Here is a 288,358-nt window from a genome sequence, read left to right on the forward strand (position 1 = left end):
AACGCGCGCTGGCTAGGTCGACCGGTTGGACGAAAACATTCCAGCTCTGAAAGTATTCGCCGCAATACCCGCCGGGGGAAGTAGAGGATGAGGAAGGCCTCCACTCCGTTGGAAAGACCAGGTGGACAAGGTTCTGACTTCGCTTAGAATTTCCAATTAGGCGCGAAAAAAGCCAGTAAAGAAGAGGAGAAGAGTTGTGCTCTGTCGTTTGACGAAAAACCGCCCTGCAGTCCTTTCGAGATCGTGTGTGTGAAACACGTGCGTACTTTTCTTCGAGACTCTTGCACATGATTTTAGCGACCTCGCATTTTCTTAAGGCATTCCACCTTACACTGAAATATCAGAATTTTTCGAAAGTTTTATTGAGTATCGTTTTTAGCGACTTACGTATTTCCTGTACTGATTTGGTAGCCAGACGTATAGTTCTGTTGGCAATCTCATCATCTATATCATTTTCCGGAATTCCATTCTGGCCTTGAAACCAGTATATAGACAGCCTTTTTCCGTCAGTAACTACATCTACGCCTTCTCTTCTTCTCTGAGGTAATGCGATGTAAGATTGTTGCTTTAATTGCTTCTAGGCTATCAACGTATATATTGATCTTCTTCATATTGTGCCCTGAGTTGTCATTTATATCACGGCTTTCCTCACTGTAAGCCCTTCGACCTGGAAGATAATATATTCCGGAAACTTGAAAGTTCGCCTAAGATACAGCTCCGCGCAATATATTCCGGCACCCACTCCATTAACCATATTTTATACGGCCATAAAAATTTTGAAAAATCTGCTGGTGAGTCGCATGCTCAATCCACTCTATTCTGATATGTCTTTAAACCCTCTCCCGCAAATAAATGGTGAGGATTCACCTATAGAACTTTGACTATGTATTTTATCGTCCAGTCCCCTGTTTATTGAGCTATGCCCGTCCAGTATGAAAAATTTATTTCAATTTTCATTATGAAAATGTGCGAAAACATAAGTGAATTTTTTCAGAACTTCGCACTAGGTGTGTCTCTTAAGGGATATACATATATAGATATATCATAAACATACATATATCTAGAGATATAGCAGAGAATGGAAAGCCTCCTAAAATCAAAAATAAATTTTTTATTATATCAGACTGAGACTTACACAAAGTATAGAGAAAGATAGCTAAAACCATTATGATAGAACATTGGAGCAGAATGAGAACTAAATAACCTGGATATCTAAATCTATAGCTACATTATTTAGAAGCCAGTCAGTAGTGTTACGAAAGTGGATCTGACAAAGCAAAACAAGGACGTAAAAATTGCCTCTTGTCCGGAAGTTTTTTATCTGAGAACAAACTAACCTGAAAGTAAAATGTAAAGCAACGAATTGTAATGTATAGTATACTAGTAATGGTAATGAAAAAAAATATTTTAGAAGTTTTGAAACAGGGATTGCATATCAAACACACATATTTTATCAGCAACTACCATTGCATACATATACAATTTTAGAATCACTATGACTGAAGGATTGAAGGCAGCGACTGAAATGGGAAAGTAATAATTGGTACATAGATTTTATTTTAAAATACTTTTAAAAATCGCAATTGAACTAATATCACAACTGTAATAGAGACGCCGATTAGATACCTTGACTACCACCATTTAATATTAAAAAAGTTATATAACAAATACCAACAATGCAATAAGTAACTGCAGATAAAACAAGTTTACGACGAACACACTGTGAAAAAGCGATTTTGCCAACTCAACAGAACAAACTAACTATACTTATGAAAGCAAATTGATACTCTAAGAACACACACACATATAAAATAGCTATTTGGCATTCGATTTAATAAGAAATATGTATAAAATATTTAGCAGTATAGGAGCATGACAACTGTTTCAAATGCAAATTTTGACGAAATGAAAATCGGAAATCGAATAGAACACGCAGAGGGTAGTTAGAATCGGAGGTAATAAAAAAATCGAAAATAACTGCTTTTTACATATAGCAAACTAATAACGGTAATTAGCTAATCAATAAGCGGAAATAAAAAATTGCAAATGAAACCCAATAATTTCATATTATTTGTAAATAGAATTTGTACATTTCATACTTTCCTAAAACTTTATACTTTTTCCTCAAAAAAATAGATATATATATATATAATATAGAATTAAGCATACGTTATATGTAATAACTACAAATTAAAAACAAATAAATCACAGGAGACTGAAATTGCATCAAAAATTATGAATAATAATACATAATAAGCTGCGTTTATAAAAGGCATTAGGCTAAAAGTATTTTCAAATTATTTCAATAATAAAAATGCAAAATTAAATCAAATAATGAATCAAATTATATTTTAATGTAAAACAAATATTCATATGCACATGTACTTGTATACAGTTTACAGAAAAGATTTTGAACTATTTTCGAAATGTACATACTACCATGAGCAAAAAATAATAAGACTTTGTTCATAATTTTAAATTTCTTAACCTATTCTTGAAAATTTGTGAATAGCCAGAAGTCACACGGAGCTAAATCAGGCGAATACGGTGGTTAAGGCACGATATTGGCTGAAAATTTGACGAAAAACCCACAAAGAATCAATACAATATGAGACGGTGCATTATCGCGGTGCAAAAACCAAGAGTTGTCGGCCCATAAACCCGGCCTCTTTGTACGAATAGCTTCGCGCAAACACTCAAATAGTATTCCTAGTTGGCAGTTTGGTCGGTCGGAAGGAATTCGAAGTGCACCGCACCACGCTTTGACGCCTTCGGGTCTCCTCTGCCGCGATATTCGGGTCGACTGATTGTCTGATTCCGGGTCGTAAGCATAGATCCAAGACTCAGCGCCAGTAATAAAAGTTTCATGACATTCCGCGGAAAGTCGGAAAGCATTGTTTCACAGACGTTAAGGCGACGTTGTTTATCGAAATAAATGACTGATTTTGGAACCAATCGTGCTTTCTCTTTCCTTAGGTCCAAATGATGTTTCAAAATGGTTTCACTGATCCTTCCGATACACAAACGATGCCAGTAAGATATGTAGCTGTTAATTGTCGATTCTCAAGCACCAATTTCTTTATTTTATTGACGTATACAGCATCAATTGACTTTAGATGCAATTGACAAATCCGACTTTGAAATATCTGAAATTAAATCTACTATAGTCCCAATGGGCATAATGTTATTATAACTAGTTAGAACAAATGAGGAGCATTGTCTCTATTTACAGCATTTAAAAACCACGATTTTTCTGCAATAGGAATTGTGAAACAATAAGGTAGATATAAAAAAATCATTACCTGGAATGAGTTACTTCAAGAGCTTTCCATAAGTGTGCGATTGGCGACCCCAGAACTCTTACTATAGTAACCACTATTAAATGTGGATCGGCATATTGTATCTCAGGATTTTTTTTAATACTCTGGCTACTTCCACGAGTCTAAAAGCTTAATTTAAGTCTACTTTTCTGTACGAGTGTTGAAACGTGGACAAATGTGGCAATGGATAACTTTTCGCATACTTATGGTTATATGCTCGAGAACCAGCAGCTTAGAAGCATATCCCATTTGATATACATATCTTCAAATGCCAAGTTGAAAGTGCTATATATTATTTTATAAGATGCTTCTTACCAGGGTTCGCTTTTGTTCTTACTTGTCCTTCCTTTTACTTCATGAAAAAGTTTGAATTTGAAATTTTTTAAATTTTCTGACTTAAGGTGAGTCAAGATATAAATGGAGGACACTACTTATGATAATGGAATGTATTTAATTACCCTTAATAAAATCACTGAGTAGCAATAGTAATATAGCAATAAAAGTTCTTTGACGTTATGGATTGAAAATGATTAACGTAAGAGAGGACCGGAAGCAGAGGAACGAGACTACAAATATAGTAATTATGGATGAGTGGATGGAAGTAGATAATAGAAAAGATTAATACGGCTGAATATCACTGCTTATTCTAGCTGTCACTTCGGCCCCAAGTTCTGAGCGCCCTATAACCTCATTCCATTGAATCCGAATTGTCTCCATCGAACTCCGAGTTGATGGTTTCCGAGCTTCTTCAAGTTCTTCTCAATTAACCCAATTTCGTTATTTCTGACTGACGCAAGAGATTCAGTTAGGGTATAAAGAAGTGATGGTAGCCTGATAAACAAGAATCGCTATGACTTCAATGACACTTTTCTGATTTATATGCTCTTCGTTGCGAATGTCCCCAAAAACTACTGGAAGCAGTATATATCATGATTTTGCTAGTGAAAGGAAATCTATATCAGCTGTGTAGGATAAAAAAAAATTGGTGTATTTCTATAAATTGAACCCTCATAATTTATTTCTTGTGCTAAATATGTTGAATGATATTCTCAGAACTCAAGTTTCAAGGTTTCTTAAAAGTCGAAGACTATTTCCTTTTGATTTCCATAAATATAAGCATAAGCGATAAATATATTAAAAAATAAATAATTATAGATATTGAGTTACCATAAGTATAAATAATGATAAATAAATACCGGCAACGGACAACATTGAAATAGATTTTCCATTTGCTTCAGTAGTTAAGTATATGAAAATATTAATTATACAAAGAAAAGTTCAATCAAAATTTAAAATATTATATACATATATGCTTTGATTTAATGAAAACTATTATATGTATACAGTTAAAGAAATGATTTCTTAAAATCAGTAAAAATTCAGTTATTTAAACTGTAAACTAAAAGCAAAAATAAAACAAAATTTGAATTTATTCAATTCTAAATGTGATATAGGTCGGTTATCTCAAATGCTGCATTGCATAATAATAATTTATATTGATGTTATAAGTGTTGTTCTTTTCAAATATTTAGTATTTGTTGTAAAGTTGCATAATGTTGGAAATATTTTACAATTATTGTACAAAAAACTAATTATAATAACAAAAATATATTTTACCTATGTATATATATTGCAATTAAAGAGTTATTTAGACATTAACTAATTATTAACAAGTATCAATTTATAATGTATACTACAAAACTTGTAAATAAAGAAATGCTGTAATAAACAAATTTCAGGTTTCAGATTTTTTACTCAAACACCAACTGCACGGCTCCATGTTTATAACTATTTAATACTCGTATGTATGTCTATGAAACATTTAGCTCAGGTTGGGCTGAATCAAAATTCGTAAGACAAAATATTAATGAATTACTTGATACAAAAAAGTTCCTGGAAATTGTAAATAAAAAATATTCTACCAACTTAGCAAAATTCTTTGAAATTTTCCGGGGAATTTTTTGTCACAATGTAAATGACTAAGCTTTTTTTTCTATTTCTCTTAAATTGTAAACTTTATTATTTTTTTCAAAGCAAAGAAGTAACCGAAAAATGCTTGAGAGTGAAGATTGTGATTAGTAACACTACAACTCTGAACGTGTTTCTAACATAATATTTTTCATAAAAACTATTCGTCGATAAGTTTAAACTTGTAGACCTCTAAATTTTTCGAATGAGATCAAAAATAAGAGATGCTCAACAGAGAAGCGACGGACAATGTTTTACCAGAGTATTTAAGCTTTAGATTCATATTCCAAATAATATGAGATATGTGAGTATAATGTATGTTCATATGACCCTACGGTTAGGTAAGTATGAATTGTATATAGAAAATAGAGCACTTGAAGGTATGGAAGTATTTTCTGAAGACTTTGGACTCAAATATCCGATAAGTACAATGGAAAAACGAAAATATTTAAGAATTTGGAAAAGTGGCAACATAGCCTCCTTTTCAAATGATACACTTTACTCAGCGATGCTTGAACTTGCTTAAACTGTCTGAAAAATAACTTTTCTAGAGACAGTCAGAGTAGACCTACCTGGTAAAGACAGCCTACACATTCAACTCGAATTTCTGCCTAAACCACCAAACTTTATATTAGAATTTAAAAAACACAAAATGTGGCAGCGAACTGAATCATGCAAATGCGGTAGATGATGGCAGCAATTCCTAGTTCAATTCAAATTATCTTTGAGAATATGTTCACATAGTAGATGAGCATATTTTCTTCACCAAATTTGGCCCATTTTTCTGCAGTCCAACGACCAATTAATTGGCGTAATAGAATCTTTTAACCGGTTTGCTCTTCTCCAGGTATTAAAGTATTTCGGGTGTAAGCAACACTTTCGTTTTTTTCGAAGCAACTTCGCCGAATGAAGTCTTACCGGTCTTTGCTTACTCTTTGATACATAGAATCTTCATTCATAGGACTTAAACTTGTGGAACAAATTCTGATATTTGAAATTCCTTTGACATTGTTTGACGAAGCTGTGATTGCAAGTTCAAATATTTTTACCTTAATAATATCTTATCGTATAATTGTAGACATTTTTTAAACTTCATTATATTATAAACATATACTATATATCGTATTGACTTTACCCTTATTTACTAATTTAATATTTTTACAATTCATTCTTAACAAAAACAAAGAAAGTCTTTATTATGCATTAACATTCCAGACACTCTCGGGAAATTACACAATGATTCACATATTTTGTTTGCCAAGTATTTCCTAACTAAAGAAATTAAATGCTGTATGACTATGCAAAAACACACACATAAGTGTGTATTTAAATACATACATATGTATATGGTACATATATGTAAATGCACATCTAACTGTTAAGTGAGACAATCGTAAATGAACAATCGTTTAAGCGCAGACTACATTAACCAAAATTCTGCTCCAACTGCTTCAACTCTTTTTTATTTTTATTTAAGGAAAACCCCAGAATATGCGTCAATTACCGTAGGATAAGCCTCCTTAATATCCGATATAAGGTCTTATCGATAGGAGTGTGGGAAAGACTGAAGCCCACCATCAACAAACCTGGAAAATATACTAACAACCAGATTTTCACCGATGCGCCAAGTGTCTTTGAAAAGACCCTTGCAAGGAAGATCGAAATACGTCACCTCTTCGTCGATTTAAAGCCGCCTTCTACTGCATGAAAAGAAAACTGCCTCTATGCGGCTATGTCTGAAACCTGGTATGACAGCAAAGCTAATAAGGCTGCGTAAACCGACTTTGAGCAAAACCAAAATCTCTGTCAGGATCGGAAGTGACCTCTCCGAGCTGTTCGATACCAAGTGAGGTTTCAGACAAGAAAGCTTCCTGTCGTGTGTTTACATATGTATATTACTGAAGAAAACAATACGAGTTGCAGTGCTAAATAGAGAAGGTACAATATTCTAATGAGAGTGTACGCTGCTGGCGTACACCGTTGATGTTGATAGCATTGGCCTCAACAACCGGCTCGGTAGTTCTACTTTCTCCAGACGTGTTAAGGAAGAGAAGCAAATGGATCTGGTATTGAACGATGGGCAAGGCGAAATATATCCTGTTATCAAGCAAACAGTCATTGCATTCTCAACTTGGCTCACACGTAACTGTTCACAGTCATAAAGTATGTGCACGAAAAAAATTGGTCGAACGTATAACGTTTAAAACTTATATTTATTATTTACTTTCAGAAATATGTATACAAGTTATAGTTAAAAAATCTACACATAATTTATCGAATTCGGAGATATAATATTCAGAATATTTTTTTATAAGCGAATAATCGTAATTTAAACTGAACATCCTTCATAAGCGCTTACACAGAATCCTTAGTCTTTAGTGACGTTTCGTTTAACTTTGAAATCCTAGATAATTTCGTCTATCTAGAAACCAGTATCAGCACCAAAAACAATATTAGCTTGAAGTCCAACGCAAAATCACTCCTGCCAACATGTGCTACTTCGGCCTGAGTAGGCAATTGAAAAGTCAAAGTCCTCTCTCCATACAAAGACCAAGCTCTGCTAGTCTCGCTTTATCCCCGTCCTGCTGTATGGTGTGGAGGCGTGGACCATGAGATCATCTGATGTGTCGGCCTTAATAGTGTTCGAGAGAAAGACTTTGCGAAAGATTTATGTTCCTTTGCGCCTTGGCAATGGCGAATACCGCAGTCGATGGACCGATGAGCTGTCCGAGATATACGGCGACATTGACATAAGAGAGCGAATCAAGAAACAGCGGCTGCGCTGGCTAGGTCATGTTGTCCAAATTGAAGGGACCACTCCAGTTTTGTAGGTTTTTGATTCAGTACCCACCGATGGAAGCAGAGGAAAAGGAACTCTATAGGAGAAGCAGAGGAAGAGGAACTCCGTTGGAGAGATCAGGTGGAGAAGAACCTGGCTGAACTTGGTATCTCGAATTGGCAACAAGTGGCATAAAGAGAAAACGTTTGGCGCGCTGTAATTAACTCGGCTATAACCGCGTAAACGCTGTCTATGCCATTAAAGAAAAAAAAAAATTATAAAAAAACAGTGTACAACATTTATACCAAATGATAAAAGAGATCTAAACCGTGATCCTCTTGTTTATGAAAAGTGTATCTAATAATAGTCGGTTTATAAAATAATGACAAAATCAGCATAATTATAGTAGACAGCTAGACAAGTATTTATTTTCATTCCTAAAGGGTGATTTTTTTTGAGGTTAGGATTTTCATGCATTAGTATTTGACAGATCACGTGGGATTTCAGACATGGTGTCAAAGAGAAAGATGCTCAGTATGCTTTGACATTTCATCATGAATAGACTTACTAACGAGCAACGCTTGCAAATCATTGAATTTTATTACCAAAATCAGTGTTCGGTTCGAAAATTTTTTATCGACAAATTTTGTTCAGCGATGAGGCTCATTTCCGGTTGAATGGCTACGTAAATAAGCAAAATTGCCGCATTTGGGGTGAAGAGCAACCAGAAGCCGTTCAAGAACTGCCCATGCATCCCGAAAAATGCACTGTTTGGTGTGGTTTGTACGCTGGTGGAATCATTGGACCGTATTTTTTCAAAGATGCTGTTGGACGCAACGTTACGGTGAATGGCGATCGCTATCGTTCGATGCTAACAAACTTTTTGTTGCCAAAAATGGAAGAACTGAACTTGGTTGACATGTGGTTTCAACAAGATGGCGCTACATGCCACACAGCTCGCGATTCTATGGCCATTTTGAGGGAAAAACTTCGGACAACAATTCATCTCAAGAAATGGACCCGTAAGTTGGCCACCAAGATCATGCGATTTAACGCCTTTAGACTATTTTTTGTGGGGCTACGTCAAGTCTAAAGTCTACAGAAATAAGCCAGCAACTATTCCAGCTTTGGAAGACAACATTTCCAATGTTTTTCAATGCTCGAAAAAGTTGCCCAAAATTGGACTTTCCGAATGGACCACCTAAGACGCAGCCGCGGTCAACATTTAAATGAAATTATCTTCAAAAAGTAAATGTCATGAACCAATCTAACGTTTCAAATAAAGAACCGATGAGATTTTGCAAATTTTATGCGTTTTTTTTTTTTTTAAAAAGTTATCAAGCTCTTAAAAATCACCCTATACATATTTATGTGTATTTCCCAAATGTTACTAATACTACACCTACGCCCTATTATCATGAATATTTGCACCAATTCAAAACATAGTAACACATTATTAGGTATACAAAAAAAGTTAATAAAATTGTATTTATCTTTTATTGACATGTTTATATACATATTTTTTTAGAAGAATAGTTAAAAATCAAGTCTAGTAAAAAAATCCTTAAATATTTATTAAACTGTTTTCTCTTTCAAACTATTTTTTTCAGCCATTATGTCTATTGATTTTCGATTTTGATTTTAATTTTCAGACTTAATTACCCAACTCCCAACATTTTTAATAATATATATGTATATAACATATTCAATTACGCCATTCACTACACTTAGCTCTGTAAGTGGATGCAGACAAACCATTTTTCCGCCCAAATTCAAACAATGAGAAATAGTTTTTTGTTCAGTTATTATCACAATTCTTTTAGGCTGAGTCATTGAATTTATTATTTGGCTACTTCTTTCCTTTCTTTCTTCTAATATTCGCAGACAAATGACTAAATCTTGCAATTACAATGCTCTTCTTACTTAAGTATTATTTCTCTTGTGAATCTGCTCCACTCGCGAGAAGGGAGTTTATGTACAATGCAAGCATTAAGAGTACTTTAGGCACTTAAGACCGTAAAGACTGAAAATAATAAATGTAGTTACATTACGAATTTATTGGTTGAAATTAGGTGTGGATGACCGAGTGCATTACTGGTAATTTTATACTCCTGCAAGTTTCAGCTAGTGCTTAAGTATATTTAATTTTATTAATTGTACTCGTACGAAGGATAGTGAGGAAAATTGGCAAAAAGTACTTATTAAAAGTAAAAAAATAGGTATATAAGTATTTAGGAATTCAGCTGATAGTCTAAAGCTCAAGCCAATAAATATATTGAGTTTACTGGTAAAAAGTGATTTGATAAAAAAAAGTTTAATGAGTAAGTGAAAGTTTGAGGGCCAAAAATATATTTTATAAATATTAACCCTCGAGGAGTGAATTAAAAAACTTTTCTCACAAGAACGCAGTGCTCATTCTCGCATCTAGCATAATACAAAACATTAACCAAAATGCATTGAATCAATATATAAAATATGTTGAGATCCTCTGCTATCACCCTATTACCAACATGCCGATTTTCATGTACTGATTCGATGTTATCGTCATTAACTGAGCTGGTTGGTCGACTGGCGTGAGGCTAGTTTTCGATGACTTCTTGACCTTCACTGAATTCCTTGTGCCACTCAAATGCTTGAGTAGAGTTGACATCCCAAAACACCGAAATATGGTTATCTGTAATACTAGACTCCTACATAGAAGAAATCATTATGCTACCTGGCCGTCTCCGGATAGAAAACCCACCAACAAGATCGATCATGTTTTGATAGACGGATGACACATCTAAAGTGTTTTAGACATGCGTATGATCCGAGGTCCTAACATCGACTCGGACCATCATCTTGTTGCAGCGGAGATACGCACCCGCCTCTGTGCAGCAAAAAACGCAGGTAAACAAACCCAAGGAACGTTCGACGTCGAGAAGCTACAATCACAACAAACCGCGTGAACGACTAGGGTAATGCTTGAAAATTCCACGAATAGATACGGCGACTAACAGAAGGTTTCAAGGCAGAGCCATCCCGGTTGGACGCAAAGGAAGGACACTTCTACAGCCTGCCAACGGCACTGAAAGTAGTTGCAGTGTGATAAGCCATTGGACCATATCAGTGTGACTTTAGACCTGAAAAATCTACCATAAGCCAGATTTTCACCATGTGCCATGTCTTGGAAAAGGCCGTGAAAGGAAGATCGACACACTCTCTTCCACCTCTTCGTCGATTATAAAGCCGCTTTCGGCAGTACGAAAAAAACTGCCTCTATGCCGCTATGTCTGAACTTGGTATCCCCCAAAGCTAATACCGCCGTGTAAGCTGACGTTGAACAACAACAAAAGTTCTGTCAGAATCGGGAATGACCTCTCCAAGCCGTTCGATACCAAGCAAGATTTTAGAAAAGAAGACTCCCTACAGCTATCTATTGCTGTTGAGGCGTACACCGATAATATTGATATCAGTCAATGGAACGATGAGCTGTACGAGACATTGACACAGATTAGCGAATCAAGAGAATCAATCGGCTGCGCTGGCCAGGTCATGTTGTTCCGATGAAGGAGAATACTCCAGCATTGAAGAATTTCGATTCAGTACCCGCCGGTGAAAGCAGAGGAAGAGGAAAACCTCCACTCCTTTGGAGAGATCACATGGAGAAGGACCTGGCTGCACTTCGATATCGAATTAGCGCCAAATAGCAGAAAAAAGAAATGACTGGCAGGCAGTTGTTAACTCAGCTATAACTCCATAAACGGTATCTACACCAGTAAGTAAGAAGAAGATATTAATAGTATGTGTTACTGCAAAAATAGATAAAATCGGGGTCAATACTACTCGAACTTCCATATTTCTTGAAGAATTTCCCGGACTTTGATTCTGGCAATTTGCAAGGTATGAAATGTTTGGTTACAACTGAACTAGTTTAGCCTTAATAACTTTATAAATCTTAAACACTTAAGGGTTATAAACACAAAAACTTAAACTCGAGTTTGTGGGACAACGTGGTCATAAAGTGATTCAGCATCGATATTCAACTGCAACACATAAACTTGAGCCTAGATACTTGATCTGAGGTTTTCTTAAAGAAGACATATCGATATAATACACTTTTTGCATTCCCGAAATTAGCAGATTAAAATTCAACACTATGAAATAATTCCTTTTTATGTGGGCTTTCTTGTTCACTTTAATCTTCAATAAAGCAGAAAATGTCTAACCAAATATACCTTTTACCTAGTTTTCCAAATTCAATTACACTTGTGAACTGTAAACATATTTTATGTATAACAAATACTCCGATTCACCAAAAGTGTCTAACTATATACATATGTATATAAAATCCAAAAATACATACAGATGTATACATGTATTATACGTGTGTGATTTAGCCATAAAAGCAATTGTGACTGTCTAGAAGGGCAATTGATGTTGTCTGCCAGTTGTCGCCCTGCGGTCTCATCACGACAATTTATGTGTGTACCCGTGAAATATGCACAGTTTTCAATACATGAAGCACATAAACTTTTCCATACATACGTATAGTATAATATATATATTTCTCATATAATAGCCATGAGTTAGAATTCATGTGCCCCTTTTGACATTTTCCACCTGCTCCAGGTGAATTACACATATTTTCACGCCAAATTGTAATATAAAAGAACTGTATCTCATACAGGTAATTGTATTAAATTCCACCAGGCGCTGATATGCACTCATACGTGGACAGCGGTACATGTTATTGTAGCTATTTGCACATTTGAGATCTCAAGGCAACGCCTCTCTCGTATGTCACGCCTTTTGGCATCATTTTCGCCTGTCCTTAACCTGATTTATTGTGCTCGCATAATGACAATCTTTGCTACGATTTTTCATTTCTAACCTCTGTCTGTATGTATGTACATATGTATATTTCTTAGTTGCCTATTTTCTTAGACGCAAGAGCTCACAAAAATAGCTACACTTTTCTAAATAAAATGCAAAAGCTTCTTTCATTCTACTGCTTACAAAATAGATCAAAATTATTACAAAAATAGTAAGACTTTATTCATAATATTGAAATTCTTAGTTCATTTTTCAATATCTATATCATCTCCGCAAATTAATCCCTTTTGGCCCCAATATACTTGTTTCTATTGTTTCTATGTTTTTTATAATTCTCGAAACAGTTGTTAAAGTCAATTTCCGGAAAAGGAATTGGGAGTGCTTCCCACCTCGATAATCGAAGAACTCCAAGACTCATCGCCTTGTAATAATATGTTTCAAGACAGCCTGTGGTAGTCGGAAAGCATTGTTTAGGTGACGTTAAGGCGACGCTTTTTTGGAAAAAATTGTGTGATTTTGGAAGCAATCGTACTTGCACTTTTCTTAGCCCCAAGTGATCTTTCAAACGATGGCAGTGAGATCTCTGACTGCTAATCGTCGATTCTCAAGTATCAATTCCTTTATTTTATGGGCGTGTTGATCACCATCTTAATCATTATTGAATGTCTGGAAATTAAGTCAACTTGGTATGAAAAAGAAAACCCTGAGAATTATATATTATGTATATTTATCACTTATACCGAGTTCGTTCCCAAAACTTGCATTTAACGTTAAGTAAGTATTGAAGTGGAAAACTCCACTATTTAGGTGGCTATTTTTTTCAACAGACGTGTAAATACAATTTGGACAAAAAAAATTCGCTTACGAAGATAATCACATACTCGTATACTACAGTTATATAAGCACACAATATATTGTACATATTCGTAAATATACACACATACATATACTATATATGAGCATTATATACCTAAACTGGGACTAAATGTGCACCTGTGACTTAAAATACGTGACTACTTTAGGCTTGGCGAGATTTGCTAAATCGTTTTCTCTGGAGTATATAAAAAAACACACATCTACAATTTTTAATATACGTGTATGTGTGAAAGTGTTCGTATAAGAAATGACAGCGCCAAACGTGCATAAAATATTAAATAAATTGCATAAAATGTTCCTACTTAACCACGATTTGAGTTATAATGCTGTTGTACATTTTAGATGAATTACATTTTAAGAAGTAAACGCGCGTAAAAAGTGCTTTAAATATTTTAAAAGCAGGACTGCTTTTCATCTCATGTGTTGTGTTGTTATCAAATTTTTTAAGGAGGGAAAAATTCGTTTGCAATAACATTTAGATGAGTACTTAAACTCCGTCTTGATTGAACGTGGCTGAATTAGGAAGCCGTGAAGGTTGGTGGTTTACTACCGCTAACTCACTACCAGTTTCGTTTTAAGATATCAGATCACTATAGAGTTTTTCAAGCTTGGATGCCTAATGAGTATTAAAATTTGAAGAGACATACACTCGTTCGAGTATTTTTACAGGTAACTGGCAAATGACACGAATGATGACTTGCTCCAAGGCCTGAATTGAAGCGAAATTAGATTTTTTCATATCCCAACAGAAAAAAGTCTAACGGTGTGATATCACACGAGTTTGGTGTCCAATCGACAGGCCCAAAACGTGAAATTATCTGCTCACCGAAGTGTTCTCTCAATAAATCCATTGATTGGTGTGATGTGTGGGAAGTGACGCCGTATTGTTGAAACCAAATGTCGCCGAGGTCACGAGCTTCAATTTCAGGCATCAAATAATCGGTTAACATTGCGCGACAACTGTCGCCATTGCTGGTTACTTTTTCACTAGTACCAATTTTGAAATTTTTTTTTTGGACCGATGACCACACCAAACTGTTGGTTTTTCTGGATGACATGGCAGTTCTTGACTCTTTTCAGGTTGCTCTTTGTACCAAATGTGGAAATTTTGCTTGTTTACATACCCATTGAGCCAGAAATGGTCCTCATCGCTGAACAAAATTTGGCTCCAAAACGTTAGATATTCTTGGAACTTTTCAAGAGCCTATTGAACGAAGCGATGGTGCAAGCGACTTCAGTTCTTACACAAGCTGTTTTTTTACTTTTTTAATTTAAGATATCTACGTAAAATGCGCCAAGTCCTTCCATAGGTCAGTTCGAGTTGCTGCGATCGGTGTCGAATCGACTCTCAACGGTCTTTGTGTACACTCCCAGGTACGACTGCTATACATATTTTCTTCTGTGCCTACTGGGCGTGGTCTATTGTGTCGAATATTATCCAATAATGAATGCTGGGTCTCAAGATGGGTTACGGTGTTGCAAATAGTACATAGAAACATAAAAATCATATCCTTACAGAACGTGAGTTTTCATAACAAAGTTGAACGATTTATAAACGTTGTTCAGGCGTAAGTCTTTCAATGATAAAATGTCAAACAGTACTGAACAAAAATAGCATGACAGCTTCATCTGACTCACGCGTTTTCTGCCAAAAAAGACTATTGAAAAAAGTACCATTACTCGGATCACCCGTTATTATAAACCCCACTATATTTCATAATATTTATAGCGTATTCTAATTTGTAACGACAATACAAGCGCTGGGCTGTGATATTTAGAGCGCGTTACTAGATAAACGCCATATCGTACGATCACTGTAATAATTCATTAGAAGAAATATTACATAACTTATCTATCATCTGATCAAAAATGATTCGAACAGATAAAAAAAACACCATCTTTCTTAAATATTTTGATACAAAATACGTCATATTCATCAAAATACCTTTAGACACCAGTTTTGGTAAATGTGGGACTTCATACAGGTTGTCAAACATCTCTTTTGCGAGCTCTACTTGACATCATTTTTTCAAAAGATACACTTCATACACAAAACACTAAACAGGATGTGTTAAGTACATTTATAAGAGTGTTGAGATCTGCTGATGATTTTCAAAGACTGTTTTTTTAAATCCATAATATACATATGTACTATATATAGTATATACACCGAGGATTGATGGCTTAAATGATGCAAGTTTTAGATGACATCGCAACTTTCACTGAATGCTTTGTGCCATTCAAATAGGTACTAGTATTCGTGAAAGCAGACTCCGTAAAACATTTCTTCAACAGTTGCAAAGATTCCATAGCCACAACTCTACTGTAAACACAAAAGTTGAAGCAAACTTTGTAATTCGTGTTAAAATCGGCTAAATTATTATTATAACAACACATCTATGTATGTGTATTTATTTACGCGCTTACTTTTAGTTTCCTATTAACCGCACCAAAATAGTTTCATTGAAAATTCTCATTATCAACCGAAACCTCCGAATTCGCCAAATATTTTGAAAGCACATTCGCGGGAAAACAAGTTTTATTTTACTATTTAATCAAAACATTCTGCTAAACGGTATTGTGTTATTGGAAATATAATCACATATATTTCATTTCCTTGTGTGCTTTTAGTTTTACGTGTTAATTTTAAATGAACCACAGCAACAACTTTTATACAACTTTATACTTAATACATAGAAATATATAACTTTGTAGAATACTGTGAATTTATGTGCTAAAAACTAAACAGGAAATTCAAATAAGAAAATCAGCCAAAAATGGCTTACGCTTCTAATGTCCATCTAGAAAATTCAGGTGAATGTTAAAACAAAAATATTATTTGCTACCGAAAATTAGTTGAAGCAGATTTGAAGAAATTCTCAAAACGTACACTCTATGTGTTCACACTATATGAGGTGCACATATTTGTATTATAATTAGTATTAATATTGTTCTACTTACTTATTTAGGAGATGTGTTCAAAAAGTAACACGAATTTTGTGTTTTTTCAAAAATTATTTATTTATTCATGAATATCTATTTTGTCCCCTTCAAAGTAATCCCCATGAGATATTATACAAATCATTTTTTTATCTTCTTCAGCTCTTCCTTCGATGTCGTCTTTATCTCGTCAAGAGAAGCGTAACGTCGTCCTTTCATGGGCCTCTTCAGTTTAGGGAACAAGAAAAAGTCACAGGGGGCCAGATCTGGGGAATACGGTGGCTGCGGCATCATTAGTGTGTTGTTTTTGGCCAAAAAGTCGCGCACAAGCAACGATGTGTGAGCAGGGGCGTTATCGTGATGCAAAAGTTCTTCCACAAATCCAGGCGTTTCTGGCGGATTGCTTCGCGCAAATTGCGCATAACTTGCAGATAATATTCCTTATTGCTCGTTCTTCCCTGTGGCAAGAACTCATGATGCACCACGCCCCTGCAATCGAAGAAAACTGTCAGTTACGATTCGCGATACTTTTTGAACACACCTCGTATATTCTAATACACTATAGTCTTTCCCTTCAGATATAATACACTTTTGTTCACGGTCCTTTCAATCCTTACGTGCCACTGATAAATACTTTTGCTATAACCTTGATTTAATACAGAGCTACAAATTCTATGCCTTCATGGATCTCTGTAGTTTTGCAAACAGGGAATGTTATAGGTTCAATCTAATTTCATAATTAATTTCATCCTGCCTGACGTACTTTTTTCTGTTGCGTATTTTTAGGTCTGTTGTTTCCTTTTCTGTGGGGGTATTTTTTAAGTGACGTGTCCCAAGCCCACCGAACCAGGTAGGAATGGTTCGCCTTCTCATTTTAACTCACCTTCAAATATTTTGCTGTTGGAATACAAAACGTATCTATATATGGATTCCTTCATAATAGTTACATATATACGTCGATTTCCTTGTCTCAGGAACTACGCTTCTCATTTATGGCAACAGCCGCGTGTTATAAAATCAACGCATTCCGTACAATTACAACGATAACTATCTAATAATTAGAGACTTTCACGTACTTCCTGTTTGTACTACTCCGTATAAGATCCAATTTACCACTTGAATTCCTACCGGGAATTAATATCAATTTATGTTGAATGAATGCATGTATTCGCAAGTTGCATGCTTCAACAGTAACACCAAATATTGTGCATGCCCCAAAGGGCAGCAAAATGAGTATTGAAGTGCTCACAAGCTGTAGTGCTGACAGCCACTAGTCAACACCGGAAGTATGTTAAACTCACTATCTGTGTAAAATTTATGCACAAAATTTGTTAAGGTCCCACAGCGTCAACATGTACTTCTCGTGCTAAAATTCGCGGCATAAAGTATGCAAAACAAAAACAGCATAAATCCTCAATACATGCTCAGACATAAGAGCATATGATGAGGAGAAAAAGCGAGTTGCCAAATAGTTTGTTTTTGTATATTTCCATGCACATGGTATAGCATATTTGTATGCTTTATTTTATTGGTAAATAAAAAAAATATGCTTCTTATTATACTTGCTTAAGTTTTTATATCATGTATTTTTAGAAAATACGCTTTCCAAAATATGGAGGAATTATTACACTCAGGGTTTATAATATAAAATTCAAAAATTTTTACATCCAAATTTCGAACATGCAATGTACTTATCTTTGTGGCGGCCCTTAAATGGTGAGAGTTTAGTTCTTCGAGAAAATTTTTCTTCTCAATTTCCTATCCAGTTCTAAGTATGCTCACATTCTGAGATTCTTTTTGGGTTTAAGCTGGTCAAAAGAAATGTCAACTGTAAGCCGAAGGTCCGAGCGTCGGTACGTTGACTGTTTTTGGTTAAAATCAGCTACCACAAAATTTATTCCTTCTCAGACAGAAACCCTATAAAAATATACATATACATATATACATGATCAGCGAGACGAGTCGTTTTAGCCATATCTATATGTCCTTCCATTTGAGTGTATATAAACGAACTAGTCCCTCAGTTTTTAAGTTATAGACCTGAAATTTTTCACTGTCCGTCAATTTCCAACTACTACAACAAAATCTTTGTATGGCTATGAAGCACCATCCTATAGCACTGTGAAAAACTGGTACAACGAATTCAATTGTGGCCGACGCTCGCTCAAAGACGAAGGTCGTCCAAAAACAGCCGTTGTGCCAGAAAACATCGATGCCGTACGTGAACTGATAATGCAAGACCGTCATGTAACATACCTTCAGATAGAGGCATGCCTATGCATTTCTGCCACCAGCATACATTCGATATTGCATGAACACCTGGCCGAAAAAAAGGTTTGTTCTCGTTGGATCCCACACAATTTGAAAATCGCTCAAAAAAAGGCTCGTGTGGATTGGTGTAAAGAAATGCTGAAAAAATACGATCGCGGTGCTTAAAAAGACGTTTATAAGATCGACACAGGTGACGAATCATGGATCTATGCGTATGAGTCCGAAACAAAACAGCAATCGACCGAGTGGGTCTTCCAAGACGAGCCAAATTCAACGAAAGTTGTTCGTGGAAGAAGCACTTCGAAGCAAATGGTCGCCTGTTTCTTCGGCAAAACTGGTCATGTGGCGACTTTTCCGCTTGAGCAGCGTAGGACGGTCAATTCTGAGTGGTACACCACCATTTGTTTGCCTTAAGTCTTCGGAGAAATTCGAAAAACGAACAAGAGAAGACGAATCATTGTGCACCATGACAATTCGAGCTCTCACACATCGGCTCAAACCAGTGCCTTTTTGACCGGCCAAAATGTCGAATTGATGGGTCATCCGCCATACAGCCCTGACTTGGCACCCACTTACTTCTTTTTACTCCCACACAGCAAGAAAATAATGCGTGGTCAACGATTTTCGTAGCCAGAAGATGTTGTTGAAGCATTCAAAAACCATGTTTTGGAGGTGTCTCAATCGGAGTGGAAAAAGTGCTTCGAAAATTGGTTTGAGCGCATGCAAAAGTGTATAAATCTTGGTGGAGAATATTTTGAAAAACAATAATTTTCGTTGATAAATATTCCTATTTTCATTATTAGGTCAGAAATATATATAGCAGCCCTCGTAGCTGCCATGCTAACTTATCGACCAAAATCAAGTCCTTTCTAATTTATGAACGGTATTATATCTTTGGTGCAACGGGCGTTAATGTTTTTATTGTGTATTATTTCCAATCATCAATAGAGTACTTTGACTAACGTGTTTTATTGAATTTAGATATAACGGCTCATCGAAGTGGAGGTACTTTTTTCAATAAGACTTACACCTGAACAACATTTACAAATTGTTCAACATTATTATTACGAAAATTTACGTTCTGTAAATCGGCCTACTGAGCATACTATTTGCAACACCATCACCCACCTTCAGACCCAGCATTCATTATTGAATAATATTCGACCTAATAAAACCCGTCCAGTACTCAGTGAAGAAAATATAGCAGCAGGGAGCTGAGAGTGTACACGAAGATCGCGGAGAGTCGATTCGGCGTCGTTCGCAGCAACTCGATATCTTAAATTAAAAAGCATACAAAATACAACTTGTGCAAGAACCGAAGCCGCTCGACCTACCCAAGCGACATCACTTCGTTCTATGGGATTTAAAAGTGCCAAGAAGATCCGACGCTCAATAGGTATGTAAACAAGCAAAATTGCCACATTTGAGACGAAGATCAACCTGAAGATATTCAAGAACTGTTAACATTTAGTGTGGTTTGTGGGCTGATGGAATCATCGGTTCATATTTCCGGTGAGAACGTTAACGTTCATGGAGTTCGTTATCGCGACATGATAACCGATTATTTTATGCCTGAAATTGAAGCTCGTGATCTCGACGACTTTTGGTTTCAACAAGATGGCGCCACTTCCCACACATCACATCAATCAATGGATTTATTGATATAAAACTTCGGAGTACGAATAATTTCACGTTTTGGGGCGGGCGATTGGCCACCAAGATCGTGTGATATCACGATTAACGATTTCCTGTATGGATACGTAAAGTCTTAAGTCTAAGAAAACAATTCCGCTTCGCTTCAGGCCTTGGAACTAAACATCACGTATGCCATTCGCCAGTTACCAGTCGAAATGCTCGAAAGAGTCATCGAAAATTGGACTCAAAAGATCGACCATCTGAGACGGAGCCGCGGCCAACATTTGAAAGAGGTAAACTTCAAAAAATAAATGCCAAAGAATATTCTTTAGAACGATAATTAGCATTAGATATTGTTTAAATTACACATGTATTTACATTTGAAGGATTTTTTTTACCTTCTACAGGTTGTGCGCATATATGTATGATGTGTAAGGCGAAGTTTAAAAAATCTAAATAATTGGTTGCATGGGAGCTATGCTATATACAATAGTCATACGATTTGAGTGATTCCGAAAAATGATCAATAGAATATCAAAATGCACCAAGAAATTAAATTTCATGTGGATATCTTAAAAAACTATTAAAAAAAATATTTTTATGATTCCTAAATAACTTCGCCTTAAAAATCGCTGTCTCAAAACCGATATATTCCAAAATCACTTAGGAAAAGTTGTTCCGAATGACCCGCAGAGCATTTCCCACATACTCGATTTTCCGTTTTTTTGGCTCCATCCACTCATACATACATGTACAGCACAAAATAAATCTGTTTACCTGCCGCCTGCGAACTTTATCAATTATTGTATGCTAATTTACGAAAGCTCACGCACACGTACACGAAATACAGCTTTCTGATTTTTGAAGTGACTGACGAATTAACTTTGTGCATGACAATTTACATGTGAAAGGCAAAGTAATTAAAATTAATGGAAAATATTTCATTTTACCATTTACCTTATAAAATACGTTCTTTATGCGAAGTGACCTTGTTAACAGAGACTTCGACTGAATTTTATGACTGAAATTACGCACAATTTAAAGAAGTTAAAAGTTTGGATTAAATTATATGATCGGAATTAACGGCCAGCGCAGAATAAATTTTTAATTTTTAAATGTAACAGCCTCTTAATCAGTTAAACTTAAACAGCAGTGAAATTTCCAGAGAAAGCAATAAACTCGAACCAAGCAAAGAGTGAGAGCCGATGAACCTCCGAAATGTGAAATATGGTCGCATGAGGTAAGTCTATGTAGCGGGCCTATATAAAGGGTGATCAATTTCGAAATGTTGGCCGCGGCTGCGTCTCAGATGGTTCGTGCGTTTAGTTCACTTTTCGAGCATTTCGACCGATAACCGGCGAATGACATGCGTAATGTTTTTCTCCAAGGACTGAATCGAAGCGGGATAGTCCGCATGGACTTAAGACTTTACATATCCTCACATGAAAAAGTCAAACGATGTGATATCAAATGATCTTGGTGGTCAATCGACCGGCCTAAAGGTTGTAATTTTCTGATCACCGAAGTGTTCTCTCAATAAATCCATTAATTGATGCGAAGTGTGTGAAGTGACGCCGTCCTGTTGAAACCAAAAGTCGCCGAGATCACGAGCTTCAATTCCAGTCATAAAATAGTCGATTATCATGGTCCGAAAACTGACGCCATCGACGAATACGTTATCACCGGCATCATTTTTGAAGAAATGTCCCACAAGCCAGGTTGCTCATCCTTCCAAATACGGCTATTTTGCTTGTTTACTTACCCATTAGCCAGCAAGGAGCCTCTTCGCTAAACAAGAATTTACTCGAAAACGTCGGATCTTCTAGGAACTTTTCAAGAGCCTATAAAGCGAAGACATGTCGCTTGGGAAAGTCGAGCGTCTTGCGCTCTTGCACAAGGTGGATTTTCTAAGTCGCTCCATATGTCAGTCCGAGCTTTTGCGAACAGCGCCGAATCAACTCTCTTCGATGGCTGCTATATTTTCTTCACTGCATGCTGGACGTGGTCCGTTCCGTCGAATATTATCCTATAATGAATGCTGGGTCTCAAGATGGATTATGGTATAGCATTTAGTATGCTCAGTAGGCCGATTATGTTGACCATAAGTTGAGCGAAGTGTGCGAAAGACATTCTTTACAGAACGTGATATGTACTTTAAGCCAACTTATGAAATGTTGAACTTCTACATCTGAAAAAGTCAATCTCAAAGCTTTTCATTACAATTTGATCTCGTTTTATTTGTTCGGTAAATTTTCAGAGTTTTCACTTACATAAATACCTGGTATTACTTACTAAATATATAGTTATGTCTTTAGCGTACAATAAATTAAATAAATAATTATTTTTCACCTAAACTAACTTTGTTTTAAATTATCGCGATCGTGATGATGAGTTCGCTTCAATAAATCGTATTTACACTATTTCCATACATGCCTGCAAGTCCGGTTTGCAGGCTCAGTTGAAAAAATCCAGTATACCATTCAAAATTTCAATGGCAAAATCATTTTCACCCGTCGATGCGGCCTTCTTCTTCTTTTGCTTGCGCTCCTTTTTCGACTTTTTCTTCGATTTCACAGTGGTACCATCTGCGGCCGCGGGTGTGGGCGTCACATCGGCATCTCCAGCCACGGATTCGACATGACCTTCCGCCGCTTCGGCACCATTGTCCTCTTTACCTTGCGCATCATCTTTACGCTCGGCAATTCGTGTGGCGGGTGCAATGGCAACAGCTGGTGTTGCAGCGGCGGCGGGCTTCTCTTCGTCGTCATCGTCCAGTTCATCAAGTAAACCGGCTAAACTAAAACCGCCATAATCTGCATCGGCAGGCGCCTCGGTGTCATCATCATCGTTCTCTTCGGCATCATCTACAATCAAAGTCGTGTAATTTAGCTATAATAAGTATGTAATGTCATTTTAATATTACCATCTTCATCGGTTTCGTCGTCTTCCTCATCAGCCTCATCAGCTTCATCATCGTAATCGTCATCATCATCATCGTCTCCACCAGCTGAATGTGAAACAAAACTATAAAAACATATTTCCAATCAACTTTTATAAAATAACTTACCTCCAAAGCCGAAAATGTCATCATCATCTTCTTCCTTGTTCACCTCGGCAGGCAAGGGTTCAGCTTCTGCAACTCTCAAGCCTTCGGGACCAAATTTAAAGCAAGAAACACGCAAAGCTGCCTCTACTTCATCTTCAGCGCGCAGTTCGAAACCCAAGCAAGCCTTGAAGTCATTCTTAGCTCGGGATAGACCATAAACACGTCCACAGAATTTGGAGTAGCCACCAGGCAAGCCTACGCAGATGGGCTTAGCGCGTTTACCTATGAGAAAAAAATGCATAAGATAAATATTTACTTGCACACTAAAGTTTTTCTTGCTCTCTTCTGTCACCTGAAATTGTGCGAGTCGCCAATGTAATATCACCATATTTGATTGCCACCGACATGCGTTCATTTCCTAAATATGTGATTTTGGCACAACCTGGTCCACGCACTGGTATCAGTGGTAAATTGAATTGCCGGCAACAATCACAATGATCGTCGGTACATTTACAGTATTTGCTGATCGGACTGGGATCATCCGTGTTCTGTAAAGTGGTTGCCTCGGTTACTGCTGCGGTGGAAGCGGAACTGCTAGATGCGGCGGCAGGTGCAGCCGCTGCTGCTACGGCCGGTGTAGCAACTGCAGGTGCAATGGTTACCACATCGACTATCTCATTTGTCGCCTCGTTAGCTACCTCATTCGCTTCTGCAACAGCTGCTGCTGCTGCTTCATCGGCCTGATCGACTACCTCATCGGCGAATTGAGTGGATTCATCAGTACCTGGCCCTGAAATATCATCCGAATTGAGTGACTCGATGTGTTGTGGTTCGAGTGGCGCTACATTCGGATCGATTTCTTCAGGTGGCAAATTCAGACGTTGGAAGGGAGAGGAAATTTTATCTGCGCGTCGAAATACTGTTTTAGCATCTACGCAAATGAAGTACATTAGGCATGCGACGACAATGCCGATTACAATATCTTGATAACGCATACTGAATTAAAGATTGAAAACTGTAAAGAGAAAGAGACTTCGGTTAGTAATAAGTGTAGATACTTTGTATTGTTCGGAGTCAATTATAATTCCTATTTTCATTTTTTATTTTGATAAATTTAAAACATTTTCATTATTTTTATTTTTATTCTAATTATAGCTTTTGCTTTTTTCACAACTTTTAATGCAGATTCCTTCATTCATTTCCTAGAATTTTGCCTCCTAAACTGAAAAAAGGGGCACACTCTCTACTTTTCTCAAACCCTAAGTTTAAGAGCAACAAAGCAGATGTTTATTCTTCGTTTTCCACGATATCATTCGATTTCCTTGCGGCTTCTTTTAGATAGGTTTGCATCCACTCCTTTTGCAGGCTAATATAGAGGCGTTGAGCTCGCTGATATTGAAATTTATCTAAAATTCTGATGACAGCGGAATCGTCGGAAATTGTAAAGCTGATTGTAAGAAAAACCACCCTTACCCATATACCATTAGGATAGCAACGAGCAGGATTCCCTTGACTTTGTGCATTCTGGCACTGGTCCTAAGAACCTCCCGCGAGTTCAGCAACCAGCACTTATAGGGTTACGAAAACCGTCTGGTCCAGTTTGAAACCACTATGAAAGGTGTCCTAGTTAGGTAGGAAGGTAGATTGGCTGTCTCACGACGCACCTAGGCCTTTAGTTCTAAAGTCCCCTCACCTTTTGGCCCTTTGAAATAATGGAAATTAGAACTATCGTCTGTCAAGGCTTTAACTGGACGCTGTCTCATTGGCAGTCACGTGGTGAAACCAAAGGTTTTTAGGACACTTTCTTCAACACTGTCCAGCCTTCGCCAGACTGAAGCATATTAATTGTTATACTGTCTACAAGCTCGGCAAATTGAGTGGAATTGATTAGCTTCAATGTGTTGGTGGCGGGCTCTAGGCATTTTGTCGATCTGCAACAGTCATTTTGATGCATATCCTGGAGTTCTGGGCATTAGAATAGATAGGCGCCTTAAAAAAAATAGTTAGTGGGAAGCAGGGGAAGAGAAAGACTTCCACTCCGTTGGAGAAATCAGGTGGAGATAGTATTTAGATTTGGCGCCTCAAATAAGGAGTAAGAAGAAGAAGTCGCGAAAATCCCCTTAAGTAGAAAGCTACACTCGTGGCCATGCAAACCTTACCACTTACTCTCTTATAATCTTTTTCTTACTTTTTCGTTCGTTCGGGGTTTTCTTCAGTTTAAACCTCACTATCTTTCAATTGATTTATCTATAGCTGAATGTGTTTTGTTTTTCATTTTTAATATTTTTGATAAATAACATGTCATTAACTTATTTCTAAATAAAAAACTTCTATACCGCAAAAAGTACCGCTAGAAAGTGTAATCAAATATGCACTATATACGTACTTGAAAATTTTGAGTGGTAAGGTTTGCGTGGCCACGAGTATATTATTTCGAATGTCAAGGCGCTCATATTCCAAGCTCTGCTTAAATTAATAAAGCCAAATAATTCCAAAAATATTTGTGAATTATTATAGTTTCCCCTCGAGTCTACAAACAATTGTTATGTAAACAACAACATTATATAAATTTAAATTTTTTTGATATTCGCTACAATTTAAAAGCTTCAGCGAAAGTCACAGCATGACCTCTATGCTTTTAGTTAAAACACGAAATTTACATAACAGATACTTAGGTACTAAAAAAACGGTAAACTGTTTTACATTGTATTGCTATTAATTAGTTAAATTTTTTGCGCATTCAAATATACAACTATAACAACAACTTATAACAAATGCTTGCCAAAAAGAAAACAGAAAAAGCAAAAGTCATTTGTGGTGCCAAAGTGACGCTACACGTACGACGAGATGACATAAAAACAACAACAATAACAATGAAAATGAAACTACAAACAAACGTGGTCAACTAATCAACTTTATAAAAACATTAAAATTTCACCTTAACAACAACTACAACGAAAAATTACGTTTTATATATTTACAAAAGTCGGTAAATATGCAAGTTTTTACATGAGAGTTTGCATAGCAAGTAAAATGAAACTGAGCATAAATAAATAAAAGTGTGAATATGAAAAATGATAGAATATAAAGAATAAAAAAATACCGTTAAAACTGTGAAACAAAACATATGTTAATTAAAAAGAAATTATTACATACATATAAATATTATTTGCATATAGTTACTTAAATTTTTAATATAAGTTAAGGGGTTGCCTGGGTTTGCGGGTTTCAAAAAAAATATTTTTTCATTGTCTCATCAAATTCTGCACCTCTAGAGTAATATCTTAAATTTTCAAGTTGATGCGAGTAATAGTTTCAGAGATACAGCCCTCAGAACTTGTTCCGAAGGGCCACCGTAAATAAAGTCGCATTGGCCGAGTTTTAAATATTTTTTTCAAAAAATTTCAGAGTTTCTTTGTTAATAGTGTATATTTGTACTAATAAAAAATTCTAATAAAATATTTCATATTTTTATATCGGGAAAAAATGTTGAAAAAAGACTGTTTTTTACCCGAGGAAACCCAGGTCACCTCCTAAAAAATACCAAAAAATCTCAAAAATAGTAAATGAGCAAAATTTATAGAAATAAAAACACGCGTTTTTACGCCACAGTCCCTTTGTCTATCTTAAGATGAAAAAAACTCTACCTTTATTTAATCATTAGTCACAACAGCGGCTGGCGAAAATACAAAAAGTAAAATACCAGAAAGAAACGAGAGTGAAATTAAACAAATATTTGCGTGAAAGACAAATAAAACCAACATATACACACACACATATGTATGTGTAAGTGTATATGTAATATTTGTGTATGAAAGTATACACGCATAAATATTGAAGTGATGCTGTGAGGTTGCGCGCGCATGCGCAAACGAATTAACTTTTTCAACAATGCGTTGACAGACGAAACGAAAACGAAGCTGCGAGCAAAAAAAAACAAATTAAGTAAGCACGAATTATTAAAAAGTAATGTAAATCAACAAAGGCACATTTGAAGAAGATAAAAAGAAAGAAGAATGCACTAGTGAGCATTGGTGCCGGGCAGACGAAGTAGAAGCAACGAGAAGGCCACGCAGCTTAAGCTACATACATACATAAATAAGTATACATACATACATATGTGGTAAAGGTGGCCAAAGCTATCACATAGCTATACATTCCTACAAATGTTGTTTTTTTCAGCAGCACACATACACACGCATGCATAAGCCGGCTTAATTTGTGTTATGTGCTGGTGTGGGACGGAAGTGTCCAAAGAAGCGGTGAAATTTTATAACTACAGTTAACTGCTTATATACGCACATGCATAAACATATATACATACATACATACATATGTACATATGTGTTATTATCATTCTCTTGTTGGCACTTCGGCGCTGCCATGTTATTTGTGCTGCTTGTTGTTAATGTTTATTATTGTTATAATTAATAACGGATAGAAAGTGTGCGGCGATGACCAAATTAAATCGGAGCAACAAAAAAACAAATGACAGCTCCCATTCCATACACATAATGAACACAATACACGCCGAAGCGCCAAGGCAAAAAGCGAACAACAACAACAACTATGCGCTCGAAACAAGTGCAGCAGTCAACAATTCCGTAACCAGCAGCACCAATGCTGGCATTCTCGCCGCACTGGCCAAAGAACTAGATAAAGTAGAGACATGGATGCGTATGTGTGTGTAAGTCATCGCTTTTTTATGGCAGAACCAGTTCAAAACTATTATGGTCACTAGCCGAAAGTGGCTGCTGTAACAGTAGAATAATAATTATAATGACAGCAACAATAATAACAACAACATTAACATGTTGAGTGTCTGTGGTAAGCTCTAATAAAAGTTACAAGTGCGTCAATTTAATTTATTAGCTTGGCTAATAACATTATATAGCCCCCCATAAAACTATTTTTATGACAGTTACATAGAATTTGCTTACTAAGGTAAAAAAAAAAATAAATCTTTTGGTGAAATATAGTATATTTAGGCGTTTTAAATAAGGTAAGTATGAAAACAAGAAAAAATTTTAACTTCATCTGCACGGAAGCATAATACCCTTCACAGCCGCTTTCACAATAGTCGTGTCTACATAAACGGAATGGACCCGGATTATTTATCCGGCCAAGAACTGACAACTCGATAGAACACAACAACAACAACGCTTCACAGGTAATTTTTTATAACAACTACATCTTTCTAACTCTTTCTAGGCATGTTGTTTTATATACTATATGACATTCAACTCCAATTAAGGTCACTTTACAGGGAAAAAGAATTTCATCGAGGATCTTTAGCTACTTTTTTCATTTTGTATGGCAGCTATATGCAATAGTAATCCGATCTAAATAATTTGTTTCTATATTGTGAAATTTTGTTAAGAAATATTATATGCCAAATTCGTGCAGATAACGGATGGATCCAATTATTTTTGTTCAGTATTGTTTGACATTTAATCATTGAAAGACTTACGCCTGAACAACGTTTATAAATCGTCCAACTTTGTTACGAAAATTTACGTTCTGTAAAGAATGTGTTTTGCGCGCTTCATTCAGCTGATGGTCAACATAATCAGTCTACTGAGCCTACTATTCGCAATACCATCACCTATCTTGAAACACAAGTTTCATTATTGGACAATATTCGACCGAATAGACCATAGCCACACGAAGACCGTGGAGTGTCAATTCAGCGCCGTTCGAAGCAACTCGGCTTGGCGCATTTACGAGTAATGTTGAGATCTTGAATTAAAAGCGTACAAAATACAGCTTTTGCAAGAACTGAAGCCGCTCGACCTTCTCAAGCAATATGGCTTAGCTCTATGGACTCTTGAAAAGTTTCAAGAAGATCTGACGTTTTCGAGCTAAATTTTTTTCAGAGATGAGACCCATTTCTTTATCCCATTATCAAAACGACTGTTTAATACCTGAAATTGAAGCTCGTGATTTTTGACATTTGGTTTCAACAAGACGGCGCATCAATCAATGAATTTATTGAAAAAACACTTTGGTGACCAGATAATTTCACGTTTTGGACCGGTCACACCGTTAAACTTTTTTCTGTGGGGATATGTAAAGACTATGCGGACAATCCCGTTTCGATTCAGACCTTGGAGGAATACAATGCTCGAACGACACATTGAAAATTGGACTCAATACTTTGCGTAGCCAGTCAAACATTGTTGAAAAATATACATTTGCGCCAATAAAACGTTTTACTCCGAAAAATATCAGCAAATCCTCAAATACATACTTATGTATGTATATTTAGTTCAACTAGCTCGCAGTTACACTAGAATTCATCCTCCTTTCTTGCTGTCACTTCTTAATTCCTTATTTGATTGCTTATATTCACATACTTAATTTCTGTCGATGCCACAAATGGGCTTCGATTGACCCAATTAAATGCATACTTTTTCACAAACTTATTTGTACAATCGAACACACTTGCCGAGCATGCTAGTTGCGGCTTGCTGACCCACTCTTGACTCTCCAAGTTTATACAACGACGGCACACATATAATATACACACATACTGCTTTTTGTTTCCTGATTGTTATCGATTTCTAATGATTCTGATAATGCATGCATGTACATAACTGATGCCTATAACAGACAGAATACCAATTTTCTCTTACCGGTTCAGTTAAGTTATGGATAAGTAAGCTAAATGAGGTGTTTTTGTGGAGAAATTAGTTTGCTATGAAGGACTCAAACAGATGAGGTAGAAAGTGGTGCTGGGTAAAGTTGTGAAAGAATACTTCGAATTTTATTACATACATCAGTCTCCGCCTGCCTGCTGCTTACATTCTTGAAATTACAAGAAAAAATCTTTGTCAAAATAAATAAAGAAATCTCTGCTGGGTGTATAAAAAAAAATTTGTAAAAATTATAAAAAATATTATTTTTATATTCTCAAGAATATTTTTTTTGAATATATAGCAGAATTAGTGACACGACAAGTTTGTCATGATTTCTCAGTTCGAATTTTAACAAACTATTTATGCTCTTGCAATTTGAAGTGTAATAGGGTATAGTCATGCTACTAGGCAAGCAGTTACAGTTGTAAAGCTATACCCAAATCCTACTACCATGTCCTTACCGCGCACTGTGAAAACGGTGGTCAACCCGTGTGGAGCCTGGAGTCATGGCTGAAAGTTCAGCGAAGCCACTCCGACATATTCGGTTTAAGGGTTCGCTGAAGTCTAATTGCAGCGTCTGTTAACCAGAGGTGTGACTGCTCCTCTCTGAAAACAACTCCCAATGAAAAAGAAACAACAGCCTTGGATGAAAAACCACACTTTTAATGAAGACCACAGCAAAAGTAATAGAACTATGATCTAAGGGCATGCACTGGAAGGTCCGGTAGATGGAATGGTTGATGTCCCCGTAAAAGTAAAAGCTGACAATATCAACGTTCAAGAAATGCGATGGATGGACGGTGGCAAAGAACGGTATCTTTGGTCCAACAGTTGGAAAATTCAGCTTCCATGGCGAAACCTCTTCAAATGGATTAAAGCTGACCGCTTTCGCAAGGGCCCGAAATATGGCTGTCTGTAATACTAGCTTCAATCAGCATCAACTGATTATCAACACGTCAATAAATTAAAGGATTTGGTGCCGGAGACTCGGCGATTAGCAGTCAGATATCTTTTTGGAATCATTACAACATCAGAGGATCAGTGAAAGTCATTTTGGAAGATCATTTGGACCTAAGAAAAATTAAAACTTTCTTGGTTCCAAAATCACTCAATTTTTTTGAAAAACAGTGTCGCGTTAACGCCTCTGAAGCAATGCTTTCTGACTACAAGGATGTCATGAAACGTATTGTTACTGGCGATGAGTCTTGGATCAATGCTTACGACGCAGCTACAGACGATCAATCAGTCGAATATCGTGGCTAAGGTGAGCCGAAGCCGTATATACATTCCATAACTCAAACTTCTTTAACTCAAACTCTTGATTTGGCAAAAGAAGTCAAATTTCATACAAATGTCCTTCCATAGCTCGAAGTCTCTAACTTGAAGGTTTTTTGTAGATTATGGTGATTCGCGTGAAGCTCAACTGTATATATAATTGCTTGAATTCCCATCCACCGGTTGACATTTTACAACTTAAGGTATTTCCCTGGCATTTATTCTCTCAAGTTTCATGCGTATAAAATATTCTGTTGCAGCCGAACTTAGTCTTTCCTTACTTGTTACTTATAAATTATTACAAAATTATAAATTTCGCTTTAGCTTTTTTCTAATAAAAAGTACATATGTATGTATGTATATTATTTTTTGCTTTACCTATTACCATTTACCTCACATATTTTAGGCGCAAATTTCTTTCTTTGGCTACTTTTTCATTTGGACACACAAAAAATTAGGTCGCATTTCTTTGATACGCGCACACTGAGAATTTTTTCAATGAAAGTAGAAGTTTGTTTGCATTTCTTCTTTACACAACCGGCAAATATGGCTGGTATTTACACATACAAACGTACACTTGATTTTTTTCCGTTGCTGATTTATTTCCTCACACATTTTTCGCCTCCATTGTCACATATTGATTCATTAATTTGCGCTTGTTAGCAAATAGAGGAAATAAATAAAAGAAAGTCTACTATGTCTATAAACCAAAGGCACGCCTCATACAAAAAGGTTATGGTGGAAGTAAGTAGTATAATTTATAATCAAATAATACAAATAAATTAATGAAATAATTGATGGGAATCTATTTATGTGCCGCCTCCATGCCTAAAACCAATAAATATTGCTTGATATATTTATATAAAGTATCTATTGATTGTCAAAAATTATCATTCATATATAGAAATTGTATAAATCGGTTAATAAAATAGAAAGTGTTTCACATCTTCAGATGACTAACTAAAAATATGCGCGAATATTTTTTTAATCAAAGGTAGGGGATTTTTGTTTATTTCTTCTCTTCTCTGCTCATAAACACTTATTGTGTAATTTTACTTTCACAAAACATTTGCTAGCGATATTTTTTAGCCAAGAAAAATGTCAAAAATAAATGACTAAGTCCCCAATCAATGCCAACCTTTTAAACAAAAAACTATTCGGTCTTTACAAGTACGAAGAGTAACAAAAGTCTTTTTGTCTCGGGAGAGGTTGATCACTTCCTTAAACCCTGCTGCCAATGCTGTTCTCACCTCACTCTCTCTTACGTACGGAGCAGCTCCTTTATAGTGTGAAACACCACGGCAATACATGGTTTTGGCCCCATCATCCTGAACGCTGCCGCAGAGCGGGCTAGTTCGTCCAGCAGCTCATTTCCGCTTGCCCCTTTGTGTCCCGACACACAGATTAAATGTGCCGGTTGCACATTGATAGGCGGTCCAGCCTTCCTACACACTCCTCCACTAAAAGCAATTTAACTAACTATCGCTAAATATAACGATACCCTGGTTGCGATAATTGCGGTGCATATTGATTTCTGCACACTGATTTATAGCAAATACTTCTGCTTAAAGATGCTCGGAAAACGTCCCATTGGTAAAGATAGCTTGGTATGCGGTCCAGCAATGCTTGCTCCAATTCCTTTCGGTGTTTTCGAGCATTCAGTGTACCACTGAATAGTGCTGCCCCTGAGTAGTATGTCGAGCGTGGAATCGTTCCACTCTGCCTTACCGCCGAGAGTTACTCTGAACTTGTTTGTAAAGTTAAGCCTTTTCGCGACGACACTCCTTGGAAAAAGCGCCAGTGGTGTGTCTTCCCTCAGGGCCTTCATTTGTTGAGACAAAATTATCCCCCTTTGTCGAAACCCTCTATTGTCATTAGCAGCATGGTATTTTTCGCAACCTTTTTGATCAGTATATGCAGCGGCAGGAGCTCTAGCATAACTTCAAGGGCTGGTGTTGGCCAAGTGCGCATTGCCCCTGAAGCGCAGGCACAGGCGAGAATTGCAGCTTCGATAGTTAAAGGCCTACCGAAGACTGTGTTGCCTTAGATGCCCAAGCAACCGCTTTATAAGTGACAATAGGTTTTACGATCATGATAAACAGATGATAAACAGGAATCTTATGGTACCTGGCTTGCAGTACCACGATCGGCTAGGCGTCTGGATATCATGAGTGCCTTGGCGACTTTGGACAGTGTTAAATCCACATGCCTACTCCACCGGAAGGTTAAGTCTAATGTGAGGCCAGGCAATTTTACCTCTTTAAACACCTCCAACTTCCTGCCACCGAGTGTAAGAGGCCTCCCACCCTTCTTTTATAACATGGAACATATGTATATACGGGTCCATAGATCTCCTTAATATTTAGCGTACCAGTTCTACTCGCTTTTCAGGTGGATGCTTTCATTTTACAGAATATTCTACAAGTTCAAAGACGCCCTCGAATGTCTGAAAGATTATATTAAATGTTTTATTATAGACGATATATGCTTGTAAGTCCTTCATCGGCTACTGAGGGACTACCCGAAATAGCGATGGTGCCGCGTTATTTTTATAAATTTCTTGTTATTTTTCCTCTCAAACTTTAAACCACGAGAAAGCCTTCATTACTGTGTCAGTAGATAGCAGTAGAAATATCAAAAACTCCTTAACTTAGAAACGGATAAATTCCTGGTATTGTCAGCGTTATTTTCGCTCTTTTTCGAATACCAACTAACCAGGTTTTAAGAAAGACCGCCAACGCTAGTTCATATAAAGTTTTCAGAAATACCAATTTCAGAGTTTGAAAGATTCATAATCACAAGTTAGCAGTTGCTAACGCATGCATGAGCTCCTGCAATCGAGCCTACCCACTGAACCAAAGTTGCGAAGATTGACAAATTATACATATGTATATACTTGTAGTATATACATATGTGGTTCAAATTCGGTTTTGGATGATACATACGAACCCTCAATAAGCTAAACCGAAGAAAGCACTGAAAGTCTAACATTTCTACAGAACTTTTTTCCGTTGTTTATTTCGTTCACTTCTGTAGCCGAGATACGCACCAGTAACCAAGTGACACACCTATATTCAATAAAGAGACCGACGTGCGCTCATCCCACTCGGCCTAAACGTTCTATTTCGAATTACGAAATGCAAATATGTGCGATTACCGCATTAACTATAATTGTGAAGTGCTTAAACACATTCCTGGCAAAATTCGGCACCTTATACATAGGTGGGTTAACGGCCGAACAAAAATAGGCTTGAAGTCACGTACACAAACTACCGAACTGTGTGTGTGTGCATCATTTACATGAAAGCCGCATATCCGGTCGTTGCACGGGTCTGAAGCTGAAGCCTGCCGCTGCCGGTGATGCTAATGAGGATGCTGCTGCCGCCGCTTATGACCGAACCAATCTTGTTGACGGTTTAAATATAATTTTGTGCTATTACATAACAGCGTCAGCCACACAATACTAACACAGGCGCACGCCCATTGCAACGCTATCTAGCCGCTTCAATAATTCACAAGTGCACGCAAAACTTACATATGAGCAGAAGCCCTTGTATGTGCATGTGGATGTGTGTGTGTGCAAGCTAAGCTGTCATCCTTGAAAGTGAATTTTTAATGAGCAAAAGTAATTTGTTAGCGTTTCGGCAGCACACCAACGTTTCTTCGTCATCTAGTTTCTTTCTTCTTCAAAATTTTTTTTTGTTTTTTTTTTTGCGGCAACTTTGCGTGTATAGGCGAGTGGTTGAGCATGCGCCCGCGTGTGCGTGTGTGTGAACGCTTAGCAAGTATGAATAATATTACAGTTCCGTTATGATAATGCATAAATTGTATGCCAACAACAACAAAGCAACTAAAAATTCAAAATGATTACGGCGTCACACACATATTTGCAGTGAAGTGCTTGCGTAGATTATATAAGCGTTTAAGTGTGGAAGTGAAATTTCTTTCAAGTGTGGCAAGCACATCTCGTGAGCTAACATCCCACCAGCGCAGCGGGTAGAAAGCTCAAATAGCTATACAAATTGTTTACATTACATTGTAGGAGATATATTTGGATACAAAATTTAGTAATAGAAAAACCAATATTTTACCATTAAACGGCTTTGGTAATCTGTTTAACGCTCTAAAGATACGATTTCGTACAAAAAAGCTTCGAGGAATGTTTGTACATGTTTGACTGAGTATCTCGCCTCAAAGATGAGACACCAGCCAAGATCAAATGCACCATATTTTACAGTTTTTCTTCGACAACATCTAAAATGCAATCCAGACGGCTGGAAATGACAACTTTGGATTAGTGGATCTGTTTCGATAATTCTCATGTCAAAGATGCACCACTCTCTGCAAGTTCAATTTCGGAAAATATTGATAAAATAATCGGAATCATCGAGGCCAACCGTCTTATAAGCACTGGTTCGATTGACCACAAGCTAAACATTACACAAAAACCAGTTTGGGACCATTTAATAAGGCTTGTTGCAAAAATAAGCTCAATGTATGCGCGATTCCACATGAGTTAACGCAAAAAAGGCACTTAGACTGAATTTCAAACCGCGAGTCGCTGCTTCGCACTTCGGACAACGTCAAGCGAAAATAGTCGTAGTTGCAAGGCGGTGAGCCGACGCAAACGATAGCCAAGCACTGCGGTCAAACTCGTAATTCGGACTTTTAATATAGGACCTTTTGAATAAAGCAATTGCCCAAAAGCGGCCAGCTTTGGCGAAAAGATAAATTTTGTTCCATCAGGACAGCGTCACACATCCATAAGGACGCACCAGAAGCTTGATAGATAGATTCTTATACATTCACCTTATAGTCCAGACCTCGAACCAAGTAATTGCTACTTGTGCCAATCAATATTAAACAAGTCTCTTGTAAAATGAGCTCGACTAGAATAAATTTTGTTAATTATTATATATATCGTCATCTAAAATGCAAAACAACGTATCTCGAAAAAAAACTGAAAATCTTTGTCAAATATATAATAATAACCAATATATAACCATTTTATAAAGAAAGCTTTAATTTTTTTCAATATGAGTGTATGATAAGCAATTTATAACCATTTTATAACCTAAACTAAAATTTTGTTTCATTATTAATGGTTTCTATTATATCGTTTTTCCTTCGCCTATAAACTTATGATGATGTTACGATATTTCACATATTAATATGTGTAGTACTTAATATACGAAAATATTTGCGAATTCTATATCATTGCACTCTCAACTCGTAATTCCTACAGGGTATGTATCCTCGTTTATATTTGCATGTATTTGCATACAAGTATGTAGAAAAATGATAGCGAAAGTTGCAAATAAATATAGTGGGAGTACCCAAATCAAAATTCAGTTTACGGATTTGCATATATAATTATAATTACATAATTAATGAAATAATGAATTACTCGAGCATTACTTAAATATAATTCAGAGCAATAAAAGTGTATAGAGTACTACTGTTTAAAAGAAATAAGTACAAATACAGAGTTTAAAATTGTCAGTCATAGCTCAGTGGATGTCTGCCAAACGCTTAGAAGGCACCCATCGACCTAAGTTCTTACAACCTGAGCAAGTTCGCTTATCTCTGATGGTTGGAAATAATATTTTGCTGACTCAAAAGAGGATTACTTAAGCACCACAAGGTGCCGGAGACCAAATGAGAATCCCAAGATATGCGAAATTAACTATTGGCGAGCCTCTATAAAAAATAAATATTTTGAATACTTTAATTGCAATCGCGGCATGTTCTTAATCTAAAAGCGAAAACCCTCAGAAGTTACCTTGTAGAATAGTTTCCGTGAAAGAGATTTGTTGTGTATTATTACCTAGCAACCTGAATGTTAGATTTTTTCACAGGGCCACGTATGTATTTCATTTCAATACTCCTGGAATCCAATATATTACTATGCGCAAAAACTAGTAATACTTTTTAACATAAAATTCAAAATATTTTTTTTTAGCTTTTTATGACTGCCAGTGACATCTTTGCCAAATGTCACATTAAAATAATCCTTAGTGTTTAGTATTAGCTTGTCTTTCTGATTGGTGCAAATTACTCACAGAGGGTCGAGAACGCGTTGACGACGAACCACGTCCAGGACGGCCAACAACTGATGATCAACACGTCAATAAAATAATGGAATTGGTGCTTGAGTATCGACAGTCGGAGTTCTTACTGGCATTGTTGGAATATCGGAAGAATCAGTGAAAACCTTTTAGAAAGATCTTTTAGGCCTAAGAAAAATTAAAACTTTTTTGGTTCTGAAAACACTCAATATTTTCGAAAAACAGCGTCGAGATAACGTCTGTGAAACAATGAACAATACTTTCCGACTGCCAGGTTGTCATCAAACGTCTTATTACTAGCGATGAGACTTGGATCTATGCTTATCGTCTAAAGCAAACGATCAAATCGTGGCAAAGTTGAGCCAAAAATTTCGAGGATTAAAAAAAAAGTTGGTTCAAGTTTATTGGGGCCAAGGCGTATTACTTAAGAGAGACGGCATAGATATTGAAGAATAAAGTAAGAATTTTTGAATTATGAAAAATGTTTTACTATTTTTTGCTCAACGTTCAAATACAGACACTTTATGTTTTCATATACACACACTCGACATAGGCAATCAACTAATTCAATAATCCTTTCACCAGAAATGATGTCTTGGGACTCAAACGACCATTCATTGAGCATAAAGTGCTACATAGTAATCTGGAAATAAGTTAAACTAGACCTGCTTGCGGTTGTCCTCGACATATTACAATTTTTTCAATCAACGCAGGTTATTGTATAAACAACACCTTAGAGATGTATAATATTTTTTATTTTTTTTTTTGTTTCAACCACGGTGAAGACCGCAATCGCAGAATAATTTTTTAGTAATTTGAGAAAAGCGAGTAACTCGGTACATTTTTTGATTTTTCGTGTATATATTCATTTATTTATTATTATGTATAAATATATCATGAAAACATTTAATGCTTCAGTTTTCTTAAAATTTGTCCAGTAGTAACTCCACATGCTTGCATAAAATCGGAAAACTTAGAAATATGGAGATATCTAAACTACATTCCACTTTCACAGCACACAATACATAAATAACAATTAAAAACAAAAAGCACAAAATAAAAGATGTCAAAGAACTGTGTGAACAACTCTTAAAACCGTATGCAAATTAGCTCGGAAAGTAGGTGAGTCGAGACAATCTTGTGCATAAGGCACTAATCAGCCATGACTGCAGCAACAAGTTGCCAGCAGCGGCAGCACAAAGGCGAAGGCAAGAAAATACAAATAGTTTGCGAGAAAATATTCGAAAAAGCGTTGGAAATTAATAAAAAAAAATAAATTTCAAAATAATATTTGAAATTTTTTTGAGATTTCGAAGAATTTAAAAAAACTTAGGCAAGGTGTGGTTGAAAATCATTTTAAATAAACTTTAAGTAATTAAAAAATAAAGTTCAAGTTAAAAAAAAATTATTTTAATTAATATTAATTAATTTTAAAAATTAAATAAATTATTTTTTTAATTAAAATTTTTATTACAAATTATTTTGAATTAAAAAATTTAATTATAATTAATTTAAAAAAAAAAAAAATAATTAATTAATTTTAATTTTTTTAATTAAAATTTTTTTCTTTCAAAAATTTTTTCATAATAACACAACAATTTATAATTTCTAAAACTAAATTACGTGATTCAAACCGAAAATCGCCTGCTTTAGCTGAATACAACGAAGCCTGCTGTATTATATCCTACACTTATGCACTTACTTCAAAATAATATAAGCACACTTTTGAAAATCGTTAAAAAACGACTCGCCAAATATTGGATTAAAGTTCAACCGAATTAGTTTCCTTGTAAATTTCACTTTCCGAATTTTTGTTTTCGCCGCAACGAACACGCTGTACACGCCACTATTGACCGCTGAACGCAACTAAATCGAAAATATGCAATCAAACTGTGATATTGGGAAGCGCAAAGCCTGCCGCCACTGACCAAGCCCAACCACAAGCCACACTCAACACGCTGGCACGCTTAGCGCTGTACGATCGCTCATCAACGTGAAACGCATGCACACACAACCGAAGTGCCCGAAAGCGCATCAACAATGTCCGGTGCAAGAATTTCTTTCAAGCCTTACTAGTGTGTGCTGTATGTAAGTCAAGAGAGCGGCACTAAATAGAGACCTTGCTCAGACGCCAAAAGCCAACAACACACCAAGAGCCACCAATGAGACCAGGTAAGGTAAATTTAAGGCACGAGTACATTGTATTTTACAAAGCTTGTGTCGCTTTCTTTGCAGCTCTGGCTACTTCGTCATTCTTCGCCAACAACAGCAGTTGTAACAGCGCCAGTTATTTTTTCGCATACAGCCAGACAGTGGTGGAGAGTGGTGAATGCGCGCATGCGAAGAGTCGGCTCTGCTCAATACTCTACTCGTACGCATATCGACGGCTGAATCGATCTTAAAATTAATTCACTGATAACGGTCAATTTATACGCACGTTTCAAACGTTAATCTAATACAATATTTCGTCTTTGGCTTCGACGTGCCGCGTCTCTGGCACGAGTATTCTAATACACAAACCGACAGTATTCTGAAGTCTTTGAAGCGGCTTTTACATTTCTCCATCGCCCAGTACAGGCTTTATGTACATATGATTTTTGCGTTAATTGATAAAACAAGCACGTACATGCACGCGTTCGCAATCCGCATACGAGTTGATTCGTTCATACAGACCCATACATACTTACATATGGTATATGCATGGCGGTACAGAATTGTTCTATGGACTCGTAATTTGTGTCACTTAGCCGCATGTTTACCATAATATGTTCCGGTATCACGCTAACTCGGGGAGCGTCGGCTCGTGGTTCACACCTCGACATAAGTAAATACAAATTTGGCTTCTTTGATAAATGAAATTGAAATGTATGCCATTCTAACGTCAACAAGGGTACTCTCGTATTTTCTAGCAGTCCAATTTTCGACAACTCTGCTGCTCATAACTGATCACTTGATACCAACTTTAGAAACGCAAATCAGTTACATATCTGCTTATGGTTAAAAGCTTTAGCCTTCGAAAAACCTTATGAAATCGACCTATTGAGATCTAATTGCAATCACCTTAAAACGTCGGGTGAGTTTATGATTATAGCACCGAAAGCCATTCCTGAAGAAGCTTATAACAATTGTGTTGAATGGGAATGGCATGCTTGTATTGGCTCAGGAGAAGGCAATAATAGAATTTGTAATAAAATACGTGAATATCTTTGTTTTTTGTCAGTCCAGATAAAATTTGATCAGATGGGCAAAATGAAATGCTTTAAGAGTCGCTGGATGTGTTGAATTTACCTATTTATCTATCATTTTTAAACCGATATACCGGAGCTCGCGAAAAGCTATATACAAAAGCTATATACTAAAAGCTCTAAAGAGAGAAAATCAAGAAATGATTTTTTGAACTTGAAGCTTCGCGCTTTCAGTTAATTAGTATATTTGCGAATAAATACGAGGTATGACAATTAAGTAATGAGACTGATTCCATAAAAACCGTATATTTGAAAATTATTCTACAACTCTGCCAGCCCCTTAAAAGTAGTCCCCTTGGGCAGCTATACAGCAATTCCAGCGCGTTTTCCATGCTTCGTAACATTTCTGGAACGCTTCGACTGGGATGTCCGCGAGTACCCTCGTCACGGCCGCCTGGATGTCCGTAATCGACTCAAAATGGGTTCCTTTGACCACCGATTTTGTTTTAGGAAACAAAAAAAGTCACAGGGTGACATGTCGGGCGAATAAGGCGGCTGTTGCAACACGGCGATCCCTTTAGAGGCCAAATACTGGAACACGCTGAGGGCGATGTGGCATGGCGCGTTGTCGTGATGAAGGATCCAGTCCAATCTGGCGCAAAATTTTATCACGACGCGTTGCTCTTGATTTCGTTTTTCCATTTTCGTGACGAGCACTACAAACACACGTCTACTCAACTTGGCGCAGCAGGTGATCTAAACAAGCTAGAGCGATGATACATATATCAATGGAGAGGAGAGGGTTGCCGGAAAAATAGAGAGGGAATTTTAAGGTCTCAGGTTTATCACAAGTGCGGCAACAAAATTAGTCGCATTACTTAATTGTCAAACCTCGTAGATATGACTAGAAGGTTTCCGTCTCACACTTGTAACTATACTGGTGTCTGAAACTTTTTTTATTTCGTGGCATCACGCACTGCTGTGGAGGCAGTCTGCGGTGATTTATATTTTACTTACTAACCTTGACAAGCCTGAAAGTACTCCTGCACGTACTTATACAGCACTCTACAAGTAGTTAATACTCGCGTAAACACTTTCCTTTGTTCTTGACGATTGCTAGTTACTTGAAGATGAATCACAAAGGTTTTCCATTTAATTTTACCATTCGTGACATGTGCGCAAAGTAAACTTAGCAAAGAAGAAAACGAGGAAGTTGTAGCTTTTAAGCGCATCCATACATTAATGCAACTGATCTCTTAATCATACATCCTAATACAAAGCTAGGATTCATGACTTGCTTGTCTTGAAAGACCTACATATTTCAAGTGATTAGTGGTCTATGAAGCAGTTATGGGGCTGGGTCTCTAATTCGAAATTAGTGGGATAGATGTCATCAACTGTGTGTCTGAGGTAAATCCCGAGGTGAGTTATTTTCCACGTTGTCAAAATTATCCGTTATTGTTGAGAAAAGTTTTACCAAGTTTATCATTTGATGTGGTGTCAATTCTGGAAAAGTAGGAGTTGAACCTGTTATAGTATCCAGAACGAAGCTGCGCAAGGGTTACTCTAGACTCTAGCGGCAGCTTTAGCTCGTTGTATGCAAGGAGTGGTTGTTTGACTCAAGTACGCCATTCATTGCGAGGGAGTCGGCGAAGGTGTTCGAAATTGCATTTTGTGCAGCCGTCGGGTAACACATCGTTTGACTTTGTCGAAAGCAGGGAGCAATGTAAACTGCCGGCTAAGTTACCTCGCGCACTTTATCGGGTCCGAGGAAGCATGGCTACTGAATTAAATATCAACTCGGTCGTCTTGTACACAGGGATCAGCATGGAGTACTCACTAGTTAAAAGAGCTATTTCGAGTGGGAAATTGGGGCGGTGTTTCGCGATTTTTGGAGCGAGCGGTAGAGCTGCGATCACCTTGTGGAATTGACGTTCACCAACGAAGTACCTCCGTAGGAATCTATAGTGCGGTAAAGGTGCTCGCGGTAAATTCTGTTAAGCCGATCCAGTTAACTTAGTAGAAATTAATGTTTGCAGTTGTCCACAAAAATAAAGTCTGAAGGTTTCTCGTTCTAGATAATTATGAGCCCATGCACGCAACTATCTCCTCGGTCTTACTCAGGAGTCTGTTACAGTTAAATTGTAGTCTTCAAGTTTGCCGTGTCCATGGGTCATCCTGGGAATGAAGGAGCGACGAGTAGGTGGTGGTTGTTGCAGCAGTAGAACCCGTGGTGTTAGTTTTCTACACCACTTTAGGCTGTTGCGGAAGCTGGAACACGTTGGGAAGTGACACTAGACAGCAAGACTTGCACTTAACTGATATGACGTTCCGACGTATGGTAGTCTGACACAACGGGCAGACTGTGTGAGGAATCAGGAGTTTCTGAGTGGTTCTTGCAGAATGATTGAAGTGGAATGAAAGTTGTGGAGGTCATGCTGCCTGCTTGAGCTTTAAGGGACCGTAGGGGTTCTTTGGTGGCCAGTCGACTAAAGTGGTAGCCCAGTGTGCGAACTGGATGCTTATTGCACAGCCGTAGAAGCTGACCTGAGCAGGCCTTAAGATGGCTCCATCCATTGCATGCATTGCTCTTAACCGAGATGAAGTTTGGAGCCTTCTAGCCCTGACCAGATAAAACCAGGGTCAATTCTGGTAATATTGAACCGGAAGTTGGGGAAATTGTTAATTTTTTTTTGTTTTTAAAGTATGAATTGTCAAGCAACGAAGGAAAGACATATGTGAATGAACCATTAACGTTTTCTTCAATCATCAGTGAACAGCTGATTATGACAGTACTTCCAATCATTTGAAAATTTCCTGCTGCTTTCGGTGTGCTGTCAGTTGTCAAAACAATCGAAATTTTTGCTGCTTTGTGGCATAAACGAAATTATTTTATATTTACAGATTTGCAATATATTTGTTAAAATGATTTCGAGTTGTGCATCTAAGTCAATCAATTTAGTGGTGAGTTACAATAAATTTTCTAAGCATGCGCTGGCAAAATAATTTTTTTGTCAAAGCGAAAAATAGATCTGTGCGTTATGTAATTTAAAACGTAAATCTGTTATTATTCCTAAATTATTTTAAATATTTAATTTTCGTATACAGCGTGGCGGTATGCGTGCTATCGCTACAAGTGCGGTCCAGCGAAGTGATCATCTTTTCGTACACCGTGACACACCCGAAGACAATCCAAACATCAAATTTGAGTTTACGCCGGAGAACAAGAAGGTAAGTTGTTGCCATATCTGCGCTTTATTCATTAACTTCTTATTGGAAATCATTTCTATTATCTTTAAAGCGCGTTGAGGCTATCATCAGCATATACCCAGAGGGTTATAAGCGCGCAGCAATGATCCCACTGCTCGACTTGGCACAGCGCCAATATGGTTGGCTGCCAATATCAGCAATGCAAAAAGTTGCAGAAATCTTGGAAGTGTCGCATATGCGCGTCTATGAAGTGGCCACTTTCTATACAATGTTTTTACGCAAACCTACTGGCAAATACCATATTCAAGTATGCACAACCACTCCATGTTGGTTACGTGGCTCCGATGAGATTATGGAATGTTGCAAGGTAAATTACAAATTTAGTGAAATAAAATTTTATTTCAAAACCCATTCAATTGTATGATTACAGAAAACTTTGGGAGTTGAGGTCGGTGAAATGACCAAGGATGGCCTTTTCACGATTTCCGAGGTAGAGTGTTTGGGTGCCTGTGTTAATGCTCCAATGGTGGCTATAAATGATGACTACTATGTAAGTTTGAAATTTGTATTTACATTATTCATCTTTTAAATTTCTTTGCCTCTCGTCAATGCAGGAAGACTTAACAGCTAAAGATATGCAACAAATTTTAGCCGACTTCAAAGCCGGTAAACCTTCACCACCCGGTCCACGCAACGGTCGTTACGCCAGTGAACCTGCAGGTGAACCAAGTTCACTTACTGAAGAGCCAAAAGGCCCAGGATTTGGTTTACAACCAGCGCTTGCATAAAGCCATTGATTTTGCAACTACAATAACATTAAACCATTTTCAAATAATTAAAACTGCTATTTTACGATAGTAAATGTTATGTTCTATAAGTGGAATAAAACGAAATAAATAATAGCAAATCGTTGTTTAAGGAAAAATAATAAGTTAATATCTTTGATAGAAGGAGACTATAATGTAAGTTTCAGTGATTCATGTTTAACTTTACAATTTATTCGAAGTAAAAGTCAATTATTATAGACCAATGCGAAAAAATAGTACTTGTATAAAAAAATTCCATATGCAATATAAGCATTATTAAGGAACAGATAAAATTTCTTCGTTTTCATCAACTTATTTAGCAAAAAAAAAAATATTCTGGATCAAATACCAGAAGAAGTAATTAATAAATATAAAATTGTGTTGCTAGTTGTTTAGATGGCAATATATGTATGTATGTATGTAAAAAACTGAAGCGCTGTCATTCATTATATTTATTCTTAAAATCGTGTAGAGTTATAGCTTTGTATAAATCTACTGGTTACAATTTTTAGAACTTGTTTAATTTTCTTTTTTTTTTCTTTTTTATAAAAAAAAAAATAATTTGCAATATTTTCATATGGTTGATAAAATGTTTAATTCAATGTTTCTTATTCATTTAAATCAAATATACATTATAAATGTATTACTACTAATACGTACATCATGTCACCGAGGGCGTACATACATATGTATATACGCATAGTTGATTTTTTTTATATATATTCGGCGAAGTAATATTTAACTTAAAAAGTCTAAAATTCGGTCAAATTAATTTTTGTTTGGCATGCGGTGACAGATAGAATTTAGATAGATATTAATAAAGCAATATCGGCTAAAATGTTAACATTCAAAAGCAAATTTTTGGAACTAAAAATTTAAAACACCGCAAGACATGCTTAGATGTTGCCGTATATATAAAAAATATTTTTTCAGATAAAAGAAACGTTATAAAGACATCAAAAAAGTATGTCGTTAAACTTCAAGTTACTCATCACTATCACCATAATAAACCCTGCAAATAAAAAGTTTATTATATAAAAAGTATTTGGATGGTTTTGAAACAACTCTTACGCATACCTTTTCTTTGATACGGCGCGCTTTGATTTTCGCCCAATTGGATTATGGTAATTTGTACGTGGTGATGTTTCATTTACAAGCCGTTTGGTTTTTTTCGGCTCTTCACGAAGTTCTTTAAATGATACATTTTCTTGGGATTTCATGCGTTTCATAAATTTATCAATGATTTCGTCACATGACAAATTCGCTTCCGGTTCCCAAGTGTCCGCCTTCGGTCCAAAACCCTTCCAACGTATGCGAAATATGCGTTGATTCTTCTCTTCAGCATAGTCGATTATCTTGTCTACCTCCCATTCTTTGTTTGGATCAACCGATGATTCGCTTTTTGTTGGACGTCCTTTCTTTGCAGCAACACCACTTTTCTTATTTGTTTTGTTGGCCGATTGCTAAAAAAAGACAATTCCATAGTAAATATCATATTCAAAGCAAATATATTTCGTTTATAAATACCTTATTTTGATATCTTTCAATTATATCTGGGCACGATAGAGTATCCTCTGGCTCCCATGTGTCGTCATCCTTGGTGTATCCTTTCCAGCGTATCAAATAGTAAGTAACACCATGTTCTACCTTATGACCCACAATATCTTTAACCTTGTAAATAGAATTATCAAATTGTTTACTTTAGCTTTTCATATAGTACATTATAGTACTTGTTCATAACCGGAAATCATTATTGACGTATGCATGGCCAAATCTTCTACATTTTTATATTAATTAGAATTCATATATTGTTTTAATATTAAAATTTAATCAAATATCGTTTCCCGATATTTTTAGTATTGTTGAATATCGATAATTTTAAAATAATAAGTTATGAAAATTAAATCTTCCCATACCTCGTATACTTCCTCATCTCCTCCGTCATCCTCCTCTACCGCCAGAGCCTTAGTTTGTGCTTTTTTGCCCTTGCCACGCCTACCAGCGGTCTTGCCGTTCTTTCCCGTAGCTTTCTGTTTTCCACCCGCTGTCGACTTGCGCCCCTTCTTAGCTCCACCACCACCAGTACCGCCGCCATTTAATGGCTCATCGTCACTGTCCATATTATCATTGTCGCCATCCGTTAGTTTCTCTGGCGCTGCTTTGCGTTTGTTCCCCTTCTTACCGCTCGTACCGCTACTTCCTTCCTCTTCCTGATCATCATCGGTGACACTACCCTGTACAGAATGGAATTCATCATCGGTATTCCCTTGGGGATGTGTTTGATCTCTTACAACGCTTTGTTTTTTCTTTCCATCATCACCTTCTTCACGTCCAGCTTCAACTTCCGATTCATCGCTATTGGACTCCACCGTGGCGCTTTTTTTAGTTTCCTCATCTTGTTCGTTTTCATTTTCAGCAGATTCCGCATATTCTGCAATTTTTTTCTTATGTACTCTTCCCATTTTTATTTTCGCCGCTTTAAAACTTGAAAATATTTTCTTTCACAAATTATACACTTTTTGTTGGAGATATTTTTTTTAACTCTCAACCTTTAAAGAAATGAATATTCAATCTCAAAAATTTCCGAATAAAGTGCTTTTAACTACACAAAATGTACCTTTATTTTTTAGGACGCCGTGAAAATTGTGGCAAAAAACAGAAGCACTGAAAAAGGAGTACAGAAATTTACAAAATGAATTGAATGAAACGATGCGGTAAATGATATGGAACAACATGGAAACGAACCAACAGAGTTGCAATAATTGTAGATACGATATACTTCAAATCATTTCACATAAAGAAAACAACATTTTGAACGCACGTGGACTGCATTTTACATAGAAATCTGCCGATTTGTTCAATAATTTATAAATAATAATGATTAAAGCTAAGAAACGTGCGTCGGAGAATGACACTGACGGGCCAATTAAGAAAAAATTCTCGAAATTCGAAGGAGGCAAAGCCGTAAATAAATCGGTAAAAGGAGAAGATCGGACCAAAGCAAACAAATTTGCTAAAAAATCCACTGGGAATTCGAAATTTCCTCCAAAAAATGTTGGCAAACCAGGTGCAAATAAATTCTCAGGAAAACCAGGAGCCAACAAATTCGTTGGAAAGTTTAATGGTTCCGGCAAATTTGATAAGAATGATAAAGGTAAGAAGTTGGGTGAAAAGGGGAGCGGACCTGCCGATGGCGAAAAAACCGACTGGCGTAAATTCAAGCAAGAAAAGAAGGAGCTGAAACTTAAACGAAAACAAGCCAAGGATTCTTATCAGGTGTCAGTGGAAGCTAAACAAATTTATGAAAAGCTGAAATGGTAATTAATTGTTTTCTTGTACATACTACTGAGAAATTTAAATTTATATTCCTGAAGTCGTCGTACAGAAAAAAAATCTGAGCTCGTGGAAAAACTATATAATATTCTGAATCGTGGCGATGTGATAAAGAAGTTAATAATGGCACACGATACGGCACGTATCATACAATGCATGTTAAAGCATTCTTCGCCTTCACTTCGGGATCAATTATCCGAGGTAATATATATGTCTTTTTACATTTATTTACATTTATTAATAATAAAAAATAAATATATGCAGAAACTGCTTCCTCTGGTCGTTGAGATGTGTGTGTCTAAATATTCTCACTTTTGTGTATTAAGAATGTTCAAATATGGCTCACCTACTATAAAATCAAAAATTGTTGATAGCTTTATGGGCAATGTAATACGCTTAGCTGGACACAATATATCTAGTAAAATTCTGGATCACGCCTATCACACTGTAGCAAATACAAAACAACGGATTTATCTCCGTCAAGAATTTTATGGAGAACTGTATCGTCAGTCAAAAGATGATAATGTGAAAACACTCGCTGATGCTTACAAAGATGCAATCGATATGAAATTGTCCATATTGAGTGCTGTAAAATCCAACATCGACCATTTGGCCAACAAACAGTTAGTGGATAATTCTCTGGTGCACGCAGTCATCTTGGAATATTTAACAGTTTGTGCAGATGATAAAATAGAAGAAACCGTTAGTTCATTTGCCCCTCTAATACCACTTATGCTAACAACTAAGGATGGAACTCAGGCGGCAATAATTTGTTTTTATAAATCTACTCCCAAAAATAGGCGGGTAAGTTAATAAGAAACATATCTATTTTTCTTAAAACAAGATTCAATTTATTTCCTATTTTGATTGTCCTTAACCTCTTTTCAAAATATAAAACTTTCAGGCTATAATAAAAACCATCAAAGATCACTTGATAAAAATTAGTACACATGAGCATGGTCATATTTTCTTAATAGCCTTAGTAAACTGTCTTGATGACACAAAAGCAACTAAGAAGGCAATATATGACAATTTGAATCCCGAGTTGAAAACTTTGATGGAAAATCAATGGGGTCGTCGTGTCATTGAATGGTTCGTTGTGCCTGCTGATACAAATTGCTTCCATCCCAGCTTCATTACAAGCATTAATGATGGATTGCAATATGGAAAAAAAGATACCGATGTTAGACGTAAAGAAATATTCGAACAGATCGAAGAGCCCTTATCTACAGCCATTTCTGAAGACCCGAAATTCTGGCTGTCTAATCGACATATAGGTCTCGTCACAGCCGAAATATTGAAGAAATGTATGTGTTCTTTTTCTAATAATGCTTGCCATTATTTAAAATAACTACCTTTTGTTTTCATTTCCTTTTTAGTAAGTCAAGAGCATTTTGAGAAAGCTTCCAGAGCCCTCGCTGATGTTATTGTGGATACAACTTGGACTGTAACTATAGAAGAGGAAGGAAAAACGAAAACCACAAAAAGCACTCACGATGTAGAGAAAATAATTGCAGAAGCAACCAAAGTGAAGAAACAAAAACGCTTGGCAGCTGCTGCTGACGCTGATGAGCCACAGAACGATTCATCGGATGATGAAGTAGAAGAAGCTAAAGAACCGATCGCTGTGGTAACAGCACGAGGCATTGAGGAATCTGGTCTGCATATTGTATTGAAAAAGATTATCAAAAATGATAAAGAACGTTTGTCCACAAACGAGAGTGCAGAAACATTTGGATCAATCCTCGTCCAAAAACTCAATTCTGATACGGTAAGAAATACCATATTTGCATATATCACCCACATTAAATTACCTTATTAATTTTTAGCTGCGAGATTGGTTGAATGTAAACCGAGCCTGTTTTATATTACTAAATGTTTTCGAGCAAAATACTGAGGCTGTGAAATCAGCACTTAAAGAGCTCCTTAAGCCATTAAGTGAAGTGCTAAAGAAAGAAAAGTGTACTGGGCAAAAGCTATTATTGAATAAAATGGAATTTTAATATAGTATCTTTGATTTATTTTAATTTTATCATATGTATTTTTGATAATTTTAATGGATTACTTGTTTAGCTAACAATATGAAAGTAATTACAGATAAAATAAAAAGTTTAGTTATTAGAAATTTTTAAATGCGATTTTAGTTAGTTAAATCGAGTAGGAGCGTTTTATGTTAATATAAATTGTTTATTCCGTACGTAGAATTATATGTAGTCCGGAATCTGTATCGACAATTTTCGACATTTGTCCAACCTTCAAACTAAATGCTGCATCTTCAAATGCCTTTTGCATTTGACCTAAAACAAAATGAACATGAAAGCATACAGTACATAAATAAAACAATTATGGATACCTTTGCCAAATGGACCTAAATCTCCGCCACGTTTTGCGGAGCTGCAGTCAGAGTACTTAGTTGCTAGTGCGGCTAATGTAGTGTCACCAGACTCAATCTGCTTGCGATAGTCATCTAAAATCGCACGTGCTTCTTCTTTAGATCGCGTAATATTTTCTTCGCGCCATGAACTAGGACGGCGACTACCTTTATGCTTAACAAGTAAATGAGAACATCGCACCTCACTAGGACCAGATGATTCCTTTTTTGCGGGCTCAGACGGTAAATCCCACTGGGATTCTTTTGTATAAATATTTAAATAATAAGTCAACCCTGCAAAGTAAAATAAACCCCAATTTTATTCCTTTCCTTTCCGTAAATATGTAAGTATATACGCAATTCTAATATTCATTGACGATAACGTTCTATATGGAAGTATTGTATAAAAGTCATATATAACTTACCCGTTGACCGACTTTTACGCACTTCCCAACCTTCGGGTATATTTTTCTCGGTGTCTGACATAATAGTTTATATTTATTTTATTTTTTGTAGTTGAATAAAATTTGCAAATATTTAGATACAAGAAATGAGTGCAAAACGCCGCAACTCCTCAGAGCAAATTACTCAGCTATTGAGACAAAATGGAAACGGAACGCCCCAGAATGATTAATATGTTCCAAAATTCTTTACATAGAATAAATCCAATAAAAATAAAAAAAAGTGGTAAATGTTCAGGAGAGCGGCTTTTCCGAAAACGTGCACCAATTTTCACGGGAAAGGTCTTAAAATACTCGTTTTTTAGTTCTAATTTACGAATATGTTAGGCGCGTGCCTTTAAAATCAGTATTTTCTTTGTTTTTATCAAAAAACATCGTATGTCCCGAAATCAAAATTCACTTTTGCACTTTACACGTCTTTGGATGTTGAAATTATACTTTCTATAAGTTATATTCACGTAATTATTGATGTTCTTTCGTTAATCAATAAGATAAATAGGTTTTTTTGTTATTTTTATAAAAATATGAAAAACTTTACAATCACTTCAATTCAACGAAAATGGCAAGGTATGTTCGAAATTATGGCACAGCTGTTGTAAATTCGAATGGCCACTATTGATTCATGATCGTTTTCGAATTATCGATACTCTCAATATTTGAGGCTGATCGAGAATTGGTAAAAATGAGAAATACATAATAGGAAAATTTATAATTCATTATTATTGCAGAAAGAAGAAGAATTTGGACACAGAAGAATTTGAACACCGGGGTTTTGGACCGACCAGGGATATTATTTTTCGAGCGCTCGAAAAATAATATCCCTGGTCGGTCCAAAACCCCGGTGTTCAAAATTCTTCTGTGTCCAAATTCTTCTTCTTTCTGCAAAAATAATGAATTATAAATTTTCCTATTATATATTTCTCATTTTTACCAATTCTCGATCAGCCTCAAATATTGAGAGTATCGATATTTTAATTTATTTATATTTTCCCAATTATTGTTATTTTTCTATTGTGTATTTCTCATTTTTACCAATTTTCTTTCAAAATCGAATATTGAGAATATCGATATTTTAATTATTTTTATTTTTCCAATTAATAATATTTTTCTATTATATATCTCTCATTTTTATCAATTTTTGTTTAGTCTAGAATATCGAGAGTATCGATATTTCGAACCCGATCACTGCTTTTATCACTAGTTCTCAATTGAATTTCGAATAGTGATGCCATTTATAGCGTGAATATTGTGCAAAATCGAAATATTTTTTATTGTTTTTATTGCAAAAATACATAAAATTAGATAACGCGCCATACATATTCGTGAATCGGAATTAAAAACGAATTTTTTAAGACATTTCCCGTGAAAATTGGTGTACGTTTTCGGAAAAGCCGCTCTCCTGAACATTTACCAAAAAAATATGTTCTTAAAAGAACAAACACTGTTGTGCTTTGTGATATAATGCATTTTGAATTTTTTTTTGAAAATAATAAGAATTCTTAGAACACATTATAAATAAAGTTTTTGGTATGTCAAAGTGCGACCAACAAACAAAATCGATAGCTCTCGACTAAAATTGTAAGTCCATCACCTTCGACTATCAGCTGTAATTGACAGCATAGTGCAAATTTTAATTTATTGTGTCTGTGACTTTGGTTAAAATTGTGTATAAAAAGCTAACAAAAAAATTCTGTGCGAGTGAAATATAAATAGTGATTTTTATTGTGCAGTTCAAAAGCACACACCTTTATTCCGGTGTTAAAGTGCTGAATTAAAAAGATGTCCCGAAATTCAAAGCCTGGACCGATACCAAATCGATGGCTGAATTGCCCACGAAAGAGCGAAAAATTAATTGCTGAAAGATTTTTGGCATTTAAAACACCATTGAGTAGTGCATTCGATGATCAAGTCCCAATTGAATGTCTCTTTCATCCTGAAATGATTTTTGACTATTTTAAAGCAATAAAGGTATGTACTGATACCCTGCAACGTGTCGCCAATATTGTATGCACAACTACTTTTATGTTACCATATGTATGTACATGTATACATATTCGATGTGGCTGTTGTTGATCAATATATTATTTTCGTATAATTTTGGCAATAACAGTTTGTAATTTTAGTTAAAACTAGGCCTTTGGATTGATTTGACCAACACAACGCGTTTTTATAATCGTAAAATTGTTGAATCACGCGATGCTCAATATGTAAAGCTACAGTGTCGCGGCCATGGAGAAACACCTTCACCAGAGCAAACTCAATCATTTATCGAAATTGTTGACCGATTTGTCAATGAACGTCCTTTTGAAACTGTAGGCGTACATTGTACACATGGTTTCAATAGAACAGGATTTTTAATTGCTTCCTACTTAGTGGAAAGACTGGATTACTCAATTGAAGCAGCAATAGCCATATTTGCGGAGGCACGTCCACCAGGAATTTACAAACAGGACTATATTAATGAATTATTTCGTCGGTACGAAGATGATGAGGACCCTCTACCAGCGCCTGCCTTACCAGCATGGTGTTTAGAATATGATGACGGTGATGGAAATGACGCAAACTCCTACGACTCGAATAAGCGTAAAGCAGACGACGTAAACAACGTCAATGGCGACGAACAAGAGGAGTACGAAGAAGATGATCAAACTGAAGAGGAACCGGGCGCTTCCAATGGCGGTGGCCCTAAAAAGAAGCGACGCAAAGAGTTGGTAATTAAAAATGCCACCTTCATGAGCGGTGTTCCAGGTGTAGTGCAAGTAACTGACCAACCAAGGTTGGGAGATTTACAGCTAAAAGTACAGGAGATGTGCGGTTGGAAAAAATCTGGTTTTCCTGGTGCGCAGCCCGTATCTATGGATAAGAATAATTTAAAACGTTTAAGCGAGATACCATATCGAGTGTCGTGGAAGGCGGATGGCACGCGGTAAGTTATATATACGCACATGTTTTTATAATACTACTATTACTTTCTTAACTATTCACCACAGGTACATGATGCTTATCAATAAACGTGATGAGATTTACTTTTTCGACAGGAACAACACCTGTTTCCAAGTCGAAAACATAACATTTGTCAAAGCTGGCAATTTAGGTCAACACTTAGAAGACACCCTTCTAGATGGAGTAAGCTATCAAATTAATTTTTTTCCAACCATAATATTAATAATTGTTTGCACTAGGAAATGGTTATTGACAAACTCAATGGTGAATCTATTCCGCGCTACCTCATTTACGATATAATTAAAATTTCTAATTATGACATTGGTGCGAAACCCTTCTATCCCGACCGGCTGACTTGCATTAAAAAAGAAATTATAGGTGTGTTGGCACCCAAACGAACTAGACTTGCTTAATAAATCTCTTCAAACGCATATTTTTTAGAACCACGCTACGAGGCTATCACTAAAGGACTGATCAATAGACCGTTGGAACCATTCAGCATTCGTAATAAAGAATTTTGGGACATCCGCCAATCTGCCTCCTTACTGGGTGAAAAGTTCTCAAAGTCGTTATTACATGTACCCGATGGTTTAATTTTTCAACCTTCAAAACAAGTAAGATTAAGAAAAAATAAATTAACGAATTGAGCTGCTGTCATTTCAATAATAACACTTGTTTTCAGCCCTACACAGCTGGCGTGTGCAAGGACGTACTTAAATGGAAACCAAGTAATATGAACTCAATCGATTTTCGACTTAAAATAAAAGTGGAAAGTGCCCCAGGGTTAGTGCAATCTTTTATTTTATATATTTTTGAAATGTGTACTAACTAAAGCATTTTCTTCTTTTTAGCATGTTAACTGAGAAAGTGGGCTACCTTTATGTCGGTGGCACAACAGAATGTTTTTCCAAGATGAAATACACAAAGGCGTTAAAGAATTTAGATAATAAGATCATTGAATGCGCCATAAATCAGAAGGGCGAATGGGAATTTATGCGCGAACGCACAGACAAAACGCTTCCGAATAGTTTTAACACTGCCACCTGTGAGTTTCTAATGTCAATTGCACAAATTATAATTTTATAAAAATCTATCTCTATCTATTATGTTACAGCGGTTATGGAAAGTATTCGTTATCCGATAACTCAGTCTGGTTTACTGCATTTTATTGCCAACTATGGACATCGAGATGACAATGACATGATGCCACCACCACAGCGTCAGCCTCACCATACTCAACATCATCATCAGCAGCAGCAGCAGAGACATAGCCAGCCACCAGTGCAGCAACATCAACAACCACAACTACAAAACCATCATCAAACCGTCAACCGTCAACAAAAATAGGGGAGTTAGAACAGCATGAACCGCAATAAATGTTAACAGTAAAATAGAACTTTTAAATTAAGTTTAATACACAAAATACGCAAATTTTATACGGGAGTATAAAGTTGAAAGCATAAATATGATAACCATATTGGGAAAATATATGATTGAAAGCGTTACATAACGTGACATAATCAGTAATTTTTTTTTTTTATAAGTGATAATCGTGCATTAACCTACAGTTTTCTTTTTTGGATCCTGAACATGGTGTTTGGAGTTTATTACGAAGTTTGTAACAGCCAGAGGGGCCATGTCTGTCTGTATATATTCAAACTTGCCCTCGGTTTTAAAGTTATCGATCTGAAAATCGGCACGCGTTCTTTTCTCCCCAAAAAGCTGCTCATTTGTCTTTCCTTTGACAGCATCAAACCATATAGCGCTGATACAAACTTAACTTTTTTTTTTTATTAAGTTTCATTGTCACCATTACAATACAAGTCATATTTACATAAATAATAATTAATATATCACCGTAATATGCTACCATTTTTTATTAAATCATCTTCCGTTACTTCGCCAATGTCAAGTAAACATACCAGTGCTGCACCCTGTTCGGCCTGTTTTTTATTTTTCTCCCAAAATGAGCTCGTATACCGTTTGCCGTTGAAAGTGCAAATGGCGCGGAAGAGCTTATCAATGCGTTGCGTTTCATATTGCGCTATACTTATGTTGTTACGACCAGCATACGTGTAGAGTTTTGTTTTTGGCAATTGTGTATCTATATATTTGGTATTGCGAAAAACAACTTTAATACAAGAAGCAAAAACCAGCTAATTTTTTTATTCTATACAAACCGCTATTGTAATTCGAACGCAAAAATGCAATATTGTGTTGCACAACATCAGCCTCTAGTGGTGGTATATCCATTTTTTGACGCTTTATTTCGGGACCTTCACTGGTGTCATCATCAGGTATCATGCCAGGCGCCACTTCACGTCTGCCAAAGTTTCCGCGCTCTTTCTGTTCCAATTGTTTGCGATAACAATAATCGCCCAGCGACCAGATTTCACTGTATGAAAATATCTTGAATATGCATACATTTCATATAAATAAATAACAATGCTTACCACATTTGTTGTAGCGTCTGACATTGTAAAAATTGTTTGCCACGCGGTGACTCTTGTAACTCTTTTAATATGTTTTGCACGCAATATTTCGTGTTGTGTGCTGCATTGTCGTAGTCGACACTCAGCTTTAAATACTTAATAATAATATCATCCATAGGCAGCATTCCTAAGGTATAATTATTATTTATTATTAAATTTTTTAGTTATTTAATTAATTAAAAAAATTACCTTCTTTTCGAAAAATAGAAACATTCAATTGTGCAGCTCTACCCACCATTACACTAGTAGCGCCGCACAAATCGCGAAATCTTATTAAGTCTTTATAATTCTGAAACTCTTTGGAACCGCCATTTGCAATCACTGGTATATTGACCGCCTTCGCAACTTCCCGTATAAAATCTAGTTAAAATGTAAAATATAAATTAATTTAATTAAACTATATAAACGTTACGAATAGTAACGATATTTGCCTGGATGTGGCGCGTGCTGTGGTCGTTCATCTCGTGTACGCGCGTGTATCGCAATAGCAGCTATTCCTGTAGTTGCAAAACGCTGCACCAATTTGATCGTATCGTTGAGGTCTGGTAAAATTCTATGTTATTGTCATAAATTAGTTTTCCTTTCATTACTATGTTAGTAATTATACACTTACCTTATTTTGCAGGTTACTGGTATGCTCAAATTTTTGCATAGTGTTGCTAGGATATGCTCCGCCTTATCTGGTTGAGCAAGTAGTGCTACGCCCATTCCTCCTTTTATGGAGAATTCTTTGGGACATCCCATATTTATATCTAGCCCAGCAATATCATTCTCTACTAACTTGCCAACGCTTAAAGCACGTTCTGCGTCACTTGTTCCCAACTGCAGAACAAGTTGCTGTCGTTCCTTTGCACAAGTGCGAAATACAATTGTTCCATCACTTCGGTCAACAAAGTCTATTGTGCCCAATGCAGCTGTTATATGTCAATGCATTAATAGTAATACAACTTTTATATATATAAATGCTTACCATTTACACGTCTCTTGCTTCGCATTAACTTCAAATCAATTAATTCTTCTGTATAAACAATGTCAGCACCGAATTCCAAAGCCATCAAACGCATTGGTAAAGTTCCAACTCGAACCATCGGCGCCATTATTACCTTATTCCGATAGTCCAAGCTTGTGCCATTTCCACCCACTGTCATTTTTTTTAATAAACGTAAAAAATTCTTTAAATTCATCAATTTATGGAGCGAAATATAAATATACTTAGTTGTCACAAATAGAATATATTTGCATACACAATCGACCATAGCATGCTTTTAGACAATCAGCTGATTGCTTTTTTCAACTCTGCTGATTAATTAAGGTTCGTTCACATGCTGTTTTAGCTTCACTTTAATAAATTATATCGAAAATATAAAATCGACAATTTATTAAAAGAGAAAATTATTATTTTCCATTTTTTATTCTTATATTTATATAGAATTTGAGATAATTTTTTTTTTATTTTGGGATTAAAAAGTTTTAATTTTAATCAATTTACAAATTATTAATCATTTTTAATTAAATTAAGATTTTCAATATTAAAAAAAAAAAACATTAATTCAAATGTTAACTGCATAATTGAGTTGTTTGGGTTGGTATTATAGGGGTGCAAATACCCTGTTCCAAATATATTGTATTGTTACGAATTTACTGCTTGCTAGTTTACTTTGTTAGGTTCGTATCTCTGGATTGACAAATAAAACCAAAACTGTTTAATTTAATTCAACAACTCTTTATTTCACAACTCGTCTACACTATAGCAGTTTACTCTTAGCACTGATTGATTACGTTGGCGCTGCCACGGCTTATATAGCCACGCACTTCTCGCTGATGCCGACGTGTCCTTCTAGAATATTGCGTCTGGAAATTACCAGAACATAATGCTATACGGCGCCAAACGCAGACAGCCGCGGCGCCAGACTCTGCAATTGTTCAAGCAGACGGCTGCGGCGCCAGATGTCTATTGTTTCGACAAGCAGACAGCCGCGGCGCCAGATGTCTACAACAAGACAAATGCTATTCCATATACCTACAACTATTGTTCATAATAAGGGATGCATATAGCAATACAAATACAACTTAATACTACTTTTGTAACAGTATTATAAAATAGCAAAAAAAAAATTAATTATCTAGCTAAACGCACTTCCTTATGGCTCTTTTACTACAGTTAAAAAAAATTTGGTTTTTTGTCCATTTCGTAAATATGCTTAACGAATAAGAAAACATTTTTTGTAGTTTAATATTTTTAGTAAATCTGTATTTTATTTTTATAAAAAACTCATGTTGCTCTAAGGATGTTTTCGTTTTAAGTTGTTTTTACTAATTACTAGTTTCAAAATAGCACAGATATTGAACGCTCAAAGCAAATATAAATACAATTCGGTAGTAATTCATTGAATAAAATACTTTCGTATACATTTTAGCAATAGTTTAGAATTTTGTTTAGAATAGTAAAAAATTTACATATAAATTACAATAAAAATAACATGACTCACTTTAACTTCGTTTAATACTTAGTACTGTATAAAAATAAGCTTTTAAAGCTATATTACATGATGTTATAAGTTGTAATATTTTCTCGTTAATAAAAATCCGCCATCCACTATATAAGCTAAAACATATGTTTAATGAGACATATTTAGGCTAAAGCTACTACAAAATCTACAACAACATAAAAGTTTAAAGAAATACCTGTGTTTAGAGATTTTTTTTAACTATTAAATCATTATAACAATAAAATATAATTTTGCCTGTGGTCGGGCTCTTATAAACTCACGTTAACGCAACATTTGAATATATAATTTAATACATATAAATAACATAATGATGTAAATAGAACAGACTATAAAGAATGTATTTGTCTCCAAGTTGAACTACAAAAAATTAACAATTTTGCGCACTATTCTTACTATTCTGCTAAGCAATATTTACAGGTCAAATTCAACTAGTAATAACTAAGTATTTATACGCACATACTATTTTCATTAGTATTTGCGTTTTCATTATATTCGAATTTGGTTTAAGGTACATTTGGATTTTCGACGCTGAACATTGTTGTATTGCGTTTCAGGTAACCGCAATTTCTTGTCTTTTACTTATTCTTTGGCATCTACAACACGTATTGGACATTAATTTCCAGCAGTTCAAATGGAAGCAAGAACCGCAACGATCACAGCGAAACACATTTTTTAGCCATGGATATATCACTTGATCTTTTTGGCAGTACTCACAGTGGAATCCACGGGCTGTACAGAGCTATTGTAAATAAAAATAAAAAATGTACATACAATTGTCTTACTGTAACAAAGTATTATATATGTATGTATATCGATATTTTTTATTGCAACGCACCACACAATTGAAAATATGATGTTCGCATTTTTCAATGAGTTGATCGATTGAGTGTTGCATACTTTTGTTTCGCACATCAATGAAATCGGACAATGACCAAATATCCGCATCGTTTGCAATATGCTCTGGTATGCTTTCGAAGTAAACTTGCTCTCTATAAATAAAGATACCAATAGTTGGCTTCAATTTTAAAACTAACGAAAATGATTCCACGTACCTCACTGCAAAGCGGCAAGTCTTCACAAAATCTTTAACGAATTTCAAGTGAACACGCTTCTTTCGCGCATTTAAAAGCGCTTTATTATTTATGTATAGCGCTGGATTTAAGTCTGGCACGTAAAACAGCGGATACGTATACATCTGATCCAATAAGCGATAGGCGAAAACGCTAACCGGATAACACTTGAAATCCCAACTATATGTATTGACACAAACATGTTGAAAAGTCAATATGCAATATTGAACATATTTATAGAATATAAAGCCACTTACGAATGTAAAATTTTTGCGGGAATAGGTGATATTTGATTGCGATGACATCCGGTGCAATGATATTTACCAAGATACGTACAATAGCGAAAACTACTGATATATTGCCGAGAAACTCGCATTCCACAGCCCGCGCAACGATTGTTCTGCTTTTGTATCAACTCCTTGCGACTGTAAAAGAAAAAAATTCAATTCGTAAGTCTGTTTTTACTAATACCATAAGCAAAAATACCTTATCGAGGGGTGATCCGTAAAGATAATTTGTTGACGTGGTGGCGCCCAATATCGCGTGCCACGTGTAAGTGGTTGTATAACATTTTCATCGGGATTCGAGGTAGGACTATTATCCGGCATTGGCAAAAGTTGTTGCGGAGTATCTTCCTCGGAAACCAGCCATTTCAACTCCGACACTTTTGGCAGATGTTTGTCATTAAATTTGGAAATAAGTGAGAGTCCAACAACTTCAGCAGAAAGTGAATCTAAACAATTCTCATCTAACTCTGCGTAAGGAATATGTTCGCTGGCTTCATCCGGAAAATTCTAAATTTTGTTTTGCGTATAATAATGTTAATAAATTTAATAGCTAAGTTTCTAAATACATACATCAGTTTTATGAATACGACTCTTTGTATTTTCAGCGCTCAAGCAATCTGTGGCAGTTAGGGCAGTTGTAGATTGGCTTGCTTCTAAAAAGTGTATAACATTCGTAAATAATGTATAAAAAAAAACTACAATATTATTTACCTTTTCTACGTCGCCATTTTTTCTCTGGTTCGGTGCTGTTGTCCCATTTTATATGTTCGATTGCTGAGATTATCGCTTCCGATACACGAAAATGAGCATTCTCTTTTTCCAACTCAGTGTTATTTCGAGACATTTGCGAAGTTTCTAAAAAGTCTGTTAACGATTGTTCACATTTTGGCAATGGTTTCGAGATTTCATTTAATTTGGCACCAGTTTTGACTGATCTAACCATTTCCGATTCATTTGCTGACGTTTTATAATCGAGCGTACTTACACCATCCTCAAACAAGCTTTGGGAGTGCCGTGAACGCAACTTTTGTCCGTAAACAGGCATGAATGCATCGAAGACACCAGACGAGATTTTCGAATTATCTGCAGGTTGCTTTAAATTACAAGGAAAGGCTAATGTCGCAGTAAAACCATTAGTTTCGGTATCATCTAAACTGCTAACAAAACTGTTATCATTTTGATTCGATATGGACCAATGGGTATATGTGGGAGGTGTGCTAAACAGATTACATAGAAAACTGCCCAAAGGACTTGCGCTTTTCGCTTTCTGTAAGATATAATTTACATTTACATTTGTCGCACACGAAGAATTTACAATGATATTGGGTATCACCTGTGGTTCAAAACCTTGCGGTATGGTACATGGATCGGTTGTTGGGATTCCCTGATTAAAATCACTTTGTTGGATTTGAGTTTGTTCATAAGCCTGATCGGTCCAGATTTTGATGTCATCGCAATTAATGAATTCTATGCGACGGGCAGGCGCAGTATTAGAGGAAGAAATGGAAGGCGTAGGTGTTGAGGAAGACGATCGCTGACTTAATTTCGTCGAAGCAAATGCTTGCTGTTGGCTTTGCTGATTTTTCGCAGGCTGCTCGATGTCAGGGAAATCGCTACCAGAATACAATGAACTTGATGTTGTTGCTGTGTTAGTAGTAGAATTAGAATAACAGGAACCGCTGTTATTACTCATTTTTGGCGTATTGAGAAGAGTTGACTCCGCATTAAAATCATCTGATTTGACAAATGGCTGCCTATTATCTTTCCGTAAACAATTTTGCGAATTAATAGCCATAGTTTTCGAACGCGGTCTATGCGTTTCGTGGAGAAATAATCCAAATGATGCTTGGGGTTTGTATTGCAATGTTGGAAGGCTTTTGGTTTTACGAAATGTTAGGAAAGCAGGGATGTTCGATGCAACATTTGTAAAATCGGTCTGAAAAAGAAAACATATATTTTAATATACTTTTTATAAGTGCTGTTATATTATATATTATATTATATTACCATTTTACGTAAATCATTTTTTGTAATGTATTTTTCCTCATTGGTTTCCTTGTATATGTCAGTAATCTTTGTAATATTTGTATTTTTAGGCGGAGAAATTGAGAATGTGGGATGTGAATTGGTGCGCCTATGCTTAACTTTCGTTGTAGTAGTCAAGGATTCCATACCGGATTTTGGACTGTAGAGCTTTGGATCTATTTGACTTATCAGACTGTATTGATTCAATTCCACTGCTGATAAACAAATAAAAAGCGCTGTCGAATACGGTTCATTTCGTAGAAATGCTTCTTCTGCATAGTATGTATTGATCAATTCTTTTTCTGCAACCAAAACTTGCAAGCAGACACTTAAGCAATTTGACTGTAAATTACGTAGCACCCAGGAACGAAGAAATCTTTCGATGGGATACTGTCCACGGTCATTAATTACAGATGATGCACCCACGGTTTGTTTTATGCTACTCCCATATGACGCCGGTTCAATAGAGAAATCCGCAAATGAATCACGAATCTGCGCCGACCTACAAACCCACTCAAAATCTTCCACAAGCTTTTTAAAACCGTCGGGACTATCAAGGTAAATATTTTCGCTAGATGAACCTATTGCAGAGTTGCAGGTCGCCTTAAAAACAAAAATATATAATTTAGAATTGTAATGCTAAGCTTAATAACTACTATATAGTCATAGATTATCAAATACCAATAAGTTAAAAAAAAATCGTCTACTTCTAATTAGAAAAAGTCAAAAACATTGTAAGAAGTATACATTCAACATTCAAATATTTTACATTTAGCTTCTTTTACTATCAATACGCATTTAATTCAAGGTTTATCTTATTTGAACATATATAATTACATACACACATACAAAAATTATGCCAACTAACACTTATCTGCATATTTATGTATCAAACAATAAATCAATGAAAAAATATGCTAATACTAATTCCAAAGTAAGTAGGCACACACACTTTTCACAATATAAAAGGTCGTTAATGCTGAGATCTCACCGTTATGGTATTCCCTGATTTTATACGCAATCCATGACGCAATATCTCCACAGTGGCTGTTGTTATGTTTTCATATGAGGATAAGTTGTTTTCATTATTTAGAGTGACGGTTGTATGTCGCTCGTTTAGGAACCATAATCCACAAGATTTTTTTAAATTGGCCAACAGAACTGGAAGATCCATCTCGACATTGTTAATGTTCACACAATATGCTGCCATTTTACTTATTTATTCATTTTAATTAAAATTATTTATTATAAAAGACATTTTGTCACTCAATGTACACAATTAACTTTACTAGTTATTTCATGGTATTTTTACGCTAAGCATAGCGATTTAATAATAATATCGATTACAGTCGAAAACATGAAATCGATGAAATATTTATCAAATTATTTTAAATAAATTTATATTTTAAACAATAGTTTAAAATATCCTATTTTAAGAGTCTTAATATTATTAACTGGATTACGTTCGTGATAAAAAATTAGCTGGCAATGAAAAACAATAATAAATTTAATTAAAATTAATATAAATTCTTCAAAGTTATGTTTTCTAATAACGGTAAATGTTCAGCAAAGCGGCTTTTCTAAAAAAATGGACCAATAACTTCTGAATTAATATCAAGTTTTATTTAAATTGTTGATATTGTTTTTGTTATTATTATATCCAAATTTTTTATAAATAACATTTTTGGTAAACTACCATAAATTACTTCATTAAGAAAACAGTTTTAATACAACCCGTCATTCTTCTTGAACTGTCATTTTTATTGTTAAACATTTGCGACTCTCCTCCCAACGGGTTTAGCAGAAAAATGCATCATCCAAAAGCAAAAATGGATGAATTTAAAACAAAGTTTATGGACTTGCTGCACAAACAGGTATTTAAATACATTTTATATAGTATGAAGAGTTATTTCACGATTAAACATTCTGCAGACAAATAGACAGTTGAAAATACCAGCTATGGGTTTCTCCGATTACTTCATACAGAGTGTCACAACTGAGCCTACGGAAGCTTCTGCAAACAAACTGAAAGCTGGAAGCAATGTACCAATGTTATCACCAAATGGTGAAAGTGATGCATCTAATTCCGATACTGTTGATACTACTGCCAACGCACAAAAATCTGACCAGGAAATACTGGAGAGTATAGAGGAAATATATTTTCAACCAGAAGGGGAGGAGGGGCGCAATGTGCATGGTCAATATGAACTTCAGGTGAGGTAAAATAGTTATATAGTTGCTGTTTCAATATGCATATAGAAAAGTGCATTACACATTGATGACAATGTATGACGTAGTCACTTAAGAATGAAGACGTGCATATGTCTCAGAAATGCTGCAAAACCAGTTTTGTCTCTTCACATCATACGCGCTATGTACATATATATATTTGTTTTTATTTTCTTCTGTAGAAAGTACTTAGTGACGGTGTAAATTTTCAACTAATTGATGGAACGATTGCACAATTGCGGACACAGCATAAAGTCCTATCAAAGCAAGTACTTCAGAACATATTAGAGCAACGTAGTGCTTGCAATGAGGAGTTTGCATCCATTAATGATATACAAAAAGATCTGGAAGAGTCCCTGTGGACTTGTCGAAAAGCACGTTCTTATTTAAATTATGCAAAAGTCAATTTAACCACAACAAGCCTAGAAATATTAGCATCTTATCGAAAGCGTGAAATACTTAAGGAGCTTTTAAATACTTTGCTCGCGATTAAAAAGCTGGTAAGCTAGTTTTAACTACGGTGTATATAATGCTTTCATGAAACAATTAATTATCATTTATTAACATATCTCTTAGAAATCAACTGACGTCGAGGTGCAAAAATTTCTTTCCGACTATAATTACTCTGGTGCAATTGGTTTGCTGCTTAAGTGTAAAGATTCTGCTGAAGAATATATGCAATACAACTGTGTGCAGTCATTGAATAAGAAGCTACAAGAAACCCTTTTGCTAACGGAGTTTCAGTTAGACACAGTTCTCAATGAGGTGGGTAAACATTACACAGACGTATGCAATTTTTTATCAATGTTTAAATAACTGTTTTTTTTATAGATGATTTTGAATTTTGATATGCGAAAGTATGCGAAGCTGCAAGAGGCTTACAAACTGCTAAACAAATCGCTAATTGCTATGGACCAGGTTAGCTGATGTATTTATATTGTTTGGTTTTCTTATAACTAACTTTTCGTTTTATTTAGCTGCACATAAATTTCATCTCCGCTATTCATTCCTCTGTAAACTCAGTTTTGCGCGCTTTTAACGACCCAAATATTGATGAAAATATGAAATTCCTTTTCGAACAACTTTGTGAACAAGTGACTGTGGACAAATACATTTCCTGCTTGATCAGCTTGTGCAAAACATTCTGGACTATACTGGCATCCTACTATCAAATTGTTGTTTGGCATCAAAACTATAAGCTCTATCCTTTGGACATGGAAGACTCGCCCGACATTTATATACAAGAAAAGCTGAAGAAGGGTCAATCACGAATTTGGAATGACATTCTAACAAAGATTTGCACATTTCTGCAAAGCACTAAACTGAAAACGTTGAAGTATGATCAATTCATACAAGTGTTATCCATAGTACAGCGTTTAAAAAAAGTTGGTCTGGAGTTTTGTGGTGAACAGTCCGAGAAATTGATTGAAACAATGCAAGTACAAAGTCAGGAATTTTTCCAACGCTATCACATAACATGCCTAGAAGAGATATGTCTATTTTTGGATAACGAATCGTGGACAATGGTGGATTCGTTTGTGAATATACTCCAGTTGCCGGTGAAATAAATAACTTAAAGTGTTATTAAATTAAATTTTAAATGAAATGTTTTCATAGGAATTTCGTTCTGTACGCAACACGTTGAGGCGGCATAAATCACCGCCTGTCGCACACTTGCTCGTTTCAGCGACATCAGTGAATAATTCACCAACAAGCAATAACAATTGTGACGAATTAGTGTCGGTGCATTCGCAAGACGGTGGTAGTTCCATTTACGGTTCCTATGGTTACTTTCTGCGTTTCTCTGAGAAGAGTTCGCCATTTGATGGTGGTCTGGATGTGGCTATGCTTGAAGAGGACATACTCTCCGGTATTGTAGACGAGGCTTCCTGCTACTTCTCCGAGGACAGTGATGACGAGCAAAAAAGCATGCAAAGCAAATGTGAAGATGAGGCTGGCCATGCGTGTGTTATTGTAAACAACACAACACTGAACGTATTCCGTTGCATTGGCCGTTACCTACAAATGTGTAAGTTGTTGCATTGCATTTCACCGAAAATTGTGGCGAGCATGTTGGAATTGATGGACTTCTACGCCTATGCGGTGCATGAAATTTTCGGCAAAGATGCTGTAAGTTTACTAAGTTTAATATACGATTTTGTACAGTAAGAAAAATATTGCTTATTAACGTTACATTTTTTTCCAGCCCGTGACGATGGAAAAATTTTACAACGCACGTCTTGAGCAAAAACTCCAAACAGTTCTGGACAATGTCGTAACAAATATAAAGATTTGGCCACTAAACTTTTCATCACTGGTGTGTAGTCAACCATGTACAATCAAATATTTTTTATAACTTAAACCGTTACATTCAATTGCAGATTAATAATGAGCTGGCGAATCCAGATACTCTGTACGGCCTTTCACAGCGCATAGTTGCGATAGAGAGTGGCCATTGTATGACACAGCAGTTTCAAACACTACACAATTACCTCAACCATTTGTTAGCGCCACAAGAGCGACCAATGCTAACGGCTTATTTCGACTACATTGAATTCATGGCTGATATTGCACGTCCAGTGTACACATGTGTAACTTCGCGCGTCATTGATTTGCCAGCGGTCTTAGCAATGATCAGCAAAGTGAAATGGGATGTCAATCACGTCAGTTTTCAACATAATAATTATATTGATATTATGAATCGGGTGCGTATGATTTATTTTAAGCATTAATTCATTTAATTATTTTGTGATATATTAGAATATTCAAAGCTTTGCAATGCGTTTGGAGGAAATCGCCAAAGAAATAAATCTTCCTGCGGAAATTATATGGAACTCCATGGCTCATGTCGCGACGCATTTGCTAGTAGAAGGGTAAGCATATTAAATTAATTGAATATATATATTTTTTTTATATATATCATTGTTGTTTTTTTTTTTACAGTTTCTCGAATGTAAAAAAATGCTCCGCCGGCGGTCGTGCGCTAATGCAGTTAGATTTTACAAATTTTATGTCCATACTCGAGTTGATTTCCAATCAAAAATATCCAGCGCATCGCATTTATGTTGACAGTTTCATAAAGGCATATTATTACTCAAATGAACAATTCGAAGAATGGATTGAGGCACAGCGCAATCTGGAGCAATATTCCACAAAGCAACTAACCAATCTCATACAATGTGTTTGCGTGAGCGACAAACGCACCAGACAAAAACTATTACAATTATTAGGTGGTAATAGCACTAGTGTTGGAAATGGCAATAATCTCAATTTAAGTACAAGTAGCACATAGTTGGAATATTTAGACCATACAGCGTCATATTAAGCGCCAAGTATTTGGCCACTGCACAAATATTTATACTTTCGAAAATCCATATGTTACATATCCACATATATGTATATTTTGTGCTATTCAATGCTACGTTAATGTCTCGAAACATTCCACTTTTGATTTATTTATATTTGTAGGCATATTTGCAAATCACTTTACCTCTTGTTATTTATATGCACATTAAGGTTTCCCTTGTTTGCCAAAGTTGATTTGTTTTTTGCAAACGTTCCCTTAAGGGTCATAAACGAGCTTTTTATTGAGTTTAAAGCGTGGCGAAATTATTTTACTTTTCTCATACACTTTAGAACAGAGATTTTTTCTTGTTATCTCCAAAGCACTGTAAAATATCATACAAAACTATTTGCTCTATAAAAAATGTCGGCATAATTTTTTTCATAAAAACATTCCATGAAAGTTATATGCAGTTAAAGATATGTATCAAATGTACTGTATGTAAACAGTACACCATGTGGTATGAGCAACACAGAGTGTATAAATGATGAATGCTTGAATGCGTTTTTAGGGCAAAATCTTCAGGGGGCGTACCCTTAATGTGCATTGTGACTAAAAGTAATTTATTTATTAACTATTTAATCGATCTCCTATTAACCCTATATTACTCAAAACGATGTACTTCAAACTCTCTATAAACTCTCTTCACTTATGATATTGATAAAAAAATTTTCTTCATACTTTGAACGGAGTAAACTTGAATCTCGAAACTTTATTATCTCTTCTCATATACCTATTTTATACATACTTACATATAAATAGACAATTTTATTTATACACACATATTATATATTATTATATTTCGATTATGTACCTTATTAGCTTGTTATATAACTTATATTTTGTTCATCTGATAACTACTATATGTTGGTAAATGAACTCGTTTGTGCAGCCTGACGGACAAATATGTATATCTAGCATCAATAATAAAAAGCAACAAAAAGTAATATGCAACATATTATACACATACATATATACCTTATACATTAATACATCACTGTTAATGTACTGTAATCTAAAGTAAACGTATTTATAGCGCATAAATTTTAAAGTTGTATTATAAATGAAAAAATAACATATAAATATTACCAACACATGTCGGCGATCACGCAGTTATTAAGATTTGTTTGCTTGAAACAGAACTACTTATGTAGGTACAATTAATTTATGTACTTTGCTAATATCATATAAAATTGCCTCCGCTAAGCATCTACCGTAACACCTCCGCCATGATTGCAGCGCGCTTTTGCTTGCCCAGTTCATCTTGTTCATCTGCCTGTTTCCTTATTGCGCCATTCCCAACTTTGGCCCAATTAAACTGCACATCCTTCAATTTGCGTTCGACATAATCGTCTTCCATGTCGACGCATAGGTTATGTAATGCACACACTGTATCCACAATTTTACGCACTTCGTGTAGGTTACGTGCTTCCAGCGCATAAAGAGCGTTAAATCGTTTTGCCATCGAGTCTAGCGCTTGTTGAGCCAACAACAAAGCCGGCTGTAGTGCCATATTGAAAGCACGCTCCCTGTCATCGCTGGGTGCGCCTATGGGCCGCAGCAGGTAGGGTTTGAGTGGAAAGGTTTCATCGCCAATAAGATAACTACCTAGAGGCATTGTTTGAACGTTCAGCGCTAATGTTTGTCCTATGGGAGAGGTGTCGAATGAATATTCATCCGCGAGTACCAAGAAGCAATCGATTACTTTTTGATCGCCATCACAAATAATTTGTAATACCACTTGTCGCTCCTCATTTTCAGCTTCGAGGAATACATCCAATTGTTTGGTGGCCAAAATGCCAAATAGTTGAGGGAATTTATTAAGCTGTTGATTTGCTTGAAAGGTCCGTACAGTGTACTGACGTTTTTCTGGTGTACTGGGCCATTGGATTAATATTTCGTATTGTGCGGAAATACGTCGCCAGAACAGGCGTATAACTTGTTGGCAAACATATTTCGTAATGTTAAATTTACGTCCAATATCTTCGAAGTGCTCATCTGTAGACAGTTTCCAGAGTGCGAGTGAAAAAATCGATTGCGGTGGTGTAGCAGTGGGTAAATGTTGGCTGGGTAAATATTGCCGCAGGCTCTTGAAGATGCGCTGCAGAAAACATATGTAAATATTTCAATATTTTGCCATAATGATTGCTTTGCTTACCAGGAAAGTCATTTTACTCATATGCAAATATCCTTCAAATAGTGTCGTATTAAATTTGTTTAGTAAATTAATTTCGGTTAGGGTTTGACGCCTCACAGGTTCACATGGAGCAGCTGGTATGTAATTTCCTTCCATAAACTTTTTTGAATTGGAATTGTTGGGTGCAACCTGTTTTTCATGGTTATCGTCATGTTTTCTGCGCTTACTTTGTAGGAAAAAATGTAATGCTTCATCATCGGAATCGCTGCAGAGCAGCGGAAAATCCATTTTGGCAAATTGATTCGTCCGCTCCTTGGTTTTGTTCTCGTCTATTAACATATCTTTCATTAAAATTGCGGCAATATTCGGCAACAAAATGCTTTCCATTTTGGCGATGTAAATTTTTCTCGTGTAAGTTTACTATGTATTTATTAATTGCAAATCACTTCAGTTTATAAAAAAAAAAAACAGGAAAATTAAACTACCCTAGTGGTATGTATGTATACATAAAAACAAATCAGAAAGGGGTTTGTTTACAAGTAGTGTATGTACAGATGTGTTCATTGTTATTGTTTACAATAGCTCTGTTCCCTCTCTTAAAGATTGACAACATTTTTGATTGCATATTCTAAGAATATTATTGCTCGCATTTACTAAAATTATATTTATAGTTTTTTAGTTTAATTTAATAAACAAAATTGCATACCTTCTGCATAATAAAAGGATTATCAGCAATCTGTCGTAAATTTGACAAAAAATTACTACTTATACGTAAGTTATGTCATTTTAAATTTGAAGCTGTTTCAACTGCAACCCTGCTTCGAACAGCTGAGTGCACAATTTCTGTTTATTATTTCTGTGTAATGAAAAAACACGTGCGTAAATCTTTTCGCAAGTTTATTTAATAAACAAATAAAAGTAAAAAGTTAACAGAAAACAACTTTCGGAATTAAAGTGGAAACTTACCTTATTTTAAAGTGAAAGCCGAATTAATAATAATGGATACACATGATATATTTCTACAGTTGACAAGAGGAGCGCGATTTAATTCCAAACCTAAAACTGCAATCAAAGCGGTAAAGCCCTTTTCTAATTATATTTAATAAACATATTTATATATTTTTTGCACATATCTGTAGAATCAAAACACGACGGATGAAATACAAGAAAATAAAACAGCACGGTCCATAATTTCTAAAAAAGCTAAAAGTGACGAAGAGGTTTCTCATTCGGACGGCTTCAGTTCTGAGGAGGAAGAAGAGTCTTTTAATTACATCAATGGCAAAGATGATATTAAAAAATTGTCGAAGAAACCTAAAAAGACAGTTACCGCAGAGGAAAGAGAAGCAAAACTTCATGAAGAAATGGTATGCATTAATAAATAATAAATATTTATGAACACAAATTATTTTTTGGTATTTTCTCAATAGGTGACAACGATACGTAAAGAAAATCTAATTACTGTGCGTGGTAAGGATATTCCCGCACCTGTCACTACATTTGAAGACCTAAAAAATGAGTATGGCATGTCTGATCGGCTTTTGCAAAATCTCGCAACTGCCACTTATTCGAAACCCACACCTATACAAATGCAGGCAATGCCGCTGCTGTTACAGGGGCGCAACGTAATGGCTTCAGCACCAACTGGCTCAGGCAAAACCATCGCTTTTCTAGCTCCTATTATCAATGATTTGCGCAAGCCAAGTAAGGTGGGGTTCCGTGCGGTTGTGTTGGCACCTACACGCGAATTGGCAGCGCAAATTTATAGAGAATGCGTACAATTGGCAAATCAGACAGCATTAAAAATACACTTTCAAGCAAAATCAAACAACAACAATGAGACTTCTGGTAATGCGAATAAGAAGTATGACATACTTATATCCACACCGAATCGTGTACGTTTTCTTTTGGAGCAAGAACCACCAGCTCTACATCTAACTGAGTATGTAGTAAATCGAAACTGCTAAATGGAACTATATTAATGCAAATGTAGGCTAAATTTCTGTATAACCATCTAATTGTCGAATTTTAATTATTACAGAGTCGAGTGGCTGGTCATAGACGAGGCGGATCGCTTGATGGAGGAAGGCATAAATAATTTTAAAGACCAAGTCGATGTTATTTTGGCGGCTTGTACAAATAAGAAAAAGAAGTTGGCACTCTTCAGTGCGACATACACAGTTCCAGTGGCGAAGTGGGCGATTAAAAATCTTCCCAACTTGGCGCGTGTCATAGTTGGTCATGAAAATAGTGCTACGAATTCCGTTGAACAAGAATTGCTGTTTGTTGGTTCCGAGAGTGGTAAACTATTAGCTATAAGAGATATGGTACGCAAAGGATTGAAACCGCCCGTGTTGGTTTTTGTGCAAAGCAAAGTAAATGAATATATCTTATCATAAAACAGTTTTTCTAAAACGAAGTGATATTTCAGGAACGTGCTAAGGAACTCTTCCAAGAGCTGCTTTACGACGGCATCAATGTCGATCTCATACATGCTGATCGTTCACAGCAGCAACGTGACAATTGCGTACGCGCGTTTCGAGAAGGTCATATTTGGGTGCTAATATGTACCGAACTAATGGGTCGTGGCATAGATTTTAAGGGTGTCAATCTGGTTATAAACTACGATTTTCCACCATCAGTCATCTCGTATATACATCGTATTGGTCGTACTGGCCGAGCGGGCAGAAACGGCAAAGCCATAACATTCTTCACCCAAAACGACACACCAAATTTAAGAAGGTACATAATTTATAATCACTTCTTCATTGTCGTAATACTAATAACTTTTTCTTTTCTTTCCAGCATTGCAAATATTATTAAAGAATCTAATGGAAAAGTGCCCGATTTCATATTAGCTATGAAGAAGCAACGTAAAAGCGAAAGAAAGTGGCTTGAAAGCCATGCGCCCAAGCGTGATAGTATATCAACGCGTATATCGAAGAATGTGGAAAAGGAGAAAGATAATGTTGAGAAAAATACAAAACCAATGGCGAAAAAACGTAAGGCCAGTGCTGAATTTGATAAAAAGTCCAGCAAAACAAAATTGAGTACGAAAAAGTCTTCCAATTTACAGCCTTCGGCAAGTAAAAAGATTAAATTGAAAAAACAGTAATAATAAGTTCTAAGAAATATTTTTACATAAATTCGGTGAAATTCATTCTTTTTTATTTACAAATATATGTATACATATAAGCATATGTCTAATAAAAATGTTTGTAAATATGTTGCTCTGTAATTTTTTTTTTGTGCACAATTTCTTATTTTTTGTTTTTATAGACAATTTTTATAGGCACTTTATGGAAATTGCACTTATTGTGTTTCTCTCGTGAGTGTGTTTTTCTCTCCCCCTTACTGCACTAATATAGGCACATTTAATAAATATTAATATGCTGATATAAAACTAACTAGCCTTACTTAATATGTATTTTCAAAAATGTTCGATGGTTATTTCAGTAGTCTTCTGTCTTTCTGCCTCCCCTCTCACCCCAGATTTGGGCGCACTAAGATTCGCATAGCCAATCACATGGTAATTTTGGCATTTTACTAGCTGGCCATGGCAAATATCCAGCGGTTTTGAATACCCAGTAATCGTAGGACACTTTTGTGATTAAAGCAATTAGCAAAATCACCTCGGTGGCTATCAAATAATAAATGTAATCGGTCCAATCGTGCGGCGATTGGCACAGTTTCTTTTCACGCAATTCCATAACATTTTGTGGTAAATTCCGACATCTTATGCTATTATAGTCAGGGATGTCCCGATTGTGTTCCAACAGCCAATACTGTGAAAAGAAGTCACGTATAGTTTTTAATAATAATTTATTGAGTTGCAGTTTGGTATTTACCTTCAATGTTTTCGCTGAATTACAGTCACAATTCAGCTCATTGCCACCAAGAAAGATAATGCGTCCAACATCATGATTATCCAGTACGTTGCTCAAAAAATATTCGGGAATCTGAAATAGTGAAGAGAGGAGTTTAATTTTATTACGATTTTCAATAAATTGGCGAACATAAATGATGCCGATGCCATGCCGATCCCTGTAATCCCCGAATAAGGGATCTCAGGGCCTTGGAGTCCTGTAACCTTTCCACCGATGTGAGTAAGCTTTGGACTGCTGTCAAGGCTTTGACTAATCCGAAGAGACATGGGAGATGTTGGAGTCTCAATCACTGCGGCAGTATAGCAAGGCATCATATTCGACGCAAAAATGTTGCAATATAAGTATCAGCTGAGTATCTGCAGAAAAACAACACTGTCGCATATTGCTGCAGTTATTTGTTTGCTCGAACATCCCCATGATGACCGAGTTGAAATTCAATTCAAACATGCCTATTGAATCAACTGCTTGTAAAGGATCTTGGCTCCTTAACTGGGAGCATAAGCGTCTCACTATGTAGGTGTTCGATGGGAGACATCAAGAGGCATCCCGTCGTGGTCCGAAGTGCAGTATTTTGGCAGGTCTGGAGTTTCCTCATCTGCGTATTATTGCATCCAGGCGACCATATTGATGCTGCGTAGTTTAGGACGTTGTCCTCAACCTGTCGCTGACCACTCTTCAAATACCCAATGTGTGGAGAGTCGGGAGAGTGGACCCACTACTGAAACCCGTGAACAAAGGAGAGTCCTATCGTCCGATAACTTTTCTCTCCCCAGTAGTGAAGACACTTGAAGCCTTCCTACTCTTCACACACCACCTGAGTCTAGCAAACTACCAGCATGGTTTCCGAAAAGAGCAAGGTACCACCACAGCATTAAGCGTCATAAATGCCCAGATAGTTCGTGGCCTTAACCAAAAACCACCCTGTGAAAGAAAGAACCTTGTAGCGTTAGTCTTGTTAGTCAGTCACACAACGTTGCTGGATTTTAGGTGTGCGACAGCTTGTGCTCCTCAAATCGCTAGCCGCCAGCATGAACAGTCAGAACTCAGCACTCCGAAATATAACAGGATGGCTCTTGATGTCTCCCATTGAACACATGCACAATGCGGCCCAACAAACTTCAGACATGCACTGACCGGGGAGCCATTAATACCTTCACCGACTCCCTCTCAGTGAATGGCGTACTTGCGAGTCAAACTACCCCCATTTGCAGACGAAGAGCTCGAGCTGCCCTGAGAATCGGGAGTGACCCTTGCGTAGCTTCGTTCTGGATACTAACCTACTTCTTATCCAGAATCGACCCCACCAACCCCACTCATCTGACACCTCTCTCCTTATGGTCCGACCCCGTCGAAACAGCACGTTTTCTGTGCCTACCGTTGGATGACTTCGATGACAACTTCTCTAATGTTTAGCATTCTAACGGGAATTAGGTACCCTTTACAACAACAACAATAAAGCAACAAATGGACAGCTTCTTGAGAAGAAAAGAGCGTGTCCAAAATATAAAACCGATATCTCAAAACCTGAACTGCACTCCGCTCGCCACGCTTATCATAAATATATACAGTTTAACTTCCCTAACTCGAATCACCATAATCCACACAAAAACTTCGAGTTAGAGAGACTTCGATAATGAAGAAAATTTGTATGAAATTCGACTTCTATCGCCAATTCAAGAGATCGCGTTATGGAGAACTCCGAGTTATAGAAGTTCAACTGTATATTAACTTTATAGGATATATGACTCTGATCAATTGATCTCGCCAAACTGAGATACACTATATAACATATTTTTATGAAACTTACACTGCTGATTGCATTGTTGCGCAAGTAAAGCCTTTGAAAGTGCTCCATAAAGGTGGTTCCTTCAAAATCGTATATTTTCGAAATATTATTGTTGTCCGCGACCAGGTAAATTAAGCTACGATAGGTTGGATTTGTATGAAAATGTTTACCGATACTTGTAATCTATTGTAAAAGAAAGATTTAAAATAATAAAAAAAACAGCAAAAGATATAGTAATGATGCAATTTGAATAACAACCTTATTGTTCGAAACATTCAGTGAGAACGTGTTTTCTGGCAGCTTTGGCGGCAGCTCAACAAGCCCAAGATTGGAGCAGTCCACTTCCGATATGATTTTGGTTGTCGCTTCCGATTCATCACCCTGTAAAGGCAAAGTGTTGCATTTGGTGAGTTTTGAAGCGAGATTGATCAATAAATTTCACAGCATTTACCGACAATGTGGTCACCATGTGCTCCTTCTTGCAAGTACAATTGCCATAACCAGGTATGATGGGGCAATCGGTGTTCAACGGTCGCGATTTGACTAGCTCCTTGATGGATATCAAGTCGGTTGAATTGAACCAACGAAAAGTGGAGTTATGCAAACAGTACGAGTTTTGCTGGTTGACGAACATCAGCGAATCGCGAAAGATGGAATTGTATATGTCATAACAAAGCATATTGTTGTTGCCACTATAAGTGAAAAATTATTTTTTTTTTAGAAGAAATATATGAACAATAATCATACACACCTCACATCTACAGTTATATTTTGATTTTGATTGAAGTTCGGTATGCTCGTCAAATTGTTCTTCGATATATCCAACACTTTCAGTGTCGGCGGTATTAAGCCACGTTGCGTAATTTCCGACAAATTATTATTGGACACATTCAGACACTTGATGGAAGAGAATCGTGAAAAGCTGCCCACCAATTTGGTGATGTTGCCGTCGGTGATGGCGAGCGATTGCAGCTTCTGGTAGAGGAAATTCGACAAATCCAATTCATGCAATGTGACATTGCGTATATGTAAGTTTGTCCAGGTGGTTGTGTTACTGCAGGACGAGATCATCGACATGTGTGTTACATTGCAGCAATACCATGACGTGGGCATATTGGTATACGGTCGACAATGACAGGTGCCCAAGTGTGTGTGCTGATCGTAAGTTTGTTGATTCCAATTCTCTAGAGTTTTGTCACATAATTCCTCCTCGGCATAGAAGCACTGCGGACGGTATTCGGTTATCTCTGGTTCAGCTGGCGGCAGGCTGGTAGTGGACACAATCTTTGGCAACGGCAATAAGTTTGGTGGAGGTGGTGGCTGAAAATCTATCAGTCCATTTGGTAGTGGCTCTTGTGGCAATGCCATTGGTTCCTCAACAGGCTGTGGTAATGCGTAAGACCCTGGCCAGCAGAGCAAACATATAACCACAAAAAGAATGTGTGTTTGGCATGTCTAAAAGAAGTTAACATATTAAGAGGCAACGCTGATGTTTAATAATTGTTTTAATAATCGAAATATAATAAAAAATTTATATGTTTAAATTTATATAAAATCGCTCCATAGTCTTCGTTCTGTAAATCGGACAGAACTCTCATTCAAGGAACGCACCAAGTACCTTGGGGAAGTCTTGGACAGCAAACTGCTTTGGAACCACAATGTGGACGAAAGAGAAGAAAAGGCTGGCTACAAGAAATGTCTTGTATGCTTGGCACAACCTGGGGCTTTCTTCCTCTCTCATGTACCGGTGCTACACAGATACAGTAAGACCAATTCTGCTTGTGGTAAGGTATGTGGAAATTTACCTACCAGGAGTCAATGGAAAAGGTTCAGTGATTCGCAACGCTCTGCATAACGGGTATTCTAAGAATCACCACAACCGCGGCTCTTGAACTAGTACTAAACCTGTCATCTTTAGATCTCTCCTTTGAAAACTGCGGGGGAAAAAACGTCTGGATACAGGAGAATTCATGTTTAGAACCTTCGAGCATAGCTCGGTGAGCAATGGCGGTTTGGCAAGTCGCAGGCAAATCCAGAGTTAATATCTACGCGAACAGCTAACCAGTAATCAAGGCATATAATATCGGCAAAAATGGAGAGTGTCGCCAAATGACTTCATTTGTACTTGGTGCAAGGTCATAAAGACATCGACGGCAGTGAGATAGTGGGAGAGGTTGTTTTAGCGGCACAATTCTGCCGAGTTGACAGTCCTTGGCCGAATGATAATCTGTGTCCTTTCCGATTGAGTCCTGTCTGTCATCCGAAAACGTGACCGACATTGGTTAACCTATGCATTGTCTATACGACGATCAGGAGACGAGCATTGGCAGAAAGGTTAAAACGCAATGACCGGGGTGCAAAACTGGAACTACAGCAGCAGTGGAAGAGACTTTACGAACATGATTGGATTGGTCACAGTCTGGTGGTGGCACCCGCCTGCAGAATGGGGCTGACAGATCGGGATCACCGCAGAAATATCAAGAGTAAGGCACCAGGGAAACAATGGAGCATTTCTTGTGCACTTGTCATGCATTGTCAAGGCAACTTTTCAAGAATTTGGGGGCCCACAGTATGAGAGATTAAAAGAAGTGTAGTTAGCGAGGCTATAGAACTTGCTGAAATCCGCGTCAAGCGCTGGTGTCCTAAAGGATGACTAAACCTCATGGACTACGTAACGGGACTCTATCTGCATCTCTAAGGACTAAAACTGGTATATACAGTATCGGACAAAACATTTGCAACTAAACCGACGTTCTACATTTTTTTTGTCTCACAATGCTACTTTTCTTTCGAATTCCTTTTTGTTTCTTGTTTTTAAAGTTACATCATCGTAGTGACATATTTTGCAACGTTTATCGCGATCCTTTTTTATTTTGCCGGTTATATTTGAAAACAATTTCAAATGTACGCCAATCCACCGCGACAAAACAATTGCAACTCTGTATTGTTCCTTTCTTTTTTCCTTTGTTTGTTTCTTTTTCTAACGGTATTGAGTTTCAATTAATTAGAACATTTACTGAGTATACTTTCTGCTCTGAATTTTTGCGAAAATATTTTTTATTTTAAATTTTTTTACAAAAAAAGTATTGGCTCTAAAATAATTCGGTGAAGCACTCCGATCACGTGTTATTGGTGATTATAATAACGGAATTTCTCAAAAAGAAATTTCTGTAAAGTACACAATTCACAAGTCATTAATCTCACGAATAATTTCGAACTTTATTAGGAACAAAACTGTCGAAGTAGTGCATCGTGATCGCCGATCAAGAAAAACTGATGACAAAACTGGCAGCTCAATTGTAAGGGAGATAAAAAAATATCCATTTCAAAGCGCTCCGCAATTGGTAAAGGAGCTTGGGTTACCAATCTACTCAAGAACGGTCGCTCATCGCCTAAATAACGCTGATTTACACAGTTACCGACCAGCGAAGAAACCGCTTATTAGCAAACGAAACCAACTAAAACGATTGTGTTCGCTAAAAATCATCTAGAATGGCCAAAAAGCAAGAGGAAAACTGTTCTTTTTAGTGATTAGTCCAAATTTAATTTGGTAGGAAGTGATGGTGTGAGTTTCGTTCGACGTCCACGAAACAAGCCTCTTAAAAATTTCTATTATCTAAAAACAGTCAAGCATAGTTGCTATGTTATGGTCTGGGAATGCTTTTCTGCTTCTGGTTTGGGGCCGCTTCATCGTATTAATGGTACCATGGATCGGTACGTTTACAAAGACATTCTGGAAACCGTAATGTTGCCACATGGTGAATGGGAAATGCCACATAAGTGGATCTTCCAATAGAAGAACGACCCGAAGCATATGGCATAGGCCCTAAAATCGTGGTTACAGAGGAATAAAGTGGATGGAATGGAGTGGCCTCCACAGTTCCCAGGCCTTAATCTCAAAGAAAATTTAAGGGAAATTGTAAAAAAAAAGAATTTATCGCAGTAATGTGTCAAATACTGATCAGTTTTTCCAAAGGGCCCTGGAGGCATAGAGAAATATACCCCTAACCATAGTGGATGACCTTATAGCTTCAATGCCGCTGCGATGCAAAGCAGTTATTGAGAGTAATGAGTTTGCTACAAAATACTAAGTTTTTCTTTTATTTTATTACAAATAGTGAACCCTTTTCTTTGAGTTGCAATTGTTTTGTCTTATTGAATATAGATGTTATATCGTTTTCTTATATACATTAAACAAATGAACTGAAAACTATTATTAAATTTGCTTTGTTTACCTTAATTAATATCCAATATTTAAAATAAAATTAAAAGAGTAGGTTTCCGGCAATTATTTTCTGTGTAATCGACATTATTTTCAATACCATATTTCAGTTGCAAATGTTTTGTCCGATACTGTATTTATCTAAATATATAGATAGCTAGCCAAACGGCCAATTTGAAATCATTAAAGTCTTTTAGGGCATCATCGAAGTTAGCGAAATAATCTATTGAGCTTTGGGCAGATATAATTTCATATTTCACAATAAACTTATCTGTTAACTGTGAAGCAGATGAACTAGCCGAAGAAGACACCACTTTACAAGTACACTCTGGAAAGGAGGGAATTTATATCCCTCTGACTAGTTGTAGATATTTAATCGAAATAAATATAGCTGAGTCTCGATGGCGTTGATCCCTAACTCGCTCAACATGCAGACAAACGTGACTTGAATGGCGTATGGGTCGCACTTACCGACTAAAAAAAACCCAAAAGGAATGATATAAGAACTCTATAAGGAATGCAACCAGGTCAATTTCATTAGAATCACGGGTAGGTTTAGAGAGGACATAATATAATGAGGCGTTTTTAGTCCTAATGGTTTGACAATGGGCCTCCTAAACGTCTAGGTGTTTCGTCAGATATCCAATTGGGATAGAGGGATGCTCAACTCATTTCAGGTTTTCTGAATACCGAGTATGCATAACAACCCCATTAAGCATTTTTTACAATTTTTCTAAGGAGATTTTCTTCTATTTTGCAAGAGTATCTAATAATCGGTGCTACCCATAACGAACCAAAACGTTACATGAATACCTTTAAAGTTGTAAAAGTTCGCTAGGTCGACGGTTGCGACCAATCTTTTACTGGGACAATTAGCGCTGTGCAAATATATTTGTTTTTGTCTTTTTTTATTTGTTTTGTAGCCACAGCTGGTTAAACTTTTTGTGTACGTAAAGGGTAATGGGTTGTACAGTATACGTCAATTAGCATAACTGTTGTGGGTTTACCATTTAACGGCAGAAGCTACATAGAAATTGGGTTAGGCAAATTGGGTAGGACTGTAATTGATTTTATTGCTGCTCCTTATTGACATATTGTCCGGCACACGCTGAGGACTTACATTGTTGGAATTACAAAAACCTTTAGGAGCGGTAATATGCTTTAGTTGTGCGTCAAATAACGCGCGGGCCCGAAATAAACCTACGTACATACTATATATGTATGTATAAGGTATTAAGTAACAGACGATATGGTTTTAATTGATGAATGACACTTGTTGTTATGTTGGCAATGTGTCCTGCTAATGCCTAGATTAGTGTTAAGTTAGAATGAAAATAGGCGCCTTGAACCCACGCGACGCTAATACAACGCTTGCAATGTAACGTATTTACTATTAGTATATATGTATGTGTATACATACATACCTTTGTATGTATATTTAATTGATTTTCACACAATTGGTCTTCAAGCAGCTTGTTTGTGTGTGAAACCTTTAATCGCTTGTTTGCTGCGCTCTTTAGTGCATATTTATGAATAATTCATGAAGTTATTAGCACAATTTCGGAGGTGTGCACACTTTAAGGCACATATAAATCACACACAACTGCTAATTTACACATTATTTAACATATTTCGTGTTTATTGACGTGCAAAATGGATAAATAAAGGAACGATTTGCATTAAGCGGTCATAATAATTTAATTTTTTGCATAACTAACTTAAAAAAAAACTGAATTACAGAAATATGTTTTATTAAAAAATGGAATAGAAGCTGTTTTTTATACAAAAATAGATAAGCACAGAATATGTATGATTGGTGTGAAGTACCACTTGTTCAACCTGCCCTTATTTGTGCCTTTTCTAGAGTTGACTTGATTAGTAACGCCACACTATATCTAATAGGCACTTGTTCAAAAATAAACAAACCGCTCTCTGATGTAGTCAAGCGGAAAGGTTATAATTAAATTTTTACGCTTTGGATATACATAGATTGAAAACTGGAAGTATTCTGCTTCCACACTTTCAGCTAATTAGCAGGCAAATCGCGATATCATAATAGTAAAAAAATACAATGATAACGACATTGTTAATTGTATTTCAATGATCTCAAACTATTTGTTAATTAATTTTTAATTTTTTTATAAACAAATAAATCGGTTTTTGAGTTGTAAAAAATAATTACTGTTTTATTTACAATAAATAGTAAAAAGCCAGAACACATACTTAGCTTTGCCAAAAGTTCTGTTACAAGTTCAGCCTGTTATAAGAATAAAGCTACATATCAAACATTTTTTAATAAAGTAAAAAGTTTTTAAAAACGCATATATTAATTGAACGATGTACAAAATCTTACTCGAAATGGTCACCTTTTACTTTCACAAAGACCCTCAGACGATTCAGTTATTGATCAATAGCAGCAAGCACAGTTTCTATTGGTATCGACGACGCTGCTCGAAGCAAAGATTTTTGAGACTACAAATTTCTGTGGGGCATTCGGCATGTCACGTTCTTCAACTCTGGTGTTAAAATGAAGTCCAACGGATTCAAATCTGAACTTCCAGACGGCCAATCATTTGCAGCTATGAAACCAGGAATATTGCTTTTAAGTCATTGCTGGATGTTGTTTGCCTTGTACGTTGGACCACAACTTTGCAGAAATATCCTATGCAATAAATCGAAGAGAGTATTGTTTAACTGCTTTGCCACGCCTTCTAAAATATCCTGATGCTCTACTTTTGCCTCAGTTTTAAACCCTATTTCACAGAAGTGAAGAAATGTGACGCCCTTACAGGAGACTCTCACCGAAATTACTCACAGCAGCTGGATGGTGACTACCTTGGACCTTGCGTGATTTGTTTGTTTTACATATTAATAGCTTCTTTAATGGTAAACATTTTTTTTGTTAACACTTTTCACTGAAGACACCGCTTCCATCTGTTGAACGAGTTGCGAAATAACAGAAGGCAACCAGTTGACCGACGATAGCTTTCGTGATATCATCTAGAATAGCTCTTGATATTATCCTGGTCGATACATCCATATCCCTTGGCATAATTTTTTATATTCTCGAAAAATATAGTTTTGTGAGAAGCTCATTTCTTTTGTGCTTTTTCCAAAAAGGGAGCACCTCAATACCACTTTCTTTAGTTCCTCACTCCCCTGTTAACTACTGATTATTATATAGGAATGAGACACTTATTTTCATTGATGGTGTCTTTTCGTTGCGGGTCCCAAACCCAGTGCAAAAGCCTGAGTAGGAATGTTTCGCCTTCTCACTTTAGCTCGCCTTCAAACGGATGTTTTTTAACTATCCAGAGGATACTTGATCTAAGAACAGAAGTCGTGAGCTGCTTGAGTCATATATGAAAGAATCGTCTGGCACTCAGAGAACTTTCCGCACTTGTGTGAACTTCTATACATGGCTCTATCTTTCATGGATTGCCGGTCGAGCTATTATGGCGGCAAAAAATTGCACTGAAAAGGAGCTGCCTTTACGCAGCGATGTCTGAATTTGGCAAAACTAATAAGGCTGTCTAACTGACGTTGAGAAATAGCAAAAGCTGTGTCAGGATCAGAAAGTACCTGTCAGAGACGTTCGATACCTAGCGAGGTTTCAGACAAGGCAACTTCCTATCGTGCGACTTCTTCAATCTACTGATAGAAGGTACAATTTTCTTCAAAGGTGTACAAGTGCTGGCGTACGCCGATAACATCGATATCACTGGCCATTAGTTCTGCTATCTACAGGTTGGACAGCGAAACAAATGGATCTGGTGGTGATCAAGGGCAAGACGAAATACTTGCCGTCATCAAACAAACAGTCGACGCTGTTGCGACTTGGCTCTCACGTCACTGTTGACAGTCATAACTTCGAAGTCGTAGACGCTCCGTCTATCTACGTCTACGCTTTCGTCTCTCTCGAATCAGCATTAACACCAACAACGTCAGCTTCAAAATATAACGCAGAATAACTCTTGTCAAAAGTAGCTACTTCAGATTGAGTAGGCAACTGAGAAGTAAAGCCGTCTCTCGACGTACAAAAACCAAACTCTACAAGTCACTCATCATACCCGTCCTCCTATATGGTGCAGAGGCATGAACGATGACAACATCTGATGAGGGGCCAATACTCGTTTTACAGTGAACGTTTTCTACGGAACATGATTATGGTTCTTTGCGCATTGGCAACGGCAAATACCGCAGTCGATGGAACAATGAGCTGCGCGAGAACGACGCGCGCGCTCTTGTAAACACGGCTATAACCGCGTAAACGGTGTCTACGTCAATAAAGAAGAAGAAGAACTGAATACAAATTATAATAAAACAAATAACTTTTTTCGGCGAATTTGTCAACTGTAACAGAATTTATGGCAAGACTAGGTGAAATAATATACGGTTTCTTGCGGTATTTTAAATATTTGCGATTCAATGGAAATACTATTTTTTTCGTATTTTCAAGAACATTTGGTAGTTATTTATCTATATACAATAATAAATTTTCAACGAAAAATTTTAGTTCAAATTCAAGTTCAATTCTTCGAAATATATATACAAACATATCAGCAACCAACTTTTCTCTTTATAATATACGTATATTAATATTATTATATGCCACACTGTTATGTATATTTGCACAACATATACACAACTTTGTGCAAGTATAATTTTTGATAACGAATATCATTTACATGTTGATTATACATGTATAGTATATATGTATGTATGTATGTACATAAAAATATATTTAGGTTTGTATAAGAAGATTTGTTCACGCCTAGGAGCACAGGTGATAACTTCAAGCTGTTTTATCACAAAACTGTTGTTTATCAGGTTTTATTTGGAAACGTTGTTTGGGTTAACAGTTACTATAATTAACTTCTACACCTTTGTTTGTGTTGAACCAATATAAATGAGATTCATTATTTCTCGTTAACTAAATATTAACTTCAACAATTTGCAAATCTGGGTAATCTAATAGGTAGCGGGGTTTCATAAATTCATATAGCAATAATTAAACTATTTTCACTTTCTACGGGAATCTACAAATACAAACTACTTCATTATAATTAAAATCTACAATCGACCGTAGAAAAACATGGACCACGATCCATCGACTGATATGACTGGCCTCTAGTGGTTTTATTGTCATAGACATATCAGTTTAGTTTTGAACAATTAGGATGCACCGAAGTAAATAGAGACCAAATATAGAAAATATATTGTATATCTTTATTAAATGTCTTTATTAGTTCTTTCTTCATAGTTTTCGATTAAAAATACCTTTTTAGGTATCAGCCGTAATCTGCCGTAATCTGCCGTAATGGAACGAACAAATCAACCTTGACACCTTTGTTCCATCATTTTTAGATCCTAATGGAACAGCCCGCTGAGTTTCTCACCATAATTATTGAAATTATCCCAAAATGTATTCAAATGATTGCGAATATAATCTAACTTTATATTTATATATGTATGTTTTTAGAATCTTGAAGTTTGTCATCATATTTTGGACAATTTATTCATAATTTGGTGCTTTATGTTTACCTAGAAAAATATCGGTCACCAATACTAAACTTTTCCAGGCTACACTTTCCTCAAAAGTCTTTAATGAATTGCCGAATTTGTGGACCAACAAACAGTCCGTATCGCTTTTCCGTACTAGCTTCGGAGTTTGACTAAAACAATATCCTTCCATGTCTAACGCTTTGACAAATTATTTTATCATTTCTAACTTTATCAAAACGAGCTAAATCCATAGAAGCATGTGCGTCTGTCTGTATATACGCGAACAACTCTCTTAGTTTTAGTATTTGTGAAGGTTAAGATTATTTCGTTGCTAAGCAATAAATTTTAAGACTTCTTTCTTAAATTAAGACTTTTTAATATTGTTATTTTGACACTGTTTTGTGGTATGAAAGTAAGGTATGTTATTTAACTGTAGATTTTCGTCTGCAATGGATAGTAATTTGACTATTTGGGGGAAAAGTAACAAGTTAACGGTCATTAAAGTCACTTAACGGCTGGGCCAGAAAAGAAGCTGCTTCGACGGGCTCGGACCGTAGGGAGAGGTGAGTTAAGTAAGTGGATCTCATTGCACATACAAAGAGGGGTTCAGTATCATGTATGGATTCATTACATGTAAGACATAAACTTTGTATATCAGGGCCTATTCTGGATAAGTAGAAGTTAGCCTGCTATATTACTCAGCACGAAGTTGCGCTAAAGTAACTCTTGTTTCGAGCTCTTTTTCTGCTATGGGCGGTGTTTGGACTTCAAGTACGGTATTCACTGAGAGGGAGTCAGTGAAGATTTTAATAGCTCCACTGTGAATGACGTTCAGTCCCTGTTGGAAATTAGTCGCGCCCGAAATTTGGTCGATATATTGTTCAAGGTCGTCGATTTGTAGTTGGAATTTTCTCTTGATGTTCCTAGAAGGCGGTTCCGCTTAAAGATGGTGACTGCAATGATCTGCTTAGAGAGAAGTGTATTATGCTCCTTTACAGGGAGCATGCGGGCCTCAATATGAAGATGTTCGCTGGGAGCCATCAGGAGACATATTAGGTTAGTTTGAAGAGCGGTGTTCTGACAGACCTTCATCTTCTCCATATGCATCCTGCTGAGTTCAGGTGACGTTATTGGGACATCGTAGTTAATGACCGGACGGCCGAATGCTTTGTACGTTACCAAATACGACTATTTTTATTAAGTGCTCCCTGATAGTGACCTGAGGATCTTGTTGCAGCTTTGTACTCTTGTATTATTCGTTTTTATGAGTGGCGTGAAGACTGTCGAATGTAATGGCCAAAATTTTAGTGTTGTTTATCATCGACTGAATAGTTGGTGTCCAGTCACGATTCCTTTGTCCAGTTTATAAATATGGTGGCCGTGAGTTTGGCAGGGAAGCGTTGTAGGCTCCTAGCAGTAAAGAAGAGAGAAGGTTGTGGGAGATATGCGTTCAATTGTGTAGTGGTTGTGGGAGTTTCGAAGTGATAAAAAAGTAGTGGGGAGTTTGCAGTATTGACCTTGAAAAAGTGCAAATGATTGCTGCCCACTCAAATAGTTCATGATTCACCTTTTCAGCCCTGGAGGGAGCGTGGATTGTTATATGTTTTCAAGTAACGTTATATGATTGACATCCTCTCACAGGGTGGCCTCTGATTTAGGCCACGAAGTAGCTGGACGTTTATAACATTAAGTGCTGTGGTGATGATGGGCACTCAGGTGGTGTGAACGTTGGATATAGCAAGGCTAGTATTCAATGCGGGCGGTAAGATACCCCTGGGTTGGCAGGCTTCCCATGTTTCACCAGTGGGACAACCTTTCCAATTTTCCATACATTAGGCAAGTGCTGGGTGGTCAGTGATAAATTGAAGACCTTGGAGAGAAAACTTACTCAGCATATTTATTTCATTCGATGGCAATCCGAACATACTCGCCGGTGAAATAAAGTGGTGTGCAGTCTTTTGGCATTTTTCGCAACTGTCGGGTAAGACATCTTTTCGCCTTGTTCACCGAAGGCTTAATGGTTCGTTATAGTTCAGTTTGCAGAAGTCGTGATTGCCAAGGTAATCCGTTGTCCAGATAAAATTCGGGTCAATTCCGGTATCGTAGAACCGGTTGTTGTATGAATTTGTTTGTCTGTGTGAATGATTTCAATTGTTGGTTTCTAGTACAATAAATTCTTAGAAATTTTTTTATGGCTTAGTTTTGTACATACAGTTTTGTTTCAAACATTTGTCTGTGCAAACATCGAAAAAATAATGCTTGAAAAGCTGTCCTATGCCAAGGTAAATCTCGTTGAGTAAGTTATGGGAATATGAACTACTAGCTAGTCACTGTCCGAATTGCAGGGCGGCCTTCAATTGTATATATTTTACTACTATTTCCGTCGAATGAGTACTTCATCATCATGAATCAGATTGTATGACAAAAAAGGTTTAATATAAGGACTAAGTTTTGAACGTTCCCAGAACGTTCCTTCTTGTAGTGAAAATTAAGTTTATAAGATTTTAGATCAATATCTCAAAAACTGAGGGTCTAGGTCGCGAAAATATGTATGTACATACCTACAGACGGACATGGCTAAAGCGACTCAGCATGTCATGTCGTTCATTTCATATACATACATACATACATATATTTTAGAGGGCCTCCGACATTCCTTTTCAGGGTATAAATATGTTGACACATGTGCAGCAGTGTTAATGTAAATATTCATGTAGGTATGTATAATTTGAAGTCGAACAACAACAACAGACACACCTGTTGCTTCTAAAACGATCATTTAAATAAATATCTACCAGTAAGATGAAACAGTTATTCTCTCTACAAAAGACTATATTTATTTAACACCGTAATTGCAAACCTACATACTCATACGTGCGTAAAACTTTGTATATAAAAAAATGTACATTAATAAAGCTCGACAATATTATCTTTGGTTTTTGTGCACTACTTGGGATATAAATAGATTTTATTGAAAGCATTGAGGCAGCACTTTGAATGTAAAAGTACGATACTCACATACAACTATAAAATCTGTCAATATATGTATAAGAATGATAAATACAACTGAATGCTATTGCATCGCAAGTCCAACTATAAAAGAACTTGACTTTATATTTTGTCATCTCAATAATAAGTATGTCATGTACCATACATCCTTTGTAAAGTACATTGAAGACACATTTTTCATATTGGCAAAATTATTGTTATCAGTAATTTTTAACTTGTATGACTTCACACCCAAATATATGTATGTATGCTCAGGTATGCTAAATAGTTACAACAATTTGTATTAACAATAATTATGTAGGCATGTTGATACTTACAAATTTATCCAATTGATTGTAGAATATTGCCATTTTATATAAATTTATAAACAACTTGTCTATTGACCACATTCACTCTAAATGCCGATGACAACAAAAACTATCATTATAATAATTTATGTGCAGTTTAATAAGCAAGTATTTTACACTTTTCCGCTTGTGTACACTTTATACACTTTGTTTCTCACAAAATAGACAATGAAACAATAATGCAAATGATTCGACAAAATTATCTTTCATTTACAATTAAAACTGTAGCAAATATGCATTATAAAAATGACGAATATGTATATTTAATACATAGAATATAGATCGCTTTATGGAACAGTTTAGTGTACTATTAGATGTATTTTCTAGTTTTGTATCATGGACGGCTTTTCTCGAGAGCTATATCGTTGATTTTCAATTATTTAGCATACAAGCAAGTTAGTTCACCGACACCAGTTGCTTCACACTTTACACTTTCATTTTGTTTTGCTATTCACTGCTGTTGCCGTTGATCAACTGTGGAGGAGCTAAAGCGATAAGCAGCCCCAAACACACTGGATTATGAGAAATTGGCGCTGAACCAAAAAGAGATTGGGGCGAAGTAGAATGTAAAAAATAATAAAAGCAATGAAATAAAGAATAAGAATCGGAGTTGCCAAGCACCTTTTAAACATCAAACTTAGGTTTAGTGAAGACGAATTCAGCAGATTTTAATTACAACTCTTTTGTTTTAGAGCAGAAAATATAATTTATTTTCATTATTATTTGCAATTATTTAAAATGTTTTAAACTTAGACACACTACGTTTTGTAGCAAATATTTTTTTAAAGAAACTTATTCAGGCAATAAATTAATTTTAGTTGAACGTCACTTAACTTAACGACTTAACTAAGTTGAGTTCCTAACTGTCCACAACTTTACTTGCAGTGTGGCATCACCTTTTTCATTTTGTGACATTTAGGACTTTTAATAGAACGTAGAAATCATACGGTGTTCTGTGATCCAACTGGGAGCTGGCTTTTCTTTAAATACACGTAAACCTTAAAAATTTACCTGTAAACAAAAGATTTTAATATAAAAAAATGCCTGTCGATACACGAGAATTAATGGAGGCAATCGCCATTATTGCAAATGAACGTAATGTGCAAGTGACAATGAAACAATCGGCCAAAGGAGCAATGGGTATTTGGAACAAGCAGATGAATTATATAAAAAACTGAGCTTTTATTTATTTAAACTCTCTACATTTTATAATTTATTTAGTTTGTGCAGCAACTGCTTTTATAGGAGGAATTCTGCTTGGACCTGTAGGACTGGCTGCTGGTGGTACAGCAGGAGGATTGATGGCTTATAAAATGACTGGCGGTAAGTATTGTGATGCAAGACAAACCAATAGAAATACTAATATTATATATCTGAGCTGATAAGCTGTATTAAACTGTGATGACTAAGTAGCGATAAGCTTATAAACAATTACGTTTAGTTGTACCTACATATATGAATGTGAACTTTAAGCATGCTTTGTTTGTATTATTCTGCAGGCACATTCCGACCATTGGCTGATGTGTTACTGAACGATTTAAATGATGCTCAACAGGAGAGATTAGTGCGACATGTCAATAATGCCGTGGCACAGTTCGCAATCTCAGATTTGGCAATGCTGCTGCCTTTGTTAATGAACAATGCAGGTATTCAGCAGGCAGTTCTAAATACAGCCGTCAGTTTCGTAACGAATGAGTTGAAGTGTCAGGTCATCCAATGACCTGTGGGTATTTTATGGGTTGCCAGGGATCATGTTACATTATTAAGCACAATATTTCTTAAAAGCACTTTGTATTTAGTATTGCTTGCGTTTTATTGCTGTATTCTATTTATAATCTTTCTTTATGTCAACATATATTTAAGATAAAGAAGGTTGCAAAACTACAGCCATTAGTGTTAATAAATATATGTAAATGAAGTTGGGACATGTCAATTATACATACATAAGTATTTATGGTATATGTTTATTAATATCGTAATTGAGAGTGAATGTACAATTAGCAATTAGAAGCCATTATTGAAATTTAAATTAAAAATAAGTTCAAAATTAAACTACTTTTTAGTAATTTTTTGTTTTTACTTAATAGAAATTTAATGCTAGGTCATAATTGAATTTTAATGTTTCGTGAAGTACACAAATGCAACTCTGGGTTGCTTTAATTAAATTCGATATGGCAATACCTTTTATAGTGAAAAGAAAATAGGGGAGTCCCCTCTTTGTAGGAAGTGTGGCAATGAATGCTACACGTACGTATGTATGTATATATATACATACATACATACATATTATTTTGACCATGTGTGTGGTTGTACATACATGCATACATATGTGTAATTTAATCATACATTCTTGTTGTTGTTCTTTAGATAGTACATCTCGGTGTTTTATCTATGGCTGCTCTTCTGGCATCCCGCCTTTTTGAATAACTGCTGATTGGCGTCACCCTGATTGTGGTAGCTATCACTGTTATACTGAGGTAGCTATCTCTGATTTGAAGTTCTGCTGATGTTCTCAGTGAGCTATCAATCTTCGCGCGACAATTCTGCAACGAGTCATCAATTTTTTATCGAGTCAATCGCATGATTAGATCGCCGCTATCACAACGCCTCCTACGTTAAAAAAAAATTTAAAACAATATTATAATTTATTAATTTGCTATTTTACTTTATTTACGATATATATACGTTTGAATAATCATTATTTACCATATCATTAATAAATCATATTTAAGTGTAAAAATATGATGGCTACGTTTATTGCAAGCTTAAATCTACTCACACATGAGCTTAAAACTAGTACAAATACTACATATCTCCTATGGATTTGCTGCATTGTTACCGTTTATTCCCAGTCAACATTAACCTGATCCCAGTCGTTGACGAAGGGCTGATCGATCATGTCAATCATTACCCCACAAAAATAACAATCACCAGCAACAATCTCCTCGATTTCAATTTTTAATTCAGCGCGTTGAAGGAGCATCTCCTCGGAGATGTCCATAACGAAACTCTGTGTAACCAACGCGTCCAGTTGTTGTTTGATGGTTCTCAATCGACGACTTTGATCGCTGCTTAGTGTTGGTAGAATTTTTTTCTCTAAGCAATCACTATGGAACTTGTGTCCACAGATGAAAACAATAAATGGCTTTACCATTAGAAAGGAATCACAGAGACTGCAATTTTCTTGCGCGTTTATACGAATACTTCGTTCACGCACATTCTGTAAATCTTTGATGACACGTTCCGCTTGTTTATCACACTCATCCATTTCGTGTTTGAGTTCAAGAATTTTGAGATTGTAATCCTAGGGGGAAAGTACATAAGAAAGCGTTATATTTAATTTTTCTATAAAGGATTAATATTAATTGTATACATACTTTTAATGCCGCACATATGGGTTCTTTGAAATCGTCAATTTTTTCGAAATCAGAAAAAAATGGTAGTAAATCCTCTATGCGTAGCAAATCACATTCCTTCAGCAGATCTAGCGCTTTTTTAACATCATTCGTACCCTGTATTTCATGTCGCGCTGCACGACACGGCACGAAAGGTTTTTGATCATTTTAATGATTAATTGAATTTCATAAGCTTTTCTTACCAATGGCCAGCCACATTTTTTCGCGGTCTTCCTCTTTTGTTGGCTTTGACGCTGTTTCTTTTGCCAGTTTCAAATCGAATTCCAGTGCCAAATCCACTGCCGCCGCCCACATTTTACATAAGCACATTAGGAAAACTGATGCAACATTCGCTTTGAATAGTTTACACTGTATCATCGCATAATTTATATCGTAATGTATCAAACTCACATCCTGCCCCTCATTCTCAAGATATTTGATTACCTTAGGCGGCTTATATTTGGCATACAAATGTATTATGTAATTATGAACTGCTTGATTTGTTTCACCTAAATTATAAATTGCAAACTCCAAGTACCTAATAATCTCTTCTATATGTTTATCGCTCTCTTGCAACACTAATGTGGGTATAAGCTCTTTTATGTCGAATTTCCGTCCTTGCGACATTAACGTATCGATAGTTTCATGTGGCAAGTAATCCATAAGTATAGGACAATATTTATAGTACAGTTCGAGATTATCTTGTTGCGTGAGTGTGCGAAGTGCCTCTTTGAATTTCTTGCTACCAATTTGTTGTTCAATTACCTCTTCATAATCGCCAATGGATATCGCGAATTGTGCGATATTATGCGAATCTGCATGCTCTTTTAACAGATTGCATATGGGTTCTTTGTTTTGGCGTGCACAATCCGCCACACGTGCACCTTGCATGAACTCATCGAATTCGCTCTGCCATTCGGCGCGCTCTTGCGCACTGCGACGTGGATAATTGATTTGAGTTAAGTAAAGATCAACCAGCCATATGACGAGCACCATTATTTTAGTTGGATCATTTTCTAACATGGCTAAACGCTTTTTAGCATAGCGTATTATTGGCTTTTTAGTATCCAGTTCCATAAATTTCAAACTAATCTCTTCGAAGGGCTTAGACGTTTCTGCATAGAAATCGGCTGCTAACGTATAGTCGCCTTTTTCAAATGCGGCATCTGCTTTTTTGATGAGTACAATATCCAAGTGCTCCGGCTGCTCTGCAGCGTAAATTTCCGCCAAATCATATTGCCCCTTCTCCAAATATATACGCCATATATCACGTTGTTCATCGGTGATCTTGTAGCTGAAGAACATTTTATCCGTGTAAACGTAGATAGTGCCGGTGAATGGATCGCGCAAAATATTTAATAGTTTACCAACTTGCTCATGGAAATACTCTTCGTAAACTACTTTTTCATTTAGCAGACAAATGCCTGTAATATGATCGGAATAAAGTATAAGTGCGTGATATTCGGTTAAAGCAAGCGTTCGCGGCGCATTTTGACGACGTTCTTCGTAGGAAAGGTGCTTATATTGCTTGTAGTCCAAATTGATTAAGCTGTCACCAAGTAAGACATCAGTAGAGCGTTCCTCGGTAGAAATCTTAAAAAAGAAAAACAAAAAAAAAAAAACAATTGTGAAAGAAAATATATATGTATTTAAAAACTAGTATTTTGGTATAATTTCCATAAATCCAAGTACTTCTGAGCTTACCTCTCCAAATCTAATACCACTACCACATAACCACGCCCACTGTTTGGGTAGCTTTTCATTTGGTTCGCCATAAAGTTGCAGCGCCGAATAATTCAATTCGGTTTCAATCATTTCAGCTCCATGCACCTGCTGTCCATTAACATAGTTGGCGAAAATAAACTGTAGCGATCTATCATCCGGCTTCAAACTTTCTTGGAATGTGTATATACAATCTGGTGTTGTAGCAATAACCATATATTTATTGGTATTGGGTAGACGTAATAATTCCAACCCATTTATAGGATACTTTGTACGACCCAAACCCAAATCATAAACCTGCAATCAAAGGAATTTCGCATATTAGCGAAATAACTGTTAACTACTACCATACTATAATTAATACCTGTTTTCGCTGTAACGGCGAAAAACCGTCTTGTACAAGTTCTGTTTCAAAAATCAAACCACGACTTGTACCCAGCAGTATTGAACCAGTGGACGATTCTGTGCCCATATACCGATTAAAGGCAACAGCTGTAATTTCGTGGTCTTTAAATTTTTCAACGCGTCGCACTTTTGGACCATTTCCATGTATGTAAAGAAAATCTGCAGATAGCCCGGGTGTTTGTGGCACAATCGGGATAAGCGTGTGGTGTCCAGTATAATCAAGAAACACTTTTGAAATTGCATAGCCTGCCAAGTATTTTTCCAAAGGTATTTCTAAAAGCAAAAACATTTCATTAACCGGTAGAAAATTAAACATAATTTTACAAACCTCCTGGAGGTAACGCTCGGGGTAGAAAAAAACGTAACAAAATTGTTTGCGGTGTGTCCAACACACAGACTAACCAATTCTTGTTTACGTTCACATGCATAAGATTTCCTTTGTAGGTTGATGGTATACGCAATGTAATTTGTCTTTTACTAAATATGGGCGTCTCCAGTTTATCAAAGTCCGTCTCACCGGCTGCAGGACAGTCTGCCGTTTTTCCCTCTACGATTGGGAGAAACTTGGCACTAGGTTTATAATTCATCCAGCTATCATCATCATCAAAAGACGACATTTTAAGTTTTTTATCGGAACAATTCAGAAATAATAAAAATTTTCTCAGCACAACAAATTGTATACTAATGGCATTTTATTTAAGATAAACAGCTGATGAACTATTCCATAGAGTTGCCAACTATCAAGGAATATCGATATTCAATACAAAGGCTTTTATCGATATATTTTAGTTTGAATTCATTTGGTGTCCAGCAAATTACGGCTATCGAAACTCCAATAAATTGAAGGAATTATCTCGAAAACTTTCGAATTCACACAGTGCGACTCATATGCTCTATACCACAGAAAATTGGGTATTTCCAAAAATCGATTTTTTTGCATTTATATCATATGTACATGTATTTGAAAATATCCTCCGAATACTCGAAGTTGATCTAGCAAAAATTTTGGGAGATGTGAGCGTATTTGTAAAAATTTTTGATTTACGTTTACTGGTTCCCAAAACTTTCTGGGGAAACGCCGGATTTTAGTCAGAATTAGATACGATGCCAGATGGAGTTCAATTGCTAAGTCCAAGAGGAGTAGTCCTCCTTTAGGATGACAGACTCTGCGGCGTCACTATCGATACCAACTCCAGTGCATCATACCGTGAGGACCCCGAACGATGATCGCGATGCGCGTGTAACCGAAGCAGTGGCAGGCACGGTGCCTGCATTTCTTATACAGAGCCAGCTAGCAGTCAGCTGCTCAGAAGTCACCGCACGACTTTTAAATAACATCACATCGCGGCACGAGTGTCACTTAGGCACTGGCTAGGCACGGCGTCTGCATTTCTTATGTAGAGCCAGCTAGCAGTCAGCTGCTCAGAAGTCACCGCACGACTTTTAAATAACATCACATCGCGGCACGAGTGTCACTTAGGCACTGGCCAGGCACGGCGTCTGCATTTCTTTTATAGAGCCAGCTAACAGTCAGCTGCTCAGAAGTCACCGCACTACTTTTAAATAACATCACATCGCGACACAGGTGTCACTTAAGCACTGGCCAGGCACGGCCTCTGCGTTTCTTATATAGAGCCAGCTAACAGTCAGCTGCTCAGAAGTCACCGCACGACTTTTAAATAACATCACATCGCGGCACGAGTGTCACTTAAGCACTGGCCAGGCACGGCGTCTGCATTTCTTATATAGAGCCAGCTAGCAGTCAGCTGCTCAGAAGTCACCGCACGACTTTTAAATAACATCACATCGCGGCACGAGTGTCACTTAAGCACTGGCCAGGCACGGCGTCTGCATTTCTTATAAAGAGACAGCTAGCAGCCAGCTGCTCAGAAGCCACCGCACGACTTTTAAATGACATCACATCGCGGCACGAGTGTCACTTAAGCACTGGCCAGGCACGGCGTCTGCGTTTCTTATATAGAGCCAGCTAGCAGCCAGCTGCTCAGAAGTCACCGCACGACTTTCAAATGACATCACATCGCGGCACGAGTGTCACTTAAGCACTGGCCAGGCACGGCGTCTGCGTTTCTTATATAGAGTCAGCTAGCAGCCAGCTGCTCAGAAGTCACCGCACGACTTTTAAATGACATCACATCGCGGCACGAGTGTCACTTAGGCACTGGCCAGGCACGGCGTCTGCATTTCTTATATATGTACAGCCAGCTAGCAGCCAGCTGCTCAGAAGTCACCGCACGACTTTTAAATGACATCACATCGCGGCACGAGTGTCACTTAGGCACTGGCCAGGCACGGCGTCTGCGTTTCTTATATAGAGTCAGCTAGCAGCCAGCTGCTCAGAAGTCACTGCACGACTTTTAAATAACATCACATCGCGGCACGAGTGTCACTTAGGCACTGGCCAGGCACGGCGTCTGCATTTCTTATATAGAGCCAGCTAGCAGCCAGCTGCTCAGAAGTCACCGCACGACTTTCAAATGACATCACATCGCGGCACGAGTGTCACTTAGGCACTGGCCAGGCACGGCGTCTGCATTTCTTATATACAGCCAGCTAGCAGTCAGCTGCTCAGAAGTCACCGCACAACTTTTAAATAACATCACATCACGGCACGAGTGTCACTTAGGCACTGGCCAGGTACGGCGTCTGCGTTTCTTATATAGAGTCAGCTAGCAGTCAGCTGCTCAGAAGTCACTGCACGACTTTTAAATAACATCACATCACGGCACGAGTGTCACTTAGGCACTGGCCAGGCACGGCGTCTCATTTCTTATATACAGCCAGCTAGCAGTCAGCTGCTCAGAAGTCACCGCACAACTTTTAAATAACATCACATCGCGGCACGAGTGTCACTTAGGCACTGGCCAGGCACGGCGTCTGCCTTTCTTATATAGAGTCAGCTAGCAGTCAGCTGCTCAGAAGTCACCGCACGACTTTTAAATTACATCACATCTCGGCACGAGTGTCACTTAGGCACTGGCCAGGCACGGCGTCTGCATTTCATATATACCGCCAGCTAGGAGACAGATTCTCAGAAGACACCGCACCACTATAATATTAAATCACATCGCGGCACGAGTGTCACTTAGGCACTGGCCAGGCACGGCGTCTGCGTTTCTTATATAGAGTCAGCTAGCAGCCAGCTGCTCAGAAGTCACTGCACGACTTTTAAATAACATCACATCGCGGCACGAGTGTCACTTAGGCACTGGCCAGGCACGGCGTCTGCGTTTCTTATATAGAGTCAGCTAGCAGCCAGCTGCTCAGAAGTCACCGCACGACTTTTAAATAACATCACATCGCGGCACGAGTGTCACTTAGGCACTGGCCAGGCACGGCGTCTGCATTTCTTATATAGAGTCAGCTAGCAGCCAGCTGCTCAGAAGTCACCGCACGACTTTTAAATAACATCACATCGCGGCACGAGTGTCACTTAGGCACTGGCCAGGCACGGCGTCTGCATTTCTTATATAGATCCAGCTAGCAGTCAGCTGCTCAGAAGTCACCGCACGACTTTTAAATAACATCACATCGCGGCACGAGTGTCACTTAGGCACTGGCCAGGCACGGCGTCTGCATTTCTTATATATGTACAGCCAGCTAGCAGCCAGCTGCTCAGAAGTCACCGCACGACTTTTAAATGACATCACATCGCGGCACGAGTGCCACTTAAGCACTGGCCTGGCACGGCGTCTGCGTTTCTTATATAGAGTCAGCTAGCAGCCAGCTGCTCAGAAGTCACCGCACGACTTTTAAATAACATCACATCGTGGCACGAGTGTCACTTAAGCACTGGCCAGGCACGGCGTCTGCATTTCTTATATAGATCCAGCTAGCAGTCAGCTGCTCAGGAGTCACCGCACGACTTTTAAATGACATCACATCGCGGCACGAGTGTCACTTAGGCACTGGCCAGGCACGGCGTCTGCATTTCTTATATATGTACAGCCAGCTAGCAGCCAGCTGCTCAGAAGTCACTGCACGACTTTTAAATAACATCACATCGCGGCACGAGTGTCACTTAGGCACTGGCCAGGCACGGCGTCTGCGTTTCTTATATAGAGTCAGCTAGCAGTCAGCTGCTCAGAAGTCACTGCACGACTTTTAAATAACATCACATCACGGCACGAGTGTCACTTAGGCACTGGCCAGGCACGGCGTCTGCATTTCTTATATACAGCCAGCTAGCAGTCAGCTGCTCAGAAGTCACCGCACGACTTTTAAATAACATCACATCGCGGCACGAGTGTCACTTAGGCACTGGCCAGGCACGGCGTCTGCGTTTCTTATATAGAGTCAGCTAGCAGCCAGCTGCTCAGAAGTCACCGCACGACTTTTAAATAACATCACATCGCGGCACGAGTGTCACTTAGGCACTGGCCAGGCACGGCGTCTGCATTTCTTATATAGAGCCAGCTAGCAGTCAGCTGCTCAGAAGTCACCGCACGACTTTTAAATAACATCACATCGCGGCACGAGTGTCACTTAGGCACTGGCCAGGCACGGCGTCTGCGTTTCTTATATAGAGTCAGCTAGCAGTCAGCTGCTCAGAAGTCACTGCACGACTTTTAAATAACATCACATCACGGCACGAGTGTCACTTAGGCACTGGCCAGGCACGGCGTCTGCATTTCTTATATACAGCCAGCTAGCAGTCAGCTGCTCAGAAGTCACCGCACAACTTTTAAATAACATCACATCGCGGCACGAGTGTCACTTAGGCACTGGCCAGGCACGGCGTCTGCGTTTCTTATATAGAGTCAGCTAGCAGCCAGCTGCTCAGAAGTCACTGCACGACTTTTAAATAACATCACATCACGGCACGAGTGTCACTTAGGCACTGGCCAGGCACGGCGTCTGCGTTTCTTATATAGAGTCAGCTAGCAGTCAGCTGCTCAGAAGTCACCGCACAACTTTTAAATAACATCACATCACGGCACGAGTGTCACTTAGGCACTGGCCAGGTACGGCGTCTGCATTTCTTATATAGAGTCAGCTAGCAGCCAGCTGCTCAGAAGTCACCGCACGACTTTTAAATAACATCACATCGCGGCACGAGTGTCACTTAGGCACTGGCCAGGCACGGCGTCTCATTTCTTATATACAGCCAGCTAGCAGTCAGCTGCTCAGAAGTCACCGCACGACTTTTAAATGACATCACATCGCGGCACGAGTGTCACTTAAGCACTGGCGAGGCACGGCCTCTGCGTTTCTTATATAGAGCCAGCTAGCAGTCAGCTGCTCAGAAGTCACCGCACGACTTTTAAATAACATCACATCGCGGCACGAGTGTCACTTAACCACTGGCCAGGCACGGCGTCTGCATTTCTTATATAGAGCCAGCTAGCAGTCAGCTGCTCAGAAGTCACCGCACGACTTTTAAATAACATCACATCGCGGCACGAGTGTCACTTAAGCACTGGCCAGGCACGGCGTCTGCATTTCTTATATAGAGCCAGCTAGCAGTCAGCTGCTCAGAAGTCACCGCACGACTTTTAAATAACATCACATCGCGGCACGAGTGTCACTTAACCACTGGCCAGGCACGGCGTCTGCATTTCTTATATAGAGCCAGCTAGCAGTCAGCTGCTCAGAAGTCACCGCACGACTTTTAAATGACATCACATCGCGGCACGAGTGTCACTTAAGCACTGGCGAGGCAGTTAACAGCCAGCTTTTTAGAAGTCACCGCACGACTTTTAAATCACATCACATCGCGATGCGTGTGCACTTTAAGCACTTATGTATCTGACTGCTTGACATGACTTTTGCAGCTTTGCATGTAGCTTGTTCCGTCGGGTTTTGATTTTCATTACTTTCCATACTTCTGTCGAGATCGTCGTATGGACAATGCATGGGTTTCCCAATGTTGATCACGTGGGCCGACAACTTTAAAGGTAACCTTATGCCTAACTCTGGACAGTATATTCCCGCACCAACTCGATCGTCTATTTTCGAGCCATCCGTATAGATGTTTAGAGTGTTGCACTTAGCTAACATAGCTTCATGCCAGGCATCTTTTTCGATGTTTACTTTGAACCTCCTTTCCCAGAAGTAAAGTGGAGTCATGCAGTCGGTGTTTGCCCAACCGCCATTACCCACCGAGCTATACCCGAAGGTTCTATATGTATATTCTCCTGCAGTTTTTCTGCGCAGTTTTCAGCGAAGAAGTCTATAAGTGGCAGGTCTAGTACCAGTTCAAGAGCTGCCGTTGGAGTTTCCGTTATATAACTTATTCCTAAGAGTAAAGTAATACTTTTTTATAACTTAAAACTGTCGCCAATATATGTATACAATTTTTGTGAAACAATTTCAGTGAATAAAGATTTTTATTCATATTTTACAGTACAGATGGATCTGGGGAAATCAATGGAAAATGTTTTTGACTATTTGCTGTACTAACTTTTCAAAAATGTATCATATTTTTTTGCTTACCTCTTTAAAAAAATGTGAATTTTTACAAGAAAAAAATATGAGCTTTCCACTATAATACAAAGTCTTCTTTGGCTGCAGAGCTGCATTTAATCATATTTGGACTTATGCGGTTTTTGTACTCAATATTTTAGTATAAAAATTCCCCTCCCCCAAAGGGATGTTGTAAAGTTTAGCCCACATATGTATGTACTCATTTAAACTATCATCAAATTGTTAGTATGCTTAATTTAATTAACAATTTATATTTAATTGAAATTCCACTTAACTTCTTGAACTGAAATTCTATGTAATAAAATAAGTGCATTCGTAATGTGCTTTACTCGTACTTAGAGCGCTCATAATACAGTGATTAGAAAACCGCGAAACCGCAAAAATCTTACAAAAACCAACAAAGGGTCGGCACCTTTAATGGCTCTAAGTTACATTTATTACTAATAAAGTCATAGCTATAATATATGCAACAATCGCAATTACAGTTATATGAAAGATAAGGAACAAATAAAATGAGACTGTACTGTGAAATATTTATCTTACTCAAAAATACTATTATTTTTTTATCAAATAATACCTAAAGAATTTCGTTTAATCGAATGTTTGGAAATATATTTAAAATATATCATTTATTATCCGAAATGTTCGGCAAAAGTCAAATAGTCCTTATTTCTGACACATAAGCATAGAAACTGCCAAATTCCAAATCCCAAATATTATACTCGAGTTTGTTCTACTATATTTTTACTTTACTGTGCGTGCGTGACAATCAAAACGTAAGCCCTTAGGCACATGAAATGGAAGGTTTTGGTGAAGTGCAACAGCGCACTAGTCGCGAAGTACTCTTGATTACAAATTGCAGGTAAATACTAAAAAAAATTAGTAATAAAATATTGGCTTGATAATTAAATGGGAAATATTCCTAGCCACTTAACTCATGTACATATACATATGTACATATATGTATATAATTATCTAAATAAACAAGCTGTCATTTAAATTTGCTTGTGACAGGTAAGAAACCTGTGTTACGTATACGCAGTGGTCGTTAATTGCAAAGTACACATACATATGCATGTTTAATGACCAACAAAAGTCATAAAAACTAAAACGAATTTTAATAGAAATTGCACATGTATATATATACATACATATATATTAGTCAAAGTTAGGCACAAGTATTAACAGTTAACTCTCAAAGTACGTTGGTGTACGAAAGAATTTTCTGATATCAGCGGGGTAATTCGAGACGAGTTCAACAAACAGCTGATGCCAATTTAAATGGAATGAATAACTCAACCCATGGTGACATCAGTTTGCAACATTTCGCCATAATGCTGTTATAAGAAAACAGATATAAAAAAATCAAAGATCTTAATGGAAATTTAATTGAATCACATGCCTTATCAGCACATGGAAGGTCAACTGAAGGTAGTTGAAAAAAATCACACTTTATTTACTTTAAATTTCTAATCTAAATTTCATATTATACTCGCTAATATATTTGCATGTTCGTTAAGTGTACATCGCTTTATCGAGAAAAGTAAAGCAATAAACTGCCCCGTGAGTAATGCACAAGCCGCTTTGAGGTACTAAAAACAAATTGGAAAATAGCAATTAAAGTGAAAATTATGAGACATTAAGACTGAATTATCCGTTTGATAACTGAGCAGTGAAAAATTGAAAAACAAAAACAAAAACAATTAAAGTGAAAATTATGAGACATCAAGCCTGAATTATCGGTTTCAGAACTAAGCAATGCACTTTATCTCTTCGAATCATGACACAAGATGTAAGATTGTAAAGATTAAAAAAAGACTTAAGTTATCCAGAAACATAATTGTCATTACTATATTATTGAATAGTTTCGGCTTCACTTCTACAGTTGATATTCATTCGGAAAAGTCTATTGCAATATTTAGTTCTACTTCTCTGGTTAATTGTTATAATGAAATCGTAGCATATATGGTACAATCTGATCTCTGTACAAACCGGCTTATTTGCATTTTTGACTCAAAGTGAACTTGAGTCATATGTTTGCGGCGCTTAGTAATTACAACTGAGATTTAGTTAAGAAAAAATCTGTTTTGATCGCAACAGAAAGATAAGAAGTAACAGCAGACCGATTTTTTGCACGTTTTCACACACATACACACCTCCATACTCAGCTATACATATTACAAAAAAATACAGGGAATATTAAAGGGATCAAAAAACGGGCAGCAGCAGCATTGCAATCAGACGTCCACTCACAATACAACGAGAATTGTCTGAGAGCTTTACAACTTTGTTGTAATGTATAAGCAAATACATTAGTCTATATGTATGTGCCGGTTGATGAAAAGCTAATTTATAGCGAAAACCACGACTCGTGTACTCCTCGTGCAATTGCTCGTTTGCGCCGACGCTATCACTGTGTACCACCACCACAACGGGCAATTCAACTCAGCTCAGCGCAGTACAGCTGAACTCAACTCAGCAGTGCATTTGTGTTTGTTATAAATACAGACAGCACAACTCTCCAGCTTTCATTCTCTCGCAGTGGTTAAAGTGACATGAAAGTGAAGACATCGGTGTACTGTAACAAGTCATGTATCATGATCCAAACACAGCTAATATTCTTGCCAATGGTAAGCACAAATTGTAGCCAGTTAAAATTTTCTTTTGTGCAAAAAATCTTGAATGAAATTTATACAAAAAATAGACAATTTTGTGTAACAAACAATAATGGACTCTTGAAAATTAGTCTGCCAATGCAAAAAAGGACTCTATGAAATGAAATAAGTGTAATTTTCTGTGTGAAACATACGTGCGAAAATGCAATATTGTGGCTAAATTCAAATTCCTGTGTATATATGAGTGGGTGTGTGTGTGTGTGTGCGAAAAAGTTCATTAGCTCAGTGATGTATGGCTAAAGCGAGTGTTTGTACGACAATTGTGCTAAAAGTGTCTAGCGTGTGTGTGCATGTTTGCATGAGTGTGCCATGTGGCCGCTCTAATAGCAAGTTGGCGTATATTGTCTTGCAGGCAGTCAGGCATTCTTCGCCTGATTTCGTGCCATTCTACAGGCATAGTGCTGAATATGGGCGCGGCGTAGCTTGCGCTTGACGTGCGCCCAGCAGGTGGCATGCAACATATTCTGATATGCCTGCCGAGGCACTATGTGGTGATCCAACGTGTGGGCGGAAGATGCACTAAAATTAATAAAATATATATCAGTATATATATTTTTGTATTTCAAAGGAAACCTGAGTAGTTGCATGAGGCCCAGAGGCTGGTGAGAGAGTGCTATACTAAAACTAAATTATTTTCAGTATTTCTGCATAAGAATGTAGCATAAAAATATTAAAAAATTCAAAAATTCAAAAATACATTTATATACTTTATAATTTATATATCTTTTTTCTTGGGTATAAATATTAAAATAAATTTTTAGTTGTTCATAAAATTTTCTATCCCAATTGGTTATCATTTTACGTTCAAAGCAGTCGTTAAACTAAAAGTAAATACTTAAATATATCAAGATCATTAATGGTTTCAATTCACAGATTGCAAAAATTGCACTGAAGGAAAATCTGTTTGTCTAAGGTTTTCTGAAAAAAAAAACACACGAATTTGCCTACTTGCCAGTATACACCGTTGTTTTCTTTTATGCACGGGATTCATTCTGAAGATAATATAAGTATTTCAGCAGTCGCCTTGCTGCACTACTGTGTGTACTTGCTCCGCCAAAGTATGGCACAGTGTCGTAATTTGGTATATAAAAAATTTAAAAAGTCTTCTTCTTCTTCTTCGGTTATAGCCGAGGTAACAACAGCGCGCCAGTCCTTTCTTCTTTTTACAAGGTGCCGCCAATTGGCGAATCCAAGCGAAGCCAGGTCCTCCTCCAACTGCATCGAATACTTTTAGAGCCGTCGTATGTATCGTATAACTCACCGTCCCATCGACTGCGGTATTCGCCGTTGTCATTGGACAAAGAACCTTAAATGTTCCGCAGAACCTTTCCGTCGAAAACTCGTAACGCCGACACATCAGATGTTATAGCAGGACGGGAGTGACTTGTAGAGTTTGGTCTTTACTCGCCGAGAGAGAACTTTACTTCTCAATTGCCTACTCAGTCCTAAGTATACATAGCAAAAGAAGGGTCTAACCTCTGAGGCTGTTTTGGTACTTTCATTGGGATTGCAAAACACCGGGAAGCGATGATTCGTCTTCTCACTTTAGCTTGCCTTCAAACGGATGTTTTTTGGCTACCCAGAGGATACTTTGTCTGATACCGGAAGTCATGAGCTGCTTGAACAATATGTAAAAGAATCGTTTCTGGCTACTCCCAAGTGAAGCAAAGCGACGAAAGTCTTACGTGAATTCGGCCATCATTTCCACGGAGGTCGGGTATATGTATGTAATCGAAATTGACTCAGGTTAATTTCCTCACAAAGATAGTAGTCTCAGCTTTATTTTCGTGGAGTTCTTTCAGTGGCATAAAATATGAATGCATTATTGTTTTCATGACAAAGGAAAATCGCCTTCCAAATGAATCCGTTCAGTTCGAACAAAAAAGCAATTCCTAGTTTGTGACAATTAATTTGCAACAATTTTTAATTAATTTGTTCTGCATGATCTTTGTATAGTTTTCTTTAAAATTCACTGGCTTGAAACCAGTTTTTGACCCATAGTCTCTTGGGCAAATGTAACATTTCCAGCAATTTACTATATTCATAGATAAGTCTTACACTATATTTAGCAGCCACTCTTATCACGAAACAGAACGAAATATATACTCGTAATTGAGTAGAAGAAATTATTGCTCAAATCGGCCCACCGTGCATTGCGATGCAGCGAATTGTTGGTCGAAATTTCACTATACTGACGTTAAATTTCCCAATGTTATTTCACCAATCGCCTGATGCGCATGCGACCGGAAGAGCCTTGAAATGCAATTATACGCAGAGAACTTAGAGCGCGAGAGACGAAAGTCAAAAAAGACATCTTGAGCAAAGTCAGAGAGCATTTGAATGCAATGAAATTCATGTACATAGTAAATATGTGCGACTGCATCACAATTTGGTAATGAGAAAGCACCCAGTTCATACACCCTTAGTTTGCCAGGCAAAAACAATGTGAGCCGACTACAAATAAGTACTCAGCAACAAATTGCTATGCGAGAGCGTTACGAGGCTCACGTATAGCATGTAACATTTTTAATTGAAATAAAAAAGCGAGAGCGCATCCATTCAGCCGGAAAATAAAGAAAAATTTTGTTGGTGACCCAACAGAAGGACAGCCGGATATAGGCAGATGTAGAAAGCAAATTGATATATACAAGCATATACAGATATACAGATGTATGTATGGAGAGAGTGCGAGAGGCAAATGGTAACGCGAATTGTTGGCCCTAAAGGTACTTTTGCTGTGGCAGCGGCGCTTTACACTCAAAATTCATTTGTAGGTGACTAAGTTACCAGGCGGCCGGGTCTAATCGGCCGACAGGCAGCTACCAAGTTGCTTGCTGCTCTTTGTTGCTTAATGTGTGCACCGCGAGGTGCCTGTTGTAACTGTGCAGAATACCAGCTGCAAGCGGCAACAGCTGTTTTTGGTGGCGTGCCCACCAATCAATGGCGAAAACAGCAGCAACAGCGACGCACTGAAAGCTGCAAGAAGTGCGTTAGTGTGTCAGCACAGTTGGTTGTAATTATATACTTATATGTACATACTGGCATATTGTATACATATTTTCTCCACCCCCTCAAAGCGTTTAACCGCATTTTGTGTATTTATAGATACATTTATGCTCTTATGTACTTAAGTTCAGCGTTACCTAAACAGCGCCGGCATTGAGGCATCGGTGGCCTTGTTTCGCGTTGGCCTCTTTTATTTCCAGGCATCATCAATGACAGCATTCTGTCGATTCACTGCCCCGTAGCAGGCATTCTGTTACATTTCGTCATTTTATTTCCTTTATCACTTTCCGTTTCTTCATTTAAAGAAAGCGTTGAGCATGAACTCAAAAGGAACCTAAAATGCACCTGAGTATAAGGATACTAATCGTTTGGGAAGCTATTTCAGAGTATTTCTTCAGATTGCATACTTAGTAACAGACAAATAGTATATATATATATACATTGTGACAAAAAAGCACCCGGAAATTGTAATATGCCTCGTTCTGCACGACCTTCGAACTCTTCAACTGATGTAGATATTAAAAAAGTGAAGGACATGGTGCTGGGAAATCGTCCGGCAATTGTTTTCACCAGAATTGGCTCCGTGTGATTTTTTCTTGTTTTCTGTCGATCGAAGAGATAACATAAATTTCGCTGAAGGTGTTGAAGGCCGTCCTAAAAAGTGCTTATGAAAAGTCTTTCGATGAAATGATTTATCTGAAAATGCGAAATTCCTGCGCTCATAGAATTAGAAAATGCTTTTCATATTATTTAATCAATCAGTAAATTGTTTCCACTAATTGACTATACTAAAAAACACCGATCAGAACATGGTAATAATATATTGACAAGCTCAAATACCTGTGGTCAAAAAATGGAATATGCGTTTCTTTTTACCCTCTTAATTTTGTCAATTAACAAATTGTCTCCACTAATTGACTAAATTAAGAAAACATTCATCAGAATCTTGATATTTTAATTGATTAAATAGAAAAATACTTGGACTGAACATGTGAAAGTCCTGCGCTCACAGAATTAAAAATATCTTTCATATTACTCCCTTTATTTACTAGATCAGTAAATTGTTTCCACTAATTGGCTAAATTATAAAAAAAAACGATCGGAATATTAGGAAGCTCAAATTCCTGCAGCCATAGAAATGGAATATGCACTTATACTACCATTTGTGTTTAGTCAATTACCAGATTGTCTCTACTAATTGACTAAATTAAGAAAACATTCATTCAAACATTAATCAGCATCTGAGAAAGTTAAAATTCCAATAGACATGAAAACTTAATATGCATTTCATATTAATTGAGTGTTAGCTCAGTTAATTAGCAATTGTTTTCCCTTATAAAAATTAAATCTTTTACTAGAATTTTCTATTGTTACAAACATACACTATTATCAAAGAAATTCTAAAATTTTTGAAAAAAAAATATTTTTAAATTAATCCAATGCGACGATTTCCGGTGACCCCTCGGAATAAGATGTACTAGCATTGGCAGAATAATTTCTTACAAGGATCATCTAAAGTGAAAAAAATCGTGTTTTAGCTAAAACCTAAACTTAGAATTTGGAAATGAAAAAGAAAAACTGAGAATTGGGGTTTAGAAATTTTTTTTTTTAACCCTTTGTCCAAGTCTTTAAGAATTATAGCTCAAAGACCGGTGTAAAACTCAATGAAAATCGGCTTAGTAGTTCTCGAGAAAACTTGCCAACTGACTTTAAAAACACAGTTTTGAGAGAAACGTGTTTAAAAACGGCGCACTTAGCCCAGCTAGTCTCCAGCGCACAAGTTCTTAAGGCTGTATCTCCGAAACTATTATTCGGATCAACTTAAAAATTTAGGACACTATTCTAAAGATGTTGTAGAACTTAATAAATAATAAGATAAATAAAAAATTTTTTTGGTAAGGTTTCAAAGGCAAAAAAAGGTATATTTGTGGTTTTTTTTGCGGCGACATAAGTAATATAATTTATTTACTTTAATGACATATTATTGTAGAACTTTCGAAGTATATTAGAAAAAAATTTCAATGAAAAATATTCATAAATAAGCCTGTGACGGTGGATCTCCAGAAGCGCCTTGAAAAAAAAGTGGTTTAGCGGTGAACATTATAACTCGTTACTGGATCTTCTAAAACAAAAAACTCCATCTGATACCTGTTGAATTATGTGAAGTAATGTTCGAATTTTCAAAAGGATGAGTTTTAATGTTCACGAACTTTAAAAATAACGTTTTCGGGAAAATCGATTTGAAGTTTCAAAGTCAGGTATCACGGCTGGTCGTTTAAAACGCTGTAACTCCGTTAGTTTGACTATAATTGACTCAAGATTTGTACACAACATTCTCGACATTCAAATTCAAAAAAAAAATATATATGTATATATATTAAGACCTTATCCCCCTTCTTCTTCTTCTTCTTAATTGCCGTAGACAATTATGATCTCATTGTTATAAGTTAAATTTCAGATTTCCAGATATACGCCTCAGTTCACTTTAATTTTAGTTTGTTAGGCACTCAGAATTTATTTATTTTACGTTTAACGACGGCGGTCATATTCATCTATATACCTAAATATACTTACATATCCAATACATGTGTATGTATATATTGTGCTAAAACCAATTTTATTTTTTTTGTAGCTTGTAAAAACAAAAGCCGCACGTTAAGTAATTAGCTAACCATAAAATAACTGAAAGTGTATATTTACTTATATATAGTATAAACAAAGTGGAAAAAACAGTTAAAACAAAAACAAACACTTTTCGATATGTATAAATATATGTACATATATGGTACCTATACATACGAGTACCCTGCTACAAACTACAAAAGATTTGTAAAAGTAATGAAATTAAAAAATAGTAATAAACAGCGTAACACACACTCACATAATTGCCAGTAATGATCATTAGCCACAGTAACTGCTAAGAAGATTTCGCCCGCAGGGCATAAACAAAGCAGCGAAATTGGTACAAAACAACACTTGAAATTGTGGCAAATGTTATTGACTCTTTTAACTAGAAAATAGAGTAAAAAAATCACACCAAAATAAAAGTTTATTTTTTTATAATTACTAATGATTTTATTTTATTTTTAAATATTTTTGTTTTGGTCTACTTTCAACGTCAATGGCTGCGTGATCTCGTTCACGACAATCAAATAATTTGTTTTTGTAGCTCAAGTGTGTATTTATCTGTAAATGTATTAAATCTGCTATCCACTTTTTCCTGCATTTTATTTAAAATGCAAATGATAAGGTCTAATGCAAAAAATGTTAGCTGCAAAAATGGTGCACGTGACGAAGTGAACGTAGCGGCAAAAGCCCGAACTGACATTGATTTCGCACAAAATTTTTCCACCTCAAATTGGTTTATATACAGAAATACGTAAGTGCTACAAATGCAACAAAAAGTCAGTTAATGATTTAATTGTATGTCGGACATTTGTTAATTTCAAAAGTAAAGGCTAATTTGCTTTTATTAGTATAAATTTATTTTTGTTTTTGTTTTGAAAGCTATCAAATATTATTAGCTATTGTGTGTAGTTGTAGTCTGTTTCACACGGTTATCTTTTATATGGAGACACTTGTTGAGTTCTTGACAAAAACAGTATCTAACCGGCATTGCTGATAAGTATTTAAAGACATAAAGTGAAAATTATGAAATATCAAGTACCCGTGACATCGTTTTAAAATTTTATGATTAATAGATATATGCATGTATATATGTATATCTCGAATTATGTGTTGCTATAATTTGTGGTTTGGAAATTAACGTTGCTTTTAACATTATTCGAAGTATTGAACTTTGCTCTTTACACACTTTGACCACCTTTTTTGCAATTTGTGGATATCATGCCAATAGAAATATTCGTTTTTTGAAGAAAATTAATCCAATTTCGGACTTCTGATTAGAAAACGAAGTACTTTTGAGCCAATGCGTGTTCCATCGATGAAAACAAATGGTAATCGGAAGGAGAAAAGTCTGCTGAATACGATGGTTGAGATAGCAGCTCCCTGCCAAGTACTTTGATTGTATTCTGTACCGACTTTACTTTTGTGTGAAGGTGCATTGTTATGTAACAAAAATACTTTGAGGTGTCTTCTGTCCCCTTCTGGTCGTGTTTCGATCAATGCATGTTTCAAATTGATCGTTTGTTGTCTGTAGCGATTAGTATTAAGAGTTCCGTTCCACACCGTTCTGATCTCACCAAAGTCAGAAAATTGCCTTCTTACCGAATCAATCTGTTTTTGCCATAGAAGTTGATAATTGTCCCGCATTAACTCATTATTTTCTCCGTTTAGGATTCGTAAAATAAACCGTTTTTCATCGCCGTTGGCAACTCGTTGCAAAACTGATCTTCTTTCGTGTCTTTGAAGCAAAACTTCACAAATGTTTTACTGGTTTTCCATTTGTCTTTCATTCAATTCAATTGTGGCACTCATTTTCCCCACTATTGAATCTATCTTAAGCTTTCAAACGGTCTGAAATTGTTTGTTGTGCAACATTTACTTTTGACTCAAGGTATCATCTTCATCCAATATCGCTTGCAGTTCGGCGTCTTCCAACTTTTTGGTACCCATGAAGTAATACTTTGACCGGTGGTCCCGTGGGAGCGACATGAGATGGGAGTAGGTTAGGTTTAGAGGATTAAAGTCCCGCACGCCGACTTTTGATGCTTCCTCCTACTATGCATGATCACCATATGCCTCGGCTAGCTTTCAATGCGTCCCTGCAGCACTTTTCTTCAAATTGAAACAACACACTTAATGCTTTCCGCAAATCATCGTCTTTCGGTAGAAATTTTGACATTTTTAACACAATGACAAAATATGATGTTGCCTGTTCAATAGCTGTAAGGTTACTGAATATGTTTGACATCAGTTATACCAACCAAACAGAAAAAAATTAAGGCTCGTTCACAACAAATGCTCCCTACCAATATTGAAACTTTCAGAAACGTGCAGCTTAAGTAATGGATACCAATTTAGGACCGAATATATTCAGTTAATGTCAACTACATTCTAATTTATTCAAACGAAGTCTTAATTAGTCAATTAGTATGGACAATTTACTAATTGTCTACACTAAACTGATATTCTATTTCTGTCGCTGCAGGCGTTTAAGCTTTACGATATTCTGATCAGTGTTTTTTAATTTAGTCAATTAGTGAAGATAATTTGATAATTAACTAAATTGATTAAGTTAAGACAAAATTAAATAAAGTGCATATTCTATTTTTCTTTATATATATAAATCTTCTGACCGTGTGTTTGCATTTGAACTGCTCCTAAACGGATGGACCGATTTTGATGAAATTTTGTGTGTATGTTCAAGGAGATTCGAGAATGGTTTAGATTTACAATTTGGTCCACTGGAAAATGTTTTTTAAATTATTTTTTCATTTTTAATCAATTGTTAATTATGGAATGTTTGACCGATAGATGGCGCTACCATCGCAGTATCCAATGTTCAAACCTTAAATTGACGTAAACGTGCATTAAAGAAAACGATGGCAAAGTAAAAGGCGACATCTGTGGATCAAGTTTTTATATTGTGGACAGAGTTGTTCGTTCTTAAGTAATAAATTGGGTGATTCATACATCTATGGGTAGCTATAACATTTTTTTCATACCTGCTAACTATTGGAGGGGGTATCTTGACAGGCAATTTAAAATTGCAAAAGGTCTGGCATAAAAAAATAGCGGCATAACTGAAGTGTTGATAAAAAATTTGAGATATACAGAAATCTTTTCGAAGCATTGCACAGAGCAATACAATATTTAAACGGGAACGATGAATACATATGTATATGCGTACAATTTCAAACTGATCCTTCCTGAAAAATAATAAAATTGCTAAATATTGGGAATGGTAGAATAGAACTGCAATCAAATACACAATGCAATGAATTAAAACTGGCTCATTTATCATTCGATGAATAATATACCACGGGCATCCCAAAAGACTGATGCCATAACCTTGCCAGCCGATTTTTTTGTCTTTCCACGCTTGAGAACCGTTTCTTAATATGCAGTCCACCAGGCTGACAATCGATTGGACTCGATTGATTTCACTGATGCACAGCCCAAATTCAATAGTATTTTTACCCCAAAAACCAATTCTTTCTTAACGCACGAAATGCTTTTTGATTCATTTTTGTTGCTTCATCAAAAATGCGATTATTCCTTAACTAATACTTATAATCTAACTAATAGAAATCATATAGATGGTATTAGTAGTACTATCTATGTATCAGCCACAGTAAAACGTAGCGGGTCCTCTAGTATGACTATAAGAATATGAACTTTCTAACATTTTCATCAATGTTTTCTTAATTTAGTCACCATTCAAGACAATTTGGTGACTTACTAAATTTAGAGGGCAGAAATGCCTATTCCATTTCAATGACTGCAGGAATTTGGATTCGTCAATGGATTTTCGTTTTGAAATTTTTACCTCCTGGAGTACAGCATTCATCATGCGTGTGAGTTTATAAGTAGATTATAGTTTCAAACGATTTTAATTAAATCTCCAATGCATTCATAATAGCTTTTCCAATAATTAGTATATTTATGTAAAGAATGACAGAGGAAATACGCAGTTCGAGTTCAGTTGCTAATAAAGCATTGTCAACTTTTTCCTTTTGGTATATAACTAATATATTTTTCACATCCATATATAAAATAATAAATACACAAAACCCTTACAAACATACAACCAAACACATGTATATACATATGTACGTGTCTAAGTACTTATGATATCGTCACATGTGATTTTTTCTGCTTTTTATTCAGACACTATTTGGTTAACCAGACTGAAATGCCATTAAAAGTGGTTTTTACATATCACGTTTCTTTATTGTTGCAAATTTTTTTTGTTGGAGTTTTGTTGATTTACTAAACCTTGATAATGGTCACATGCACACAATAAATATGTGTATTTGTTGTTATAAAAGGCAAATGATAATATTTTCATTTCGCCTGGTTTGATTTTTGCTAACCATGCAAATTGCTTTTGGCATCAAATGACAGTGTCGCGGCGACGCGGGTGTTAATAAAGAATGCCGGCATTTTTGTGGTGAGCAGTCAGTCATAAATGTTTTGTGTATGTGTGTCATTTTTTAATATACAAATAAATATACATACATGTGAAGTTGTGTGCTATGATTTCTGTGATACAATTAACATTTACATATGTACATACTACATAGTATATAAAATACTGTATTATGATTAGCCATGCGAGATATACAAATATATCGAGAGCGGTTAGGTGAAGTTGGAACTGCTTTCAACTGATATTACGATAAATTTATTGTTTATAAAGACACACCTACAAACGTATATAAATATATTGAAGTGAAATAATTAAACGCCAAACAATGTAAGTTAGCGGAGTTTGCGCTTAGCCGCAATAAACATTAAAATAAAGGTATATGTATATGAATAAAACAAAATAAATGTATATATGAAAGAAAAAAAATCTAAATAAAATAATTTTATATATTACATTAATTAAAAAGTTGGAGTAAAATAAGTACAATAGCAATATTAAATATTTTTCGAGTTAGAAGCGATCTCCGACTGCGCTTCTCCGTGCACGAAACCAATAAATAAAATATCGACTATACGCGTACAAGTATGATATTGTCCATCGGGGTGTTTATGTGGGGCGCAGCATGTGGTATGAAGATTAGCTAGGCTGATGAGCCACTTGGGCGTGAATTATTTAGGCGGCGAAGGCGTTTATCTGGATATTAGGCTTAGCTTCTTGTGTGAATGGTGTGGGTTTGTAATGTGCATATGGGGTCCATCCTCTCGTGACCACTCCAGAGCAGTATGGGACCTCAACTAGTAGCAGTTTCATCTACGAGGTCTGACCGGAGACGTAATTCTGGCACTACGGAGCATAGCAGTCTTTGGAGTTTGCTCCAGCCTGCTCATGCGGGCTGACCCCTTGAGGAGTAACGTGGTGGTTGTAGTTATAACCCGAATGCGGGAAGAACTGACGCTTTGTCAGTTGAATGTGGAGTTGCATTGCAATCGGGTGCCGGACCCAAAGTACGGCAGATGCTTTAGGTGGGCGATATCTTATGCAAAATTCTCATCATGCTGATGCACGAAATATGCGTAGATATATACGAGATTGAGTTAATGTTCAAGGAACGAGTCGGCATTACCGACTAAAACAAGTATTTTAAACTATTAATATATATGGTCGGTACTGGAGCACTCTTTTCTGATAATTGCTTGACTAAGATATTGCTCATCTTATTCGTTGGATGCGTAATTGTTTACATACATACATATATACATACGGTGTATATTATATTACATAAAGTTTACAAAAACAAAAATAGATTAAAAATGAAAAATCAAGTTCATCAGTTTAAATACTCCTTCCTACTAAAAATATAAATAGTGTCTAAGTCTCTAGTATTTACTTTGGAACTCTTCTGGCACCACTAACATGATTACTCACTTTATTTCAGTAGCTTTCACTTTTATTGGTATTCGATCTATTTCGTATACAAACAAAGATTCAACTTAATTGTATGAATGCCATGCCATCTACTCTGTATATACATATAATATATGGATTTATGTATGTATAGAACTACACTTAGCAGTTCCTCCATGCCTTCTACGTCACAATATTCCATAACCATCAATGTCTGCTTTTGTTCAAACTTTCTCGTGCTTTGGAGGTGTGTCCCCAGCGGGCTGTTACTATATTAAGCTGTCAGCATCCTTTCGAAAGGATTTGTTTACTTTGCAGCTTAACTTGGTGGTATTTGAAAATATTTACACAAACTTATATACACATGAATGTGCGTTGAGCTCGTAACTTTTACTCTTCATTTCACTTTCTATCGCATATTTGCCAAGGTTATGTGAAGGACTTTTGTGCTTACTCTAGAGCTGTAAGGCAATAACATTGTGATTAGAGTATTTTATGGACTTCACATCTTTAATAATTTATTTATGTTTTTGTTTCAACTTTTATGTGCTTTTGTTGCCAAAATTATTAAAAATTAATTTTGCGGTAATTTAATTTGCTTAGCGCTGGCGTAATGCGATTATAATGCCAAGAAATGATGAGATAATTGAATTTAAATGAGAAAAATTTGAGAGTAATGGATTTTTGTATAAAAATTTTTAAACCTTAAGTTTTAGATAACGACAAATACTAAAGCGAATATCGAAATATTGTGAGTAAACCGAAAAAAATTTCGATCGAACTCAACAAATTTATTTTGAGTGAAATTTGAAGTGAAAATTTTCTAAAAAGACTCTTTATTCCCATTTCAATTGTTCGCATGCGATTTAAATATCAATCTGGCATTAAATATTCTTTCAATAAGCTAATAAATATTGCAACTGAACCAACACCAAGAATTTTCTCTTTGCCACGCATAAAATCTCAATTATTCAACTAAATAAAAAACACCAAGAACGCATCGTCGACTAAGAGCCATCCATTCTTTTTTCATTTATAAATTATTTTGACTTTGCAAATCCTGTGTTTCTTGTATGTTTGTTTAGGTGTCTGGAAACGCTAACAATCGGAAAGTGATGGAATGAATGACAAATGAGCTAACAAACAGACAATTTAGTGAGCAATCAAGAAGTGACAGGACACGCACCAAATTAATCAAGCGCTTCTCAATGTGTGTGCGTGCTGATTCGCATTTCCTTAGGCGTCCAATTGCCAAATAAATATATGTATAAGTAGAAAAAATATTTCAATTGAGCTGCATAAATTTGGTGGGAATTACTTGTGGTACCACCGTTATTTTATTTATTTGCTATTAACAGATTCCTTCCGCTTACAATAAATATCTATTAAATATAGGTGCTTAACATAGAAGAAAATGTATGAGCACAGCAAAAAGATTTGTTATGTCTGTGGTAAGGAACTTACATACACATATTCTATCTATATAAGGAGTAGTGTGCTATAATTTTTTTCTACTCTATTGATTTTTGTTAATAGCAGTAAACCTGAAAGCTGTAAGAACAGTAATTTGAGGTTATGATACACTCAAGATCAAATTTGACCCGACCGGTTCATTTAATCGCAATAAACCCGAAAGCCGTCAGAACAGCAATTTCACTTAATGAAACACTCAAGATCAAAATTGAACCGGACTGGTTCATAAAATCGCAGTAAACCCGAAATATTAAACTTAAGAGCAAATTTGATCCGGACTGGTCCATAACTATAACCGCAAACTGACTATTATGATTATTATTTTTTTCCTGGATTAGTATAACCTTTTTTTTTAATATGAGTGCAATACTTGGCAACTCTATTTTAAAAGTCTTATCAAGTTAAAAGCCTCTTCGAATAGTCTTTTTCGTTTGGCGCATATTTTGGAAATTTTTTTAAAATATTTTTAATTAGAGGTAACAACTCTATTGAAAACAAGTAAGGCAGAGCTAATTTCGGGTGCAACCGAAAATTTTATACTCTTGCAACTTGCAAGAATAAAAGCCTTGGAAATACCTTAAGGTGTAAAACGTCAACCAAAGGATCTGAATCCAAGCAATTTTTTATATATAGTACACATATTAGATATAACCCATACATCGAGAACTCCTATCGATAGTGTGAAAATGGATGAAATTAGATGATAACCTCGCTCACTCCCCATAGAACTGGTCAAAACTACTAAAATCAATAACTAAATACGCCAAAGACCTTAAATTTACCCTCGAGCTGGTATGAGAGGGCTTTAATGGAGCCGGGGTCAAAATTGGACGATAGGGATTGTGCCGTCCACTTTTAGGTGAAACCATATATCTCGAGACCTGTCTGACCGATTTCAACCAATGTATGTGATATTCATGTATGTGATATTCACCTGGCATGTTTATGTGTAATGTACAGTGTGAAAATGGGTGAAATCGGACTACAGCCGCGCCTAATTCACATAAAACATAATTTTATATTCCATTTCAAACTTTCACTTTCCTGAATACAAATCAAGAACGAATTACTATCAAGTTAAAACTTTTGCTACTCCAACAGAGTGGAGGTCTTCCTCTTCTTCTGCTTTCCCCGGCGAGTACTGTGTTGAATACTCTCAGAGCTAGAGTGTTTTTATTCATTGGGACGACATCACCTACCAATCTAACGAAAAAATTGATTTGTTTCAATACGCAACGCAGTTTGTAGTGTTCTCATTAAATCTTTCTTCTTCTTATTCTTCTTTTGATTTTGTTTTCTTCCTTTTTAATTTAATTATGTTTTAATGCTCATTTCCTTAACATGCCTTTACGACTAAGTACTTTCCACTTGCGTTAAAAATAAATATATACATATACGCATACATAAAAACATACGTATATTTAGCTTATTCATAAACCGAAATGGTCAATGAAGTAACAACGAGGCATTTAAGCCTCTAAAAGCGAAATTGTACCGCGAGCAAAAGGTATGCCAAGTACCGAACGCCTCTATTATACGTGAGAAAAAAATGTGCGAAGACCAAAGCCGGCTTGGGTAGGGTCGGGGTCGTATAAGTAACATACGTTAACAAGTTTACACATATTGCAAATACATGTACATACATAAGTGCGTAGGTGTTAGCGCCACTGTGCCCACGCGTAAATCAAGCTGCTAATGACATAGAGAGGAGAGAGCAAAAATAATGGCAGGGAAATATTCCAGAGCTAATGCAATATATGTACATGCTCAAGCGTATGTTACATGCTTGCAAATAACTGTTATGTAATGTTATACAAATGCAGTATAAGCTGCTTACAGTATTTGGTGAGTGAGTTTGCGTGTGGCTAAAATCACTGGACTACCACTTGCCGGGTTTTCTGCTTCGCTTCAGTGTGGGCTGGGGTGGGTTTGCCGCAAATGAAGCGACTGCCTTCGCTGTTAGTTGTGCGCTTGTTGCCTGGCATGGTGAATACGAAGCTGCTGCAAGTTAGAGGGGATCTTGTGAAATCATTTACTGGTCATAAAAGCAGTAGCAAACAAGAGTTTTTAGTTCATAGGGATGAAAAATGGTGGAGTGGGCAACACGTGGGTTGTCAAATTGTAGTCGAAATAGAAAAGAACTGTACATAAAGCAATAATTTATGAGTTAAATTGTGTTCTTTTTAATTCAATATTACCTACCGAAAGGGGCATAATAGTCCATAGACTTAAGGAATTAAATTAAATATTACCAAACACAAAGCAGGTCAATAAAGACACATAAAAAAGGGCATGTATTTATGGCAATGCTTACATGATAAAAAACATTTACTACTTTATCAAAAGTAAAAACATAATATTGGATGCTTGCCGTATTCCGCGTCGCTCTGACATCGGCATCGGTGTAAAAGACTGTCCTGACCATTCTGACTGCAATTCCTTTCCGAAAATATAAAAGCTGGCAATATTTCACTCCGGAGAGTTTTTTATTTTAAATTGTGAATGATCTTCAGAAAAAGAGATCAAAAATTGTTTGTCTTTTTTTGCAATTTTTTTTTGCATAATTTTGCAAAAAATCGTTAAAAATGGTCTAAAAATATTTTTTATTTACATATGTCCGTAGTCTACCTAGACAAGTTTTTTATGCCGAGAAAACGCCGTTTAAGGGGTTACATAGCTTTCTTCGGGTAAAAAACAGCCTTTTTTCAATAATTTTTTTCTCATATAAAAAATGAAATATTTCATTAGAATTCTTTTTTTTTAAATTGTTGTAATCGAAAAAAAAATTTTCGTCCAAATCTTTAAGATTTGTATCTCAAAAACTCAAGATCGGTTCAGTAGCTCTCGAGAAATCTCGCCAACTGACTTCAAAAACACAGTTCGAGAAAACCGGGTTTAAAGACGGCGCACTTAGCTTAGCTAGCCTTGAGCATATCATAATCTTAATTTGTCTCATTAGGATCAAAACAAAGAGCTGAGTGATGATCTCTGCCATACTAATCATTTCTTAAGGTTTAGTACCAAGAAATAATCGTAGAAGTTTAATATACAAGGTCTGTCGCAAAAGAAACAGGACTGTTAAAAAAACAACAAACAATTAATATTTTTCAAAAGTTATATTTTTTTTATTCAAAGTAGTTTCCTTGTGCTTCGATATCACGTTTAACCCGGGCAATTAGCATTTCAAATGAGTGTTTAAGATCATTTTTCGAATGCTCTTGAGATATCGGTCGTCGCCTTTTGGATAACTAAAATGTCCGGAAACCAGTGTCCTTTCATGGGCAAATGAAGTTTTCCAAATAGGTAAAAATCACAGGGTGCCAGTTGGAGTTTTTTGTCAAAAGATCAGTGACAAGTGTTGACCGATGATACGGCGCATTATCGTGCAACAGACGCCAGGTCTGAAGACGTCTTTTTTTCGGTGATGGTTCTCGTCCTCACGACCTTCTTGGATTCGCTTAAACCACTCATGCACATTACTACGGGATAGGCACTGATCACCATAAACTTTTTTCATCATTTGAAATGTTTCAGTAAACGTTTTCCCAAGTTTAAAACAAAATCTCATTTACGACCGATGACCAAAAGCTGTTGTCACTTTTTGATCGATAACATTGATTGTAGTTATCCAATTGTCTTAAAATTTTTACGAATTGCCAACAAGAGATCAAACTTTTTATTTCATATACCCATCAATAGGTGGCGCCACCAGAAATAGTTATATTTAAAAAGTTCTGTTTCTTTTGCGACAAACCTTGTAAGATAAATATACTGTATGAAGGAGCGATATCTAATACAATATTGATTTTTTCTTCTGTATTTGAATAAATGTGCTAGATTTAAGTCCGTTATAGTTTTGCAAAGTCTTTTGTTTTACAAATAGACTCATAATACGTGCATTAATATTCTGTAAATCATTTAGAGCCAATTTTACGTGAAAGTCTCAATCTCATTTTTATTACTATGAACTTATTGGCGGTTGAAACCAACGCGGATCAGTATCTGTTTTAAACTATGGGGGATATAATTGGAAAATTGCTCCAGTAGTATACATTAGCGCCTAAATATTTTTAACGCATTTTTTTAGTCAAAAGCATTTATGTGGAAATAATATTACTGACAATTTCTTATTAACATAAAATACTATTTTTTTGTTATGCAAAGTTAAAGAAAAGTTTTAGTCTAAAAAGCGAAAAATAACGAGGCAATAGCATCAACCACCGTTCCCACGACAGTCGGGTTTACGAAATCGGAACGGACCCAGATTTTTATCCGGCCAAGAAGAGTCAACTCGATAGAATTTTGCCACTGCACCAATAACAACAGCAATGGTATTACTTCAACCATTTTAAATTATAACCCTCAGATTCACTAAACAGAGCCTTTTTTCAGTGGAACAGAACTCGCATTATTTAAAGCAATATGCAAAAATGAAATTAATTCATAAAAAGTTAAAAATTATCTACGTTTTAAAGAGGACGACTTTTTTTAACTATCTAACTATGACAATATTCCTTAAGTCATGTTTATTCCACAGCTATCCCAGTAATTTACAACTTGCTCTATTTGTCCTATCAAGGACGTTGACTGTAGCGCATGCGCAAGAAATTCTATTGCCTTTCGCAAACTAAGCACGAGTGAATTAAATAAAACACACACAACAACAACAACATAGTAACTAAACAACATACGGTGATTTTGAACAGTGAGCTATTTTTATTTGTCTTTGCTACTTCATTCGGAACAAATATTAGTATGTACGAATGAATGTACATACATATATTTGCATGGATGTATGTCGGTATATATGTATATGATGTATATAAATATTTCACCACAAAAGCCAAAAAGGCCGTCAGCGCGGCAAACAGGCGTGCTTCATTTGTAAATTGGAAAATGGGCTTGCTGAATATTTTTATGAACAGACAAAGTGGCGAGTGCGTGTGACGCCAGAGCAAGCAACCATTGATAATGTTCAACATATACATATCTATACCCATAAATATATACTTATGTATATTCCAACACTTGCGAGTAAAATTGTGTTGCCGGGATGCCTACTGTTCGCTGACGGCTGTTCTGATGTATATATGTATGAATGTATGTATGTAATTATAGGTACGCAATTGCTTGTGCGTCACGAAGTCGCCGGTACAGCGCTGCTTCTGCGTTTGCTGTTCCTGCTTCAAGTGAGCTTTTGGAGTTGCGAGTGCGTAAGAGTGCGGCGCGGCACACAAGACTTCGCATACAAATTGCAAAAGCACAGGCGTGCAGCAAAAGCGCGGAAGCGTCCAAATAATAACTGTTATGCTGCTATACGCGTTACATACATATAGCAAAAAGTATATATTTCATATATGTAATTATTGGTAAATATGCGGTGTAAGCAAACCGAATAACAGTAAAGTGTTTCTCTTTGTAATTCTATGTAAACACAATTACAGGCACACAAATACATAGAAATACATATGTATATGCGTACTTTGCAATCTCTTGTAAATATGTACTGTGGAAGGTTTGCGGCAGCACTGTAGTCATTACAATCTGAGATTTAAGGCGTTTTTCGTTGTTTTTAGCGCTTATCTGTTCTGATTTGGTTGAATGCTTTTTTCACTTTAATGACATAAAATTGTGCTATTAATTTAAATAAATTTAAATACTTTCTCAATTAAAAAATGAAAACATTACATATACTGTCGTTCATGTTACTCAATACAGTGATGATATTTAGGGAGATTGGGGTTTAACTGACAGTCGATACTTTCTATTTAAGGGGGTATTCCAGTCTTCTTCTTCTTTATTGGTGTAGACACCACTTACGCTGTTTTAGCCGAGTTTACAATAACGCTCCAGTCGTCCTTCGTTTTACTGTTTGGCGCCAATTGAAGATTCCAGGTGTAACCAGGTCGTTCTCCAGCTGGTCTTTCCAATGGAGTGGAGGTCTTCCACTTTCTCTGCTTCCTCCGGTGGGTATTGCTTCGAATAGTCTCCGAGCTGGTGCATCTTTATCCATTCGGACGATATGACTTAGCCAGTGTAGGCGCTGGACTATAAATCTTCCGCAGCACCTTTCTCTCGAAAACTCGTAAATCCAACTCATCAGCTGTTGTCATTGTCCATGCTTCTGTGCCATATAGCAGTATGGGAATAATGAGTGACTTACAGAGTTTTGTCTTTGTTCGTCGAGAGAGGACTTTACTTTTCCTTTGCCTACTCAGTCTAAGGTTGCATCTGTTGATGTTAATACTGGTTCCAAGATAGACGAAATTATTTACGACTTCGAAGTTATGACATTAGAGCTAAGTCGCGAGTGCGACGACTGTTCCGACTATTAGGAGACATTTCGTCTAGCCCTCGTTCACTGTCTGGAAAAGCAGAACTAATGTTCAGGCCAATAATATCAATATCATCGGCGTACGCAAGCAGCTGTATACTCTTATAGAAGATTTGACCTTCTCTATTCAGCTTTACAGCTCGAATTACTGGCTCCAGGAGTAGATTGAAGAAGTCGCACAGGAAGTTGTCTTGTCTGCAGTTTACACAGCCGTATTAGCCGACGATACAAAATTCAGACATAGTGGCATAAAGCGCTAAGGAGTCAAAAATATGCGTGAGACAAATTTGAATATACGTAAAAATGAGTATATATATTAATAGATATGAATAAAGGGTGTTAATTAAAATTTATCTCTTCAACCAAAAATACAAATTGAATGATGTACATTTACTTATAAACCCATATTTGTAAATTATACATATTATATAATATAAGTATGTTATCTAAATTTTATGCTTGTTGTTGCTAACTGAACGTTCACCGTTATTTATTATTTAAATGAAAATGTCACATTGACGTAGCACATCACCGACATGCTGTTCACATGCATGTTAAATGAAATTTTGTAACACACACACACATTTATATTTATTTCTAAATACACACACACAAAATGCTATTCCTGCTGCTGTACAAACAATATGTTTGCAGGCATGACTGCATGTATTGTGTCATATTGCGGTCACTGAACTGTGAACAGAAAAAAATATAAATAAATTCTATACAGATTGCATATAAAAACATCATAAGATACATATACATACATACATACAAATATTTATACACGAAAACTGGCAAGTGGCATGCCATTGTTTTTGATCGAAATTTCTAGTGTTTTTTAAGAATTTCCACACAAGCCATCAAACATATACGAATTTGCAAACATATTTACACTGCTGGAGACAGATGTGTTAGCATTTTATACATACTTACTATACATATGTACTCGTACTTTCATCAATTTTGATTGACAATTGATTGCAAAAACAATTGAACACACAAGTTTGTAAATTGAGTAATAAATATGGAGTAAGAAAGCGAAATTCAGTTGTCAGACATACTGTAAATAAGGTTCAATATTATGCAAACTTTCCAGCAGATTTACAGTTATTCAATTGCAACGAGCTGAAAGTGTATTTGTTGACGTATAATACAATATGCTCTGTGAATAACGGAGCACATGTCAAATTTGAGCAGAGACTTCGTAATGGAAGCGCAAACTTTCGTTTTTAATGCAACTTTTTGAAAGGTTACAAAGTTTCAGCAAAGTTTTCAATTGAAAAAGTAGTTGTATGCATGTACGGGATTTCGATATACACAGTTAATTGATCATGTGTCTTTCACATATTTACAAGGGGTTATATTCAGTGTCTCTAACATATGGCAAGGGGATATGAAAGTAGACAGTAGTTGTCGTTTTGTGATTTTTTTAAAGAGTTACTTAATTTAATAAATAAAAAAAAATTTAATGAAACGAAATTTGGATTCTATTGTTATTGGAGTGGATGACCTGTAGGTTCTTCGAAAAAACTGTCTGGTGGTGAGGAGGACTTTTCTACTTCAAATAATATACAGGAAATACTCGAAGAACTAGTCAAATGAAATAACTGTTTTTACTTAAAATTTTGACTTTAAACATCTTATAATTCTTACAAACTTCCCTTCAAAAAATACTAAATAGACTCTTAACTTTATTCCAAAGCGTGGGATAGCAATTAAATAAGTTTGTGGTTTTCCTCATCGTTGGCGCACTTTAAGTGCTTTTGTGTGTGATTTAATGCTAAATATGTAAATGTAAATATATACAAACTGATTTTCTAACTTTTTCTACGAAACAATTAAGCATTCATTTCACTTTTGTTGACTTACGACAACCAGCTTAATTTGTAAGCAGAAATTTACACAAGAACGCAAAAACTCCGGCATTCACTGAAAGACAAACAAAACTACTATATTTGCAGTTGTTGGATTTCGATGAAACAGTGAATGAGTAGTTAGTTGTATTTTTCGGCTAAAACGCACATATCGGAGAACGACAATGTTCTTTTGCTTTATTATTTGCCATTAAAATAATAAACTAAATATTTATATATAAGTATATATTTTAGCTGGTAAGGTCTTTAATGCTTAAGAGTCAGTCCATGAAAAGTTTACTTTTATTTTCAAACTAAACTTAATTAACATTTAATTAATTATACTCAATTTTTTGGTGAATACTCATTAATAGTAGCAGTAAATATAATTATCTTACAAAATAATTTAGTTAATTATGGTTTTCTAAATTTATTAAAGCAAAACATTAGTGCCTCACTGCAATTTCCTTCGAAAAACTACCCCTACATTTGTAAATTACATTAAATTTTCTCACCGTTTTCCAGCACACCTAATATATTTTTCTATTGTAGAAATTAAATTAACCACCACTTTGTTAACTTTGATGTAGGTAATACCTGACTGCTGTTGACAAGCTGTCATGTTTGCCAATTTACCCCTGAAATCGTACCAATTTTTGCAAGTAATTTATACAACAATAATTTTAGCGACAAAGAACATATGCAAATATATGTATGTGTGTATGTATCAAATTATATATGCGTGTGTGAGCGTTGCTCGTTCGCATCTCCTTTAGTTGTTGCTTATGCCATTTCAAATGTTACGTATACGCCATGTGTACACCTACGCAGGTATTAATGTCACGTATACGCCTCGTACATTGAATACGAATTCAGGTAAATAAAAATATAGAAACGATGAAAATGCCAACTAGCTGTCAGCTTTTGCGTTATCAAGATGTCAGACCGTAAGTTTTAGCCTAGTGGTGCTATCATTAAAGGGTGGTGGTCAGATAACTGTCTCCATATAGGAGTTTGTCCATAGAAGGTTTGTACACTTCGTAGCTCTGTGAATGAATATTCAAGTTAAAGCACTGAATTCATATTTAATTCAAAGGTATATTAAATGAAGGCATACTGTCGTTATTTTTAAGACTTACCGGAAGAAATTTTCAGAGTATAGTTGTTTAATTCGTATGTTAAAAATTTTAATTATTTTTTTTTTGTTGCAAAATTTTACAATATAAGCCATATGTAAATATAATACAAAATGTATTTATAATATATGTATACATTTTTTATTAGTTTGAAATAATTTTTTTCGCTATCCGTGTAGAGACAGATTTTTCTCACAGAAAACTGAAGTTATTTTCCTTCTTTCCCAAATGAAAAGATTATAATCTACCTACAAATTCGGTATTCGAATTTCAATTATTTTGTTGACACACTTTTACATGCGTTTTATGTGCATGCTTAGAGATAAGCTTGTGTTATATTAAAACAAAGCAAAGCTCCCTGTAATATATTCTCTACAAAAGCCTTAAATAAGTAGGAAGAAAATGTGGAAAAAGTAAATATAACAAGAAAAGCGTCAAATAAGGAAGTGGCGGCCATTACCAAGAAGTGAAATTAATATGTGATCCCCTTAAGCAGTTAAAAGAACTTAATGTAATCAAAATAGAACAGAGAAAACCAGTTTTGTGACATGAAACTCGTTGTAAGGACATTGCTGTGGATTAAAAGGCAATTCGCTTTGAGCAAACAAAGTTCTTCTTGCCACGCAAAACTTCCTTACTCATAGTAGGCTTTGTAAAATAATCAAAAACTAATTTATATTTATTTTTAGGCAAACTCTTCTTGTGGTGTACAGCATTTTTTGTGAAAAAATATTCTTTTTGGCTGATTGAGTTTGAGATAAAGTCGCCGCTGTGCGTTTATATGAAAAAGTGTGGCGCCGGCAATATCTTTTGATGTGTTACATAAATTATTTATATTACTGTTCCATTTTTGCCACGTGTCCTGCAATTTTTCCCATAAGAAATCAGCGGGTATTTATGCACGCACTGTCTTCTTACGATATTATTTAAGTAATGTGTGTTAAATTGAATATACAAATAAATTAAATTGAGACGCATATATGCACATATTTACCGAATGATAAGAGAGAAAAATATTGAGAAGATGTAATGTAAAAGAAGGAACAATGCCTTCGAGAGAAGAACTAAAGAAGTCATTACAATAAAGGTTAACAAATAAATTAATTTTTAATCGGAATTAATTAAATAAGTGAAAAATTAAACGAAAAAAAATTAAAAAAAAAAAATAAAAAAAACATGAAAAATTTAAAACTAAATTAAATAAAGTCACAAAAAACTTTTTATTGTATGTGTTCTTTTACGTAGCGGTTCCCAAAACCAGAGTATAAACCTGGGAAGAGGATGTGTCTCCTTCTCATTTTAGCTTGCCTTCAAACGGATGTTTTTTTGGCTACCCAGAGGGTACTTGCTCTAAGACCGGAAGTCGGGAGCTGCTCGAGCCATATATAAAAGCATCGTTTCTGGCCTCTCTCAAGTGATTGGCGCTCAGAGAACTTTCTTTACTTGCGTGAACTTCTACACTTGGCTCCATCCTACCATGTTAGCGGCGTCTACGCCAAAAAGGAAGAAGAAGAACATCAAACCAATAAAATAAATTAGAAACGAAAGCAACTGTAAATGAAAACTAAGTAGAAAATAGTAATAAATAAAAAATAATGTTAATTCCGTAAGCTAAAAAAAAAATAAAAACTTTAAAAATAAAAAGTTTTCCATAGAAAAAATTGATTTAGATTTCAGTTTTTATGGCAGCTACATATTGTATATGATTGTATATGCTGTAGTGGTTCGATATTGGAATTTTCAGCTCGATATCTCGTAAACTGAAGGACTATTTCACGTATATATAGGCAGATGGTCGGAGAGACAGGCGCACATGGCCAAAACGACTCTGCTCATCCTGATGACCATTTATATATACATTTATACGGGCTCTGATAACTCTGCGGCTCCTTCTGGGTGTTGAAAACTTCATGGAAAACTTAATATACCATTTTCAGGCTATAAAAATGTGTTTCATTTTAATTAAAAAAAAATTTGAGAAAACCCATGTATCTCGGGTAAAAACAACCCTTTTTCAACAATTTTTTCTCATATAAAAAATTTAATATTTTATTAGAGTTTTTATTGTTAAAAACATACACTATTAACGAAGGAACTTTGATATTTTTGGAAAAAAAATATTTTAAACTCGGTCATTGCAACGTCATATCCGTGACCTCTCCAAAAAAAAGATGCGCCCGCATTGGCAGGAAAACTCTTTACAGGATCATCTAAAGTAACAAAAATACATATTTTAGTTAAAACCTTAACATAGAACTTAAACGAAGGAAAAAAAACTGAAAATCGAATTTTAACAGACTTTTTACAAAAAAAATTAAAAACTCCTTGGTCCAAGTCTTTTAAGTATTGTATCTCAAGGACCTGTGTAAAATTTCATGAAGATCGGTTGAGTAGTTCTCGAGAAATCTTGCAAACCCACTTCAAAAACACAGTTTGAAGTAAAACGCTTTCAAAGACAGCGCACTTAGCCTACCTAGACTCGAGCGCAAGTTCTTAAGACTGTATCTCCGAAACTACTGCTCAAATCAACTTGAAAATTTAAGGCAATATTTAAGAGGTGTGGTAGAATTTAATAAGAGAAGAAAAAAAATCGATTTTTTGAAACTCATTAACCCATATAAACGCTTAAAATAGCCTACAAACTTCTAATCCATTTTCGAATTATTCAAAAATAATAAATAATAAACTTAAAAGTACAAACACAAAGTAAAATAAAGTTAAGTTGTTTTTCACGATTAAAAATTGTATATAAAATAAAAAAAACCTCATAATTTTGGAAAAAAAAATTTAATTGAAATGATCACATTTAAAAAAATATATATATTTTCTGTTAATATTTATTATTCTGTTCCCGCACACGTATTACATATTTATACATATCAAACCATACTAAAATCAACCAAAACAATATTCCTGTCGTCATTGAATATTTTTTGTTTTTTTTTCGACTAAAAAGCAAAATTGATAAATTAGGTCGCCCCTGTCGCCACCGGTAACGAGGAGTAGCGAGGATATTATTTTCGCTGCTCTGTTCACTATGGCTTCTCTATATCCATGTACAATTGATACAAGTACGCAAATTTGATTGTATGAGGACACACACTTATTCATTGTCAACTCACGTCTTTCTGTTATCAAAAGTATACATATGTACATACATATATCTTTTTTTGATTTTTACTTATTTCTTTTAAACTTTTTCAGTGTTGTTTAGTCACAAGTTCGAGGCTACTCACGCGCTTTTTTATAAATATATTTGAACCAAAATATATAGTATATGTGTATGTATGTACTTATATGCGCATGGAAGCACAGTTAAAGCAATGTCACAACCACATTTTATATTGTATTTATATGTATAGTATATACATATGTTGTATATATATATATGTATTTAAGTGTACATGTATGCGTATTTGTATAAGAACTCCAAAGGTTTCATCAAACAAGATGAGCCAAATGTGGTTGTATACATTACCATTAGATTGCGTTTTGCTTAACATTCATTCACATATACATGTGTATAAGCATATCCGGTGCACATGTATGTGTGAGCGTGTGAAAACATACAAATACATTGCTTTAATAATTTATGTTATTCGCTTACAAAATGACAACCGCTTAGTTAATGTTATTGGTTGGCGCAACAACACGCTAACACACACATGCATACACACAAACTTATAGTATAAATACACTTGCATATATAAGTTATTAATTTGCAGAGATTTGCAAAGAATCTTCAATGGCAAATGCCAAGCTTTGTCTCTAATGAACAACAACTGTTACACACAATCATAAATTGCGTATATGTGTGTGTGCATTCGGCTCTAAGCTAATGTGTGTTTCTAGTGCCATTATATCGTGTATACATATTTGCTGATCAAAGTTTATAAATAAATTCGCATATAAATACACGGCAAGCATTTGTCAATAGTGGCAGCTTGTTGTACCAACCTCTAGGCCATTTTTCTTGTTTTTGAGCCCGTGGTCGGGCATGTTTACTTGTTTGTGTTTGGTTTATAAAACACTTATGTGTGATCAACAGCAAGTGTGCCATCATATTTTGCCGCCCAGTGGGAGCCAAGTAGGAAATATTTAAAGTTATTAATTTCTTCTTTTTCGGGATTGCGGCTAAATTTCCATTGTTTGAAAAAATAATAATTTTATTTGTGAAATTAAGAAATAAAAAATATGAAAAATAATCTTATTTTGAGATCTCAAGAATTTTTTTAAGGAAAAAGTTAGTTGACGTTATTTCCAACCAAATTTAGTGTGTGGATTCGTTCCAAATGTTGAAAAAGGCCTACGGTGATTCAGTTTTATCAAAAACATAAGCCTATGAGTGATACAAATCCTTCAAAAACGGTCAATAAACACGTTCCTGCTCGACTCCTCTTAATAAATCTGAAATATTTTCAAAAAGAGTACTCCAAACAAGTCTCTTTGGACAGGCTCGATCGTGCGAATTCTGTTCACACATACATGGAGAGCATGTTAACTGCCGATTAGACATGGGTGTATGAGTTTGACATGCAAACAAATCAGCAATTATCGGAATGGAGGGAAAAAACGAGCCCAAACCAAAACCAAAACCGGTTAAAAATTATGGTGACGCTCATTGTTTTTTACGATATTCGTGGTTTGGTGCACCATGAATTTGTTCTGGAGGGATAGATAGTCAATAAGGGATTTTATTTGACCGTATTGAGGCGTTTGAAATATTTCCGACAGGGATGATTTCATTTCTATTGCGTGTGTTGCGAGCGTGGGATTATTTGCATTTCTGATTTCTATGATTGATTGATGGAAATCAATTCAATATACTAGCTGCATTTGCGTCAGATTAATTCATTAGCACTATTTTTATACGGCTGAGGTGCAATAATTAATATATTATAGAAAGAACATTGATCTTCCGCAACAATTGGAAAAACAGGAAATGGCGACATTACATGCATGCTTCAAATGATTAGAGGCTAAAGATAAAGTTGTGGCCTGTTTAGCAATGGTGGCCTTACAGTCACTTCTGAGCTATTTAGGAGGGTATAGACTCGCTGCAGATCCCTTCACAGATTTAGCTTTCCTCGAGAATATCGAAAACCGATCAGTCTAAGCATACTTTGAAGGGAGATAGTTTGTAACAGCTGGAATCTGCAGCCATTTCTATTGTGATGACTGAAACATTGGCTTATCCTTCACTGGCAACCACAAAAATTGATGTACTTATGTAAGTGGAAGATTGGTAATAGTAGATAAAACCCACGGGTTTGTTTTTAAAGTAAAACCCCCAAACAGAAGTTCTACGCCAAGCAAATTTTAGGAGGTTACAACCTGGTAAGCTTTCGAGATATAATCAACTTCTCCTGAGACAAATACCGTCTCCTTGTCGCGCTATATTATAGGCACTGCAGGATCAGGAAGCACTTGTTCAATAAAGGCATAGTCTCTGGTTTAAACTGCCGGTATTGCGACATGAAATAGGAAAGAACATCTGATTCTAGATTGCTGAGCAATTTGTAGAAGCAGGTTCAAAGTCCTAGGAACCATCTACGTGGACAGGGATCACATCGCCTTAGTTGTGTCTTGTAAGTTTTTGGAATTATTCAGAGTGATGGACCTTTGTGACCATATGTGATATAAAATAGGGCACAATGGACTATTGGTCGCTAATATATGTATGCGCCTGTGCATAAAACTAAAACAAGAGTTTTTCATTCAGTTTCACACAACGCAATAATAGATAAAGTAAAAATATAAAAATATTCAGAATATAAGGAATTTTTCACACTTTTACACTTATAATTGCCTAATATTAATTATTTTATATCGCATAAATGAAGGCCGAGTGTCTATTAAGAAATTTTCTTCCCCGTGTTAATTATCACTCAACGAATGATTGTTTAATTAATTCATGAGCGTTGCAGCGGTTAATAAAAGCACTTTTACTATTTTACTGACCGACGGCGTAGATCTTGGCGATGTTGAAAAAACAATATCATGACTTATATGCTTTTGAAAGAAAATAAGTGCAAATATTTGTATTTCAATTATTTCATTTGCACTTGTGTGTATGTGTGTGTGTGTGTGAGTGCAGTTAATGGCCGCTGCGCATGACGTGAGGGAATGCTTGGGTGCATATTGAAATTTATATGGCAATTTTTTATTTACGAAGTATTTGTAGGAAAATTAGCTGTTGAACAATTGCACAGGTCTTATAGAGCATTCTTCTTCTTCTTTATATTAGTAATGATAATTAATTCTTTTTTAATAAAAATTGCTATTTTTAGACGATTTTGTTGAAAAGTGGTAAGGAGGGATGTAACGTATATCTATACTAAGAGGCGCAAAGAAAATTTTGAGTAGCTTTATTTGTATGAACAGATTTCTTATATATTAATTTTAATTTGTTTCAGAACATTTTATGATTAATGTGTTTAAAATATTAAGTTTCGCAATAAGTCCAAATCTTCAGCATTGTTCCCACTTTTCTCTGTTGTGCATTTCCTCGCGTGATTTTAATTGTCAAAATGAATTGTGAAAATTTCGTAACTTAAAATAAATTACAGGATGTTATGGCAATTACACCTCTCACTAAGAAGCTGAGATCAGCATATATTTTTCTTTATTTTCTAAATTTAAAAATTTGTCCTTACGGCCCTATAGTCATAAGCTTTAGAAGACAGATAACAAAAGACGGGAGAGCTGATGCTTCCATTGACATTGTGGGCATAATATCATTCACATGCACATATCTTATAGTAAGTTTATCGAAACGAGTCGAGCAGGAAAGCATTTTTTACGCAAAATATTCACGAAAATCATTTAAGAATATTCACGAGAGTTGCCGAGATCTCTTGCCATCTCTCTAACACTTGTCTAACGATTTTCAGCACTATATCCTTTACTTTTTTAATATTTTCATCATTTTAATGTTGAAGAGGTTGAAGGTCGCCCCGAACGAGGCATGTCTTCAACGATCTTTCCACTCGTATTCTGGTGTTTTTGATAAAACGAAGTCAGGAACTGCGTTGCAAAGTTAGTATACCCTTTTAAGGGTAAAAATATAATATATAGCATAATCTTTTGTTGTTTTACATTTCTTTTCTAAGCATAATACTAAAAATTCTTCGAAAAATTGTAAATTTTCCTATAAGAGAAATAGTCAAATTTAGATTTGTATAAAAATGTTCTTAATGAATTGGAATAAGCATTTAAATGAGTTCAAATTGTGTAAATATTTATATTTAGAAAGAAAAATAAACTACAACAATAAATTAAGTTAAACAATTAAACACCTAATAACGATCAAATAAACACTTCAAGCAAACAATAAGCAATAAAATGTGCAGTAGGTATTTAAACTAAATGTGTGCGATATGCATTTGGAGAAAAATATTTCGAGATGCAGATGGTTTTTGTGCGAAAGCGAAGACTATTTGATATAAAATGTAATTTTCAGCAAACTAATATTTAGAGCACGGCTTTCCCACCTACGATCAACGCTATTGTATTTATATACAAACATAATAATACTTTATTATGTTAAACAGCGTAAAATAAAGTAATGAAAGTAATAATGAAAGTAATCACAACGTCTACTATCACCTTGAAAACCATACAGCCAAAGTCAGCCGCTGCGTATGAGTAACCAAATCACGCGGTCTTCAACAGATAAACGCTCTGCTTACCCGTTTACCCAAAAATTTGCTTATAAAAATTTTTGTTTTTTTTTTTGTAATAAATATCTTAAATTTTATTGTATTTAATTTAACAGTATATCTATACTTTCATTATTTGCGCTTGTCGACTTTAAATTGGCTGAAGGCCAATTTGTGCGCGTATTAATACCGAATACCATTCAAAATTCTTGATATATTTGTTGTGTTGGCATATAGAAATACAGTTGCATTTATAAAGATTAAATGCCATACAGACAGATATCATTTCTGACGTACCCATTGAAATGTTGCCATTTTTCATTCAGATTTACGTGTGTTGTTGATGGCAGCGATCAGACGGCGTCATACTATGTAAGCGTATACTGCATATATGTATATATATATATATATATACATATATAAATATGTAGCTATACATATATGAATATAAAATGTCAACTTAAATAAATATTAAAAATAACAATAAATGCGTCTGCTTATTTTTCGCTGTCGATCTTTGTCTTAATTTGTATAAATTAAAATATTAACAAGTGTTGCGCTAGATTTTGTCAATTTACAATGCATGTAATTTAAATAGGAAATGCCATAAAATCCACTGAACCGTTGTTGCTATAAATTTTCGCTTTATAAATCATATAAATTTGAACTCATAAGTTATAGACCAAAATAAGTTATGCACAGCTGCGTTGAGCGCCATAAATATAATATCTTATCTGCAAATGGTAAATTGAATATTTGAAAGAGATGTAAGGAATTTTTATTTATACAAACTCGTATAAAGCAGGTATGTGAAGGTTGGTTTTTAGTTATGTGAAAACAGTAATTTTCATACTTCAATTGGAATCTTCTAGTCGATGTTCTTAGCCTTAGTTTTACTCTATGAGAGTAATGCAACAAGTCAACTAATATCGTGCCACAACATTCGTCCGATTTACTTTTGTGTAACCTCTGGTTATTCAGCAAATTCACATGACCACTCCGAGGACAACGTCTTGACTCAATTGAGCATATAAAAGTTGAATCGAAGAAGGCTCTGATGACCATTACGACGGAGTATTTTTCCATGTGTTATGATGACTGGACAATTCGTTGACATAAGTGTATTGCAGTGGGAGGAATTACTTTGAAGGAGATAAAATGGACAAAATTCACCTTACAATTTCATCACAGTAGTATATCTCAACTAGCTGTATCCGAGTCTCGAATTTTATCTTCGTCACAGATTTCAAATCATAATCATGAAAAAAGTTATAGTTTTTATTGATTCAGTTTTCGAGAAATATATTCGTGCATATAAAAAATATATGTAAATAATATATACATAAGTACATATGCACAGATATTACATACCACAATCACTAGCGCCCGCATTTATAGTATACCTATGTATGTAAAAGGTGATCCATTTTGAGGTTCCCTTATTTTTTAAAGAAGAAACCCTGCAACTTCAAATTTAGTTGGAAATGTTCATTATCATTCGAAAGAATATTCTTTGACATTTATTTTGTGAAAATCTCTGTCAAATATTGGCCGCGCTACCTCTCAGATGATCAATTCGTTAAGGATGACTCGTTCGGGCATTTCGACTGGTAACTGGCAAATGACACGCGTGATGCTTTGCTCCAAGGCGTGAATCGAAGTGGTATTGTCCGCATAGACTTTATACTTTACATATCCCCACAAAAAAAAATTCTAACGGTGTGATATCATATGATCTTCGTGGCCAATTCACCGACCCAAAACGTGAAATTATCTGCTCACCAAAGAGTGCTCTCAAAAAATCCATTGATTGATGTGATGTGTGGGAGGTGAAGCCGTCTTGTTGTAACCAAATGTCGCCGACATCACGAGCTTCAATTTCAGACATCAAATAGTCAATTCTCGATCGTCATTGACGGTTACGTTCTCATCCACATCATTTTTGAAGAAATATGGACCGACGATTCCACCGGTCCACAAAACACACCAAATCGTTGTTTCTGGGAAGAAATGATAGGTCTAGAATCTCTTCAGGTTGCTTTTCGTCCTAGATGTGGCAATTTTTCTTGTCTATATACTCATTGAGCCAGAAATGGGCCTTATCGCTGAACAAAATTTGGCTCGAAAACTTCGGATCTTCTTAGAACTTTTCAAGAGCCCTTACAGCGAAGCGACGTCGCTGGGAAGATCGAGCGGCTTCAGTTCTTGCACCAAGTGTATTTTGTACGCTTTCAATTTAAGATCTCGATATAAAATGCGCCAAGTCTTTCCATACGTTAGTCCGAGTTGCTGTGAATGGCACCGAATCGACTCTCCACGGTCTTCGTTTACACTCTCAGCTACGGTTGCTACATATATTTTCTTCGCTGCGTGCTGGACGTGGTCTATTCGGTCGAATATTATCCAGTAATGAATGCTGTGCCTCAAGATGGGTGATGGTGTTGGGAATAGTATTCTCAGTAGGTACACGCGAAACACATTCTTTACAAAACGTGAATTTTCGTAATCAAGTTGAACAATTTGTAAAAGTTGTTCAGGCATAACTCTATCCATGATGAAATACCAAACAATACTGAACAAAAGAAATGACATGCCTTGACACGACTTACGCGTGATCAAAAAAAGGCTATTGAAAAAAGTACCTCTACTTGGATCAGCCTTTATAATTATATATTGTGATGTATATATGTATTCATACATAGTATAATTCTCGCAGACAGTTATAAATTATACACACTCTGCAGGCCGTCAACGACAAAGCTATTAATACTGTCACAGCAACGATCAACACGCTGATGATGAGCATTTATTCGTTTAATTGTAAATTCTTACAGAACAAGCATTAATTGAAATGTATCACTCGCCTTAATAATTTTCAATTTACGGTTATATGGTACATACCTAATAATTTTGCAGTTGACAAAAAGTCGGCAAATATTTACAGCGCGAAGCAATTACAATGTGTTGTTGCAATAATTTATGCAGTAGAGTAGGAAACATTAGTATGAAAATTTATTTTGAAATGGGAGAGTGACAGAGACAAATTAATATAGATTTTAGCTTGACGCCTGTGAGAGTGAAAGCTAACGCTATATCAGAATTTGAGAAAAAAGTTAATCGGCTGACTTTTTTAAGATAGTATTAGAATCCAATGATGGTATAAGGGCGTAAAAGGTTGTGATCTTAGCTATTATTCGAGTTAGATGTCTCCAGATTTTAAATTGCTTTTTCATTAAGAGATACATTGTGATTTATAGGGCTTTCTGAGAAATATAGTACTTGATTTCACTTTTGCAAGAATTATTGCCGTATTAAGCATAATTAAATTCATTTAATAAAAAAATATATATAAACTATATAAAGTAAAATCATTTCAACTGACATGGCAAATATAGGTTAAATTCACTTTTCGGGAAGACTCTTAAATGGCGTCTGTTGAATATGTACATGTAATCATTTGTTTAATAGATTTGATGTTAGTTGGACTCTGAAAAACTAGTAGATTTATCAAGCATAAAAATTTTTTATTGTCTTAGCGCCAGAAAATATTCCGAAAGTATGTATATGGAAGAATGCTGCCGAGTTGATAGTTCTTCAACGGAAAAAATTCGACTGTGTTTCAGTTACGTAGACCTATCCGTCATAGGACGGATAACTACCCTTTCGGCTGATATCGTTGAATGCATAAAATAACGGGTTTTTCAATAAATCAAATTTTTTTTTAATGAAACAAAAACTGTTTGGAATATCAATGAAATTCTTTATTCTTTCTGATAGTTCATTCGACGTCATTATGTATGGAACTCGATTTCATTTGCAAGGCCACCGCGGCATGCTTGCAGAAGTCCAGACGCTGAACCCAATTTTCGACGGTTTTTAAGCTTAAATCGGCCGATATTGCTGCAAGTTTACGTTTGGTATTGGTACGAAGTTCATCAATCGTCGTTGGTTTGTTGGCATAAATCATAGACTTTATATAGCCAGCAGGAAATAGTTTAACGTCGCCGAATCGCGCAACCGAGGCGCGACCAATTGGCTGGGCCATTTCGTGAGATAACACGTTCACCAAAATTGGTTTTGAATAAATCAATTGTGCTGTTCGTTATATGGCTTGTGGAACAGCATATTGTCCAAGTTAATTTCATCCAATTTGGGCCAGAAATATTCGGTTATCATTTAGCAGTAGCGATTCCCATTCACAGTAACGTGACGGTCTGGATCATCATGGAAGAAATACGGCCATAAACCGCACCAAACCGTAATTTTTTCGAGATGCAATGATGGACCAATAATTTTGCTTATAGCCATTCAGCCACAACTGAGCCTTATCGCTGAAGATGTTTTTTCGACGAAAATACGGATAATTTTCAAGTTGTTGCTCAGCCCAATTGACGAACGTACGACGATTGTGGTGTTCAAGCGCCTTCAGTTCTTACGTCAATTTGGTCCTGTAGGAATGTAGACCAAGGTCTTTTTGCAAAATTCGCCACAACGACGTCACAGAGATGATTAACGCTTGAGGACGACGTGTGATAGACTGATTTGGGTCTTCCTCGGGTACTTCTTTGTCTCACTGGCACTGGAACATTTTGTACTGACGCTCAATTGTTGATCTGACTGGACGATTATGACGACCATAAATTGGACGTTGTGCTTTTAATGTTGAGGCCATGACTTCGAATTTCGATAGTAAATTTTAATAATTTCATCTCGTTGTTGGATCATATATATTTTCATGATGAAATGGTAAACATGCTTTGTACGTAATATTCACTGCTAGGTAATTGGGCATTATTTTCATTTGAATGGTTGACATTGCGCTCGGTTTTAAATGAATATTCATAACACGTTCGAAAATTTGCATTCTGTCAACTATTTTTGTATGTTATATGCAAAAATGAATAAAGATACAAATAGTTTTGTCTACCACTTAAATTAAGTTTACAAGAATGCCAAAAATTGTGTGACTCTCGTTGCTGATTCTAAGCGCCTGTGTAAAGGAGCAACAAAACTTTTCACGACTAAACTTAGACTAAAGGGTAATTCATGCATGAAATACAGTTAGTATGAAAAAAATAATAATGTATAGCGATTTTCAAACAAAGTTTGTATGAGAAATTTTGTACACAACTGTACAACTGACAAATAATTGATGAGCCCTAAGTTCTTATAATTATTATTAAGCATTTCTAAAATATTATTGTTCGGCCCATCATCTATGTTTTTTACAATAAAAAAATTCTATAACTCTCATTTTTATTCAACCCATAAATTCACGAAAACATTCTCGCAGGCTTCTACAATAAATTGAAAATATTTCTGAGCATCATGCGTCACAACAGACGCACAATGCAGCAAAGCTAAGTGATATGAATAAAAATTGCACTTGTGGGCAATCCGCAACGATAATGCAGGCGTTTGTATGCTATTTTTATAAACGCCCGTATAATAGTCGGTTTGCCATTGGAGCTGTGCGCCTGTTGCAATGTCAATGTCGACCGCAGGCAATAAGATGCAGTGAATGGCGTCTTTGCGGCATGGCCATGCAACTTGGATGCATTGGATAAAAAAAGATAAAAAGAATTTATTTGCATGCGCACACAAACATAAAAATAAATGCACATAAATGCTGTTATTACGAATGTGAATGTTTAGGGGGAGAACGGCAATTAAGGCGCGCCTACATGCGTTAGCACAAAACTATGCATTCAAATGCCGATGGCAAGTATGTGGTTAACATGTCATTTGCAAAGTAATGCATAACATTTTGTGTGCACAAAGTGAAGGCCATTCAAAAGCAGGAAGCATAAAATTCGCTTCAAAACCATAAAAAATTATGGCTTACCATATTTTTGAGTGTTTGAATTTCGTTGTGGCGTCGCAGAAATCGATTTCGGCGTGCGTTTGCCAGAATTTGAAAGGAAAAGTGGCGTTACGGCGGTCGATGGAAACTACAATTTCAACAATACATAAATATAGCGATATATCCATATATCTACAGTTTTAATTTGCGCCCCATAATCTAACTCATAGTTCCAACGCAGCGTCAAAGTTTGCTGCTAATGCTTTCTACAGTCTAAACGTTTATAACCTTGACATTGGTAGCTCTACTAGCGATACAACAAGGCAACTACAAAGAATATATATGTAAATATACGTACTAATCGAAAAGATAATTTGAAGATTTGTGAATTTTCATATAAATATTTTCATTCAACAAACAAAATTTAATTTTTTCTAAGATAAAAATAAGTAATAACAATAATTTTAATAAATCTATCACTGAAATCTTTAAACAACCAAAAAAGTTGCGCCTCATATACATATGTATGTATGTACAGAAATATTGTTCCACACCATGTGACACTGCTTGCTGCCGCTCTGTCAGTGACGTCAATTTGCTGTGAATATTGGGCGCCTATTTAAATGATTTTGTGTACACTTCTTTGCTAATTCAGATTTTTGTATTGTATTACTAGCAGCATCCGCCGGCTGTCCAAGCCGTCACATGGCGAATATGACATCTACATGTTTTATATGAGCAATATATTTTAAATATTTTTTTTTTTATAATTTTTGAATATATAATAATTAAAAAAGGAGAGATATAACCTTTCTTAGCAATTAGAAGGTTAATTTTCAATTGAAAACTGTAGGCCGCGGATACGTCTCAGATGGCCATCCGTTGGGTCCGACTGGTCACTGGCGAATCGCACGCGTGATGTTTTACACCAAGGCCTGAACCGAAGCGGGATTTTCCGCATAGACTTAAGACTACCCAAAAGAGAAGGTCTGGCGGTGTGATATCACACGATGGTGATGGCCATTCGGCTTGCCCAAAACGTAAAATTATCTGCTCATCAAAGTGTTCTCTTAATAAATCCATTGATTGATGCGATGTGTGGGAAGTGGCGCTGTCTTGGTATCCCCAATTGTCGCCGAGATCACGAGTTTCAATTTTAGGCATCGAATAGTCGGTTATCATGTCGCGATGACAGTTACGTTCCCACTGGCATATTTTGCGAAGAAATGTGGGGCTATGATTCCACCGGCCCACCAAACCGTGTTTTTTTTCTGGATGAAATGGCAGCTCTTGAATTTTTCAGGTTACACTTCGTTCCAAATGCGGCAATTTTGCCTGTTTACAAACCTATTGAGCCAGAAATGCACCTCATTGGTGAACCACATTTGATTCGAAAACGCGGGATCTTCTTGAAACTTGAACTTGAAACTTTGAATATTTGGGATCTTATTATAAAGGAGAACTTAACAGTGTAAGAAAAATGAACTTTAAATATTCTCCTGTAAAAAAAAATGGAATACTCGGGTACAATCTAGCTTTACACATGAGTCGGCAAATTATGTCCGGCTGTATTAAATATACAAATACGTACATACATATGTATGTCTATATGTCAATGCTTTTCACCAAATTCATGTGATAAATATTTTTAAAAAATAAAATAAAATAAATCGTGTAGCTCTCTAGTTAAATATGTGTATGGATGCTTAAATAAGTGTCTGTATATCATATAATACATATATATTTGTCTGAATACTTCACTATAAGTATCCAAAATGAAAAAATAAAAACAAAAATAAATTACTATTTTGGCTGGCAACTGTTTTAATTTGTTGCTGTTACGCGTGTCATGTGCATGATTGTGCCTTTTTATTGTTGGTTCTTTTTCGAAGTTAATTATAGTATACGCAAATGTTTTCGAATTGTAGCAACTTTAATTGAAATGGTTTGTTAAAAATAATAAATCATTTAAGAGTATAATAGAATAACCGAAAATGGCAAAATTTTATTATTAATTTAGGTCAAAGTCGAGGTTCCATTGAGTGACTGAATATTAAAGCATGGCTTTGGAAAAAATAACAAAAGAGAATATTTATTTGTGAATAGTCATAATGGTTGTATATACCTTCTTAGTGGTTTGGGGGGTAAGAATTTTTCCATGGTTGTGCCTGACTTAGAGACAACAGGGAAGGAAAGCAGTTTTTACGCTTACGATGGTTGTGAGGCTTGTCTGAAACGAACTGATTAGGGCCATATATAATAATATATGTTTTGAAAGAGATGTCTAAAGAGTTGATGAAAGTACGCTTTTGTCATAATAGTAAAAAGTGTGATATGCAAAATAATTGTGTCCGTTTTGGAAACTTTGGAGATAAAAACAGAACAAACGAAAATATGCATAATGAAATCAATCTATGAATCTTGAATTGTTTAAAATAAATTGTGACATCTGCGACTACAGAAGCCTCTTGTTATCGACCCCCATTCAAGTAGGTACTAATACTCAAGATGCTAGAAACGGTAAAAGGAAACATTTTAAAGAGTATGAAACAGAATGAAAGAATATCTTAAGATTGAGCATGATATGATAACCTGTAGGAATTGTCAAGAAACCACTCCCGCTGTAAACTTCAGTTGCAAATAAAACAAGGGTAAGGTAAAGAAAGGCATGGACACACAGCCTAATAGAAAATAATGTGAAAAACAGGCTCTGTAGACAAAGATTAGAGTACAGATTTTCTTTTAAGTAGTAAACCATAGATTGCATATTATTTTCTTAGAGTTAAAGTAAATAGACGCTTGTGTTTCCATAGTGGAGTCGATGTTTGGAAGATATATTTCTTCAAAAATCTTTATTCTGCACTTTTCATTCTTTGAGTATAGAAATATATTTAATTGTATACTTCTTCTTCGTGTCGGCCTTTATTAATACTCCTCGTTTCTTAATTTGATGTCAGCACTCTAATGACAGTTTTCACGTGCCACACGATTATTTACTGCAGTCACTTTCCATAACTGGCATAATAGATACATACATACGTACTTATGTAAACGTGCGCAAAATATTAAGAAAGATGGTTATCGCAATTAGTGCAAATTGCTAAGAACACACAAAGAGAAAAATGCAAGAAACTAAACCGCGGGATGCAGAGGCGTACGCAAAATGCAATAGTATTAAAACCCATTAGCATTTTTCCTCTTTATCGGCGTAGACAACACTTAGGTGCTGTTTGGCGCCAATTGCGGATTCCTAGTATAGCCAGGTCCTTCTCCACTTGGTCTTTTCAACTAAGTGGAGGTCTTCCTCTTCCTCTGTTTCCTCCGGCGGGTACTGCGTCTAATCAGATCTGCAGCTCGAATTATTTTCTCCAGCAGTAGATTGAAGGAGTTGCATGATAGGGAGTCGCCTTGTCTGAAACCTCGTTTGGTATGGAACGGCTCGGAGAGGTCCTTCCCGATCTTGACGGAACTTTAGGTATTGCTCAACGTCAGTTTTCACAGCCACATTAGTTTTTAGGGAATGTGGTCAGTTAGTCAGTCAGCTTAAAGTCACACTGATAAGATCCAATCAATTTGTTGACGGGCTTTAATCTTTCATGTTGAGGAAGTTTATCCCATGGTAGTTGGATGCAGATTGTGGGGGGCCCCACAAGCATTGGCAGAGCATATTATATTCCAGTCATCGGGCATGCTTTTATCCGACCATATTCTATAAAGAAGCTGCTGCTTATCAGTTCTATGTTGGCTAATTTGAATAGCGACGGGTAATTGCTATTCGAACTTCTTCATGGTCAGGCAATGCAACGTCTGCTCCATTGTCATCGATTGGGGAAATTAGGTGCAACATCTCCAGGCGTTATGGGTTCACTGGCATTCAGCAGGCTGCAGAGTGCCTCCATAATTTCAGTATGCTGTGGGCATCAGTCATCAGATCGGCTATGGGGGTTCTACAAGAGTATGCTTCGGTTAATCATCAGCATTATATACATATATATATTTTCCCGCATCACACTAAAGAAAATAGCTGCTTTCGATTTATAAGAACTGAGATAGAGACGGATGGAACAAACAACTGGTATAAAATCATTAAACTGGAATTTCAAATAGGAAAAACGGGAAAAGTGTTAAGTTGATAGTTGAAGATGGTAATATACGAGTACTGTCTCACAGCTTCTTGCACACCTCTTTCACAAAACTTTGTTTGCGTCACTGTAGGCACTTTTGTGGTGATTCGTAATCAGACTAGCCAGACTGATGAGCTATTAAGCAAAAAAAAAAAAGTGTTAATGACTTGCACTTGGTTTTGATTAGGAGGGGGTGGTGAAATGATTTGCCAACTTTGAAGTACCTAAATATGTAATAGCAAAAATGACAAACTGTGATAATTTTCCCATAAATCAACTTGCGTAAATTTATTGCAAGTTTCGGCAATTTATGAACTCACAAGTGGAATGCTTTGCTGAAATTTGTTTATGACCTGTTATTTGATTGGCATTGAACCGACTGTTTGGATTTTTGAAGGTTGCGTAATGCTTTATAGGTACACATAGATTCACTTGGCTGGTGTTTCTTCTTCTAAAGTTATACTGGAGGTATCTACAACTCTGTCTCCCTCCGTTAAATGATTTTCAGAGCTATGTAGCGGGCAGATAATTTTAGCAAAATCATTCAAGCTTCTTTGTAGGCAATAAGAACTAAACATTTTATATGAATAAAGAAAGAAATAATCAGGAGCAATGACGAAATACTATTTCAATTGTGAAAATTAGAAATAAATATAAAACTAACCGACGTCATAGCAAAATGATAAAATTTTGATAAAAATCGCAGTCACAGTAAATTGAATGGCAAGTGGGAGTACATACACAAATATAACTATATATATGAATATGTAGAACAAAAATACCGCGTGACTAAGGAGAATTCGAAAAAAAAGAAAAATGCAAATGCCCACGCGCTAATTTTGACGTCGAGTATTAGCTTTTCTTATTGACACATTGGAGGTACACATGTGTGTGTTTGTATGCTACTTAATTTAACACTTATGAATGCGATCATATGTATATATGTATATAGTATTTAAGATAATTTTTCTACAAAGAAAAATAAGAGAATTGAATACCGCATGGTTACACACATACCATACAATCACATAATTATGGTTACTAGACCCATTTATGCTAACTTTATATAGAGCGTGAGAAGTAATTTATTTTTACTAAAAATATCTTTAATGTTTTTGTTGTAAATTATCGTTGCTTTTTGGTGTTTATCTTAAATACTTAAACTGACGTTATCTTAATTCTGGGCTCAACGCATGAACATAATACGCATGTCTGTGAATCATTTTTGTGTTTCTCACTTGCTTGATTAGGAACTTATACCCCGGTATAATGTATGTGATATACATAGTTGTATAGCGAATGGTTTGTGATGATTCTATAGAGACTTATGCATTACTATGAGCAATAATAAGCTGGAAAAAAAATTATTTCGACGAATGGTTTTTCGCGCGAAATTTAAATAAAAAGTCTTACTATTTTTTGCCCACGTCATACTTCGGCTGTATACCATATATGTTATATGCTATAGTGGTTCAATTTGTTCGAAGCATGTATCGTTGTCTTGGACAAATGTACACTAAATTTTGTGAAAATTTCTTTGTCATATATAAAAAATCCTTATTTTCAAACAACGACTTGATTTTGATAGATTCCCATTTTCAAACTTCAAAAGTGGATTTTCTTCATACATTTATTCGATCTTATAAGTGTGGGTATAAAATATGCGAAACTGATCGAATTTACCTCTATCTTATTTGGAATCTTCATAATTATATAGCGACACACAAACATATGTGCCTTATCAAAGTTTTTTATTAACCCCACAGACTTTTTTACACCGTTATTCGTTATTATAATTTCTCTCTAAAGCTTTTAATGAGAGCGAGAATAAACAAATCAAAAATTAATTATTAATGCGGGTGTGTATTTGAAATGTAAATATTAGGGCAAACGCAAGTAGCTCTTCACAGGTGCACAAACATATGTTTATATATATATGTATGTATATTTATGAGTAGCAAAAAGTGAAAAAAATATAAATTTCCAAACAAACATTAATTATAAATATTCTGTTGAATGAGTTGAATTTTGAGCAGCACTTCTGAATGAAATGAGTAAACAGTTGAGATGGGAAAGTATGAATAATAAATAAAAGTGAAAGTATTTAAATAAAACTATTTATAGTTTGCATCAATATTATATATGGTAAATAAGAAAACTATAGACAGATGATATGTGGTCAAAATTTTCTCTTATCAGTTTCGAAATGTAAGAACATGAAAATGTTTTGAAAATATTGGAAGGTGGTTCGTAAAGCCTTCGTCTCTCATAAGGGGCACAGATACTTTCGGAAAACTTGTTGGTCTGATAGCGTTCTAAAATTTCTCATATCACCCATCACTCAACCTTAATTAATGAAACCCCTTAAAGTGTTTCTGTTAAGTTCAGAACCTCCAGGGGACGCTAGAATCGATTTATTTTCTAAAATGTATGAACTTAGCGCTAAAAATCATGCAGTTCATTCGATTTTACGAAACACTCCATTTACTAAAGGGTGATCCAATTCGAGATTCCCTACTTGCCTAAAAAAAACACAGAAACTTCAATTGAGAATATTTAGTATCACTCGAAAGAACTCAGATGGTCCATCTTTTGAGTCCAATTTTCGATGATTCGTTCGAGAATTTCGACTGGAAACTGACGAAACCAAACCTTTGTTTCTGGGAAGAAATGACAGGTCTTGAATCTCTTCAGGTTGCTTTTCGTCCTAAAGGCAATTTTTTGTCTACATACCCATTGAACCAGAAACGGGCCTCACCGCTGAGCACATTTGGCTTGAAAACGTCGAATTTTCGCGTACACTTTCAGCTACCGTTGCTATATTTTCTTCGCTGCGTGCTGGACGTGGTCTATTCGGTCGAATATTATCCAATAATGAATGCTGGGTCTCAAGATTGGTGATGGTGTTGCGGATAGTGCTCTCGGTAGGCCGATTATGTTGAACATTAGTTGAACGAAGGCGCGAAACACATTCTTTATAGAACGTGAGTTTTCGTAGTTGAACGATTTTTTAACGTTTTGTTTTCAGCATTGTTCGGGCATAAGTCTTTCCATGATGAAATGCCAAATAATACTGAGCAAAAATAACATGACAGCTTGATCCAGCTCACGTAAGATTTGTCAAAAAAGGTTTTTATACGAGTTTATGATGAATGGAGAGGGTCGTAAAAGTATGACTGTTTCCCACCATCCTTAGTTAAAGATTTCATTACCCATTTAAAGGTATTTTTTACTAGTTAGGAACGTGATTTTTATCTAATCCAACACTCACTTTTACTGGAATAGTAAATTACATTTTCTTGCTTTTCTAACTAACACTTCTCTGAAGCTCTAACCTGTTGCACACACCACCTACGTTCGTTTAGGTTTCGGGTAAGTTGTGATATAAAACGCTTTCGGGTACTTCGAATATTGGAAATTTACTGTCATTTGACCACAGACAAACTTAGGCAAGCACGAATTGGAATTCACGAGTCTATTGTTTATTAAAAAGCATTGACTTATCCAACTACCCTTGTATTATAACAATATTTTGTATTTGAAATTTTTTTGCCTTAGTCACAAACGAAATGTGTTTTCAGCATTAGAGTTAGTCTTAGATTTCGTATTCATATTTCTAATAGCAAAACAATTAGCGAAAATGAACAACAAATATCGAAGCAAATCAAAGTACAGTATGTTTATAATGCAGTAAGCAGAAACCAATATTGGAGTAAGGAATTTATTTACAGAGCAAACAAAGTTCGACAGTCTGCGAAATATGAGCGCGGACATGTGAATTGATTTATGTGCCATATAATATAATATATAGAAGTCTATATGTTGCTATGCTCTAATATTTTATGTGTCTGAAATTGTTGCTGTATATGAAGTATATAATTACATACAAACAATAAAAACTATTAATTCCCAATTAACGAGTAGTTATATAGAAATTCACTCAAATGTTCAATTGGATTGCATATGGGGCACATGAAAAGTACTCATACTAAGACTCACTCATTTACTCAAATTGGAAAATGTGAAGAAGCGTCTACATATAGCTGGTACTCGTGTGTAAATATTTGTAGTAAATATGTATGTAGCTATGTGCGCGGCATGCGGTAGCTGCTGACCGATTTTAAAGCAAAAAAAAAACAAAAAAAATTGCAAGCACAACAAAATTCACTTGAGCACTTTAGCAATTGAGAGTTTCTGTTGGTTAAAAGAAGAATTTATTATTTCTAGCAATTATTGCAAATTTACACTTTCAGTTATACGAAAGTATCCAACGAATGCAGATCGAATATTGAGTGATTGTTTGTGGCGAAAGAACGTGTGAAAATGACTGAAAATTTCTCATTGTAATGCATAAGAGTCTGGGGAGATTATAGATTGTAAAGAGTGCTAAACGTTACTTGTGACTATTTAAAACTTTTTCAGTGAAGCGGGCATGGAAATACGCATGCAAGAGATATTTGAAGCAGCAATGTATAGAAAAAATATTTTATGAAAAAAAAATTCTTTAAAAAAAATTATACGTGCTAAGTAAGACTGCAAAAAGAGCTAAAAATTTTAAACAAAAACATTATACAACAACAAATTAGCGACAAACTGTGTACGAGCGCATAAAGAAAAATTACGCAAACCCAAAGGTGGCGAACAGAGAATCTTCATAATTTAACGCAACACAAAAGACACGCAACGCAGAGTCTAAATGCATAGAACAAAAGAAAAAAGAACAGATAAAACATTAAATAGCGATTAAAACTAAATGAATTGGTGAAAATATTTGCATGACTTTTAATGCTGACGTGCACTGTGTGGAATTTATATTAAGAAAAATCGTTAAAAATATACAATTGAAAAACTGGAGGCGTGAGAAACGGACATAACAAGCAAGAAAAAACTAAAAAAATTAATAAATAAAGAATTGTGTACACAAATAGTAATATTAAATGGAAATAAAAAAAAAAAACACAACAAACATTTACGAATTTAAGTAGTAAATTAAAAAAAAAAACCTTTTAAAAAATAATAAAAAATCATAAAAAATTTAGAACTGAAAAAATCTTAACAAATTCTTAGATAGCACACAACACAGTGGCAGAACTTGTGACGAAGAGAACGAAAATAAATTCGGCAGCACAAAATAGATGTCAGTGCGCTCTCGCTCTCAACATTTCAGGCGCATAGCTGAGCAATAAGTAGAAAAAGTCACAAGAAATTATATTCAAATAAGTAAACTCATAAGAAATTCGACCAACGCGTACGGCGCGAAATATTTCCAAATTCTTGCATCATTTTCTGACGCTGCGCGAAAGACGTCATCGTACTATTGCCTATTTTCTCCAAGCTGCTGGAGCGCGCAACTACGCTACGTACATATAAAAGAAAAACATTTAAAGACAAAAAAGGCAAAAAGCCGCAAAGAAAACGCGAAAAAAGTGAGCTAGGCGCAGCGCCACAACGTTAAAGTGTGAAAAAGAGTGTGCAAACACGCGAAAATACTTTTCTGTATCACTGAAATTCTGTTCGCCAAGGCCTAGCATCAAGCAGTGCGCGCCACACACTCAACATATAGACATTACAAAGAAAAAAATCATCAATACATACATAATATATGTAAAAAAAATACATTTACATATATATTTTATTGCTTGCCGAACACTTTGCTGTGCTTGCGAACTTTGCCGAACACTAATTCGTGTGGCACACCGCGCACCCGCTGCCATCTTCCGTTTGCCGGCTCGGCCTTGTTCATCCGCTTCAAGTTGACAAAATTTCCCGGCATCCGCTGACAAGCTTTTCCTTTGCAGCCGTCTTCGTTTGTGCGATTCGTGTGCGCGCACCAACACACATACATATATATATATAGTGGGAATTGGTCATCGTTTGCGCCTTCGGCAACCTTCAAAGCATCCGATTCGGCAACGGCAACATCATCGGCATCATAGACGTCTGCAGGCGCCAAATTCTCGATTCACATCGAGCTATAATCGGACTTGTGGCCACGTTAGGCGAACAGTCTGCTGAAATCCGTTGTTGTCGTCGTTCGCTCGTAGTTGAAATTTGCGGCGAAATAATTTGTAAAATTCGTTATCCGTCCATGCCATGCGCGATAAAATCACACAACTATTTTGCTTGCAAAAGAACGCATGCAAAAATAATACAACAGATAATCGAGGTGTGTGTTGTTCATTAACGGTTCTGCTACTTACACGTTGACATATATATGCAAACATACATAAATATATACTTACGTATATGTGCATATACATATTCATGTATACATATGTATGTATGTGCATATGGACTCTATATATATTTACGTGCTTATTTAGTAATGCGTGTGCGTGTGTCTGTGTCGCCTACATAATTTTACAGATTTTTTGAAAATTTTATTTTTTATATTTCGGCTAAAAATAAATCGTTTGCAGTGGTTATCGAAAAAGAAAAGCACATTTTTTGGACAGTGTTGGAGGCATTTAAAATAGAATCAATGGACAATGCAATGCTAAATGTTAGAAGTAAAAGTTAAAAAATAAAAAAACATGAGTAATAGAGAGAAAAATAAAGAATTAAGTTGAAGCAAACAAAAAAGTCTAATAAGAAAAAACAGACCGATTACGACTAAAAAATTATAAAATGTATTTATTTTAAACAAAATATAAAAGTATTATAAGAAAATAGAAAAAATAAAAATAAAAAAAATCAATGGCATAAAAAAATAAATGAAACAAGATATAAAAGTAACAAAATTGAAAAAAATAATAAAATAAAATAATATCCTAAATAATAGAAAGTTTCTCCTACAAGTGCTTGATTTTAATCGGTCGGTTTGTATGAGAGCTATATGCTTTTGTGGTCCGAGATTGAAGCGTTGTCTTAAAAAATACTCTATGCAAAATTTCGGGAAGATATCCCTTCAATTAAAAAAGTTTTTCATACATGGACTTTTTGATGGATCGGTTTGTATGACAGCTATATGCTTTAGAAGTCCGATCTGTTCGGAGATTGAAGCGTTGTCTTGAACAGTAATCTATGCTAAATTTCGTCAAGATATCTTTTCAAATAAAGAAGTTTCTCATATATTACCTTGATTTTGATGGATCGGTTTGTATGACAGCTATATGTTTTAGAAGTCCGATCTAAGCAATATCCCCAGAGATTGCACCGCTATCTTGGACAATAATCTATGCCAATCTTTGTGAAGGTATCTTTTAAATTAAAGAAGTCTGCCCATACATGGACTTGATTTTGATAGATCGGTTTGTATGGCAGCTATATGCTATTGTGGTCCGATATTGGTGGTTTCGGCCAATGAGCATCTCTTATGTGAAAAAAGGATGTGTGCAAAATTTCAGGACGATATGTCAAAAAATGACTGACTGAATGATTCACGTATATACTCGTAAGTATATACACAGATGGACAGACAGATGGATATGCATATGTAGTACTTTAGGGTCTCAGACATTTCTTTCTGGGTTTTACAAACTTCGCGGAAAAACAAATATTTAAATAAATGAAAAATCATATAGATCAATAAAAAAAAATTTCGAAGAATATAAAAACTACTACAATTAAATCTAGTAAAACAACTAAAAATGTAAAACTATAATAAAATATTTGGTATCAATCAAAAATCGAATAAAATATTAGAAAAAAAGTAATAATAAATATTACAAAATAATGATGACACAGTAAAACAATGAAGAAGAACTGAAACAATTAAAACAGATAACATAAAAAAATCTAAAAAAAATTCTTAAAAGAATAATTAACTATAATAGATATACTAAATAATAAAATTTGTACCTATTGAATAGAATCCAAATTAAACATAATAAAACGAAATAAAATTCCAATTCTATAAAATTACTGAAAAAATAAATGAGTGTAAAAAAATTAATAAATAAACATAATATTTGCTCTCCAAGTAAAATCATTAAAATTATTATTTTTTATAATTTTCAGTAAAAAAAAACAACAAGAAACATTTTTCTTTAGCGCAAATATTAAAAAAATTGTTAAAAAAATTTTTTTTTGTATTAAAATTCAAACAAAAATAAAAACAGTTTCAAAACTTATATTTTTAAGTGAAAAAATTGTTTCAAAACATTTTTTTTAAGTTAAAATAATTGTATATCATAAGTGAATTAAAACCAAATTTGCATTAAAAACCTTGCTAATTGTGCCACTCTCTTTCTTTCTTTTCGTTTCCGTGCCATCCTTAACAATGGGCATTTGTGCACAAATTGTGAACTATTGGCATATTGTGTACGAAATATAAATTTTATTAAATAAAAATAATAAACAAATGAAACAGGACATAATGTGCCAATTAAAGTCACGAGCAACGGGACAACGGGTGCCAATGGGTCTTTTGGGGCAGAAGGGCCCGAAACAGAGACCGACTCATCAGGGACCGGGGGGATGCGGAAGTCGTTGGAGAGGAAGGGCTCAGCGCCGAACGACGCTGTTCACCTCCAGAGACGGGTGGGACTCTTCAGTGGGGTGGCTTTAATTGTCGGGACCATGATAGGTGAGTACAATGAAAATATACTATATACATATGTTCAAAACATACCTTAAAACAGTAATAGTAAGTTATATTAGATTTATAAGTATGGCTGAAATTCTTTAAATACTTATCTTTATTTAGGTCTCTTCATAGTTTGAATAGTTAAAGAACTTAAAAGTTTACTAACAAACAATATTTTTTTTCGAAAGTGTCGTAAATATCTTCGCAGAAAATTTCCAAAAACAATACATCTAATTCCTTTTTTGTTAATTAATGTTTTATATTACATAATTTCAAACACGAATTGGACAAAATAGCATGTCCAAATTATTATAGATTTATTTATAAGAAAACATTCATAACAGCTGCTGAGATGAGGAAGTAAGACATAGTTTGATTTTTAATAGATCCCATGTTTAGAATCTGCTGAAATAACAACCCTGCAGCGAAACACCAAATATATATTAACCTGACTAGAACAAGAAGCTTTTCGAAAGAAATAGTCAAATAGATAGGTAAAGCAGAAATATACCAATTAAAGACCGATTTTGGAAATTGTCTTCTTTGTTTGAGCAGTGGTTCTATTCCAGAATACACAATATAAGGTCTAGTAAAAATAACTTCATTATCTGATTTAGGAGAAATATGCACCGCTTTGTTCAATAACTTGTTAGCTATCGATGTGTGTGGCCTGATATCATTCTGCTGGATGATCATTTCTCCCCTATTAGTCAAAGCTGGCCTCTTCAGATGGTTCAATTGCTATCAGTAGAGGTCTGAATTAAAAGTTTGGTTGTATGGAAGCAGGTCAAAGTAGATAATTCTTCGTCAATTCCACCAAACACACAGCAAACTCTATTGACAGTCAATATTGGACACAGTTTGAGTCGACTCGGCGCTATACGTCCATGACCGTTTTCACTTGACGCTGTCTCCCGCTGCTGCTCATTTTACTCAATTATCAGCTCTAATCATCAGCTTCAGAAATTGATCGAATTTGGTACAGCTGGAGTTGCAGGGGAACCAGGTGCCGGACCCTAAGCACGGTAGGGGTTTTAGATGGGCCTCGAACCCTACCAAGGTGGTTAGTGGAGCTATTCCATACGGTCAATTGGTATTGATAATTGCTTGGCAGTTTTTGGGCACTGATCAACGCATTGATTTGATTCGTTGTGTGTTTGAGAAGCGTGGGCTAAGGCTGTCGTCAGCACATACCTACGTAAAACACACCGGATGTGGCGTTTACACAACGTGAGATACAGAATATTATGGCATAAGTACATACAAGTATATCGGAAATATAATGGATTTATTTTTAATAATCCTAGAAGCTTCTATTTTGAGCTGATTTGTTTTTGGTCGTAATCTGAAATGATGTTATCTCATAGAACATAAGCACGCAAAAATATCAGTTGCTTGTATGGAAAAAAGGCAGAAAGCTTACTAAAAGAGCTTGGGGTTAAATTCCAACTAGGATGAATAATTTATTCAGAACACAGCAGTCATATACATTTCATATTTGTCACTAATTTAGTAAGCTAGAAATCTTAGCAAAAACATACAATATATTTAAGTTACTATCAAATGAAATTACCACTCTAAAGTAGTAACTTTCAAATTACTCATACAAATTACCACTGACCGGAAATTGCATGAAAAATGTGAGTCTGAAAATTAGCACCCAATATTAATTTTATAATCCACAGTCATTACTTAACACGTTATGAGCTCATAAGCAATGGTATTTTGCGCGTAAATATACATGATTATTTATAGCAAAAACAGTTTCTTATTTCTCAATGATTAAAATGTGATTAAAACAGAATTTATTATGTTTATGTGTTTAAAGCGATTTTAGTAAACAACTTAACATTAAGAAAGCGCATGAAATGCCAATACACATACAATATTACATATTTAAGTAGGGCCATATGTATGTATGTATGTGTATGATGAAAATATTCTTCTGCATATAACAAATAGTATATACGAGTATAACTTTGGTTATCTGCACATGTATGTGTGGTTGTCTGTAGACACGTAGGCATAAATATGCGACCAAAGTGTTATTAAATTATATTAATATATGTATTTAAGTGAAAATTAAAAACAATAAAATTTTTCGTCCATGAAATCTGCAAAAATATTTTGATTGCAAGATGTTTGTATATACGTATTTCATAAAAAATTTAAAATAATAAAAACAATAACAATAATATTTGTAATAGTAATAAAATAATTCGATTAATTCTTTATTATATATTTATACCATTTTTTTCTGGTTCTTACTGGCCACGTTGTTTTATAATAAGGTGACTTGAGTTTAATTAATAAGGGTAGAATATCATTTAAGAAGATCTTTAGCTTGGTTGTGATCGAACAGTTTATATAGCAGCTACGTAAATGATTTTGCAATATGGAGTTACAAAAGTAGACCGATAGGGACAGCAAACGACGCCATAATTTTCCCTGCTCTTTCAACATGTCTCTTCAGTAAGGTTTGTCATTTCATCATGGAAAGTTGTAGCAAGAACGAGTCGGAAATATTGAAATTTACTACCGAAATTCGAAGTCAGTGGCCTCAACTTGGTCAACTGGTCGTCATAATCGTCCCGACAGATCAAAAAGTGAGCGTCTAGTCGAAAAACTTGAATCCACAGATACAGTGCAAAATGTTCCCGCGCCAGTGAAGCAAAGAAGAAACTCGTAGAGTCGACAATATTGCTGCCGCTGGCGCATTAATTGAGGAAGACACAAATCAGTCTCTCACACGTCGTTCAGAAGCGTTGGGCAACTCTGTGACGTTTTGTGGCGAATTCTGCGAAAAAATCTGGCCTACATCCTTAGAGGATTAAATTGACGCCAGAACAGAAGCAGCTTGATCACCAGAAGCTTCGTATGTTTGTGAATCGGGCTGAGCAAAAACTTGAAATTTATCCAGATTTTCATTGAAAAATCATCTTTAACGATGAGGCTTATTTCTGGCTGAAAGGCTTCGTCAATAAGCAAAATATGCGCTATTGGTCAGGCAGCAATCCACATGTACTCCATGAGTCACCATTACATCCTGAAAAAAATAAGGTTTGGAGCGGTTTATGGGGCGGCGGCGTCATTTGGCCGAACTTCTTGCGTGATGATAAAGACCAGCACATTACTGTAAACGGGAATCGCTACCGCTGAATGATAACTGAATATTTTTGACCTAAATTGGATGATATGGACTTAGACAACATGTGGTTCCAACAGAACGGCGCTACAAGCCACACAGCGAATGTCACAATCGATTTATTGAAAACCAAGTTTGGTGAACGTGTTATCTCACGAAATGGCCCAGTCATTTGCCGCCTCGGTCGTGCGATTTGACGTCAATAGACTATTTACTGTGGGGCTAAGTCAAGTCCATGGTCTATGGTCAAGGTAACAAGCCAGCGACTATTGATGAAGTTCTGTATGTAAATATCGAACCAAAAGTTCGATATTGGTCATCCTAACATTATGCTTGAAAACCGTCAGGCCGTTATACTGAAAATTTTAATAAAAATCAACTCATGCTTTGATTTCCCTTAAAACAGAATGTAACATGTACATAATCCGCCTCGATTGACAATTCCAACACTACAATAAATATCCATCTGGTATGTGTACATACTTATATAAACAAAATTTAGCACAAAAAATGTTTAAATATCATTTTCGAGATGTTAAAAATTGTTGCGTGAAATTAGGACATGAAACGTCAAAGACATTAATATGAATATATGAAAAAAGAGATATATGAGAAAAAAGAAAGAGAAGACAATAAAACAAACGCCAAATGAAGCGTACAAACAAATGCAACTAGATAAATGAATATGTTTCACACTCTCATGCGTAGGTGTTTTGGCAAGCGACGCGAAGGCTCGTAAAAAATCGCATAGCAAATGAAATGAACCACATGACTATCACTAATTAAGTTATTTGCACACACATTCAAGAATGAAAAATATAAGAATTTTCAATGCTAATAAACTTAAATTTATGCTGATAGCATATAAAAACCTGCTAGAAGAAATGGGTGTGTCAACAAAGTGTGGATGAATTTATTACATATATAATAAAATATATACACATTAACTTATCAATCATATATATACATACATATATATTTTTAGGAACACTATGAACGTGTGAAACTTGAAATTATTCATTTTAGGATTCTGATAGTTTAGTATAAAACATACTTATCCCTTTAGTGGCGTTGGGCTAAGTTCGGGTGCAACATTTTATACTCTTGAAACTTGCTGGAATATAAGCTTTACGATGTTAAACGTCAACCAGAGGATCGGAATCTAAGCAATTTTGTATATACATACAACATATAACTTATACACTGACCTACTACATACATATATGTATATTCGGCATAAGATTTGTTAGAAAAACCACTACCTTAATGGCTGCAACCTCGACTTGGAAAACACTGCAATAGGCAAGAGGTCTGAAGCTGCAATTGGTACAGAGCTCCTGATAATAAACTCCTCCACTAACGCGTAAGTTTTGACCCATCCGTAAATAAACACCCGATTCTTCTACTCCTACGGCTTCTTCCCTTGCCGGTATATGGACAGAGTTTTTGCGACTCCATGAACGAAGTGATCCGGTATAAAGTCAAAGTGTTCTTTTAGAAACCCCGAACCTCAGAGTCTGATAGCAACTTTCGCAGCTATACACCTTCCGATGATGTCTATGGGCACTATGTGCAATATGACGTTTGAGTGGACGTTAGTAAACCACAGATGCAGATGAGCGCCGCCCGCTCTCGAGTTTCTTTGCAAGTGTGGTCTTTTTTAGAGCCCTCCACTACATAAAGACTCCATAAAATATAATGGGCTTAACTATTGTGTCGTATAGCCAGAGGATCTCTTTCAGTGAGAGACCCCAGCTTTCGTCAATGGCTCTTATAGTACATATTTAGTATATTAGATAAATATGAGGAATCCAAAAATAGATTTTTTTATAGTTTACAAACTTAAAATCACCATAATCAAACCTTGAGCTTTCTGTAGTCCATAAATTTCAAAACTCGATCAAATTTACACATTTTTTACGAAATTCTTATATATTTAAAGATTTCTTAGAGGTTAAATGAACTATTGCATGCTTAAACATAGATTTATGAATGAATTATTAACGAAAATTTAATGAGAAATTTAACAGTTGCCAAGGAAATTATGAAATAAAAAAAATTAAATCGTCCATATATATGAATAACCTAATCTAAAATGTGTCTCGGTATTTCGTGCGTATTGTAAATATAAACATAGATATATTTATATATTAGAGTGGTTCATAATGAAACGATAATTTTTTTTTTTCATTTTGTACACTGAAAAATTGGTTTGCAGTAGATATCTCAAAACAATTACCTCCCAGTATGAGCACTTTATTTTAATAGTCCAAATGAATGAAAAAAATGTAGGATCTCTTGTGCACTTGTCGCGCATTGACAAGACTACACAGTAAGCATCTGGATTCCCCACGTATGATACACTGGAAGAGGTAACGATGGTGAGACCGCAGAGTCCGTTAGAATTTGTGTGAAGCGCAGGTATCCTCAAGGACCTAGAAACTCCATCTGGTATCGCAAAGATCCAAAACTGGTCTATGCGTGTCTTACTGTGCTTACCAGATTAACCCAACCTAACCTAATATTAAGACTTCATATTTTTGGATGCTTTTTGAGGTGTCTACTAACCAATTTTATCGAGCCAAAAATTGCTCACCCTAATATATATGTATATACTTATTTCTATATACCTATATATACATATGTATATATATTCTTGCGTTCGTGCATTTTGTCACGCCAAAAGTGGTAACTGAAATCGCCTTCGCTATCAATTCCAAATTTTCTAAAACAATTTCAGCAAAACATATTAACAGTGAGCATCACAATGACCCTGCGCTGAAACGTTGTGACCATTGAAATATCTTACATACGCACATAGAAACACTTACACAAAATGTGCGAGTTTTATTATAATTTCTTTTTGCCTATTTTCTGTATTTATTTATAATATAATTAGAACTTTTTGTTCTATATTTACGCAAATTTACAGTTATAGTTGTTCACAATGTCATCGTAAAAATATAATAAAAAAATATTTGTCAGTTGTGTGGCGCCAGAACATTGACCAGCCTTGTGTGGAGGTCAGGGTTTGATTTTATTTGAAGTAATATTTGTAAACAGTTTTTAAATATGTAAGTTTGTTAAGTGTGTTAGTCTTTTGGTAAATCTAGAGAGCTTTCGTGGATATTCAACTCAATTTAGAAATGTATTTTGTTGAACAGAAAGACATGTCTCGAGAAGTTGGTTAAAATCATTATACAGTTAAGAAAGTTAGGTTAGTTAGTTTGTTACAGTATATCCATCCTAAATAATTTTCTCATTTAAGTTCAAACATTTTAAGTTTTAATATGTCACCCTCGGTCTAATTTTAACTACTAAAAATTTTAATATCTAACTTTTTGGTGCCTCTCATAGCAATTGAGCTTCAAAAGAACAACCATTAACCATTGTTTTGATTATGAAAAATTAAAATCACACAAACAATCCTACATATAGTACATCTAATCCTACTTGTACACCTGGCGTCCGTTCATAATTTGTATGACCCATAAAGGCATCGCGTGACAAATTATAACATTCTAGTAGCGTCAAAGGTACAATAACGGCACATAATACATACAAATAAAAATGCATTAAACGCGTACCCATATTTATGGACACATACATATGTACAGTTGGCACATAAAAATTTAGTATGCAGAAGCCTTGCCCTTTATATATGTACATATCCACACTATATATATACATTCGTACATACATGTATCTACGGTGCCTCTGAATGTCATGGCTCTAAATGTCTATTGCAGTTTAAGGTCGAAGGTCAAATAGAACCGAGTACATACAAATTTCTTGGATTATTGCAATGCAGTTGCTCAAGGACATTCGCAATTTGTGCGGCACATATGCTAAGGGTTGTTAAAAATTGAAATTAGAAAAGCTACATAAAACTTAGTTGAAGTGAAAGGAAAAGCTTGGTAGATTTTTAAAATTAGGCTAGGGGTGGAGCATTTTAGTTTGGCTATTTAGTACATATATATTTGACATTAGACTTGTAGAATTTGGTCTCTGTTCGTCGAGGAGATTACTGTATAAGGCACAATATATGTACATACAAGTATATAAATGATCAGCGTGACCAGCTAAGTGGATTTAGCCATGTCCGTCTGTATATACTAGAACTAGTCCCTCAGTGTTTGATTTAACGAATCTAGAAGCTGCAAACATATTGTTCAGATTGAACCACTATAACGTATAGCTGTCATACGAACTGACCTGTCAAAATCAAGATAAAGATCTTCATAATAGATCCGTGTTTCTTGTTCTGAAATCGACTTGAATGTTGTTTATATCAAAAAACGTTGCTAGAAAGAATTAGTAAAACGAAAATGCATCTGCGAATATTTTTTTTTTTCATTTTTGCCTATTTCAACAAAAAATGCTACATCATATATAAATATAGTAAAGAAATAGCTCATATTGACCATATACCATTTTCGTGCATTATTTTGTCGAAAAGCAAGGTCAGAAAGAGAAGCACGTTGAAAAACATATGGCAAACAGGTGTGAGCGACAGCGTAATTGCCGGAAAAGTGCGAAAATTGCTGACGTAAATTGAATTTATCACATGCAGTTATCAGTTTACAGCATAGCTGTTAAATTATGATTACGATTAGTAATCGGTTAGATTATTTTCTAAAAAGAACGTAATATTATTTAATTGTGCGTATGAAATATTGGGATTTCGTAATGATTACGATTATAAAGAATCAAAAAATAATAAGGATTATAATAAATTAATGAAAATAATCAAAAATTATCAAAATTAATAATTGATTCTTTTCAGCAATTCTTTTTGATTATTTTTGATTACTTTCAATCCAAAATACCAAACAACTTTTTTCTTTAAATTTTAAGACATTTTTTTTAAATCGTTTTTTGTATAATCTGAGCCTCAGATTCTGAGATATATGCATTTATATGTATATATGTATATATATTATATTATTATAAATATTATATTATAAATGATGATATTTTTGCTATTATTAATAGTAATTCAGCCATTCAATTTAATCAGCCCCATCGCGAAATTTCCCAGTTCTGACCATCAGAATAAGCTTCAATGAGCGTAGCTGATATTTACACCTGTATGAAAAACAACAATGCTGAAGGGAGTAGTGTTAGAATTCAAGAACGCTTGTTAACTTGTTGGTACGCTTACGTTAACAAGTCAAACAAGAGCTTATAAAGATAATCGTGCTTTCAATGCACAAATATTGAAAAGTAATGAATTACTTGCAAATAATAGGCATTTTGATTTTGATATTTTGATATTCTTAGACTATTTTTATTAAATTCATTTATCTTTATACAGACACAGATAACGAAGAAGGAACAAATACTACTCCTGAGCCAAGTGCTAGTGATCGTCGGGCTTTTTTGACCCATCACTTTTTCTGTTACTTAAATGACAATTCAAGAACAGACGACACTTGGGTAAAACATTGCAGTCTAAAAGAAGCTTTTGTTGCCTTTAATACTCTCCTGACATCCTCAGCACCAGTAGAGAGGCTATTTTCCTTTGCGGGGATAGTGAATAGTCCAAGGCGCCAGTCAATGTCAGATTTATCATTTGAGAAATTGGTGTTATTGAAAGCAAATTCTAAATGGAGTTAATGTATATTTTTCTTGTTATTTTGTTATAAAGGAATTTTGTTATTTTTTTGGTGTTACATTTAGTTATTATGTCTTGATTCAAGACTCTTGAATGTCTTTATTTGTTGTACAAAATTGAATAAAAAAATTTATTAAAAATTAAAAAAAGCAAAAAAGGGGTTTTGGATTGAAAAGAATCAAAAAGAATCAAAAATAATCAAAAAGAATCGCTGAAAATAATCAATTATTTATTTTGATTATTTTTGATTCTTTTCAGTAATCCAGAGTAATCCTGATTATTTTTTGAATACTTGTAGTCTTAATCATTACGTAATCTACTTGGGACCAAGATAATCGTAATGTAATTAATTATTTCACTCTCAAATACAAAGTAATCAGATTACTAATAATTACGATTAGTAATCAAAACTTAACAGGTATGGTTTACAGTGACCAACTTCCAAGAGGGTTTTTGCAAATGTCGGCAAATATGTTATTATAATATTTTCATAAATATATACACATATATAATTTTACAAATATTTTGCTTACTTCGTTGGGGAAGCTTATTCCCTTAAACATAATTATGTTGTATGTATGATTTGTGATAAAACTAATCACTTAGAGAACAATATAAAATTTAAAAAAAATATATTTATGTATGTTTTTTCTCAAGTACGGCTTTGAACCAGAAAAAAATACTGGTTTAAACAAAAATTATCGTTATTCTTCAAAGAGTAGTTTTAATTATTTTTTTTGCTATTATTTCCTCCTTAAGAAAAATATACACATATATTAGCAATCAAATAACTTATAATAATTTTTTAATATTTATATATAAAAAGTAAGTGTCACGTTGTCTGTCCGCGATGGACTCCTAAACTACTGAACCGACTTTAGTAAAATTTAGCACACTGTGTACAGTTCGAACCAACTTAGAAGATAGGGTAGTTTAAACAATTCATAAATAAAGAATACAGTGAAAGCTCTCTTAAATGGACGCTCTACTAAGCGGACATCTTCATTAAGTGGACAGATAGGCTGGTAACCAGACACGGAGAAAATTAATAAATAAATAATAAAAAATAAATTCGTTATTTTTTGCAAAGAAATTTATTTGTATAAACATATTCAAAATTAAACCTAAAGTACAATCCCTTGGATTCTTATACCGACGAAAAGGTTTTAGCTTTTATTCGTAAATAAAATTTACATTGTATTGTCTGGTTTATTATATGAATAATGGTATAAAATTTATACCACAGCAAAGCGTGGTTGGATATCCTAGTTTATACATAAATATTAAATTGTAAAAATTACATTTAAAAAAATATATTTTATTTATATATTAGCTTATAACATATATATTTATAAGTATTGATATCAGTTATATATTATTTGTTTATTTCAACATTAACATTATTTATTCATTTCATAGATATTAATTAAATTTTCTTAATAAATATTTTTAACATTTTCGCTTTACGCTTAATTTTCAGGGTCTGGAATATTTGTGTCACCTTCAGGTCTACTAGTTCGTACTGGTTCCGTTGGTGTTAGCTTTATTATATGGCTGGCCTGTGGTTTGCTCTCCTTGTTGGGTAAGTAAAGGCAGTAATCAATTAAGAAATTATAGATTTACGCTAATACGCTGTCAAATATTGTGAAGACTAATACTTAATATTTGCCAAATCTTATAATTGTTAACAACTTCCCATGCCTCAACACATTCTGAACCTTATGCAAAATAGCATAACTCCACTATAGATCGAATAAATTGAGCCATAATAGTACCCGGAATTTGTAAATAAAATGAAAAATATTTAATTATTCATCGATATTTATTTTAAATTAATCCCCACCAGATGTTTTACACTTATGCCAACGATTTTTCCAGTCCTCCAAATACTTTTCATAAGAACTTTTTGGAATGGCCTTGAGCTCCTTTAGTGAATTTTGTTTTACCTCTTCGATCGACAGAAAACGAATTCAACGGAGCGGCAATTTCCGTTAGGGGAACAAGAAAAAATCACACGGAGTCAAATCTGGTGAATGCAGTAGTTGATCGATGGTATTCATTGCATTTTTGCCTTTAAAATCGATCACAATCATGGTTCGATACGATAGCGCATTATCATCGTGTAAACTCTATGAATTGTTCTTCCACAGCTAGACCGTTTTCGACGGATGTCGCCTCAATCATTTGTTCATTTGTCCAAAAATGTCAAGATGCACCAATCCTCGTATAACGAAGAAATCAATGAGCATCACCCCGTTTTTTGAGCGGCTTTGCTTTGATTTTTTTTTGGTTTTCGGCTCATTTTTTCCCCTTCATCCCGATGATTGTTGACTTGTTTGCATGTCAAATTCTTAAACCCATGTCTCATCGGCAGTTATAATGCTCTACACGATTAAGCATGTCCAAAGAAACCTGTTTAAAAATATTTACTAAAAACATTCGAACGAACTCGCGAGAGATGTCGACCTCTCTTGTCATCTCTCTAACAACTTTCTGTTGACTTTTAAGCACCGCGAAAATCGCTGACATTTTTTAAATATTTTCATCAGTTGAAGAGGTCGAAGGTCGTCAAGAACGAGGCATGTCTTCAACGATTTCTCGACCGTCTTTGAAGGTTTTGTACCACTCGTAGGCTTGTGTTTTTGATAAAACTGAATCACCATTCGAAATTTGGTTAGAAATACTAAATTTGAGACAAAATTCTTTGTTCGGTATTTTTATCCATTGTTAAAATCGCAACGCACTACTGAAACACCTCACAACTTAAGCACCGACTTAAGCAGCTGCTGTAAATAAACTGGTTGACAGGTCGGGCTCATATTTGGCATAGTAATTAAGAACAGTCCTACCAAAATAATTTTTTTTGCAATGTGATTTAGCCGGAGAATTTAATTACAATTTCCGGATGCTTTTGTAGATGGAGTAATTATATTAATTAAATAAATTAAAATGAAAAATTAAACACATTTTGAAAAAAATATTACTCATACGACATGTTGCTTCTCTTCAGAATTGTTACATTTTTTGTTTTAATTCCAATTAAATGTTAATAAAAGGTAAATAACCAACTTGCCTAAAGATTTTTGAAAGTAGTATATGACACTTTCTGCAAGGCATAGAGCTGTAGGTAAGCTTTTTAGTTTCACTTGGTTACTCATACGCCCTGTAGTCAAGTGTTGAACAAATGTATGGAAACGCTGATAGATATCGTATTTCACATTAGTAATAATTTTTAATTCTAAATAGGCAATATCGAAAATTAGAAAATTACCAATCTCTCCCAAAGTTCTGAAAAAGTCACATCATCTAATTAAAAAAATAAAACATTGGAGTAGAGTTGATTCAAATCTAACGAGTTTAAAGCAGATAGTTATATAATTTTTTTGTTCTTCCAAAAATTACATATTTTTTAAAGACTGAAGGTGCTGAAATTTAGTCAAATATTTCATACAACCATTTATTTTTATAATTTTCCAAGGAATTTAATTTCTATTGATTTTTATGAACGCTGAGCGAGACTGAGCAGTTGGTATTTCCACGCACAAGAAAAGTTAACAAAATTGATACTTTGTTGGGTGTTTTGAATTTTTCATAAGATCGCATGGAATTTGCAAATATGCGAGCGCAAATAAATATATAGACACACATACTTGTACATACATTACTTTGTTTTGCCAACAAGTGTTTAGTTCTTTTGTTTGTAATTGCATTGGAATAATATTTTCGCAATTATTTTACATCGCATTTGAAACAGCCGCGTTGCACATGATTAACGGTCGTGCAACTCTCAAAAATATACACACATACATATGTTAATTTTACGTATACTTAATGTATATATGTAAGTGCATATAAAATATCTATGTGCACATGGTATAACGGTGTAAATGCACCTGTAAACCTGTGGCTGCCACTAGCTGCCGCTTTTCATTTGGCAAATTGTCAATAATTTCACTATTGGCCGGGGTCTGGCGTCGCATAGAAACAACATGCACATTTGTTTACATACCCGTAAGCCCATTGTATGTGCCAGTGTGTGTTTGCACGCAAATGTACATGTGTTTTGTTGCATTCGCTGTGGCGCCCATTTGTCATTTGTGCAGCGCTGGCAAAGTAATGTGTTGAGAAATGAATTAAATAAAATGTGCTTCATAAAATGTATTTATATAGCGTATATATATAATATAATATATAGTATATAAATGTGCATACGTGCATTTTAGCAAAAGCTTTTATTTAGCGATTAATATTATTTGTATATACATATTTGACAAGTCTGTTAAGGAGATTATGGTGCGACGTTTACATGTATGTGTGCGTGTTTGTATATCTTGATGTTATTATTCAAATGCTATTTCGTTCTCTTTTGATATTTCGAAAGTTATTTAATTTGTAATTGAAAAATTTTGTTAAAATATTTTGTGATTTAATAAATTTTTTTTTTAATCTTTATATATATAAATCTTCTGACCGTGTGTTTGCGTTTGAACTGCTCCTAAACGGATGGACCGATTTTGATGAAATTTTCTGTGTATGTTCAAGGAGATTCGAGAATGGTTTAGATTTACAATTTGGTCCACTGGAAAATGTTTTTTAAATTATTTTTTCATTTTTAATCAATTGTTAATTTTGGAATGTTTGACCGATAGATGGCGCTACCATCGCAGTATCCAATATTCAAACCTTAAATTGGCGTAAACGTGCATTAAAGAAAACGAAGTCAAAGTAAAAGGCGACATCTGTGGATCAAGTTTTTATATTGAGGACAGAGTTTGTTCTTAAGTAATAAATTGGGTGATTCAATACATCTATGGGTAGCTATAACATTTTTTCATACCTGCTAACTATTAGAGAGGTATCTTGACAGGCAATTTAAAATTGCAAAAGGTCTGGCATAAAAAAATAGCGGCATAACTGAAGTGTTGATAAAAAATTTGAGATATACAGAAATCTTTTCGAAGCATTGCACAGAGCAATACTATATTTAAACGGGAATGATGAATACATATAGATGTTTATTTGGAGGTTTTGAGTTATAGAGGGTTAAGCACCTTCTCGACATTTCAGTAAATCAACATTTGTCTTTAACTACTTTCAGGCGCTCTGGCATATGCTGAATTGGGTACGATGAACACATCGTCTGGCGCTGAGTGGGCATATTTTATGGACGCATTTGGTCCGGCTCCCGCATTTTTATTCTCATGGGTATCGACATTGGTCCTGAAGCCATCGCAAATGGCTATAATTTGTCTCTCCTTTGCGCAGTATGCAGTTGAGGCATTCGTCACCGAATGCGATCCACCAACATCGGTGGTAAAAATGGTTGCACTGCTGGCAATTGGTAAGCACTACAACAACTATATAGATGCTATGCACATACATATTTATGCGTTTTCGTTTGCTTAGTTGTGTTTTTATCCTCAAAAAATCCTTGAAATGTAAAAACAAAAAAAAAACAAAAAATAATAAAAAAAAAATTTAAAGTAACAAATAGCAACCCCAAAACACAACAAACAACAAGTGAAAAAAGTCGAAAGCAAATCATGCACACACACATACATATTCACCCACACACACACATGCATACGCACATACAAAGTTTTCTTTAAACTAGTTTTTTATTAATTTTTTGACAAAATTATTCTCTATATTTCTCCTCAATACTATTCCGGCTATTGTATACTTTTTGTAACCACTCATCCGTCCTATCAAATCAAAAAAAAAATTATATATATGTAAAAAATCAAAAAAAAACAACCATCAAAACCTCCTACGTCCCACTACGATGCCTCCGCCTCCGCCTCTCCGACTCTGCCTACTACGACTTCTACGTCCAACTCGCCCCCCTCTATAGTTATGATACTGTTCGTGAATTGTTATAGTGTGAATCTGGGCATGGCTGTGCAGAATATATTCACCGCTGCCAAATTGGTTGCCGTCCTCATAGTGATCTGCGGCGGCGCCTGGAAACTATTCCAAGGCAATACACAACACCTGTCGAATGCATTTAGTGGCGACACGCCCACCTTGGGCGCTGTAGCGACCGCTTTTTACACCGGCCTCTGGGCGTACGATGGCTGGAATAATTTGAACTACGTCACCGAGGAAATCAAGAATCCGAGCAAGAATTTGCCACGCTCCATCATGATCGGCATACCGTTGGTGACGCTGTGCTATGCACTTATCAATATATCTTACTTGGCGGCGATGTCACCCACCGAAATGATTGACTCTGAAGCCGTCGCCGTGACCTTCGGCAATCGCATACTGGGCGCTATGGCTTGGCTAATGCCGCTCAGCGTGACAGTGAGCACTTTTGGTAGCGCCAACGGTACACTCTTCGCGGCCGGACGGTGAGTTGGCGATTGACCATTAAGCGATTATATTTTATTAATTTTTTTTGTGTTTTTTTCTATTACAGTTTGTGTTTTGCCGCGAGTCGTGAAGGTCATTTAATGGATATACTGTCGTACGTGCATGTGCGTCGTCTAACGCCGGCACCTGGCTTGATTTTCCACGTGAGTATTTATTTTATTAAAGTTAATAAGATTCTATAATTTAATAACAACACGAGCTTCCACTTTCACTTGAATCCAGTAAGGTAATGGATGAGCCCTTCGGATAGCTTGTTAGTAAACTGGTTCCGTTTTGGGGCGCAAGCCCGACACTGTGGTTGTTATTTTTAAAACGGGATAAGACCAACAGTCTTCTGATATGCTGAGCTGACAATTAGTGTTAGCGTTTATTTCAGCTGCGTAGATCCGACTGTCAGCAGCTCAAAGTTAGTTGTCTTTGCTTGGCTGTTTTTGAACCAGCAACATCAGCCGTATTCATTGATAAGTACGTATATCAAGCCAAGGATTGTCAGATGGTTGTACACCATGATCGTGCGACCGATTATCACATATGGTTTAGGCTCCGAAAACATCGTAAACTTTGGCAAAACTTCAACTATAGAAACTGCCACGACTCCCCTGCGTCTTGAGGTCTTGCTGGAACTCACAACACACACTGCTCCAAATGAAAGAAGTAATCTCTTCCCAACGCATAAAGGACCTAAGTGGCGAAATACCAGTGGGTCTTCTCCCAAGGTGCCAAAAAGGTTGACTTCACTAGCAAGTTTGAAGTTATCCGCAGCGGTAAGACCGGACAGTACAATCAAGTGATACACCGACGGCTCGAAAACGAGGAGGGAATTGGCGCAAGGGGTCGAGGAGCACGCACGTAGTTCTCGTAGTACAGAAGTCTTTGCTAAAGTCGGTGTGCAGAGTCAACCTCTTATGCAACTATCGCAATTGGTGCAGGAGTGTTTAGAAGCACTGAATAGTCTTTTAGATCGTAACCAAGTGCACCTTATTTGGGTGCCAAGTTACAATGCCGGGAATGAACTAGCTGATAAGTTTAAATTTGTGATCAACCTCTCAAGGAAAAAACTCAGGCTACTTTCCGCCATCTATCCTGGCCATTTTAAGCTCAAGAAGCACTTATTTAATATGGGCCTAGCTTCTTGTGCGAATTGCCGGTTCTGAGACTTCGATTCTGAAACACCAGAACAACTGCTAATCAATTGCTCAGCAGTCTGTAGGTGCAGGATAAAGGCGCTTGGATCCAAATAATGATCACATGGCCTCAATAGCACCTAGCAGTATATTGGAACTTATTAATTTGCTATGGCTAGTTGAGAGGTTGTGACTTAGGAGAGGGCGCAATAGACCTTAGGTCGCGGTGCAATCCTCATTTACTTATCTAATCCAATACAATGTATATCAACCGACTTCGAAATCCTCTAACTTCCAGGAAACGCAATGTTTAGGCGAAGTTCGACCATAGTGATAAAGGTGTAAACTGAAGAGGTAGTAGTAAGAAGAAATAGGTCAGAAACCTCAGGGGGGCGCTCAGCCATACATGTATGTTAGGAATGAGTGATCCCCTCTGTATGTCGGGTATGGCGATTGGATTACCGGACTATTATCTATATGAAAGAAGCTAAGAAATTCTCTTAATTATTCTACTAGTTTCAAAAACTAATTTTTATATAACTGAGAGGCGGTTCTGCCTTACCCAATGGTCTGAAAGGGTTTTTTTAGGCGAAAGTATCCTAAGAAGAAGTAGAATAAAAGTATGGAGCATAATTTAGTAGATATCATATTCTAGTAAACGGTTATTAGTAGCATTATTAGTATGGTTCTCTAGTCGGGTCTTAAAAGATGACTTATCACATTTCGGTTGACGTTTTGAATTGGAAGCGCACCAGCAGCGAACTCGTGTCAAAAGATCTAACTATTTGCAAACTTTGCTGCAGAAAGTTTGGAACGAAACTGGTCTCTTGAAAAAATTTAGTAATTGTTTTAGCATTTATACCAGAGCTTAAGAACTAGCAACTAACTTCAATTTATCATATTACAAAATTTCAATTTCAGTCACTCATCGCTACCGCCATGGTTTTGTACGGCACAATCGGTTCATTGATTGACTTCTTCAGCTTCACCGCTTGGATTTTCTATGGCGGTGCTATGTTGGCGCTGATTGTGATGCGTTTCACCAAACCCAACTATCCAAGGCCATACAAAGTGCCTATCATCATTCCTGTTGTGGTGCTGGTGATCTCCATTTATCTAGTGGTGGCGCCCATTATCGATACACCACGTATCGAATACTTATATGCGTTGCTCTTCATCTTGGGCGGCTTGATATTCTATGTGCCGTTCGTTAAGCTAGGCATGACACCAAGATTTATGAGTAAGTCAATAAAGTCCAATTGATCAATATATAATGCTTATATTCAATGCAATATTTTTTTCTTCTCTTTTGCGCAGACAAAGTGACGCTTTTCTTCCAGCTGCTGTTGGAAGTGGTGCCAACATCATCGATGTTCGAATAAGCAATGGAAAATACATTTCATTAATACCGGCTGAGACAAAAAAAAAAATTAAAAAATGTGTTACAAAAGTAACACAAAAAAAATTTAAATCATTCAATGAAAAGTAAAGGAGAGACTATCTATTCAGGATCTGAGAGAATAATGTACTTACGAAATAAGTTAACTGTTTAAACTAAATAATATAGCAGAGCAGTAGACACAAATATTCAACTATGAAACGTGTTGTAGTTAAGTAATAGATTTACAAAAAAATAAAAAAAAATATTAAAAATTATAAAAAAAATTAAAAAAAATATTTAAAATTAAAAAAAAAAATATTAAAAATTAAAAAAAAAATATTTAAAAGAAAAAAAATTTAAAAATTAAAAAAAAAATTTTAAATAAAAAAAATTTAAAATTAAAAAAAAAAAAAATATTTAAAAATTAAAAAACAAAATTACAAAAAAATTAAATAAGTGAAATATACGCATTACATAAAGTTTCTGGTAAAGACCTACATACATATATACTATATTATATATATTTTTAGCTGTAAGCTTATTAGAATCATCAGATTGTTGCCGAAACTTAGTAAAACTTTTACAAAACAATGTTATTGTTTCAAAACGTACATTAAATGTGCAAAATGTAGCTTGAAGTGCTATGAAATAGTTGATTAACTAAGTGCGTTGATATTATTAGAATTTATATGTATGTATATTTAGGTACATAATACATAATAAGATTGTGTACTCGCGATTTTTTTCTATATGTTATATTTTGTGGTATATTATGGTATACAATTTTTTAGGAATTTATGTGAATTATAAGTTTTATGAGCTGACGTTTGATAAATGGCGGCTGAAGACGCAGGATATTGAATTTTTATTCAAATTATGACGATGCCAACAGCAAAAGCGAGCTGAAACAGCTGATTCAGCCAAACAGCTGTTATGTGAGTGATGTTTTGACGTTTTCTAAATAATTTAATGAGGTATTTTTCTAATCTCGAACAAAAAACTGAGTGAAAAAACTTACTTGTTGATATATTATATCCAATCGGTACAAAAAACAGTTTATAGAGAAGGAGACAGTTGAAAAGACCGTATTTGCGTGAAGTTATGGCGTTTGCCAGTAAATTGTTTGAGTTATAATTATTACTATAACAAGAACCATGGCTGAAAAAGTTTCCTTGCTAAGCGGCTTACATGCTCAGCTGTTCAATAATCAAACAAATCAATAAAACTAACTGCTCTTTCAGTTCAGAAATTTGGCACACAAGTCGATACTTACATTTCTGCAACCCAAAAGCTGCAAACAAAAATGAAAAAACAATAAATAAAAAACCAAAAATGAAAAAAAAAATAAAAAACCAAACTCAGCGGCTCAAACTCAAGCAATTCAATTCAAAAATATCTTTAAATTATATACAATTCACTCAGCATCAGCATTGTGCCGTTCATTAGCCTTCACCTGTCATCGTCAGCCAAATTTCATTGAACAAATCAGAATTTTGAACGCATAGCAATATTTTAATTGGGTACAAGTATGTGAAAAAAAATAAAAAGCAAACGCAAAAAACATTAAGTTAGACTAAATTCGCTCTATGTATGTATATTTTAGAAATCGTTTTAAAATCCTAAACGGAAAAAATTGTGAAAACCATGGGACTGCTGTAGGCATTAAATCGTTTAAATATTTATTATTTACTAAAAGGACAATGGAATTTAGAATTATAGAACCGCAAGTCTACTTATATAGAAATTGTTATTTGACATAACCTATAAAGAAAATTAAAACACAACAAAACCGCTTCATACACAGCAAGAACGCTGAGCTGTGAATTTATTAGCTCAAAGCAATATTTTTTATTGTAATTAACAACAAAAACACTTATAAACAACTAAAAAATTCAAAAGCTACCGCAAATGCTGTGTATAAAGCTAAAAAAAAATATATAAAAAAACATTGCAACTACTACAATGTAAGGCGCAAAAGAAAAAGCAAAAGAAAAAGCAAAATAAAAATAGAAAAATAATCCCAGAAAATCTCACAAAAATTATTGCACACCGCTTACTACTAGCTAGACACAACTTGATATTTGCTTAAAAGCTCGTTTAGTAGTATGGGTTATGAAGCAAATAAAAATAAAAATAAATTTATATTATCATTCTCAATTTCGCATAATTATTTTTAAATTAAGTTAAAAAGACAAAGTACTAAAAATATTGTATAATAAGCCAATGCTTATACACTTGTATTTATGTATATGTGTCATTTACACTTAAAACAACCGCTATGTAGAGCAGCAATGTATAGAAAACAGTAATATGTATGTATAATAAAAAGCCATATTCACATACATATATACATATATAGAAATATGCATGTTTTCTCTAACTCAACAATATTTTCGAGCATTTCAGCATTTAATATGAGAAACATTTGCGCCAGATTTCCAAGAACAGCGTTTAAAATTAACAAATTATCAACGATAAATCTACATATATACTTACATACATACATACATACACCGATGCATGTGCATATGTATTTTGGAAACTGTTTTTCTACACTTTTGTCTTATGATTATACTTTTTATATAGTATTTTGTTATACGAATATATGATTAATCCTTTTGGGAAATTTATTTTTAAATTACTACAACCTCGAAGTTATGGTTACAACAACAAAAAAAAATTGAAAAATCTATTGTAAACTTGTACTGAGAATTTATCAATAAATCATCAATTACAAAGAAAAAAGTTGCAATTTTTTATTTAATCATATTTTTATACCCTGGACAGAGTACATTAAGGGATCGTCTCAGTATGACCCTCTGAAATATCACAAATTTTCGCGATTATTTACTCTCTTGCAACCAGCTGCTACAGAGTATTATAGTTGTGTTCACCTAACGGTTGTACGTAACACCTAAAACTAAACGAGATAGATATCGGGTTAAATATATATAAATGATCAGGGTGACGAGAAAAGTTGAAATCCGGTTAACTGTCCGCCCGCCCGTCCGTCTATCCGTCCGTCCGTGCAAGCTGTAACTTGAGTAAAAATTAGGTATGTATCTCGGTATGCAGGTTCAAAAAAAAATTTGAGGTCATACATGGGCGTAGTTGGCAGACTGCCACGCCCACAAATCGTCATTAACCGAAAACCTTAAAGTGCCATAACTAAGCACTAAATTAAGATATAAAATTTGGTTCCTTTGTACATTATCGTAGTAGCAAGGGTCACTAGTGGGAGAAAATTTTTGAAAAGTGGGCGAGGCTCCGCCCTCTAATAAATTTAATGGGCATTTTTCCTAAACCGCTAAAGCTACAACAACCAAATTCGCCCACCACGAATATTGCAAGAACTCCCCTGTCGATAGTGTGTGAAAATGTATGAAATCGGCTTCAAACCCCACTCACTTCCCATATAACGGTACTGTTCAAAACTTCGAAAAGCGCGAAAAATCAATAACTAAATGCGCCAGAAACGTGAAAATTATCCGCCGGGATGGTATTGCAAGCATTATAGGGGCCGGGGTAAAAATTGGATGATGGGCGTGCCACAGCCCACCTTTTGCGGAAATCCCATATCTCGGGACCCGACTGACCGATTTCGACAAAATTTGGAAGGTGGTATTATTTTTATATTCCTATCTTATTTTGTGAAAATGAGTGAAATCGGACAATAACCACGCCTACTTCCCATATGACACAATTTTAAATTCCACTTGATTTTTTTACTTTCCATGGCTGAAATCAAGAAGCAGTTAATATAATGGGAATTTGCACGAATAATGTTTTTAAAGTATGCCAATAATATTTCTATGTATCAAAAATGGGTTGAATTTATGCTAGATATATCTGCCAATATTTGAATGAAATCATCATACATCATTGTGGGCGAAAACTTCATCCAGCCCTCATTGACCATTATCAGGATTTTTTAACATCCAGCTGATTTTGTATAATGACTGCGTGTAATGATTTTAGTTTTTCTAACAAATCTTATGCCAAATATATACATTGGTCAGTGTAAAAGATATATAGTATGTATGTATATACAAAATTGCTTAGATTCCGATCGTCTGGCTGACGTTTTACATCGTAAGGTATTTCCAGAGAACGTTTACCATGATTTATCATGATGGTATTTCCCTGGCTTTGATTTCAGCAAGTTGTAAGAATATAAAATGTTCGGTTGCACTCGAAATTAATCCTCTCTTACATGTTTTATTAAAATTAATTGGTATGATGGATGGTGTGAAACAACGCTAACCATTAAAACGTGAAACAGTCATCGAAGTTGCTCACACCACTTAATGCAAAGGATACTTAACGGTTTCTGCCCACACTACATATCTATCATAATTGAGTTTACAAAGCTTTAGCTTACCTTATCATTTCAAAAAACCTCATCAGTTAATGGTCCCAGCGCCATCTAATGCAACTTTAAGTGCGATTTATTTCAATCGAATTTAGTTTGAGCCGACCGATTTACCGAATTAATTTGATGTTAATTTGTATTAGCACTTTTAATTTTCACAAAACACTTGCACATTATTTAAACATGATCTTTTCACTTTCCTTAGCTCTTCTTTGTGTGATAGCCTCTTTGTAATATGAGCCAAAATTTCACTCATTCAACTAAAAGCACTGCCTTCGCGGCCATTTTGAATGCACTTGCGGCTTCACTTTGAATAACCTCGGCATATTTTACATTTTGAGCAAAAGCTTTTATTTATTTCACTTTACACATATCACACACAACATTTTAAACACTAAAACACTATATTAATTATTATTAATAATATCATAATTATAATTTAATTATACAGATTCATCAAATTTTCACAACCGCACGCTCGAACTTGACAACGAATACTGAAGGTCCGTGCACTCACTGGAATAGTGCTTTTGGAAGTTTGGTTTTTGGAAGTTGTACAGTGGCATCCGCACGGATATGCTCTCTTTGTTGTTAACATTTTTTTCAATTTCCGTCTAAGCCGGAACATAAAAAATCGAAAGTTATCGAAAAAGTGCAAAACAAAATTCTAAATTTTGGCGCATGATGAATATATGGTCGATTGTTAATTTTCCAGGTCTAAAGCCATACTGTTAAGGTACAACTATGGTCAGGCAATGGAGCATCTGCTCCGTTGTCATCGATTGGGGAATCGGGTTCGCCTCCTCCTGGCGTTATGCTTATGTTCTACAAGAGTATGCTCCGGTCTTGAAACCTTGTGATAGTCGCCGCATCTTTTCGTAGAATTTTCGAGCATTACCACTGTTAGCCAGCTTGCAAGCTCTTCATTCCCACACATTCTGTCTGCAAATGCGTCTCGCTCGGTATCTATCCACATTATCTTCATTAAAAACAAAAATTCTTCTTTTTATATTAATAATTTACATTCAAATTTTGTAAAACAGTTGAGGATTTTTTTTGTAATTTTTCGATAACTTTCGATTTTTTATTTTCCGGTGTGGACGGAAATTGAGAAAAATGTTAATGTCAAAGAGGGCACATCCGTGTAGACGCCACTGTACAACTTCCAAAATGGTCATTCCAGTGAATGCACGAACCTTCAGTATTCGATGTCAAGTTCAAGCGTGCGGTTGTAAAAATTTGATGAAACTGAATAATTAATTTATAATTGTGATAAAGTAATCAAATTTAATTAATATAGTATTTTAGTGTTTATAGTGTTGTGTGTGATATGTGTTAAGTGAAATAAATAAAAGCTTTTGCTCAAAATGTAAAATATGCCGAGTTTATTCAAAGTGAAGCCGCAAGTGCATTCAAAATGGCAAGTGCATTCAAAATGGCCGCGAAGGCAGTGCTTTTAGTTGAATGAGTGAAATATTTGGTCATGTAATAAAAGAAGAGCCAAAAAAAGCGAAGAATTCATGTTTAAATAATGTGCAAGTGTTTTGTAAAAATTAAAAGTGCTAATGCAAATTAACATCAAATTAAATCGGTAAATCGGTCGGTTCAAACTTAATGCTATTGAAATCAATCGCAGCTAAAGTTGCAGTAGATGACGCTGGGGCCATTAACTAATGCGGTTGTTTGCTATGATAAGGTAAGCTAAAGCTTTTGAATAATCAACGCATCTGTTTAAATTAGATTGTCTATTATACCAATAATTTTAAATAAAATAATTCATAGTTAAATTAAACTAAATTGTATTAAAATAACCAAATGGAATGAAAACAAATAAAAATAGTACAGCTGAACTTCCATAAATCGAACTCTTGAATTTACAATAGAAGTAAAATTTGATATAAATTTGCTTTCGTAACTTGAAGTCTCTCTGACCCGAGGATTCTTTTGTATATTATCGGGACTCGAGTTGGGAAAGTTCAACTGTGTATGAAACAATATAAATAAGTACAATTAAGCAAAGTGTTTCTGAATGAATTATGTTTAGTTTGTAACTCAATTCGACATTTTGAGAATTTATAATCACCATAAACATGATTGCTAATTTTAATTAGACATTTTAAGATTATATATGTACGTATTTACGCTACTTAGGCCATATTTAATTATTATTCATATTTTTGGAATTAAAATTATTTTGATTTTTAAATCTGGTTTTTGGCATATTTAATCCCACCTTTTAATTAAACAATAATTCAATTGTCTGTTTCATGTATTTTTGCAATCCTAGTCGTAAGCTAATTTTTGTCCAGATATACATTTACTATAATGCAATAAATATTTGAATCATAATTATAACTTAATTAAATTAATTTTCCTTTTCGTCAAAAATATATGTACATACGTTAAATGGATTAAATTAACATTTGGAGCATTATTTTTAATTTTGTGTTCCCAAATACAATATTAAATAATAAATAAAAAATAGTGCCAAAAAGCGGATTAACAATTAAACATTTTTTTAATATCCAATACCGGATTGATAAATAAAAAAACACATCTTAGAATAAAAATTGATGTTTCGTTTCTAAATTCCGATGTTGGGATTCAAAATTCATTATTCATAGACACTTTTTGGACGCGACCAATTTTCGCCAGACATTTAACGTCATTCTCCTTCTTCTTTATTGACATATATGTATGCCGTGTACGCAATTATTGTCAAGTTTATAGCAGCGCTGAGGCTGTTGTTTCGTGGAGGTTATTTTTTTTACGTGACGAGCCCCAACCCCAGCGCACAGCGGATGGTTGATTCGCTTTCTCACTTTAGCTCGCCTTGGAACGAATATTTTTTGGCTACCAAGAGGGTACTTGGTCTAAGACCGGAAATGATGAGCTGCTTGAGCCATATGTAAAAGAATCGTTATGGCCACTCCCAAGTGAATGGCGATCAGAACACATTGAACAAATCGGTAGCATTAATCAAAATAATGTTTTCTGCAACTATGTTAACATTTTCCACTTAGAACTCGGTATTTTTCAAAACTATTTGAAGGATGTTATGTCACCACAACAAAGTTAAGGCATCTAATGGCATTCAAATAATGGTAGTTGCGAAAGTTGTTGTATCTGTTGTTAGGCTTTTTAAATTCCATCTGTACTGACTTCTTGCCAGAGAATGTAATATAACTTCAGTAGTTTTCGATATAAAATTATACAGAAGGTCAGAACTTTATATAAAGTTATCAAACGTATCAAGTTTTTTTTGTCAAAATAAGATTATCTGTTCAGCGTGTATTTGATTTTTTTCTAGAACATATCTATTTCTATCTCTCCTAATTACATATCGAACTCAATATATACAAGCAAAACTTACTCGAACTTGTGATGGCAAAAACAAATCTAACATCTTCATTAACGATCAGCTATAAAATACCGATATCGCTTCTTCATCTCAATTCTTCTGTAGAAAGTTCAAAATCACTGTATGTCCTTAAAGATTCGTGCAGATTTTACAACTGTATCCACTCAAAAGGATAAGCTGATTTATTTTGTTTGGCGACTTGGTCTCCAAACGATTAATCAAGTCTTTAGTATCAAATATTATCTTTTAACAGAAAAAAAAAATACTCAACTCATTAGATGGCAAAAAAACTCACCTTACATTAAATAACATGCGCCGTTGAATGCAATTTAACAATCTTGCTAACATTTACATAACTTAATATTTAGAAGTTATAATCCATTTGGATTTTAAAAGCTACAAGCGCTTAAATAAATGCATTCACAACAGTTTCAAGTTAACATAATTCCTCCGTCAGCTATTGCTGTCTATAGCCGTCAATTGATTTATATTTAACTCGGGGAATAAAATGGAAATTTCTCTTGTCGCAGATGCTTCACTATCGGAACCATGACAGGCATTACGCGTATCCGAAAGACCATATAGCCCACGAATACAATCGGGATGTGAGTACACAGCTTTAAAAACCTTTGTTGGGCCCATCAACTCGCGCCACTTAGCGATGCTGCCTTTTGACTGCAAAACGAACGCATGACAGGGGCCACTGGGAACAAAGAATGGTAAACATAGTTTTTAGGTTTTTATGAATATATATTTTAATACCTGCCCATGAATGTCACCAGCCGGTTGTAGAAAAACTTCCCTTTGTGCTCGGCATAGAAATGTTCAGACAGCTCTTTCGTAATAAGCACTTCTTTGGTGTGTAGTATTGTAAAATTCTGCTGTATTATTTGTTTTATCTCTCGGAATGCGTAGACATTACGAACTACATGAGGTTTCAGCAGCGCCAATGTAATTTCCATTTATAAAAATTATATATTTACTTAAAATTAACAAAATGCTAAAATTGAAGGGAACTTTAATCAGCTGTTTGGTGAGAACAGTAGAAACTGCAATTAAATGTTCCCAAATTGTTTGTTGTAGTCAAAACTGAGAGCAAAAAAACAACAACAAAACAAATATAAATAAAATGTGCAAAGAAGATGTAAATGGAAAATTAATTATTTAAATCTGAATTATTTATATCCATTTATGTAACAAAATATTATTTTTACGAAAAGTAAAAAAAGAAGTTATTGACGAAAAAAGTTGTGTTATTATTAACTTGCCGCTTTACAACACTGTAAAAATCTGCTTTCCGAATTTTTCCATAGAGAAATGTCAAACGCATAGTATTTATTGATTGGTTTCTTTGCGTTCTTCGTTAGTATACTCTGGCAAATACTTTTGTTTACAAAATTACAAAAATAAATAAATAATGGTAAGTTTAATAATATATTGTGCTTTACATAATTTTAATGTACTTTGTTTTGCAGGCGACAAATAGTGGAAAAGGTTGCAACAGCGGTAGTGGTGGTGTACTAGAAGAACGACGCATATGGATAGGCAATTTAGATCCAAGGCTAAGCGAGTAAGTTAATAGTTCCTTATCTAATTTGTATATTGTGGTTTGTTCAGTTAAACTAATCTGTCAATTTCATTTTCGTGCGTTGCTATTATTGGTATCAACTCTTGAAAATTTTGCAAAAATGCGGTCCTGTCGAAAAGTTTGATATGCTCTTTCACAAGAGCGGCCCATTGGTTGGGCAATCGCGCGGATATGCTTTCGTCACATTCGGAACGGTGAGTAATCATCTAACTAGCTAAATTTGTGTACCTTACTAATGTAGCACTTTAAAAAGGCTGACGCGGCGTTAAAAGCTCTGGAGAAATTAAATGGCACACCTATAGCGAATCGACCAATTGTGATACGACTGGCGAAGAATGTTAATTACGTAAGTGTGCACACATATTCTAATTAGACACGCATATCCTTCAAGCGGTAATTACTTAACATATATTAATGTTTATGTTGTTTAGGACGAACTCAACAAGCAAAAACCACGCATCGAAATACCTGCCCTTGGCTCCAGTTCACGCGACGACAAAATGAGCAGAGAAGATGCGATACGAGCAATAGAGTCAAAATTACGTGCGCTGGAACGTAACGGTGAGGAGGAGTTGGAGTTAAATCTTTTGAACTCGGCTAGCACACAAGTACCGTTTATACAACGCTATCAATTCAACAAAGACCGTGATACAAGCAGTAGTACCTCAGGCGGACGCACCTACACAAAGTCATATAATTCTGCGCCATATAACCGACATCAGCGGCCAAAACGAAGATAGAAACTGGAAACGACATAGAGTATTGACAAATTGTGTTTAGTGTTTATTTTGTATAGTGGAACAATGTATCTGGACTTTCATCAATTTCATCAAGTATTTATAATTGTACTCATATGCGCGCTATCCATCCGTATACTTATCAAATATTGTGTTCAGAGACTTAAGCCAAATAAAGTGATTTATTTGTAAACATTGTAACTTTATATGTGTGTTTTTTCTCTGATTACTTCGGCGCAAATATGTGCTTGCCACGCAGATGATCGGGCAATTTAACAGTGCCAGGGCATGGCACTTGACCGGGTATCTCACAAATGCAATGTCTATCGCAGCCATAACCAAAGTTGGCAGGATTGTCTTTACTCTCCGCTAAATGTGCCTCTGCGTCCAATTGGGCCCTGTAATATGAATAAAAATAAAGAAAATTAAGAAAATTGGAAATAAAATACAAGAAAAACGTTAACTTCGGCTGCACCGAGACTACAATACATTCACAAATAAAAAAGTTTTCTATATAAGAACTTGAATTTGATACAGCTTTTTGCTATATTAGTCCGAGTTCGGTAGTTTTCCAAATATTTCCCTTCTTCGTATGAAAAGGAGGTGTGTCTAATCTCAGAGCGATGTGAAAACTGAGGCACTAGTTCGCGTATATACAGACGGAAATCACTAAATCACCTCGGCTCAATACGCTGATTTTTTATATATACATTTTATAGGGACTTTTCCTTCTGGGTGTTACAAACTTCGTAGCAAACTTAATGCACCTCGCTAGGATATTAGCTTAACAGTTATGCAATTATCGCCGCAGGTTTAAGAAGACATTTAACTACAGTACTCACTTTGACTTGCCAACAACTTTGCAGAGATGTTCTATAATTTCTTCACGATCCCGGCTATCTATATCGATAAGCATATCCCTTCCGTCCTCAAAGTAGCAGCGCACAAACGGAGAAGGCGTCAAGTTCTTAAATGTCACCACTTGTACATTTGGATTCTTATACTGTATTTGACCCAAATTCCAAAACACAAAGTCTCTATAAATTTATAAGGAATTAGTTGATACATAACTAAGCAGCAAAACAGAGTTGGATAACACTAACCTGGCACCTTTGTGGTGATCACCATACACATTGTAGTTCACGCTAAAGATTTTAACTTTTTCTTTGAGCACAAGCCGGCCGGCATTCAAATATTCAATGGTACGCCGTATGGGCGCGCGTCCCTTCATGAAAGGCATGCTGGCACACTATTTTTATTTAAGTTTTATTAGAGAAAATAAGAAATTACAAAACCAAAGGCTGTCTATTGGAAATGCGGTTGCATACAGGCACAGCTGACAGTTTCTGTAAACAGCTGTTATCGAATTCGAAAGCCAATTGGAGCTAAGGCAAATCTGAAGCACTACTTTATCGACAATAATGGCTTCCGTTCCGTTAGTTTTCGTGCGTATATTCGACAATTTTCGTTGCGTGTTTATATTGCAAGTTTTTGTTGAATTATTGTGTTATTTGCTGTGTAAAATGATAAAAAGTTTTATTAAGTTGTGCTTCATTGTGTATTGCGTGTGTGTAATGTGAAATATAAGAACTAAAGTATAAATATGTGCTTATAATGGTGCCGGTGTGTTTGCTCGTCCACTGTCACCATTTTTGTGCAGGCAAATTTTTCTTAATAAAGCTTCCCGTTTAGCATTGAAAAGTATTATAGTAGGCTTTTTAAGTTCATTTAAAGCTTGTGCTTTGTTTGGGAGTTTAAAAAAGTGCATTACAAATGGTTTTTAGTTAACGTGCAAAAGTTGCCGCAAGTGGCATTTTAGCAAGTGAAGGCAGCTATTTTAGCAAGGCTTCGCTCAGCTGCGCTTTCATATTAGGATGGTGCAAAGTGAATTTCGAATTTCGAAGTGTTCCGGAATAATGTTTCCGGAAGTGTGCAATTGTGTTTACCGATATGGTTGTTAGTGCTTTGTATTTCCGGGATATGTGAGTGTTTCGTCAATATTTTACGCAAAACGCGTGCGTTTTACGAAAAACATTTAAATATCAAAATAGCTGCTTAGTAATTTTTGTGCAAATTTGTAAAAGGTGGTGAGTGAGCATTTTAGAAATTTGTTTATTAAAATTTTATATTAATATAGTACATATGCAAGATTGCCAATTCTGGATTAAGTATTCAATATTTGAAATAAATAAAATATTTAAAGTTTGAAATTGAAGTAATAAATAAAAATAAATAAAAATGGATAAGAAGGAAATATTTAAATTATATGAATGTCTAACTGACACACTATAATTAGAAGTATTAAAATGTAAATAAGATAAAAGTTTCCTTTAAAAATAAGCCTAAATGGTAGAACATGAAATACGCAAGCGCGGAACAAGTTTAAACTAAAAAATTAAATTTTTACTAATAATCAGGGATTAACATTTTTCCCATTTATGAATAGGTATGGTATTTAGAAGAAAATTGTCCGGTAGTTAAGATTAGAAATTTGAATATTATTTATAATTATTTTTTCGAGATTACCGAATTAAACCTTTATTTAAATACACATGTATTCTATTATCTTTTTAATTAATTATGAATTTGCAACCCTGTATACTGTATGTTATATCAATTAAATTAGTTTCATTATTATTAAAATTAAAATGCCATGATATCTTTATATAAATAATGCATGACCTGAGGACATTTTTCGGATACAAATTTTTTTGCAAAGCTGCATGTATTTTTGGGGTCATTTCCTTTGCTGATGCTATACCGATTTCAAAGGATTGTTAAAAAGTGTTTTCTAAAACTGTAATGCTCGCCAATAACATTGGTTAGGAAAATTTGAAGTTTTTTTGTCGCATTAAAAATCATATAAAAATTACAATGGTCTAGGGCAACTAAACAATAATATATGAAAGAAACTGACATGTCCTGTTTTCTTGTGACATCAAAATATATTTAGTATCAGCTATATTTACAGAATTTATTGCTTAATATAGAAATATAGTTATGTAGTGAATATTTGGCTTGTGGAAGTTCCTTTTCAAGTTTTCAACAATAATCTGCTGGAATGCTTGCGCTCGATTTTCTATGATAGCGCTTCTCCATTAAAGAAATGTCCTGATAGAACCTCTTGCATTGTTTCTCACTCACCTCACCCAAATTTGCCGAAAAGAAATCCGGTTGAGAATCCAGCAGATGCAGTTATATTATATTTTAAAGCTCTATATGCCATTATAAGTTTATTTATTACGAATTTGTGATTTTCCGATTTATGGTTTCTTAGAAGAAAGATTGGATTCAATTACTAAATCGTTTAAATTACTTCATTTCGATAAGTGCGGTTATTTTGAGGTTGATGGTTCATAACTTGGGACTCTATCTTCAGATACTTCATTGTGTTAACTAAGTTCCTTAGTAGAATTTTGATTTCTGATCGATGTGGAGGCTTTGGCATGGACAGTTCGGTACCAAGTAGAATAGGTCTGTATGCCGAAGATAAGTTTGAATACTGAATAGTGAGTTTGGATTTGTTTGCAATGCCTTTTGGTTGAGTCAAAAAAATTTACAAAAACTTTTATTTTTCCTTGATTCTTTATGGGAATCCAAAATAGTCTAAAAAGCACTGAGCAATTCATGACATAAAATTATGACCCTGGGATTTTAAAGTAAATTCTCCATATCTAGAGATCCGCCCAACCGATTTCGACTAAATTTAGTCTGTGGGATTCGCTTCACATTCCTATGTCACAGTTTGAAAATGGGCGGGCTACAATTACGTCTACTTTCCATACAGCGCAATTTTAAATTCCGTTTGATTCTTTCACTTTCCCACAAATCATGAAGCAATAGGTAATATAACGGGATCAAACACTGCACGAATAATAGATTTAGAGTTTGCCACCGTATGACTACAAATTGTCCAAATCCAACCAAAACTGTTCAGCCCCTAGCTACCGAATATTTGGACCCCGTCAATGGTAAAATTTACAATTGAAATTCAGATAGTACATTTTCCTGATAATAGTATATTTTTGCATCGTTGAATAGGGTATATACTTCCCTGAGTCCCCATATATAAAGATTTCCGAACTACCGGGTGACTTGATACAGCATATAACGGCCAATATCTGAGCTATGTGTATGAGTTATACATATATAGTAACGTGTATATATACAATTGCTTGGATTCCAATACACTTTAAGGTATTTCCCTGGCTTTGATCTATGCAAGTTGCAAGAGTTTAAAATGTTTTGTTTAAAAGTTATCTTCCTTGCTTTTTTTTTATAATGAAAATAGGCATATTTATCAACGAAAATGTTTTTTTCTTTTTCGTTGGATTTGGCTCGTCTTGGAAGACCCACACAGTCGATTGCTGTTTTGTTTTGGGCTCATACGCATATATCCACGATTCGTCACCTGTGACGATCTTATAAACATCTTTTGAAGCACCGCGAGCGTATTTTTTCAGTCAAGTTGCCTAGTCCAGAAATATATATAGCAGCCTATGTAAATAAACTGTTTCAACTGAAATAGAAAATATTCTTACCTTACTTCTATATTATTATAAAATTAACAATAATTTAAAAATTTATCAAAAGTTAAATTTCTACCTGCATTATTGCGAAATCATTTTCTTTTAAACAAAATTGATTTATGCTATATTAAAAAGGAATTATTTTTCCATCAGCATCTGACTAAACTCATAGTTATACAGCAGCCGTAATCTGGCTCCAAACAAAATGCTTATTCCTTATAGTGGCAATAAAGCCTCATAATAATCCCTTCAACAGATGTTAACTTTTTCACACTTTATCCATTACTGGCTACATATATGTATATACGTATGTACATATGTGTATTGCTCTATTTAAGTGTATTATACATAGGCTTGTATGTATTATGGTGAAAATCAGCGCACACGTAAGGCAATGCCATTATGGATATGTTAGTAAATCACAAGGCTTCAAAGTCATTGCGAGTAGAAAATAATGCTAATATTTGCTTCATTTGCGTGTGCGTATATGCATGCGTGTATGTAAGTATTTGTGTGTGCTTGTTGAAGTTGCGAAAACGTTTTTCTAAACGCATTGTTATTTGCTCTTTCATTTCTTCTTTACTCATTGTTTCAAGCAATAACTTATCAGTGCTTTTTCATTCAATCTTTCTTGGTTTTTTGTTTGCAATACTTATTAGCTTTTCAACTGATTTTTTCCATTTGATGACTTTCTACATTTACCATTTCCATAACTGACCTTTAAGTCTAGCAGGAATTTATCTGGTTTAATGTAGGTGAATTTGCATATTGTTGTTGTTGTAATAAATATATGTGTAAGTGTAAAGGGTGATTTTTTAAGAGCTTGATAACTTTTTTTAAAAAAAAACGCATAAAATTTGCAAAATCTCATCGGTTCTTTATTTGAAACGTTAGATTGGTTCATGACATTTACTTTTTGAAGATAATTTCATTTAAATGTTGACCGCGGCTGCGTCTTAGGTGGTCCATTCGGAAAGTCCAATTTTGGGCAACTTTTTCGAGCATTTCGGCCGGAATAGCCCGAATTTCTTCGGAAATGTTGTCTTCCAAAGCTGGAATAGTTGCTGGCTTATTTCTGTAGACTTTAGACTTGACGTAGCCCCACAAAAAATAGTCTAAAGGCGTTAAATCGCATGATCTTGGTGGCCAACTTACGGGTCCATTTCTTGAGATGAATTGTTGTCCGAAGTTTTCCCTCAAAATGGCCATAGAATCGCGAGCTGTGTGGCATGTAGCGCCATCTTGTTGAAACCACATGTCAACCAAGTTCAGTTCTTCCATTTTTGGCAACAAAAAGTTTGTTAGCATCGAACGATAGCGATCGCCATTCACCGTAACGTTGCGTCCAACAGCATCTTTGAAAAAATACGGTCCAATGATTCCACCAGCGTACAAACCACACCAAACAGTGCATTTTTCGGGATGCATGGGCAGTTCTTGAACGGCTTCTGGTTGCTCTTCACCCCAAATGCGGCAATTTTGCTTATTTACGTAGCCATTCAACCAGAAATGAGCCTCATCATAAATCGGACGTAAAGCGCGAAACACATTTCGAACCGAACACTGATTTTGGTAATAAAATTCAATGATTTGCAAGCGTTGCTCGTTAGTAAGTCTATTCATGATGAAATGTCAAAGCATACTGAGCATCTTTCTCTTTGACACCATGTCTGAAATCCCACGTGATCTGTCAAATACTAATGCATGAAAATCCTAACCTCAAAAAAATCACCCGTTATAACGGGTGATCCAAGAAGAAGTGCCTTTTTCAATAGCGTGTCTTAACAGGGAATTTTTTTTAGGCTATTTTCAAGGAAATTTCTTGACGGGACAGAAAAAAATTAATAGTTCAACTAAAAAAAAAAACACCCTAATACATATATATACATATATACATATATATTTCCATTTTATACATATTCTAACTACTGATTGTAGTGTTATTTTACATATATACATTTCCGGCTTGGCGAGTAAGAATGAATCAAGCCAATTTTCGATAACCTGTATCCTGTCCTGTGAGGGTGTACCGCACCGGAAGAAGGGGCATGGTGTTAGAAGATCATAATACAGACACCTTTCTAATCCCACTAAATTTCGCACATTACCTTGAAGTCATGTTCAGCTTTGCCTTTGATTTGATATGATCGATTTCCATTTTTGGAAATGGCTGCTTGAGATTCAACAAGCTCTTGTTGTTTGGCAACAATATTCATGAAGTAATGCTTTCATGTCTTCGCCATCAACCTTTTTTTGTTGCCCAATGTGTCCTTCGGCTACGGAAGCTAAAATCACCACTTTTCAATAGAGCAAACCTTTGACATGTTCGTTCAGTTAGAAAATGTTCATCATAAACTTTCACAAATATACGATGAGTTGAAGTTTGCTTCTTATTAAAGTACTAGAAGACCCGCCCAAGTTTTACTGTGGCTGTTACATACATACATAGGTAGTACTACTAATACCATCTATATGATTTCTATTAGTTAGATTATAAATATTATTTAAGGAATAATCGCATTTTTGGTGAAGCAACTTGTGTTAGTTTACAAAAAAATGAATCATAAAGAATTTCGTGCGTTAAGAAAGAATTGGTTTTTGGGGTAAAAATACTATTGAATTTGGGCTGTGCATCAGTGAAATCAATCGAGTTCAATCGATTGTCAGCCTAGTGGACTGCATATTAAGAAACGGTTCTCAAGCGTGAAAAGACAAACAAATCGGCTGGCAAGGTTATGGCATCAGTCTTTTGGGATGCCCGTGGTATATTATTCATCGAATGATAAATGAGCCAGTTTTAATTCATTGCATTGTGTATTTGATTGCAGTTCTATTCTACCATTCCCAATATTTAGCAATTTTAATATTTTTCAGGAAGGATCAGTTTGAAATTGTACGCATATATGTATTCATCGTTCCCGTTTAAATATTGCATTGCTCTGTGCAATGCTTCGAAAAGATTTCTGTATATCTCAAATTTTTTATCAACACTTCAGTTATGCCACTATTTTTTTATGCCAGACCTTTTGCAATTTTAAATTGCCTGTCAAGATACCCCCTCCAATAGTTAGCAGGTATGAAAAAAATATTATAGCTACCCATAGATGTATTGAATGACCCAATTTATTACTTAAGAACGAACAACTCTGTCCACAATATGAAAACTTGATCTACAGATGTCGCCTTTTACTTTGGCATCGTTTTGTTTAATGCACGTTTACGCCAATTTAAGGTTTGAATATTGAATACTGCGATGGTAGCGCCATCCATCGGTCAAACATTTAAAATTAGCAATTAATTACAAATGAAAAATTAATTTAAAAAAACATTTTCCAGTGGACCAAATTGTAAATCTAAACCATTCTCGAATCTCCTTGAACATACACACAAAATTTCATCAAAATCGGTCCATCTGTTTAGGAGCAGTTTAAATGCAAACACACGGCCAGAAGATTTATATATTAAATGGCCTGAAAATCTTTCTCTTGGTTCACGTTATTTCTTTCACATACAACTTCATTTCGAGTCTACTTCACTTTCTTGAACCGAGATCTGCAACGAACTTATATGAGTACTTATTACAGATATCGGCAGTTCTAACTCTTCCTATACCTTTCTTCTCCTGTTTGTTCCGGAGTTTGGTCTCATAAAAGGTTCGCTTTATTAGAGTTCGCCAAATCCTAAGTGTTTTATGCTTCGTACAACTTAACATTCTTTCAATTATCACCTAACAGAAAGCGAGTTCCTTACTCGTACTAGGTATTTTTAACCTCAATTTCAATAGCAGAAATACATTTCGTTTCCTTGATTTGGCTCTGCTGTTATTCTTTTTCGCCATCGTCGTCGTTCTGCGCTTTAAGTTTTTGTTGACACAGCGTGCTGTTTGTTTATATTTCATATTTTTGGTCTCACGAGTATGCTCGGAGAGGAAAATCCATTGCTTAGTAGACTGTAAAAAGTTTTTCCATATTTGATTAGTGTGAAGATGAATATCTGTTATCTTCTCGAGTGAATTTTCATTTTTTTGTATCTTAGTATGTATGTATATAGGGTGATTCAAAAATTTTTTTTTATTTTTTTTTCAATTGGTACTCGCAAAAATAGGTTCCTAGACACCTCTAAGAAAGCCTCTCCAAATATGAGATTTTAATTGTAACGGGAAGGTCCTCCGCCTAACGGTTTTCTATTTTTTCTTATTATCAGATAGAAAAATTTATATCTCGCTACTTGAAAAAATATTTTGTTAATTAGGTTTTGTAGGGAATTGAATGCTCTAAAATATGGTCTCGTATGATTTTTTTGTAAACCCAACCGTTTAAAAGATATTAACAGTTAAAATTTGATGATTTTTGGGAAAAATTTTTATTTTTTAATAATTTTATAACTCAATGAAAAAAAATTATTACGAATAGGTTTTTGGAGAGGCTAACTTAGAGGTGCTTAGGAACCTATTTTTCAGAGTACCAAACGAAAAAAAAAATTTATTTTTTCTGATCCACCCTAATATGCACTGATTTTTGACGATGAATATCTCGTAAACGCTTAACTTTATCGAAAAATTACAGTAGACCATTTTTATAGAGCAGTAAATTTCCTACAAAACTATGAGTTTCATCATTCATAATAATTTTTTTTCATTGAGTTATAAAATTAATAAGAAATAAAGAATTTTTCCAAAAATAGTCAAATTTCAACCGTTAATATCTTTTAAACGGTTGGGTTTACGAAAAAATCATAAGAGACCATATTTTAGAGCATTCAATTTCCTACAAAACCTAATTAACAAGATATTTTTTCAAGTAGTTGGAAGCGAGATATAAATTTTTCTATCTGATAACAAGAAAAAATAGAAAACCGTTAGGCGGAGGACCTTCCCGTTACAATTAAAATCGCATATTTGGAGAGGCTTTCTTAGAGGTGTCTAGGAACCTATTTTTGCGAGTACCAATTGAAAAAAAAAAAAAAATTTTTTTGAATCACCCTAATATATATATAGCACAGTTGTACAGTTGTATATAATTTTATTTAGCATTTTGCTCGCAAAAACTGCACGTTTTCAAATATCGCGAAGCTTACATACACACTTACTTATAAGGATAAGAGTGGTACAGATCGGATTGTCTCAATGCTTGTCTCCGTTAAATTTCCTATACTACTTGTATACAACAACATATCTTTGCTAAGCATGTGTTACTTATTGTAAATCTATATTTGTCTCTAGTAAGGTGGGACTTAATGGGAGAGGACAAACTTAAGCTCAAGAGGTTTTAAGAATACCGTTTTGATTGCTAGATCGACCTTCATTTTAGTTAGCCAGAAAATAGTTCTACAAAGACCTTGTTTCTTGGAAACACTGTCGACTCTCGATTTAAAGATTTTGTTACGTTTCTGTGTTCTATGAAAGATTGTGGACCTACTCCTGTCTAATAAAGGGTGATTTTTTAAGAGCTTGATAACTTTTTAAAAAAAAAACGCATAAAATTTGCAAAATCTCATCGGTTCTTTATTTGAAACGTTAGATTGGTTCATGACATTTACTTTTTGAAGATAATTTCATTTAAATGTTGACCGCGGCTGCGTCTTAGGTGGTCCATTCGGAAAGTCCAATTTTGGGCAACTTTTTCGAGCATTTCGGCCGGAATAGCCCGAATTTCTTCGGAAATGTTGTCTTCCAAAGCTGGAATAGTTGCTGGCTTATTTCTGTAGACTTTAGACTTGACGTAGCCCCACAAAAAATAGTCTAAAGGCGTTAAATCGCATGATCTTGGTGGCCAACTTACGGGTCCATTTCTTGAGATGAATTGTTGTCCGAAGTTTTCCCTCAAAATGGCCATAGAATCGCGAGCTGTGTGGCATGTAGCGCCATCTTGTTGAAACCACATGTCAACCAAGTTCAGTTCTTCCATTTTTGGCAACAAAAAGTTTGTTAGCATCGAACGATAGCGATCGCCATTCACCGTAACGTTTGATTTGATATGATCGATTTCCATTTTTGGAAATGGCTGCTTGAGATTCAACAAGCTCTTGTTATTTGGCAACAATATTCATAAGTAATGTTTTCATGTCTTCGCCATCAACCTTTTTTTGTTGCCCAATGTGTCCTTCGGCTACGGAAGCTAAAATCACCACTTTTCAATAGAGCAAACCTTTGACATGTTCGTTCAGTTAGAAAATGTTCATCATAAACTTTCACAAATATACGATGAGTTGAAGTTTGCTTCTTATTAAAGTACTAGAGGACCCGCCCAAGTTTTACTGAGGCTGCTACATATGTACGTAGTACTACTAATACCATCTATATGATTTCTATTAGTTAGATTATAAATATTATTTAAGGAATAATCGCATTTTTGGTGAAGCAACTTGTGTTAGTTTACAAAAAAAATGAATCATAAAGAATTTCGTGCGTTAAGAAAGAATTGGTTTTTGGGGTAAAAATACTATTGAATTTGGGCTGTGCATCAGTGAAATCAATCGAGTCCAATCGATTGTCAGCCTAGTGGACTGCATATTAAGAAACGGTTCTCAAGCGTGAAAAGACAAAAAAATCGGCTGGCAAGGTTATGGCATCAGTCTTTTGGGATGCCCGTGGTATATTATTCATCGAATGATAAATGAGCCAGTTTTAATTCATTGCATTGTGTATTTGATTGCAGTTCTATTCTACCATTCCCAATATTTAGCAATTTTAATATTTTTCAGGAAGGATCAGTTTGAAATTGTACGCATATATGTATTCATCGTTCCCGTTTAAATATTGCATTGCTCTGTGCAATGCTTCGAAAAGATTTCTGTATATCTCAAATTTTTTATCAACACTTCAGTTATGCCATTATTTTTTTATGCCAGACCTTTTGCAATTGTAAATTGCCTGTCAAGATACCCCCTCCAATAGTTAGCAGGTATGAAAAAAATATTACAGCTACCCATAGATGTATTGAATGACACAATTTATTACTTAAGAACGAACAACCCTGTCCACAATATGAAAACTTGATCTACAGATGTCGCCTTTTACTTTGGCATCGTTTTGTTTAATGCACGTTTACGCCAATTTAAGGTTTGAATATTGAATACTGCGATGGCAGCGCCATCCATCGGTCAAACAATAAAAATTAGCAATTAATTACAAATGAAAAATTAATTTAAAAAAACATTTTCCAGTGGACCAAATTGTAAATCTAAACCATTCTCGAATCTCCTTGAACATACACACAAAATCTCATCACAATCGGTCCATCTGTTTAGGAGCAGTTCAAATGCAAACACACGGTCAGAAGATTTATATATTAAATGGCCTGAAAATCTTTCTCTTGGTTCACGTTATTTCTTTCACATACAACTTCATTTCGAGTCTACTTCACTTTCTTGAACCGAGATCTGCAACGAACTTATATGAGTACTTATTACAGATATCGGCAGTTCTAACTCTTCCTATACCTTTCTTCTCCTGTTTGTTCCGGAGTTTGGTCTCATAAAAGGTTCGCTTTATTAGAGTTCGCCAAATCCTAAGTGTTTTATGCTTCGTACAACTTAACATTCTTTCAATTATCACCTAACAGAAAGCGAGTTCCTTACTCGTACTAGGTATTTTTAACCTCAATTTCAATAGCAGAAATACATTTCGTTTCCTTGATTTGGCTCTGCTGTTATTCTTTTTCGCCATCGTCGTCGTTCTGCGCTTTAAGTTTTTGTTGACACAGCGTGCTGTTTGTTTATATTTCATATTTTTGGTCTCACGAGTATGCTCGGAGAGGAAAATCCATTGCTTAGTAGACTGTAAAAAGTTTTTCCATATTTGATTAGTGTGAAGATGAATATCTGTTATCTTCTCGAGTGAATTTTCATTTTTTTGTATCTTAGTATGTATGTACATTAGGGTGATTCAAAAATTTTTTTTTATTTTTTTTTCAATTGGTACTCGCAAAAATAGGTTCCTAGACACCTCTAAGAAAGCCTCTCCAAATATGAGATTTTAATTGTAACGGGAAGGTCTTCCGCCTAACGGTTTTCTATTTTTTCTTATTATCAGATAGAAAAATTTATATCTCGCTTCCAACTACTTGAAAAAATATTTTGTTAATTAGGTTTTGTAGGAAATTGAATGCCCTAAAATATGGTCTCTTATGATTTTTTTGTAAACCCAACCGTTTAAAAGATATTAACAGTTAAAATTTGATGATTTTTGGGAAAAATTTTTATTTTTTAATAATTTTATAACTCAATGAAAAAAAATTATTACGAATAGGTTTTTGGAGAGGCTAACTTAGAGGTGCTTAGGAACCTATTTTTCAGAGTACCAAACGAAAAAAAAAATTATTTCTTTTGATCCACCCTAATATGCACTGATTTTTGACGATGAATATCTCGTAAACGCTTAACTTTATCGAAAAATTACAGTAGACCATTTTTATAGAGCAGTAAATTTCCTACAAAACTATGAGTTTCATCATTCATAATAATTTTTTTTCATTGAGTTATAAAATTAATAAGAAATAAAGAATTTTTCCAAAAATAGTCAAATTTCAACCGTTAATATCTTTTAAACGGTTGGGTTTACGAAAAAATCATAAGAGACCATATTTTAGAGCATTCAATTTCCTACAAAACCTAATTAACAAGATATTTTTTCAAGTAGTTGGAAGCGAGATATAAATTTTTCTATCTGATAACAAGAAAAAATAGAAAACCGTTAGGCGGAGGACCTTCCCGTTACAATTAAAATCTCATATTTGGAGAGGCTTTCTTAGAGGTGTCTAGGAACCTATTTTTGCGAGTACCAATTTAAAAAAAAAAAAAAAATTTTTTTGAATCACCCTAGTGTATATATAGCACAGTTGTACAGTTGTATATAATTTTATTTAGCATTTTGCTCGCAAAAACTGCACGTTTTCAAATATCGCGAAGCTTACATACACACTTACTTATAAGGATAAGAGTGGTACAGATCGGATTGTCTCAATGCTTGTCTCCGTTAAATTTCCTATACTACTTGTATACAACAACATATCTTTGCTAAGCATGTGTTACTTATTGTAAATCTATATTTGTCTCTAGTAAGGTGGGACTTAATGGGAGAGGACAAACTTAAGCTCAAGAGGTTTTAAGAATACCGTTTTGATTGCTAGATCGACCTTCATTTTAGTTAGCCAGAAAATAGTTCTACAAAGACCTTGTTTCTTGGAAACACTGTCGACTCTCGATTTAAAGATTTTGTTACGTTTCTGTGTTCTATGAAAGATTGTGGACCTACTCCTGTCTAATAAAGGGTGATTTTTTAAGAGCTTGATAACTTTTTAAAAAAAAAAACGCATAAAATTTGCAAAATCTCATCGGTTCTTTATTTGAAACGTTAGATTGGTTCATGACATTTACTTTTTGAAGATAATTTCATTTAAATGTTGACCGCGGCTGCGTCTTAGGTTGTCTTCCAAAGCTGGAATAGTTGCTGGCTTATTTCTGTAGACTTTAGACTTGACGTAGCCCCACAAAAAATAGTCTAAAGGCGTTAAATCGCATGATCTTGGTGGCCAACTTACGGGTCCATTTCTTGAGATGAATTGTTGTCCGAAGTTTTCCCTCAAAATGGCCATAGAATCGCGAGCTGTGTGGCATGTAGCGCCATCTTGTTGAAACCACATGTCAACCAAGTTCAGTTCTTCCATTTTTGGCAACAAAAAGTTTGTTAGCATCGAACGATAGCGATCGCCATTCACCGTAACGTTGCGTCCAACAGCATCTTTGAAAAAATACGGTCCAATGATTCCACCAGCGTACAAACCACACCAAACAGTGCATTTTTCGGGATGCATGGGCAGTTCTTGAACGGCTTCTGGTTGCTCTTCACCCCAAATGCGGCAATTTTGCTTATTTACGTAGCCATTCAACCAGAAATGAGCCTCATCGCTGAACAAAACACGCGCGCGAAACACATTTCGAACCGAACACTGATTTTGGTAATAAAATTCAATGATTTGCAAGCGTTGCTCGTTAGTAAGTCTATTCGTGATGAAATGTCAAAGCATACTGAGCATCTTTCTCTTTGACACCATGTCTGAAATCCCAAATCTGTCATCTGAAAATCCTAACCTCAAAAAATCACCCGTTAGTAGCGTTTTATTCAGTTTTGTCAATTTTCTCGTGCTCCGAGGCCTGATGTGTCCTTCTTGAGTCCATTACTTCCTGTAAAACTTAAAAGAGCTGAATGATCTAGGTTAGTTTAAGGAAAATACTCACTAGCAATGAAACTTGTCTAGCTTTTCATTTCTTCTTATTCCTATATGACTGGGGAGTCAGCTGATGTTCGCCGAGGTTTCTACCAAAGGTTTCATTATTGTCGCTTACAAAACCTTGGCCAATTTCTATAGTATATAGTAGTCTTTATTGTTGCTTCGCTATAAACAAGAACGTCTTGCTAGTTTGAGCAGAATTCCACATGGCTCAGTCAATTATTCCAACAATTTCGGCCTGAAATACGAAATTATAGTAATTTAGTTTGAAACTGCCTTCTGGGTGTGTTTCATTCTTTGTTCCTTGGGCGAATATAAGGATTTCCCCGTTCCTTCTTCACTACTGGGAAAGAAAAACGTTCTGCTTAACTCCCCCTTGTTTTTTTTCTCGGTCAATCTAAACCGAGTTCCGCAATAAGATCGAATATAATACCATGCCCTCAATGATACTAGGTTTGGCTCTAATGACCAAGAACCTTTAGTCGATTGGCTTTAATACCTAGATTGACAGTACGTTTTCGATTTATTCTTCTTTCTTATTGACGTAAACATCGTTTACGCGGTTATATCCGAGTTTACAACAGCACGCAAGTCGTTCTTCCTTTTCCCTGTTTAGCGCCATTTGGAGATTCAAAGTGTAGCCAGGTCCTTCTCCACCTGGTCTTTCCAACAGAGTGGAGGTTTTCCTCTTCCCCTGCTTCCCCTGGCAGGTACTGCTTAGAGCTTTCATTCATTCGGACGACATTACTTAGCGAACGTATCTGCTGTCCTTAATTTGTTGAACTGTGTCAACTTCGTCGTTCAGCTCATCGTTTCATCGCAGAACCTTTTTTTTTACGAAAAATCGTAACTCCGACTCATCGGATGTTGTCATCGTCCATGCCTCTGCACCATATATCAGGTCGGGGATGATAAGTGATTTATAGAGTTTAGTTTTTGTTCGTCGAGGGGACTTTTCGAAGTGCGAAGTGGCACCTGTGGCAAGAGTTATTCTTCGTTGAATTTCGAGGCTGGCATTGGTGCTGGTGTTGATACTGGTTTTAAGATATAAGAAATTATCTACGACTTCGAAGTTATGACTGTCATCAGTGACGTGGAAGCCGTGTGGCGAGTGCGACGACCGTTATTTTGATGGCAGGAGATTTTCGTCTTCCCCTCTTTCACTACCAGATTCGCTTCCTTATCCAGTCTGAAGAAAGCAGAACAAACGGCGGCGGCCAATTATATCAATATCATCGGAGTACGCCAGCACTTTTATAAAAGATTGTACCTGCTCGATTAAGTTCTGCAGCCCGAATAATTTTCTCCATCAGCAGATGGAAGAAGTCGCACGATAGGGAGTCGCTTTGTCTGACTCATTGTTTGGTAACGAACGGGTCAGAGAGGTCCTTCCCAATTCTGACGAAGCTTTTGCTGTTACTCAACATCACTAGTTCATAGAAAGTGTCACTGTGGATTCCTTAGTAGATTAGGTACGAGTATACCTTATGCTGTAAAGAATCAAGAAGCGTGAAAGCAATGTTCGACTTATTACCTGCTGTCATCAGCATTTCGGAAATAAGTAATTTCCTCAGCGCTTTGTAAGGACTTTGTAAGCTTGTAAATAAATTTTGAGAATTCCCAGTCTGATTTTCCAAAGTTTTGTATTTCGAACTTGAAGAACTACTGATGAGCTTGGATATGAGATGAGTTTTGGAGTACAAATGTGGTCCGAAATGTCTCTAATTGGAACCAAAATTCATAAGTGATAGTATTGTTTAAGGACCCACCTTAATATACACATGTATATAAGTTAGTGTCATATAGATACTTATATGGTTTACTTTGCATATCACGTTGATAATGCAGTCATGCGGAAGGAGTTTAGTTGAGAAGCATTTGTGGCCACATGAGAAATTCAAACGACGCTCTTCGCCGACGACGCAGTCAGTCAGTAGAAAAGTAAAACGTCGCAGCGAAGAATGGGATCGAGGAATTAAAGCTGCTGTTGGGAAGCGTGCAGACAGTCGTGCAGACAATGGCTGAAAAGGATAATCTGACTACACTAGAATTTTGAATATGAGTGTGACATATACATATAAGTGAAATATTTATGCGAATATAAACAAGCAGTTGCAATCGTATTTTTGCGCTTTTTGCTTTATCTCTTTTGCTTATTCACGTGTTTACCTTTGTAAACATACACATACACATACAGAAAATTATTACACTTGCATGCTCTCAAACACATACATTTGTACATAGCATATAGGGCTAGGTAACGGTATATATACCCTTTAGTGTCTACACAAGTATTTTTTTTAATTCGAGTTTCACACCCGCCCTTCTCACCGCCGCTCGCCGCTCGCCGCATGTGAAGTGTGTTTGTATGCCGGAAATGACAACAATAACAACCGGTAACAGTACAGGAAGACATAAAATAAAGCAGTGAACAGGAAAAAATGGCACAACGCAAACGTCACTTCTTGCCACAGCAGCTTTTCTACTTTCACACATTCGCTATTGCAGGGAGGCGCTGTCAACTGCATCTGTGTGTGTTTATGGCGCACCATATACTATGCATGTTTTGTTATTGTTGCACACCTTGTTAGTTGCATTTGGTACACGTGTAAGTGCAAAGTTGCCGATTGTCACTAAGCGCATTTTGTGGCCGATCCCACTTCGCACTCGAAACGCAGGCGCACACCCTCTCACGCACGCACGCCCCGCACTGAAAGTCATTCAATAATGCGCAAATTCATGGTGAGGTGGGAAGTGACAGCAAACCGGTATACAACACTGTGGGGAGTAGTGTGTGCTGCAAGCGTGCGTTTGCTCTGCCAGCAGACAGTTGGATAGGTGAAAGGCAGCTAGCGCTTGCCTGCAGTATGGAAAATACATTTCTTAAATGAAATATGATTTTAAATATTTCATTTCATATTTTAAAATGATGAGTTTATTACTGAGGGAATTGAAATAGTGCTTGCACTGCAGTCCGGCAGGTTTATTTGTTGTTTAAAAATACTTTTTTTTCATGCTACAGAATTTGCAGCCACAAATGTCCTCTGCTAGAGCTACATATGAAGTACAAGGAAATGTGAAAATAAAATATTTAATAAATAATATGAATGCCATAAAAATGTGTGCCAAGCATGCATGGGACAGAAATTCTCAATTTGTGAAACTAAAATTAAAAAATAATAGCTCAGCTGTGGTTTGGGTTTGAAACGTTGAAGGGTTTGAATTTAGAAGAATTCTTTGTACCAATAAGAAGCTTTAATTTATTTTTAAAATATTTTTAATATAAATTTCTGCAAATATTCAAATATATTTTCAATGTTCCTACTTATAGAAAAATAAAATGTTTAAGAAATAATAAATTGGAGACGAATGTGAGCTAAAACGTAATTTAATTTTAATTTTAATACTTGAATTTTGGTTTTAATTTCAGTTTTATATTTAATTTAAATTTTAGTTTCAATTTTAATTTTAACCTAATATAGTTTTGGTTCTGAAATACGAGGTGTGTTCAAAAAGTATCGCGAATTTTGTGTTTTTTCAAAAATTATTTATTTATTCATGAATATTTATTTTGTCCCCTTCAAAGTAATCCCCATGAGATATTATACACTTGTGCCAACGGTTTTTCCAATCTTCGAAGCACTTCAAAAAATCATTTTTTTTTATCTTCTTCAGCTGCTCATTCGATGCCGTCTTTATCTCGTCAAGAGAAGCGTAACGTCGTCCTTTCATGGGCCTCTTCAGTTTAGGGAACAAGAAAAAGTCACAGGGGGCCAGATATGGGGAATACGGTGGCTGCGGCATCATTAGTGTGTTTTTGGCCAAAAAGTCGCGCACAAGCAACGATGTGTGAGCAGGGGCGTTATCGTGGTGCAATTTTTTTGATAGGTAAAAATCGAAGACGATCCAAAACACGTGCAAGCAAAGCAGCTGTCAACAATTAAATGAACAATCAAAATGGCCGAGCTTGTCGGGATAAGTGAGAGATATAAGTACCAACATAACGCCACAAAAAATTCGAAATTCGAATAAACGTAACCCGCGAAAATTCAAAATTCGCGATACTTTTTGAACACACCTCGTAGTTAGAACACAAAGCAAACATAATGCATTTTGACGTAAATAACATATGACCAAATTTGACTCTTTTACAAAAAAAATGAATATTGTGCAAAAACGATGACAGTTCGCAAAAGAGACGCCTGGCAACATAGCTGAGAACCCTACATCCATCAAACCTATAATTACTGACGATAAGACTTGAGTTTATGAATATCACAACAAAACTGTATTGCAATCAAGTTAATGGTACTCCAAAAATGAGCCGATCCCGAGAAAACCAAAAATCACTGAAGGCTCTGACGGCCATCCAAGCCAACACTCTCAAGAGGTATATGGAAAATTAGATTAATCGTTTGCATGCTTGTATTGGCATAAAATTAGCCTATTTTCTAGCGAACATTAATGAATGTATTAAAATATAAGGAAAAATTGCTTTTTTTTTGTCAGTCCGTGTCAAATTTGATCACCAGTTACTTCTCAGCTTCAAAAGGCTTCATAGCATCAAAATAAGTTTGTGTCGCTGAGAATATACAAGAACACTAGAGGACCCGCCTACGTTTTACTGTGGCTGATACATAGGTAGTACTACTAATACCATCTATATGATTTCTATTAGTTAGATTATAAGTATTAGTTAAGGAATAATCGCATTTTTGATGAAGCAACAAAAATGAATCAAAAAGCATTTCGTGCGTTAAGAAAGAATTGGTTTTTGGGATAAAAATACTATTGAATTTGGGCTGTACATCAGTGAAATCAATCGAGTCCAATAGATTGTCAGCCTGGTGGACTGCATATTAAGAAACGGTTCTCAAGCGTGGAAAGACAAAAAAATCATCTGGCAAGGTTATGGCATCAGTCTTTTGCGATGCCCGTGGTATATTATTCATCGAATGATAAATGAGCCAGTTTTAATTCATTGCATTGTGTATTTGATTGCAGTTCTATTCTACCATTCCCAATATTTAGAAATTTTATTATTTTTCAGGAAGGATCAGTTTGAAATTGTACGCATATATGTATTCATCGTTCCCGTTTAAATATTGTATTGCTCTGTGCAATGCTTCGAAAAGATTTCTGTATATCTCAAATATTTTATCAACACTTCAGTTATGCCGCTATTTTTTATGCCAGACCTTTTGCAATTGTAAATTGCCTGCCAAGATACCCCCTCCAGTAGTTGGCAGGTATGAAAAAAATATTACAGCTACCCATAGATGTATTGAATGACCCAATTTATTACTTAAGAACGAACAACTCTGTCCACAATATGAAAACTTGATCTACAGATGTCGCCTTTTACTTTGGCATCGTTTTGTTTAATGTACGTTTACGCCAATTTAAGGTTTGAATATTGGATACTGCGATGGTAGCGCCATCCATTTACAAATGAAAAATTAATTTAAAAAAACGTTTTCCAATGGACCAAATTGTAAATCTAAACCATTCTCGAATCTCCTTGAACATACACACAAATTTTCATCAAAATCGGTACATCCATTTAGGAGCAGTTCAAATGCAAACACACGGTCAGAAGATTTATATATATAAAGATATGTATGTATTTGATTGATTTTGGGAAATCTGTTTTTCAGGTTAACTGAAAAGTCACCGACCTACTACAAAAAACAAATTTTTTTTGGCAAAATTCGTTTTATTCCCTTCCAGTAATCAGTATATTAACTGATTATAGCGAGCCTCCAATTTTTCGATACTTTTTGTTGTACGATTGTCCTGAGTTTCTGCGAACACTTCTTCATTCGAAGAAAATTTCTTCCCAGCGAGTATTATCTTGAGATCAGATCTGAGAACATGAAATAGTCGGTGGGGACTAGGTCTAGAAAATACGGTGAATGCAGAAGCAATTCTAAGCCCAATCATGATTCTTTGCCATCGTTTTCATTGACTTATGACATGGTGCAATGTTTTGGTAAAACTGCACTTTATTTTTCTTCAAATGCGACCATTTTTCAGTCGCTTAAACGGTTAAATAACGCTATGGAATAGTCCTGTTTAAAAGTGGTTAATAAAAATTAGTACATGCGCGTCTCGAATTACAAACGCCATAACGTTGCCAGCCAATTGTTGTGTTTTTTCATGCTTTGCAGCGGGTTCATCGTGTGTCGTCCACTCGGATGACTGTTGATTGGACTTCGGAGTGAAATGATGGGGCCATGTTTCATCTATTGTTACATACTGACACAAAAAATCGGGTTTATTACTCTTGAACATCGCCAAACACTGCTCCGAGTCATCAACTCGTCGTTGTTTTTGGTTACTTTGCACGCAGCTTTCTCATACTCAAATGTTCGTATATTATACGTATATGATGTACAGGTCAGTTGATATTTTTAGAGTGCCTGCTATGTCCAAAATTATTTTATGGATTTTGTTTTTTTTTTTTAATATTTTTGTCGTTAATAACCACGTTTGGGTACCCACTGTGTGTTTTCGGTTCTAATTTTACCACCTCTAAACTTAACATATCAATCTTTGATAGTTGATCATCCTGGAACAGTGTCCGAAAACTGTTTAGGTTAGGTTAATCTGGTAGGCCAATAAGCCTTGCATAGACCAGTTTGGTCTTTTGCGATACCAGATGGAGTTGAGTTGCTAAGAGGAGTAATCATCCTTTAAGATGCCTTCGCTTGATGCGAATTTTTACAGACTTTGCGGACTCACTATCGATACCTCCTCCAGTGCATCATACCGTCGTGAGCCCAAATGCTTACAGCGTAGTCTTGCAAAAGCGGGACAAGTGCACAAGAGATAATCCGTTGTTTCCCTGATGTCCTGCTCTAGATATTTCCTGCAGTCTTCTTGTTCTGTCAGCCCCATCCTGCGGGCGTTTGTTGCCGCCAGATAGAGACCAGTTGGTATTCCCAAAAAAAATATCCTATCAACACACGAAATTCCCTTTTATCCATTGTTTAGTAGTAGCGCCAACTATGTGCCTTGTCGGCGACCTTTTTAATTGAACTATTTCTCTTAGGAATAGAGTTCAACGGAAATACTGCTTCTGGTTCCAATTTAATCACGATTTGAAAAAAAAAGTTGTTGATTTATAGCAAAGAACAATGCAAATTACTATATTCGCCCAAAATACTATTCTCCGCATTATAACTGTCTGTGCATGTATCTCAGTACTTAATATCTTCATACTTAAGATAACTGCAATCCTTGACTAAACAATATACTATATATATGTGCGAGTGTATATATATATGTATGTATGTATATATCTAAATGAGAAGCGATGGAGGCGAATGAAGTTGTGACACTTCAGCATGCAGCTGAATCACTTTTCACAGATTTATGCCATTGTTTGCATTTTCGTTGTAACTTAATTTCACAGCTCACTTATAACGGGTGATTTTTTTGAGGTTAGGATTTTCATGCATTAGTATTTGACAGATCACGTGGGATTTCAGACATGGTGTCAAAGAGAAAGATGCTCAGTATGCTTTGACATTTCATCATGAATAGACTTACTAACGAGCAACGCTTGCAAATCATTGAATTTTATTACCAAAATCAGTGTTCGGTTCGAAATGTGTTTCGCGCGCGTGTTTTGTTCAGCGATGAGGCTCATTTCTGGTTGAATGGCTACGTAAATAAGCAAAATTGCCGCATTTGGGGTGAAGAGCAACCAGAAGCCGTTCAAGAACTGCCCATGCATCCCGAAAAATGCACTGTTTGGTGTGGTTTGTACGCTGGTGGAATCATTGGACCGTATTTTTTCAAAGATGCTGTTGGACGCAACGTTACGGTGAATGGCGATCGCTATCGTTCGATGCTAACAAACTTTTTGTTGCCAAAAATGGAAGAACTGAACTTGGTTGACATGTGGCTTCAACAAGATGGCGCTACATGCCACACAGCTCGCGATTCTATGGCCATTTTGAGGGAAAACTTCGGACAACAATTCATCTCAAGAAATGGACCCGTAAGTTGGCCACCAAGATCATGCGATTTAACGCCTTTAGACTATTTTTTGTGGGGCTACGTCAAGTCTAAAGTCTACAGAAATAAGCCAGCAACTACTCCAGCTTTGGAAGACAACATTTCCGAAGAAATTCGGGCTATTCCGGCCGAAATGCTCGAAAAAGTTGCCCAAAATTGGACTTTCCGAATGGACCACCTAAGACGCAGCCGCGGTCAACATTTAAATGAAATTATCTTCAAAAAGTAAATGTCATGAACCAATCTAACGTTTCAAATAAAGAACCGATGAGATTTTGCAAATTTTATGCGTTTTTTTTTAAAAAAAAGTTATCAAGCTCTTAAAAAATCACCCTTTAGTATATTTCGCCAATTTGTTGTTATTGCAGATTTGCGGTCCTCTGAAATTGGTGTTTCCCAAGGAGCCAAGCCATCTTAACATGATCAAACATAAGGAATGCTTACATATTATAAATTTGTACTCTCAAGTATATCTGCAGAGCACTTGAAGCTCAAAGGAAATATGCAATATGTCCTTCTCTGTGTGTATGTGTATATGCATACATGCATGTGTGGGCGCAATGTTGCATGCAGCCAGGCACTTATGCATTTAATATAGTACATGAAATATTGTGATTAGGTTACAACTACTTATTTGCTCCAAGCAGCAGAGCAGCAAGCTGAAGGATAACTGCTCCACGCAGGGTGGAGTGTGAGTTGCATTTGTATGTAAATAGCAGGGAAACTTACACATGCCATAAAGCATACGGGTGTGTGTGTCTTTGCTCTTAAGCATATGCTAAGTTCGTTCAAGCAATTCACTTTTTTGCTGATTTTTTCGCGCATTTTCTTTAAGTCGCTTTTTCTCTCTATTATATCGTTAATGGCAGTCAAGGATATGGAGTTGCCACATGAAATATTACTTGCTTCTAAAATTGTCTTCTAAATTTGCACAATTCTTTTTCCCTACACTCAGCTGCTTATTTGTCGAAATAGCCGTTATCGGACCACTATAAGATATAGTTATGTAAACCGATCCATCAAAATGAAGTCCTTATATGAAGAACTTTTTTATTTGACGAGATATCTTCACGAAATTTAACAAGGATTATTGTCCAAGCTAAAAATATAATCCCCGGAAAAATTGTTCGGATCGGATGACTATAACGTATAGCTGTCATACAAACTGGCCGATCAAAAGTAAGATAAAGGTTATGTGAGGTTAGGCTGCTAGGACAATAAGACACGCATAGACCAGTTTTGCTACTTTGCGATACCACATAGAGTCCAGTTGCTAGGTCCAAGAGGAGTAGTAATCCTTTAGGATACTAGCGCTTGACGCGAGCTTTAACAGACTCTGCGGTCTCACTATCGATACCTTGTCCAGTGTATCATATCGTGGGGACCCCATATGCTTACAGCATAGTGTTACCAATGCGGGACAAATGCAAAAGAGATGCCCCATTGTTTCCCTGGTGCGCTGCTCTAGACATTTCTTGCAGTTTTCTTGATTACCAGACTCTGACCAGTTAGTATTACCATCATGTTCCCACACTCTATCCTATCGAGTGCCAATAGGAATTTTCTGTATCCCCGATCTACCATTTTGAACATGACTTTTACAGTTTTGACCTGGGTGCAAAACTCGTTCCATCGGGTTTTAATTTTCTTTACCATGTTTCTGTCAAGATCGTCGTGCAGACAATGCGTGGGTTTCCCAATGTTGATCACGTTTTTGGATGTTAGCCGCACACCATTCTTGGCAATTTCGTCCACCATTTCATTGCCCTCGATGCTTTTGTAGCCTGGCAGCCAGTAGAAGTGAAGTTGCTTACTTCTGGCAACACTTTCCACTACAGTCCTGCTTCCCACGACACTTTGGGCCGATATGTGTTACGAGATCACTAAAATTAGTAAAAACCATATCTAAAATTTTGACCAGAAACCCATTCAAATTTATTGAATTTATAAGAACGTGGCAACATTCTGCCAGTCTACCCATTATTCAGTCGACTACACAAGTAATAAATTCTTCCTCCTTTACATATGTATGTCTTCCTTAAGCATTTGACTTTTTTGTGCTTCAATTTTTTCTTCCTACCCCATGCTATTTGCACTGCTTGTTGTCTTTGGCAAATTGCGGCAATGGACACGATAATTTAGATGTGCATCTGTGTGGATAAAATGGCCTTTAGCTGCGGTTTGGCCGGCAGCTTTATTCACTGCAACACGCCAGCGTTCCGAAACGGAAGCGAAGTGGGGCAAATGCGTTGTAGAAGTCATAAACGACCGAAAAGTAAAATAAAAAACAGCAACAACAGCAGAAACTAACAAGGCGACAGTAAGCAGTTTGTGTGGCAATATGGCGAGTGTTGTATGGCATATGGCAACTACAGCCTTGTATTGCTGCCTTGCGGACATCTTCACTGTATGTGGGTTTGAACGCTGGTATGTGTTTATATGTGCGTGTGATTATGTGTCCGACATACTATGAGCATCTCGAGAGCTCTTCGCTTTACTTTAGCCGTTCCACAGCGTTTCTTGACTCGCTTGCTGCAATCGCACCGGCATTGTTTCAGACATTAAAATGCAAATTCGATTTGATGCAGCCACTGCCGTTAGTTTCCACTAGACAATATTAAATATACACATATATACGAGTACATCGACTGTCCGCAATCGCCGTTGCATTCAAGCTTTCGAACTGTTAAATTATGTTTTTATTAGATCGGAGAATTTATTTAAAAATTTTTGATTTATACATATAGATACTTGTATGTCTACATATTATTATGAGTGCCATAATAAAGCAAATATATTATATGCATATTAGGTCGGGTCGATTTTTTTATATAAAATCACGCATGTTGGAAATGTTCTACGGATCATTGTGAGTAACTTTGTCTGAGATAATATGTGTCTAAAATCGATTCAGATGCCAGCGATTTTTAAAGCGAAGTTTAAAAAAACTGTATAATCGGTATGTTTCGATATCTCAAAAACTGACGAACAAGTTTTTATGATCCCTAAAAAAATTTTCGTTGAGAATCGCTGGCTCGAAAACGGTTTTAGACCCAAAATTGTTCAGAATGAATCCGGTGAAAATTTTCCGCATACGCGATTTTTCGGTTCGTTTGCTTCCTGTTAATCAACCCGCTCTAATGTATTTAAATATATTTCTATGTGGGTCATGAAATTTGCTCGAAAACATAATGTAGAGATTGCATATAACGGGTGATTTTTTTGAGGTTAGGATTTTCATGCATTAGTATTTGACAGATCACGTGGGATTTCAGACATGGTGTCAAAGAGAAAGATGCTCAGTATGCTTTGACATTTCATCATGAATAGACTTACTAACGAGCAACGCTTGCAAATCATTGAATTTTATTACCAAAATCAGTGTTCGGTTCGAAATGTGTTTCGCGCTTTATTTTGTTCAGCGATGAGGCTCATTTCTGGTTGAATGGCTACGTAAATAAGCAAAATTGCCGCATTTGGGGTGAAGAGCAACCAGAAGCCGTTCAAGAACTGCCCATGCATCCCGAAAAATGCACTGTTTGGTGTGGTTTGTACGCTGGTGGAATCATTGGACCGTATTTTTTCAAAGATGCTGTTGGACGCAACGTTACGGTGAATGGCGATCGCTATCGTTCGATGCTAACAAACTTTTTGTGGCCAAAAATGGAAGAACTGAACTTGGTTGACATGTGGTTTCAACAAGATGGCGCTACATGCCACACAGCTCGCGATTCTATGGCCATTTTGAGGGAAAACTTCGGACAACAATTCATCTCAAGAAATGGACCCGTAAGTTGGCCACCAAGATCATGCGATTTAACGCCTTTAGACTATTTTTTGTGGGGTTACGTCAAGTCTAAAGTCTACAGAAATAAGCCAGCAACTATTCCAGCTTTGGAAGACAACATTTCCGAAGAAATTCGGGCTATTCCGGCCGAAATGCTCGAAAAAGTTGCCCAAAATTGGACTTTCCGAATGGACCACCTAAGACGCAGCCGCGGTCAACATTTAAATGAAATTATCTTCAAAAAGTAAATGTCATGAACCAATCTAACGTTTCAAATAAAGAACCGATGAGATTTTGCAAATTTTATGCGTTTTTTTTTTTAAAAAAGTTATCAAGCTCTTAAAAAATCACCCTTTATTTATAGCTGTTAAAACGATTTAACTATGCTATGCTCTCGGTTGGTTAAACGATTTGCCTGCGAATGGATTGATATGCGTTTATGTGTATGTGTGCAATTTATACACATCATTTACCATCGGCCTTAAGTGTACTATAAATCATTTATTGTCAATATTATCATGAAAATTTCCTAATATATAGCGCAATGTACAATTTTATATTGATTTATATGCTCAATCAGAAAAGCTACGACATATTGGTAGAGAAAACTCAAGAGGCGGTTGATAATAAAAAAACTAGTAAGGATATTCTAAAATTTCGTATTAACATGGAGGTTGCCCTTAAAAAAAAGAATTTACAAAATTTAGGGGGTTCAGCCCGTCTAAAGACTTAAAAATTGTAGAGACGTCGTTACATCCTTAAAAAGTGACTGTTTGTTGTACTCTATGGGCAGAGGAAATCACTGGTCCATATTTCTTGAGCCATCTTGAGGCTGTCACGTGGCGTGGCCTCCTAGACCTCTGATCGTTAAGTTTTGCATGACGCATACCAATTGCTTGTTGTGGAGTCACTACAGACAGCATTGCTAGCGAGAGTTATTTTAGACTTCCTTATAAAGTTTACACTTTCTTTATTTATTGAGTAGCATGGTATTCTTTGCTTTCTGATTGAGTAATATATGGAGCAGTATGAGTTCCAACATGACTTCAAGTGCTGCGGTTGGGCAAATGCGCATTGCTCCTGACGGGCAAGACCTCGTAGCTTCGATAGTTGAAGACGTACCGAAATCAGCGATACTCTTGTGCTCAAGCAGCTGCTCTATAAGTAACAAAAGGCCTCACGATCATAGACACCTGATGATACTTGGCTTACTGAGGATCTACCGGTCAGGCGTCTGCATATTATATAGGTTTAGACAAAGTAGTCTAATGTGAGGCCTAGATATTTGACCTGTTTAGAAACCTCTAACTCCCTGCCACCAAGGTTTAGGGCCCTCAAGTCCGGTATTGGAAAAAAGATGATAGTTCTTTTCGATGAATAAATGTTTAACCCGACCGAATTACAATATTCCTTAGCTAAGCATAACCCCCTTTGAACTATGTTGCAGAGAGAATTCTCAATTCTTCCCCTTGCCATTATAATAATGCAGTCGGCGCACCTTTGACTCCGAATTTCATTGTTTGTGAGCAGCTAAATGGGATCATATACTACGTGGCTCCATAGTAGGGGGAATAGAACTCCAGTCCTTGGGCAACTTCTTGTGGTACCAAGACAAATCTCGCTCTGGAATGTTAGTGGACCCATCAGCTTTGTACTCGGGTACGGTCGGTATATCTTCACCCATCCTTGCGTAGCCAAATATACCTTTCCATCCTTCAAGCGTAGGAGCGATCTCCACTGGCCAGGTGGCCGTCCCTTGTCCTTGCAATGAACTAGCAGCAACCCTGCCTAAAGTATACACTATGGAGTGAGACAGGGTACCCAAATCCCCAGTAGATCTCATCCATGATATACGCAGTAAGTTCATCTAAACCCAAACTCCGCCGATAATAACGAGGCAGCACCATTCGCATGCTTTTTAGGGCCTCCGAATATTTGCGCTTGCCCTCAACCACCGAGAGAGGAATTTGAATGTAGCGTTATCCTCCGACCGTCTATGGCTGGTTTCCCTTCTGCCACTTACAACTCAGAGGTTCGCGTGACGTTATGAGCCCACTCCTACATTTCGCGGTTTGTCCTGTTGAAATCGGTTGTGCAGCCCTTTCGCTACCTTGTCTCTGATTCCCCCTGATACGTTTAGTGGCCGCCGCAGAATTCGCTCCTCTATGTCTCTTTGCAGTAGACGATGGGTTGCTGTTCGTGCTCCTGTTCAAAGAGAGCTTTTCTGAGATGAGACTTACCATACTGGAGCGCTCATGCCTATCTTTTGAGGATCAATAGGACCCCCGGGCATCTAGCTTCTGGTTTGGCGACGTTTTTTCACCCCGTTTCCATTTCTTCTCACGCTCGCCACTGGTCTCGTCTCGTTTGGAGTCGGTCGCCTCCGAGCAGCTGAGTCTCCTTTAAGAAGTTGTTTTGGGTTTCGTGACTTCTGTGATTTTGTAGGTTACAGCGCCGGAGAATTTTGTCTTTTTTAGGCGGGTAAAATGCGAAGATAATTGTTTGAATGGTTCAAAAACGAGAATGTCCGCCGATTTGAAAAACTTTTTTTCGAGGAAACGCGTGTCAAAGTTTCATAGTCGTATTGCGACGGAACTAATCCACGAATCGAAAAAACATTTTACCAACATATTCTAGACAATTTAAGCCCTCGATTTGTACAATAAAAAAATTGTTTTTTTTTTGAAGAAATTTTAAAAGAGGACCCCTTGATTCGGAATGGTCACCGTTACTTCATAAGGTGGCCCGATGTTGGTTAGAAAACAGCCCAATTTACTTCTTGGCTGCAAATCATCCAATATGCACGGTAGTCACATAACAAGGTGGCAGCGCTGGTTAACGAACGCAAGCGGCTCTTGGCAATCCGTCCAAAGAGTGCTATCCAGCACCACTCACACAAGTTGAGGAGGACAGAATGTCGTTCCGCCTGCCAATCGCAGAGGAACTAGGGTACCAAGGCAAGGCGAAAATTGCACTGTGGCACTTTCTTGTCAATATTCTCTCAATTCAATAATGTTTTTGGTACCCTAAAATGCACACATTCAATCTTATTTGAAATAATAGATAACCGTTATACCTCAGAAATTTAATTACTTTATATAGACGGTTAAGGCAATAAATTTCTTCTGGGACGATTTGTGGAATAGCTTTTTTGAGCTTTTTCAAGTACATTGCTAACAGACACCCCAGAGACGATGATGTGACAGACGGTTGTCTTACAACGACAGAATCTCTTGGTCAATATTCAGTTACAGTTACCACATTTTTACATCCCACTAAATCAACATGAAATAGAGTAAAAGCTTTAATTTCCAAATTTCCAAACTCCCCCGACTTGCTTGCATATATTTCTTAATTACTCGGCATTACTTTCAAAATTCAATTTCTATGAAAGGTTCATAAATTCTTGCAAAACACCAATAAAAACAATAGCCTTGCTAAACTCCTCGGAATGTTTACTTTGTCGTTGATGGTCGACCGCACACTGTATAAACAAAACTGACCGAAAACTTGCAGCAAATTCACACATTTTTGTGTGCTCGCACAATGAAGTGCTACGAACGCAAGGAAGGAAAGCAAAATGGGCTGCCGAAATGTTGAAGAACCAAAACAATGGCGAATTAAGTGTTTATGTGCGTCCACATGTACATGTGTGGCGTGTGTGTGAATGTGTGGGAACGAGTGTTGATGAAATTCCTCATTTCGACATAAAAGCAAACTGGCGATGCAATTTTAGATCGCCTCAGCTTATGTACGTTGTGCCAACAATCTTTACATACTCAATTTGATGAAATTTCAAGAAATGACCTCTGCAATTATAAAGGTTCTCTGTATTACAAAATAACGGATGGTCAGGGTGAGCGTAAAGTAGTGAATGTGTCTCTGCCTACAAGGGTAAATACAAAGAGTTCGTAATGAAATTAAGAAATTTCAATTAAGACTAACCCACTCCGAATACAAACTGATACAAAGCGCAGAGCAAAAATTACTGGCCTCATAAAGTCGTTTAAGTCCCGGCAGGAATGCTGAACTCACACTTTTTTGTGGATTTGAATTTACTAAATAATTGCAAATATATAGAAGACTAGGAATATATATAAATTTATGAAAATATATCTTAATGGTTTTGAATAAAACTCCGGACAGCGGTTGATTTTTTCGTAGAGATCGTCTACCGTAGCGAACACACTAGGTTTCGAAAGTCGCTTTAAATTTCCGACTCATCCAAATTGGTAAATATTTTCTACAAAATCACATTTTAGATCTTTGTTACTCTTTTCTGGTGTTCTCTCTACAAGGTTATGCAATCTCACACGATTGATGGTTGTAGTCCTTGCGTTGTTCCAAGGCCTTCTCCATGTTTGTTCTGGTCGGTCGCGATCTTTCCATTTTAGCTAATCGTACAACTTTATTACGAAAATTCACGTTTTGTAAAGATAGTATTTCGCGCGCTTCGCTCAACTTATGGTCAACATAATCGGCCTACTCATCGTACTTTTCGCAACACCATCACCCATCTTGAGGTCCAGCATTCATTACTGAATAATATTCAACCAAATAGACCACGTCCAGCTCGCAATAAAGAAAATATAGGAGACGTAGCTGAAAGTGTACACGAGGGCCATGAAGTGTCGATTCAATGCCGTTCGCAGCAACTCGGACTGACGTATGGTACAACTTGGCGCATGTTACGTCGAGATCTTAAATTGAAAGAGTACAACCTACAACTAGTGTAGGAACTGAAGCCGCTTGACCTTTCCAAGCGACATCACTTCGCTTTATGGGCTCTTGAAAACGTTCCAAGGAGATCCCATGTTTCCAGCCAACTTTTGTTTAGCGATGAGGCCCACTTCTTGCTCATTGGATATGTACTCAAGTAAATTGTCGCATTTGGGACGAAGAGTAACCTAAAAAGATTCAAGAGCTGCCGTTTTATTCAGAAAAAACAACGGTTTTGTTTGGTTTATGGGCCCGTGGAATCATCGGTCAAAATTTCTTTAAAAATGATACCGGTAAGAACGTAACCCCGCGTTGTGACTATTAGATGACTGAAATTGAAGCTCGTGATCTCGGCGACGTTTGGTTTCAACAAAACGGCGCAACTTCCCACTCCTCGCATAATTCAATGGCCACCAAGATCGTGTAAAATCACACCGTTAGACTTTTTCCTGTGAGGATATGCAATGTCTAAAGTCTATGCGGACAATCTCGCTTCGATCCAGGCCTTGGAGCAAAATATCACGCGTGTCATTCGCCAGTTACCATTCGAAGTGCTCGAACGAGTAATCGAAAAGTGGACTTAATGGATGAGCCATCTGAATCGTAGACGCGGCCAACATTTGAAAGAGATAATCTTCAAAAAATAAATGCCAAAAAATGTTCTTTCGAATGATAATAAACATTCCCCATTAAATTTCAAGTTTTTGTGCTTTTCTTTTAAAAAAGTAAAAATGGATCACCCTTTATTATAATATGGCGAAAAAAATTTCCCAAACAAAACAGGCCTAGATAAAAATGTTTCAATACCTTTTACTATTTCCTTAAATGAACTTTTGTACGAGTATGACGACCTACCTACCTACATATATGCAACAAGCAACCCTTCCATCTGCAAAATATTCTTTTTGTTTCTACGTGGGAGTTCAAGCGTTGGAGCCGACTTTTAAGTAGAACAATGAAAAAGGAAAGAGATAATCTTTTGATAGCTTTTGCCAAAAAGCATTTACCAGCATTTCCAAACAAAAGCAAAACAAAGAAAAAATATGCAACAACAAAACAAAAAACTCGATAAAAACAAATGGGCAGTTGGATCGGTTTATCGTTGCAATGCAAATTTCAGCTTCGGTTTTAGCAAATGGAAAATTTAATTTGAATAGTTTTGAACATGTCGCTAAAGGAAAGTTTTAATATAATTGTTTATCCCGTTGTTTTGATATTTTACATATTCACACACTTACATACACATAAACCAAAGTCAAAGCACTCAGCATTGCCGCGGGCTACTGCAGTATTTTTTGTTGTACTGCTGCGTAATGTAATGCAGTAAAAGTATTGGTACAATAATGAAAATAAATTCCTAGCTGAGGCCGAAAATGGATTGTACCGTACAGAGCAGTTCAATTTGGGAGTTTACAATTAAATGTGAAGCATTTTGTTGCCAATGCGGCAAACTGCAAGGATAGAAGAAGAAGAAAGTATGTGCCTCCCGCCTGGCGCTTACTTTTAGATTCTGCACTATACGAGTAGAATAACAGCAGTAGCAACTGCCAAAAAGCCAAATTACAACACTGATTGTAAGCCGGTTGAGTGTAGACATGTAGACAGCAGCTGCAAAACAATTAGTGCAATGCCAAATGCAACTTTCTCTGCTGTGAAAGCTACGAAAGCTCGCAAAGTTACGCTGGATGAGCATTAAAGTAATGCAATGCAGCAACAACTGTAATGTCTATGTAAGCCAATGTAATCACAACAAAAATTTTACTTGGCACTGGCTGCCTCCTCCATATGAATATATTCCTATTTATTATGTTCGTAAAAACAATGAAAATGAGACATTCACGAAGCTATGAGGGCGAATGCCAGTAATTGTTGCATTTTAATTAATTCAAATTTTTTCTAAAGTTTTTAATTAAGCTATTGTACGACTAGATAGTGAAATAACATATACATATGTTTGTGAACAAATTTTCGAAGCAAAATCTTTTTTATATATTCTTTAAGGTGGTATTCTATTCTAGAGGCCCGAATTTCGAGCGTTTTTTGGCAATTGATAACAAAAAAGTATTTTTACCATCCATTCCATGACTATCAAGAGTGACTGTGGAGTCAAGACGCGATTGCGATGACTGGTTGCTGGATGACATACCTCCTACCAGACCGATATGCTTCGCTTCCTTAACCAGTCTAGAGAAAGCAGAACTAGCGGCGCGGCTGCTGAGGCCAATGATGTCAGTTGTAAACTCTTATAACGGGTGATTTTTTTGAGGTTAGGATTTTCATGCATTAGTATTTGACAGATCACGTGGGATTTCAGACATGGTGTCAAAGAGAAAGATGCTCAGTATGCTTTGACATTTCATCATGAATAGACTTACTAACGAGCAACGCTTGCAAATCATTGAATTTTATTACCAAAATCAGTGTTCGGTTCGAAATGTGTTTATCGACAAATTTTGTTCAGCGATGAGGCTCATTTCTGGTTGAATGGCTACGTAAATAAGCAAAATTGCCGCATTTGGGGTGAAGAGCAACCAGAAGCCGTTCAAGAACTGCCCATGCATCCCGAAAAATGCACTGTTTGGTGTGGTTTGTACGCTGGTGGAATCATTGGACCGTATTTTTTCAAAGATGCTGTTGGACGCAACGTTACGGTGAATGGCGATCGCTATCGTTCGATGCTAACAAACTTTTTGTTGCCAAAAATGGAAGAACTGAACTTGGTTGACATGTGGTTTCAACAAGATGGCGCTACATGCCACACAGCTCGCGATTCTATGGCCATTTTGAGGGAAAACTTCGGACAACAATTCATCTCAAGAAATGGACCCGTAAGTTGGCCACCAAGATCATGCGATTTAACGCCTTTAGACTATTTTTTGTGGGGCTACGTCAAGTCTAAAGTCTACAGAAATAAGCCAGCAACTATTCCAGCTTTGGAAGACAACATTTCCGAAGAAATTCGGGCTATTCCGGCCGAAATGCTCGAAAAAGTTGCCCAAAATTGGACTTTCCGAATGGACCACCTAAGACGCAGCCGCGGTCAACATTTAAATGAAGTTATCTTCAAAAAGTAAATGTCATGAACCAATCTAACGTTTCAAATAAAGAACCGATGAGATTTTGCAAATTTTATGCGTTTTTTTTTTTTAAAAAATTATCAAGCTCTTAAAAAATCACCCTATAGAAGATTGTACCTGCTCGATTAAGCTCTGCAGCTCGAATTATTTTCTCTAGGAGTAGACTGAAGAAGTCGCACGATAGGGAGTCGCCTTGTGTGAAACTTCGTTTGGTAACGAACGGCTCAAAGGGGTCCCATCCTGACGAAGCTTTTGGTATTGCCCAACGATAGTTTACACACAGTATTAAATTTGCTGGGATACCAAAATTATACATAGCGGCATAAAAGCAGCTCTTTTTCGTGCTGTAAAATCGTCGGGCATGGATTTTCACGCATTTCGGCCTCTATCTTTATCTGCAAATGCGTCTCGCTTCCCTCTTCAGCTCTTGGTTGGTATATATTCCATCCCGCAGGTGTTGTTGTCGATTGTATTATTATTTTCTTCTAGTTTCTCTCCGCTGCGACACGGCGCTCCTCATCGTACCAGCTTTTCTTTTAACTTTTCCGAAAAGCAATGGTTTCGTTTGCAGCTGTACGTAAGGAGCTTGAAATGCCGTCCCACAGTTCCCTTATATCGAGTTACTGAAGAGTGCTCTCAGAGGTGCAAGTCGAGTAGAAAGTCGTTCGGCTATCTGTAGTGATTGCCGCCTTTTAGCTGCACAGAAGCGAGTGCGTTTCTTGGCTGCAACAAGATAGAGATCCGAGTCAATATTAGGACCCCAGAGGGTACGCACGTCTAAAATACTGGAGGCGTGTCTTCCGTCTATCACAACATGATCGATCTGAGTGGTGGCATCTCGATCCGGACACAGACATGTAAATCGGTGAATTTTCCTATGCTCGATTCTAGTACTATAGATAACCATATTTCTGGCGATGGCGAAGTCGATCAGCCTCAACCCATTTCGGGTTGTTTCAGTGTGGAGGCTGAATTTACCAACGGTTGTGCCAAAGATACCTTCTTTTTCCATCCTGGCGCACGATTTTGACATCGTGGCTGGGCATCTCTCATAAGTGCGCTCCAAGCACTCATAAAAAGCATCTTTGGTCACATCGTCCTTCTCTTCCGTCGGGGCGTGGGCGCAAATAAGCGATATGTTAAAGAACTTCGCTTTGATGCGGATTGTGGCTAGACGTTCATCCACCGTGGTGAATGCCAGTACTCGGCGACGGAGTCTCTCTTCCACCACGAATCTTATACCGAATTTACGCTCCTTTATATGGTACTGTAGAAAAATGTCACAAGGACCTATTCGCCACAGTCTTTGTCCCGTTCATCACATTTTTCTTTACGGTGGTGATGTCAGCCTTTGTTAGCATTAATTAGCATTGGTATATGAATTAGAATTCGAGATTCGAGACATGTACTACAGAACCAAGAATATACCATCTGAGCAAATTTGAAAGAAATACCATGAGAAACTACATTTTCACATATTTTCATACAAATGCTTATAGTCGCCTTCAAAATGGGCTTCTGAGCAAAGTATGCCAACGCTGAAACCTATTCCCATATACCTGGAATGACTTTCAGTGAATTTGGAATCCTTCGACTTCTTCACCAGTTACGATGCGTATGTTAATATACTAAAACCTTCTCAGCTACGCTGTCAGTTATCTCTTTTGCGACCACTTTTTCTAGTGGTAGAAGTCTCGCTTTGACCCGTTTACTACCGAAACATAATCTAAAATATGATGACTCGTTTCATAAACGGCCTAAATGCATAATTTATCTGTCCTTCAATGTCTCAACTAGATATTCACTAATCCATTGAATCAGAATTTTAAATAAATAAGTTGTATGAATTTATAAACCACATAATAAACATAAAAGCGCTACTAAAATTCAGCTTAAACTTCTAAGAGCTATCCATAATATTTTATAACTTAATTTCCTATTTATAGTATATTGTAGAACAACTTGAACATCGTATAAATTCCAATTTCTTTTAAACAACTTTTAATGTGGCTGCCGTCTTAAATCGTCTCAAGTTAATTGCGCTGACCTTTATACTCGCCATTTATGCGTTATTACTCGTCGACAGCGTATTTACATACTATTTAATAGCGTGCAGTAGAACACAACTGCCATAAAATGGATCGGCACGCTCTCATACCGAGCACACAACGTCCAAGGCGAACGAACATAAAAGTCGTTGAATAGGAAATCTGTGTGGACAAGCGGGTGCAAGGTCACACCCAGAACAAGCCATTCGGCTGGTAATGGCCTGTAAAACGAACATAATTTTAATTCCTTTTAAACTTTCCGAGATCCCTCACTCTCGCTTTCACTCTTAGCAATAGCACTTTTCCGCTCCCACTCACTCACTCTCTCTCCTTTCCGGACACTAATTCAATCTTGTTGAGCGAAAATTTATGTTCAAAAGTTTTAAGTAATTCGAATATTTAAAAAATTGCCCAGCAACGGAATTTTGTGCTTATTTAGATAAATAAATAAAAAACATGTAAAAGAGCTCAGTTGAAAAATGAGAGGACTGGAGAAAGTGAGCGCGCTTCTTGGCAAGGCCATAGCAAAATATCGACAATAAATTCAAGATGTTGCTATTGATGGTAATCAGTTGTTGTTGTTGTTTCCAACAACAATGCAAACTTCGAATATTCATGATATTTTAGAAATTTATGCCCCTTTTTTCAAAGGAAATTATAAGTACGCCATCTATAGCCTGTGTATAAGTGTTGTTGTGTTGTAAACCCAAATCGTGCAATTAACAATTTACAGTAAGTAGCTCTTCAACTCGCTTTGGCTTACCTAAGTGTGTGTACTTAAATCAATTAAATTTCAGCGGATTAGAAATGAGAGACCACATTATGCCTGCCGCCATTTTCAAACGATTTGAAGCTGCTAAGTTGGAGAAATTAATATTTTGGAGAGGCGAATTAAGCGTTTCTGGTAATTATTGCTAACAGCGCTTATTTATTGCGCATAATCTCGTATTGAGTATAATTATTTTGATGTAATTACGATTCGGAGTACTTGAGAGAAATAGAATGATAGATTGTGTGTTTCATTTTGGGAACATTGCCGTCGCTAAGTCTACTTAAGTTATCTCAAATATTCAATAGTCGAAAAAGTCTTTTCGTATTTCCAATCAAATTTCAAACAACCAGCAACGTCTCCAATGCACCGTTTTCGAAAGCTTTTTCCTTTACCACCTTCCTTCAGCACCAATTCAAGCCAAAAATAGCTCAGTTGCTTCGAGCGGTCATTCCAGAACGTCCGTAAAGCAAACAAAATTACAATAGATACTAACATCGTGATATAAGTTGATATTATTGTGTGGTGATTCAACTTCAATCTTAAATTCCCATTAGAGCCGGTTACAAGAACTTTGGCTTTATTTGGCCAAAAACTTAGTATGATGCCTTAACCAAATTAAAAGCCTTATTATATGTTTCCTAAGAGTTGTTTAGTGTTAGTTCCACAGTTTAGATCCCTTTACATAAGTGAAGAGTTAGAAAGGTCAAATATCGGATTATGACCAAATATCTGAGAAATGTTTTTGAAAGGTAAATTTTTAAAAATATAAAACATTGTTTCGTTAAATCCTCTACACCAGACTATTAACCTAATAAGTTTTTACTTTCTCTGTTCGTGATATTTATACATATCTTCTCTACAATGAGGTAAACGAGGTTATGGGCTTTTTCAAAATGGTGTTTTATGAGAAGAGGTTAAGGTTCGATTAAGTCTATTTTACCGACAATAAATTCATCTTAAAAAGGTTATGTATTATACAAGGGAAACTTAGCATTGGAAAAGGTGATAAAAAATGATATTTGAACGATTTTTTGATGCAATTTTGGGGATGAAGTACTCAATGAGCGATAAATCTCCGCTTACAAAGATGAAACCACAAAAAAAAAAACGAAAAAAGAGTTGAAAATTAAAGTCTTGGGTATGATTCTTTTGATAGTCAATTAAATATAAGATAAGTTGTAGATTGAAACATGATATTGTTCGTACACTGATCTATAGTCGAAAAAAATTTACACAATGGCGGCGTAAAAGTTGATTTTTTTACCAAAATTTTCATTGTTTTTCGCTTGACATTTGTATTTTGATCAGATGAAAAAATTTCTTGGTTAGGAAGAATATATGTATATACGAATAACATACAGAAAAAATGTTATAGTGATCGGACCATTTGTAGGTTTGTTTCTATGTCTATAAAACTCAAAAGGAAAAGTCAGAACCCCCATAAAGTAACAGGTGATTCAAGTAGAGGTACTTTTTTCAATAGCCCTTTTTGACAGATCACACATAAGTCGTGTCAAGCTCTCATGTTTTTTTGTTCAGTATTGTTTGACATTTCATATTGGAAAGACTTACGCCTGAACAACGTCTACTAATCATTCAACTTGCCTACAAAATTTCACGTTCTGTAAAGATTGTTTTTCTCGTGTAAAAAAGTACTTTTCGTAACACCATTAACCATCTGGAGATCCATCATTCATTATTAGATAATATTCGATCGAATAGACCACCTCCAGAATGCAGTGACGAAAATATAGCAACCTTAGCTAGGAGTATACAAAAAGAGCGCGGAGAGACGATACAAAGCATACAAAATAAAGATTGTATAAGAACGGAAGCCATTCAACCTTCCCAATCATCAATGGCGGCTGTTATCGCCCCGTGATAATCGCCTATTTTGAAGCTTGTGATCTCGGCGACATTTGGTTTCAACAATACCATGCTACTTCCCACATATCGTATCAATCAATGGTTTTATTGAGATAACACTTCGGTGAGCAAATAATTTCACGTTTTGGATCTGTAATCTGATATCACATCGATATCCTTTTTCCTGTGGAAACATGTTAAGCCTAAAGTCTATGCGGACAATTCCGCTTTGATTCAGACTGATTTTGCTATGAAAGTCACAAAGTTGTACTGAATAAAAATTTCACTTCCGCTGCAACAAAATCGGATATTTTTGTACTATTTATATGACATACATATGTATCTCTCTAGGAATACTTTCCGATAATTCTAGAAGCAGGCCACTAAAGGCAAAATTAATTTATACTCACTTGCCAAATTTAAGCTATTTGAAAATGAAGGCCTGCTTTTGGCAGAGAGGCAGATATTTAGCTATTTAGGTAGAGGAACTTGGCAGCTTAACTGTATGCTAACGCCACTTTCCACACGTTTATAAACAAAGCGATGAGCACAATCATGTTGAAAGGAAAAGCGGCGCAGAAAGGGCAAGCCAAAGGTTACGCCAACCATATGGGTACATCTACGCATCAACTTAATTGGGCACGCAAACCGAGACGCAGGCTGCTGCTGCACAAATGAGTAGACTCAGTAAGCAATAGAACACGTGCCGCGGCGAGCAACCACAGCAAAGTGTCCATTCGCCTGCTAAGTGCCAGGTACATTTGCGAAATTGCAAACATTTGGACGGAATAACTGCATGGTTACATATGTATGAAGGGTATGTGTATTTTGTATTGTATATATGTATTTATATACATGTATATATGTATATGTGTGTATAAATTTTCTTATCTATATATAAGTAGCTAAACCGAATACACCGAATTTGTGCTGGTTTTCCATTGCAGAGGCATACTTTTAGGCGTTTAGCATAACATATGGCCCACAGATGCAAAGCAATTCAATAGCCTACGCAAATCAAATGCGTGGATGCGGCTGCTGCTGCCATTGGTTAAGGTTAAACTGTGTGTGTGTGTAGCTGTGGTCGCGTCGAAGTTTTAATGAGGCGCTGACCAGCCTCGGGCTAACGGTACAACGCGCATATCGATTATAAGTAAGCATGCGACGGTTGCCATTTAAAATCGGAAAAGCCAGCCAAATGTGTACGGATTTTAGGCATTGCACAGCTGTTGCGTGGTGTGGGTGAGGGTCGTCTCTTAAGTAATTGCTCAAAACGCTAATTACAAAATTTCAATAGCTGAAGATTTTAATTAGAATAAATTAGAAACAAATATGCTCATTATTATTGCACGAGCGGCCGATTATTTTCCAAATTTCCTAATATTTGTAAGTATATATGTGAGAGTGTGTGTGCGTATTGCTATGTGTGGGCATTGGGTCGCGCTTTTCCGCCTTACTAATGGCGATTTTGTGTGAAATTAATTTGATTTTCATAAGGCGCACTTTCCCCCGCACTTTCAATGCTCAGGCACTGCGGAAGGCACGAAAAAAGTTTGCCTTTCTCTTTTAATAATTTTTTTGTTTTATTTCCTGCGGCCTGCCGCAAGTTCGTGCCATTTGCTGCCGCATTGGCTATCAATGCGGTCACAATCGCTATTGGCGCTTACACACGCAATTATAACTTTGCGGGTTCGCTGTTGTGCTTCGGCTAATTGAAAAAGCGCATTTTTATTCTAAAGTGTTGGAAATTTGTACGCTTTAATTGTTCGTGGCGCTTATTCAGTAGGGGTTGTGGACTACTTTTATAATTTGTTACATTGTTGTTTGCAGCGAGTTAAATTAAGTGTGCTGTTGGAAGTATTACGCTTAAAATGATTAAAAAAGTTGTTTTTTAGACCAACGCATCCTTTTAAATTAGTTTGGAAGTTTTTTTTCAGCGTAACCATTTACAAATTATTGAACCTTCCTTTAATGAAGTTAACAAATTAAATTGGAGAAAATTGCTCCTTTCTTAATTAAACTGGGAAGTATAAATTTCTTTTATGATTCGACATTTTTTATTAATTGTAAATAATTTTAATAAGGTTTAGAAATACGAGTTGTTAATTGTAGTTAAGGGTGTTGTCTAATTTTCGTTTAAATGTCATAATACTTGTATGTCATGAAAAAATAACGAGAAATTTTTTAGGAAATTTACCACAGTAAATTACCGATAAATAACCGACGTGAAGCTAGCGGCACATCTGAAAAAAGTTTCTACTTCAAATTGTGCATATTATAATAGCTACTCGCCAAAATTTCAGAAATTTATCTTGCGCAATTATCTGTTGACAGTCGTTTTTGTGAGTCTATTTCGGTGATTTCCCCAAAATGGAAAAAATTAAATATCGAGCTGTAATTAAATTTTTATTTTTGAAAGGCAATACGCCTTCACAAATCAAAGATGAGTTGGACTCTGTGTATGGTGACTCTGCACCATTGTTTACCACCGTAAAATTTTGGGCAACTGAATTTAAACGTGGTCGCAGGAGCTTGGAAGATGATGAACGTCCTGGGCGTCCAAAAACTGTAACCACTAACGATAACATCGTTAAAGTTCATCAATTGGTACTAGATGACCGCCGGATTAAAGTTAGGGAAATAGCTGAGATTATGAAGATGTCAAAAGAAACTGTTTGTCACATATTAAACCAAGATTTGGGCATGAGAAAGCTGTCCGCGCGTTGGGTGCCGCGTTTGCTACGCTAGACCACAAACGTGCGCGCATGAACATCTCAGCGCTCTGTTGGCTCAGTTTAGAGGCAATAAGACCGAGTTTTGGCGCCGATTGATAACTGTAGACGAAACTTGGATTCATCATTATACGCCCGAAACAAAAAACCAATCTAAACAGTGGATTGAAAAGGGGGAACCAGCCCCAAAAAAACCTAAAGCTGTGTATTCGGCTGGGAAAGTGATGGCGAGTGTTTTTTGGGACAGCCATGGAATTATTTTTATCGACTATCTTGAAAAAGGAAAAACTATAACAGGAGCATACTACGCATCATTATTGGACAAGCTAAAGGAAGAAATTTCGAACAATCGGCCACATTTGCAAAGAAAGAAAGTCTTGTTCCACCAAGACAACGCACCATCTCACACCTCAACAGTCGCCATGGCGAAAATCCACGAATTGCGGTTCGAACTGCTTGACCATCCACCTTATTCACCGGATCTAGCACCAAGCGACTTTTTTTTGTTTCCTCAACTTAAAACTGCGCTCGGCGGCCAGAGATTTTCGTCAAATGAGGAGGCAATCTCTTTCGTGAACTCGTATTTTGCAGACAAAGACGCCAAGTACTATTTGGAAGGGTTGCAGAGATGGGAGCATCGCTGGGAGAAGTGTGTGGAGTTACAAGGAGACTATGTAGAAAAAAAAAAAAAAAAATTTTGAAAAAGTCGCGTGCATCATGGTTAGGTCGGTTATTTATCGGACAGCCCTCGTATATGTATATTTTATCATATATATTTTAACGAATAAAAAGGCTACTGAATTAGCTTAGGTTAGGTTAGATGTCCGATCAAAGTAGTCCTTTGAAAGAAGAACTCCTTTTTTCGAACTATACATTAGCAAAACGCTTAGCAGCCAATACAAAATTGAACAGGCGCTTAAATTCCATACCCGCCAGCTCGGTGGAATGTCTGAAATAATGTGCTACCAAGTGCTTAAATCTTGACCTCCCAAAAGCGGGACAGTCAAACAGTTGAGTTGTTTCCACTTCATCTTCTTCCATAGAGCATGGACGCCAAGAGAAGAATGTATCTTTAAAAGCCCAAAAACTAGGGAGCGGCTAGCCTTACTGAAAGCAAAGAGATCACTAGATCTCTTGCGATCGATCTGAGGCCAAAAGGCTTTAGCCACAGCCCATGTACCGATGCTGACCCATCGCTTACTAAGCTTTCGCGAAGCACAGATATTTAGAAGTAGAACACAAGAGAGTACGGGAACACCGATCCGATCGCATTCGACCGATATAAGTTCTGGGGTGCCTTTTCTTGCTAGTTCATCAGCTTTACAGTTACCTGTGATTTTGCTGTGGCCTGGCGTTCATACCAGTCTTATGTATCACAAAAACACTCGATGCTATTGATAATGAGTTTAAGCATTCCTTAATCAGTTAATGAGTTCGAAGCTAACATTGCTCTGCTATCTCTAAAGGAAGCTGTATTCCGGAGCAGTACTGAATTAAAAAGTAAAAAATTTACGTAAAATTTTTTAATTGAAAGTGTTCTTTTTCGACTTTATGTACTAATTATTATTATAAATTAAAACAAAATTGTACTTGGGACATAAAAGGATAAGTTAGCTCTAAGTTTCGTGAAAGAAACAGAAAACTTGCCTCATTTGAAACGTTCATTTTGCTCCCTTAACCACAATAACATCTGAAAAGTTAAAGAAACAGTGTTGACCTCGGAAAGATGTAAGTAGATGTCAACGCCTCTTTGGTTCGACTCAACAAATTTTTGTTAATGTTTTCAGTATGAAGGATGTTAATGCTACACCTAGTATCAAAAGAACCGAATCTTCTTCGAAAATATGCCGAGTAAAGGTCGCAAAAAGATGCATGACAATTTAGCTGAGAACAAGTGTACGGAAAAAAGGTACTGGCTCCAGAAGATATTTTAAAGTCGATAATTTGTGTAGTTTGCTTTGTCATGCGAATCAAATTTGTTTAGACAGATAGTTTGATGATAAACTATTAGCTTTTAGCTCTCATATGATACCAAACCTCAAAAATTTGCAGCGAAGATATCAACGTTTTTAATTTGTCAAGGTAAATATCAATATTATAATAATTATGGCGTGTACCAAACATGCTTCTATGAGCGAAAAATAGGGACACGTTCTTCATAATTTTAAAATTCTTAATTTATTCTTCAAAATCATCCTTTCAATGTAATCCCCCTTGGTCGCAATAAATTGTGCCAACGTTTTTTCTAATCTGTTACCGGATCATAAACATAGATCCAACCCTCATCTCCAGTAATAATATGTTTCATGACATCCTGGTAGTCGGAAAATATTGTTCCCCAAACGTTAACGCGGCGCCGTTTTTCAAAAAATTGAGTGATTTTGGAACCAATCGTGCTTTCACTACTCTAAGGCACAAATGATCTTTCAAAATGGTTTTCACTGATTTTTGTGATATTCCAACGATTCCAGTAAGATTTCTGACTGTTAATCGTAGATCCTTAAGCACCACATCCTTTAAAATCACTTGCACTTTATAGTATACTTCAGATTATAACAAATTATATCAAGCGTATAACAAATTATTATGTTGAAATTGAAATTAAACAGGTCTTGCTATTTTTTGCTCTCATACATACATACGAGTATGTGTTTTGTTGCTCATACGACATGCTGTACTGTAAGAATGCTGAGTACATTTGATATATGTATAACTTACGTATAACTTAAAAAAAGATTTTATGAGAAAAAGCAAGTTATATTTAATATTGATATTTTGAGTAAGTCTAATTTTGAAATTCGAAAGGAAATATTTGGAGGGCAACTTCACTCTTTATTATGGCTGAATCTGTTGAATAAAACTACTTTTGCCAATACCCAGCCGAACATTCTGCAATGTTATAGTTGTTATCGAGGAGAAATCTTTTTGCATAGAGCTTTTGAATATTCAAATATCTAGTTAGATTATTAGCTTTATCCTTGAACTTCATTTTACGGTTATCCAAAATCCTTTTGTTGTTTTTTTTTTTCAATGTTTTTTTAGTAACAGCTGATTCTGAACGCCCATTGGGTTTATTATTCCTTTTATTGTCAAAGTACACTTTTAGCTCTTCCTGGAATTGATTTGGAAAGTTCGAGCTTATAAGAAGGCATTTTTGATTTATTAACATACTATTTTTAAGATATCTTTTGTTTCACGAAATCAGTTTAAAGATTATCTTTGAAATTTATAAAAAATTATAGGTGCCCAAAAAAATAAGGTGACATTTTAATATAAACTGCGCGCGTCGGAGGATTTGGAGATTTATTTTTTTTTTATGTTGGTAATACCGTCAGTCACATTTATGTCAAATTTCATGTCAAAATATTCATTAGTGTTTGAGATACGTGTCGTTTTGTGAGCTGCTAAAAGAGAGTTTTTCGTTTTTTGCGATGTTGAAATTTGTTGAGCAAAGAATTTGCATTAAATTTTGTTTACGGAATTAATTTTCTGCTGCGGATACGTTGAGGATGGTGCAGAAAGCCTTTGGTGATGAAGCTATGTCTAAAAAAAATGTTTACAAGTGGTACAGTGAGTTCCAAGACGGCCGTGAACGTATCGAAGACGAAGAGATTTGGTGTTAAAAACCCGTCGACTAACAATTAGAGACCTTGCTGATGAAGTTGGCATATCGAAAGGCTCAGCTAATACCATTTTGAAGGATATTTTTGGCCTCAAGCGCGTCAAATCTCGACTGGTACCGAAAACATTGAATTTTTTGGAAAAAAGGCGTCGCGTTGAAATGTGTGAAACGATGCTTTCCGACTACCAGGGTGTCATAAAATGCATTATAACTGGCGATGAGACCTGGATCTATGCTTACGACTCCGAAACAACCGATCAAGCGAATATCGTACCAAAAGAGAGCCGAGACCAAAAAAACGCGCCAAAGTCGCTCAAAAATCGAGGTCATGTTGACTGTTTTCTTCGATTATCGTGGTGTTGTGCATTATGAATTCCTTCCAACCGGTCAAACAGTCAACAAGGAATATTATTTGAATGTTATGCGTCGTTTGCGTAACACTATCCGCCTAAAAAGGCCGGAATTGTGGAAAGACAATTCTTGGTTTTTACACCACGATAATGCACCATCCCATACTGCCCTCGTAATTCGTGATCATTTCGCCAAAATCTCAACCCATATCGTTCCGCAACCACCGTATTCACTTGATCTGGCGCCGTGCGACTTCTGGCTGTTCACCAAGGTCAAAAGACCGCTCCGGGCACATCGTTTTTATACGATAGAGGAGATTCAAGCCGCAGCCATCCCAGAAAGTGACTACAACCAGTGTTTCGAAGATTGGAAAATCCGCCGCCATAAGAGCATTGCATCGGGAGGGGATTACTTTGAAGGGGATGGAATTTATTTGGAAGAATAAATAAAGAATTTTCAAAATAAATACAATGTCACCTTATTTTTTGGGCAAAGTATTTAATATAGATAAATAGGTATATTTTAGGGAAACTAAAAGCTGGCTGAAATATATTGATGAAATACAAAATTGTGATAGGAAAGCACGTAATTACTATATTCTCGAATATTCGTTCAAAAACTTCTTTATTTGACAGTTTATCTTCACGTAATATCTCAGAAATTATTGTTCAATACGTAGCATTTACATTAAGGTGATTCAAAACAATTTTTTTTTCGTTTGGTACTCGGAAAAATAGGTTCCTAGACACCTCTAAGAAAGCCTCTCCAAATATGAGTTCTTAATTGTAACGGGAAGGTCTTCCTACAAACAGTTTTCTATTTTTTCTTATTATCAGATAGAAAAATTTATATCTCGCTTCCAACTACTTGAAAAAATATCTTGTTCCTTAGATTTTGTAGGAAATTGAATGCTCTAAAAAAAGGTCTCCTTATATTCGTCCGTAGTTCATTAATTGCCACTGGCTTGTTGGCATAAACCGTAATCATTTTGTACTGTGCCTGTGGATTTAATTTTTTCCACTAGACCCTCAATTGTTGATCTGACAGGACAATTATGACGACTATAAATTGGACGTAGTGCTTTTAAAGGCGACTCCGAATTTCGTTAGTAAATTTTATTAATTTCGACTCTTTATTGGACCGTATGTCTCTCCAAGATGAAATGGCAAACCTTGAAAAATAGCAGGAAAAAGTATGGCTTTTTCTATTCCTATCGGTCTACTAGCGTCCCTAATGAAAAACCTGTTATATCCGAATAAATTATTCACATCAGACTTTGTGCAGCTACCACACAAGCTAACCAAACAAACTTTTTTCTTCAGAGCAACCGAAATTAACGTTTTTTCCTAATTTAATAATGTTAAAATATAAATTTAATTATTATAGAAAAGGAAAGGAATTAATGTTTATAAAATATATTTAACAAATATTATTACAAATAGACAAACCTTCTTCTTCCACCAAAAATCTAAATATCAATTAATTGCTTCTTTTTTTTTAAATATTCCCAGCGTTTGCTGAAGTCTTGAAATATTCGAGTGTGCAAAGTAATTTATCAAAAATCCTGCCACTGTGAGAGCACGCGATACGCGCAACCAAATTTCCTCACCGCCACATTGTGTCTTCCCTCCATCGCATAGAGTAAGCCAACAAAAACAAGAAACACACCATAAAACATGCAACAATGTGCCAACTTTATTGCCGCTCCACCGCCAACCAGTTGTGCGCGGCTGTGACAGATAGGCGGTGCATAAGCGCCAAAAGCCATAAAACTATCGCGTTCACAGCCGCCATTAGCATTGTGTGATGGCAGATGAAGTGTGACAAATTTACTAATTTCCGCTGCCACAACCGAAAGCAAGAAAGAATGATGTACTCACTATCGCTTTGCAGGCGAGTCTTGCGGCCTGCTGACAAGGAAGCGGCGCCGGCGTTGGTCACCAAGCAGCTTGACTGCCGTGCCGTCGGTTGAATGTAGATGGAGGCCTCACAAGCGCACCGTGCGCTTCCGCAGCTGCTTAATGGCGAAGTCATCGCATGTCTTCTGCATGTGGCCGGGGCGCAATCTCTTCGGCTCACGTGTGCGCTTGGCCATTCGAGTCGCGCAGAAAGAAATAAGCCCAGCGAAAATTAGCAAAACTTTCACGAAAAATTTATCGCAGCTAAAGCAAACAACGTGTCTGATTTATGTTGATTACTTAGTTTGCAGGTCTTGTGCGCTAACAGGATTTCTCTACGTGAAGCCTTAAATAGTTGCGCTGGTCGAAAGATATTTCATACAAAGTTGCGCCGAGCTTTCATACATTGTTGCGCTACAAATGAATTGAGCTTCTGTTATTATATTTACGTTAGTGAAATTATTGTTTCTGGGTTTTTCCCTCCTTTCATATAAAATGGCGTTGTTGTTGTTACATTAAAAAAAAAATTAAATAAAAACAAATATAAGTAAGAATTGTTGCGCAAGAAAAGAAAAATCTTTCAGCGCAATTCGTGCGTCTGCTGAAACTTTTTCGAGCGCTTACAGCTTGTCGCTTCGACAGTTCAACATTTGTTCCTCATTTCATTCTTCCTTCGCCTTCTTTTCGCTTTTTTTCAAATATTCAAACAATTTACCACATTTTTTTAACAACTTAAGTATCAGCTATTTCTACAGTTTTTCATCTTCGCTACTAATTTTATTTGGATCTCTTCTCTATCTTTCCTATTTGCTCAAACGTAGCAATTATTTTCATTGTTCTCACTTGTTTTTGCTCTCACGCTTCAACTTTGCTGTGTTTTCTTTAGCTACTTACTAGTGTAGTTTCTCTGAAACTTATTTTTAATTCCGAAAAAGTTTCAATTGTTTGGATATTTCAGTGTGTAAGACGTTTTGTAACCGAATACAGCTGTTTGTGTCTTAAAAAAAAAAATAGTGAGACTCCGAATAAATTCGGCGAGTACCGTTCGGGTTGTAATTGAATTATGTGTAGCAAATTTTTCTGAGCTATTGCCAGTAGATAAAGAAGATGGTAGTGAAATATCTTAATGGAAATGTTGCACTTGAATGCTTAGACTTAGATGAATGAATATAGAAAACAACAAAGCATTTAAGGAATATTGCTGATAGGTATTTGAAAAAGTGACATTTGTTGTAAACTCTTTAAAATATTACAGATAGATTCTTTTGCTCAATTAAGAGACTATACAAGAAATTGTCTCTGAAACGGCTGAACTGATAAACTTGAAACGATCTTTATACAGTGAATGTAACCTTAAATCGTACAGGAGACATTTTATTGGAAAACAAGAATAAAAAACTTTGCCTTTGGCATATTTCAAAATATTAATCCTCGTTGGCAACGAGTTGTCTAACTTTTTACATGTGTCGACGGTAATTATGCTTCACTCTTCCTCAAGAGCCTTCTTGTGGTAGTTTTTTTTTAGGGATCTAATGCTTTCGAATTTTTATCTGAAGTGGATACCACAGATGCTCGATAACATTCATAACCGTAGACTGCGCGGGAAGTTTTTAATAATCTTGTGCAGTTATAGAGTGTCCATGACCGTATATTAAATGAATTATCGAATTCCCATTTTCTCAGCCCTTGGTATTACAAATCTATTGAGAATATCTGTGTAGCCATATTGGTTCATAATATCGTCGATAAAAACTAAATTACCGACTCCGTGTGCTGACTGTGCCCAAAAAATAAGGTGACATTGTATTTATTTTGAAAATTTTTTATTTATTCTTCCAAATCAATTTCATCCTCTTCAAAGTAATCCCCTCCCGATGCAATGCACTTATGCCAACGGATTTTCCAATCTTCGAAACACTGGTTGTAGTCACTTTCCGGTATGGCCTTCAGTTCCGTCTTCGCTGTGGCTTGAATCTCCTCTATCTTTTGAGCTTGGTGAACAGCCAGAAGTCGCTCGGCGCCAGATCAGGTGAATACGGTGGTTGCGGAACGATATGGGTTGAGTTTTTGGGAAATGATCATGAATTACGAAGGCAGTATGGGATGGTGCATTATCGTGGTGTAAAAACCAAGAATTGTCTTTCCACAATTCCGGCCTTTTTAGGCGGATAGCGTTACGCAAATGACGCACAACGTTCAAATAATATTCCTTGTTGACTGTTTGACCGGTTGGAAGGAATTCATAATGCACAACACCACGATAATCGACGAAAACAGTCAACATGACCTCGATTTTTGAGCGACTTTGGCGCGATTTTTTTGGTCTCGGCTCTCTTTTGGCACGATATTCGCTAGATTGATCGGTTGTTTCGGGGTCGTAAGCATAGATCCAAGTCTCATCGCCAGTTATAATGCATTTTATGACACCCTGGTAGTCGGAAAGCATCGTTTCATACACTTCAACACGACGCCTTTTTTCCAAAAAATTCAATGTTTTCGGTACCAGTCGAGATTTGACGCGCTTGAGGCCCAAAACATCTCTCAAAATGGTATTGGCTGAGCCTTTCCTCCATGTTTGACAGTCGCACGCAAATGAGCTTATCTCTTTATTTGGTTTTCTCCACTGTTTGTTTGCCATCTAACACAAATATGTTGAACTTTGACTCATCTTTAAAAATAATATCATTCCAGAACTCGTTCGGTTTAGATTGGTAATCAAGAGCAAATTGTTATCGTCTGTGCTTCCTGCGTTTACTGATAGCTCTCCTTACTGTTGAATCACTGACGTTTTACAAATACATTTTAAGCTTGTTGCTGATCTGTGGGGCTGTTTTTTTGGATTTTCTTTCACTTGACTTATTATCTATTTCTAGTCATTAGGGATCAACATCTTCTTCTTCGACAGGGGTCTGTGAGGTCTGTTTTTCTACGATATCTGCATACATTTTTCCTCTTTTATGATGGTGTATTACTAATCCGCGTTCTTCCGGAGACGTTTGCTTAATTTTGTTAAATTTTAATGCTGAAAACTTTGAAAGCTTCAAAATATTATTGTAGGTAACTTAAAAGGCAATATCTGTACAAATTCAATTCTAAAATTCGTGGGTTTCCCCGAAATCTGTATCAAGTAATCAGCTGTGCGATTACAAGTGACGCAACACTTTCGAGCATTTTACCGTGTTGCCAGAATAAAACAAAACACAAAGAGATTTACACCTTTTTTGAATATATTACTATAATATTTTCCAAAATTATTGGTTGTATTCTTTGGCTTGGAAATTTAAAAACAAGTTGTAAGTCCACTGTTTCTGTACGATTTTAAAGGATATTCACTGTAGATGGATATTTTTGGTAGTCATCGAAGGAATTTTGGATAAAAACTTTGATTTTCTAAGTCTTATGTGTACATTTTGCTACAAACAACTTTTTTGTTTTTGGGAACCCCCATTTGTCCAAAAATTTGACTAGTGTATGTAACCCTTTAAATCGAACTGTATTTTCTTGTTGTCGTCCTTGCAATAGCGTAAAGTTTGGCTTATTCTTCTATGAATTCATTTTTGCAAAGCCTATTTTCAGCAAGGCGGTGTGTCGCCTTATTTTTCCCGTCTAAAACAAGTCCTTCATTATTCCCGTCGTGCTATGTGGTGCAGAGGCATGTTCAATGTCATTGTCTGATGAGTCGGCCTTAGGAGTGTTCAAGAGAAAGGTTTTTCAGAAGATTTATGGTCCTTTGCGAATTGGCAACGCAATTCCCCATGGTTACGTCATGTTGTTCGGATGGATGAGAACACTCCAGCTTTGAAGGTATTCGATTCAGCGACCGCTGGTGGAAACAGAGGAAGAGGAATTACCTTCATTCCCTTAGAGAGATCCGGTGGAGAAGATCCTTGCTGTTCTTGGTAGTTCGAATTGAAAATTTAACCTGATTGTTAGAAGAAACTCCAGCGGTCTGTGGTTTGTGGATAATAGTTTGTCGTAACCGGTATAAAAATGACTTGCTGCAATTGAATTTGAGGTAACATATATCGGTACGCGCATTTTCTTATGGCAAGGTTTGCGTAACCGAAACAGAAATGCATTTGTGAATGATCTTCAGATGATTATCGGATTAGGAGATCGCAACTTCCCAAGAGAGTTTAAACTTGAGGCTACTTGAAATTCTCCACAGCATCATTATCGTTTGTTTAACAAAGTAATTTTGTTATTTGATGACCCAAATAAAAAGATTTTCACAAGCACGTCTTTCACTAAATGCACCTCTCTATAGAAATGAGTCTCAAGTATTAAGCCATTTATAAATCTCGAGAGTTTCGTCTTTCCTCGATAAATTCTCTGTTAAGAAACCAGCCATAATTAAGGTTTCAAATTCTTGCTAATTAATTTCCTAGTGAGCTGTTCCGCCTTCTCCAATGCTTCACATCAGCACTAACTCACTTGTCGCTCTTAGCACACCTGTGTGCTCAGCACTTCCTTACTTATATAAACACCTATTCACCTAACTTTCCACACGAAGTTCCTTATTTTATGATTGTCTTCTTCACAAGGCAGCCTCACAGCTGTTTTTCCATGCTTCTAATTAGTTGTGCACTCGTGTGGCGTATGCTCACACGCTCGCACTTGAATGTTGGTTTTCTTCTCGCAATTTTCTACACGCGTATTTTTCCACTTTTTGTTGTTGTTGTTGTTTGTTTTTTAATTGTCCTTATCAGATATCAAGGTGCGAATTTAAAGTGTTTTGAAAGCTTCTTCGATTACCGAAGGTGTTGAGACAGCTTGACAGCAGCAAAATGTGTTGTAAGCAATAACTGAGTTAAGACGCATACGTTTTTTGCGAGATAATATGAAAATTCGACTGTTACTTTAAAGTAGGTATACAGTTTTATTCCTGAATTTGCTATAATTTTTGGTGTCTTCAAATCAAGGGAAAGAGATCCGTTGTAGCATTTACATATGTTTGTAGTTCAATGCCGAGCTCTTATGATAGTTATCCTTCGACAGAGTTACCGTTAGCTCTTAATGCCACTAAAATTATAAAAGTAATTTTCTGAAAGTTGACACAACTGTAGACCATCTATTAAACATAAGCGTCGGACAACGTATATGTATGTAAGGAAATTTCAATTTAAATCCGAAAAACCTTTCAAGAACTTCCAGAAATTTATAGTAAAAGTGTCTGTTCCATAAAAATTCTACACCAAAACGATCTTCCATTTTGAATATGTCCTAAATTATCTCAAAATTTAACGCCAATCAACCAACTGAACGACTTGAAGTTTCGTACGCAATCCAGTGTCTCTTGAGGCATTAAATGAACTCGACTTCGAATGGCTACAAAAAACTTTCGCCGATAAAATTTAGTAATTTATACATATAAGGGAACATATAATAAGGGAATCTCGCCATGTTTTAGCATAAAGTATTAAATCAACATACTAATCTATATTATCGCCATGAAAATGGGCTTCGGCTGGGATGGACATCAGTGCCTTCAGCGAAAGACTTGTAATGACTTCAAGGGAGCGAACACGGTGACTGAGCAATGACTCACGAACAAAAAAGGTTGTACGAATTTAGGCATAAGAATTGTGTTGTATCGTAAAAATTGATTAGTCCGGGTCAGATTTGATCAGGTGTTCAATTTTGATACCTAATTTATCAGTCCGGGTCAAATTTGATCAAATGTTCAAAAGTGAGCAGACGTTCTAATTTGAAAGCTGGCTATGTTTAATCAGTGTTTGCCCATCGCATTTTCGTTCGATGATTTGTTAAGGTTTTTGGTTTGTTCCGAAGGTATTTTTTTTTTAGCTGAAACTACCCTCCCTAAAATATATACCTAGAGAGTGGCAGCTTAGCTTAAGTTATTAGAATTTATTTCAATCTATTGTTAGTGCACGTTCTGACTTTAAATATCTCAGCATGGTCCATCATTACTACAAATGAGTTCATTTGCGTCGAAATTCCAAATAAAACCTGCTTTATGTATCAGCTGTCGCTCCGTGAGAGGTTAGTTTTTTAATTGAAATTTACTATGTATAAAATATATTTGTGGTTTAATTCCGACTATCTAAAACAGAAAATATGTTACTGAAATTTCAATCATCCAAGCTTTTTTTGAATTTAAAGCATCCTTCACCACCTCAAGAGTTCTTTGCTGGGTGTACTCATACGCAGGTGTCTGTGTGTGGATGTGCTCTTATTTACTTTTATCCTTTCTATGTGTGTTTGCTTTTTCACACTTCAATAATAGCTCTCCAAGTTGTTCACCCAAACGCTCACATACAGTGCCCGCAAATAGTGTTGTTTACTTAGCAACTTGCACAGCGTATTTGACGCTTGTCAAGCGAACCGAAAACTGTCGGTGAAATTCATTTAATGTGTTTACACTCGAACATCGCTTCATTAATTTGTTTTTCGCCTTTTCGTTGGCCTTGTCTCAGTATTCGTCTCATTTATTCATTCAGTCATTCAGTCTTGTAATTCATTTAATTTGCTGCAATTAGTTGAATTCAATTTTGTGGAAAAGAATGGCATATTTGCTTTGAAAATTTACACACACACACTTACGTAAATGCACAAATATTTACACAAACTATTTAATATTTAAATTTTCTGCTTGAGACATGCTCTAATTTAATTAAGTGGTTGTAAGATTTGCGTATTTTTGAAGTGCGATTTCTAGAGCTGCGGAAGTAATTAGCTTTTGTGCTCAATTAATAAGCTTAGGAAGTATTTTCCGTTAAATAAAATAAATTAAGCCAATAATTTGGGTTTCCTAGTGAACAGATTTTAAGGGTTTTACAATTTTAAAGCTACTTATATGTATTTGCACATATTTTTTGGATATGAAGTAAAATTTTATAAGAATAAATTAAATATGTTTCGATTTACACGCGATCTACGACGGGCTCGTAGTGATTCCGGTCCTTTCCGTGCTAAAAATATTATTTACTAGAATGTATTATCTGTACAATGACCTTCGATGTGACTGACTGACTTTGATTTTTTATCAGAACAAAAATTTTAAAGCTTCTTCCAATCGTCAACACATTTTTTATAGGCACTTTCCGGAAAGACCTTCAGCTCTCGCTTCGAAATTGTTTTGTTGTCTTCAATTGAGTCGAAGGGTGTTCCCCGAAGTGGATATGTCAGTGTGGAGAATAAGAAAAAGTCACAGAGGGCCATATCAGGCGAATACGGTGATTGCTCAATGATGTTGAGTGTTTGGCCAAAAGCTCATTCACAATATTCGCTTTGTGGGATGGTGTGTTATCATGATGAAGAATCCACGAATTGTTGGCCCACAAACTCGGACGTTTACGGCGGATAACGTCTCGTAAGCGCCTCATAACACCAAGACAATACTCTTTGTTGACGGTTTGACCAGTTGGAACGTATTCATAGTGGATGACACCGCGTATATCGAAGTAAACAATGAGCATTACCTTCACTTTCGACCGCTTTTGGAGTGGTTTTTTTTCGGTTTTGGCGCCTCTTTGGGCCGCATTCGGAGGATTGCTGCTTCGTAAGTGAGTCATATGCGTAGACCCATGTGTCATCACCAGTAATTATGCGTTCGATGAAGGTGGGATCCGATTTGGCATCGATCCAGCATGTCTGCAGCTACCTGCTCTGGATCTCTTTTTCGAAGGAAATTCAGCTCTATCGGAACAAGTCTTGCTGCAGCGCGTTGCATGCCCAATTTTTCATGCATATGCATATGCTCTCGTGTGACATTTCCAATTTATGGGGAATCCCTCTCATGCTCACCTGACTATTTTCGGCAACAATTTCCTTCAATTTTTTAACGTTAATATTGGTCACACTCGTTGAATGCCGTCCAGAACCAGGGCATGTCCTTGACGGTCTCCCGACCCTCTTGAATGCTCTGTACCACTCGTAAGTGCGCGTTTTTGATAGAGCAGATTCACCAAAAGCCTTCTGCAACATTTTCAATGTATCGATGTACAAAAATTCGTTCGCAACACAAAATTTAACAGAAATACGTTGCTCAATATTTTCGGTCATTGTAAAATTCGCCAAACACTACTGAGGTCGACTGACATAAACAGCTGCTTTAGACACACTGGTTAACAGATCACGCTAATTTTTGGCATCATAATTAAGGATAGTTAAAAAAAATGTGCATGTCTTCCATATAAGCGAGAGATTTAAATACTCTCTTGACAGGGTGTATAAGTACAGAACATATGAAAAAAAAATGATAATGATTCTTATAAATTGTTTCCGAACTACTCAAGTAAATTTGAAAAAAATCTTGCTTCCAGAACAATACGTCAAAATATAAATTGATGGAACTGAGTGAAATAAACCTAAAATTTACAGGACTGCAACTCAAAAATTATTTAAGATATCGATTTCAAATATTAGTATGATATTTTTAATGATATAACCTATCGAAATATGAATAACAATAAATTATTTATTTATAAACGGCGACTCATTCCGAGGTTCTTTACTTGTTTAAAGAGAAAACAAAGAAACTTCCAACTTAATGGGCAATATTTATTATAATTCGAAAGAACATTCTTTGGCATGCATGTTTTGAAGATTATCTCTTTCAAATGTTGGCCGCGGCTACGTCTCAGATGGTCCATTGACGGTTACATTCTCAGCGGCATCATTTTTGAAGAAATATGGACCGATAATTTCACCGGCCCACAAACTATCTATTTAGTCAAATATTATCCAATAAAGAATGCTGGATCTCAAGATTGGTGATGGTGTTGCGAATAGTAAGCTCAGCAGGCCGATTATTTTGAGCATAAGTTGAGCGGAACATGCGAAACAGATTCTTTACAGAACATTTGTTTTCGTAGTAAAGCTGAACGATTTATAAACGTTGTTCAGGCGTACGTTTTTTCATGATGAAATGCCAAACAGCACTAAACAAAGAAAACACGACAGCTTGACACGACTCACGCGTGCTCTGTCAAAAAAAGGGCTACTGAGAACAGTACCTCTACTTCAATCAGCCGTTATTTGAGGTTCCCGTTGAAGAGTTCGTATGAATTTGAGAAGAGTTGCCACCTGTTTACATTAACTTTGACATAATAACTTTAATAAGAAATGAAATTATTCCAAGTTTTGGGATATTGGTATTGTGATCTCCTTTAGAATACGAAATTTCGTTATAAATAACTATACATTGGTAACATTGCAGGTCTACCACATTTTTAATTTTTTTTATAATTTAAATAAAAAATGTATATAGGAATATTTTACATTCATTTCATGTTTAAAAGATCAAACATCATCTTACCTAGGATCGATCTACCTCGGCGGATATGTTATAAGGGATCAGAAGCTTCATCAACGGAAAAGAAAATATAGATTGAGCTTTTGGAATATTGATATAAAGGAAAAAATTCTAAAGGTGTTACTTTAAAATGTATTACAGAACTTTCCACCACTCCTTTGTCTATTACAACATCATGTAAGTCAAGGTTAGTGACTTACCGAGGGACGGGGGTCATTTGTAGAGAGTACTATACATTCTACGTATCCGTACGCGCTTCTTAGCAATAGACCAGCAATAGTCCTGTGTATTTGCTCTTCCAAGCAACGGACACAAAAATAAATGTTTACTCTTAAAGTGGGTAACCCGGCTAACTGGGTGCAAATCTCGACTAACTTGAAGTTGAATGAAGGTTGCTTTAATGGTTTCGCTGTCGCAGAACCAAGCATATTTTCGATATGATTTTTTTTTCTTAAAACCCATTCAGTCATCTTCAAGGCACAATTCCGATTACTTTGGCGCCGCGATCTGAAGGTACCGTTGGAAAGAAGAAGTCCTCCTGATTAAAAAATATATAGGGTTATAGGGTCCGCAAACGCTTAGTTTACGAGATATTCGACCTTAAAGTCCGAAAAATCGCAAAAATTGGACCATTTCAAGACGCTATTTCACCACATTAAACGCACTTTTTTCACATTTTTCACTTCAAATTAATTAATTTACACTATTAACTTTTAAATAAATCCACATTTTACACATTTAACAGGTTTTTTACCTAAAAAATCTTTGTTTTAAAAATTACATTTTACACTTGTTTGAACCTCATTTGTTTACCAAAAATTACGACGAAATGGAGCGCTGCCATGTGATGATAACGAATATGTATGGCGCGTTATCTAATTTTATGTTATTAATTGGAAAAATAAAAAGAAATTAAAATATCGATATTCTCAATATTCGAGTCAGAAAGAAAATTTGTAAAAATGAGAAATACATATTATAAAAATAATAATAATTGGAAAAATAAAAATATCGATATTCGCAATATACGAGTCTGATCGTAAATTGGCAAAAATGAGAAATACATACTAGGAAAATTTATAATTCATTATTATTGCAGAAAGAAGAAGAATTTGGACTCAGAAGAATTTTGAACACCGGGGTTTTGGACCGACCAGGGATATTATTTTTCGAGCGCTCGAAATTCCTAGTATGTATTTCTCATTTTTGCCAATTCACGATCAGACTCGTATATTGCGAATATCGATATAAAAACGCTGTGAAACGCTAAAAAATTCTTCACTTTTGGTTTTTAAGGTGTGGCAACGCTGGTTTTCCTCGTAAATATAAACACTCTAAACTTTTCAGCCATAAATTTTATATGTGATTTTAAATTACTAAATTTGGCTGAAAAATTAAGAAATGAAAGTGAAAATCGAACTGATTTCAATGTTAAGAGTGTATATTTAATTATAGTGAAAGAAAAACGTGAAAAATTCTGTGAAACATGGAGAAATAACATGTGTTCTTAGTGCGAATTTTTGAATTTTTAAACGTGAATATTTTTAAAAATATTAGCTATTTTCACATGATTTTTGGATATTCCACCTCTATAGAAGCCCCCCTATCCGTACATACCCCATTTATACGGAAATTCGGTTTTTTTACCCCGCCGCCAAAGTAATCGGAATCGTGCCATCTCCAAGCATGTAAGACTAATCAAAAACTAGACAAAGTCTTAGCAGTCAGTTACCACATGTACGCAGAAGACCGCAAATAATACGCCGCGACTTTGTAAACAAATAACAGCAGCAACATAACGGAATGTTGTAGAACAACTAAGCAAACTCGTACTCATCGGTTTATACTAGAAAACTTTCAGCTTCAATATTCCATTTAATTTTAGTATGAAACTTTCTTTTGACAGTTTGGCTTGGCTGCTGTGCAATATCAAAGACCTATTAGACAACCGAACCGGGCGCAGCCGAAAGCATAAAGCAGAAAATTAATTGCAACATGCAATTATTTCATCTGTTGCAGCAACAGATGCACATACGATGGAGATTAACAATATAGTTTTTGACTTTTGCCAGTTTCATTTAGTTTGGTTGAGAGCGCAAGGCCCGAAATTGTAGGAGGCACGTCGGCGATGATGGCGGTGGCGGTAGCGTTGGTGGTCATGTCGTGTATGGTGTGTGCTAAGCAAGGTTTTTGTCAAAACTAAAAGTGCGAAGCCATCAAAAAAGTTGCAAACAACAAATTCGACAAAAACTGTGCGCAACAGAACACAAAGTCGTGCGTGGAATTACACGCTGAAGTACTATATATGTAGATATGTATGTAATAATAGTAAAATTGAAAGCGTGTGGAAAAGGCGCGTGTTTTACGGCGTAGCGACAGTGTTGCAAGCGCCACTAAAATTAAGATGGCCAGAAGTGAGTGTGTGGCGTATTTATGATTTTGCTTGTGTAAAGGATTATTAGGGCAGAGCTGGAATTTCCAGTTACGACTCGTGGTGGCCTTTTTATAACGGGTGATTTTTTTGAGGTTAGGATTTTCATGCATTAGTATTTGACAGATCACGTGGGATTTCAGACATGGTGTCAAAGAGAAAGATGCTCAGTATGCTTTGACATTTCATCATGAATAGACTTACTAACGAGCAACGCTTGCAAATCATTGAATTTTATTACCAAAATCAGTGTTCGGTTCGAAATGTTTTTTATCGACAAATTTTGTTCAGCGATGAGGCTCATTTCTGGTTGAATGGCTACGTAAATAAGCAAAATTGCCGCATTTGGGGTGAAGAGCAACCAGAAGCCGTTCAAGAACTGCCCATGCATCCCGAAAAATGCACTGTTTGGTGTGGTTTGTACGCTGGTGGAATCATTGGACCGTATTTTTTCAAAGATGCTGTTGGACGCAACGTTACGGTGAATGGCGATCGCTATCGTTCGATGCTAACAAACTTTTTGTTGCCAAAAATGGAAGAACTGAACTTGGTTGACATGTGGTTTCAACAAGATGGCGCTACATGCCACACAGCTCGCGATTCTATGGCCATTTTGAGGGAAAACTTCGGACAACAATTCATCTCAAGAAATGGACCCGTAAGTTGGCCACCAAGATCATGCGATTTAACGCCTTTAGACTATTTTTTGTGGGGCTACGTCAAGTCGAAAGTCTACAGAAATAAGCCAGCAACTATTCCAGCTTTGGAAGACAACATTTCCGAAGAAATTCGGGCTATTCCGGCCGAAATGCTCGAAAAAGTTGCCCAAAATTGGACTTTCCGAATGGACCACCTAAGACGCAGCCGCGGTCAACATTTAAATGAAATTATCTTCAAAAAGTAAATGTCATGAACCAATCTAACGTTTCAAATAAAGAACCGATGAGATTTTGCAAATTTTATGCGTTTTTTTTTAAAAAAAAGTTATCAAGCTCTTAAAAAATCACCCTTTAGTTTCATAGATCCTGTAATTCCTGGTATAGTTTTGCCCAAAAATAAAACTAAAAGCAGAAAACTGACACATTCGATTTTCTCTTGAGGTGGTTTTGTTATCACCAAATTCATTCAGACCTTCTGTCGAGTCGATAGATATGACATGCTCTTATGTGATGGAACATAACTCCTCTTCTATTTGCGAAATCTGGCTACTTCTGTGCGATTAGTTTCATCAAACTGATAAATTGTTGACAGTACCAGTCCGATTTAAGAGCCTGGTCGTAAGCAAGTTGCTCATAGTAAACGATTCCCCGTCAATCCCACCAAACACGTGGCTAAACCTTCCTGACAGTCAATCGTGGATTAACGTTTGCGTTGGCTCACCACGATTCGACCACGATTGAGATTCAGGAGCGACTCGGAAACTCAGTTCATGAGGTTTCATTGCGTGCAAGTTTCAGCTCCTGGGCAATTGAAAAAGTGCTAACATTTTTTCGAAAACTGACCTTCTAGACCCTTCTAACGCTGTATACCATAAACTGTTCACGCAATGAGAGGTAAATATTGGACCTTATATAACTAGTTAATTAAAAAGTCCTCGGCTTACCATAGTAAAACATTTTTTTGTAGCAAAATTCGTTTTTTTATTCAACATAGTTCCCTTCAAGGGTGATACAATGCTTATAGCGACCTTCCAACTTTTCGATACCATTTTGATACTCTTGTTGTAATTTGTTCTTTGCTTCAAAAGTGTCCTCAGTTTCGGTGATCACATTTTCATTCGATGAAAATTTTTTCCCAGCGAGCACTCTTTTGGGATCCGAGTACAGAAAATAGGCGCTGAAAGCCAGATCTGACCAAAAACGCTACATAATAGTCGCTGTTGATAGTCCTACTTTTCAAGAAGACAAATTATTTAATGCGCATACCTCAATTTAGACGTCATAAGCTTGCTAGTTGACGGTTTCGTTTTTCCACGCTTTGGAGCGTGTTCATCGTGTGCAGTCCACTCAGATGACTGTCGATTGAACTTCGGACTGGAAGGATGGAGCCATGTTTCATCTATTGTCACATATCGAAGAAAAAACTCGAGTTTATTTCGCTGGAACATCACCGAACACTGCTCCAAATCATCAACTCGTAGATTTTTTGGTCAAAAGTGAGCTCGCGCTGCACCCACTTTGCACAGATCTTTCTCATATCCAAATATTCCGGACTAATATGATGTACACGTTCAATTGATGTCTTTAGAATGGTAGCTACCTCGAACAACTTCACTTTACGGTCAACCAAAATTATTTTGTCCACTTTTTGTTGCTTTCCTAGGTAACAACCACTTTTGGGAGTCCACTGCCTCTTCTACGGAGCTCATTTCACTACGTTTAAACTTCGCACATAATCTGTCATGGTTGCACTTCATGGGACAGTGTCCGAAAAGTCGTCATCAAGTCAATTTTTGTTTTAGCTTTTCATGGATTTGTCCTAGTTATCATACCTTCCCTTTTATCAGGATTCAAGATCTGTTATACTTTAATGAGCTTCACATGTCCTTCACATCCTTCATCTTACGCTTCGGCCGTAGAGATTTGGACCATAATTTTCGAATTAATAGCTGGTTTTAACTACCCTAATAATCGGACGCTTAGATACAACAATTCCGCCGCATTAGTCCCGACAAATGTGAATACGAACTCTTCAGCCACTGTTTAGGCGAGCAATATAAAGCAAGTTTGTTGAGTCTGAGGATTCATACGAACGCATACGATGTGCGTGAGTAAGTGTGAGAAGGCCGATGTTGCGAAAGTGGCAAATAGCTGTGCGAAGACATCCCGCCACAAGAAGTTGCAACATGCCTTGCTATCCCAAAGCCATTCCTCCGCTTTATCTCATCGACATGCAACGAGTGCTTTGTGGGCGAGTGCATTCGAGTCGTTGCATTTTAACTGCGAAAAACTAATTAAGTTTTGAGTTTAAGTGTAAATAATTTCTTTGCGGTTTCGCCACAAAGCGACTTGCCAAATTGCTCCAAATAACATAGTTTTACGAGGGTCGGACTTTGAATGTATGGAATGCGTATTTGTGGTTATGCGTATGCGCTTGGCATGTGAAGAATGTGCGGTGGAAATCTCGCGAGTGCCACCGCGCTGCTGTTGTCTCTTTTAATACGGATGTGCATGGCGAAAGTACTCCCAATTGCTATGTTTCTGCTTTCCATCATAACTTTGCGTTGCCATCGAAACTTTGCGCGTACTAGTTTTACTGTGTCTGTTAACGGGTTTAAATTGCTTGCTGCCAACAGTGTTTTAGTTCTGCAGGATGAGGGCCCAAAAATTTCGAACTTATTTTTTTTACCCAATCGAAAGATGTTCTCGAATAATTTAGAGTCAAAAGCGTGTACCGACTAGACTATTTAAAAAAAATGATGATAAAGTAAGGTGATAAATTGGAAATGATTTAAAGGAGTATGATCCAAGACATTATTTCGTCTGAAATTTCAGAAATCTGAAAAAAATATGGACAGAATCAAATCTCAAAGATGAATAGACTCTCTTTATGCGTGAACATCATCTGAAAAGCTAAATTTTTTTTAGATTTTTCTTCGTCGGTTGTGTACCGGAAATCCGCATATGATCATTGAGAGGCAAACCTGGGTGATTCCTTCGAGCTCTTTTCTTTGAGATCCTGAATTGAACACGTTATATTATATTAGGTTAATTTAATGGCTGATCCAGAGATCGCACTTGGACTACTAATCGCAGTCCTTTGTAAATTCATAAAAATAAAACTCATATAATTCGAGCTTAGAAGTCGGGTAAACGCCTTGTAGCCAATTAAAATTTGTTAAGGCCTTTAATTTCTGTTCCCACCAGTTCGGTAGGATATCTCAAAGTATGAACACCAAAGTGTTTGAGTCTTAATCTCTAAACGTGGGACAATGAAGACGGCATGGACGCCGAAAGGACAACGGCGTCTGAGAACCCCCACATCTAGAAAGCGGCTAGCCTTACTCAGGGAAAATAGCTCACTTGGTCTCTTACGATCAACTTTCGGTCAAAAGAACCCTACGACAGCGCAGTAGCCGATTGTAGCTTAGTGCTGGCCAAGTTCTCTCGAAATCTAGCTATCCAATAGCAGAATACACAAAGAGGGGGGATCCCATTCTACTGATAGCGGTGCTAGGGCTCCCTTACTTGATAGCTTCTCAGCTCTACATTTGCCTGTGATTCCGCTCGAGCCTTTCGCTAATACTAGTCTTATCATAAAGTGACTCGATGATATTGATAACGATGTTAGGCATTCCATAAACAGCTTTGAACGAAGGGTTAGTGGGCTCAAGGCTAGTATCGTCACCCTGCTATCAGAGTGGATAGTCACTTCTTTGAAGGAGAAGACTGGAGCCTCTTGGAATCGGGGTTTCTTCTCTTCTAAAGACAGAAAAAACCAAAATATGTGGGTCGATTGATATAATTATATTCTATATATTCTATAATTGGTTACTCTGCCTTGGTAAAGCGTGTAAATTAGTGGTAATCGCGGTGCAGCGGTTAAATGATCCCACTACCACTAAGCAGGAGTAGGGTACAACACTTCCCAAGACATTCGAGTTTTTGTAACCGAAAAATGTTCGAATTTATATCGGACAAAGTTAATCAACTCGATAGCACTCTTCAATAACAACAGCACCCATACTCAATTCTTCTTGCAGTTGCAGGCATTGTCAAACCCTCGTGTAGTTTTCTGCCATGAAAGACATTACATAAAATTTATGTAGAAGCCATTCTTTGATGGAGCTTCAATTGTCAGATAGCACTAAACCCCACTTCACAAATGAGGATAAAAGCTCGTCCAAGCCTTTAATGAGGATGTCATAGTTTTGCAGAAGCTTGTCTACTTTTCTTTTCCGGCTAGAGAATCTTCTTACGAACTGAGCGCAATCTTCGGTTGTGAGTTATATTGTTACGAAATAAAATAGCTTTTTGGATGTTCATGGAAGAAATGGATTAAAATCCTTTGATGAGATTGTGAAGAAAATTTTTCTCCTAGATTTTGTTTTAATTGATTTGCTTTGGTTAGACCATTAAGTCCTTTAAGCCCAGACGCAGAAAGCATTTTGTGTTGCAACCCCACGCTTTATTTATCACTTGTGTTCGGCCAGAAGCATATAACAAACATTTATGCAAATTTTAAGCACATTCTTCCGTTCCTTATCCACTGTGCCATCATATTTCGCTTTTACGCGAATTCAAGATGAATCATACACGCTCACGTGCACAGCGAAATTAGTTGAATAAAATACTTTCGCCCGCATGTGTGTTTGAAAATTCGCACGCATAAATTTAGCGTCTGCAGATCTGCATAATCTCGCGAAGTGAATTGCTCCTCAGTTCAGGAGGTAGATTGGAAAATATTTGCTAACAGATATTATTTATCAGCGCATGTACAGAGGTATATGGATGTAGGTATATTTTGTACACAGGTGCATAAATTCATAGCTTTGTATGCATTTTCTGTATTTGTTGCATGTATGTTTATATTTACATACATCGGGGGAAAGAAGCTATATTTCTGTAAGTACGCCTGTAGAGAATAAGTTGGTTCTCACATACTTATAAAGTTTGCTAATTTGGGATATTTGTGCGACTTTAATTCAACAGCAATTCAGTACCACCGGGTTCAAAAAAGAATATTTTAAGGAAATTACTTTTATGAAAACATTTTAAAATAGTATTATGTGGACTGACCAGCGCGGCATTTGCTGGTCATAGAACTTTTTGGCTTCTGCGTAGTAGAATTCTAATGGTTTTAACTAACAAATGTTGTCTTTACAACCTGAAGCATATCACACCGCTAAGGAGAAACAAGGCTCGCAAAATTTTATGTTCAAAACCAAAGTGCCGGCATTAAGTCATAATCTTTTAATACAAAATTTAAAGCAATGAGCTTCGAGTGACTGTAAGTATGTCCGCCGTTTGTTCGTCTTTCTCGCAATGAAACCTAGTACACGTATCTTTTGGCTCTCTAAAAAAATTAGTATTTTTTTATTAACGAGAAGCATACAATTTCATATTCAGATTGCTACTAAAGGGCTTCATAGGAATCGGTGCAAAAACTTGAATAATGGACGTTGCCTACATTTCACATTTAAATGAAAATGTTAACATCAGAAACTACTCAACTCGACCATCTTCACCTAAAAATTGAAAATTGGGTGTAAAATAGTCCTCGCATTCATACTTCTTTCCTTCTTCTAAAGCAACACAACTTTATATTTTAACTAGATTATTGGAATAATTTTTCTTACAAAAAGTGCCTTTAAGATCCGTAATTTCAAAAATGGACGAAATCGGATTTTAAATGCCTATGGCTGATCTTTTCAAAGTCATAGCGGTCAATCTGTATAATGTATTATTACAATTCGGAAAGCATCTTTTTCTGGAAATATGTGGGTTCTGAATCTGACGTTTGACGGTATCTTAATGAAACTTAGAGAGCTCCTTATCGGGCAATACGTGGACTTGCTAAAAGTGGATAAAATCGCTTCAATAATATCCCAAGGCCGCTTATACCTAATATAAGAATATTTAGTATGTATAAAACAAGTAAGGAAGGAGAGCTAAGTCCAGGTATATCGCACGCTGTGCCCAAAAATAAGGTGACATTGTATTTATTTTGAAAATTTTTTATTTATTCTTCCAAATCAATTTCATCCCCTTCAAAGTAATCCCCTCCTGATGCAATGCACTTATGCCAACGGATTTTCCAATCTTCGAAACACTGGTTGTAGTCACTTTCCGGGATGGCCTTCAGTTCCGTCTTCGCTGCGGCTTGAATCTCCTCTATCGTATAAAAACGGTGTCCCCGGAGCGGTCTTTGGAGCTTGGTGAACAGCCAGAAGTCGCACGGCGCCAGATCGGGTGAATACGGTGGTTGCGGAACGATATGGGTTGAGTTTTTGGTGAAATGATCACGAATTACGAGGGCAGTATGGGATGGTGCATTATCGTGGTGTAAAAACCAAGAATTGTCTTTCCACAATTCCGGCCTTTTTAGGCGGATGGCGTTACACAAACGACGCATAACGTTCAAATAATATTCCTTGTTGACTGTTTGACCGGTTGAATTCATAATGCACAACACCACGATAATCGAAGAAAACAGTCAACATGACCTCGATTTTTGAGCGACTTTGGCGCGATTTTTTTGGTCTCGGCTCTCTTTTGGCACGATATTCGCTCGATTGATCGGTTGTTTCGGGGTCGTAAGCATAGATCCAAGTCTCATCGCCAGTTATAATGCATTTCATGACACCCTGGTAGTCGGAAAGCATCGTTTCACACACTTCAACGCGACGCCTGTTTTTCAAAAAAATTCAATGTTTTCGGTACCAGCCGAGGCCCAAAACATCCTTCAAAATTGTTGAGCCTTTCGATATGCCAACTTCATCAGCAAGGTCTCTAATGGTTAATCAACGGTTTTTCAACACCAAATCTTTGATTTGTTGAACGTGAGCTTCGTCGGTTGAGGTTGATGGTCGCCCTGGACGCTCTTCGTCTTCGACATGTTCACGGCCGGCTTGAAACTCACTATACCACTTGTAAACATTTTTTTAGACATAGCCTCATCACCAAAGGCTTTCTGCACGAGAAAATTGATTCCGTAAACAGAATTTAATGCAAATTCTTTGCTCAACAAATTTCGACATCGCAAAAAACGAAAAACTCACTTTTAGCAGCTCACAAAACGACACGTATCTCAAACACTAATGAATATTTTGACATGAAATTTGACATAAATATGACTGACAGTACTACCAACTTAAAAAAAATTATTCTCCAAATCCTCCGACGCGCGCAGTTTAAGTTCAAATGTCACCTTATTTTTTGGGCTCTTGGATCTTTCCAGGACCAAAGCTATGGGAAACCATTTAGATACATAAGGTTTGTTAGTTTTCTTCAGATTTTTTTCGTTCTAAGCACATACATATATGCACCGTCATTAGATAAACGTGCTTTCCCATTTTCAAATTTTGTTGAAAACGGTCGGGCGGGTCTCGAGATATGCGATTTCCCCTAAAAGTGAGCGGCGCCACGCCTATCGTCCAATTTTGACCCGGAAGCCATTGAAGTCCTATCGTACCATTTAGAGGGTGACTGCAATATTTGGTGTATTTAGTTATTGATTTTTTGCGCTTTTAGTTGTTTTTAACAGTACCGTTATAGGTGGAGTGAGCGGAGTTATCATTCGATTAGTGGTAAGAGTTCTTATAATAATTGCGCTTGATGAATTTGGTTGTTGTAGCTTTAGTGGTTAGGATATATGTATGATATATTAAAAATTTTCACCCACAAGTGCCCCTTGCTACTGGGATCCACGTATTTTTTTCCAAGGAACGCGCATACCAAGTTTTATTAAGATATCTTAACTTTTACTCAAGTTCACCCGGATTTCAACTTTATATTTATATACATAAATTTATATCTATCTCGATTAGTTTTAAGTGATATATGTATACTTATGTACAATCGTTAGATGGACTGTTACAAGAGTATTATTATCAGCGTGATGATGACCTGAATGGATTTTACAATGCCGTCTGTATCTTGATAAATGCGAACTAGTCTCTCGGTTCTTGCGATATCTATTTGAATTTATGCATGCCTTCATAGGAAGTTGCATAGGTAGCGCCGATATCGCACCAGTATAGCTTATAGCTGGAAACTGAAAGGTCAAAAACAAGCCCATAAAGGGAAAACTTTTTGATTTTATGAGATATCTTCATGAAATTTGAAATTTAGCTTGGATTATTGTCCAAGGCAATACTGTAATATGCGAACACATTGCTTAGATCGGACCACTATAACAATGCTGCCATACAAACTGAACTTTCAAATTCAAAAATCCTTGTTTTTGTGAAAGTGCCGCCAAAGTTCAACTTTTCTTTTCTTTTTTTTTGGAAGCTACAAGCAACGTAATAATTTTTTGTTTCACTTTAGTTTTCCGTTTCCTCCAAACATAGTCTCTTTGTTGAGATTTTAGGCATTTTATCAGTCTACATTAATTTAATGGCTCCAGAATGATTTCTTAATTCAAAACTTCGTTGTTTTATCAAGGATTTTAGAGCATTTATTAAGCTGACATAAGCACATCTTCTTGCCATAGAAAATTTGATAGCTTTATAGCTGAGTAGTTCTCGAACTTGTTGCCACTTTTATGACAGCTTACATACTAAAGTATTTTGTGCAACAAACTTTCGCTCAATATTGTTGCCAATATTAATTTGTGCCTGCCAAAGCTAAGCTATTTACTGCCAAAGTGCGTTTAGACGGCGCAAAGCAAGATTTTCCACTTGAAAGTTAACGAAATAGACTTAACAACCAAATATACAGAGGCACACACACACTAATATATTTTTATATAGATGAGTAGAGTGCATGTAAATAGCCTGGTATAACGGAATAAGATATTCACCACACCACGGCTGCAACATCGTTTTACGTTCAAATAGTTTTGTGGCAGTTGCAGCTGTTGCGACCACAAAATCCACATGCACGTCGAGCACGCGCTCAAAGCCATCTGTAGCGCTGCTCCTGCTCCTGTATATGTGTTCGATGTGTGAGTGTGTGTGTGTAGGTGCAAAGAGAAAATGTGCGGGCGTAGATCAGCTTTTTAGTAGTACATATTAAGTTTAGCTCCGCACATTAAGCGACAGCGCGGCAACAGCAGCTTATGGGTGAAGTGGTGGCAATGTGGGGTCGAACGAAGGTTAGAGTGGCGCTTGGCGCTGGTGTGGCATTAGAATTAACAGTAGCACTGAATCTGGCAAATTGTTTTCGCTGCAATTCGGCGTGGCTGCTACGTGCCGCTCATTGCTAATTCAACAAATGCAGCGTGACCACTTTATGTGTGCAGTCGACGCACACACCCACACTCACAGCCACACCAAGGAACTCACATCCGCATCAACTCCAACCCTATGAAGCTTCGTACAACAAATAAGCGAAGCACAATAATTCGCAGTAAAGTTTCTAAGCCAGTGCATATGTGTGTGTATTAAGTGTATGTAGCTCGCATGTGCGTGTGTGTGTGTGTGTGTGAGTGTTGACTTAAGCCTTGTTGCAAGATGTTTTAGCTGGATTGGCGGCGCAAGCTTGCGCATTGTTTATGCTTAACCAATGTGCGACGTGCGAACGTGTTGGCAACATTTGGCGGCTGCTTTTGGCCGCCACTCTCTGGGTAAGTCCTTGACAGATAGCTTGCGGAATGGCTAAATGGAAGTTTACCGTCGCCTGTGCATTCGCAATGAGTTGGCACGCACTTTTGCACTGGTGTTGCCAGTAAATTAATTTTCAAAATATTATTGGCTTGCCACATTGAATAATGCTGAATTTTTGTTGTGTGTTTTATGTGTGCTTCAGATGCTTTTAAAGGTGTTTGCCGTACAGCTCCGAGATAAGGAAGGATAATGGCTCTTATATCTGATTTCAAACTACATATGGCATTTGTATTTATTGCGCTGCCAAGGAAATTTGTTTCAGTGGAAGCTACTTCGATCGTGTCACATCTATGCACGAGCAACACGGGCAAAAAGTAGTCAGACTTTGTTCATAATTCTAAAATTCGTAATTTAGTCTTCAAAATTTAGGTCGACCCACTTAAAGTTATAATTTGTTTTTTTTTTTTTTTTTTCAATTCTCGAAACACATTATTTTTCCTCAAGAAGGTGCTCATTAGTTGAAATCTATATCGGACCACTCGCCAGGTCGTTTTTCTTTTTCGCTGCTTGCCGCAAATTGGAGATTCCAAGGGAACCAGGTCTTCCTCTACGTGGTCTTTCCAACGGAGTGGAGGTCTTCCTCTTTCTCTGCTTCCCTCGGCGGGTACTGCATCGAATACTTCAAGAGTTGGAGTGTTTTCGCCCATTCGGACAACATGACCTAGCCAGTGTAGCCACTGTCTTTAAATTTGCTGAACTATGTCAATGTCATTGCATAATTCATACGGCTCATAGTTCCATCGAATGCAATATTCGGCGTGTCCAACGCGCAAAGGACCATAAATCTTTCGCAGAACCTTTCTCTCGAAAACTCGCAACGTCGACTCATCAGTTGTTGTCATCGTCCAAGCCTCTGCACCATAAGCAGGACGGGAATTATGAGTGACTTATAGAGTTTGGGTTTTGTTTGTCGAGAGAGGACTTTATTTCTCAATTGCCTACTCAGTCTGAAGTAGCACGTGTTTGCAAGAGTTATTCTGCGTTGGATTTCGAGGCTGACATTGTTGGTGGTGTTTACGCTGGTTCCAAGATAGACGAAATTGTGTACAACTTCAAAGTTATGACTGTCCACAGTGACGTGAGAGCCAAGTCGCGAGTGCGACGCCTGTTTGTTTGATGACAAAAGATATTTCGCCTTGCCCTCGTTCACTACCAGACCCATTTGCTTTGCTTCCTGATCCAATCTGGAGAAAGCAGAACTAACGGCACGGTTGTTATGACCAATGATATCGTCGGCGTCCGACAGCGGCTGTACACTCTTATAGCAGTTGGTACCTTCTCTGTTTATTTCTGCAGCACGAATTATTTTCTCCAGCAGTAGAATAAAGAAGTCGCGCGATAGGGAGTCGCCTGGTCTGAAGCGGGGATACCTTATTCAGATATCGCGGCATAATGGCAGCTCCTTTTCGTGCTGACAAAACCAGCTTTGAAATCGACGAAGAGGTGGTGTGTGTCGATCCTCTTTTCAAGGGTCTTGTCCAAGACTTGTCGCATAGTGATTATCTGGTTAGTTGTTGATTTTACAGGTCAGAAGCCACACTGATAAATTGGAATCTGTTTGTTGACGGTGGGCTTTAATCGTTCCCACAGTACGGTCCATAAAACCGTATGTGTTTGTTGAGTAGGCTTTCCCCACGGCGCAGATTGTCGCGTCTCCCGTTTTGTGGATTGGGCAGAGCACATTTAAATTTCAATCGCTGGCCATGCTTTCGTTCAACCATGTTCTATAAAGAAGCTGATGTATTCTCCTTATCAGTTCTTTGAATAGCTCGGCCGTCAATCCATCGACGCCCGTCGCTTTGTTGTTCTTCAGACGGGTAAATGCATCGATTGGGGAATTGGGTTCATCAGCTTCTCGTGTTATATTGTCACTGCCATACAGCAGACTGGAGACGTCCATAATTTCAGTTTGGTCTGGGCATCAGTCTCCACTGGGGGTTCCACAAGAGTATGCCCTGGTTTTGAAACCTTCTGTTAGTCGTCGGATCTTTTCATAGAATTTTGAGTATTATACTAATCAGCCAACTTGTCAAACTCTTCGTACTCACGCATTTCGTTTTCTCTCTTTTTTTCTTTGAAATGCGTCTCGACACACACACGTAGTTTTAATTAGATGTTACTGAAAGATCACATTAGATAATGTGATGCTTAAAACTTATTATTTTTCCATCACACTGATGTCAAAGCATTTACTTTCATTTTTTGTTTCTGTAAATATGTATTTTTCCTATGAAATGCAGAACTAAATCAGTCAGCAAAGCTTTAAAAGTCAGCGACCGTTATAGGCCCGCTATTTAAGGGTATTTCATTTACAAATATATGTACATATACGCTTTACGTGCCTCATTCAAGAATTCATTCACCGCTTCATTCATTCTTGCATTCATTAATTTAACGCAATTCAGCAAGGCGTAGCAAATAAATGTAGGTAAACTAGAAAATTACACATGAAATACTTAAATACCCGCAAAACATACCAATTAGCACACCAGTACGCCGGCATCGCCTCACATCCCTACCCACAAACACCGACAGCAACACTGCAGACTGCGCCATTTAAAAGGCACACAAACACAAGCAAATGCATACTATATAGTGTGTGTGTGTGTTTGCCGTCATATACATACGTAAATACCTGCTTGCATACATAAGTTTATGGGTGTTTGTGGCTGTGTGGCGTGTGTGTACTTGGTGCCATTCATTAACGGCTGTTTGCCTGCAACACGGCGAATATGCCCGACTACACCAACAAAAGTTTATTTACCGTTGAGCATTTGCATCGCAATGTTAAGTCGTAAATCCAAATATTAAATAAGTGTAGCGACATCTGTGAGTATGCATGTGTGTGTGTTGCGTATGCATGTGTGCTTGTTATTGTTGCCTGTGTGTTCTTTGGTAATAAAACAGACTTGCACGCTCATTTGGGGGTACATATAAATAAATGAGCTGCTAATGTGGCAAACAGGAAGCGGCGTCGCAAGCACACGTTCTCTCAAACACACACACTCATACACAAACACAAACACATATGCATATATATATAATCTATGTTTGGGGGTAATGTGATTGCAAACATTCCCTGAGCTCTGCCTAGTTAAGTTTCAAATTATACTCAAGTGAAATGGTTTCGAAAATTTAATATTGTTGTTGCTATGAAGCTAAAATATTTCACCTGCTTGAGAATGACTGAAGAGGTGATGTGGTTAGTTTAATGCCTGCTGAATCTATATTGGACAGGATATTTATATTTAAAAATTTTGTACTAGTACTTCCTTCAATATTAAGAGTATATATAAGATCTAGTCAGAAAAAGGCAATTTTTTCATTAAATTGAAGGTTTTATGCAGTTTTTCGTTCTATAGCTTGTTGCCATTGACATTTTGAAAAAAATTTCATAACGACACTGTCAGAGAAACCCTCATTCATAGTGACAATAACCAGGGACACTCGAACACAATTTTCGTTTAAAGAGAATTTTTTATTTGCAAAATCTACCGGCATTGACAGGAACAGCTAGTAATCACTTGGTGCTAGGTCCGAATCAGAAAACTGTATTCGTTGAATTTTTGTTTATACTCAAGCACTGATCCGTGATTTTGTCGGTCAGCTTAATTCATGTACACGAATAACTAAACTGATCTGATTTGAACCGAAGTCGGCTATACCATTTACACGATCGTGATTGGCTAAGAATAAATTGTTCGTGTTGCATTAAATAAGTTGACGTTGGTCGGTCCTTGACTTTGACCGTGATTAACAACGTGATTGAGTTTTCGTCACGTGTGTTTGATGTTGATCATAGCTGTTGCAGCTCTCCGAATTATAAGTCGAATGCATAAGAACCTCTCAACCAAGTTACCTGCGCTTCTGGTGAGTACGATCGGTGTGTGTGATCTGGCACTCATAGTAGATGATTCTTTGATTGTCCAAACACATGGAATAAGCTTCTTGACCGTTAATCCAGACTTGGCATTCATTTGTGTTACCTCCATCCAATCGATCACGACCTTTTTTCCTTAACTTTTCTTTCCTAGTAACAAAATCTTTTCTTCTAAATTCATATAGTTTAACTTAGGCTAGGTTATATGGAAGATCTTGAGAGTTCGCACGTGGATTGCTATATGTAGTCCTTTGTGAAGCCATGGAAAAGAAGAACTCCTGTGTTCGATTTTAAAATAATTAGCAAAGCGCTTGGTAGCCAGTACTAATTTGCACAGGCGTTAAATTCTCATTCTCACAAGTTCGGTAGGATGTTTGAAGGTATGAAGTGTTTAAAGCTTGAGCTCTCAAACACGGGACAGTCGGGAAGGAAGCGTTGAGCTGTTTCCATTGCCTTACTGAAGGCCAAGAGATTGCTGGATATCTCGCGATCGATCATGGCCTAAAAGAAGTATGCGACAGCGCATGTACCGATGGTGATCAGCTCAACACAAGAGAATACAGGAGCACCGACCTCCTATCTGTAGTATCACCGCCCTGCTATCTGAGTGGATGGTCACTTCTCTGAAGGAGGTTGTACTCTGGAGCAAAATAAATCTATTGCTACCTTAATGACTGTAACATCGGCCTGGAAAACACTGCAATAGTCAGAAAGTCTGAAACTGGAGTTAATAGAGAGCTCTTGACAGTAAACCCCTCCACCAACCTTCCCACCAAGCTTTAACCAATACGTACCCTCCTCCTCCTTCAACGGCTCCTTCAACGGCTTCTTCCCACCCACAACTCCTTTGTCGGTATATGGGCAAAGGAGGGGCCGTCAGAGTTCGTTTTTGCGACTCCATGACCCAAGTGATTCGGTATGATGTCAAAGTGTGTGAGGACTTCGAGTGTTCAGACACGTGTTCTTTTAGTAACCCAGATTTTCTGAATCTGATAGCAATTTTCGCAGCCATACACCCTCCGACGGCTGCGGGCAATATGTGAAAGATTGGGTTAAGTGCCATGGTTGGAGTAGACTTTAGCGCACCACACAGGCAGCTGACCGCCACCCGTTGAACGCTGTCGAGTTTCTTTGCTTGACTATGGTGTTGTAGAACCAGAGGACTACTTTCGGTGAGAAACCCCACCTTTTGCTAATGGCTGCTCCACAACAGTATACGGCAATCGATGCTTTTTTGCTCTCTTTTCGATATTCGGCTTCTATGAAAGCTTCCTATCCAGGATAAGCCCTATATATTTCACTGTATTCGTCGGTTGTCTCCCATTTGCGGCAGCGGTGGCACCGGGAACTTTTATTAAATATATTTTATTAAATAAAGCCATCTCTGTTTTATTTGGGTTGATGGCGAGAGATGGCTGAGATACCCTTGCGCCAACTCGTACATGGTAGTCAGGAATATTATTATAGTTTTTAATTCAATTATTTCGCTGAATTGATAAACAACTAACAGGTGGCAGCTCCTTTATTTTATTTGTTATGATAGTTAATGTCAGTTCCAGCTATGTCTTCTTGTCCTTTGATGGTTAAAATGCCGAGATATTTCAACCTCAGGCTTGCCAAGGCTGGAAAATGGAGGATAAAGTTCCTGAAAGTATTCACCTGGCGCCTGCTAAGCGACCGTGCGGGCCATTAGTTCTGTGATCAAATATCCAATGGAGATTCAACTCGATCTCATTCCGATGTGATCGGGGTAAAGGTGGCCTCTCTGGCTAACTCATCGGCTTTGCAGTTGCCACAGATTCCACTATGACTAGGCACTTAAACGAGTTTGATGGCATAGCTTGATGATATTTCTAGTGAGGACAGACACTCCTTACCTAGCTTTGGAAGCATATTTAACGAGGTCAGTGCTAGTATGGCCGCTCTACTATCTAAGTGAATATTCATCTTCTTGTAAAAGGGCGTACTCGTAGCACTATGTTTACCGCCACCTTAATAGCAGTCACTTCTGCTTGAAAACGCTATAAAGACTATAGTGTATCGGTAGCATAAAGCTAAGATGGACGGAGAGCTACTTACAGAAAATTTTCTCTTCTCTCTTGATCTATATGTCAAAAAGCTCCAGGGCTCCTCCCTATCGACATATCGGTATGTGAGCAAAGAAAAAAACCGCCCGGGTAGCCTCTGTACACAGTGATCAAAGCTTTCAAAAATTCATTTGAAGACAGAGAGAATTCCGAAAAATTTATAATTTTTCTATAAAAAGATTCGTTTAAAATTTACCCCTAGTGAAAGTATCCTTGATTTTGTTCATATAAAAAAACATCATCGCATTTAAAAAGGATGAAACCGCGATTTGTAAAATTTTTCCAATTCGAGGTAAAGCGGCTTCGAGCTACATCGATATAAATTGCTTTTCTAAATATAAATAACATGTGAGTATCCTTCTTTCTTTACACATTTGTGGGTCAATGACTTCACATACGCCGCTTCCTTTTCCCATTTCACTGACTGTTTGACTTTGTTGACTCACTTTGGCTACAAGTTAATTAGTCGCCTGCAAATGTGGTGTGAATCACGGTCGTAAAAATGAATTAAGTTACCAAACTTTGCTACATTTCTTTTTTGGCTTAAGTGTGTGTATTTATTACTTCTCATTCGTAAGAGAAGACACTTCCAAGTTTGCCACTTAAGAATTTCATGCTCGTCATTAGCTTGTCTGCATACTTACTGCAGCACTTGTCACATACTTTCGCACTTTCACGTTTACTTTTCATGTTTTTTTCTTCTACTTTGTGGGGCAAAAGTAATTTCCTTAAATTACTTCTTACACGCATACATACAAACATATGTGCTTTAGTAAGTGGGAGCAGGGAGAGAGACTAAAATAAATTAGTCTTGAAATAATTCGAGTGGCACATATTCAAACGTTATGCCATTTTAAGCTGCAAACTGATGTGTATGTGAGGTTGTACAGAAAAGTACAGGTTGACTCATGCAATATTTCTTTATATTTAAAAAATAATTTAAAACATTTTTTTTGTAACTTCTATAAAAATATTATGGCAGTCGAAAAAGTCTTTTCGTATTTCGTATTCTCATTTTTGAACAACTGTAACTTTTTTTCAACTTCCCCGAATTTAATGTAACCTTACTCGATGATTTTCTCGTAGCAACTGCCCTCTTAATAATTCCTAATAGATTTTCTATGGAGTTTAACTACGGGTTTAGGCAGGCCAATCAAGACGCTTGATGTGCTTCATTGCTAGCCAGTCCTTAAACGAGACTGGAGCAGTGCTTTTGCTCGTTTTCTTGCTGAAAATCCAAGCTAGTGGTAAGTCATCGGCATAATTTCCATTTAAATGTTCTGATAAAATGTCTTTGTACATTTTGCTATTCATTTTGCTCTCAAGTTGTATAAGTGGCCCTACACCATATGAAGTAAAGCATATCTATACGAAGATTTACCATATTCACAGTATTTTTTTTCATCGTGGGTTTAATTATTGCAGTGGTGGTTCCCTATGTCAGGCGATATTCAATAATTTCCAAAGACATTAAACTTGTATTCATCACTACATACCATTAGATCCCAGAACTTTAAATCCTTTTGTCGACGATCTTTCGCAAACGCTAGCCTTCGTTTGATGTTCTATTTTGATATGTTCTGTTTGCAACGTGCAATTCCCCTATTTAGAGAGGTTTCCAGTAATAAACGTACATTATACTTATGTTTCATTTGTGATCTAAATTCCCTGGATATCAAAAAAGATCCACCTTGCTCATCTGCACTATTTGTCTGTAGTTGCTAGGTGTTGTTTTTCTACGGGAAAATTTTCAAAGGTCTTATACTTATTAACATTAGGCTGTCAAATATCTCCCTTCCTCTTTTTTGCTCTTTATTCAATGCTTTATGAAAAGTGTTATAGTGATCGGATTTAGTTCAAATATGCGCCGTTTTGATCGTTAATCTGTTTCCATCTAGACGGCAACTTCAGAATACCTCCCTCGTAGAAGCCCCCTCCTTATTTGTGAAAAAATCGGACAGCCACTTTTCACAAGCCTATTTTGAGTTCAACTTTACTCCAACAAGGACGTTCGCCATGGACAGGAACAAGTAGTAATCAATTGGCGTTTGGTCCGGGCTAAATAGTGGATGCGATAAAACATTCCATCCGAGCTCACGTAGCTTCTGACGAGACATCAACGAATTGTGTGGTCTGGCGTTGTCTTGGTGGAACAATACACCCTTCCTGTTGGACAATTCTGGTCGTTCGCTTGCTTCAAGCGGTCCAGTTAACCGCAGAAGATGGTAGAATTAAGCGTCCGACCATATGGGAGCAGCTCATAGTGGATGATTCCCTTCCAATCCCACCAAACACACAGTAAAACCTTGCTGGCGTTAATCCCGGCTTGGCCACTGTTTGGAACGACACACCGGCCACCGACCACGAACATTTTCGCTTGATATTGTTGTATGTGATCCTTTTTTCATCGGCAGTCACAATCCGCTTCAAAAATGGGTCGAGTTCGTTCCGTGTCAGCAGCATATCGTAGGCGTTGATTTGGTCCAGAAGGTTCTTTTGCGTCAAATCATGCGGCACCCAAACAACAACCTTGTTTGTGTATCCAGCCTTCTGTAGATCGTTTAAAATGGTTTGGTGACTAACTCCCATATCCTGGGCGATGTCACGAGATGCCAAATGCCGAGTTAGACCGGTTGTTTTCTACATTTTGATCGGTATTCGTCATCACTGAATCGTCGAAACCATTCCTTCGCAGTTCAAAGTGATAGAGTACCATCCCCCAAAACACCATTAATCTCACGGAACATTTCTCTAGCGGATTTGCCTTTAACGAAGGAAAACTTTCAAATAGCGCCAATTTCGGCTCCATGTTTACACGTTTATAACTGTTGAACGCAATATTCAAACTAATCATGCATAGCGTCCTTTTGTAAGTTATGCGAAGACCTCTGACCTTTGTAAGAATTGTTCAGCTTAGTGTAACCGACTTCTAAACCACGAAACAGGGTTTTCTCGAAAAGGAATGGAAAATTTCGTCAAAAGGGTTAAACCGATTGACACGTTCTTCTCAAATATATTTGTCAGGTATTATTTGGCATGAATTAATATTTACTAAAGAAATGATAATCTCTCCAAAGAAATTGTGCTGATCGGATCACCATAGCTTATAGCTACAAATTATTGTATTCTTACTCTCTTATTTCTGAAGTTAGCAGCAATAAGTGGCAGCGTTACGTAAGACGAAGGTTATTTCTGTGCTTAGCGCTTTTTTTCTCCCCAAATTTCCCATGAAAACGAACTCTTACTCCAAAATTTAGATTAGATATTGAAACTTACACATGAACCACCCTTCATTTGCAGTATGTTGACATTTATAAAGGTGGCAGAGACTGCTAAGAAACGATGCATAGCTTGTGACACAAAATGTAACTGATATGACTGTCTGCTTAAAAATCGCAATCACGACTTGAATTTCCAGCAGCAACAAAAAAATTGTGTTTTCTTCACAGGAAATTAAGTATACGCCCAGTTGGCATTTCGTACGAAAACGTACGATGGACGTGCAGCACATGAAATGCCGGGCACTTAGATCTGGAAAGAAGAATCGTGACTCCTGGAAAGTAGAAATATACAGTTATATATGTATGTGCATGTATTTGTTCATATGTATATAGTTGTAACGGGTGATTTTTTTGAGGTTAGGATTTTCATGCATTAGTATTTGACAGATCACGTGGGATTTCAGACATGGTGTCAAAGAGAAAGATGCTCAGTATGCTTTGACATTTCATCATGAATAGACTTACTAACGAGCAACGCTTGCAAATCATTGAATTTTATTACCAAAATCAGTGTTCGGTTCGAAAATTTTTTATCAACAAATTTTGTTCAGCGATGAGGCTCATTTCTGGTTGAATGGCTACGTAAATAAGCAAAATTGCCGCATTTGGGGTGAAGAGCAACCAGAAGCCGTTCAAGAACTGCCCATGCATCCCGAAAAATGCACTGTTTGGTGTGGTTTGTACGCTGGTGGAATCATTGGACCGTATTTTTTCAAAGATGCTGTTGGACGCAACGTTACGGTGAATGGCGATCGCTATCGTTCGATGCTAACAAACTTTTTGTTGCCAAAAATGGAAGAACTGAACTTGGTTGACATGTGGTTTCAACAAGATGGCGCTACATGCCACACAGCTCGCGATTCTATGGCCATTTTGAGGGAAAACTTCGGACAACAATTCATCTCAAGAAATGGACCCGTAAGTTGGTCACCAAGATCATGCGATTTAACGCCTTTAGACTATTTTTTGTGGGGCTACGTCAAGTCTAAAGTCTACAGAAATAAGCCAGCAACTATTCCAGCTTTGGAAGACAACATTTCCGAAGAAATTCGGGCTATTCCGGCCGAAATGCTCGAAAAAGTTGCCCAAAATTGGACTTTCCGAATGGACCACCTAAGACGCAGCCGCGGTCAACATTTAAATGAAATTATCTTCAAAAAGTAAATGTCATGAACCAATCTAACGTTTCAAATAAAGAACCGATGAGATTTTGCAAATTTTATGCGTTTTTTTTTTAAAAAAAGTTATCAAGCTCTTAAAAAATCACCCTTTATGTATGCCTATGCATTTTAGACATGAATTTGTGTGGTTTTTGTAAAAGTGGAAAATTCAAGCTGGACATTGCAGTTCAAATACCATTTAATTTACGTTTACACTACACGATTTTAGCACCTTACTGTGCGCTTAACACGCACACACACCTTTGCAAAACAAATATAAATTACTGCAGTACACAGAATGCAAACAAAACCAATTTTATTTCGAATTTATCCAAGGCATTCAGACGCCAACACAGCAAAGTCTACAAGCAAATTTTCAATTTTATGCAGAAAAAACGGCATCTAACTGTTAGGCAGTAGTAGCTGTGTATGTATGTGTCTACGTATGAGCGTGTGAGTGCGTGTGCTTGTAGCGAGTAACTCGTTTTCTATTTAACCTGCAAACAAGTTCTCTCATTTGCCGCTTTGCTCTACTACAGCGCCGCCACTTGATGTACAAGTGAATGAATTACAAATGTCACATGCAGCCAAAGCTTTCCGGTTGCCTTCTACATTTACGGTTATATTTCCTTTGCACCCATACTACCACACTGTAATTTCCCAACCTCTCGCAATGCGCACTCGCTCGTGTGATTTGCTGCACAGGTGCAAGCTTTTATTTGGTATTTTTCTCATGCCGCAGCAAAGGATATTTGCACCAGCAGCGGCGGCAACAGCACGTGCTCATATATTTGCCATTAAGCATGCACCTACACAGACTCATACATACATACATACATATATATGCCAGTGCGCCGCTGCATGTGCGTAGCGCATAAGTGTGTATGTGTGTGCGTGTGATTTAAATGAGTAAGTACTCGTACACACATTTCTTTATGTTTGCGTTAAATTTCTTATGACATTTAATTTGCCAAGCTCAGGACCGTAGCGGCACCAGCATCTGTTACTGTTGCACTGGGAGCAGCAGCAGCAGCAGCACGAACGAAATGAGAAAAAGAGGGAAGTAATTAGAACACAAATTGCACATAATATCTGCATGTGGCACAGCCATTCACTACAAATAGTTGCGTATACGCCCGGGCGTGTGAAGAAAAACAGCGCGTTGCATGTCCCTGTGGGTACACTTTAAGCGCATAAATATAAAATGTGCCGTAGAATTTATTGGAGTTGCTATATTGCTATTAACCAGTTTTTATTTGTGCTTAAAGAAGTGCATTGAATAAGAAATTAAGGTAATATTATTTTGAATTATAATATGTACATACATATATATTCCAATGACATGGTAACAGTAAGTTCGAAACTCTTTTAATTTAAAATCTTGTTGTTTATATAAAATTAATCAAGTTAAAATTAAAAACACTGAGATACAATACAAGAACTTGATTCTGATCGTTGAGCTTGTATGACAGCTATATTCTATAGTGAAGCGATCTGAACAACTTTTTCAGAAATTCCACTATTTTCTTAAATTATAATCTATACTAAATTTCGTGAAGATATCTGGTCAAATAAAGAAGTTTTCCATATAATGACTTGATTCCAATCGTTCAGTTTGTGAGCCAGATATGCTATGGTGATCTGATATGAGCAATTTAATCGGATATCGCACTATTGCCTTGGGTTATAATATATGCCAAATTTCTTGAAGATATATTGACAAATGAAAATATTTTCCATATCATAATCAGATTTAGATCAGCCCGTTTGTATGACAGTAATATGCTATAGTAGTCCTATATCAGCGGTTGCGTTAAATAAGCAGCTTCTTGGAAAGAAAAGACCCTGTGCGAAGTTTCAGATTGATATCTTAGAAACTGAGGGAATAGACAGACAGATATACATATGTGCCATATATATGTACTTTATAGAGTGTCGAGCGTTTTCTTTGGAGTGTTACAAACCTCGTGGCAAATATAATATATAAATATTTTTATTCACAAATATTTTTTAAAATTATTAATTTTTTTTTAATTATTAAATTTTTTAAATAGGTGGCAACCCTCAAAAAATTTCCTTATTCCGAAACATAACTGTTTTTTTATCTGATAATAAAAAAAAGAAAGCAAAAAACTAACTAAAGGCAATACTTCCCGAAACAAATTTTTGCTGCAAGTTCTCTTGAACCAGTTTAGTTGGATAGCCAAATAAAAATATTTAATTTATTTTATAATTTCAATTGAATTAAAATTTTTAGTCATGTTGCTAAAAGCAGTGGTCTTATACATACATATATTTCCCTAATTTAGTTATTTTATTTACCTAAAAACTTTAGACAGGTGGCAACCCTTTTCATAAAATATCCAGCACCAAACTCTCAGTTTAGTTTGATAACCCAACGGTAACCTTTCTTTTATTTAATGATTTTAACTGTTTAAAATTTTAAACAGGTGGCAACACTTCCTGAAATACTGTCAACTGTAAGCTTATTGGGTTATGAAATCATGAACTAATAATTCATCTTATTTATTTTTATTGAATTATATTCTTAAAAAAGGTGGCAACTATACCCAACAAAACAGTTTAAGAGTAAAATGTTTTAAACTGTTAACAGTTGGCAACCTTGTAACTATTTTCTTTATTTTAATTTATGTGTGTATAAAAAAATGTTATGTATATTTTTTCTGTTAATAAAAAATTGTGAAACCGATGGCAACCCTGTTATTATTTTCTTTGCTTTATGTGGTTATATCCACTTGCAAGTTCGAAAAGAGGGCTTTGGTATCTTTTCTTTTGTTGAAGATCCATTTAGTTTAATAAATGACTAGAACAAAAGTATATTTCAGGACCCAGTTTACTTTAATAATCGACGATTCATTTAGAAAACTTTCGGAATCACTTAAGTACAGAGAAAATCTCCAGAAAGACCTCCGTAAAAAGGTGCCTAGTGAGGAGTTTTTGCTCCAAATTATCCAAAAACAAAAAACCAAAACAATTTTTTTTTATTGTTACAATAGAAGATATAATATATTATATATGTATAATATATAGTAATAATCGGAGTAATAATCGGAGTAGTCATTTTGATTTTTAAAAAAATTGTATTCGAAAAATTTTGTTTTTTGTTGAAAAAAAATTAGACTTTGACTTTGTAAATTTTCAGAGAATATTCTTTCAAAAATATGTTTCAAATCTCTTCTAACTAACAGTAAACATACACAATTTAACTAATAACCTGGATTCACATTTAAGTTATGAATTTCAAAACTTCAATTTTTCGATTTACAGATTTTCCTCAGCGGAACTGCTGCTGTTTTGCATGTTCTTTTGCGAGAGCACACTCATTCGTATACATATTTAAGCACTTTTTCTCATCATTTACTCGCATTCAGTCGCAGCCTCGTTACATTTGCATTGGCATAACAAAATGTCGCATAGTTAACCACACACGGTGGCAAGCATAAGTCAACGTCATTAACATCAGCTGTTGGCTGGCAAAATCTCGCAAAAAACCTAAACGCCAACCTCATTTAGTGAGAGCAGCGAATGCATAAGAAAACGAGTGGGTTCAAGAGTATAATATTTTGGTGGATTTTAAAAATGGGATTTATTGTAGTTTTGTCGCAAACTCGGGTTTAAAGTTTTGTGTTTACTAACAAGTACAAGTAAGTAAAATGTGTTCATTGGAGTTTGGAGTTGGGGTTTACTTTCACAATTTGTGGTGAAATTTTGAGCGGAAGCTTAATAAACTCTTGCCTTTTAAGATGAGTTAATGATAAACTCGAGTTTAATGCAGTGTGATAGTTGGATTCAGAGTTTATTTTGACAGTTTGTGGCCAAATTTTGGGTTATATCTTGATAAACTCATGGTGTTTAAGATGAGTTAATGATAGACTCGGTAAACTCGAGTTTTCAGTTTATTTTAACAATTTTTGGCCCAATTTCGGATGCTATCTTGATAAACTCATGGTGTTTTATTTTAATAATTTTTGGTAAAATTTTGTTAAACTCATGGTGTTTAAGAAGAGTTAGTTATAAACTCGAGTTTAAAGTTTCATATTGTAAACTCGAGTTTACAGTTTATTTTAATAACTTTTGGTAAAATTTTGGTAAACTCATGGTGTTTAAGAAGAGTTAACTATAAACTCGAGTTTAAAGTTTCGTATTGTAAACTCGAGTTTACAGTTTATTTTAATAATTTGTGGTAAAATATTGGTAAACTCACGAGACACAATAGACACGAGTTTAAGGTTTTGTAAACTGAGAAATAAAATCATGTTAGCAGTGTAGAGTAAGCAATGTAGTGCTGTTTGGTTTTATTTTTCATTAATTAAAGGTTAATAACTTATCTTATAAAATCTCTTCTTGTGAAGCTGAAGTCTGTAGTGCTATAAAGGGAGCAAACGAGACATCGGTTACATATAAAACATTAACAAAAATATCCGGGCTATTCCCAAACATCTGTTAGAGAAGCTCCTGAGACGGCTTTGACGATTTTGCAAATGCTCAGATCTCAAGTGACTGCTTGTAGAGTCCAAATACTGATCCAGCTGGAATGATGGCTTCATGGACCTTTTGATAAAACAGACTTTAGTGAGTGGGAGTGTTTCTGCAGAAAGCAGCACCTATTTTTGATACTTTGTTTGTCGATTCTGAGTTTAAGATAGATTTTGGCGACCATGCCTAAATAGGAGTCTAATCACTAGTCTAGCTGCTACAAGAACTCCCAAGTCCTCTGGTAAGCTATGAGCTAACCAGACGTAGAATGAAACAGTGAAGTTTTCTTGATTTATCTCACCTTATCAATTTCAAACACTCTTTAACTCATTAAATGCTTAACACACGGCAGCTGGTCTGTTATAATGCTGCTGATAATGAAATTGACTTTGCTGATGATGATGGTGCAACATGCGCTCAGTTCTTAAAATCATAAAAAATTAATTAAGTCTGCTGCCAGCTGAAGAAGTTACCGAAAAAATGAATACACAAATGATGAAACCTACATGACGCCATCACAGCAGACTGCAATGTTTTCCAGCGGCGACAGTTAGACAGGTGCACACACGTTCGTTTACAAATTGACAGCCAGACTGAACAGGGGCAGAAACAAACAAAGTTTGAAATTAGATGCGGTTGCTTCGCAGTGCCAATGCGGGCTCAGTTACTTACGCAGGGTTTGCCACATGTGCTCACCAGCATAACCTAGACTTCTGCTACGAACCAGCATACTTTTTTGGATATACACACATATTTGCATGTGACCATATTATACAACGTGTGTAGGCATATTAAGATGTGTTCGGCTAATTGTCAATACCACATAGACGTATCGATTTTGAGTAGACTTTATCTTTGTAAAATTATTTAAAAGAAGAAAAGAGTTGTTTATAGTTAACAACAGCCCGTCGTTTCTTCCTTTCAAAATATGGGCGTCAATTCGAGATACAAAGTGCAGCAAGATCGCTGTCTTTAAAAGTCAATGCGCAAAGTACCATAAATCTTCCGCAAAACCTTTTTCTCGAAAACTCGTAACGTCAACTCATCCAGATGTTGTCGTCGTCCATGCCCATGCACCATTTAGCTGGTCGGGAATAATGTCTTTGTTCACCAAGAGTGGACTTCACTGGTCAATTGCCTACTCAGTCCGAAGTAATATCTGTTGGCAAGAGTTCTTTAAGTAGTTGGTTTTGGAAATAAGAAAGATATCCAAATAAAATTTGGCACATAAAGTATATTCTCTGCTAGCCATCACATCGCCCACCATATATCGAACATGAAAATTTTGTCTTTATTTCCGAATGCATTTTATCTCAATCATAAAATTTCACTTTGTGAATCGCCTTAAAACTCTGGGTGTAAAAATGTCAAGAATAGAACGACTCTCACTTATTTTTAATTATATCTGAACTCTTCTAATATATAGAGTTTTTATATCTAGCTTACTACATGTTATCGTGAAAATCCTCATTTACGATGGAAGATTGGTGATGCGCTGACTTCAGTCTTTCCGATGACGCTTGATGGCTCTCTGCTCCGTCAGAAATCTTTTAATACCTTTACAATAGAATTTTCGCGAGGTTTATAGACTTAGAACAATGGCTACCTGATTTTCTATGTCATTGCCGCAAACGCTTTTGACATGCCTGCATTCATCTTGCAGTCGTGTTCATTTGGAGTCAGAGCTAAGTTGTTAATCCATAGCTGAATAAAAATTCCAGATGGTTCTATAACGCTTAATAAAAACGTTTTTTTCAGACGTGTGGTTTTCAATAAGATAAGTACTTGATTCTTACTTGTTTGGTTTACCATTTCACAATGCTCATAATCACTGTATGGCCGGCTCAATGAAATGATGGAATCATTTGTTTTTGGTTCTTCAAAAACGTTACAGAGCTATGATTAATGATATTTTAGTGCCTGAATTAAAGGATGTTGATCTGGATGATAATGAAAAAAATGTTTCTTATTTAATACTTTTTCCTTTACCTCTGAGTTTAGGTAAGAAGCCTGTGTTACGTATACGCAGTGGTCATATTTACCAGATTTGGCTCCGTATGATTTATTCGTGTTCCCTAAACTGAAATTGCTGCTCTGTGGAACACGTTTTCAGTCGATTGAAGAAATTCGCTGAAGGTGTTGAAGGTCATCCCAAAAAGTGCTTCTGTATCAAGGACTTCAAAAATCGTTGACATAAGTGTACTACATCTGGTAGGGATTACTTGGAAGGCGACAAAAGAAATATAAATTAATAATTAGAAATGAGATTGATATTGCAAAAATAAAAAAAAGTCTAAAAATTAATCCAGCTTTCCAAAAAGTACATATATGTAATTAATATACAAATACTAAACACATTTAGTCATATATTTTCACTTAAAATGTCTTTTGCATTAGTTTATCTTCTTTTAATATCTCATCTTCCAAAAAATAAAGACGAAAAACGTAAAGCTGGTGGTCAAAGGACGGGTTTAAAGTAAACAAGGCAATAAAACTTTGATAAAAAGTACAATAAAAAGTAAAAAATTTAATACAAATACATAAAGTGCACAATAAAAGACAGTAAGGAATTCCATTCTGCGAATATAAAGCGCACAGGTCGGGGCTAAGTTATGGCTTGCGCGCTGCTCAGATAATCCTCCAAATAGCCAACACTTTGTACTCTCATAATGCCTTGCCTTAACACTTAATTGCCTCTGCAACACCTATTTTTTTTATTAAATACACCTGTTTGCATGGCTCGCGGCTGATTTATGGACAAAGTCATGCAAATTAAATAGAAATGACTTTGTTGGCAGTAAATAAAACAAATAGTCATTTCGCGTAATTAAGCGCTAAGAGCAGAGCTCATAACATAAATGCTTCAGAATACTGGTGGGTACAGACTGCGCAGAAGGAAGCGAATATGTAAAAATGTATTTTTTATTTAAAAAATATGAACCAGTGGCTTTGCTGAAGTAAAACTTGTAATTTTCTCCTGAATTTTGGTGAAACGAAGTAAGTGAAAGATTCAAATGTACTTAGATTTTGTCCTAAGTCGTTGCATTGAAAGCTTTACGAAGTTTCGGCTTGAGTATTTTCCAGTCGAATACTGCTTGCTTACATGTTTGTCTATTATATAGTCATTACTCAATATTCAGTCGGAGTGTCCAGTGTCCATTTCGAATGAGTCCATAATTTCTTCTGGGTTTTCCAAGTCTCTGCAAGCGAATTTTCTCTTTCCATGGACTGTAGTTCTCGAATGAAAGTATGCATACAAGACCATTCTAAAACTTTCCACACAACGGAACTGGAATATGACATTGTTCTGGTTCTTGTCCTTGTCCTTGTTCTTACTTGCACTCGCATTGAAGTTATCTCTCTAGTTTCGTCTCGTATCGTTCTTTTACACGGACACGGACTGAATCGGACAGCTTCTTTTATATTCTGCGCGCAAACCGAAGTGATAAAAAAGATTTGTTAGATTGGTAAATCGGGTTTTTACATTCGAGTGAAGTTTGGTCTTCATATGAATTAGAGTGTACTGCCAGCTGCTTTTTTAAGACGTGAACAGTTTATTTGCCGATTTTTATTATCGAAAATGCGCCAAAATCGAAAAGAAAAAAATCGCAGAAGGCACTGAAGGCCATCCCAATTTAGGCTCACAACGAGTGCATGGAAATTATATTTTAATCGAAAGCGGTAATAGAGATTGGTATTAATATAGTTTTGAAAAAGTTTTTGTTTTTTTTTGTCAGTCCGGGTCAAATATGATCAGATGGTACTATTCTCCAAAAAAAGTTTTGCCGTTTCGATGGTTTCCAGCGTTCAGATTACGAGTTTATTCATGAAAGTACAAAATGTGCTCTGGCTTTTTGATTTTTGCTCTTTAATATTTTGATAAAATTATTTTTCGAGTCATAATTACATCTCTGTGCCTCTTTTTGCGCACAGAGAAACATCACATTTTAATAAGAACCGAAAATGAAGATATTTAGACTTAATCTCTACAATGTTTCCGATTTTACGCAATAAAAATCTTCTTTTGCGTTTCAGAAGCAATTTGCATGCACCCAAAAGCAATTGTGTCGCCAAATTCCCAGAAATCATTCAGTGAAAGTGAGAGTAAATGCATGTTTTGAAAATTTCTGAAGCCTTTTATGGAAAAGTTGAAAAGTGGTCTATTTGTTGGTCCTCAACTACTGCAATTAGTGACAGATACAGATTTTTCAGGTAAGGAAATAAAAAAGTCTGGAGGGGCTACATCTCAAACATCACATTGTTATTCAAAAATGGGGGGTCACTTTCACCCCTGTCCAAATTTTCTTGGGACACTTCCACTCGCCGCAATTTCTGGTAGTCAGTGAGCACTGTTGGGACCATCTTCGCGCACAGTGCTCCGAAGGGGGACAGTGTTCGGGGGCATTGCTCCGTGCGCGAAGATGGTCCCAACAGTGCTCCGTTACAATGTCATGACACACAGATTTTGACAAATTTAACATCTGAGCAATTGAACGAATACCGAAACCAGTAGGTGCGCGCACGCTCTGAAGTACAGTGGCGGTGGATATGAAATGAAATGAAAACACTAATTTTAAAATACACGAGAGCAGATCTTATAAAATCATTGATATCTGTGACAACTAAGCCACTGCAGACCACTGTTATATTTGTGGTTAATGCGGCATCCTTTTTAAACTTTAAAATTGATTTCAAAGTAGGATTACAAAGTTTCAACGCATTAAATATGCTCAAGACATTTTTTGTAAATCTCATGCCACTCGCCACTTAAACTTTTCTAATCACTTTCATTAATGAGTAAAGACGCTGCAATACCACGCATATAACGGTATTAAACGCTTTCAATTTGTCTTTACACTCACGGTGTGAAAGTGTGGCACAACAGCAACAAAATTGCGCAGCTTGACTGCAACTCAAGCTCCTCACAGCAATTACAAAAGCCATAAATAAGCAGGAACAACAACAACCGTGAGTGTTAAGGTTTTCAGAATAAATCTCTGGTATTTACAAAATGAAATCCACCTTTGCACAATAAAAATGAGCCATTAAATATACACTTAACAGCGGTATGTTTGTATGTGTGTTTCACGCTTTTGCCGGCAACGAAAATTTCATGTCTTGTTTGTGTGTGTGTGTGGGCAATATGCATGATTGCTTGTTGTAAATAGGGAAGCGTAGAAGAAGCGCCAGCTTTAGATGAATAAACGCACGTTAACTACGTGGCTGCGCTATAAAACGTGCGTGGACCTTAAGTTGCTCGGAAGGGGCTGCTATATGTATCGCGTATAAGTGTTTGTGTAGCTTTTAATGTGTTTGTGTGGCTGCGTGTACAGGAAATGTGTTTTATTCGAAAGTTTCTGGCGGAATGTTTGTAGTTAACTGTTATAGGCGCTAAATACTAAGTAATGCTGACTTCAAGTCGTCACCCCAAGTACCGTTTATTATTGCCGTTAGAGTACAAGGCTATAAAACGTAAAACATTTCAAGACTGATTAGCAGCTAAAACGAGACATTAGTATGGTTATTAAGTACAAATGTGATTACATATATAAAATTGTACACACAAACATACATTTATGATTAAGAAGAGCACTAGGAGGTGAATAATGGAGGTAATTAGGAGCTATGTAAATAAGTAACTGTATTAATTGAAGTATTGTTAACTTGATTATTATGAAGCCGAGTAATACGTACAAGGTGTGTTCCAAAGTAAACAGGACTTAAAAAAAACAGAAAAATTGGGTTTTTCGGCAAAATCAATTTATTTTATTTAAAATAGTCTCTTGCTGCTTCAACACAGCTTTTTGCACGGTCCAAAAGCATGTCGAACAAGTGTTTTAGCTCGTTGGCCGGTATGGCCGCCAGTATGTCGGTGCAAGACTTTTGAATAGCCTCTACGTCTGTATAATGCTTTCCTTTCATGGGAAGTGGCATTTTTCGGAAAAGAAAGAAGTCGCACGGTGCCATATCAGGAGAATACGGGGAGTGGTTAATGGATAAAATGTGATTTTTGGTCGAATAATCGTCCTTTGAATGTTGGATTCTGAGCAATTTTTGATCGTCACTCAATTTGTGCGGAACAAACCGTGCACACACCTTTCGTAAGCCCAAATGTTCGGTTTGAATGCGATAAATCGATGTCTTGGAGATGTTCAATTCCATTTCCATGAATTTGAATGATGATTTCGGCTGATTTTTGATGAACTCATGCACAGTTTCGATGGAATTTCCGGTGATCGAAATCCGGATTTTGATTGGCCCACATGTTGATCGTCATTTATGTTCCCACGACCTCTTTGAAAACGTGGGAACCGCTCGTGCACTCTGCTACGGGATGATTGTCAATCCATAAACTTGTTTCATTAATTGAAACGTTTCGGTAAAAGTTTTACCAATTTTAAAACAAAATTTAATGTTTGCTCTTTGTTCGAAGCTCATTTTCGCGCCGATAACACAAACATACTGACACTTAAAACGCAATAACTTCACTTCCTATCACTGAAATGTCATGAAACTCTCACTGGACAATTGATAAAGATAGCAGATTCTAACACATCAGTCGCAATATAGATGGCGCCACCAGGAGGCGCTAGATTCAAAAATTCCTGTTTACTTTGGAACGGCCCTTGTAGTTTGCAGTCTATGAAAATATGAGTAAAGGTTCACGCTAGGCGATTGGAGTTGGTAGACCTAGCAAAAACGAAATCAAGACCGAAAAATATTGTGGATTTCACTAGAAGATTCTAAATATTCTTCTTTTTAAACACCCATAATAGCAAAGAGACGAATTCGATCCTTCAGAACACCAAATTCAAGTTCAAAATGTTGACAGAAAACAAAGCCAGTTTCTGTTTGAGTTTTCTACCATTTTTGGTTAATTCTGTGCCTTAGTCTTCCATACCCAGTATTGCTAGTTAAAACTTGTAAAAATTGTAAATAAATTTGCTAGAGTTTTGCCATCGAATGTCATTAATCCTTATTTATGACTAGGTTTGAACGTTAATTTTATTGCTGGAAACGAGAATTTGTAAGAAAGACTTGGTCGTAATTTTGCTATCACATCGAGAAGATCGCTCATGTTGTTGTTGATAGAACGATGGTTTGGGCGCATTTTTTCAATCAGCTTATTTATCGCATCCACTAGTTTGGTCATACAGTATCCACGAGGCTGTAACGCCTTTGCCAGGGGAGTGCTGTCGTTCAACGCTGGTTGTGATGAACTCGCTCTCAAATGTTTGTTAACACCCAAGTTTGTGTTCTGGGACCTACACAGTCTTGGTGTCCTCTTAAAGATATCTGTTTCCGAAGTCGGCGTCGTCGTTTGGGATGAGTTTTGCACTTTACTATTACCATCGCTGAAGCTCCAGGGCTGCTGATTCTTACGATCCCAAAAATGTTGCTGCTGTTGTTCTTATTATTTTTGTTCCCCATGTTAATTTCCACAAACATATGGAACAATTAACAGCGCATCGTGTGCAGAGGAGCTGGCAGAAAAAGACAGGAATGGGTGTACCCTGAGTTCCCCCTGAGGCCTATCTTCCGCTTCACCAGGCTCAGAAAACACGGACGGACAGGCACTCAGCCGGGAAACGAAGGCTACTACTTCTGCGTCCAATGCACACTCCTTGGCCAGAGCCCAAAGCAGCTGATTCCTGATATACACCGCAGTGGACGCATCGGCAGAGCATGTTCACATCACTCTCTCCATCCCGCCAGCAGAGAAATCGCTGTCGACACTTCGAGGGACTCCCAGTTTGCTGCGCTGTGTACCGGTCAGTTCTTGATGGTACTTTCACCTAATATTGCAAACAAGCGCTGACCAGGAAGCCGGCTTTTGTTGCTCTGACGCTCCTAAATTTTTATTGTTCGTTATGCCCATACATGATGATGAGGGTTACACGTATTTTTATGAGGCGGTGTAGATTTGCCACAACCACAGAAGCTTCAGCGGATTTGCAAGCTTTTATGCCGCACCCTCCACTCCTGCCGAGTATCGAAAGGGGATTGCTTATTCGTTTAAACTTATTTCGCAGGCTATCCGCGATTTGCAGATCCGTCCGGTAGCTGGGTGCCCAGTTAGAGAGCCCAAGCACGATAGAACATTCTGTCCGGGTTTTGGTATATATTATTTATATGTATGTATATAAATAAAAAAGATGATGAGACGAGTTGGAAACTGAATTAGAATTTATCTATCTATCGTCCGCTCGTCCGTTCATCTGTGCAAGTCATAACTTGGATAAAAATTAAGATATCTTATTGAAACTTGGTACACTTCTTCCTTGCCAAAAAAATTAGGTCGGGTGTAGAAGACCTGAAGTTTTTTAGAACAAACCTCTTATCACCAATATAATCAATTCCGATTCTATGGTTGACGTTCTCCACATCAACTCAATATATTAAATCTAGCCTCTTCGGTTGAGTTGATGTCACGTGTATCTCATTTGAAGCAATAAAACTAAGTCAGTCTATGATTCAAATAAACCGAAATTGAAAAAACAAAATTTCGCTGAATGCATGAAACCCACCTCAGCATTTTCGGAAGAGTTTTTTCACATTTCAACCACATAGTTATTGCCAAATAAAAATATCACTTTTATGTAGCTTCATATTCATATTGTATTTTGAAAAGAACTTCCCGCAAAACCATAACTGTAATTGTTAAAACTCTAATTCAAATTTTAGCTTAATCCAAGCTGATCCTGCACACAATTTTAAACTAAATTAGTATTATTGTTTATATTTTTGCTATTCCTTATATATTTTGAATGCTCTGTGAGAATTTGTGGTTTATTTTTATTTTTTTATATTTTTTTTGTTGGCAAGTTTGAGGAAATGGCTCGAAGTATTAATTGGATGAAGAGCGCATGCACTCACCATGCATACCATGAAATAATAAAATATATTTTTGCATTTAATTAAATCCGATTTACTTGGAGTACGAATTTGCATTCCCCAGCTTATGCATAGAAGATTGGCAGGAATTAAATTAAACTATGTGAACTTAATTAAAATTTTATGGGAAAAAATTAGCTGCAGCGCAGAAGTTAAATGTAGTTGGAAAGCAATACCGCTATATATGTAGTTATATTTGAGTCATGAGTAGGAAGTGTCGACGAATTAGTTGAATATAATATAAATGTGTCTTTTTTATTGAAAAGTTTTTCATTAATAATCATAAGTAATAATAATAATACTGTTTATGGTAACTTTTCACCTACATATAATGATTTCAAATTCCAACATGATCGCAAGTCGACTTTTGATAAGCCTCGCTAGTAACCTCGGAAATGGTGACAACAAGTGATAACGTGACAAAAGTTCGCGATCTCGTATTGTTAGACCACCGTTTGTAGGAATGATGTAAGATAGCTGTTACAGTAGGTATCTCGAAAAACCATGTAGATTATATTCTCCATGAATTCAGTGTTTCAATGTCATTCACAGGACCGTTCAAAACTTTAGGTCTACAGCTACTTTTAGAAAGAAATAATGGTTATTATAGGAATGGCTTAGGAACTCCTCTTTAACTGAAAAATTCTTGATTTCATTTCAAAGTGATTGGATGTAAATGACTTTTGCTCTTTAAGAAACATCTTTAGACTCTTTCTAATAAGTGTTTGTTGTTTTTTTAAGTAGTGGGAGGCTTCAAAAGCCGGAGTGCGGAACTTCAATTAGCTAAACCTAACCTGCTCCCATCTCTATACTCTCCCACGGAACCATCTGATTCAGTATTAGTTCGTGGGACTGATAAGACATTTAAGTCTCCTCTATGGCTTGGACTAACGGCCGATTAATCTGCTCCATATGACTCAGTTTTGTCATAATTGCGTCTGCCGCTTCGCTGACAGCTTTTCACTTCTCAGTAGACTGTCACATGAGTGCCGTGCACTTTTCCACCGTAAAAGTACCACCAAGTGTAGCTTTAAGTTTTTCTTTTGTATTAAAATTCGGGTTAATGTCGTGCTGGATTCTATATACATAGGTAGCTTCTAAGGCATCCATGTCTACTTAGTATTTGGATTAGGTGGAAATCTAGATCCCCATGTCGTCTGTCTATACACGAATAGATGTTCGTTATCAGTCTGTGGTCCACCGTCCTTTGAGTGCGGTTGGCCACCGCTGTTGCGTTATTGTTAAGCTTTTGATCCTCTCTTCTTTTATGGCTCCTACAGACGGCTCTGATACCTTGTATACCCGCTCGTATTCGTCACCCTGGATGACAATGGACATCATACTGGGTATTGATAACTCTTAGAGTCGACAGCCTGTGCAGAGAGCTTTTTTGTCTGGCATATGCTTTAATCTTGGGTCTATATTGGAGTCGCGTGTAATACAATCGATCTCATTGCCTTTGCGAGTAAAAGTCGCCGGTTGGAACGCACGCAGCATTTATTTGCCATCATTCTTGATAAGGCGTTTAGGATTTTATTCGCTTTACCTGCAGTGTATTCTAGATGATACTTAAATTTGAGTAAAGAGTCTATTATTATCTTCAGATACTTTAGTTGAGGCTGTGAATGAATCTCACATTTCCCAGTGATGACGGATACATTTTCCTCCACTTTTCTAGTACTTATGAGTAAAACTTCTGCCTTTTGCTCAGCCATTCAGGCGACCCATCGATGTAGATCGTTCATGCAGTCATTTAATTTGCTCCAGAGGTCATCTAGGTATTTAGCCACTGCTACCACAATAAGGTCATCGGCGTATGCAATGAATTTAACGGCTTTTGGCTGGTGTCTCCGTAGCACCCTATCATACATTAGGTTCCATGGAAGGAGGCCCAGAACCGAGCCTTGCGGTACTCCACTTGAAATAGAGTAGCTCTTGGGGCCTTCATCGGTATCAAATAATAGTCGCTTGTTTTCAAATTACTCATAATAATTCTCATACGATATTGAGGAGCGCGTATGTCACATGGACAGTGCTAACAAGTGTCTCAGGCTTTGTATTTCTACTTTCAAAACTATATTCCATGGTCACTTAGGAGTTTCTACGTTTTGTCTTATCTTTGAGAGATAGACAGAGAAGCCAGTGAAAACACGAGTTCCTGTTCCATTCAAGGGTCAGCGGTTGTTTTGGCACAAACGAATCCTCTACTTTTATATGGGGTTATTTCACATTAAAAATATTATATTGCACCCCCGTCTTCTCCACCATTTAATGTATGTTTGTGTATCAAAACACCCTCGTTATTTATATTCTTTGCTGTTATTTTATCTCTGTAATCTTTTTCAAGTATTGTATTGAAGCAACGTTAATTGGTGACATATATCATGTCTGTCGCACAGATTTAAACTCACGCGCATATAACTGATAAAAAATATATGTTAGCTTATACAGACATAAATATGTTTATATTGCGCGGCATTCTCAAATTGATTTGCCGCTTTTGCTCCGCAATTGCATTCGTTTTAATTAAAATGTTAACGTCTCTGTGAATTTTTCATTTCCTCCATTTCTCGCGTTGCACAGTGCGCCACGCCACTTTGTTGCACATAGGTTGTCATTTCGAAGCCTTGTAATTAATTGTTTTCAATTTTAAAAATTCCATAAATGACTTTACACACACACATATGCATTTACTTTATGTATGGTGTGTGCGGGTGCATGAATGTGAAGCTTTTTGGACGTTGCCACGCATTGGCATAGTTTGACAGTTATTTGTGCCTCTGTCTACCATTATTTTTTGGTGCAATGAAATACTCGTGGCGTTCAAAATACCATTTCATATACTTTTTTATCATTTTTTAACTATAGATGTCACAAAATATTTAATACGACCGCACAAAAATGCTAGCTGGTGCCACATTCTTTTACCATTTAGAGAATTTGGTTTTATATTCAATTTGAATTTCATACTTTGGTATTTGGCGTGACTAGTCTAAATTTTTTAAATTTCGAAAAAAATATGAACATATTCAAAACAAGAAAGGAAGACCTAAATTCGGCTGTAATCGATTAAATATTCTTGCAATGTGCTTAGATCAAAGGCGAGAATCGGAAATTTATCTGAATTCCCAACATAAGGTCCATACCAACGGCATTAATGACCGACAAATTCGACATAAGGTTTGTAAGAACAACAAAATACTGTGGGCGAAAAATAATAGGACTTTCTAACTGTCGTTGACTTCTGTGCCAAATGTTACATGAAAATAATCATTAGTGTTTAGTATACGACCATAATCATTCACCATTAAATTTTGTGTGCAGAATCAAATTTCTGGTGCCAAAACGTTCAGAATGCTGGGAAAGGCCTTCGGTGTTAAATGTTGGTTACGATTGGTACCAATTATTGGTACAAATTATTGAAAGAGGGTTGAGAACACGTTGAAGATGAACCACATCAAAGACGGTCATCAATTTCACTGAGGATCAACACGTCAATAAAATAAAGGAATTAATGCTTGAAAATCGACAATTAATAGTCAGAGATCTTAGTGTCATCGTTGGAATATCGAAAGTATCAAAGTGAAAGCACGATTTGTTCTAAAATTATTAAATTTTTCCGAAAAATAGCGTCATGAAACAATGTTTTCCGACTACCTAGATGTCATGAAACGTATTATTACCGGAGATGAGTCTTGCATCTATGCTTATGACCCGAAAATAGAAGATCAATCGGCCGAATATTGGGACAAAGTTGAGTCGAAGCCGAATAACCACGTCAAGGCAGCTAAAAAAATTAGCTTTATGTTGACAGTTTTCTTCGACGTGTTGTGCAATGCGAACTCCATCCGATCGGCCAAGTTATCAACAAGGAGCCGGAAATATAGGCCGACAACTTTTGGTTTTTGCACCAAGATAATGCACCGTCGCATATTGTATTGCTTCTTCGTGAGTTTTTATACAAATTTTCAACCAATATCGTGTCGCAACCACCGTACGAGTATTCGCCTGATTCGCCTGATTTGGCTATTCAGCAAACTCAAACGAACGCTCCGGGGAAACCGTTTTGAGTCAATTGAAGACAGTAAAACGGAAAAGCTTTATATACATAAGGTAAATTGAGCCTAAGCGGACTACTGACCTGATTAAACCCAATTTTAATATACAGACTACACTAATTTTAAGGGGAGAACTCTGAAATTTTCGGTAAAAGTCACTCTGGTAGCACATGGTGAGATATTATCCGATTTCACACTGTCTTTAGAGATATTAAAGGATTTGTCTTGTGTTTAGGTGATATAGCTTCAAAGGTTTGGGAGATATATATATGTATACATTAAACCTATTAGATGGTGGCGCCAGAGCCACTTTCTTTAGGATTTTCAGATGCCGCTCCTTAATGCGATTCATTATAGCAAATAGTTATGGCAATTTAAAGGTTTTCAGTTAATGTCGTTTTGTAGGCATGGCAGTAGTCTTAAAAAACTTATTTACAATACTGAACTTTTTATGACAAGGTCCGAAAAAACTGAACTAGTCCTTTGAAAACTTGTCTAGGATTTCGTCAGTACATATTTTCCCTGTATGGTGCTACTTTTCAATTTAGATGGAAGTTTTCTACGACTTATGTTTCGAAATTCGTTTTTTCTGTTCGCGAAAGTCAGGCAAGAAGATGCAACATTTACATCTTTTTGGTATAAAATCTTACGATGCTCGTATGGTTGCGAAATGTATAGGGATTTCTATTTGCAAAGTCGAAAAATCTAGATATAAAATATTGTTCAAAGAAAAGTGTATAGTTCTGGCTAATATAGAAAAATGTTGGAAGAGGGCTGTTGAAAAATCTAAACACCCTAAATATTGAAAAGTACATTCTTAAAAACGTTATGGTCAAAATAGTTCTCGAGTTCTCGAAATTTAAATATATTTTTGAATAAAGTTGCCGCTTATGAAAAAAGAACATCCGGAAAATTGTCCTGTTAATTTTTTTTGTTAAGATAGGAGGATTTTGAAAGCGTTTGATAATTATTTAGAGAGGTTTTAGGTTTTGAACTGTTTTACCAAAAAATATTCAGTTTAGGAATAGTGTTGTCATGATAGTGTGTAAAATGCTAGAAATTTATGAAAATCTTCGGAAGAGTAATTGTAAAGGTTTTAAATGTAACATAACTGATGATCGAGTTGCGATTGATAAGAAAGTGAAAAGTCATCTGTTTGTCAGTTATCTTTCAAGAAATCACGAAAACCAACTACCAAAGATGGATTACAATGCGAGGTCTCACACATCAACTGAAACCACTGCATTTTTGGGCACTCTAAACATCGATTTGATGAGTCATCCCCCGTATTATCTTGACGTGGCACCGTATAACCTCTTTCGTCTCGTACATTAAAAGTAAACTAAGAAGGCAACGTTTTTCGAGACCTGAAAAGACGATTGAAGCATTCAAAAGACATGTTTTGGAAATACCTCAGTCAGAGTGGCAAAAGTGCTTCGTCAATTGGTTCAAAGGCATGTAACAGTGTGTTGATTTAAATGGAGAATACTTTAAAATATGATGAAGTGATTTTCGATGATTAATATTGGTTTTTGTTATCTAATTCCGGAACATAAAAGACAACACTCGAATTATTTATTCTTATTGTTTTACCTTTAATCAAAGAACTTCGTTTTTCTCGTTGTTTATTTCGTATGCAATTAAATTATGCACTTCTGCTTTATATTACTAGTTTTTTCAAACATTGTTTCCTATTATGTAGGGTTGCGTCCTTCTGTTTAAGAGAAATAGTTGTACTTGGTTATAATGCTGCATAAATTTTTCCCAAGAACGGCACTCCATTGTATAGGAAATGAACGAGCGAACAATTTCCAACCCATTAGCTGATAATAATAGCTTTTTCTATAAGCGAATAAATGTAAAATAGTTTAATGATGGCATGTAATTGGTTTGTTAGAATATTTTGAATGAAACACATAGAATTTTGGTGGCGCTGAATGCCAAACTCACAGACATATTTACACAAATTCACAACTAACGGGTGATTTTTTTGAGGTTAGGATTTTCATGCATTAGTATTTGACAGATCACGTGGGATTTCAGACATGGTGTCAAAGAGAAAGATGCTCAGTATGCTTTGACATTTCATCATGAATAGACTTACTAACGAGCAACGCTTGCAAATCATTGAATTTTATTACCAAAATCAGTGTTCCGTAATCCGCTTTTTTATCGACAAATTTTGTTCAGCGATGAGGCTCATTTCTGGTTGAATGGCTACGTAAATAAGCAAAATTGCCGCATTTGGGGTGAAGAGCAACCAGAAGCCGTTCAAGAACTGCCCATGCATCCCGAAAAATGCACTGTTTGGTGTGGTTTGTACGCTGGTGGAATCATTGGACCGTATTTTTTCAAAGATGCTGTTGGACGCAACGTTACGGTGAATGGCGATCGCTATCGTTCGATGCTAACAAACTTTTTGTTGCCAAAAATGGAAGAACTGAACTTGGTTGACATGTGGTTTCAACAAGATGGCGCTACATGCCACACAGCTCGCGATTCTATGGCCATTTTGAGGGAAAACTTCGGACAACAATTCATCTCAAGAAATGGACCCGTAAGTTGGCCACCAAGATCATGCGATTTAACGCCTTTAGACTATTTTTTGTGGGGCTACGTCAAGTCTAAAGTCTACAGAAATAAGCCAGCAACTATTCCAGCTTTGGAAGACAACATTTCCGAAGAAATTCGGGCTATTCCGGCCGAAATGCTCGAAAAAGTTGCCCAAAATTGGACTTTCCGAATGGACCACCTAAGACGCAGCCGCGGTCAACATTTAAATGAAATTATCTTCAAAAAGTAAATGTCATGAACCAATCTAACGTTTCAAATAAAGAACCGATGAGATTTTGCAAATTTTATGCGTTTTTTTTTTAAAAAAAGTTATCAAGCTCTTAAAAAATCACCCTTTATAATAAAAAAAGCTCCAGAGAACACACAAATGCACCGTCATACGCTTGTGTACTTGATTTTGGGCAAAACCGCGTTCATGTTTACATATGTTTGCGCGTCCGTTCACTGTGGTAACCCTCTTCCGCTTCGGCTCCTTTCATGCCTTGATACTGTGCTCAGTGTATGAGAACAATGATAACCTTGACCAAGTTTTTGTTTTTGAAAATTCTATGTTTACTTCGCTCAGCGTTTCATTATGCGCTGCAACGACATTCGATATGCTGTCCTGATTCACACATTTATATGAGGCCGTTTCTACAGCGTGCTTTTTAGTGGAGCTGCACACTCTACACACTTTTTGTACTGACTGAAAGAGAAGGAAAAAAGAGGAGAACAAAAGCAATATCAGTGAAAACAAAGGACATATGTACATTGAGTAATGGCCAAAGTTAGAACAAAACACCAGCCGCCAACAAGCAGCGAAGCGCAAAACCGTTACAGTAGTCCAGCCCAACAGCTGGACAGTACAGCAGCACTAACTGTTGACCAACAGCGCCAGCTGAGCTCCTGAGCCAAATAGCCTTGACTCTGTGCGCTGGTCGGCGGTTAATAATGGAGGAGCCGGTTGAGCGGCTAAAGTGTACATTTACTCCAGTTCATATGCTTGCCGGAGTGCTCAGTATTTGCTGTTGTTTTTGTGTGTCCATTAGGCTGTATTCACTTTATGAATGCTACGAATATTGCTTGTGTGGCATGTGTGGGTCCTGCTCTGGTTATCTTGGTTACGTTTACCAGTTCACTGTCCGCCAACACTGCCTTGCCTGCGGTGCCTTGATTCGTGAGTGAATGAAATTTGTCGCTGCCTAGTAGATGAAGTAGTGATTGAGTGAATGAGAGTTGCTGCCCAATAACTCAAGCTTGGATGTTTAATGACGTGGTGTGGTAAACATTGGATGGAGTTTCGCCACAAATAAATTTCGATCAGTGCACGTGACGGAAATACAACAAGTGTCACATATCCAATTCAATTTAGCAGTCTGTGTTCAATGACCAACCAGTTTTTTGTTTCTTTGAAAAATATCGTATAAATGTACTTCAATTAACAAACGGACAGGGCTCTTATCTGTCTTTTAGATAAATATAAGAAATTTCATTGGCAGGACTTACTGCGGGTCGCTCGATTTTTATTTGCTGAACTACACATATTGGTTTTGTTGGAAGACATATTCTTTGCCCACCCTGGCGTTAATGTCGCCAAGCACGATTTTGATATGTCATAGGTGCTCCCCAAGCGCTTATAGAAGACATCTTTGGTCACGTAATCATTCTTTTCTGTTAATACGTGGGCGAAAATCTGCATTATGTTGAAGAACTTCGTTTTGATGGGTTTTATGGCAAGACGTCAGCCTTTACTCTAACGAGGACATCCACCAGCTGCGCAGCTATTCCTTCCCAATTAAGATAGCGGGCATTCCAGGTCATGTCCTTAAATCATAGACTTTATTACGTTTGCTATGGTCGCCATTAAAGGGGAGTCTTTCATCTGTCGCTGTTTTCTTCTTTTCATTGGTAGAGTTCTTTACGTGGCAGGTCCCAGCGCGCAACGCTGGGGAGGGGAGGTGTCTCCTTCTCATTTTATATTGCCTTCAAATGTGTGTTGTTTGACTACCCAGATGATACCTTTTCTAAGACCGGACATCGTGAGCTGCTTGAGCCATATGTAAAATAATCGTTTCTGTTCTAAGAAAATGCCTCTCAGAGGACTTTCTTTACTTGCGTGAACTTCTACACATGGCTCCATCATACCCTAGTTTCTATATAGTGATTATATTGATCTCATCACTTCTCATTTGTTTTGGTTGACCTGGACATAAAGTATCCATTTTCTGAAACACACCATGTCTAAAGACAGGTTAGTAAAGATTGTCACACACCTTTGTTACTTGGCTTGAGGGAGCCATCAGGCATAAGAAAACTGTATTGTGGACCTTCCTTACTATGGAAAGGCATTTACTAAAGCTGTAGTACAGTGGCGGCTATTTAGTGTACTGAATGTATCATATTTAATGTTGTACCGAACCTTAACTCAACGGTATCTCAGCATCGTAACCAAAAAAAAAAAACGGTTAAAAGTGGTTTCACTTTGTATCCCTGTTAGACTAAACTGGTTTTATTCACTAGGAAATGAATCCAGGAGGCTTCCCGTTCTGGGAGAACTTGTCTACGATCTGTGGACTAAAGCTTTCGTGAAAACGCTATATCGAGGAAAGATCCTGGTAGGCATCCTTTGAAGCAGATAAGCCAGTAAAAGATGGTGTTCCTGACCAACCATGGTTCTTTGACTCTATGAATCTTTAGTGAAGCCTATGATGCTCGAGAGAATTTTTGTGTGGCAGAAGGCACTCGAAAATACTACGTTCTCGAAGAGTCGAATGAGAATTCAAAGAGCGGCTGAAAAAGACTTCCAGTTTCAGACTTCTTGACTTCAAGGCTGATGATCGAACGAGTAGATAAAAGATAGTGTTCTGTTATCGTTTATTACTTGGTGGTTGACCCTCACGTAAGCTCTGTAAGCGTTGGTCCGCCACTAGCTCTTTTGCAGTCGATGCTTCGAGGCACTTTGTCGAGATGTAATATCTATCTACTAGAGTTTCTATAAAACGCCAAGTGTGATCGATTGGGATGAGTCACTGAACTTAACCTTAGTTTACTGTTACACACAACTACAAAACTCCGCTATTTTTCTTTCAGCAATTCAATTTTTGTTGCGCAAAAAGAAATCTAACATGTCTGCTCGTAATAAAACATCTCTCGTCTACTTGGCGCACTTTTCGTTAAGCAGCTTTGTGCTGACAACGGCGGACACATAGCAATTTAAGTCCAAAAATATGATTGTAAACATGTGTTATACCACAGCGATTGCTGTCGAAACTTTTATCTGTTAAATAAATAAAAAAATCACTTTTAATTTTGCCACCAACACAACAACACAAATCTGGTATTACAGTTTCCTAGTTTTGGTGATTTTAGTTTATTTTATTTTTTTTTATTTTATTTTTCTGCGCTGTGTTGTGAAAACTTTACCGTGCAATGCTAAAAGTTTTTCGACGAATCACAGATTTTTTTCAATTGACTTACTTTTTTTTTGGCAAATACTTCAAGTGTGCTCAACTATTTACACGTCAAATGCTCGTTCGATTATTGCTTGCTTTCAACACATCTTGTGTGAATGCAGGTGGGAATGTATATAGCAGTTTATCTATAATATAATATATTTTATAAGTAGTCTAAATTACGATATACACTTTTATATGGTATTTAGTATAACTAAGTAGAGTTGTTTAAGTGTGTAATCAGCATTCTGGGAGCCCTGCATTCAAAACCAATGGGCCAAAATTTCTTAGTTCACAAAAACTAGCAAACAGCCGCTAGAAAACGGCAACTTACATGAGTCCGGCATATGTAGTTAAAGCGGGGTAATATTGTATCTGTAAGTGGCATTAAAACACAATGTATCGAAGTCAAAGCCGTCCAAATATCTATAACTGTTACAAACACTCGAATTTCTCTTTTACTTTTCTTGCTTTTTCGCATTCTACCAAATGTGTGGGTCTCACTTTAAGATGAAATTCTACATATCGGAATCCGCTCTATTGTTTTCATGTGAATTTAGTAGGTGGCAAGCTTCTACCATACCTACTTTCCATATAGCTTAATTTTAAATTCTATTTGATTCTTTCATTTTCAAATATTCAAATCAAGAAGCAATTAATATAACGGAATACAATTTTATACTAATAATGCCTTTAGTGTATGCCACCTTGTGACCAAAAATTGTCCAAATCCCACCAAAACTGTTCAAGCCTCTAAGTGCCGAATATGTGGACCTCAGTATCTATAGTTGACTTTTGGGCAAAAATATCGGTCAACTAAGATTCAGAGATATTATTTTCCTTATAATAGTAACTCTGTGTATCAAAAAGTGGATTGAATAGGGCCAATACTTTCCTTAGGTCCACATACCAAATATAAACATTTTCGAATTCCCGGGTTACTTTATACCTCATACATCGACCAATATGTGAGTTAATATAATTCAATGAAATGTATTTTACTCATAACAGTGTATCTTTGAGCCTAAAATGGATAAAATCGGCCGAAAACTTGACTTAGATCCCATATAAATAATATCTTGATTTTTGAACATCCAGCTGACTTTACTCCATATGATTAGTGATGGTATATGGGGTTACCTTAATGAAACCTGGGAAACATTTTATTAATATGTGACATGTTAATAGTATACAAAATAGACAAAATCGGGTCGTACTACCCCAACTCCCATATACTTCATATAATGATTGTCGACTTGGACCCTCAAAATAAGTTGATACACAATTTCGTCGAACAAAAACTTTTGAATTTTCTCGAAAAATTTTTAAACTCTAAATAAGGTATATTAAGTATACAACGATGTTTGTAGCACGCAGAAGGAAAGGTCGGCGACCTTATAAAATATATATGTATGCATATATTTATAAGATCAGCGTGATGAGCTGAGTCGTTTTAGCTATGTCTGTATCTTTTGTCTTTCACACAATACAACCTCATATGCGATGTTGAGGAGGCTAATCCCACGGTAGTTGGCGCAGATTGTAGGGTCTCCATTTATGAGGAATTGGCAGAGCACACTTCATTTACAATTTAAAGCATGCTTTCATCCACCAGAAGCAGATGCATGCTGCTTATCAGTTATTTTTCTTCTTTTCATTGTGGGTGCTTTTTACGCGGCGAGTCCGAAACCCAAAACACAATCATGAAGAATGATATTTCGCCTTCTCACTTTAGCTCGCCTTTAAACGGATGTGTTTTGGCTACATAGAGGATACTTGGTTTAAGACCGAAAGTCGTGAGCTGCTTCAGTCATTTGTAAAATAATCGCTTCTGACCACTCCCAAGTGAATGACCCTCAGAAAACTTTCCTAATTTCCTTGAATTTCAATTCATGACTCATATTTGTGCTTAGAATAAATGAAATCGGAAGAAAATTCTTCCTAAACCCCATTTAACTAACGGGCCTATGTACTTCAAGGTAGTACTTCTCCGGCTTTAGTCCTTGCAAGTTGGAAGAGTATGAAATGTTCAGTTATACCCGCACTCAGGTTCTTCTTAATTGTTTTAGAAATATTTTAGAACGCCTGAGGGTGCTACTACCTGCTCAAAAATACGAAGTACAAAATAATATAAATATAAGGTATATGATACCCACATTGTCCAACTAAACGGATTGATGAAAGCTTATGGTGAAAAATATTCTTGGAGAAACACTGTCACCTGTTAAATCGTTGGCTTTCACTGCTAACTGAACACGAACTGTTATTTTTATAAAAATAAAACGCTAGTTTTTTTGTATAAAATATTTATATTCAGTAATCATTTATTACAATTCATTCTTTTCCTTAGGAAACTTGTTTGAAGTTTACTTTTTCTTCTTCTTATCGGCATCATTTTCGTCGTCCTCCTTCAAAGAACAAGGTGGACAGCCGTGTAAATAACCGCCCTCTGCCATGCGCATAAACGACTTCTGTGGGTCGTAATTGCTAAATAAAAAAAATATTCCTTACATTCCATGGCAGGAGATATTATATGTGACAGACCTGTAAAAGTCGCGATACTTCTTCTTGCGGGGCTTGTTATGGAGTATGTTGAATGCCATGGCAGCGAACAAGGCTGAGGCAACTGCGACTCCAACATTACGCAGCGCCATCTGGCGGTGATTAAAGAAGAGCTGCGGCGGCAGCTTTGGTGGTGGCTTCGCCTTCGAAGATTTCGACGTACTTGACATATTATGCGGAGTTGACCGTTTACCAATTAACAGCAATAAAAAGCGAATCAATTGATTTTTAATGAATTATTTATATTGATTTGAAAGACACGTTTTTATGAAGAAATTTCTCTAGGCGTGTTTTTAAAAAAATTGTACAACTGAAATAAATTTTCAGAAATTTTATTTCGTGCGTTTTTCAGCTGTCAAATTCTAAGGCGACAAGTGTCTTTAGAGCTTTTTTATTGCTTCTTTTGTTTTTGAATTTTTTTTAAGTAAAAGTAAAGTTGGAGAGTTCTAACCCAGTCAGCAAATGCGTCTCGTTTTATACTTTATGCCTTCTGAATATTTCGTTTTCAAATTAATTTTGCATATAATTCATAAATTTACTTACTTATATAAATCCAAAAATTGTTAACAATTATTTTTAGCTTAATATATTTCTTTTTAATTTCAGAGTCTTAAACCATCAATTTGGAAAGTTTTGTTGGTAAGTTAAATCTAATGTTCCATGTCTTATTTTTAGAAATATTTACCTCTTCTCATTTAATGGCTGTTATCGGCTAACGCAGTAATACAATAATACAATACTTGTGTATGTCAATAAATCAGATCGTGATCCAGTTAGTCAAAAAGCGAGATATATGATTTTAAAGCAGTGCTGGACAATGAAGTAGTTGTGAAAGCTGCACATCATTCCTATACAAATTTACTTTACTAACATACTGATGCTCCTTAGAACACTCGTATTATTTTCTTAACATTCATGAGACAAAAAAGATGAAAAAGGAATAGTGAATTTGTTTTCGCGGAATCCTGCTTTAACACTGCGGCAAGGACAAGCAAAATTAATCGCAAAAGGTTTAGATACGAGGTGTGTTCAAAAAGTATCGCGAAATTTTGTGTTTTTTCAAAAATTATTTATTTATTCATGAATATCTATTTTGTCCCCTTCAAAGTAATCCCCATGAGATATTATACACTTGTGCCAACGGTTTTTCCAATCTTCGAAGCACTTCAAAAAATCATTTCTTTTATCTTCTTCAGCTCCTCCTTCGATGCCGTCTTTATCTCGTCAAGAGAAGCGTAACGTCGTCCTTTCATGGGCCTCTTCAGTTTAGGAACAAGAAAAAGTCACAGGGGGCCAGATCTGGGGAATACGGTGGCTGCGGCATCATTAGTGTGTTGTTTTTGGCCAAAAAGTCGCGCACAAGCAACGATGTGTGAGCAGGGGCGTTATCGTGGTGCAAAAGCCAATTTTTGTTCTTCCACAAATCCGGGCGTTTCTGGCGGATTGCTTCGCGAAAATTGCACATAACTTGCAGGTATATTCCTTATTGACCGTTCTTCCCTGTGGCAAGAACTCATGATGCACCATCTTCCCGTGATCCAGTTAGTCAAAAAGCGAGATATATGATTTTAAAGCAGTGCTGGTCGATGAAGTAGTTATGAAAGGTGCACATAACCACCATTTCAACTAAATTTGGTACGTGAGATTGCCTTCCCAAAATCAGATTGCAACCACGTCTACTTCTCATATTCTATCTGATCCTTCCTTTTCAGTGTACAAATCAAAAAGCAATTAATATAACGGGTCAAATATTTGCACGAACTATGCCCCTACAGTATGCTACTTATGACCAAAAATTGTTCAAATCGAACAAAAACCTATGGGCTTGGTACTTAATATTTAGACCCCAGTACCTATAGTTGACTTTTTACCGAAAATATTGAAGCGAGTCAATTCTTCCCTGAGCCCCCCATATACTTAATATAAAGATTTTTGGATTTTGTATAAATTTATATTTTATATCACCATATGATTGGTGATGGTAAGTGGGGGTACCTTAATAATTCTGAGGTACCATTTTATTAGTATGTGGCATTTTAATACAAGTATGTAGTGTGTAGTATTGGCAAAAATAGATAAAAACGGTTCGATACTCCTCTAACTCCTATTAGTATACTACGTACCATGATTTTCGTTTTTAACAAATCTTATGCCGAATATGTCGGGCAGCGTATGATATATGTTTATTAGGGTGCTTCAAAAAAAATTTTGATTTTTTTTTCAACTGTTACTCCTTCAAATGTTAGTGATTGGCAAATAAAAATCCTCCCTCAAACCACGCGCTGTAGCTTAACTCTAAAGGGTCGCTATTTATTTATAGGTTCCCATACATTTAAGCTACAGCGCTTGGTTTGAGGTAGGATTTTTTGTTTGTCAATCACTAACATTTGAGGGGGTTAGAGTTGAAAAAAAAAAAATAAAAAATTTTTTGAAGCACCTTAATGTATATACAAGGTGCGTTCCAAAATAAACAGGACTTTTTGAATCAAACGTCCCTTAGTGGCGCCATCTATATGCCGACTGGTGTGTTAGAATCTGCTATCGAACAAAGAGCCAAATTAAATTTTGTTTTAAAATTTGGTAAAACTTTTACCGAAACGTTTCAATTGAGGAAACAAGTCGAAACTGTGCTACATCAAAAATCAGCCGAAATCATCATGAAATTCATGGAAATGGAATTGAATATCTCCAAAACATCGATTTATTTGACCGAACATTTGGGCTTACGGCTTACGAAAGGTATGTGCACGGTGAAAGGAAAGCGTTATGCAGATGTAAATGCCATTCGAAAG

The 288,358-nt window shown here is 36.2% G+C and overlaps 19 protein-coding genes and 1 long non-coding RNA gene across 28 annotated transcripts; 9 read left to right on the forward strand and 11 right to left on the reverse strand.

The window, feature by feature from the left end:
* Positions 1-22,826: 22,826 nt before the first annotated feature.
* Positions 22,827-39,668, reverse strand: LOC105222867 (hypothetical protein). The gene is made up of 5 exons (XM_011200396.4): positions 39,334-39,668; positions 24,003-24,665; positions 23,672-23,932; positions 23,528-23,611; positions 22,827-23,468 (listed from the first exon to the last, which is right to left on the reverse strand). Exons 2-5 carry the CDS (start codon positions 24,643-24,645, stop codon positions 23,059-23,061), a joined length of 1,398 nt encoding a protein of 465 aa, XP_011198698.2. The 5' UTR covers positions 24,646-24,665; positions 39,334-39,668; the 3' UTR covers positions 22,827-23,058.
* Positions 39,669-43,606: 3,938 nt separating this feature from the next.
* Positions 43,607-44,957, forward strand: LOC105222868 (NADH dehydrogenase [ubiquinone] flavoprotein 2, mitochondrial). Its single transcript, XM_011200397.4, has 5 exons — positions 43,607-43,780; positions 43,925-44,047; positions 44,118-44,393; positions 44,457-44,576; positions 44,641-44,957. Exons 1-5 carry the CDS (start codon positions 43,742-43,744, stop codon positions 44,812-44,814), a joined length of 732 nt encoding a protein of 243 aa, XP_011198699.1. The 5' UTR covers positions 43,607-43,741; the 3' UTR covers positions 44,815-44,957.
* A 312-nt stretch (positions 44,958-45,269) lies between these two features.
* Positions 45,270-47,557, reverse strand: LOC105222869 (cylicin-2). 3 transcript variants are annotated; one of them, XM_011200400.4, is made up of 6 exons: positions 47,450-47,557; positions 47,124-47,381; positions 46,749-47,066; positions 46,360-46,503; positions 45,910-46,295; positions 45,270-45,844 (listed from the first exon to the last, which is right to left on the reverse strand). In XM_011200400.4, exons 2-6 carry the CDS (start codon positions 47,292-47,294, stop codon positions 45,817-45,819), a joined length of 1,047 nt encoding a protein of 348 aa, XP_011198702.2. In that variant the 5' UTR covers positions 47,295-47,381; positions 47,450-47,557; the 3' UTR covers positions 45,270-45,816. The 3 variants fall into 3 exon arrangements, with proteins under 3 accessions (XP_011198702.2, XP_029404785.2, XP_029404784.2); XM_029548925.2 differs by having other exon boundaries at positions 46,749-47,381; XM_029548924.2 differs by having other exon boundaries at positions 46,749-47,506.
* Positions 47,558-47,601: 44 nt separating this feature from the next.
* On the forward strand, positions 47,602-50,290 carry LOC105222871 (protein penguin). The gene is made up of 6 exons (XM_011200402.4): positions 47,602-48,149; positions 48,207-48,366; positions 48,430-48,969; positions 49,070-49,472; positions 49,545-49,936; positions 49,995-50,290. The coding sequence occupies exons 1-6, from the start codon at positions 47,710-47,712 to the stop codon at positions 50,166-50,168; spliced, it is 2,109 nt and encodes a 702-aa protein (XP_011198704.2). The 5' UTR covers positions 47,602-47,709; the 3' UTR covers positions 50,169-50,290.
* Positions 50,163-51,129, reverse strand: LOC105222870 (putative peptidyl-prolyl cis-trans isomerase dodo). The gene is made up of 3 exons (XM_011200401.2): positions 50,962-51,129; positions 50,519-50,830; positions 50,163-50,462 (listed from the first exon to the last, which is right to left on the reverse strand). The coding sequence occupies exons 1-3, from the start codon at positions 51,020-51,022 to the stop codon at positions 50,353-50,355; spliced, it is 483 nt and encodes a 160-aa protein (XP_011198703.1). The 5' UTR covers positions 51,023-51,129; the 3' UTR covers positions 50,163-50,352.
* A 1,462-nt stretch (positions 51,130-52,591) lies between these two features.
* Positions 52,592-55,460, forward strand: LOC105222872 (mRNA-capping enzyme). The gene is made up of 8 exons (XM_011200403.4): positions 52,592-52,965; positions 53,121-53,923; positions 53,988-54,123; positions 54,180-54,318; positions 54,382-54,554; positions 54,623-54,723; positions 54,792-54,985; positions 55,055-55,460. The coding sequence occupies exons 1-8, from the start codon at positions 52,777-52,779 to the stop codon at positions 55,285-55,287; spliced, it is 1,968 nt and encodes a 655-aa protein (XP_011198705.2). The 5' UTR covers positions 52,592-52,776; the 3' UTR covers positions 55,288-55,460.
* Positions 55,461-55,705: 245 nt separating this feature from the next.
* LOC105222873 (tRNA-dihydrouridine(20) synthase [NAD(P)+]-like) lies at positions 55,706-57,771 on the reverse strand. Of its 2 annotated transcripts, XM_011200405.4 has the most exons (8): positions 57,645-57,771; positions 57,403-57,573; positions 57,046-57,346; positions 56,864-56,985; positions 56,622-56,792; positions 56,394-56,559; positions 56,121-56,335; positions 55,706-56,044 (listed from the first exon to the last, which is right to left on the reverse strand). In XM_011200405.4, coding segments are annotated over exons 1-8 (1,398 nt in total). In that variant the 5' UTR covers positions 57,646-57,771; the 3' UTR covers positions 55,706-55,793. The 2 variants fall into 2 exon arrangements, with proteins under 2 accessions (XP_011198707.2, XP_011198706.3); XM_011200404.4 differs by having other exon boundaries at positions 57,403-57,697.
* A 1,484-nt stretch (positions 57,772-59,255) lies between these two features.
* On the reverse strand, positions 59,256-63,806 carry LOC105222875 (run domain Beclin-1-interacting and cysteine-rich domain-containing protein). Its single transcript, XM_011200406.4, has 10 exons — positions 63,316-63,806; positions 62,307-62,927; positions 61,633-62,235; positions 61,011-61,566; positions 60,870-60,952; positions 60,499-60,806; positions 60,270-60,437; positions 59,995-60,192; positions 59,778-59,931; positions 59,256-59,681 (listed from the first exon to the last, which is right to left on the reverse strand). Exons 1-10 carry the CDS (start codon positions 63,532-63,534, stop codon positions 59,493-59,495), a joined length of 3,099 nt encoding a protein of 1,032 aa, XP_011198708.3. The 5' UTR covers positions 63,535-63,806; the 3' UTR covers positions 59,256-59,492.
* A 234-nt stretch (positions 63,807-64,040) lies between these two features.
* Positions 64,041-69,013, forward strand: LOC105222876 (syndetin). The gene is made up of 11 exons (XM_011200407.4): positions 64,041-64,198; positions 64,257-64,538; positions 64,736-65,053; positions 65,130-65,318; positions 65,385-65,471; positions 65,531-66,112; positions 66,171-66,683; positions 66,760-66,870; positions 66,935-67,258; positions 67,314-67,426; positions 67,497-69,013. The coding sequence occupies exons 1-11, from the start codon at positions 64,133-64,135 to the stop codon at positions 67,843-67,845; spliced, it is 2,934 nt and encodes a 977-aa protein (XP_011198709.2). The 5' UTR covers positions 64,041-64,132; the 3' UTR covers positions 67,846-69,013.
* LOC105222877 (uncharacterized) lies at positions 68,806-70,675 on the reverse strand. The gene is made up of 2 exons (XM_011200408.4): positions 70,055-70,675; positions 68,806-69,997 (listed from the first exon to the last, which is right to left on the reverse strand). The coding sequence occupies exons 1-2, from the start codon at positions 70,418-70,420 to the stop codon at positions 69,107-69,109; spliced, it is 1,257 nt and encodes a 418-aa protein (XP_011198710.2). The 5' UTR covers positions 70,421-70,675; the 3' UTR covers positions 68,806-69,106.
* Positions 70,676-70,866: 191 nt separating this feature from the next.
* LOC105222878 (probable ATP-dependent RNA helicase DDX52) lies at positions 70,867-73,262 on the forward strand. The gene is made up of 6 exons (XM_011200410.4): positions 70,867-71,109; positions 71,173-71,400; positions 71,464-71,975; positions 72,075-72,408; positions 72,465-72,775; positions 72,839-73,262. Exons 1-6 carry the CDS (start codon positions 71,032-71,034, stop codon positions 73,146-73,148), a joined length of 1,773 nt encoding a protein of 590 aa, XP_011198712.2. The 5' UTR covers positions 70,867-71,031; the 3' UTR covers positions 73,149-73,262.
* On the reverse strand, positions 73,166-89,328 carry LOC105222879 (protein halfway). Its single transcript, XM_011200411.4, has 7 exons — positions 88,760-89,328; positions 76,458-77,161; positions 76,158-76,398; positions 75,965-76,087; positions 75,728-75,889; positions 73,882-73,992; positions 73,166-73,818 (listed from the first exon to the last, which is right to left on the reverse strand). The coding sequence occupies exons 1-7, from the start codon at positions 88,829-88,831 to the stop codon at positions 73,537-73,539; spliced, it is 1,695 nt and encodes a 564-aa protein (XP_011198713.2). The 5' UTR covers positions 88,832-89,328; the 3' UTR covers positions 73,166-73,536.
* Positions 89,329-89,698: 370 nt separating this feature from the next.
* On the forward strand, positions 89,699-90,739 carry LOC105222880 (protein C19orf12 homolog). Its single transcript, XM_011200412.4, has 3 exons — positions 89,699-89,929; positions 90,011-90,112; positions 90,289-90,739. Exons 1-3 carry the CDS (start codon positions 89,830-89,832, stop codon positions 90,507-90,509), a joined length of 423 nt encoding a protein of 140 aa, XP_011198714.2. The 5' UTR covers positions 89,699-89,829; the 3' UTR covers positions 90,510-90,739.
* Positions 90,740-91,414: 675 nt separating this feature from the next.
* Positions 91,415-95,361, reverse strand: LOC105222881 (vacuolar protein sorting-associated protein 18 homolog). Its single transcript, XM_011200413.4, has 6 exons — positions 94,640-95,361; positions 94,271-94,584; positions 93,889-94,203; positions 92,388-93,777; positions 92,167-92,318; positions 91,415-92,093 (listed from the first exon to the last, which is right to left on the reverse strand). Exons 1-6 carry the CDS (start codon positions 94,926-94,928, stop codon positions 91,632-91,634), a joined length of 2,922 nt encoding a protein of 973 aa, XP_011198715.2. The 5' UTR covers positions 94,929-95,361; the 3' UTR covers positions 91,415-91,631.
* Positions 95,362-95,532: 171 nt separating this feature from the next.
* Positions 95,533-100,611, forward strand: LOC125778288 (uncharacterized). 4 transcript variants are annotated; one of them, XR_007422608.1, is made up of 6 exons: positions 95,533-95,664; positions 95,897-96,524; positions 96,761-96,966; positions 97,430-97,919; positions 98,392-99,293; positions 99,641-100,611. It is a non-coding gene; the product is annotated as an uncharacterized LOC125778288 (long non-coding RNA). The 4 variants fall into 4 exon arrangements; XR_007422609.1 differs by having other exon boundaries at positions 95,660-95,780; XR_007422607.1 differs by lacking the exon at positions 95,533-95,664 and having other exon boundaries at positions 95,840-96,524; positions 97,546-97,919.
* A 2,617-nt stretch (positions 100,612-103,228) lies between these two features.
* LOC105222882 (b(0,+)-type amino acid transporter 1) lies at positions 103,229-172,195 on the forward strand. 2 transcript variants are annotated; one of them, XM_049455118.1, is made up of 8 exons: positions 103,229-103,385; positions 151,593-151,808; positions 162,051-162,152; positions 165,669-165,911; positions 166,425-166,923; positions 166,992-167,088; positions 168,991-169,309; positions 169,387-172,195. In XM_049455118.1, the coding sequence occupies exons 1-8, from the start codon at positions 103,346-103,348 to the stop codon at positions 169,449-169,451; spliced, it is 1,581 nt and encodes a 526-aa protein (XP_049311075.1). In that variant the 5' UTR covers positions 103,229-103,345; the 3' UTR covers positions 169,452-172,195. The 2 variants fall into 2 exon arrangements, with proteins under 2 accessions (XP_049311075.1, XP_049311074.1); XM_049455117.1 differs by lacking the exon at positions 103,229-103,385 and adding an exon at positions 148,308-149,447.
* A 5,330-nt stretch (positions 172,196-177,525) lies between these two features.
* Positions 177,526-178,233, reverse strand: LOC105222888 (nucleoside diphosphate kinase 6). The gene is made up of 2 exons (XM_011200420.4): positions 177,946-178,233; positions 177,526-177,886 (listed from the first exon to the last, which is right to left on the reverse strand). Exons 1-2 carry the CDS (start codon positions 178,143-178,145, stop codon positions 177,637-177,639), a joined length of 450 nt encoding a protein of 149 aa, XP_011198722.3. The 5' UTR covers positions 178,146-178,233; the 3' UTR covers positions 177,526-177,636.
* A 254-nt stretch (positions 178,234-178,487) lies between these two features.
* Positions 178,488-179,714, forward strand: LOC105222883 (probable RNA-binding protein 18). 2 transcript variants are annotated; one of them, XM_011200415.4, is made up of 5 exons: positions 178,488-178,603; positions 178,659-178,753; positions 178,845-178,965; positions 179,025-179,117; positions 179,203-179,714. In XM_011200415.4, exons 1-5 carry the CDS (start codon positions 178,601-178,603, stop codon positions 179,509-179,511), a joined length of 621 nt encoding a protein of 206 aa, XP_011198717.2. In that variant the 5' UTR covers positions 178,488-178,600; the 3' UTR covers positions 179,512-179,714. The 2 variants fall into 2 exon arrangements, with proteins under 2 accessions (XP_011198717.2, XP_011198718.2); XM_011200416.4 differs by having other exon boundaries at positions 178,891-178,965.
* Positions 179,527-180,856, reverse strand: LOC105222884 (probable 28S ribosomal protein S25, mitochondrial). Its single transcript, XM_011200417.4, has 3 exons — positions 180,612-180,856; positions 180,351-180,545; positions 179,527-179,906 (listed from the first exon to the last, which is right to left on the reverse strand). The coding sequence occupies exons 1-3, from the start codon at positions 180,746-180,748 to the stop codon at positions 179,735-179,737; spliced, it is 504 nt and encodes a 167-aa protein (XP_011198719.1). The 5' UTR covers positions 180,749-180,856; the 3' UTR covers positions 179,527-179,734.
* Positions 180,857-285,320: 104,464 nt separating this feature from the next.
* Positions 285,321-285,933, reverse strand: LOC125778287 (cytochrome c oxidase subunit 6C). Its single transcript, XM_049455119.1, has 2 exons — positions 285,549-285,933; positions 285,321-285,491 (listed from the first exon to the last, which is right to left on the reverse strand). Exons 1-2 carry the CDS (start codon positions 285,734-285,736, stop codon positions 285,371-285,373), a joined length of 309 nt encoding a protein of 102 aa, XP_049311076.1. The 5' UTR covers positions 285,737-285,933; the 3' UTR covers positions 285,321-285,370.
* Between the last annotated feature and the right edge of the window lie 2,425 nt (positions 285,934-288,358).

The sequence above is a fragment of the Bactrocera dorsalis genome, chromosome 4 (assembly GCF_023373825.1).
Source record: "Bactrocera dorsalis isolate Fly_Bdor chromosome 4, ASM2337382v1, whole genome shotgun sequence".
Lineage (NCBI taxonomy): Eukaryota > Metazoa > Arthropoda > Insecta > Diptera > Tephritidae > Bactrocera > Bactrocera dorsalis.

Bases quoted from the DNA above. Each gene is read 5' to 3' on its own strand.
- LOC105222883 (XM_011200415.4), top strand. The intron at 178,754-178,844 runs GTAAGTTAATAG...TTGCTATTATTG, and splicing joins TTAGATCCAAGGCTAAGCGA to GTATCAACTCTTGAAAATTT. The intron at 179,118-179,202 runs GTAAGTGTGCAC...TATGTTGTTTAG, and splicing joins TGGCGAAGAATGTTAATTAC to GACGAACTCAACAAGCAAAA.
- LOC105222884 (XM_011200417.4), bottom strand. From the start codon at position 180,748: ATGCCTTTCATGAAGGGACGCGCGCCCATACGGCGTACCATTGAATAT. The intron at 180,546-180,611 runs GTTAGTGTTATC...ATAAATTTATAG, and splicing joins GATCACCACAAAGGTGCCAG to AGACTTTGTGTTTTGGAATT. The intron at 179,907-180,350 runs GTGAGTACTGTA...TTCATATTACAG, and splicing joins AAAGTTGTTGGCAAGTCAAA to GGCCCAATTGGACGCAGAGG.
- LOC105222867 (XM_011200396.4), bottom strand. From the start codon at position 24,645: ATGCGTTATCAAGATATTGTAATCGGCATTGTCGTCGCATGCCTAATG. The intron at 23,612-23,671 runs GTAAGTTATTTT...TTTCACATTCAG, and splicing joins TGACATTTTCGGCTTTGGAG to CTGGTGGAGACGATGATGAT. The intron at 23,469-23,527 runs GTAATATTAAAA...CTTTGATTGTAG, and splicing joins CGACGAAACCGATGAAGATG to ATGATGCCGAAGAGAACGAT.
- LOC105222873 (XM_011200404.4), bottom strand. From the start codon at position 57,688: ATGGTCGATTGTGTATGCAAATATATTCTATTTGTGACAACTAAGTAT. The intron at 56,793-56,863 runs GCAAATATCGTT...CATTTTAACTAG, and splicing joins ACAGCACGCGCCACATCCAG to ATTTTATACGGGAAGTTGCG. The intron at 56,045-56,120 runs GTTTGTATAGAA...CCAAATATATAG, and splicing joins GCGTTCGAATTACAATAGCG to ATACACAATTGCCAAAAACA.
- LOC105222879 (XM_011200411.4), bottom strand. From the start codon at position 88,831: ATGTGGTCAATAGACAAGTTGTTTATAAATTTATATAAAATGGCAATA. The intron at 76,399-76,457 runs GTGTGTATGATT...TTTCACTTATAG, and splicing joins AATATAACTGTAGATGTGAG to TGGCAACAACAATATGCTTT. The intron at 75,890-75,964 runs GTTGTTATTCAA...CTTTTACAATAG, and splicing joins TGAATGTTTCGAACAATAAG to ATTACAAGTATCGGTAAACA.
- LOC105222888 (XM_011200420.4), bottom strand. From the start codon at position 178,145: ATGGAAATTACATTGGCGCTGCTGAAACCTCATGTAGTTCGTAATGTC. The intron at 177,887-177,945 runs GTATTAAAATAT...CTTTGTTCCCAG, and splicing joins CTGGTGACATTCATGGGCAG to TGGCCCCTGTCATGCGTTCG.
- LOC105222872 (XM_011200403.4), top strand. From the start codon at position 52,777: ATGTCCCGAAATTCAAAGCCTGGACCGATACCAAATCGATGGCTGAAT. The intron at 54,319-54,381 runs GTGTGTTGGCAC...CATATTTTTTAG, and splicing joins CATTAAAAAAGAAATTATAG to AACCACGCTACGAGGCTATC. The intron at 54,555-54,622 runs GTAAGATTAAGA...ACTTGTTTTCAG, and splicing joins TTTTTCAACCTTCAAAACAA to CCCTACACAGCTGGCGTGTG.
- LOC105222870 (XM_011200401.2), bottom strand. From the start codon at position 51,022: ATGTCAGACACCGAGAAAAATATACCCGAAGGTTGGGAAGTGCGTAAA. The intron at 50,831-50,961 runs GTAAGTTATATA...TTTACTTTGCAG, and splicing joins GCGTAAAAGTCGGTCAACGG to GGTTGACTTATTATTTAAAT. The intron at 50,463-50,518 runs GTATCCATAATT...ATTTTGTTTTAG, and splicing joins TTTAGGTCCATTTGGCAAAG to GTCAAATGCAAAAGGCATTT.
- LOC105222875 (XM_011200406.4), bottom strand. From the start codon at position 63,534: ATGGCAGCATATTGTGTGAACATTAACAATGTCGAGATGGATCTTCCA. The intron at 60,807-60,869 runs GTATGTATTTAG...AACAAAATTTAG, and splicing joins GTCGTATTCATAAAACTGAT to AATTTTCCGGATGAAGCCAG. The intron at 60,193-60,269 runs GTAAGTGGCTTT...CAATACATATAG, and splicing joins CCCGCAAAAATTTTACATTC to TTGGGATTTCAAGTGTTATC.
- LOC105222878 (XM_011200410.4), top strand. From the start codon at position 71,032: ATGGATACACATGATATATTTCTACAGTTGACAAGAGGAGCGCGATTT. The intron at 71,110-71,172 runs GTAAAGCCCTTT...ACATATCTGTAG, and splicing joins CTAAAACTGCAATCAAAGCG to AATCAAAACACGACGGATGA. The intron at 72,776-72,838 runs GTACATAATTTA...TTTTCTTTCCAG, and splicing joins GACACACCAAATTTAAGAAG to CATTGCAAATATTATTAAAG.
- LOC105222882 (XM_049455117.1), top strand. From the start codon at position 149,375: ATGCGCGATAAAATCACACAACTATTTTGCTTGCAAAAGAACGCATGC. The intron at 149,448-151,592 runs GTGTGTGTTGTT...CAAATGAAACAG, and splicing joins TAATACAACAGATAATCGAG to GACATAATGTGCCAATTAAA. The intron at 166,924-166,991 runs GTGAGTTGGCGA...TTTCTATTACAG, and splicing joins ACACTCTTCGCGGCCGGACG to TTTGTGTTTTGCCGCGAGTC.
- LOC105222880 (XM_011200412.4), top strand. From the start codon at position 89,830: ATGCCTGTCGATACACGAGAATTAATGGAGGCAATCGCCATTATTGCA. The intron at 89,930-90,010 runs GTATTTGGAACA...TAATTTATTTAG, and splicing joins ATCGGCCAAAGGAGCAATGG to TTTGTGCAGCAACTGCTTTT. The intron at 90,113-90,288 runs GTAAGTATTGTG...ATTATTCTGCAG, and splicing joins GGCTTATAAAATGACTGGCG to GCACATTCCGACCATTGGCT.
- LOC105222869 (XM_029548925.2), bottom strand. From the start codon at position 47,294: ATGGGAAGAGTACATAAGAAAAAAATTGCAGAATATGCGGAATCTGCT. The intron at 46,296-46,359 runs GTATTTATAAAC...GTCTTTTTTTAG, and splicing joins TTGAAAGATATCAAAATAAG to CAATCGGCCAACAAAACAAA. The intron at 45,845-45,909 runs GTATGCGTAAGA...TTTTATTTGCAG, and splicing joins CGCGCCGTATCAAAGAAAAG to GGTTTATTATGGTGATAGTG.
- LOC105222877 (XM_011200408.4), bottom strand. From the start codon at position 70,420: ATGGAAAGCATTTTGTTGCCGAATATTGCCGCAATTTTAATGAAAGAT. The intron at 69,998-70,054 runs GTAAGCAAAGCA...TGTTTTCTGCAG, and splicing joins TGAGTAAAATGACTTTCCTG to CGCATCTTCAAGAGCCTGCG.
- LOC105222868 (XM_011200397.4), top strand. From the start codon at position 43,742: ATGATTTCGAGTTGTGCATCTAAGTCAATCAATTTAGTG. The intron at 43,781-43,924 runs GTGAGTTACAAT...TTTCGTATACAG, and splicing joins CTAAGTCAATCAATTTAGTG to CGTGGCGGTATGCGTGCTAT. The intron at 44,048-44,117 runs GTAAGTTGTTGC...TTATCTTTAAAG, and splicing joins TTACGCCGGAGAACAAGAAG to CGCGTTGAGGCTATCATCAG.
- LOC105222871 (XM_011200402.4), top strand. From the start codon at position 47,710: ATGATTAAAGCTAAGAAACGTGCGTCGGAGAATGACACTGACGGGCCA. The intron at 48,970-49,069 runs GTAAGTTAATAA...TAAAACTTTCAG, and splicing joins CTACTCCCAAAAATAGGCGG to GCTATAATAAAAACCATCAA. The intron at 49,473-49,544 runs GTATGTGTTCTT...TTTCCTTTTTAG, and splicing joins AGCCGAAATATTGAAGAAAT to TAAGTCAAGAGCATTTTGAG.
- LOC105222881 (XM_011200413.4), bottom strand. From the start codon at position 94,928: ATGTCGTCTTTTGATGATGATGATAGCTGGATGAATTATAAACCTAGT. The intron at 93,778-93,888 runs GTAAGCTCAGAA...TTCTTTTTTAAG, and splicing joins GTGGTATTAGATTTGGAGAG to ATTTCTACCGAGGAACGCTC. The intron at 92,319-92,387 runs GTAAGAAAAGCT...CGTGTCGTGCAG, and splicing joins AAAAATGTGGCTGGCCATTG to CGCGACATGAAATACAGGGT.
- LOC125778287 (XM_049455119.1), bottom strand. From the start codon at position 285,736: ATGTCAAGTACGTCGAAATCTTCGAAGGCGAAGCCACCACCAAAGCTG. The intron at 285,492-285,548 runs GTCTGTCACATA...TTTTTTATTTAG, and splicing joins AAGTATCGCGACTTTTACAG to CAATTACGACCCACAGAAGT.
- LOC105222876 (XM_011200407.4), top strand. From the start codon at position 64,133: ATGCATCATCCAAAAGCAAAAATGGATGAATTTAAAACAAAGTTTATG. The intron at 64,539-64,735 runs GTGAGGTAAAAT...TTTCTTCTGTAG, and splicing joins ATGGTCAATATGAACTTCAG to AAAGTACTTAGTGACGGTGT. The intron at 66,871-66,934 runs GTGTGTAGTCAA...ATTCAATTGCAG, and splicing joins CACTAAACTTTTCATCACTG to ATTAATAATGAGCTGGCGAA.